A 288,358-nucleotide genomic window follows, 5' to 3' on the forward strand; every position below is an offset into this window, starting at 1 on the left:
AGCAGCAGGACGGGGAAAGGCAGCGCTTCTCCCTCTGCCTGGCACTGACACCATCTGGGATGGCTTCCATGCATCCAGGCCGTGCTTCTCCGCATCCGCGCTGCCGGGGACAGAAATGAAAGAAAACAACTCAAACAGTGGCGTTCTGCTGAGCTAAAAGCAGTATTTAGAGTTCCCACTGCTGCTTCAGATGGGAACATGGCCTTAAAGGCTGGAAATATCAAAAGCGGTGCTGGGAAGGAAAAAACAAACTGCTGATGGCAGCTGCCTGGCTGGCAAATAAAGTGAGTGCTCCCAGAGGGGGTGGCAGAGGGAAAATGAGCCTTGTCTCCACTCGAGGGCTAAAGGACAAAATTCCCCTCTGCTGTACATGAACCAAGTGGCACCCATGGGGTGTGCAGGGGATGAGATCATAGGGAAATACTTTTGGCTGGATGATGGGACGATGCAGAAGTGCTCGCTACAGTGAGAGCCCTGTACCGCAGAGGCGAGGAGTCACTTAAGCCAAACCCCAGACTTTTTAGCAAAAAGAAAATCAGGAATATGTGAACTGTCTGTTTTGTAAAGAAATAACCTTCAGGGTTTCCTCTGCTGCAACCTCAAGAAATTCCACAGCTGCTGCTGCGTGGGAGGGAGCCCGGGGAGCATTTTTCCCCTCTGCGCGTGGCCGATGCTGAGGGCTGGCTGCGGGCCCCGGCCGGGGAAGGGCTGTGCTGAGCAGCACACGCTGCAGCCCCCCTGCCCCGTGCGGCCAGAGCCCCTCGCTCCGTCCCCTGTGGTAAATGTTACTGAATTCTTATAAATCCTTGTGTTTTGCAGAGGGTCTGGGACCTCTGTAGCCCCATCCCCGAGGCCCTTAGAGCTGCCTGAAGTGCTTGGAGTGCAAGAGGTACAGGGGATGTGCCAAGAGGTATTTGCTATGCCTAGAGGTGTTTTCTACTCCTAATTGCTGCCTCTCAGCTGCAGAGAAAAAACCAAAAAAACAAAAAAAAAAAAAAAAAAGAAGAAAAATGCAGGTCTGCCAAAGGAAACAAAACATTGTTCCTGTTTTCAAGATCCAGGCAAGGGAAAAGCAACAGAGAGTCTTCCGAATGTCTGCAAACACCATGTCCCTCTGCCTCGCTGCTGTTTAACGCCGGCTGGGGCTGTTGCTGGGAGGTGGGTGCCTGTCCCCGGGGCACTGCAGAGAAAGCGCCTACCGAGGAACAACCCGGCCCTGGGCTGGCTGCAGGCAGTCCCTGCCCTGTTCCGCTCCGTGGGCTCTCGTGGGCCACCGCTGGCCCCCGCAAAGGAGCCAAATGCGTTTTGGGAAGCTGGTGCGTTGCACAGAACCCCCCGTAACACAGCACCCGCCCCGCGGCGCCCCGCAGGGTCCGCCCAGGCAGGGGTGCGGGAGCGGGGTGCTCCCGGGGCTCCCCCCAGCACCCTGCCCTGCCCTGATCTACACCCCCAGGCCTTCAGCTCTTGCTGAGCAGCCGGGTCCCGCCGCTGCCGGGCACCCCACGGCGGGCGTGGGGCTGCGGGCCAGTGGGCTGTGGCTCTCGGGGTGGGGTGGGGGGGACACACACACACGAAGGGCTGAGCCCGCTGACCCCCGCCCTGCCCGGCTCCAGCCGCTCCACCCCCAACACGGCCCAGTCCCGGGCCCCCCAGCGTGGCCGGGGCCAGACCCGGGACAAGCAACGGAGCACCGGGGTGCGCCATCCCAGGCTGGAGCGTGGAGCGCCGGGGAGCCGCGTCCCGCTCCGGGCCGGAACGGGGAGCACTGGGGAGCGGCCGGTCGCCCCGCTGTCCCGTCCCGGGACCGAGCGGGGAAGCAGCGGCGGCCCGGGCCCCGCCCCGCGCCCCATCCGCGGGCGGGAGCGCGGGGCACCCGGCGGGGCGGCGCGCGGGGCGGCGCGCGGGGCGCGGAGCGGCGCGCGGAGCGGCGCGGGGCGGCGCGGCAGGCGCGGAAGATGGCGGCGGGCAGGCGCGCCCCGCGAACCGGGCTGCTGGAGCTGCGCGGCCCCGGCGGGCAGTGGCTCCGCGTCCTCCTCGCCCTGGCCGAGGACGCGCTGGGGGTGAGCCCGGCCGACGGCCCCGGGCCCGGCGAGGCCCCGGCGGCTCAGCTGAACGGCGGCGAACCGGGCTCCGCCGTGCCCGAGGCGCTCGCCAACATCAGGCGCACGGTGCGCGTCGTCAAGCAGGACGTGGGGGGGCTCGGCATCAGCATCAAAGGTGAGGGCCGGGGCGGTGGCGGGGGGGGGGGGGGGGGGCAAGCACCGGGCACCGGGACCTGTTGCTGCCGCCTCCTTGCCGGCGCCTCGCTGCCCTTCACGGGGGGAAGGTGCGGCGGGGAGAGGGGGGGGGCCGGGGTCTTCGCGCCCCGTGGCACTGCCCTAGCCCGGCCCTGCCGCGGGACGGGGAAGGGGACACGTGGCAACGATGGGACCCGAAACGTCCCCAGCCCACGGAAAGAGGGGCACTTTGGGGTGCAGCAGCGACCGGCCAGCCCTTGCCCGCCGTGCCCCGGCCGGAGCGGGGGTCCCTGGCCTTTACAAGCCGGGGGGGGGGTGGTCGGGTCCCACTGCCCCTTTGCACGCAAGGGAAGGGTGCTGTGTTGTGAGGCAGGTGGGACGCGCAGGGCGCCCGGCTGCACAAAAGCTGCCCTTTTGCAGCCAAAGGGAGAGGTCTGCCAGTGTGCCCTTGTCCTCTCGGTGCCCCTGTGCTGAGAAATGCCCCTTTTAAACTGTTGGCAAAATGAAGGAAGCGGTTGTAAAGCCCTTGGAGATCACCAGGCGCGGAGAGCTGGGGTGTTAAACTGACGTGCTCAAACTTGGAGATCTCTGCTTGTTATAATCCCTGTTTTCCCTCCCGAGCTGCCTCCGCTCCTCCGTGACTCGCCTGAACTTCAGGCTGGAAACTTCTTGGGGCAAGGATGGCGGTTCTGCCTTTGCTTTTCACGTGGCTCCCAGCGTGTTGGAAACTCTGTGAAAGGAGGATGAAACGGGCAGCAAACAGGCAGGCAAAGGGCCGTCACGGTGCGTGGGTGAGGGTGTCTGTCACGCCGCGTGCGGGCAGGGTGGGCAGCGGTGGGGCAGCTCGCGCCTCCTGACGTGGCTTCTCCTCCCAGCTCGGCAGGGACGTGGCCGCAGCCTCCGGCTCCCTCTGGAAGGGGGGAGGTTTTGCGATGTGGATGTCTGAGTGCTGGGGACGGGATTGAAACAGTGCCGCTGTGTCAGCAGGGTGCCCGAGCCTGCCAGCTCTTCTTTTTGGAAAGCATAAAGCCCCCTTCGTAATAACCCCTTGGCTGCCAAGTTATTGCTAGCTCTGTGGTTCTCCCAGGAAAGGAGAAACATCACTTGGTTCGGCTAAAGCTATTTTTGCAGTGACGTATGTGGAAACCAAGTAGTTGCTATCCAAACTGGGAGCTAGAAGCTGTTACGGGTGGTGGGGCAGCCCTGCTGCTGCTGGGGGTGGGCATCGCACTCCCTTACCCAGGCTGCAGACTCTCTTCCCTGTTAAAATGCGTGCCAGGCACGTTTCACCGGGGGACGCCTCACCGCAACCCGGGGTGCGGGTGGGGTGTCCCGCCTCGGGACGTGGCGAGGGGACGGGTGCCGTAGGTGCTGGGCTGGCCTTCCCCTGGCTGGGAGGGCGGCGGGGAGCCGGGCAAGAGCCGAGCTGGCGGAGGCTCCTGGCCCTGGCAGGGGCTCTCGGTGCAGACAGCCCCGGGCGAGGAGCCGCTGCTGTAGGGACGGGCTCGGCAGCTCGGAGCAGCCCCCCGCCGGGGCCTCTGACAGCTGATAACCGGAGCCCTCCGAGGGGCTTGGCAGGCGTCTGAGCGAGGAAATGCCTGTGGCACTGGCTGGGAGCAGCCCTGGAGCAGGCGGTGGCAGCAAGCTGGGCTCAACATCTCCCTCCGGGACGAGAGAGATCGTCTCTTGGAGGCTCCTCAGGACAGGCCGTCCTGAGGCGTGGGGCACGTCAGGCGCTGCCCATCCCTGGCTGCTCCTGCCCGGGCTGGGGCTTGGCCGTAGCTGCTGCACCCCCTGCTCCCTGGCACGGAGGCAGCAACGCTGCTCGGATCTCCCTGTGGGTTCAAAAGTTAATGTGCAAATTGATCTCCTCAAGCCGCAGGGAGGTTTGAATAGCATCCTTTTAGACTGGGGAACGGGGAGCAGCAGGTAAATAGGGCTACTGTACAGAGAGGAGCAAACAGCCAGTTTGGTTCACTTCTCCCTGGCTCTTTTGCCTCCCCAAAAACATTCATCTGTCTTATCTGTTTAGATCATGAAGTCCTTGGAGCAGGGATAGTTGCTCAGCACGCACAATTAATAATGCAAATAAAGACATGCTTTCCTGCCAAAATTGATGGGGAGATGGCCAGATTACGTGTTTGCTCTGTGAGGAAATCTGTAACCATTCAGTGGTTTTGGAGCAATCATCTTCGTCTGCTGTAAAGCCTTGTGGTATTTTGGCTGCTGTGGTTGTTACAGGTGTACCGTGGGCATCCAAGGAAATGGGGCAGCGGGCTGTCCCGGCACGGCACGGCCGAGTGCTGGGAGAAGGGCTCAGCCTCACCGGGGCCGGCTGGTGCCCGAGCATCCCCCTCCCCACATGCTCCTCCGTGTGCTCCAACAGCCACAACCGCTTTGTTTCTCCTCTGTTTCAAGGTGGCCGAGAGAATAAAATGCCCATCTTGATCTCCAAGATATTTAAGGGGCTGGCAGCAGATCAGACCGAGGCGCTGTACGTGGGGGATGCCATCCTCTCCGTCAACGGGACCGACCTTTCCGAGGCAACGCACGATGAGGCGGTGCAGGCATTGAAGAAGACGGGCAAGGAGGTGGTCTTAGAAGGTAGGAGATGAGGGTGTGAGGGGGAGACGAGGGTCCTCCTGCTTCTAGGGGACCGATCCCTGTTTTTCCCACAATGTACTGGGAGCACAGGGATGGCACATCATCTGCATACACCTTTGCATACTCTTTGAAATGGAAAACAGCACGTGCAGACTGGTTTATCTGCTCATCCGGAGAGCTGGAGGTAACTGCTGGGATCTCCCTGTCTCCCTCCAGAGAGGGAGAGACATGTGTGTGCCACTGCTCAACGCCCAGCGGCTCCACCCCCCCGGCTGCAGGACCGTGGGCAGGCAGCAGTGGGAGAGTGGGATGGGTTTGTGGGGTTTGCGGCTCTTCTGTTGTACGGCATCACCCTGAGGTCTGCAGCTCCTGGGGCAACAGGAAACTTTTTCTGGTTTTCCCATGATTTTCATTTAAACCCACATCCTTGGCTGGTGGGGCTCTGCAGGCTTCTGCCAGCGGGGTGGGGGTACACTGGCACCCCACTCCTTGCTGAGCCGGGGTGGATTTCGGGCAGGCAAGAGGTGCAGGCAGGGCCAGCTCAGGAGCGCAGCCGCAGGAGCTGCCTCCCCAGGGGGTCCCCGGCAGCTGAACCCCAACTGCAGCCTGCCCCGGTCTGGCAGCTGAGGCCACAGACATCCCAGGGATGCAGCCTTCAGCACCCCAAGAGAGACTGGAGCCAGACCCACTTGGTACCAGCTGTCTGGTCCCTGGTGTCTCCCAGCCCTGCTGGGGCTGGCACACCGCAGGAGCCCCCCGAACCCTGCCTGGGGAGCGGGTCAGGGGCTGGGGGGTTGGGCCCGTGGGACCCCTGAGGGAGAGACCCCGTTCTTCTCCCATTACTCTTCATATCACGTCTGTCTGTGCTTGCCCACCCTCTGCCAGCTTGGCTGGGCAGGGGTGAGCACCCAGGATTTGCCCTCAGGACAGGACCCTTCCCCTCCCCTCGCTGCCAACCAGCCCCCCAGGTCACCCTGGCTAACCAAGAGGGTCTTGGCACTAGAGACCCTTCCCGCTGCGGTTGTAGGGCTGCAGATCCCAAAGGGAGGTCTTGCTTGGGGGCAGTGCTCTGGGCTCTGCCTGGACAAAAAAGAGCTCTGTGTTTTCTGCTGCCAGCAGCCGCCGTGGCTCTTGCTTTCCTGCGCTTTCCCCAGATTGTCTTAGCTCCAGATTTTCATTTTTAGCTTCGCTCAGCCCTTTCTGCTGTGGGTTCCTCCTCTCCTGGGAGCCGCAGGACCACGGTTCAGCCGGAGGAATGTGCTGCTCTGCACAGCTGCTGGGAGCAGATAGGGTTGTTGGTGGGGTGTTTTTTATTTTTTTTTTTTTTTTTTTTGACCAAAGAGAAATACAAGAGCCTCTTTCTCTGGGAGCCTGTGAAATTCCTCCCTGTAGCTGCTGTTCTTGGACCACCCTCTGTCTGTTGTTTTCTTTTCATCCTTTACTTTGGCGTGGGTTTCCTTTCTGCTAGAGGTCCTGCGGGAGGTGGAGATGAGCTGCCCTTTCTGTAGAGAACAACTTTTCTCCCTGGACCACCTCCTCCTCCTCCATCCCTCTGGGGAGCCGGGCGCTGCCAGGTTGTCCTCCCAGGAAGCAGCTGCGGGCAGGGCCTTTACTGGAGCTCGCTGAGCTCAGGTATAACCTCCTGGGCTTCTTAATTAATTAAAACTGCCAGCAGGTCCCCTTGGGGAGGAGAGCAGGGATGGGCTGGCTCCCACCTCAACATTTTGGGTTTGCCGGCGAGGTACAGCCCTGCCCGTGGAGGATGTGCTCCCCGTCAGGCTGGCACTGCCCCGCGGAGGTGGTGGCCCTGCCTCGGGACGGGGTGTCCCCCGCCTTATACCTGCCACCCCCGTGGCTCTCCGGCCAAGAGCCCTGCCCCGGGGAGTGGTGGCGGGGATGGGGGTGGCCTTCAGGTGCCCGAAGGGTGTTAAAGGGGGAGCTTCCCTGCCCCCTTCTCCTGCTTGGGCTCGCTCCAGAGGTTGGACAAAAGCACCTTAAGATCACTCAGGCGCTTTCTGGTCCCGGTGTGCTGCCAGGTGTGACTCTGACTGCCCTTACGGTTGCTGTAGGTACTAAAAGTGCGTAATTTGTCACAGCCAGTGCATTTGCTTCCTTGCTCCTTGTGGCCGCATTCATTCCTGGTTTTAGGAGTTTTTAGGGTAGTTTGCAAGCAGCGTCACAGTAGGTAAAACTGGGAGAGCTTGTACCTCCTCATGGGGCAGGGAACTGAGGTGAGACTCTCCAAAGTGGCAGAGCAGGGAGGTAATGATTTTAATTTGAATTATCAGCAGTGGCTGTACGTGCCAGATCTCACCCTGGTCTGCTCAGCTTGGCTCCTGGGTATCGTTGCTAGCCAGGCATGAGGACACGCAGATACCTCTTGTCGTGTCCTGCCAAGATTTTTTTTGGATGTGCCAAACTACTCTCTTGATATTTGCGGGAGGAGTTTGACTATATTTATATTACACTGGTATTTTGGGGAGAGTTGCTCTCCCTTACCTTATTTTTCCCTTGAGGTTTTTTTTTTGCATTGCTTGGTATCTAGAGACCTTCCATGGCAGGGAAAGGGCTTCAGTACCAGGAGTGGTTTTCTGGGGGAGGCTCCTGTCCTGTATGGGGGAGAGAACTGGGAGCAGTGGGGAGAAGGAGCTGGGGCAGCCATGGGCATCTCACCTTTGTGGCAGCCCAGGGCTTGTTGGCTGCAGGGGAGTTCCTGGGGCTGTTGCAGTTCGCCAGGACTCGCTTGGCCAAGTAACAGCTTGGAAGCTTGAAATTCAGAAAAACTAAGGGGTGCCTGGGGAGCACGGCGCTGGGGACGCCTGGCTCCGGTGGGCTAATTGCCCTAACCATGGGAAACCCAGGTAGTCGCAGAGGGTGGGGATGTGCATGGTGTGAAATATGAAATACCCACACAATTTAGGTGACCTTGAAGTAAGTAACACACAATGCAGAGTGGAAAGGGATTTTGAGTGGAGGTGGGTGGTGGCAGGTGGGATTTGTGTGTTTCCCCGTCGCTGCTGCCCTGCGGGACTCAGAAGGGTTCAGGAGAGAAAGCCCTGAGGTGGCCTCCAGCCCTTTGTGGGACACTAAACTGAATGTCTTCTGGCAGATGTGACCATTATTGGGGGCTGAGCAGCTGGGCTTTGCCCTTGGCAATGCTGTGTGTGCCCTCATGGTTTAAATGTGGTAATGAACCAAAGCAGAGACAGAGGCTTTGGACCTGCCCCAGGATGATGCAGAGAGACAGTGAGGGTCCACAATCTCCTACCTCCTCCACATCTGGCTGCCCTGTAGCTTTGGTTTCCCTGGGAGGTTTTCTGGAGATGTTTCTCCTCCTGTGGAAACACGGAGATTTGTCCCATGATCTCTCTGGGATCCCTCAGCCCATGGGTCACTGCTGGCCGTGCAGCACAGGGGAATATTTAACAAAGAGCTGGGGCATGGCATGTGGCACTGCGTGCTGGGACAGGGTCCCAGGGCAGGAGGGACAGCGGTGGTACTTCCACTCTGCAGTGTCCCATGGTGTCTTCCTCCCTGGGGTCGAAGGGACTGAGTTGAGACAGCTGGGACCAGCAGCTGCTGCTTTGTTCGTGCTCGGAGCAGGGGCAGGGGATGATCCCTGGGTGGGATGCTGGATGGGGCGGCTCTGGCAGCGTTTTAGAAACACGTCACCATGTCAGCTTGAAGTTTACAGGTCATTTCAGGGTGTCTCTTTGGGATGTGTGTGCTGACCCCCCCTGATTTAACATGTTAATTTTACACTGCTAGTCCTGAGTCAGAGAGGGACCAGCTGGAGATGGGCTTAACATCTCCTTAGGGCCAGCACCAGATCTCCAAGACCTCTTTGAAAGTCTTCCTGATGTGATGGCCACCGGTACAGTCAGACCTTTTTGACTCACTGTGCTGTGTAGATGCTGCTGGAAAGCTCTTGGCGGGGGAAACAGCGGGACCCATCCTACTCCTACCAGCAATGCAGTCTTAAGCCTCTCTGTGTTGAATCCATGCCGTGATCTCCGGGCTGAAGCAGAGCGTGCCGGCACCGGGCTGGAGACCCAAGCAGCGGGTGGGTGCTCTCAAGGCTGCTGCTGGGTGTCTGTGTAGCTGGGGCTGTTTTCCTGGCTGGAGGAAGGTTTGTGACTCGTTGGTGAAGCTCCCTGGGGTCAGGAGCTTGGCTTTGGGTGGTGCTGAGCCACAGGCACGTGTGTGGGACAGACCGTGGTGACTTGGGATTGAGGGTGCAGGAGTGTCCAGCTGGGGCTTGTTCTCCAGCCTTAGGAGGGATGGGCTGGTGGAAGGGGAGGATCTGTTACCCAAGAAGTAAAACCAAGGGATTTTGATGGTTTTGCCCCTTTCTGGAGTGCTGAGAAGAAAACGATCCGAGTTGTTTGCTTTAGTGAGGTGAGTGTAATTAATTAATCCATTCAGTTCCAGGCGATTCTGCTGCAATGAAGGGACTGGCAGAAGTGTAAGTCAACCTGCTACAAAGCTCACGCTGGGGAAACTCCACGGCTTTGTTGTTTGCTTTGCAAGGAACAGGCAGGGGTGCAGCAGCGACTGCTGCGGAGTGAGCTGGGGCCAGCACTGTCACGCCATGTCCCCCGGCTGTGTCGTGTCTCTGAAATGCAGCTTGCTGCTGTTGTCAGAGGAGACAGCAGCTCCCGTGGGATGGTGGCCCAGCCTTGGGTGCGCAGCTCCCCGGGGAACACCGCATCCCCCCATTGCGCCCCGGCTCCCTGCGCTGGCTCGGGATCCCCGGTGCTGCAGGAACACAGCAGGGCTTCATCACCAGCCCTTAAATCCTCCTTAAAGCCACGTGCCAGAGAGGCACCCGCACTGGCCATTGCCTAATTCTCCGTGCCGTGTCCTGGGCCAGGCACTGCACCTCTCCTCCTCTGCTCCATCGGGACGTGACCCCGCCATCGCACAGCTAATGCCAGTGACGTCCTCCGCGTGCCCAGGGAGCCACGGGCTGGCGTGGGGACGCTGCTCGGGTTTCAGCGGCTGAATGATATCTTTCCGAACTCCAATTAGTTCCCAGGCACTGGGATAATGGCCGGTCCCCACTGCCAAGATTAACGACTCGGGATAAAATCCAGCCTGGCTCGGATGCCAGTGGGAACGCGGCAGCTATTTATAAGGGGAGGCGCAGGGCACGAGGCTGGTGGCCCCGCGCCGCCTCCTTGGCCCCGGCCACGCTGCGGGGCCGCTGCGGGGTAACCCAGCCCACGTGCCGCAGCGGCATCGCAGCCATTTATAGCTGCGTCCCGCTGGGGCCCGGCAGAGCGGGGGCTCAGCCTCCCCGCCGTGCCCCACCGCAGCTCCTGCGGGATTTCAGGATTTAGAGGGTTTGGGGAGCGCGCTGGGGTAGGAGCGGAGGGGAACGTGGGTGGTGGTGGGCAGGCGAAGGGTGGGGATGGTAGGCTCTGCGTGCAGACTCTTTCCTCGTGGGAAAAGGGTGTTTTTCTGGCACACAACCAGGCTGCCGCCGCTTTGCTGCAGCGATTCAGCTGGTCCACCAACCAGTCACCCACAAGAATTGGCTGCAAAGCCAAGCTCGTGTCGGTCCCCCCCTCCTGCCACCCACACTGCTGACTTGGACCGGGAGTGAAACCACTGGTGACGGCTGGGGACGTGGCAGCAGGCATGTGTCCGTCCCGTGGTGTTTTCCCCAAGGGCCGCCAAAGGGAAGCCCTCCCCTGGAGCCACCAGCTGGTCCCACGCTGCCCCCGGGGCAGGACCGTGACTGGCATCCCCCCCCTCCCTGCTCAGCCGAAGCTTTTTGGCTGGTGCTGCCGACCTAATTTTCAGGATGTAGCTGTGGGGCCCCATCATATCCCAGTGACTTTCATCTCCCCCTTTCCCTAAACCTCAGGAGCCGGCTGCCATCCCCACGTGGCTCCAAGGGCTCTGGCTCTGGAGCCAGACTCGCTGGGGGCTGAAAGCTGATTTCTTGTCCTTGGCTCCTAACTCGTGGGGCAGGGCTATGCGAGCTGCGAGCACGCAGTTTGAGGCTTTTCCTGGGGCCAGGCCATGGTATTTGAGAGCTGTTGCTTCCAGTTGGTGACGGGACCGGCTGTACCAGCACAGTTTGGACTGTGTAATTTTGGCCTGGGACTCCTGCCCGTTCCCTGCCCCCTGCCTCCGTGTGCCACCCTGGGGAGCTGACCAGACTTGGATCTGTGAACTCATCTGGGGTAAAGGAAAGAAAAAAGAGGGAAAAGGCCATTTTTATCCCCTCTGGGGGGCTCCCCAGGCTGGAATGGTGGGGCAGAGGCTCTGGAAGGATCCTAGGTGTCATGTCACCCTCCTGGTATGACCTTGCCCACCAGTGCCATCCCCTCCCCGCACCCGCAGGGGTGCAGGACAGAGGACCCGCAGCACCCGTGGGTGGCAGCTCTGGGGAGGTAATTGAGGCATCACCATCTCCAATGCAGGGAGGGTGCAAGGGGGCTTCAGCAGGGCAGGTGGGTGCTGGCAGCCAGGATGAGGCCGCCCCGGCCTGTGCCGTGCCCTCAACCAGGCGCTGCCTCTTTTCCAGTGAAGTACATGAAGGAGATCTCGCCTTACTTCAAGAACTCCTCTGCGGGGGCGACGGTCAGCTGGGACCCCTCGCCCGCCACCCTGCAGAAGCGGTCCTCCCCCCTCCTACCCCCTCGGGAGCTCCGGGAAGGCAGGACTGTGCCTCTGAAGATGTGCTACGTGTCCCGCAAGTGCCTCCCCACCGACCCGGAGCACAGGTCAGGGCACGGGTGCCCCCGGGGGTGGGGGGGATGGTGATGCCACCGCATTGCCCCGAGGGCCGGCGGGGACCCAGCGGGGGCCGTGTCCCTGCAGGTACCTGGAGGTGTGCTCGGCGGACGGGCGCGTTGCCCTCTTCTTGCGGGCGAAGGACGAGGCCACGGCGCAGTCGTGGCTCAGCGCCATCCAGGCCAACGCGGGCGCGCTGCTGCCGCGCGTGAAGGAGGAGCTGCGGGCCCAGCTGGCGGGTGCCGGCGCGGCGGCTGGACGCGACGTCAAGCACGTGGGCTGGCTGACCGAGCAGGTACCCCCCGCGCCCCCCGCCACCCCGTGCCGCCGCGATGCCGGGGGCCCTCACCCAAGCCCCTTGTAGCTCCCCAGTGCCGGCACCAGGAACCTCTTGGCCGTCCTCACCGAGAAGGAGCTGCTGCTGTACGGCAGCCTGCCGCAGAGCCGTGACGCCCTGGGCAAGCCCGCGCACAGCTACCCCCTCATTGCCACCAGGTAGGGGCCGCTGGCCCAGCACCCTCCTGCCTTGTGCGGGATGGGGTGGGGGCAGTGCCCGGGGGTCAGGACAGAGCCCCGGGGTGGTGACGGTGACTGGGGGTGGTGGCAAGGGGTAGCGGTCAGGGTGGAGCCCCAGGGGGGGTGGCAGGGGCTGGGGGTCAGGACAGAGCCCCAGGGATGACGGGAGGGTTCCCAGGGATGTGCCGGGGGCTTTTGAGGTGGTGGCAGAGCCCGGGGGTGGTGGCGGGGGGTCAGGGCCGGGGGGGTTCGGGGCGCGGGGGGAGGCGCCTCCGGAGGGGCGGGGGCGGGGGAGCATCCGCGGGGCTGCAGCGCCCCCTGCCGGCCCCGCCGCGCAGCCGCCGCAGCGGAGCGGGGCGCTGGTTGGGGGGGGGGGGGGGGGGGGTGGCGCGGAGCGGAGCGCGGTGCCGGGGTGCGGAGCGGGGTCGGGGTGCGGAGAGCGGTGCCGGGGTGCGGAGTGGGCGCGGAGCGCGGTGCCGGGGTGCGGAGTGGGCGCGGAGCGCGGTGCCGGGGTGCGGAGCGGGGTCGGGGCGCGGAGCGCGGTGCCGGGGTGCGGAGCGGGCGCGGAGTGCGGAGCGGGGTCGGAGCGCGGTGCCGGGGTGCGGAGCGGGGTCGGGGTGCGGAGCGGGCGCGGAGCGCGGTGCTGAGGCGCGGCGGTGCCGCAGGCTGGTGCACTCGGGGCCGGCCAAGGGCTCGGCGCTGTACGAGGCGGAGCTGTCGTTCGCGCTGCGCACCGGCACCCGGCTGGGCGTGCAGACCCACCTCTTCAGCCTGGAGAGCCCCCGCGACCTGGCGCTGTGGACCCGGCTGCTGGTGGACGGCACCCACGGCGCCGCCGAGCTGGTCCAGGAGGTCTCGGCAGGTCAGCGGGGGGCCGGGGGGGGGGCCCGGGCGGCGGGGCGGGCGGCTGCTATCTCACCCCTCTCCCCGTCCCCAGCCTGCTCGTGGAAGGGGCAGGATTGCACCTTGTCCGTCCACATCGACAAGGGCTTCACCATCTCCACCACCGAGCCCGGGCTCAGCAAGACCATCCTGCTCCAGCAGCCCTTCGAGAAGCTGCAGATGTCTTCTGATGACGGCACCAAGATGCTCTACCTGGACTTTGGTGGCCCGGAGGGAGAGATTGTGAGTTGGCTTTACCCCCACCCGTGTTCCCACCGGCCCCGGGGAGGGGAGAGGGGGAGCAGAGCACCCACCCTGCACACAGCACCCATCCTGCCTGGCACGTGGGGATGAGGCATGGCCCACCTACCCATCCCTGGCTGCACGCAGTCCCTGTGGTGCACAGCCCTTCCCAGGGCCCCAGTAAGGCTGTGGTGGGGTTTGGGGGGGGCTCTGGGTGGCCCCTGCCCTGCCCACCGCAAGCAGAAACCTGGCTGCTCCAGGAACAGCCCTCCCCATTGCAAACATCCCTCCATTCCTTTCTTGCAGCAATTGGACCTTCACTCCTGCCCCAAAACCATCGTCTTCATCATCCACTCCTTCCTTTCAGCCAAGGTGACCCGGCTGGGGCTGCTGGCGTGAAGAGGGAGCGGAGCACCGGGCAGAGCAGCCCCAGCCCCCGGCTGATCTATGCACCTCCCTCCAGGCCAAACCCAGCCCCAAGCCATCCCAAAGAGACCAGAGCCCCTGTGGGGTCACGCCACCCCCACCAAGGAAAAGCACCATCCAGCTGGGACAAAACACTCCCGGCGCGTCTGGGGGCAGCGGTGGGGTGAAATCCTTCCTGGATGGCAGCACTGGGACTTCTCCGGTCCCTTCTTCCCCTCCTTCCTCCACCCTGATGCCTGGCAGTGGCTGGAGAAGCCCAGTCAGAGCCTGCCGTCAGCGGCCGCGCAGTCGTCACCCCAGTGCCTTGTGAGATGATATTTTCTGTACAAAGAACCCGTTTGTATCGATGTTTTATATTTATATCGCCCAGTTAAAGATGCTGACGCAGCAGCTCTCGCCCACCTGGCTTGGACCTCCCGGAGAGTCCCCAGGTCCTGCAGCACAAGGACGTGTGTCTGTCCCCTGGACAGACAACCTAAGGGCCGGAGACCAAAGCCAGCTCCGTAGTGCTTGAGACATAGGAACTGCAGATCAGCTCTATTTGCCAAATTTTTCCGTGTTGTACTGAATGATAGGAACCACTTTTCTTTGTTGGAGTTGGACGGTTCGCTAACTTCTGGGTCACTTTATTTCTCAGTTTATGGGGGAGGGTTGTCAGGTGGCTGCTGGGAAACAACTTCTTTTATGAACCAAAAGATTCTGCATTAAAATGCCTTTTTATTGGGGTCAAATAAACACTGCAGAGCACAACCAGTGGGACCCAAGATCTCTCTCCTGGTTTCACCTGAAGAAGTAGAAAATCTGTTTGTGGGTACTATCCTGACTGTGCCTCGGGGTGTTTTCTACCAGAGGAAGAAAAGGTTTTGCTCAGAGGTTGTGGGATGTTACTGTGAGCTGGTGGTGTTGGTCTGTAGGTGCTGGGGACTCTGGGGACAGGGGTTCATGTGGGGACAAAAAGTCTTTTAAGGTGCCCAACGCTGCGCTGGATGCGGTAGAGAGGAACATCCTGACGCCTGCACCAGCTGCCAAAGTGGGTTTGAATACCCTGCACTTCAGGATGCTCAGCGGAGGGCAGGCATCGTTCCCAAACTGATAAAAGTTGTGTGTTTTGGTTTTTATATTTTTTCCAGTTGAAGTAGCCTCCTGGCTGAGCGGCAGCAGAGGCTGTGAATGTCGTTCCCTTCATGTGCTGCCCTTGCTGGAAAAGCCAGGCGGCGACTGGAGCCCTCGTGGTGTGGTTCTGGTGGCTGCGGGCTCCCGGCACACGTGCAGCACAGCCGGTATTTATGGAGTGCTTCCCGGATGAACCTTGACCGCTGCTACCCCAGGCGCATCCCGGTTAGTGTGGGGCTTGGCACCAAAAAGCCTCTTCTCTCCCAAAAAGCGAGGGGCCGTGCTGTGGCAGCGGCTGCTGCGGGTGAGCTACAGACGATGCCCAGAAATGGCCAAGTTCCCTGAGAAAACCTCCCAGAGCTGACAGTTCTCTGTGCTCCAGCGATGCAGCCTGTCCTTCCAGACGCCCAACGCGAGGTGCCAAGGCTGGGTGTGGACGCTGGTCCTTGAGGGATCTCCCAGGACTTGGCGTGACCTGTCAGACACCCAATGGTCTCCCCGTCTCCTTGGGGAACGTGCCGGGAGCCGCTGGCGTGGTTTAGTGAGAGGTGTGATTTGCCAGGGTGTTTGTACCGGGCTGCAAGATACGCTAGCTCAGTGCCCCGGGTCAGTGGCAGGAGCAGAGCTCTGAGCACAGTGTCTGCACCTGCACAGGGACACCGGGACAGCAAAAGGCTGCGTTTGCCTCGCTGCACAGTGACAAACTCTGGGTTAACCTTCTCTGGCCCTGTACATGGGGGAGCCTGCAGTCTCCCAGGAAAGCCCGTTAGCTGGGGAGAAGGCTAACGCTCAGCCTGCAGCCTGAATAATAGCAACTAATTAGCAGCAAAATAATATCATTTTTAATGATAAGTCATGCATCCTGTCGCGCTGTGTGGAGTTATCCCCCGGCGCGGCACCGATCAGAGCGGTGGGGTGTGTCGGCGGCATCGCTGGCCGGGCGATCCCTTTGGAGCCTTGCTTGGGAGGGAATCCCCCTTTCCCCGGACCACCTGTGGGTGTAGAGTGCTGCTCCTTGGGGGGTTATTAAGCGGAGGTGGCAGTTGCAGGGGAGGAGGCTGAGAGCTGCAGGGCTGAGCAAAGCTTGGTGCAACACTGGGGAAATGACTGATTTGTCAAACAAAGATGAGCCGGTCTCTGGCAGCCGAGGGCGGGTGCAGTTACTGGGGCTGGGAGGAGGCTGCCCTTGCTGCCCCTGCAAAAGTGTGTGTCTTGGGGGAGGCATCTGGGGGAGGACATGCTTTGCCATGTGCGGAACTGCGCTCAGGTGCAGGGACCCTGATGCTGTTGCAGTCCTTGGGGGTGCAGGAGGAGAAGCAGGACACGAGCTGCAAAAAATGGAAGGAAAGCAATAAAAATGCAAAGCAACAATGGCAGTGGGGTGCATGCGATTTGTGCAGGGAGAAGCACAGGAGCAGCTTGTTTGGCATAAAGAAATAGGTCTTGTGGGGCACATCAGCCCTCAGCTGCTCAGCTCCTGGCAGGACAGGGTGCTGGAGAGGAGGGGGCTCGAGGAGCCCATGTGGGTACGGCCCGTTCCTCCCCGCGCAGAGCCCCGTGGCTGGCAGCAGCAATCTTTTATGATGAACAAGCCTGTACTTTTTATTGCACATAACTGTCAGATTTCCAGGAGCCCTTGCAAAATGGATTTGCAAAAGAAAAAAAAGGAAAAAACCCCCCACGTTACTAACTGTTAAATCAATACAACAAGTAATTTAGAAACAGATGGTGTATTTTTCTATGATCAAAAGCATGTCTGCACAAGGAAGCACGTTATTACTGCAATTTACCTTCCTCTTCCTGCCCTACAGCCATTACTCTTTGGGGTTCGTTCCAATAAAAGAGGGAATCACTCCCAATCCAGAGGAGATTTCCTATTAATCTTATAGACCACAAATTGCCTTGACTTCACCAGCGCAGCTCAGGCAGAGCATCCCGCTCTGTGCCTGGGCTATGAAAGAAATGGCTCAGTTTGCAGATGGCTATTTATTTTCTTTGATTTCTTTGCATTTGATATTGGTGATGGGGTGAGGATTTTTTTTCCCCTCGTGTATTTTATGGTGGTTTCTCAGTCTCTTCGCCCTTCTGGCGCCATTCTCTGCTTAATGGGACCATTTCCTCGATGATGGTCTTGCAAAGGGGCCTGTGAATAAGACAACTGCCTCTTATTTCTCTGAGTGATGTGGGACCTTGTAACAGAAACCACCCAGAAAGAGAGGACAGAAGCTGCCTCCCCCAGAGGAGCCTGTGGCAGCTGGAGATCTCTCCCTAAATCCAGCAGCATCTTTGATTCCCGGGAAGATATCCAGAGAGGTGGTACGAGCATCCTGGGGATGGTGGTTATTTTCCAGGCTGGTGCCAAAGGATCAAGGCTAGCGCTCATCAAAGACCTAAAGTCTTGGGGAAAAAAACTGCAATTATTTCCTAAAACTCCTAGTTTTCCTAAAATTCCCAGTTCTCATGGATGTCAATGTCCAGAAACATTCGGACATCTGGAATCAGCACTGAACGTCTCTGCCCAGGGAAGGTTTCGGGGCTGGCGGCGGGGACTGGTTCCTGGTGCAGGACGGCATCTGTATGGAGTGATGAGCGCTCCTGCTTGGGACCACACCACGTTATGCCCCAGGGAGAAATAACCGCTCGTCGGCGTTTTATTTTGCCAGGCGCTTTTATGGCAGAAGGACTAATATTTTTGAAAGCGGCTTTAAAATAAATATAATGAACTCGGTTTATAGAACTGGAATGATGGTAACGGGCTCAGATAAAAAGCAGATTTCCTCAGCTGAGTCACTTTGAGGCAACTGTAGATTTATTTGGCCACCATGACTAAAACAGCTCAGGGAAAGGGGATTTTAAAGGTGCAGTGCGTGTCAGCAAACAGACAGAGAATGGGAAAAGAGGAGGAAAAAAGTAATATTTTGCTCTCTCATCTGGAGCTCTTGGGATGCCAGTTGCTAGAGGGGGGCCAAAATGGGGATGGAAATGGAGGCGCAAAGACCTTGGCACCCAAAACACTTTGATGCCAGCCTGCGCCGTGCACGGAGAGAAGTGGGTGATGGCAGTGGGGTTGGCAGCAGCCCAGCTCTCGTGCTGTTCCTTGCCCTCTCGGAGCAAATCCGGCCAGGACAGGGCGAGGTGAGCTCTCCCTTTCCTCTGTGGGGAGACCTGGTGCTGTCAGCATCCCTGGCAGCAACGTCACAAGTGGGAATTTTCCCCAGAAATGGCTTTTCCAGGTTGTAAGACCTGGGAAGCAGCCCCAAATGAAGGAGCTGGAAAGGGGAGAGAGAGATGCTGAGGGAAGAATGATTAGGTTGTCCCCAGGTGTTTGCTCACCCACAGCAGAACACTGTTTCCCTCCCGATACCGCTTGTACTTTCCATTAGTCGGCTCTGACCTTTTAGTGCCGTAATCAAACAAGACAACCTAACACTTAAATCTGAGCGTTTAGCGCTGACATTTACAATTGGTTCTCGAGTTAGAGAGACCAAATGAAAATTTCCTAGCAGACAGCATGCTGCAGGGAAGGGGAATCAAATAATTCATTTGCTGAATAACAGGCATGCCGGCCCCCTTCAGCTGTCTGCCCGGGCCCGCATCGCATCAGTTGGTATTTGTACTAGAGCGCTTGTCATTAAAAAGTCAATATTCATCTGGAGTTAGTGTGGCACGCCAGTGCCAGCGATCCCATAGACAGCTCCCATTCTGGGTGCAGGGAAACTGTATTTGGCATTTGATGAATGTAAGCAGGAGTGATCTTACCCAGGTGGGAGCGGGGAAGTTACATTAAATGTTAAGGATCCAAGGCAGTAATGAGGATGTTTTCTCTCACTCAGCCTTGGCTGTGTCCTTGCCTGAAAACAGAGCGCTCGGAGCACCCCTTGCTGTGGCCCTGAGCACTTAGTGGTGATTGCCTGGTGAGGATATAAGGCTGGTGGCACACCGGGGTGTGCTGAGAGCCAAAACACCTCTTAGAGCCCCCAGGTCCTGCACCCGTCCCACCATGGGTCCCCTGGCTCGTCCTCACACAGCGGTGGCTGTCTCTTGTCCTCCTGTGTGATAATTTCCCACTAGAGCCACTTTATTAAGTTAAAGCCATTAAAAAAAAAAAATAATGTCTGGACAAGGTTTCCCATGCTGCTGCTCATGACCTTCAGTGCTCCTCCTGCCTCCTCCAAACAGCAGCAAAAGCAGACGAGCTGCAAACAGCTCACCCTGTACCCTGCTTGGGAGCATCCACATCCCATAAATAGGTTTAAACAGTCCAAAATATTCTGCCCCACCTGGCCGAATCATGACTCTTCCTTTGTTAATACAACATTTGAAGAAATTAATGTATTTGTTAAAGTTACGGAAAACAGAACATGAGCTGTCCAAAACACTTGCTATTGCCCTGTTTTCCCAACACTGCTCCACGTGCTGCTTTTCTGAAGTACCGATGCCGTTCTCCTACGCGGAGACATCCCATTAGGATTTGGCATGAGAATCGGGATCAGCATTTGCATTTGCAACCGCTGTGAATCAAACAGCATTTCCCAAAGTAGCCGGACACAGAAATATTTTGCTCCAAGGAACGAGAGCGCTGTCTGTTCCCGCAGCCTTCGGCTCTGCTGGGGCCTTGCTTGCCGGGGCGGTGGGAGGAAAGGTGAGGCAGGGTGCAGAGGGGGAGATGAAGATGTGCAGGTGCTGAAGAGGAAGCACCAGTGTGCCGCGGCACCGGTGGGGCTCGGGCGCGACCGCTTGCGCGAACGTGCTCACGCCGTCGGCAGCTGCATCAGCGGTAGCGGGTGCCCTCAGTGCCACAGCCTGCCGGTTTCATCACCAAACAGGAGGAACCCAGAAAAAGCAGTACTTTTTTTAAAAAAAAGGCTTATTTCTCACTTTTATCAATATGCACCTAAAAATTGCACTCAGCTCTCGAATATGGATGTCTGTGGGAAAGCGCACGGGCTTCACCGCAGCTGGGACGCTGGTGTGGGGCACCCAAACACACGGCCCCCCTCCACGGGTGCTGCTGGAAGCCGTGTCCAGCACCCACCGGGGATGTGTCCCCGACCTGCAGGAACCCCAGCTCCACAGCTCGATAATTATTATTTTGTCCTGTGCCTGCTGGGCTGCTGCTTTCCCCCATGTTCCTCCTCCTTTCATTCTTCATGGAAAATACTTGTTTCCCCCTCGTGTCCCCGGTGCTGTGCCTGCCTGCTGGGGTGCTGGGTCCCCTTCCAGCCCGCGTGTGTGACATCTCCATGGCAACAGAGCGTGATGTGAAATTGCACGGCTTGCAGGAGAAATGAGTCATGGATAACCCTTTTCTCCCCTCTGTATTAGAGGTAAATCAAATTGCGGTGCGATACGTTTCAACGCGTGACATTCTCAAGGAGACTCTCCCCTGAAATGCTGCGGGGCAGCCACTGGCGGAGATTTTCAGCCACGTCCTCGGGAGGAAATCTGTCTTGGGGGGGAGGGACAGAGCTGCTTGGTGCAGGCAGGGACCCCCTAGTTGAGGCAGAGCTTTTCCTCCATCTCTTCGGGCACTTCTGGGGCATCCCTTCGCCTCCTCGTGCCTCAATTTCTGGCAGTGCTGGTATCTCCACAAGGTTTGGGTGGGGATATAAACACCTTTTAACTGGTTTCCTGCCACCAGGTGAGGACATTCCCATTTCTCCGTGGGGCTGGGCCTTATTTCCCTTTTCCAGCTCATGCTCCCCTGCCATCACACGCTCTCCAGAAGCTCCAAGCTCCTTCCCAGCGCCCTCCCATGAGCTCCAGCCGCAGGCAAAGGGGCTCCGAGCAGCCTTTCCCTCCCCACTGGCATCACCCGGGGGGGGGTCCTGAGTCCTGGCCACCACAGCAGGGGCTCCTCCTGAGTCCTCTGGGGTGAAACACAACTGTCGTACACCCGTGTTTCCGTCTCCCCCCGTCTGTTTGCTGGTCGTGGGGGGCTGTGGCTGCTGCAGAGATCCAGTGGCGATGCAGGAGGAGCTGCCCAGCCTGGGCACAGGGCTCCCTCGCACGGTTGCCGGCTGCTCCTCGGGCAGGGTGAAGGGCTTGACCAGGGCTTGGGAAAACCATCTAAACCATCCCCCACTCACCTATCATCTTTGAACCCAGTAAGTATCAGCGTCTGCTCGATGCAAGTTTGTATAAACTGTTAAATCCACTCGGTATCTCACTTCAGCCGGTTCCTTTTAAAACTTCTGTAGCAAAACTTTAGCCTTACTGTAGGCAAATCTTGGACCTTTTCTATAGTATTTGCTCTTTTGGGGTTTTCTATGTGATGCTAGTCTGCTTTGACCAATTTCTACTATTTTGCTTTTTTTTTTTTTTTAAAAAAAAAATCACAAAAAAGCCAAGAGTCCAAAGAGAGGGACACAAATGGGTCTCATCCCTGGTCCTGATGAGACAGAGGGAAACGAGCCCACAGGTGCCATCTCAGTCGTCCTCCTGACCACAAAACAAGGAGGCCGCCGGTGTGGATGCTGTCACTGAAAACACTGGGGAAAGTTCTGGCAGAAAGCCAGGGAAAGCTGGATATTTTCACCCCAGCTCTGCCACTCATCTGCTTTGGGATCAGGTATGGGCTGGCTCCATGCCTCAGTTTCCCTTTCCATAAAATGGGCATGTTCCTGCTCCCTCCCCATGCTCACTGACAGCCGTGAGCAGCAGAAGCAGAGCACAGTCCTGCACCACCAGTTGCCCTGAGGGATAAAGTACTTTGGAAAAGTTCCTATAATGTTTTTGCATATGTGAGATACCTTTGTAAATGTAAATTTTATAGCACTTGCCTATAAGGGAATGCTGGAGTAAAAATAGGGTAAAAAGCTGAATTGATCTATCTATCTATCTATCTATCTATCTATCTATCTATCTATCTATCTATCTATCTATCTATCTATCTATCTGTCTCTCTCTCTCTCTCTTTCCATTTAATATGTCCATTTAATTTCTCTCTGTGTGTTCTCAAATAGATTAGGTTTCAAGAGGCTCAGGACTAGAGGATGGCTGAATTGACAACCAGAAGATATAGGTTTGTTCTACAGCAAGAATATGAAAACCACATAAATTTGGACTTGGTTTTATAACACTCATTCAGGAGTCCTGAAGCCAGAAATGGAATTTAATGTATAATGTGGCAAGATACAGATGAGACCTTTACAGAGTTTCCATGTTTTTGTTATACTATATATTATCAATGCTGCATGGTAGATTTTTTCCCCCCCAAAAAATTCCTTCTAAAAGCAGGTTGTTTCTGAAGGATTCAATATACTGGTGACATATTCATATGCAATATAAATGACCTGTTGTTTCAGATGATGATAATGGGAATAAATACCAAATTAAAAAAAAAAAACAAAAAACCAACCAAAAACAATCAAACCCTGTAGATCAGGAAAAATAGGAGAATTTCCAACACCCAGAAAGCTCCTTCTCTAGCAAAGGGCATGTATCCATGGCAACAGGAGCCCTCACTGTCACGATAATAAAAAAATATATTATTCTAGGAGAGCTCTTAAAAGGGAAATATACATTTCGCTGAGGTGGATGATGAAATATTGGGCAGCAGGGTGAAGAATGAGCCAGAGGAGTCTGGAAAGTGATCCTGGCAGTTCTGCAGCCCGCTGCAGGCAGGGAGGGGGATGCAGACCCGGCGGGAGGGTGGGAGGCATCCCGTGGCTGTACCCGGGGCTCGGCTGCCTCCCTCCCTCCGCGCCCCCCGTGCACATGCCTCAGAGACCACCCCCATGTCTATACGCAGAGCGATGCAAATCTGGTGGCAAAGGCTGGAAATGATGGGGCTGTGCTGGGTGCAGAGCAGTGTGGGGTGCAGGGGAGCCCCGGGGGAGCCCCGCTGAGGTCTGGTGGCAGCAGCCAAAGCCCTGGCGTCGGTAGGCACCGAGCGTCCTCAGGGCATCGCGTCCTGGAGCGTGCTCCTGACTGCAGGGGCCACGTGCCAGCCAGCTGTGAGCCACGGAGCTGCGGCAGATTTTTGGGAAGGCTCTGCCTTCTTGGCAAAGAGAAAATTGTGGAAAGCCAGCATATTGAATGAACTTTTCCTGGGTTTGAATTTTGTAAAGAGGCTAAAAACTGGTGCTGGCGAATCAGCATTTTACCAAAAAGGATGTGTCGAGGTTTGCAGAACACTTTGAAAAATGGGGGGGAGGAAAAAAAAAAGCTCTATTTTCCCCCATATGATACCCAGGATTTTCTACCTAGCAAGAGACAGGGGGTGAGCAGCTCACTGGAAAAGTCCAGCCGTCTGCACTGCCGCAGGCACGGCTCCGCACCCTGCCCGGGGTGGGAGGCAGCACTGGGATCCTCTGCAGAACCTGCACTGCTCTGGGTGCAGAGCACCCGGCTGGACCTCGATGTCCCCTGTGCCCATGGCCCTGGCACTCCCACCCAGGGGACATCTCCTGGCTTGTGTCCTGGTGGCTGTGGGACCATCCATGGAGGAGCAGGTCCTGCAGCGAAGGGGGAGGGAGTGATGCCCTGCAGCCACAGGAGCCTGGGAGTGCTGGGGACTGCTCAGCAGTCTGGGGTTGTTTCATGGCTCTCTCTGGGTTTTGGGGTGTTTAATCTGGTGCATCTTTGGGTCCTGCCTGCTGAGATGTGGGATAAAAACATCCCTTTGGGGCACCCTGGCCTAAACCCTTCCTGCACGTGCTGTCTGCAGCGCATGGAGAGGGGAAGCTGGCCCAGGAATGGAGAGAAAAAGGAAAAACATTGACCCAAAAATATAGAGGCAAAGAGGAATGGCCCTGCCCCGGGGAGTACGGGGTGGCAGGGGAGCTCGGGGGGTTAATTCCCTTTTTCCCACCTGTCCCTGTCCCGCATTTCGCAGCCCAGCAGGAGCCACAGAGAGCTCATGGCTTGTGCTGCTTCCCCAAATCTGGAGGGAAACAGCCTCTCTGCAAGTGAGCTCCATCCAGTCTGGGTGAAGGCGGGGAGCCGGGGGGCTCGGCATGTTCTGTGCCAGGGTGGTTGATGGCAGCTGGCTCGGGATGCTCCTGTTTTTGGTCCTCCTCTTCTTCGACAAACTCATTGAGTCTCTTCTCTCTTTTTTCTGGCCTCTCTCTCCAGCCTTGCCTTGCCAAAGCCGGTGTTTTGGCCCAGCATCACTCCTGCCATGGGTCAGGGAGCTGCTCAGATGAGCCCAGGAAGGGTTGGAGTCAAAATACACATTTTTTGTGAATCCCCAGTGAAGCTGGGCAGCCTGGGCTCTGGAGGAGGAGGACCCATGGGGACTCCCATCTCACGGCTCCCCTCTTCCCTGGCCGTCACCTCCCCACTATAGTTATATCCACAACCATATCCCCCCTAGTAGAAACCACTAAAACTGTTTTTCCCACTGGTCGCCTTGACCGGTAAGGTTTCTGCAGCATCACTAGCAATTGCAGATGGAGAGAGCCTCACCCTCTGCCTGGGAAAGACGTGCAAATCCCTCATGTGCTGGAAGGGTCGTTAGGCTGCATCACCCCTGCTGTAACCTCTCTGGCTGCTGGGATGCCAGCAAAAGCTGAGCTTCCTTTAACTGTTGCTTCTTCCTTTTCCTTCTGCACACTGACTGTGGCCTACCCTGAAGTGCCCTTCCATGATTGGACCCACCCAGGGCAGATTGGGAGCACTCGTCCCAGGAAATGTCTCCTGGTAAAACACTTGGAAATATTTTGGGATCCTCCTGGGTGCTGAGGAAATGAAGACAGCATCCCTGGACGCTGCCAGCACTCTGTGCCCCTGGCAGAGCTCCCTCTCCAGGGGCTTTAATAAGAGCATAGACCCAGGGCTTGTGCAATCTGCTGCCCAGAGAAAACCCTACATGGATGTCCTTGCAACAGGGAGAAGTCATCTCTACAGACATCCCAGAAGAAATGGGGGCTCCTGAGACCCATGGATAAATGCAGGACTTGGGCACTACATCTTAGCTCCACTGTCCCAAAGCATGTCCTGGTCCCAGGAACGTTATCTTAGCTCAGGGGAGCGAGAGCTGAGTGGACAGTAACTCCCACAACCTTCCCATCTTGGAGGGTAGCAACAGCAGCACAAGTTGCCTGCAGAATCCCTGGCAATGCTGCTCTGGCCAGAGGCAAGCGCAGCATCCCCTGTGCTGGTGGGGCTTTGCCAGGCTTTGCTCATGTTCTCACTGAAACGCTGGGGCCAGGGAACTGGTAAAACCCAGCTCTATAAACCCCATAAACCTGGGCTCGAGCCCCCCCTCCGTATCCTGCAGCCAAATGGGGATTTGCTCTGGGTCCCACTGAGCGCGTGTTTCAGCATCCTCAGCCTCCCCTTTTCCCTCGTGGGGTGGCACTGATCTCCGTGTTATTTTAGCCTAAAAGCAGAAATTGAGGTTTTTGGCTCCAGGGCAGCATTAATGCCCAGCACAACCAACCAGAGCTATAAATACCTCACTGCTCTATTAGAGAGCAAATCCAGAATTGCATCCAAAGCCACCAGCAAGAGGATGGAGTGTGGCTCTCTAACCGACATGATCCCAGGACATTGGCATTTAGGAAATGGCTTTCAGGAATCCCAAAATATCAATGGCTTTTTTGCTTCTATTAGACCTATAGGCACAGGGTGTGAAATAAATGCAGTTTGTAAAAGATTCCTGAAACTTGCCCAGAGCAGAAAAGTGGGATGGCAGCATCAGAAGGATGCGGGGGCTTGCTCAGGCCCCCTGCCACCCCCCCCCACTGCAGGGGCCCCCCCAGCAGAGCTGTTGGGTCCAGCCGTGGGTCTCCCCCGGGTGCTGCCGGGTGTCAGAGCTGGCAGGGGCGGCTCAAATCTGGACTCAATCCGAGCAGGCACAGGAAATGAGGAAAACAGGGACGAGAGGGCTCGGAGTCCCTCTGAGCATCACTGCCACACCGGGGGCTCACCCGCGCACCAGCCTGGCACAGCACCGGCTGCAGGGGTGATTTATTGCCTAAAAGCAGCCAGTTTTGGCTTGGCTGTGTTCCTCGCCAGGCGCTGGCAGGGTGCAGGCCTGGCTGTGCAGCCCGGCTGCTTTTCCCAGGGCGCTGCAGGGGGAGCTCGTGCCGTGCGGCAGCGCACCCCGACTCCTGCAGCACCCCTCTCATCCCCAGCGGGATCTGTCCTCCTCCTCGGAAACTCTCTTGCAAATGAGTTGAAGTTTCCTATCTTGCAAACCAGCTGAAATTGAGGATGGTGACGCCCGCCTCCTAATGATCCCCGCTGCAGCCCGGGACAGCCAGGCCGTGACGTAAATAGCTGATGGCTGACAAAGGGCATTTCCTTGGGAGTTGGGGTCCCAGTCGTAAGCGCAGGTACTCGCCCACGTACACACGCACAGACACAGCTCCCCCCACCTTAATGCCACAGTGGGAGTAAGCCCCTTCCCCAAGGATGCTCCTGCACCATCAGAGCTGGGGGAGCAGATACCCCCAGAGCTTTTGCCTGGATGGAGCACTGCTGTATTCTGAGATAAGTCAGGATGAGCAGCGACCTTTGGGCTCACGCTGCTTGTGCATCACCTAAACTGATTGTCCCGGTTTCTGTGCCCACAAGCAGCAGTTGGGCCTTTGAGCTCTGTTTGGCCCTTTGAGCTCCATTTGCTGGTGCTTACAAACCACCCCAGGCCACAGGCCAGCCTTTACGGGAGGATCTTTCCCCCTTGCCCCAGCAAAGACTTCCCAGGAGATGGGCAGAGGGTGAAGGTGGCAGCAGAGGTTGTGGTGATCCAAAGGCATCACCCTTTGGGAGACAGACATCTGGATCTTGGGGTGCTGCTGAGCAACCTCATGGTTTTTAACAATGACAGAGAATTTTCTCATCTGATTTTCTTTTCTAACAGCCAGAGAAGGCTCAGCATTAACTAGGATGGACTGTGTGCATGGGGAGAAGGGGAAGGTCCCCTGGGTTGGGGCCAGCAGTAGATTGTGTGCAGGCACCCCTGGCTCTTCGCGCACAGTTGAGAGACGTAAGTCTCCCACTTGTCCCTTTCTCAAGGAAACCTCTTCTCAAGGTCTCCCTGGAATGTTTTCCCTCCTCTCAGCCTGCACCTTGCTTGGTGCAAGCTTGTTCTCCCTACTCATAATTCCAAACTTTGCTCTGGATCAGGACCAAAGCACCAGCTGCAGAGGAGTTCCTGGGGGAATCTCTCGCTGCTCTTGGTATCAGCTCAGGTATCTCTGATACAAATCACACGAAAAATGGCTAAACAAGGAGGTTAAATAGATGTGTGCAGACTTATTTATGTATCTTCCACTGCTTGCTCTGGGGAACGAGTAAAAAGAAATTAAGGAATTAGGAGTTACTTATCCACCAGAAACACTTTTTAGTCTTTTAGCTGTGTTCCTCTTAGGTGCCATTTTCATATAAATATGAAGACTATATGTACTTAGGAACATAATGCATATAGGAGATATAAAGGATGTTGGATAAATTGGAGATAATTTTGCTTTTATATGTACACAAATATAGATATACACATCATTACCATTTTATTTATGCGTGTGTGTTTACACATACAGATCTTATATTTACATATTTATAGAAATGCTAAATGTATTGAATACCATCAGAGATAGCTCACAGATAACAGAAACTCTGAGCTAATGAATGTAAAACAAATATAAAATAGTGATAAATCAACAGCCTCACCTTTTTCTTCTGTTACTAAAAGTAAATTACACTGCTGAACAAATAAATTTTTTACCCTATAGCCTACTGTAGTGAAGGTGGTCATAAACAGCCTTCCCTATTCTTCAGTTTGCTGGTTTTCTATTTTTCAAACAAAAAATATTGCAGCTTTCCTTGGAAACCAAGCCATAAGTATCACTTTGCCCCAGATCCATTTTTCTACCTAAATATCCCCCTCGGTGCTGCTGTTTGATGCTGCGGAGGCACTGGCACAGCCCAGCATCTGCCTCGCTGTGGGGCATGGTGGGCTTGTGATGGAAATTGGAGCAGCTTTCATCAAGTCCTGCTTTGGAGAGGCACCAGACAGTTTGGCCTGGGAAAATACACCCAGAAAGGACATCGCACACCACTCCTCCCCTCGGCACACTCCCAGCTTGCGTGAAAGAGGCTGGAGAATTGGAAAGAGGAATTTTTAGCATTGAAGTGGAATTTCACACCTTTTCTGAGATGATATTTTGGTTTGCTGCTTTTTTTTTTTTTTTTTTTTTTCCCCTGCAATGGTTCTTGGTGTCTCTAAACTGAATTGAACATGAGCTTTAGATGATAGATGGTCTCCTGGAGGGCAAGTTCCTCTGTCTGATCTGGACCCTCGCCCCAAGCATTTGGCAAAATAAATGCAAAATTTCTTAGTCTGTGCAGGTGAAACTCTCCCAGTGTCGTTCAGGCACTGTTTTTTTGGAGTGGCTTCTCTTCCACAGACGAGACAATGTGAGATGGTATTTGGAAACAAAAATATCAGAAGAGCAAAAGCCCATGCTCAGTGGGGCTGCTCATGTCCTGTCTGCAGTAGATGCTGCCTCTCAGCTCCCTTTGAGTTGCTCTCAATGCATTACCTGGTTTTCAATTTAATTCCCTTTCCTAGCAGTAACCTCAGCTTTATGTTTCCCTTTTAAGCTGATTGAAATAAAGTATTTGAACAAATGTCATGGGCACTTAGAAATCTCTCCTCTGTTTACTCTTCTTTGCTTTCATTCCATCCACCTTCTGCAGTACCTGCTCTTAAGGCCCTGAGTGCTGTCTATCTAAACGAATGCATCTTGTAGGCAGGATACCATACAAATTAATTAATTTTTTTATATATTGGAAATATGCCTTTATGAAGTCTCCGTTCATGTTTTTCTGATGGTTGAATAGTTGAACTTCTTTATAAACCATCAACAAAGAGATGGTGGCTTCTTGAGATCCATTAGGTACATACCTCTGGGAGCATGTTCTTCATCCAACAAACATCTATAATCAGCACAGAAAACAGGCCCTGGAGAAGTTTTGTGTTCTTCCAAACTCCCCTGAAAACATCCGCTGTTGTGTGCATGATTCCTGGAGGTGCAGGGGGGCAAATCCCGAGGGGGTTCCATCCCTGGAGCCGGAGCTGATGTGCCTTCTTTCAAGCCATGTTGTCATTGTAGCCACCCAGATCATTCTTCTCCTCCCTTCCTCCCCTCCCAGCCACAGGAGATGTCTGCTCCTGGGGCACAGAGCTACTGCCCCCCCGTTACGTCTGCTTTGTGAAGGGGCATGAAGTTGGCACCTGCCTGAGAGAGTGTCATCATGTTTCTCCAAGCAAAGTCCATAAACCTTTGGTTGAAACCTTTGTTTCCCCAGGGCAATGGGAGCAGTTCCATATATTATCCTTTCAAAGATGATCATCAGGGCTCTGAGGACACTAATAAGGCTTAATGGCCCGGATCAGCCTCTATAGGAGCTTTCACAGACAGCCCTGGGCCCAGGAGCTCTATTTAAGCTCAGCAGTTGGCCTTCGGTCGTAAACTATGTTGGAGGGCTGCTGGTCTGGTAGTTGCTGAGCCTGATCCTAAACCTGACCTGAGGGCTGACTCACGGGATTGACCTCAGACCTGCTTCATCCCCATGATATCGCCTCATGAGCTGGACTCTTGGCTGGACCTGGCTGCTGTCTCGGGGTCTGCTCTGCTCATCTTGCTCCCTGTCCCTTGAAGAACAGCCCTGCTCTTCCTGCTCCCTCGCAGTGACACGGGGACTTGAGGCTTTGCATGGAGGGCTCAAGAGGAACAGTTTCCACATTGCCTGTTCCTACCCTGATGCTGCAGATCCCCTGTTGGAGACCTGCTCCTGCTGACCACCCAGGGAGGTCAAGGGCAGCACTACCAGCACAGGAACAGTCAGACGGGGTCACTTGGTGGTGACATGTGGGTGTGGGGGTGAGGGCTGAAGTCTCTTCTGTGGCTAGGGCAAGGTAAAGGTGTCACCACCTGCCTCTCCTCTAGGCCCTGTATGCATACATGGGGCCAGCTGGTGAGCCAAGAACGGTGCAGCCACCCAAAAGCTCCCACCCACTCTGGCTACGCCAGGACTGTTTTTCCCAGGACCTGTTACAATTAGCCAAGACACTTTCTGCCTATGGTTTGTGGCGCACCTTCCATTGGAGCTGGTAGTTCATCAAAGATGGCTTTAGCATGATGTCAAAGATGAACTGTTTGACTTTTCTTGTGGATCAAAGAGAGCATCTTCTGATCATGCTGCAAGATAGCATCGGAGCTCTTTGGTGGGCAAAGAGCAAGTCCCATGCAGGGCAGGAGCTAGACTGAGCCTGTCCCAGGGTGCCCTTGGCAGCTACCCTGGGACAACAGTGACCAAGTTCCCACTCTGAAGGGAGGTTGCCCAGGAAAGTGAGAAGCAGGAAGCCTGGGAGCACGTGCAAGGTCTCACTTCCCACCACACAACAGCTTGTGGGGAAGGTAGCACGTGCTCTAGAGATGCAGCCTGAAGCACCCGACCCAAGTGAGAGTCCAGGAGTGTCTGAGCAAGGGGGGAATGAATGTCCTTATTTCAGGGCAGGGCTTACAATTATGCAGCAACATGCTGAATCAGACACAGGACCAGAGTTCCTGTAGGAAGAAATGAGGCTGAGTTTTGGTTTGACTCCAGTTTCAGATCTAGTTTATGCCACAGACTAGGGAAAGGGGCAAGGTGGGGAGGACAGGCCACTGGGGCTTGGGGGAGGCAGGGAGGACTTCTTTTGGGGATGGTGGGGTGTTAGTTACATCAGCAGAGCCTGGATCCAAACCCAGAACACCTGCTCCTGCAAGAATTTGTGGTACCAGGGAGGGGAAGAACATGTCTTTGGGGACCTCTCAGATCATGCCAGTGAGATGATGAAGGTACACTGTGCGGCTGCTGCGATCTTCCCACAGCCCGTGTGTGGCCTGGGCTTTCAGACTTGCTCAGCAGCACACTCTCAACAACGTTTTCCATGTGATTTGATTCTCCTGGGATGAAATCTGTCTCCAAAAGGGTCATTCTAGGCAAATCCCAGCCTCTTCCTAGTCCACATCCCTGCCCAGTAGCACCTGTTTCCCGTCCCCTTGTTTCTGCAGGGACTAAAGGAACCACACTGGCACTACACGGTGCTGGTGGCTGGGTCTGTCACCTAACTCTCCCTGTCCAGACCCAGAAGATCTCAGCAGACGGACCACAGGGTGATGTTGATGACAAGGGCAGTGGCAGTTGCGACGCAGCCTCCAGTGGCTGAAAGGTAGGGTAGGAAAAGACCATGCAGGATATTCCGTGACACTTTTAGCCACGCTGATAGCAGGTGGCTGTGCTGGCACCGTGCTTCCTGCACATCGGGCTCTGGGCACCAAGTGCCATATGAAGCAGACGACCAGACTCTGCATGTTGCTACAGTGGCCCTTGGCTTGCACCCAGTTCATGCCTCCAACTGGGGCCCTGATCTACATGGTTTCCTCTAGGTGTGATATTCTTAAACCCCCATGTATATGGGAGGTCTGTTGCTGGTCTCTGCAAACCATTCTGGTTTCCCCAGTGAGATGCCCACTCTGCATTTCCAGGGCTCTGAGCACAGATGTGTTTATTTAACTGATTTTCATAGGTTTCTTCCAGTGATGCAGAGAGAGTGAAAGAGCTGTGTACATTAAATGAAGGCAGTGTAAAAAAATCAATTTAACTCCCATCTGAGTTGCGCAGAGAAGGGAATAAATTGTAAATTATTTTTAAAATGACAATTTTGATTGTTCCCACTGCCAGCTGGACCAGTTCCTTCTGCTGCAGAAACTGCAGCCCTGGCCAGGAATACTGGAGATATTGTCTGGGCCAAACAGCTTCAGAGAGCACAAAGACCGGCAGAAGGATCTGAAAAGTGCACACATTGATACTGGTTTCAGGCAGGATTGAGGAGCACTGGCTGTCCAAGACCGTGGCTTGCAGGGTTGGATGTAGATACACATAAAGTACCTACCCATGCCTTGATAGTCCTTGAGGATGGGCCCATCTCTGGTGCTGGTGGCCACACGCTGGGTTAAGGGCAGGTCCCACCCACGGAGCAGCTCCAGGACTGTCCCTGTATCACGGGCAAAGCTACAAACACCAACTGTGGCTGGGTGCTTGAGGAAGCCCAACCAGCGGGCTCCTCCAAGGAGGGTGGTTGTAAATGTTCTTTTCCCAGAGTCCCCATAAGGCAGCAACGAGGTGAGTGAACACTGGGCGCATAGTTGGCCTTGCCATGTCCATCAGTGTGTTGCAGGGAGGAGGAGGGGCAGCAAATGGGAGAGAAGGCAGGGAATAGGAGCTGGAGGGACCCGGTACTGGGCGTGAAGGGGAGCAGGGGTGGGTGCACTCTGGGAGGGGACATGGGCTGAAGTTGAGCTGTTCCCAGCAGGATGCCCCTGGCAGCTCCCCCATAGGAACGGCTGTTTTCCCCGGGAAGGAGGCACTGGGCTGCACGCAGGGATTTTAGCTGGAGACCTGAACCCTGTGGCCCATCCTGCCTGCTCCAGCCCTGCTGCCCCAGGGACCCTGGATGCACCCCACCACATCGCTGCAAAGCCCAGAGCCTGCCCCACACCTTCCCAGGCTGCTACTTGCTGTGAGAAAAGGGAAAGTCCCAGGTGAGCTTTTTGAGAAACACAGCGCGTCCCTGTTTCTGCTTATTAGCACATCTCTCACCCAGCGCCCTGGCTGTAAAAAGTCCGTGTGTCCAGCCTCCGGCCGACTTGCCGGAGCATTGCGAGGATGCAGATGCTGCCTCTGTGAGGCAGTGAGGGCAGCCCCACTGCTTGGGGCACATGCCTGGGTCAGATTTCCCACTTCTCTGGTGACCTGGGCTACCCTCCAGGCCCAGGGGACAGCCAGTTTAAAGTAGAGCTCGGTAACTTGGAGTTGATGCTGAATGTTCAAAAATCATAATTTATGGCACCCATTGGGTGGATGACTAGAAAAATCTGTTTATAAAATCATACATCTTGAGTTCTGGGTATTCAGTTTTGCTTTCTGAGCATGCAGTGTTTCCATTCTCAGGCTTCCCTTTAAAATCAAAAGGCGAGCTTATTTTTCTCCTTCACATAAGTAACTGGACACTAGCCAGAAGAGAAGCTTTGCAGCTGCCTGAAAAAAGAAAATACTAAGCCCAGTAACGCAGAGGGACCATCAGCCCTGTGTTTAGGGACTGGTTTAGCCTCAGCCTTTGCAGCAGGAGTGTGGCTGGTCCATCTCAGCCCTCCTCCCTCGCCGGCTGTGCTTTGCAGCCTCCATCCCTCCCAGCCCAGCTGGCTGCAGAGCTGGGGGTGACGTTTTCCCTTCCAGGTGCTGCAGGTTGGGGTGCAGGCTGGTGTTGACTGGTTTTCCCAGCTGCAACACAAACCCGTCCCCTTGCCAGGGAGGCTGCAGTGGTGATAGAGGTGGCAGGTGAACGTTGCTGAAGTGATGCCAGGGTCTGTTCTGGACCTGCCCTCCATACCAGGGATGCCTTTAGGACAGGAGATGCTTTGGTGCCAGAATGATTCAGCCCCAAGACCATTGCTCAGACACTGACACTTGTTCCCACTCAGTCTCACCCTTCCATGAAAAGGCTCTGAGAAAGCATCCCTACTCACAGGATTCAGCTCTGATCTAAATGGTAGGAAGGGGGAATATGGCTACACTGGTTTGAAGAGGGACAATCAGGGCACCAGACACTGCTCCAAGAGACGAGCTGATTCCCCTCACCCTGCAATACCCTTTCTCAGTTAAACCACAACCTACTTGTGCCTCACCAGCATTTGCACATGCCAGCTGAAGGTTTCCTCAGGCAGTCAAAGCATTTCCCTTGTCTCTTTTCTCATCCAGCAACCAAGGGGCAAAAGGGCTGTAAATTCTGGAACTTTTGGCAAACTGTGTCTCCCAGAGGGCATGTTCCTTGCTGCTTCACTCGTTTTGAGGACACTTGCTCTGCGCGGCAGGAGGGGACAGGGTGACAAGTTACAGGGAGCTTTTGGCTGGTGCTGCTGCCCTGTGGCTGCTCTGTGGCATGGCCCAGGGTTGGAGGGGATGAACTGGCAGGAGCAGAGATGGGAAACAGGGCGATCTCCTGCTGTTTCCTTTTGAAAGGGAATAACTGGTGATATTGGCATATCTCCAATCAGCAATTTCAGAAATAAATAACTTATTTTCTCATTTTGAGTAGCCTTAAAAAAAAAAAAAAAAAAAGAGGTTTTGTAAATTCTCTCTTGGTAATAGTTAAGAAGTCTATCTCATAGTAAAACCCTTTGGCCCACCACAAACACCTCTCTTTGGAATGTCCCCTTTTAGGGATTTTCTGTTTTCTCTTTTGCTCCAGTTCAAAATCTCAGAAGATATCTTACAAAATGTAACTCCTGTCCTCCATGCAGCTGCGCACTGTAATAATGACCATCAAAAAACTCACTTGAGCTGTGGTCTGAAACTGGACATGAAAGGCTTATGAAATCCTTCCAGTCAAACCATTCCTCTTGCTCCGTGGGGTAAGAGAAGCAGGACTGATTATGCCTCATCCTGATAGTCTGGGGCTGACCCATCTCCCCTTCTCTCTCATGCTCACTTGCCCCCGGTTTCAGGTGCCTGTGGGATATTTTTGGGGGCATTTCTGAGGAGAACCGGCCATCCCGTTGTAAACTCCCCTCATGCACAAGCTCCTTCCCACATCTTCTCCCATTGCAGCACGAGCAGTGCAGCAAGCCCACAGCATTGTTTATGGCCATGATAATGTGTCTTTGCTTATTGAGTTTACATTTACTTTCTAAAGAGGCAATTTTATTTATGTCCTATAATAAAAGCTGTTTGGTGAAAAAAGAAAAAATAAATGCAAGTAGCAGTTAAACAAAACTGCTGAGGTACCCACAGCATAAGGCTGGTCTGGGGAGTGTGGCTGGAGAGGCAGCGTGGTGGTCCTGGTCCGTGGATGTCTTGTCCCTGGGGTGAGATGGTGGCCAGGGTCAGTGTTGACCACGCATGGTGAAGCCTGAGCTCGGCCACATTCAGTGGTGGTCTCAAAATCCCCCAAGGGACTCAGATTTCCCTTTGGCTCACATCTGAGAAGAGCATGAGACATGGCCACGAGCACAGGAACGATGTGGGGACGAGCCTTTCTGTCGCGGCGTGTCACATCCAACAGCCAGCGAGCAACACGGGCACCTCAGCAAGAGAGTGCCTTCAACCAAATGCCAAATGTTTCTGTAAAATTTTGCCAAAATGGTTAGCTTCCTGGTAGTTGGGGGAGGTGGGAAAGGTTAAGCTTTCAAAACAAAATCATTCCATTTTTTGTAACCAAAAATTCACACTCTGCACACAAAACAACATTGAAGACCAGGGTATATTTGAACCTGTCAGCTCTGCTTTGCTCTCTGTTGTTAAAAAAACTTGCAGTTCCCCACCTGAAAAATGTCAGAGGGAAATTGAAAAATAACATTTTTCACTTTTCCTGCTGACACACCTCTTTTCTTTCAACAGCAACTGGCATTCCTCCAAGCATCTTGACAAGCTCTGTGCTGGCTGGGTGCAAGAGGTTGGGGGTGGATCCCAGCACCCGCGGAGCCCAGGGACACCCAAACATGGTTGGGTGCTTCTTCTCCCCAGGAGCATGGACAAAAACATGGGACCCCATCTCTGATGAGCTCTTCCTCTGTAAAGGGAGGGGGTAAGGAAAAGGAAGGAAGGAGTTTGGTACGGGTGCATTATAAAGACGGAGAGCCTCAGATACACATCACAAGTGCCTCAAAAGTGCTGGAATAACATCACTGTGATACTGGGAGTAATAACACAAAGAGTAGCTCGCTGCAGTGGCTGTTGCTGTTGCTTCCTCTACTCAACAGCTTAAAAGCATGGAAATAAGTTAAAAGACAAGTAACTCACACTTTTTATCACCTTGCTATCAGCTGTGCTGCAGGCACTGCCACCTCCCCCGCTGCCTTCGGGGACGGTAGCCTCAGGTTTGCCTGTTTGTGTGACACAGCTGAAAAATAAGGGCTGCACAACACCTCCTAAAGTGCCCAATAAACGGGGTGGGACGAGGGGTGTACAAGCTGAGCACCTAAAGCTTGTCAGGGTGCATCCCCCCCCGCCCGGCATCTCTTGTCACATCACCTCACTTGTCGGTGGATGCTCAGTGTTGTTGGGGCTGGGATAGCCCAAATAACAGCTTCTGGGCTAGAAACCCACCAAGTTGTCTTGATAGTGCTTGTGGACCATATGTAGTATTCCACTGGCTTGATTTTCCTTCACGTAAAGCTGCATCACCCAGCCAAAGTGCTTGCTCACGCCGTCGGAGCTGAGCAAACCAGAGCAGCACCTAGGAAGTGCTTTGCAAACTTAGGGACAAAATATTACACTAACATCAGGGAAAGTGAAGGCGTCTTGGCAATTACTTCAGAACTGAGCTTGCAAGTCTGCCAGTTTTGTTCACGTTCATCTGAAAGCCTTTGACACATCCGTGCTGTATGTTTCTTTTATGAATATGCAAATCAAAGCAGTGAAATTACAGATAATGATATGTAGTCAAAACTTTTCAGAAGTTAATGCATATTCCTTATTTTGCAGATTTCTATCACATTTGTATTTGCAAAATAGATGAGATAACGTGGCTCAAGAGAACAGCTTTCCTGTCACTGAAGCAGCGATACACCTTTCAAACCCCACCCTGGGGAGCTGCCAGCTCCCTTCCCGGCCCCAGGATCCCTCCCGTGGGGATGGGAGTCACTCTGAGCGCCCCGGGGCTCCCTGCCCGGGTCCCTGAGGCAGAGCTGAGCTGCCCTCGGGTTTCAAGGGCCGCGCGGTTGGAGCGAGGCGCTGCCGGTCGCCCGCAGCCCTGCCGCGGGGCCGTGGTCCTGCTGTGGATCTGGGACAAAACCCTGCGGGGGAAAACGCATCGGGTCCCTGGCTGCCCAGGCAGGCCGGGCACGGGAGGTGGGTGGTTGCCTGACTGGGGTCCCCAGCACTCTGGAGATCAGCCTCAGCCATCTGTGCAGCCCAGTGGGGTTTCTCTTGGAAAGAAAAAAAAAAACAAACTAGTTTCATCATTTGTTGCTATCTTGCTATACGCCCAGATTCAGACTCGACAGTAACATCATACTGATTCAATAAAATACTTTTGAAGATGAGGATATCTTTCCAGAAAGCAGTTCAATATTTTTCCAAAGTGAGGTTTTCAAAATTATGCTGGTCTGGTGGGGTTTCTTGTTAAGAGGGAACGTTATATACAATATGGGGATTTTTACACAAATATTTGTTTTTATTCTGCTTTGGGAGAAATGTCAGAACACTACTGTGTAGTGGAAATACAGGATTTGACCACAGCGCTCCTGATTCAGACCCATTTGCTGCCATTCCTGTGATGCTTCCCGTCACCAGGTGAAATGCAGCCCTCACCTCTGTCTGTTCCTCGTGCTGCTTTCGCTCCTTCCCCAGCGCTCGGTGCATGGCAGACACAATTCCCCGGCACCTGTGTAGGCTGCCCTAGCAAGCTCCATCTCTTTGGCCACCAAGTGTTTCACGGCAACTCCACGGGGCTGACCCGCAGCACCCGGGCTCCTGGCAGTGCCTTGCCCAAGCTCTCTGCACACTCCTCGGGTTGTTGGCCTCCTACGGTCCTTGGGTTGTTGACTGGGTACTACCTACACCTCATCCTGCTCCTGACTAGTCTAATTCCTCAGTTTCATCCTGTCTCTGCTGCATTCCCAGTTCATCTCCATCAGCAGCTGCTTTCTGATTTTTAAGAGGAACCAGCCTGGGCTGCCATGGTGGATACCCATCACCCATGTTTGAGGGTACTCATGAGAGCATCTTTGTCCCTTCCAGACCAGCTCTGGTGAGAACCTGACCCTTTTCTGCTCTGTTCTCCCCCAAATTAACTTCATTACCTTTAATAATGCGTGTGGGCAAGCAGTTTCCATCAAGTGACACCCACCGAGGAGCCTGGCGGTGGCTGGCGAGCCCTCCTCCCTTCCCCCTCCTCTTTCTCTTTCTTCTTGCAAACACCTACATCCTTCCTGTATTGTTTCAAACCGCAAGATAATGAACTGAGAAGCAAATGTCGTCAAACGGCGAGTGGAAAGGTCTGCGGGGGGAGGTGGACCTCTGCACCTCGGGGGCTCCACCTCCCCCTGCAGATATCACCGGAAACCTCCGTCCTGCTGCTTGCATAACCCAGGCTGGGGGGCCCGGGTGCTCACCCCAAAACGGCAGCGCTTGGTCGAGATCCTGATCTTTTTTTTGGTCATCGCGACCCTCGCCTCCTCACCCGCAGCCCCAGCGGCCGGACCCAGCAGCCCAAAGCTTGTGGCGCGGGGCTCTTCTGCTTCTGGAAGCTCCTCGCTGCGTTCTCACCAGCAGCTATTTTAGCAAAGAGCTTTTTTCAAGTTTTTGAATGGCTCTTCTCCTCCCCCTAGCTGTTGTTGGGCCATCTCCATCCCGGCGCTGTGTTTGCCAGGGGAGAGGGGCTGGATCCCCCAAACTGGGAGGACGGGTGCTCTGTGTAGCACCCCGGTCCTGCTCTGCCTTGGGGATTTTGCACTAAGGGTGCTGAAGTGAGCAAGAGCGGCAGCGCAGCAGCAATGCTGGAGGAGAACGCTGAGTCCGCCGGCACCCACACAGCAGGCAGGGGAGGCACCTCCAGCACAACCGAGTGCTTTGGTGCTGGTGGAAAAATCCCGGGAAAAATCAGGAATGCCTCCCTGAGCCAGCCGAGGTCCCCCTGGCTTGGGTGGGTGTGTGAGCAGAACGATTCTTGCCCCGCATCGCACCCGCTGTCTGGCGGGTTTGGGAGCGGTCTGCTCCCAGAGAGAGGAATAAACTGGGGCCTGCCCATCTTGCTACTCTTTGAGATGTCTCAAAAACGAGGCCCCGGGTGACTGTGTCCATACCCAGCAGCTCCGGGGCGCCCAGCTGAGCCGGTCCTCTGCTGCAGCACTGACAGCCTCGTGCCAGTGTGGCTTTGGGGTTGGATTTATAAAATGCCAGGCTTGCAAGGAGCGTAAGGCAATGAAAAGCTGGAGGGGTGGGCGCGTCCGAGCCCCCCAGCACTGGGGCTGGGTGCTGAGCACAGCCCTGGGTGCAGGGTGCACCTTGCCCTGCAGCAGGACAGGGACGTGGGACCACCGCAGGGGAAGGGCCGCTGCAGGACAGGGACTGCCACAGGAGCAGGACTGCTGCAGGGGAAGACCAAGTTTTGTTTTCACTGAGGTGTAAATCCAGCACAAAATCGAGCATAACCACGTGGTGGCTGTCTGGGCCACTGTAACTTGTGTTTTGGGAGCTGGGAGAGCAGAGCACGAGCAGCACTGCTGAACCATTTCTGTGCAGAACATGGTTGCAGGCAGTCAGATCTGGTTGAAGCCTGGGAGATGCATTTAGCTCATTTTTTTGGCCTTGTCTCTATGAAAACCCTGAGGAGCTTGTGAGGCACCTGTAAGGGCTCCTCACACACAGGGTGGAGAGGGTCAAGAGGACCACAGAGCCAAACTTTGCTTTAAGGAGGAGGACACTTGAGAAATACAGAACAAACTGTGCTGTTTTGATACCAGGTGCACTGAGGTCTCTACACATCCAGTAAAAAGCTCTGAAAAGCTACCTCTCCCCCGCCACGAGCAACAAAGAGATGTGGGGATAAAATTTATGGTGACCGTGCAGGCTGTGTGCCCCAAAGCTGCCTGGGAGGTGGGGTGACAGCCCTGCCCCACGTGTCCCCGTCTCTGCCCCACTGAAGCCTGTGTGCATTCAGAGTCATGCTCACTGCTGCTTGAAACCCCAGAGCATATTTCATGCCTAAAACATTATAATTAGGAAGAATAGTGAAAAGCTGCACGAACAGAAGGCTCCTGTGACTCTCCAGGAACTGCCAGCTGAGCACTGGCAGTTCAGACATGCACCATATCATCCGGCTTCGAGGAAAACCCTTGCTCAGGTTGGTTTGTCGCAACCAAACAGTTCCCATGCACCTCTGAGATGGAGGTACCTGGGAAGGTCAAACCAGTTCCCAGACAGGCAGCATTTGATGGGATTTTGTTCTTGATATACTTAGGGGGGATTATCCTAGGGCAAATGCTTAGGTCTCGATAAGACAAGTCAAGGCTTCAGGGGAGCTCGGAGTACCGCTGTACTTCTCTGCAACCGATATCCCATGCTGTACAGGGTCAGAGAGACGGTCTGTGTCTCCAGAAGCAATGCTGAGTGATGCTATTTTGGGAAAGCCTGGCCGTACCCTGCAGCCCCTTCCCCATACACTCCACCAGCACCTGCAGCTGCAGCACTGAGCGTGGAGGTGGGAATGCCTCCATATGTCTCAGTCTCCACTTACGGGGCTGCTGTCCATGAATGTCTCTAAGTCCTTTTTAAGCCTGATGGTGCCTAATGGTACCTGATGGTACCTAATGGTGTCATTGCCACACCAACCCCCTTCACGGTAGGTCCTGTGGACACAGAATTGAGCGGCTCTGCCAGCCCAGCTGCCGGTTTGCAAAGGCAAACTCCTTCTGTTCCCCCAATGAACTGATTTGCTTAAAATGTTGTGCAGAAATGCAAAGCGGAGTCTCAGGAGCTCAGCTATGTGCGCTCCACCTTTCTCAGCCTCGCGGCCATGCGGCACCCGGTGCCCATGGCCTGCCTTGTGCGCTGGGATGAGCCGATGTGAGCAGTGCCCGGTGCAAGGACCCAGACACAGCTGTGACACCAAGCCCTGCAGTGACAGAACCGCTGCACGCCCCAGCGCATTTTGGTGGGTTGACCGTGGGTTGACCCCCGGCTGAGCATGTGAACAAACCTGAGCGTTGTGGGCTGTGCCCACCGATGCTGGGGGATCTCTGCACTTGCGTGGTGGTTTCGCTTGGTGCAGAGCTGGTGGTTTAAAAACCAGGGCTCTCAAAAGTTACCATGCTGCAGCTTCAAGCTGACTTGATCTAAAACCCACCAAAATCACTGAAGAATCACTTGCAGTGCATTTTGAATCAGGCCTGTAGTGCTCAGGCTGGATACTTATACCCTTAGGCATGACGTTTTGGGTTGTGGGGAGCAGCCCAAGCAATCAATGGGACTGACTATGGAGTAAGTGTGAGCACGATCTAAGGTGGACAGGCTCATGGAGTCTGGGCAGCATGTGATGATGGCTCCTGTGTGCTCATGGCAGGATGTGCTGAAACTGGTGCTGTAGTTACACTTCACACCAGCTAAGGACCTCACGTGCTCTTATCTATGTTAAACCATGCAGGTACATCAGTGGGCTTGGTGCTGTTACTGAACCCGGTGAGGGGTGTAGGAGCTGAACTTGCAGGTAGGTTGAGGCTCTGCCATGTTACGTTCTACAGAAAGTTATCCTTCTGGTTGGACGTCAAGCAAAATATGGTTATTGCCACTTACAAAAGGCAATATTACACAGTTGACTCTAAAGAAGCAACAGTTTCCTCACAGAGAATGTCCGAGCATGGCAGAAATGGCCCATTCTGTGCTCACTCCACTCTTACAGAGGTGGGTTGATGTTTTGCGTGGCTGCCCTACCTGGAGCATCCTGCAGAGACTGTATCTCCAGGGCGTTGATGTCTGTACAAATCCAGAACAGGAGACGCCCCAAAGAGTTTTCAGTCGTTCCCCTGGGAGGCTCTGCAGTCCCCTGCCTTCCTGCCTGGCTGCCAGGGAAAGGATTTGCCAGCTAGAGGAGCTGAAAGGAAAGATGCAGTGGAGGTGCATTATTATCTTTTCATGGGAAATTTCTAGATGAAAGAAAGAGAATTAAAGTTTATGTCTCATTCTGTATTCACATTTTCTTTTCATTTTGGGTGTTGAAAAAAAAGAAATTATTCATGTCTCTAGTTCCTCCCTACTCTCTCTCTTGTTTCTCTCCTTCTCTCCCTCTGTGCCAAAAATGAGAACACAAAGGGATGGATGGCAAATGTTTATAGGGAAGAGGAGACTTATTCTCTCCAGTTTTTTGAGTCTTTTCAACTCTATAGCTTTAAATAATGCCTGCAACTGTGTAAAAATGGCAACTTGAAAAGGAAAAAGTGAAGTGTTGATACATTTCAGTACAGAGAAAAGAAAAGAAATCAATTCTTGGGCATTTCTTGCTTTAATGCATTCAGTGTTATGAAGGGGTCAAAGAAAAAAAAAAAACCAAAACCTAGAAACATGAAACTCTTGACTGAGAGACTTGAATTACTGAGGCAGTTTAAGAAATCAAAATTTTCTAATCTGTAAAATGGGAACCATGCGTTTGTTTTGCAACATGACTTTACATTGCTTTTCAATTATTCAAAATAAGACATTTAGCTATTTCTTCTCTTGATGTTTGGAGCCCCAAACCTGTTGAATGCTTTGGTCTGTGAATGTTTCCAGTGGAAGGATCAACTGCTGAGAAAGGTCCTGAGTGCCTGTGGTGTTGTGGCAGAAACAGTGCCAAAAATCTGGGGAGTTTTTGTAGGTGTTTTTTTTTGCTACCTGGTTTGAACCAACACTTTGGTGCCAGGGAACAGGACAGCCCTGGGAAGTAGCCAGCTCCCCTGTGAACACTGTTGAAACTCCCGTGGGGAAGCTGGGACTTGCCCACCTGGCTGACAGTGGCGAGTGGGGCCGTCATGGACTGAAGCTCTTTTTGCCCATCACCAGGGCAATTAGTGTGACTTGCTCTGGGCCTTATTAATTCAGCCTAGTTTTACAGGCTGGGTCTCCCTAGAGAGGGCAGCAAAGCTGTGGTCCTTCACAACGCTCACTTGGTGACTGAGATGACATGAGAAACTCCCAGGAGATGTGTTTTGAGGGTGGAAAAGTCCTTCAAGTCCGTCCTGTCCCACCTTTTTCCTTTGATAATTTTAGAAGCTGAAAGAGCCTCTCCATGTGCCGTTTCCAGAATTTTGGCAGGGAAACTGGGGGAGTGCTTGTGGCCTTTTTGCCTCTGTATTCCCCAGTCACTCAGGTGAGTGGGAGACAGCATGAGCCCTCTGAAGGGTAGTACTACTCCAGCCCTCTGCCAAAAGACCAGCCACAATTAAAGCAGTCAAATAAGGCTCTAATTATAAAAACTCCCTGCATAACTACAGAAATATTTTGTGTAAATTGCTAGAGAAAAAATTTAGTATAAACTGTGCTCCAAGCCAATAAATCTACTTGCAGTGTAGTGCTTCCGGAGACGGTATCTAGCAAATGTCTGTGTGTTCCAGAAAAAGAAAAAAGGTTCAATATGTTCCGAAATGCCTTTATCCTGTTTCTCTGCTAACTTCCCCCAAGCCGTTCTGTCTCCTGGAGAAATCCCAAATCCCTGGGACTTCTTCCAGCCCTCCTCTTTATTGTGGGAGTTACACGCTCCTAATCAGGAAACAGCAAAGATTGCATGTTACGTGTGTACCCCAACAGGATGGAGAGAGGCAGGCTGACTTTTGATATCCAGCTACCAGATTCCTGCTGCTGGTGCTGCAGGGAGTGTAAAGGGCTATTGCATGAAGCTGACTGCAGTAGAGATGGGCCTGGAAGCCCATGTGTCTCTTTCCAGCCAGCTCTCTTCGCTCGCTCTTGCTCTCATCAGATGCAGGGTGCAACCCGTGGTCCCAGTGTTCTCCACGGGACTGAAGTGCAGATTTGAATCAGGGGTGGAGGGAGCCATATCCCCCAGACACGACTGTGGTGACACATGACCAGCCCATGTGTGATCAGAAGGAAATCTAGAGGGGAACTGTCATTTCTGCCTAGATATTTCCCACAGACCATTGGGCCTTTCAGATTTTCTGCTGTTTATCACTAATAGGTGGCAATTTTTGTTTCCCCTTTTGTTGGGAGCAATAGGAGCCGTAGTGGGAGTTGAGGAGCAGAAGGACCCCAGTAGCAGAGCAGCTGACCTGGTGTCCCTGCGGTGTGCTGTGGGGCAGGGATGCTCAGCTGCGGGGCGGATGGGTGTGAGAAGATGCCAAGGACACGTCAAGCTCCAGAAGACCCTTTAGGATAGGTGCACCTCAGGCTCTGTGGTCTGGCTAGTCTACTATTGCCACCAGACTGGCAGTGCCTCTACCGGGTGGGCTTATTCTGCTTATTTCCTCCAGGCTGGTCCTGCCAACTGCTTCAAACCTATGGATTTCTATTAGTGTGGTACCGCTGCCCTGCCTGCAGAGCTCCGAGCCAGATGCGGGCGGCTGCACTCTCGGTCTGCCTTCCCTTCGCACGCACCAGCCCCGCGGGAGATGGGCAGCACAAGGTACGCGTGCGTGGCGTCTCTCGGCTCTGCAGAAGACACTGACCTATAGTCTTTATCCCATCAAAAGTAACTGTCGTTTTATAGTCATAACTATCTCCTGTGACCAAAAATTCATCTGGAAAGCAATGAAACATACATTAATTACATACTGAAGAGCAGTAAGTGTTACTCTTTTGCGTAGACTCACTGTGCAAGAGGCTTCGTTCATAACAAAATTTTAACGTGATTACAGGCCGAGGAATTGCATTACACCTCTGTGACTGAGTGCCGTCAGTGACTCGAGGCAGCTGCAGGTGCCTTGGCCTGGCAAACGTTAAAAATGAGGCCATGGGGAGGGAGAGCCCTGCAGCATCTCCTGGTCCTTGCTCCTGTCTCTGTGTGAGGCTCCTGGGAGATGAGGGATGGGAGGTGCCAAGTGACTGGGGGGATGTGCAGGATCCCCCCAAGGGTTGTATTTGTTCCCTGTGAATAAGTTTGCAGTTGGAGTTGGAGTTACAGACGGGGCTGGGCACGACACAGATGCTCTCGCACCGTCAGGCCACGATCAGAAGGGCCAGGCCTTGGCCTTTCCTTGTATTACCTTCTCATTTATCTGTATCGTAGAGCTGGTCTAGGCGTCTCCATTCATTGTGGCCACAACCACCACAGAGCCGTGGTGGCAGAGGTGTGGTGCTGGTGGCTGGATGGTGGAGCAGGCTGGGGGGTTCTCTGGGCCAGGAGCTGTGGGAATGGGGGCCCCAAGTCAGGATACGGTGGGGGAGTCGGGGCAAGAGGGAAGTAGGGGGATCCTCTCTGGCAGAGGTATGAAGACCCTGAGGACCTTGGCAAGGAGAGGGACTGGGGACTTAGCGACCCAAGGCTTTCCGATCTGAGGGGGTGTGGGATAAGGAGCAGCATCTGCTCATATCCCACAGGGTCCTGGCTGGGAGAGGCAGAAGAGCACACAGCCCCACAGCATCTCGTTGTGCTTAGGAAACCTGATCATCCCACTCAGGCAAATAAGGAGCAATAGGTAATATGCTACCCAGGCTAGCTAATAAAAATCCTGGTCAGAGACTCCCTGGTGAGTTTCCAGCCCTTTTCTGCCTTGGAGCCATGATGGGAGCATAAACACACACAGAAGAGCAAAACAGTGAGTTGGCAGGAGCCATGGGGGGTGCTGTGATGGAGAGGTTGAGCACTGCTGAGCAACAAGTCATTCAGCTGCACAAATACCTGCAAATGAGTTCACCAATATCATCTGCAAAAATGCCCACCTAGTAAGTTCTGCATTATTTGACCTTTCTCCCCACAAATAATAATGGTAGAGCAACAGAAAGCTCTCTAATGTGCTTACAGTGTAATAAAGCAACCCCACTAGGAATAAAATCTACAGCAATTACTGTGCCACATATTATGCTGATTTACCAAATTGCGGTTGAAAGTCAAGAAGAGTTGAGGATGCACTGATAAAACATCTGATCTCAAATCTGACTCTAAATTACCCTTCTGGCCAGCACAGTATTTCATCCCGAAGAATTGCTATTCCTCTCATCACTCTTCTTCAAAAATCATTGTTCAAACCAATAATTTTGCACTTCTTGTGTATTGAAGTACTTTGCCTGCACTCTGCACTGTGTGATTACCTGCTAAGGTGATGCTGAGCATTTTGGACTGGGCCACACAAACCTCCCTCTGCAGGGTGGATTATACGAAAAGGCAGCCAACTGACTGTGGTTCACTGCTACAAGACCAAGTCTGTTTCAGGCCCTTCTGTACTCAGAAAGATGGCAAAGCTGCATCATCATGTTTGCCTGCTGGGTGGAGCCTTTCCATCACCTGGTGACAGCGGTGGGCAGAGAGCAGGCAAAGCGTGGTGGGTCCTGCCGATGAGCCTTGAATCCCAACTGCGTTGGCCACTCACATCGTGCAGCGAGGACCCTGTGAACCCAACGCCTGTGCCAGTGGGCTGGGTCAGGGCACAGGTGGAATTATTGGATGGTGGCCACCACCTTTGTGAAGCACGGATGTGCCTGTGGTGCACTGGAGGTGCTGTGCAGCCAGTGCGGGGTCAAATATAAAACCTCTTTGCCTGGTTGCCTGGCACTGCTGAACCTCAGCGTGGGGGTCCCAGCACTGTACGTGGGGGCTGTGCTGAGGGCTGGGTCCTGGTGCTGCAGCACATTTCCTTCAGGATGGACTTGCTCTATGTCTGACCACTCTGCTGCTCTCACTACCAGCACCACACAGCAGCCCCAGCCCCATGGGACCTTTGTGAATGGGGCCACTTGCCAAGGTGCAAAGCTGCCCTTGGTGGGGCTGGCACAAGACTTCTGCTCCCAGCATGTGCCGTGGATGTCAGGGACCTAGGATTTGTCAAATGAAGCGCTTTCCTTTGATCCTTCTTGCGTAAAGTTCTCAATATTACTTGTCAGGACCATTTTCCCTTACATTCCATCATCTTAATAACACAGTTGTAACAAAGACAAACTGTCATCCCAGCGCAGCCGGGGCATTTGTGGCCGTGGTCCTGTGCTGTGGGTGCAGCTTGGGGTGGTGCCTAAGGTGAAACCACAGGCCAAGACCAGGCCCTTTCTGCACACCCTGGATGTGCAGGAGGCTGTGTCCCAGTGGGACAGTGGGATGCTGGTGGGTATCCCCACTTCTGTGTGATCCAGGCGTTGCTGTCTGGGGGCACCCCATCCTACCCTGCCTGGGGCTACATAGGCTAGCCCAGAGGGCTGAGCACCCTCACTCAAAGGGTTAACACCACCGAGATCCCGCTGATGAGATTTGTTAAACTCCCCATTACATCCTACAGCGCTGCTAATTATGTCTTCATAAACCAAAGTCAATTAGCCAGGTCTCTCCCTGCCTGTGCCTCTTAACTTCCCTCTCCATCATTATCCCGCCACCTGGGAACACCTGCCTGGGTCCTGCCTCCCCCACGGCGCCGCGGAGCGCGTCTGTCCTGTGAGCTCCCTGCCCCAGAGCTGTTTTGGAGCTGGTTTTGGATCTAGTTGGTGCTTATTGACTAAAAGTGGAAGCACTGTGGCTCATCCTGCCCAGGAATGTGACCCTCGCAAATGCAACTTCTCAGGCAGGAGGAGAGGAGGTGGGAGGGACCTAATATCCTTCTTCAAAAATGGAAAAAATTACCACAACAAGGAAAGCAATAAATTCTTCCCTATGTTCAAAAGCAAGGGATTTGCTTTGTAGGGAGAGAGATTTAGGTTATCTGTCTGGAATGTAAAGGTTTTTAAAGGGAGGTTAGGAACACAGGGAGGGTTCAGGAAGAGCTGCCCCTGCTCTGAAGTGCAAGGGGTGATCAGATAGCTTCTTGAGACCCAGGTACCACATTTTCTACTAATGGCAATAGTAGACCAAGGGTTCATACTGAGGAGAGGCTCAGCTGGCCATGCCATTGCTGCCCAGCCCATTGCCCCTGGGTGCTCGCCCTTGCCTGCCTGTGGGGCTGCACCCGTTAGTGGAGACTGGATGCGTTTTGTGAGCCAGCCGTGGTGGTGGGAGGGAGGCTCAGTTCCAAGTTGCTTCCCTGGAGCAATTCCAGGTACACAACAAATAGCCAACAGCTGGAATATCATTTAAGCACAGCTGCCATCATGCAAATTTAGAGATTAGTAGGGATTAATGTGGTTTGGAAAGCCTCACAATTTCCTATTAATGCCTCGGGCTCTAAACCAGCCAACTGCCTTGCATCCCCGAGGCGGCTCCCGCATCGCTGTGGCTGGAGATGGGTCGCTGTGCCCTGCACAGCCACCCCATGGCAGCCACCAGCCCTTTCCCATCGCCTGCCTGCCGACAAGCAGGGCCAGCCCACCACAACACTGGGAGGCTGGCTAGGAAGTCATTCAAAGCATTGCTTTGCACAGTCAATCTTAAATTGGCAAGGTCACCTTGCCACAAAGGAGGCCTCGGCGGAGGCTTCTGAATGGCTTCACAACCACCATCACAGCAACACTAAGGAGATGCAGGCATGAGGTCCATGGGGCGCAGGTCCACGGGACTGCAGGGTGTTGGGGATGGGCACCTTGCTTCAGAAAAGGCAAAGCACAGGGACCTGGTGCAATGTGATGAAGACCTCTTCCAGATCTCCTCCCAGGGCTGGAAACAGCTTCCCTGTGATTTCAGTCTCAAGGCCACTTACCTGCTACACACATAAAAAAATTAGCATTTCAGAAACTCTCCCTGGAATAAGTCCTATCTCCTTGCTGCGATAACTCAAGGTAGGTTTTCATCTCAATGTCCTATTCCCCCCCTCCCATTTTAATAATTGCATATTTGAAAGAAATCTCCTGGCTCTGATATTGCAGAGTAATTATCTGCTCACCACTAGCTAGCCAAGCTGGGCTGAGATGTTATTGCTTATGCTGATCCTCAGGAAGTTTTATTATACTCCTCATTTTATTTTCAAATGGCTCAAGATTACAGAGATAAAAGGGGACCTTCATGGCCTTATGCTGGTCACCAGAGAGGAAAAGTCCCACATGTATAGATTTATCCAGCAGCTCTCCTCACTTGCCCATCTCCACAGCTGTTGTGGTGCTGTGTTGGTGAGATTTTGCTGTGCTTATACCAGAATAAAATATAGAGTCACCATGGTCAATGGGACAAAGAACAGGCACTTCTTCTGTTTATATTTGCAGAGAGCAGGAAGTTTGGGGTTAAAAGTGTAACTACTCTAATGAAAGTTGATTCAGAGAGTTACATCTTGATTTCATGTCTCTCTCTCATGCCCAGAAAGCAAATGTTCTCAGCAGAGAGAACTGCCACTCAATCACCTTGCAGTAACACTGTGATGGCCTCGGAAGTGGAGGAGAACATAGATTTTATGTCAGGCTGATTGCAGGAGTAGCTTGTGACCTGCCTGGATTTCTGCAAGCCTTGGCGGGGTCCTGAATCTCCAGGGACTTGCTGTCCCTTGCCACGGTGCTGCCATCTCCCCCTCTCCTGACATCCAGAGTGATCTGCCGGGGGCCGCTTGGTCCGGGACCCAAACCACCCCTTCATCTCAGGTCTTCCTCATCGCGCCGTCCAGACCGGGCAGCTTCTGGGTGGGATTCTGGGGTGGGTCTTGTTTGATGGGCCAGCAGGCTCTGTGGGATGAAGCTGCAGCAGGTGTCAACCAGAGGACACATGTTCTTTGCCCTGTCCAGTGGCCTGTGGGCCAGCAAGAGTTGTGGTGTGGTAGTCTACTGGAGATTTATTGCAATAGGTACAGGGCATGGCAGTATGTTTTTGTAGCATATGTAAAACCATTAGGCGATAAAAATGACCATTTACCTCATCCAAAAAACCCTTAACTCTGACAGGTGAGCTCTTCCCTGGTTTATTAAAATGATCTGAAATCTTGAAAAAGTTATTTCAAGTCACTGGAGAACATAAATGTTAAGGCCACTTTGATCATAGATGGGTAGCAGTGGGGAAAAATAGAATCTTAGCTGTGATATTTGGACCTGAGACCCAATGCCCCAAATTGCATGAGAAACACAGCCACGCCCCAGCTGCACATTTCCATTTAAATGCACACTGAAAGAAATCGGGCCTTATCTAAATGACAGTAACTCGAGTGCTAGTGACACAATGTGGTGAGACTCCTACAGCCAAGCTGCATCTACAAATGGGCTTAAAATGGTACATTAATTAACAGGTTTCCTCCAGGCAGGTGGCCCCCCCCCGTGTGAAATTTCACATCGTATTATTTTTTTGCCATTTGAGTTTTCCGTCCTTGCTATAGAAGCATGGAAAAGACAGTTCCATCCTTTTGCCGTTTGAATTTTCCATCCTTTTTGTGTCCTTCTCATCCATACTTCCTAGGAAACGTTGGAAATGGGGCGTCTTGTGGGCATCTGCCAGCAGCCAGCAGGCAGCTTGGTGGACCCTGGGTCTGTGAGGACATTTTCTGTCTGCTCAAGGGTTGGCAGAAGGGAGGGGGGTCAATAGGGCTGGGGCATGGGATAGTTTGGTAAGCAAGTGCATAGGGCAACGAGATACTGCTTGAGAAAGGAAAGTACCCTCTGCTGAGTGTGAAGTTGGCATTTTTCAAGAAAAGGAAAGAAAAATGTTTGTCTGCCTGCCATTGCTCAGTCATAGCTTTCATTGCTGGGGGTGGTCGCAGATATATTTATTTAAGAATTATTGGTCCAGAGCAAGGAGGGAGAAAGAGAAAGCAAGTGAGAATGTGATGGGAGAGGAGCGGTGGATGGGAAAGCTGAGGACAAGGACAAAGCAGGGACCTCACTGCCCGGGACGTTGCCAGGGTGTGCCCCCAGAATAAGGAGAGACTGGTTCAGTTCCACTTTTCGTATGTTTTATTATAAAGAAAGGTAAGATAAGCATTGTGAACCAAATGTGCCAGGTGCTGTGAAAGCAACACCATCAAACAAAATAAAAAATAAAAAAACCCAAAAATGCACCTTATGAGAAACTGTAATTATGATCTCTAATTTTTCATAAATAGACAAAAATCATTGCCAGCAATTTTTAAATAGATGGACATATGGCAGAAAAATATAATAATGCCATACAACATGGATATAAATTGTCCATTTCTTGCTGTACAAATAATAGAAACAAGTTTGGCAGGCTTTTTTTGTTGTTTTTTTATACACATCTCCCTTCTATGTATAACTAAAAAATGTGCTACAATTAATATAAAATGCTTTTACTATAAAGTAAACTACTAATTTTTTTCACAAAAAAATCTTAAAGATGTCTTTAGCACAGCTCTAAAACACTTAGTAAACTACTTACAACTATCCAACAAATTATATTTTCATGATCTTTTTCACATTTTTCCTCTCTTATTTTGCCTTCTGCTCTCTCCCCTCACCTATCTAGCAATAGTTTTTATTTATTTTTTATTTTTTTTTCGCCAGACATCCAAGGCCTTTGCATGTACAATATTCACACAAACTTCACATTTTCTTGCACAAAATTTAGTGCTGTTAGCAAGTCAAAAGAGTGCATCCTCCTACTGAGCTGGCCTAATGCTGTAGGACACCAGACCTGGGCTTACGCTGCATCTAAAAGCAGTTCACTAGGAAAATAGTCTGTAGCTAAGCTGATGGCAAGCAGAAAAATGGTGTCCTTTGTTTATTTTTTTGTGTTGGTTTTGTGTTTATTTTTTTTTTTTTTTAATTTTTAAATTTTTGTTCTTCATGATTTATGAGGTTTTGGGCTTCCACAGAAAGTAGATTTTAGAGTTCAAAAATAATAAAAGAAAACTGCTCTTAGAGCCTGGAAACGAAGCCAGCGACGAGGTGCAGTGGTAGCTCTCTCGTCCGTACGACTTGCTCGGTGCCTCTCCGAGTAGTCTGTAAGATAGACCCTCTCAAGTGTCCTTCATCTGAGCCTCCTTGAAAAGAGATGTTGAGTTTTAGGTGAGGTAGAGTGCCTTGTCCCTTGGCAGCATGCTGTAAGAGAAACGAGAGGCAGAAGGTGAGACAGGCAGGGAAACAGCCGGGGGGGTCGCCGGCGGGAGCTGGAATTAACATTTGCACACCCGCTCGCACACCCGTTTTCAGCCGTGCCGTGGTTTTTATGGCACTCCATAATGCAAAACATAAAGTGGTCTGCACCGAGGGATGGGTGTGCAGAGGTGAACCAAGCAGAAGGCGCCTAAGAGTAAGAGCCTGGTGCAATTTTAGTTCTTCCTGAATTTCAGCAATAAGGGCTAAGACATAAATTCCTTCCTGTGGCTTGATCTTTGCTCTTGCTGGGGCTGCAGGGGAGGGCAAACTCTGGATTTCCCTGCAGAGCAAGCCAGCACGATGCTGGCACCAGCTCCACCATCGCACTGTGCGGTGCTGTGCCTGGAAACAGCCCCGTGGCCACCAGCCCCCTTCCTCATCACACACTGCCCTTAGGCTAAGCCACGGAGATTTACAAAATGTACACTTGTTTTTGGATAGAATGTGCCATTCTGACACTACGTAAGGAGTGTGTGGGGGATCTCAAAAATACGATTGAGGGGCTTATGCCTGAAGATGCTTGTGGGTGTCCAGGAGGATTTACGTAAGTTGGCTGAAGAGCATGGGAGCAGGAGACACCATCTGCTCCATGCCTGTCTCCTCCTCTCCCAAAATAAGCATAACTAGAAAAATTAATACTCAGCAAGTGAGACAGCAGGATTAGCCAGTCTTCCCTGTGGGTCTGATGAAGACAGCAGGAGGTGCAAGGAACACGAGGAAGACTGCAGTGCTGCCTTACTCGCAGGAGGTTATGGGGGAGGGCTGGTGGGACAGCACCCCGGCTGTGTGCTCTGCACGTCCCTGGCCCACCAGATCTTGAGTTGATCACATTATTGAAGCAATGATTTTGATTTCAAGAGATCCAGGCATGTTCTGAAGAGAGAAGCCAGCTTACACCCCTGAGACAGCCCAGCGTGTAGAGAGATATCACCGCTCCTTTCCCTGCCTGTAGTACCCGGTGCTTCAACCCGCCGCGGGTGCTGGCTGGTGCTTGCAACTTGGCATCAGCAGCGTCCTACAGTGGAGCCCAGATGATCTTTTGTTCAGGAAATAGTAGAGAGAGGAGTGGCTGAAGTGCCTCTCCCCTCGCTGACGTCCTATGTGGGTTTTGCTCTGAAATCTGGGCATTTTAATGGGTTTTATCACCTACTCTGACCTGATGGAAACATCATTGGCTCCATAAAGGCATCTTGGCCTCAAAAGGTGGTGAAGAACATTACAAAGCTTTGAGGGATTCCAGCATGAGTGTGCTTACGAGTGGAAGAATAGGAAAATAGCAAACAGCAATGTAATGCTGTTATTGATAGACCTGTCTTCTGACAGAGTGCAGAACAGTCTGCACTTTGTTAATCTCCACTTTTCATAATCTGCATTTAAAATACAGAGTCTTCCCTACTGCACTCAGCAAAGATTTAATGCCACTGAGCAGCAGTGAGGTATTTTGGTTCCCAGTTCATTACAAACTATTACCATAAATAATTGAATCCAAACTAAGTGCATTTGTGGCGGTTTATCCTTGCCTTTTTATCCAGTGTTTGCTCATTTAGTTCCTGATTTGGAAAATTCCCTCATTTGGAGAGGATCACTTAATTGTTAGCAGGAATCAGTGAGGTTATAAATGTCTGGATGATGGGGCTGTACACGGTTTTATGTGTCAGGACAAGGCATAACTGATAGCGTCCCATCTTTTAGCCCAAAGAAGAGTGGGAAAAGGGGAGAAGAGCTACTAAATGATGGTACCCAAAAAGAACTTAACCTGTGCCTTGCAGATCAGAGGAAGGACATAAAAGCATGAATTCAGTTCAGTCTTATCACCAAAATACCTAAATGCTAGGAGACAAACGTAAGTGAAACCCTGAAGACAGCTTTGGTATGGAAAGAGTTGTAATCAGAAGACAGGGCAGAAAAAAACAAGTGAGGTGCCTCAAAGAATTAAGAAAGATTTGCAAGTGATTGTAAACCAAGCTGCACCCTCGATAGAGGTGAGCTAGTTCCCTTGGAGAAAACCACTGCAAAACACAGGTATTCAGTGAGTGCCTGGGAAAGAGCGAGTGCAAGAATAAGGCTGTCAGGTGAGGGAGACAAGGGACTATATAAGTAGTTTGTGATATGATGGCAAAATGCAATAAAATTGTACGCTGCAGTTGCTTGTGGGAAGCGATACTCCTATACTAAGCAGGAACTGAGAAATGCTACCCGTGTCTTTGCTAGCAATCTAGGACAGCTTGGGCTTAAGCCCAGAAAGAGCTAGGAAAATTGGATGGAAGTAAGTAAGAACAATATCATTAATAATGGGGAGAGCATGAGCTAAGAAACATTTAAAACTCTCTTGCTAACATGGCTGATTTATGAATTAAGGAGTGTCTGCTCACAGGATCCTAGAATTTGAAGGGCATAAGGGAAGAAGTGTCATTTAATGGCTTTTTAACTAGCACTGATAGTCTGGGAAAAAACAACAGCAACCTACAGCAGTTTCCTTAGTAGATGAAGGACAGAGAGAAAGACAACCTTGGTAGTTTTTCAGAAGTTGTCTGGATGACAAACACAAAAGAAAATATAGGATTGGGAGACTTTACCCCAGCTAATCCAGTGCTAACACATGTTGGAAGCTAAAGAGATACCAAGGTCAGACATAAAACAAAAATCTTAACCTGGAGAGCAAGGCAGGATTGCCTGTGTGCTGCGGAGGCTGGTACGATCCTCTCTTTCAGCAATTTGAGACTCTACAGATGAGCCACATCACAATAGAAAATAATCCCTTTTCTTTCCAGCCAGTGGCTGATTTTGCTCCTCAGAGAGCTGCTTTAATCGCAATTAAGCCGAATGCAGTTCTGAGGTTGAAATGGGCAATTACATGATCCAGAGACTTCCTGATGATACCTAAAACTACACTGATGAATCAAACCCAAAAAGATCTGCCTTCCCTTTGTCACTGCTTTGCCTACGTCCTGCTGGTTGCCGGGGCTGTTCAGGCACACGGCTCACCCTGCACCCTCACGCCAAGTCATGGCAGAGGAGCCCAGGGGTAACTGTGAACGCCGTTGCAAATTACTGCAAAGTGCCTTGGAGAAAGCAGTACGGAGAGGAAGATGAAGAGAACCAGATCATCTCTTTGCTCGACACGAGCGTAACCTTGAGACATAGTGGGGCTGCAGTCCTACAAACGTGTGTGGATGCTACAAGCAGCGCAGGGCATGCACTTAGGCAGCAAATACCAGGGGCTAGCAGGAGCAGGAGGGGATGGCACTGCTGACGTCCTGGGCTTTGCAAAAAAATGAGAACAAACCAGCTCTGGGAGCTGGGCTGCCAGCAGCTCGCCTATCTCTAGTCACGGGAGATGGGCTCCTTCCTTAACAGAGACTACAACATTTTTCAGTGCACTAAGCACTCTCTGCAGTACTAATCTATATCCATCTGAGTTCATTGCTATAATCTACTCTAATAATTATCTGGAAGTCTCTGCATAATCTGTCTGGTTTTAGAATGATTTTTTTTTCCAAGAAACTCCGATAAACCCATGAAATTTGATATTTATGCTGTGACAAAGGCATGAAATGCATGAGCTTTGATCATGAATTGCATGGGCCCTCTGCTTACAGTACGGCACTCTGGACAGATGTCACGGAGCTTGTTTTAGCAACACAGAACTCAATCCTGACTACTACGGGAGTGTTCCACCCATTTCTAAAGTGCCCTGAGTTTTCGGCACGGGGCCTGGGAAGTGGGATTTGCAGGGGGAATCAAATATTTTCCCAGCTGATGCCCTAAGTAGCAATGTTTATTTCTAGGAGGTGTAATTTCTGTGGGAGCTGCCTCTGCTCATCACCTCTGAAAACTGGGATCATCTTTAGCATTTTGCCTACAGCATCTAAAGTGACCTTTATCATCAAGTCCCAAATAGGTTCCTTCTTTCGGGTTGTTGCAGAGACTTCAGGAAGGACCATGCAAAGGTCGCTGGCAGAGCCCAGACCTATCCACGTAGCTGAGCCCCCTCAGGCAGGCAGACAGCAGTGATATTCTAATGGCTCAGCAAGTTATTTATTTCCCTGAAAGAAATAAATGTCTGTACAGTCTGTGCCCAGCCCAGCAATTGTAAGTGCACTGCTGGCACAGACAGGAGCTGTGCTCTGAAAAGGCTGGGAGCTTGCTATTATCTCCAGTGAAAGCACTATGTTCCAGTACTTCAAGCAAATCAAACAATACTCAGAAGCTACCAAGTCTCCTTCCCTACCTGCTCTCCCAGCAAACCATGTGCTTGTTTTACAGAGCACAATAGCAGTCTCCAAACTATTATTGCTGAGCCAAGAGCAGTGGATTAGGCAGAGGTTGGAAATGGCTTTCACACCCTCCCTGTTCCCCAGCTTTGAGACTATCCTGATGTTTTTATTTACTGGGGAATTCAAGCAGCATTGAAGAGACCTTCGTGCTGGCACATTCATGCCAGAGCTGGTAGGGCACAAGGGCGAAGATCTGTGCAGATGTCTGTGGCCTTTTCCTGCAAGGTGCAGGGGACTGGAGCATCGTGTGGCTCCTGGGAGGATAAGGCTTTGTACACTATCCTGGTGAAGCCCTGGGACTGATAAGGGACCCACTGCTAGAGACAGCTATGGGAGGTTGTGGCCTCAGAGATAAGAGCAATCACTTTAGGAACAGAAGGACATTGCTTATGGACATGTCCACCTTCAAATCTCCAGGGACTGTGCTTGGGAGATTGGGCTGCCCTGGCCTGCTCTGGAATGGAATGTGTCCAACTTCTCCATTGTTAAAGGGATAGAAACACACACGCAAAAAAAAAAAAAAATCCTCATGCCCAATGAGGAATTTATCTGTGATTTTCAAGCTACCTGCTTCCATAGCATCACTTCAGTGAGCCTACAGAGAAGAGGAAACCTTGAACTTCACTGGCCATAATTAGCCTATCATCTTGCTGTACGTTTTTAGGGCAGATTCTCAGCTGTTGTACACTGTCACAGTTCAGATAACAGAAAGTGCATTAGCAATGTGCTATTTTGTCTACTGGCCTGCAGTGGTTAATCCCACACTCTCTGCTGGGGTAGTCGTTGTCCCACTCAGTGCTTCCTGGAGGGTTCGATGCACCAGGCGAACGGGGTCCAACACTGTTTTGAAACTCAGACGAAATATGTGAGAAGTCCTGCAGAGCGGAAAGGAAGGCTACAGGAGTATACACAGCAGGAGAAACAGCAGATCTAATAATGTTGCACCAACACGTTTACATGCATTGCCCCAAACCCGCAGCAGTGCGGAGCGCGGGGGGAGCCCAGGGACAGCAGCAGGTCCAAGCCCAGGACCTGAGACCACCGCGGTGGGACCCTGCAGGACACGCGCTGCTTCGAGCAGGTGTCAATGCAGCACCATTTGTTTTACATCCCTCCTCCCCCGCTCTTGTTTTGCAGGACCTCCCTCCTCTGGGGGTGGTGAATGGCTGCAGTAGACACGCAGCCAGGGAAGCCTTTGCCTCAGCAGGCTGGCAATCAAAACCATTTTCCCACTTCAGGTGCAGCCCCTTCTGCAGCAATGTGTTAGCCCATTGGAACGGACTGTAACAAGGTAAGGAACAGCCACACAAGCAACACTCGCTCCATCAGCTGTCACCGCCAGCAATTTAACAAGGATGCTGCAGGACTGTTTTACCTGAAAGCTGATTAGCTTTCTGGATTTTTTTGGGTCAGCTTAATTAAGTAACATTAGGCAACGTATATAAACAAGAGCCATGGTAGTTATCTGACCCAGAACAGGATTTTCTCCAAAATATCCAAATTAGGGCAGTGTGGGGTTATTCTTTTTTTTTTTTTTTTTTTACTTTTTATTTTCTATTCACAAATTTATGTGGAATGAAGCTTCACAAAATGCTGCCCTCAGCAACAACAACTACCCCAATTAAAGTGATTATGAGGATGCTCATTTTTAATGCTCATTTCTGGATGCTCATTTTCCTTTTATGCTCATTTCTGGATGTTGGCTATGACTGAAACAGAAGCCACTTTTGCTTTTGTAAAGCTAAAGCCCAGTCACTGCAGAAGTTACTTGGAATACCCTTAATAGGTTGGAAATTAAAATCTGATTAAGGATCTGACCTTCAGACATACGCTGGCTTTTTATTATGGGCAGGTATAATTGTGCTTCTACATCCCTGCTCTCCTTTGGTTTTCTTCCACTTCACTATCTGTTCCTAAATTAACAATTTCTGTTTTCTCAAAGTTAGTCCCAAAATGAATAGGTCACATTATGGGAAAGAAAGCTTTGTTCATTGCTGAAGTACTGTATGAATTTTGTGATATATAGCTAGTAAACATGTGAAAAATTATTCAGCCAGCTGGGTGAATACTGCAGTTAAAAGTATCAGCAAGTAAATGGCAGCAGCTGTGAATTCAGAGCATATGTCCTTTACTGTGAATAGTTTGTCCAGTTCATATTCCAGATGGAGAAACTCTGGAAACCACTCATCTCCTCCTTCATATACTGGCAAGTTCTCTATAACGTATAGGAAATGTTTTTCGCTATAGCCAATTTTCACTCTAGATACATTTTCTTAATAGCAGGTTTAAAGAGGAGAGACTTCAACGCCACAGGCTGGCTCCCCACGTGTGGGCTGCTGGGCTGAGCCAGGCATGGCTAAGGATGGTTTGCTTCAGCAGGTTTTACACATCCACAGCACCAGTCTATAGGATTTGCTTTGCTGCTCTGCTCTTAGTATAAGCATACGTGCAAGCACACATTACATACTCTTGGTTCTCTGCCACAAAACCGATTTTCTCCTATTTCCAGGCAGTTTTTGGAAAAATACTGATTTTATGTTTTGTTTGTGACATTCCCTCTATCCTTTTTCTCCTCCTCCTGGCAACCCCCCTGGATCCCTGCTATTACCCCAAACCCTTCCAGTCCCCGCTTCTCTCAGCAATACCATGAGAGGCGTTTCTCACTGACTGTCCAACCCATTGTTTGAGATGATCATCAGCGAAACCCCCCCGGACAAGGCTGGGGAAACACGCACACAAGGAGCTTTTACCAGGGGCATCCCCAATTCCTGCAGCTTCCCCCTCTGAAAGAGCCTTCACTGCTCCGCTCTCACACATCTGCCCCATTTGTGGGGGTGCTCGTGCTCCCAGCTCAACACTCCTGAAAATGTCACCCCTGAGCTATGAGATCTGCAAGCTGGTGGAGCCAGGAGAAGACTCCCCCGGGGACAACATCTACACCCAACACCCCCAAACTATTCAGAAACCACCAGACCCCCACGGGAAGCGGGGAAATGGTGTGGTTCACGCTGCAAGCCCTCTCTCCCTTGGAGCACCTACCTGCTGCCCGGGAGGCGAGGCGTTCATGGGGGGCTGTACCTGTAGTGCCATGGGGGGGGACAGGAGGGGCTGCTGGGGGACCTGCTGCATGCTGAGGGGCTGGCTGAGGAGGGAGCTCTGCGGGTGGTGCAAGGAGAGCTGCTGGTGGAGGGGGGGGCTGATCTGGAAGGAGGGCGGCGGGGAGGCACTGATGCTGGGCAGCATGGGTTTGGAGGTGAGGGTCCGGGAGAGGCTGGGGTGGGGGTGGCCACGGTAGTTCTGCAGGTCCGATGGGGACAGGAACGAGCCCAGGCCGGGGTAGGGCGAGGAAGCCTGCGGCGGCATCGGGTACATGGGCTGCTTGGGGGGGATAATTTTGGAAGGTGGATTGCTCTGGGCGCTTTTCGTCTCCCCCTGGTCGGCAGAGCTCTGTGGGAAAACAGAATGGAGGGTGATGAGGAAGGAAGGGAGGAAACATCATGACATGTCCTGAGTCGTCCATCTGTCCAACCAAGCTGCAAGGACTCTCTGTGGCTCCTCTCCCACCGGCCAGCACATGCACTTCCAGCCCTGCGGCTCGCTGGGTGACCACAGGCTGGGTGCAGTAGCCACATCTGGGAAATTAAAGTTCAATAACTCAGCCATGCCTTTGGCAGAGCCTGCCACACCACAGGGGCATTAACCGGTGCAGAGGCAAACCCTCCCGCCTGCAGCTCACTCCTCAGGTCCACGTAGGTGGGTGACAAAATCAGTTTTGCTTCCAATAGAGTACGAATGGGACTGTAAAAACTCTGCTTTCCTAATCTCGTGCATTCCTGCAGCCCTAGTGGGGTCTATAATGCACAGGACAATGGTGGCCTCATTTCTGCAGGAAAAAGAGAACAACAGTACATTTTCTGGCTTGGACAATGAGGTTTTTGTCCTGCAATGGGCTCTGTAATGATACTCCAGATCCTTTCTCCCCCGGTAGCCAGGATCACACTGTGCTGTTTTACTTGAAACAAATTTGCTCTTCTGCAAAGAACTGGTCATTGGAGAAACTGGAAAAAAATGAAACTGTGGAGTGGGGTGACTCTATGCCTTCCATGCTACCTGGCCCACACTGCTGCTGGGCACATTCAAGCCAAGGCTCTCAGAGGTTTCCAGAGAGACCAAGAAGAGCTTTTAAACCCCCAAACAGTCCTTTCCATTCCCTTTTACTGTCCTTGCTGCTCTTCTGTTTACAAATTAAGACAGCTAAAGGTTAGCTTTGAGCCTTTCCAGCCTACAATCACAATCACATGGATCCTGCAGATGATGGTTGATTTGGGACATCACATTATTTCCCACAGCAGCTAAATGCGATGATTAAATACTGAGGGTGTGGTATAGCACCAAGGGGAAACTCTGAAGGGAAAACAATCTGATGCACATACTCAGAACCCAAGGGCAGCACATGTCCCTGAGCCAGCAAGCCTAGGAATTCTGCGGGAGCCACCCCAAATTCACAGGCAGCAAATGCCCCTGTGCCCTCCCTGAAGGCGGGTAGGAGGGGAAGGTGTGAGGTCCCCTGGGATGGCCATCCGTGTTTGGAGAATTGGGCTGGGCAGGCACTTGGCCCATCACCACCGCCCCAGGTGCTGCCTCATAGCACCGGGAGCTCCCGTATGAACCCAAATACCTTGGAAGTTCACTATTAGGCACTGAAGTGGGCTCTCTGGGCTTTGCTTGACAGCACTGCGTTAAGCATGTATGGGCTCACACGCTCATCAAGCCACAGTTATGGGTCTTACTCCCTAACCCCCCCGTTCCCGTCTGAGCGTGCATGGGAGGAGCAGGGTCCTGAGCAGCAGGAACAGCCCAAGCACCTGGCGCAGGGTGCAGGCAGGGTGCTGGCCACTGGCTGCTGCCCAGCACGGGCCGGTGAGCCCGGGGCACCCCTCCTCTGCTGAAGAAAACAGCCCAAAGCAGGGTCTCGTTTCAGGGTGCTAAAAGCAGAAGGCAGCCTGGTGCCCATCCTAACTGCGCGGCAGAGCATTTCTTTTAGCTCCTCAGGAAGGTGGCTAACACCAATACCAGCTCTGATAGCACGATGACACTGTATTTCTTATAAATTTGCTCCTCCCCGGGGAGTCCTGTGAGTTCCAACTCATTCAGCAGCGCCACGTCCAGCCGCTGCGCAAGCGTGGGCTGTACCTTGGAGACGAGGCTGGCCCGGTACGCGGCCAGGGCTTTCAGGTACTCCTTCTTTGCAGCTTCTGTTTTCCTCTTGTATGCCTGAAAGGACCAAGCAATGGATAATAATTACTAAAGTGTGCATGAAAAACTAATTTCTGCTGGAGAGGAGTTTACCCCAAATCAAGCAAATAAAACCCCCGGATTGGATCACGCTGGGATTTTTGGAGGCATCGCAGGCCAGCGCGGTCTGCACGCCTAAGCAGATATTTATTCATGTCTGCTGTAAGAGACATAGTCTGATTTTATAGGGTGAATTCAATGGAATTGCTTCCCAACAGGAACCGGGGGGAGTGTGATCCAGGCTCTTGGAAGAGCAAGACAAGAGCCAAAATCCCCACACGGTCCCCTTTCTGCCCAGAGTTTGGTCTTCCTCGTATGTAAAAATAATGGCATAATCCAGCCTGTCTCAAGCAGCATGAGTCCCCATGGGGTTAAACAGATTAAACTGAATGAGTGAGAATAATATTTTAAAACAGAATAAAAATTTCAGCAAAAAGGCAGAAACTCCCAAGAAAAATACCCATCAGCCCTCTCCTCCCCTGGAAACTCAAAGCCTTCCTCAAGCAGTACACGGAAAGTTGATTTCAATTAGAACAGATTTGCATATGTTTAATTCTGCTTTAAAAACAACAACAGCTTTCAACACTCAAGATGCCAATGCCTAGTAGGGATATTTAGCTCCTTTCCCCTGCAAATTTCCCGGGCCGTGGCAGCACCCCAGACTCCTTCCTAACACTGACCTCCAAAGGGAAAATAACCTTCCAGCAGTTAAACCATCCAGTTACGTGAATTTCATTTTAAAATCAGTACAGATAAATTCTATTAAAAATGGACTGAAACCCTTATTTTCATTTCTAAATCAGAGAGACTCCTGTAATGAAACATTTTGACTTGACACACTTGAGGTCTCAGATGGTAATTTTCTGAAATGGAGCTTTTTCCTAAGTTTGTCTTTGGCTTTATGGTATTCAGGAAATATTATATTTGTTCCATTCAGAACAAAATTACATTTCAAAATGTCAGCCTGAAGAAGAGTTTGCCTGTGAAAAGCAACTATTTCTTCAAACTGTACCTGTTCCCCTAATAAAAGCTATTACCTTTCTCTACAATCCTCACCTCACTTATGTCCATAGCCCATCACACCGACTCCAGTGCTACCAGCACAGCAATTACTGTAAAACAGAAATGTGGGGTGTCCACCAGCTCTGCTGCTAACAGATGCTCTCAAACGTGGTACCTGATGCCTGCACAGCAATGAAATATGAACTCCTGTGTCTCAAGCTAGTATAATAGTGGCCATAGCTGGGTGCTGATGTATTGAAAACATTATATATTTTTTTTTTCTTTTGAAGAGCAAAATAACAAGAATGTTTTTGCTTTTTTTTTAAAATCTGGGACAGTGGGAAATCAGAGTATTCACAGCTATGCAGAAAGGAATTCAATTAATAGGAAGACTTGTCTGGAGAAAAACCTGCAATTTATGAACAGTGAGAAGACAAGTAAATGAGACTTCCTTAACCTAAATGCAAATAAATGAATAAACAATAAATTCTCTGCCTATCTTCATCTCCATCACTTGCTTTTTCTGGTACACCCTTTTTTTTTTTCCACTCTTCATCTGCCCTTGCCTTTCTCAGAGAGCAAGCGGGCGCTGTGCCTCGCCCGTACTTGGAAGCGCTGCCGGCTGGTGTCTAATGCCTCAGCCCCGGGAAGGGGCAGGCGACCAGCGCGTCCTCCCGCAGGGAGAGGGGGATTGCTGCGGGCAGGAGCCTCCGTGCTGCTCGGGCCACCCCTGCTCCAGCCCTGGCCACGAGCGGGGCTACAGGGAAGGGCAAGAGGGCGAGCCTGGGCCGTGTTTCCTCTGATGCTCCTCTGAGGCTCTCTCCAGCTCTGGAATGTTCCTGCTGGATCAGCTGGTTTGTGACCACAGATTCACAGAGTGCCTTGGGTTGGCAGGGACCTTAAAGCCCCCCCAGTCCCACCCCTTTTCCCACGGGCAGGGCCCCCTTCCCCCAGCCCAGGGGGCTCCCAGCCCCGTCCAACCTGGCCTTGAACCCTTCCAGGGAGGGGGCACCCACAGCTGCTCTGGGCACCCTGGGCCAGCGCCTCACCCCCCTCATTGCAAACACCCACCCCCAAGGGGCTGCTGCCGGGACCCCTGCCCTGCCCGCGGGGGCTTTCTGCACCCACCCAGTGCTGCCTCGAGGGCACCGAGCGGCAAAGCTGCAGCCTGACGCTGGGCAAACGCCGCGCTGACGTGGGAAGAGAGGAGCCGAACAAAACTTCTCATGAATCCTCTGTGTAAAAGCAGCACTAGTGCAGTATTTATAACCTTTAAAATTTTAATTTAAACATTGACAAAACCATGTTACTTTCTAATTAAATCCCATTTTCTCCCAGGGATTTTAATTTCAAAGTAATTTATCAGATTTAAGGATCCTCAAAACATTTTGCATGTTTTTCTTTCTAACCTGCCATGCCCACTGATTTATTTTCCTTATTCGTTAGCAGGAGGATTCATTAGTCACTAAGTGAGTGGGTGGGTTGGGGGGGGGGGGGAGCAAAAATAGTTGGTGATTATAAAAACAAAAAATCAGAGCTGTAAGAAGCATATGTTGGGATCGTAATCCTGACACCTCTGTGTCTCAGCAAAGCAGCTAGTAATTGTACCGTAATGAAATGTTCTTGTTTGATAACCAGTTAATTAGAGAAGACAATTATTCCAAATCCTGCTGACGCCCACGAACGGCTCCATGTCGTGCAGGCACTGAATGACAGCCGGGGCTGTTATCGGTAACCTCTGCATCCTGGCCCGCCTGCTTTATCAGAAACGCTGCTTCCCAAGCCTGGGGAATGAGGAAAAGAACCCAAACTCTCCCCAAAAAAGCAAGGGGTCTGCTGATCCCAAGTGAAAAGGTCTCTGCTAGAATCCTAGATGGAGTTTGGGGCATTTTGCTTCAAAAAAGAGATAGATCATCAGGAGAGAAGAGACGAAAAGTGCAGCAAAGGTCTCCAGGAGGAGAGTGAAGGACTCAGTTTATTTAGCTAGGAGACAAGACCAACAGGACCCACAGCCTCCAAATGTCTCCACAGCATCCAAATGCAACACAGCAAAGGAGGCACCAAATGATCCTCTGCATCTACTAAAGATAGAAAGAAGCAATAGGTTTAAATTGTAACAAGGGAAATGTTGGCTAAGCAAGAGGACAGCGTTCCTAACAGTAAGGATAATTAAGCATGGGAAGAGATTGCCTGGGGAGATGTGTAATCTCCACCACTGAGGGTTTAAGAACAGATTAGGCACACATCCATCAAGAATGGCTTAAGTAGAGATGATCCTGACTTCAGGCAGCAGCATGGTCTGGCTGACCTCTTAAGTCTCTCCTTGCCCTCCCTCTCTATGATTCCATGACTGGGAATTTTTCCCCCCAAATGTATAAATTTGGATTTCATTCTGCTTGTAAATCTAGAGGGTATTTCTTGTAACTATTATACACTTTCCTGCAAGATATCTCTTGGGATCATCGTAACTTACGGCTTATTCATAAGATGACTCGAAAGTACTTCCTCCTTGCACGGTGGTGTCTGCCACACCACCCTTCTCCTTGCATACAGCCTCCACACAGCCATTGGTAATATAGCAAACACGGCCACGTCATCCTTATTCCCTCCCAGATCTTCTTCACCTACTCATTCTCTCTGTATCCCTCCTGCTCCCTTCTTGGGGAACACTTATTCTGTCCCTCTGCCTGCCATTAAAATCAACTAACCCAAGCTACACTTTGTGTAAATCTCAGCCCATCTCCTTCAGACTAATACCTATAGTCTGGATTGCTAAATCCTGAGGTCAACAAGCTTGGAAGTAGGAGGCACCTGTCAACGATGCCCATCACGATGTTGCTGGTCAAGCTGACTTCATGGTGCCACCTGGGTGTAAGTCATCTATCACTCCATGTGAGGGCACAAGTGTGTTCCCAGGACAACCCACAGGAGACTCCAAATGAAACAGAGGAGGAGGGTGACAAATGCAACCCCTAACCTCTGATGAAAAGCACACAACATTCATCTTCCACACTTCTGATCTTGCTCTCCAAGAAGAGAAGTCACACCCTCGGAACTGCTTTTAAGAGCAGTTCTGACCTTTCACATCTTCCCTGGTCTCCATCAGACCTCTCTTGAAACCTTGTTTGGGATTGGTGCTTCTCCAGTACATGTCTTTCCTTGACACCCAGAAGGTGTTGAAACCACCTTCCAGGCCAGGACAGGTGGTTGGACTCTTCCAATCCCTCACTCCTGGGGCTTTGGAGCAGCAGCAGGAAACTCCAGCCAACAGTGGCTCCACCACTGACACCTCTCTACAGTGCTGGAAGTGAGCAGTCTGATGGCCACGCTGCCAGGCAGCACTTGCTGCATGAGGCTCCCATGGGACCTCTCCCCGGTGATGGCTCTGCCATAATACAGCTCTACAGCTGGCCCGAGGTGCCTCCGTCCCACTGCAGATATACGCAGTGTCCTGTCACCAGGTGATGTATCGGGTTCAATGAGCAGATGGATCTGATTAGATGGGTGAGCTATTATCTTCTGCTGAGTGAGTAATTTTTCTGCTGGGCCATTTATCCCTGGAGTGTGAACACTGTGTTATTCTCCAGGCTGTGCATTTGTATGGGAAAATCACATATGCATTTGGCCCTGGAGTCACTTAGCATTACTGAACTGCCCTGGTGAAGCAGGGCTATTGTGAGCAAGAACTCAACTCCGGTACCCTTCCATCCTCAGTGAGTCCCCAGACTCATAAACTCAACTGGAAATGCTGATTTTGTCTGACTTTGCATCTGCTCTCTTGGGATGGGAAGCCCGGGTTTAGTCTGAGGCTCACTCAGCAGATTGCTCAGGAACTTCTTGATGCCTCTGCTCTGAGTTTTCAGAGCCTAGGGGCACACTGACCCAATGCTTCGAATTTGTTGCTGGATTTCCTAATGAAAAGAAGCAGGTTCCAGAGACATCTGCAACTGCCAGTTTGGCAGCGTTCCCCATGCTCCATCATCACCAGGCTCCAAATCAACAGCCTTTTCCCCCAAAATACAGTGGGTGACCAGAAGGTGCTCAGAGAGGGAGTAAGAGCATGGCAGAAAAGAGCAAATCCCACCGGTGACTTCTCAGTACGCTCCAGGGAGTTTCCAGGCTTATCACCCAAATGAAATCCCCCTGACCGAGGACAGCCACCCAGGGCTGGGTGTCACCTGCCCTTCAGCAGAGACGGCCCATGGCAGGGCTGGTGGCCCCGTGGAAGGAGGGGAGGGGGTGGCAGCCCTGCCGGGTGGCATGAGCAGGGACCGGGCTGTGAGCACTATGTCCATGCTGGGGAAAAATCCTTCCTAGTGAATTAGCAGAGTTTGCTCCAATCTAGTCCTCAAATTCTTCTAATTTCTGTCAAATCAGGCAGCCCTTCTAAACCTTGCTGGATAACACTGTGAACGCCGGTCTATATCTGCTAATGAAGAAAAATAACACCGAGGCACGAGATTCTGAGAGCCTTGAGCAGGGACCTGGAGCTGCAGGCGGATTACTACGACAGGTACCCTATTTGATGATAATGGCTGAATTAGCATTTCACTCTCCACCAAAGTCTAAGCTATCTCTACAGGAACAGCTGTTAAACTATTTGCAAAGTTCAAAGAGTACGTATTAATATTTTTTTTTCCCTCGAGTCACATTCTTCAGATTCCCATGTAAGCTTCTTAGAAAGGGCCACGCCAGCTGTTGAAGAATGAAGATTACAACATCCTGCTAATGCAGTGCTGGAGATATTTAAAGGTATTGTTATTTATTACTGTTATGCACGCATGGCCACACTGGAAGGGGTTAAAATGGGGAAGAAAACAGCGCTTTGCCGAACAGGTGTCCTTGAGCAGTACCCAAGGACACGGAGATTGCTAATCCTGTATTCCACAGCATGATCAAATCACCAGGCAACAGATATAAATAAAAAAAGGCAGGAAATAAGGAAATTTAGATACAAGTGTGTCAGAGGGAAAATGAAGATTCATTGTGAAGAGGCTGAGAAGAGAAGAAGAAGGAACAAAACGACAAAGGCACAAATGATAAACCAGTAAGAACAAAAGAAGGGAGGGGGGGGAAAAGCCTCTCTGTGAAATACATGTCTGTGACAGCAGCAGCCAAATCAAAGATGCTCCTAGATTATATGGTTTCTTGCATAATATGCATTCCAGTTCCTGCTTGGTGTTTGTCTTTCAGCTAGTGCACGGGGAAAAAAACCATATCTGAAATGGGACGTGAGCAACCTTTATTTTACTTGTTTCATCAGGAGGAGAAAGCAAATTTGCTTTGTGGGAGCAGCAGCACCTGCTCAATGGCAAATAAATAGCTACAGCTTTGATATTACAGTGCATATAATCATTAGCAGCACAAATGACAGAGGATTAACCCTCCGCATGCTGGTTTGAACTACCTGACAAAGAGGTGGTGTCTTGTTTTCGCCTGCAGAAACGTTCTACGTAGCGTCTGTGGGGCGAGTGCAGCTGGAGCAGGGCTGAGGCTCTGCCTGCCTGGGGGTGGCACAGGACCACCCTTCCTAGCCCCAGCCACTGGCTGTGTGGCACTGGCAGCGTGGCTACAAGCCACCAGCACTGGGCTCTGCTCACCCCTCTGGCACGGGCACGGCAGCCACCCCACGCTCCCCACAGCTTCTCCATACACGATGAAGCTGGGAGGGACGGATGGACACGTCTGCAGGCACAGCAGGGCAGGTGCCGGGGGCTGCTGACACGTGCTGGAGGAGCACAAGTCCAAAATGCCCTGGCTGAGGTTGGGTTTATCGGCCAGCTTGCTTTGAACCCCCCCTCCCCAGTTTCTCCTGGCCTGCTGTTCTCCCACAAGGCAGGAACAAAAACACACCCAGGGCTGGGGAAATACTGCGTCCACTGGAAGTTGCAAAATAACGTTTGTAAACCTCATCTGAAGCAGAAACTACGGTGATGTAAATGACTACTTAATAACTTCACGTGGGGCTGGGGTCTGCACATGGGCCCTCTGGAGATGTCATGCCCCAGTCCCACCCTGGGGACACCTCAGGGGCTGTGAGAGATCCAAGTCTGGGACCACAGGCCAGCCCCAAATCGGATCCTACAGCCCCAAATCCACCTTCTTTTCTTATGCTAGGAAAAGGGGAAGTTTTCTTTAACTAAAACCTTGGTCATAATTGAGCAGGAATGTCCAGATCTGTCTCCTGCTTGCCTGCTTTGCCATTTCTGTTTTGGCTTTTCCCCAGGTTGTCTTCTGCACTGCTCTCTGCAGTGAGGATATGAAGATATTCTGCTGTCAGCAGAGCTAGGAACATCACACCAGGTGAAATAGTTGCCTTTTCCACCTTTCCACTCCGCCCCAGAGCATGATGCTCCTGCCCGGTGATGAGCCAAACCACAGTCTGGTGCAGCCACGTGGCAGTCTGGGCTCCCAGGTCCCTGCAGGATTTTGGCCAGTGCTGCGTAGCTGTCCTGCTCAGTCACCGTCCCCTCCTGAGACATGTCAAGAGAGTGCTTGCCATGGGCTGTTTGCCTTCATCGTGAATGTGTGCTGCAGTCCTTGGGAGCAAGGATCTGCAGGACAGCCTAGGCACTTCTTTTCATGTGTTAAAGACATTCTGTAAATGTTTTGCGTTTGTTTATTTTTTTTTTTCCCTTTTCTTTTTTTTTTGCTTTCTGCTTTCCACTGCATTGCCTTATGAACCTAAACAAACTTGACTGGGGATGCTGGCAGAGGAAAGCAAAAAAGCAAACAGGGACTAAATAAACTCTCTTTCAGCCAAACACTTCAGGAGTGAACGTGCCACATTGCACAAACCAGTAATATGGTCCCAGAGCCAAAGATAAATAGCATCCCTCCAGCCGGAGTCCCGGGCAGGGAGGTAGCTGTCGTGGGAGAAAAGTATACAGCTGGAGACAAAGCCAGGAAGTTAATATTTAAGCATTCAGACAAGGAACAAATGACTTAATTAAATCAATTACAGAGGGAGAAATGGAGCCACTTAGAAAGTGTGTGCAAAGAGACGGCAAGGCTGCTACTATCTCATAAAAGAGAAGAAGGGAGAGTTAGCAGGGAAGATAAACGGACTGGTTTAATCCCTGCTGTTAATTAAGAGCTGAGCATTTGCACTACGCTGAGTCAGGGTCGCACCAGCACTTCCATTATATAAACCACATTTGCAGCTGAGCTCAGTGCCCAATCTACAGTGATATTTGTAACCAGATGGAGTAAGGGAGAGGCAGAGCGAGATGTTGGAAGGGATGAAAGCAGGAGAAAGAGGTGACAAAAAAGCTTTTCCACACTCCTAAACCTCCCACGCCTTGCACCAATAGCCCAAAGCCAGCTCCTGCCCTCCAGCTTCCCAGGCAGCAGGGCTGGGGTCAACCTGCTGCACAAGGAGGGATCTCCCTTCCTTCTTCAGCATGAGAAATTCCTGCATGATTTCCCATCGATCCGTCCAAAGAGGATGAAAACATCAAAGCAACACTTTGCACAGTACGGAGACTCCAAAGCAAAAGGGATTTCATCCCAGAAGATGCCTTGCTCTTATTTCTGCCTTGGTGTGGGGCTATTTCCTAGTATAACTTCCATTTAAATTATTTTTTTTCTTCCCTGCTCATCCCTCCCCAAATGTAGCTGCTTCGAATGCTGGCCATGGGCACCCAATGGGAGATGGGGCCAGCCTGAAGTTGGCAGCCAGGCTGTAGGAGAAGGGCTCACTACTCGTGGGGGGACTGCCAGTTAAAGCATGTTTGGGATCAGAGACACATCACACACAGTGTCAGATCTCGCTCTGCCTGACAAAAAGACACACTTGATACGGAATGCATTCCCTGGGGTTTTCTCAATAGGCAACAAGCAATCACAGGCTTTTGTAACTGACTCAGCATCAACAAAACAGTTAAAGCAGGACCTAGAAGTCTCCATGTGAAGCAGACTAAAAGTGGTTGACAGCTTTGGGGCAGGAAGGTTTCCTCTGCAAGGCCACTTCAGACATATCCTTCCTAAGCTTTTAAAGCCTTAATGTTAGATTTGAGGCCAGTGATGTAGAGAGTTAATAGTTTTTATTTTGTTTGCCGTTACTCCTTGTAAGTAAATAAAATACAAACCCATCTCCTGTCTAAGGCTGTAAAAGCCCCATGTCAGGGAAAGGCCACTGATGTTTTTGCAAAGTATGATCTTAACAAGAATAATTAGTTGTCATAAAAATTTCCTCTTCCCCATGAAACAACAGATTTTTCTAAAAACCAGGCAGAGGCAAAGCCGACTCAGCACATCCTCCTGCAGCCCCATCCCTGCCCTGCCTGCGACATGGGTCAGGCCCTCCCTCCTCGGGGCAGGCGGGTGGCAAAGACCTGTGTGCAGGGCACCCCAAGGAGGTGACCGAGGGCCAGGTCACATCACCGCCGCACCGGCTCCGGGCTGGGAGCGTGCCATGCAAACCACTCGAGCGTCACTTCGAGTGGGAGTGGGCACTTCAGCACCTCTCCTGGAAATAGCCTTCGTTTCTGTGCATACGCTTCAGCCTGTTTAAGCCCCCGGTCACACTCTGAATGTGCTTGGGGAGACTCTGATGCTCTGTACCATGGAAAAACACATTTCAACAGTTGAAAGCAAAAAAAAAAAAAAAAAAAGAGATCACTAACTCACTTGTTTTTGCTCTTCTCCCAGACTGTCCCACATCGATGCAACAATTTTTGATACATCTCCGAAGGTAGCATTGGGGTTCTGCCCTTTGATGGCTGCTTGTGTGTCTCTGAAAAACAGGGCGTAGGCTGACACGGGCTTCTGGGGTTCATTGGGATCCTTCTTTTTCTTCTTCTTTTGGCTTTTAGGCTTTTTGCCCAGGTCTGTTGATGGTCTTTTCTCTCCAGTAACCTGCAAAACCAAGAGATGAACCTTAGCAGGCAGCTGAGAGCAGTCTGACATGAGTCCCTGCCACAGCTTGTTAGCAAAGGGGACAAGAGAGGGAATGGGCAGAGGAGGGCTCCCAGCATGGTGAGGAGGGCAGAAGCCCTGGGGGTCCCCTTATCCCCCAGGAGCCTCTAGAACCATCACACAAACCAGCTTGGGTGCATCATCACAGCCCAGTTCACAACGTGTGTTCAACCCTTGCTGCTCCAGTGGTCCCTGCTTCAAAGCTGGGGCTTTTCAGACACTCACCCTCAGTTACTCCCCTTCTCCCTCCTCCTCCCTGGTATCAGAAGCTCATTCACTCCTGGATACTCTTCTGGGACCTCTCCAAATGCCTTGCTTCTCAGCCAGATCCCTTTAGCAGTCCATGAATTTTTCCAAACTCGGTTTCCACATGGTTTCTGATTTCCAGCCCCATAATTCTCCTTTGCAAGCTGCTTCTGACTTTCCTCGCCCTCGCGTGTGCCAGCAGCTCAGCCTCCCCGCTCCCCAGGCAGGAGGCTCGCCAGCACTGACCAAGCAGCACCAGCATGTTAGCTGTCACACTGACGCCACCCAAAATTTGTTTCACCCTGATAACAGGTATGTACCCCAGGAAATAAACTATTTTAATTTTATGTATTAAATGCTTTGCATGCACCGCTCACTCTACAACCGCTCCGGGTCGTGCTGTATCCATACTCGGTGCCCTGTGGGTGGCTGAATCACGGGGAGCAGGACACAGGCAACGGTAGTTGGACATGAGACACTGCCACCGGGCTGGGAAGCAAAACAGCAAGGCTGGAAACAGGGATGCTTCCAGTGAAGGTAGCAAAGAAAGAAGATCCTACGGCTGAGCCTCTGCTGGGATGCCCTGGGTGGTGTGTTGAGTGTATGGGACCGCAGAAGCCTCTGTGTGGAGTTGTGCAAAGGAAAAGACCCCTGGAAAGCACTTGGACATACATCAAAGCTCTCAACGCATTAACTGTGGTCAGTGAAAGCTTGCACTACAGGGAAGCACCATTATCCTTATTTTATAGCAGAGGGAAAACTAAATACACCAGAGGTTAAACATGGCAGAGAATAAAACCATTTGCTGTCATCTGGCTGCTGCAGCCTGGATCTCTGCATCCTCAAGGGCAAATAGGGCAGCAGCACCTCTGCCTGCAGACCCTCTGTACTCGAGCACCAAGTGCTCAGCCACTACCTGACTTCGGCAGCCCCAGCTCTACCAGGTGCATGGGCTAATTACATTACTTAGAAAGTTGCCGAGCCTGTCAATTAGAGGTCTAAAAGAAATTAAAGAAAAATCAATTGACACAGGTCTAAACACCAAGCTGTTGCGAAAACTGTGCATCCCGGTGAGCACTGGGAGCAAAAGTCCTGTTCTCCTGATGGATTTGCTGATTTGATTGTGTGCTTGGAAGCACTGGGATTTAAGAGGCTTCACTTCAGCTGGCACAGGACAAGCACGGGGAGGAAAGGGCAGCAGCGCTCCTGTTCTCCGCTCAGCAGCTCTTGACTGGTCATTAAGTTCAGTATCAGTGCAGTGACATTTGTCAAACAGACAGTGACCATTAGTGAATGAGCAGAGAGACCAAAAAAATTGCATTTAATTTAAAATTGCCCAATTGGGCTTGAATGGGAGGCCTGGAGGTGAAAGGCCAGCTGATTAGGAGAAAATAAATGCATGACAGGGCTTCAGCCCATTAGCAAGTGAGATGGTATTTTAACTAACTGTAATCCTGTTTGATTCACTTAAGTGCTGTGGGGGGGACCTGCTCTCCTCACAGCCGTTGACCACGCGAAGGAGCTGGGAACAGGCACAATGTGACCACAGCCATGACGATGGTTTTACAGTCAGTCCCGCTTAGGCAGCACCAAAGAGCAAAGAGTATTTGTGGCAAACAGACGCTGCCTGCAGGGCTGTCTGGAGCCATCAGGAGGGAGAAGAGCAGATCAGGACTTCAACTGGTTTTCCTGGGGTTTACCAGGTGTGACGCAGCACGGGATGAGACAACAGTCCAGCCCTGGCCTGCAGAAGATGCTTGAACAACCTAAGCCACGTTGATGGCTAAAAGCAAGCCCCGGTGAGCCAGGGCCTCACTGCCCCAGAGCAACCGCATCCCCCAAGGGCTGAGCCATGGTCAAAGAGACCATGAAGGCTCATACAGCAGGATGAAGTGCACGGCCACCAGCCCCTGCACGGACCTGCTCTGAAGATGCAGCAGAGGGTATGTTCAATACCAGATGTGGATTGGGGCGATTCATTGGTGAAGATGTGATCCCATAAACTGGAGGCTTGGTGTCTTCTTAGATGGTGAACCCATGAAGAGCAGGAACCTCACAGACAACATGCTTTTAATAACTATGGAAGGAGATTGCTAATCCAGCTGGAATCTGGGCTGTAATGACCTCTCCCTCCCATGCATGTGTACACCGCCCTGAAGCAACGAGGCAGGTAAATGCATCAGTGAGTCTGGGAGACTCCTAAAATCAACAACTCCCTGGCTCAGAGGACCTGCTGGACCTGAACTACTTGCTGGCATCAGACCCATTTCTTTAACACGTGATCTTCTTGGTCACAAGGTTAATTTCAGCTTGTTAGATGTTGCTTTGATGACTTGTTGCAGAAAGGACCTCAATGTCCATATGAAATATGACTGATGGGTGAATACAGCAGCTGTGTAGATAGAGAAAGCAAACAGAAACCTGCAGGCCACACCACAGTTCTGCTGCTTCCTTTACACTTACGGTCTCCTTCCTCCATCAAATATGTCACTCCTGTTCCATAGGAGTTTACAGGGCAGAAAAATGAGAGGGCATGCCCTTAGAAATAGAAAAAATTAAAATCTCTGCAAGTTGTCATAATTTGGACATCACCAAATTCTTCCTGCCCCCACAGGCATCACTGGCTCAACAAGAACAGAAGATCTAACACCAAATCCATGTCCTCCCCAGTGACTCCTGCAGCCCCGGACAGCTGGGAGGAAAGCTGGGTGATGCTGAAAGAGGCAGAGAGAGAGAACATAGTGTGTAACTAAGCTGAAACTCATTTTACACTGACATGAAAGATTTCAGCTCCCAGGTAATTGCCTGGAGCTGTGTGACACAGGCTCTGGGAGATGGCAGATGGTGGGGTCCAGCAGCATGACCTGTCCCACAGTGTCCCCCAAACGTGGAATCGCAGAGTTTGAAAAACTTAATCTATTTTCAATCACATGTATCCCTTCTTTTTACATTTCTATTCCACAGAAGCTGTTTTCACATCCATATGTGCACTCTGCTTTGATATAGCCTGATCTGAAGTAAAAGCTGCCAGCAGATGAAAAACTACAGGCTTGATTTGAATACATTTGTCTGGATTTCCATGGAAAGGGAAAGGTTTTTGCTCAGTCTTAGCATTCTTGTAGTTTTCCAGTCTCTGCGCTGTTTGCTGCTTTGGTTAGACATTCAAATCCTGTCACAACTGTCTATTTTTGCAGGACAAGGTTACAATCCCAGTGCTCCTGGTGTCATCGTTGGATCAGCACCTTCCAGAAGAAGGTTTTCCATGAAAGGCCTTAATCAAAGTTCCTCAGGGAGACCAGTGATTGACCTGCAGGCACAGAGACCCATGGGGTGTTGAGGCAGCAACCCTGCAATTGCTGCAATTTGCCCTCAGTAAATAACAGACGGAAGACTTGTGGAACACAGCATGTGTTGTTTGCTTTGCTGGTGCATTTTGAGAAAGATGGACAACAACCAAGATGTCCCCAAACCCCTAGAAAATCCTTAGGTTCCTTGATGCCATGCTCAGCAGCAGTTGTGCTGGCCGTAGAGGCAGAATCTGTGCCACTAAGCCATTGCTGACTGCCTAAAACATTGCCTGGGTGAAATAAATGGCAGAGGACTCTTCTTCTTTAATTTCTATTTTTTTTTTTTTTTCTCTTAGCAAACCATGCCTGGTGAGCTGTTAAATCTCCCTCTGCATTATTTTCCTTCCCTGTTTTAGTCTCTTCTACCTGCCACCAGAAATCTAATTTTGCACCCAAGCATTTGCAGAACCTTAGCCCTGAACCTGCTTTGCTCATCAAAACCGTCATTGGTGGAAACTCTGCAGCTTGATGGACAGGGTAAACCATGGAGAGAAAAGCCCAACTCTCAATGCCAAGCTTGCTGCATGCACCACCCAAGAATGTGTGCTAGCCTGCCATGCTGTACCTCAACCGTAGGTTGGAAACAAGCTCCCCATCCTTGGGAAAGTCTCCCACTACATATACATATTTAAAAAAAAAAAAGACCAAAAGTCTGTGTTCTTATTAGCACACTTCAAGCCTTACTGAAAAACATAATCTGCTGTTTTCTCGCTGTCTGTTAAAACAGGCGTGACCGCACGTACCTTGTAATGTGACTCTGTCTCCTCTTCCTGAGTAGAACTGGAGGGAGATGGTGTAGCAGACTTACTTCCCGGGGGTGATGGGGAACCGTGGGTAACACCACTCCGCATCCCCATCTGGGAAATCAGCTGTGACTGGCTGAGAGCGCTCATGGGGCCGGCCAACATCCCGGGGCGATTGATCAGGGGCACTTGACGGTTGGACTCATAGGATGTGGCGTCTGAGTGGACCATCTCCTGGATCTGAGTGAGGAGAATATCACCTTGTAATTACAAAATGTATTTATATGTTGGTCATACTGTCAAATCACTTTAAGATGAACTTATTGATTGATTTAAAATTATTCTACACAGCTGGTAAAGTCTTCCTTGTGCCCCCTCCCAAACAAGGCCAGAGCAAGAACCGAGTATTGTGCACCCAGGGCTCTGCTCCTGATATTGCCCTGACCATGGTGACTACAGAGGGGGGCTAAATCATCTTTGTACATTGGTCTCTGTGTCCAGGAGGTGCCCCGGCCTGCCTCAGGGACCAGTGGTGCCTGGCACCTTCCAGGGCTCTGAAAGAAAAGTTCAGAAATGAGCACTTTTTGACCAAATCACTGGGAGAAGGGAGGGTGTTGCAAAGTCTCGGGCATTTCTGGGGCCAAGCCTTGCTGCTGCACATGGGAGGTCATTGCTGAGCACTGGCACATGTTGTGCCAGGGTATTTGGGGCCCATGGTTGACAGTCCAGCCCTGGGAGATCAGTGATGCAGCAGTAGAGGCCATGGATCCCAAACACGCTCTTTCTGAGCAATACTTGGTGTTGACATTTTGTAGGAGGGTCCAGTACGGAGGCAAGAACCAAGTAATGACACCACACTGATGTGATGAAAGTCGTTCTCCTTTATTTACCCGAATAGCCCCAAGATATACAGAGCCAGACAGTCACGCCCTCTATGCTTTACAATCTATTGGCTAAAGGCACTTATCACACACCCAGAAGTGCTGTGATAGGTCTGCATCGTTAGTACACGTGTACAAACTAAATCTACTTTGCGGTCAGTGTATCTGGGCATTCAAACAGGAAGGAAGCACTCGCTTGACTTCCTCATTCTTGCCTTTCAAGGTGACCTCAAGGACAAGATTACCACGTGGCAGTTTTCTGCTCTGAGGCCCAGCCTGGATTGTCCAAACCCTGTAGAATCAGTGCACGTCCCTGATCCTCAAGAAATCCTACCACAACATTTAGTAACTGCATAGGTGGAAAAATATCTGCTTGTCTGAGTTTACAAAGGTACCACAACCACCCCTTCTGCATCCTCTGTACGGCTGTTGGGTTGCTGGTGCTACTGGGGTTAAACCTAGAAGTAGTAAGCACAAACGCAGTCAGTGGAAGCCCAGGCCCCTGCTTCCTCCACGTCAGTCTGCCCAAAGCTGTGACACTACCATCACGCCAGAGGTTTGCATGTCCCCGAGCCCCGGAAGGCCCAAGCACCATGACATGCCCCAAGATGGACCCCAACGCGTGGGGGCAAGCTCTGCTGGTGGTCACCACCTCATTACAGCTCCTCCTGGCAATAACTCTTCTAATTTTAAATACTGCAATCAGCTCCAATCCCACTGAAATTAATGTAGCAGGAAAAAAAAAAGTACAGACAGGGGCAAAGAAAATGATGAGCTGCCTGTTAAGATTTCCCAGTGAGGGAAGGAACCAGAAATGATGTATGTGTGTGCATGCATGTAGGTAAGAGATGAGGGAGGAGGCTACGTGATAGAGTTGTCCCCAAAAATGAAGAGTTTCCTAACACCTATTTGTCTATTCGCATAATGTGGGAGCAAGGGGACATCTGATGAGACTGAAAGGCAACTAATCACACATGGCTGCAGGGACACACGGACATGGCAAAGGCCACCAGCACAAGTGCTGCCTCCTGAGGCTGCTGAGCTCAATGGTCTCAAAAGATTCAAAAGAAGAATGAAACATAGATATATGGCTAACAAGAAATGTTGAATGCTACATTAGACAAAATAGAAATACCTTGTGGAGCATATGTCCCCCCATATCATGGCATAAACTAATGTTAAAGTGGTTGGGTCAAGCGGCATCAGCAACAAACCCTCTGTCCTGGCCAAGGAGGGAAGATGGTATGAGATGAAGACAAACCTGGCCATGTTGTTGGTGTATGGAAGGTTGTGGGGCTTCCCTGCTCTCTGCTCAGCCAAGACGCCATTTCCAGTTTGTACCATTTTCCTTGAAAACCCCATTTTCACCCCAGGATCCATCCCTGCCCGGTCACCCCCCAACAGTAGGGGCTCAGCCCCACTGCAGCCCCCGCGGGCAGAGCCAAGCTGACTTGTGCCCCACAGCCTCATTCAGCCATGGAGGAAGCCAGTGGGAGGGGGAGTAAAGCCCTGCCTGAAACATTTTCCAGAATTTTTCCCTTTTATATTAATCTGATTAATGTTAACATGAGTTTAAAGACCCAGGCTTTATTTATTAACAATCTTCAGTTCCTATAAGCCCACTGAGGTGCAATCTCTCATTACCAGGGGAGGCTTGCCAACTCCATTAGCAGCACATACAGAAAGAAACCCAGGGAAGACCTGCAAGGGCTCAGTAGGCTTCAGAGGAAATAAATCCAAATGCAAAACCAGATTTGCTGCTGCAGGTCAGGAATCAAGAGCTTTACACAACACCCAACAGCATGTTCTGATCTCTTTCGGATTCTCCATCAGTAGAAGGAGTATGTGTCAGGGGAATGGATTTTCCTAGATCTGCCCTTTTTTCTGTATTAATTATGAAGTGCAGGGATTTAACTCACAGGAAGAAAATCATGCCTTCCATTTCAAGAGCACGCTGAGTCTGACCGAGGCTGACCTAGGGGCCACGCTGGATCGCCGTCCTTGGCTTTGGTGGTTGCAAGGAAACACCAGCTCACAGAGGCAGCAGCGTTGGCTTTGCTCCATCTCAGAGCTGAGGAAACTCACTGCTGCTTGAGCTATGGCAAGTTTTATGTGCCCTTAACACCTGCTTTATTGCAGAGGTCTGGCTTCTCCTTGCCACATGTTGCTTCGTGGGAAATCCCGACCAAAAAGACATCGAGGATGTTCCCGTTGCAGCCAAGCAAGGTGGGGAGGGCCAACAGGCTTGGGCAGCACAGGAGGCATCAGAGAGGCAATTTCTGCATTTGCAATTGAGTTTGCAAATGTCCTGGGAATGGCCAGGGGTGGGACAGGCAGCGACGGGGAGCCTGCAAGGTGGGAAGACAGGCCAGCACCCATCTGCTGCATGAGCAGCAAGCTCCTTCCCAAATTTCAGTGAAAAAGGTACATTTGTCTTGGATTTTGTCAGTTTAATCCAGACCTTTCATGTTGGAGAAGATCTGCCAGCTGCTAAGAAAAAGAATAATTTATTGTCCGTATTTTAAATTTAAATGAAGAAAAAGTTTAGAAGATGGGTGTTTTAGGAATAGGGAAGGCTATGAAACGTGGCTTAAAAAATTTTAAAATTTAAAATAGCTCATTCACATTTGCAGCCATGGCAGTCTCTTGGGTAAATACTGTATTAAGACAATTTTTTTGAAACTTTTATTATGTGGCCAATAGACCACAACAGCTCCGTTTATCCATTAAATATGTAATCATACACTTTTTCTTTACAGTGCATGTTATTTATGCATCAGAGCAGAACGAGTCCAGGAGTGCAATTATGGATATGGGACACGTGCTGCAAATGCTTATGAAAATTTGCAGGAAAAAAACAGAAACCTGAGCCCTGGCTCAGAGAACCCATACAGAAGCCTCCTGCTGACAGCAACCCAACCACAGCCCTCTCTTAAAAAGCAGAGACACTGCATTTCTCCTGGGACTTCCCCCTTCCTCCAAGGATATCTTAGCCCAAGAGGCCTCCTTCTAAGCAGCTGCCTATTTCTTTACATCATTTCAATCTGGTGGTTTTACGCAATACCTTTGCTGAATATTGCTGGTTCTGACCCCAGTTTCTTACTCCCCCATGTCTCCATCTCTTCTCCCCACGGCCAGGAGGTTTTGCAGAAGGACATGTACAACTATGTCCCTTGCATGCAACCCTGCTGACCGCCGTCTGGAGGGGCAGGATCTGGACCCACCATTTGTCACTCACTATTTCCCTTTTTTTCTAAAAAAAAAAAATAGTTTCGGAAGCAACATGCCAGGCTGCCATCTCCCCACAGCCCCTGCCCACAGCCCCTGATGTCCTCAGGACCTGGGAGGGTGACCGGTGGGAAGCCATTGGTGCTCTCCGGATGTAAAATGTTTGGGGTGAAAATGAAGGTGAGCAGCTTGTGTGCAGCCCTGGCACTTCTGCTGTGGGCTTTAGGGTGATGATGGTCTTCGCTCAAGCTGGGGAAAGGGTTGGTCCTGCTTTCCACTGCGAGATCCAGCAGACACGGAGCTATTTCAGGGGCCTTAGTTGTACACCCAAAGTAGTTGATATCCCCCCCCCCCCCGAAAGACTCAAGGAAAGAGACCCAGGAGCAGGATTCAGAGATGCTCCCCTGAAGTAAATGGCCTAAGTAGGCAAGTAAATGATGGATGAAATTGCAATGATGGCAAACCAAAGCGAAAGAAGGTAACAAATGCAATGTTCCCCCTGCAAAAGCAAACAGCCTCTTCTCTCACTGCACACCGGTCCTGTGGGAGGCAACCCCAGCCACGGGCTCACTGGGGCTGCACCCACGCCTTCCTCTTCCACAAAGCATTCAGCAGCCCCGCAGAGCCCAATGGAAGCACACGTATAATTAAATAACCACCCTGCAAATGTGATTAGCTCCAACACCAGGAGGAGTGTGTCTGACAGCCAGGTCAGATCCTGTCTCCATCCTGGGCATCCAGCGCGACAAGCTCGCTGCGAGGTGCTGCAAAAGGCTCGGGATGTGTTTGCAGCTTCCACTGAAAAGACGTTTTGCATCTCAGAGGAAACATGAGTGAAATGTGATGTAGTCATAGCTAAAGTAATTAAGTGCATCTTACTTAGCAGATTCCCAAAGGCTGTGCTAACTCAAAGACAGCTTCTTTTTTTCCAAAATATTTCATTTTTTTTTAATGAATATGCATACCAGGCCTATAAATGCTCCAGCTAATCCTAAGAAGGAAAGAAAAATAGGCTGACAAACGGCACATGCTTCGCGCCTCTTGTTTCTGGGGAGAAAAGTAATCCAGCGTGAGTGACAAAACACTGTGAGGAAGAGGCTGGTTGGGGGCCTGGACGCTCTGCTAGCAAAGAGAATGTTTTGAAATGTGTCAAGACAAGCTGCAACTTAACTGCTCCACAAAATTCCTATGTTAGAAGCATCTCTTTCCAGCTATAGGGGCTACAGCTCTGGCCAGCAGACATGGGGCTCAGGTCCCAGGCTCAGGTAGGGACGGTTGCTGTTGTTGAATGTCCTCTCCAGCAAAATCCTAATTCCCAACCGAAGCCTTGAGGCAGGTCCCACCCCCATAACCACTTTCTGCCTTCACTTTGCATGGGATTTTTCTCCTGCTCCTCCCACTTTCCTCGGTCTTGGCCACCTACTGAAGGTATCACCATGTTTTGGCGGCAGACGTACAAATTCAGAGGTTCTGTGTTATTCCCCCCTGGTGTGTTTTGCCCTCGCTGCATACATGGAGCAGCGATGCTCCAAGCTGCTCCAGCCCTGCTGGCTGCTGGCTGGGCTGTGATCCCAGGTGGGGTCTGTGCCGAAGCACTTGCAGATGTCACCCAGCAGGAAAGGAAGAAATTTGGCTGGAGCTTGCTGTACGGTGTTGGCTGACCCCCGCTGCACCACAGCCCACCGGGCTAAAGCAGAGCCGTGTAAAGCGGGACATGCAAAAAATGATGGCCAAGACCAGTGGGAGCGAGCAGAGAGCGCAGCCCCAGCCCAGGGGCATCGCCCCACACGCCGGGGAGACCGGCACATGGGGGAGACCACCAGGCTTCCTGCCAGGCTTCCCTCCAGAGAAGGACTGGGGGTATCGGTAGATGAAAAACTGGACATGAGCCAGCCCTGTGCGCTTGCAGCCCAGAACCCACCCGTGCCCTGGGCTGCAGCCAGAGCAGGGGGGGCAGCAGGGCCAGGGAGGGGATTCTCCCCCTCTGCTCCGCTCTGGGGAGACCCCCCTGCAGTGCTGGGGCCAGCTCGGGGGCCCCCAACAGCAGAAGGACCCGGAGCTGCTCGAGCGGGGCCAGAGGAGGCCACGGAGATGCTGGGGGGGCTGGAGCAGCTCCCCTGGGAGGCCGGGCTGAGAGAGTTGGGGGGGTTCAGCCTGGAGAAGAGAAGGCTCCGGGGAGCCCTTCGAGCGGCCTCCCAGGGCTTAAAGGGGGGGCAGGAAAGGTGGGGAGGGACTCTGGGTTGGGGGGTGTGGAGATAAGTTGAGGGGTGATGGTTTTGAACTGAAAGAGTGTAGATTTAGACTGGATATAAGGAAGAAATTTTTTACATTGAGGGTGGTGAAACAGGTTGCCCAGAGAGGTGGTAGATGCCCCCTCCCTGGAAGGGTTCAAGCACAGGTTGGATGGGGCTTTGAGTGACCTGATTTAGTTAGCTCACTGCAGGGGGGTTGGACTAGATGAGGGAGGGTCGCTTCCAACCCAAACCATTCTACAGTCCTACGACTGCCACCCTTCCTGGGGTGAGTTCACATGGGTGGGCTGAGCAGAGCTGCTGGAGCCTTCCCTGGCTGGGGTCTTCCTCCCCAGGCAAGGGGAGCAGCTATTCCAGGGGTGGCCACAAGGCTCATCAGCGGCACAGCTTACCTCTGTAGGTTTGCTCCTGAGAACAAGCCATTACAATCACAATCAACCAGGGAGAGAAATTATCTGCTGAACAGCTTTGAAGCAAAGTTTTCCCAGCAGGCTTTTTCTGTATTGAAGTTTAAATGTAAATGCATCACCATAGCTGAAATGCTTAAAGATGATTTACTTAAAAAAGAGAGAGAGCAGGAGAGAGAGAAGCTGATAAGAAAATATATCCCCAATTACCACCCCTCCTCTACCCGATTTGTAACTGCTCCTAATAAACTTTCATGGTCTATGTAACATGCTTTAGTGCAGTGACAAATTTCTGCTGGAATTTGAGATGTCTTGTTCAGAGTAATAGCTATCTCACACAGGTGCCCAGCTGCTATTGTAAAATCAGTAAGCATTTAATTGAAACAAATGACTATAATAATAGTACATTATCCCTGCAGGCTCATAGCCATAACAGTTTTAATTATTGAGTTAAGAGTCAAACTAATTTATCCTTTAAAGTAACAGCCACATCTTTGGTTCCACCGATCATCTTATTACGAATATGAGGGGAGCAGTAGGAAAGGATTTTAAAAGGAAGCAATTTATTTTTGGAGGGGCGGGGGACATTTATCATATGGCAGAGGCTTTCTATATGCAGTGGTGTTCCCAGCCATGGTTGTCATGCCCCAGGACAAGCCTCCCTCCTGGATGCTCTGGACCCCAGTGGGACCAAGCACCCCCCTGCCAGCTCCTGGGGATCTGCAACCCCCCGCAGGCTGCCGTGGGGTGGCTTTGCTGGCCTGGCAGCAGCAGGGCAGGAGCCCATGGCAACTGATGGTGCCAGATGTGGGGGTTTGGGCACATGGACATTTTTTGGAACTATATTGAAACTGCAGTTTTTCTTCATCAAACTCAGTGAAAAAAAAAGGTTTTACAGACTCAAGTTTGCAAACATGATCTGAAGGAGCATCTCTGAATTCAGAGCCAGGCAGCAAAGAGAAAGAATCCACATTCACAATTTAAAAAGTGCATTTCTGAGACACAGACATGCCCTAGGGCAGATTCGAAGGCACAGCTTTCCCAGGCCCTCCGTTTCATGAGCCTTCTTACTTCTGTCCTGGTGTCTGTGGCACAGGGGATCTAAATCATCGCTGTGAGCCTGCTGGGCACGCCACAGGAACCGCGGGGTGGAGGGGTCAGAGCGGGACAGAGAAGGGGTGGCTGCAAGGAGGCCCTGGGGGAGGGCAAGCGCTGCCCCCCAGGCCCTCCCAGTTCAAGAGCTGCCCCTGAGGATGGAGCCACATGGTAAATCGCCCAGCGGGTGCTCCCTGGGGCGAGCCCTGCGTGCAGCCTGCGTGGGCAGCCCAGGCTGCCAGCCCCCGGAGCTCCGCATCCCATCGCTTCCCAGCCTGGAGTGCTCTCACCACACTGTCCTTCACCAAAGCACTTGCAGGTCATAATCAAACCCCTCCTGCTTTGGCCAAAGATGCAGAGCCGTCCTCTGCACCCTCGCCAGGTTTCCCAGACAGCTCATTGCTATGGATACTTTTTGGACTTCTCCATCTGTCAGCACCCACCCCGAAGCATAGCTGTTCCCTGCATCTCACATCCCTTTTTGAGAGCCACCAGCTTCAAAGAGAAGAGCCATCATCTTGAAAGATATTTTTTTGCTTCTGCAGGTGGGACAGTAGTGGTTCTCCACTCGCATATTCATTATTGGTGGTCAGTTTACCAGGCCATGTTAAAAGCTCTGCAACGCTGTCTTCTGACACTTGCCTACTCACTAATTCATCTACAAATATCACTGGCAATTATTTAATGCTTTCTTTGGCAAAACCATGACAAACTCCAGGAATACAGAGTGACAAACCAATCCACCAAACTTGTGTAACATTGATTTTGTATTGTTCAACTTTGTCAGTATACTTTGTGCTTCCAAGTCAAATGTCTTGCAGATGTCTAAGTATATTATGTTAACACTGTTACCTTTATCACCCAAACCTGTAATCTCATCAAAAAAGATATCAAGTTAGTCTGACAAGATTTGTTTTCCATCAGCCCATGTTGATTGGCATTAATTATATTACGTTCCCTTAATTCTTTATTAATTGAGGCCTGGATCTGCCACTCCATTATTTTGCTGAGGATTGATGACAGACTGACAGGTCTGTAATTACCTGGGCTGTTCTGTTTCCCTTTTTAAATATTTGCACATTAGCTCTTTTCTAGACCTCCAGAGCTTCCCCGATATTCCAAGAATTACTAAATACCAGCATTAGCAGTACCAAGAGCTCCTCAGTCAGTTATTTCAAGCCATGTACAGACAAGCTAGTTCAGCCTGATGACTTAAAGAGGATTTGAGCAGACACATATGAGAAAAGAATGTTTTACAGTCTGCTTTAAATGCTCCATAATTTGAAATCCTGACCTTTCTAATTACTATTGGCAGATTCAAATGCAGTGCTTTTAAAATGAAGCTTTGCCATAAAGCCTCACAGCTGACCCCACACAAGGCTCCCAGGGCTTCTCTCAGTTCAGTTGTGTTTATCTCTGTCTCCACACCCATGGGGCTTTTTTTGATCTGCTTCTGTTACTACATAATTTGCTCCACGCCTTTTCCAGCCTTGACCACCTCTGCATGTTTTTTTCTCCCCAAAGCAAAGTTCCCTGCAGCTTGCAGCCCCCGGGCACCGAAGGCAGGATTGAGGGCTGGTTTTGGAAAGCACCTGCCTGACAAGCTGAATTCAGCACTTTGACAGGCTGTGATCTTGTGTTATAATATCCTGCTATTACAGGGGAAAGAATCCTCCAAACACAATTAACACTTCATCATGAAGATAAAGCACTGTAACTTCTGGGTGAGAATGGTGGTGTAAAGCAGGATCAAGCCTGTGCGCAGCAAATGGGAAATATTTATCATTAATATCCTCATGGCTCCTGGTGATGGAAGGGCATAGCCAAAAGGAACAGACCAACTCAGTATGGCATGAACTAAATATTGCTTTTGTGCTATGATACAACTCCCCACCATAGTCATCTGCCAATAAGAGCACTGTTGTGGACTTGTACAGCAGAGATGTCTATGAGGCTCCCAAATTCAGTAACTCAGACCCTCAGGGAGTGCCAGCACATGCTTCAACATGTGCTTCCCTCTCTCTTGGCTAGCGGAGTTATTACACAGATTGCAGAAGGCTATGGTTTTAAAGGACCTTGAGATGTCAAAAGACAAACCCCAGCCTCCAGACCTGACCTCCATCTCAGCAGCACTGCAGACCTGCACCCCTCTCTGTGATGCTGCTTCTTAAGGAGAAGACTGAAGTACTGTAAGGCCCATCCTGGATCCCTAATCCCACCAGCTGTGTGATGATGGAGAAACAGCACAGCTGAGATGGGGACCTGGACCGCACATGGGACATTTCCTACAGCTGCCCTCCTGCAGCCCCGCAGCCCCACCTCGCCTGCACTACGGAGACCTCAGGGCTGAGCTGGGCTTCCTTCACATTGCTGAGCTGCTTCATCACCAGCGGACAGGTGACACTGTCCCCGTACACCAGTGTCACACAGTGTCCCTTTGACTTGAGGGAGGGATAAACCCTGCTGCTTGCACTGGAGGCGCGAAGGAACAACTCGATGGGATGGATGCTGCAGAAGCAACCACAACTGGTATCAGGACTGCTCCTGGGCACAGGGAGCTCAGACTTCTCCTCTCCCAAAGACACGGTTCCTCCAAGGTGGGTTTCCACCCATCCTGCTCCCTTCACTGCAGGGCAATGTACCATCCATCCCCAAATGATCCCACGCTGCTTGCCAGATGGACACCATGATGTGACAACACTACACAAAACAGCTTAATTCCCCTGCACTAACTTTTTTACAGGTATTTTGCCTCTTCACTGGGAGCAGCACTGAGTCTTAGAAGGCGGCAATGCATAAAGCAAAGCTACTGTTGTGACTATTTCCATGGGGAGCCAGAGAGGGCCAGCACACATCCCTCTCCAAACTCACTCTCCTGAGGTCAGGGATGAGCAAAATGGTCCAGAAAAATTCAAGCAAAGTCCTGGACTGTGCATCTGCCTGGAGGAGTAGTGACTGTCTCAGCCCCTGGGAAGCAGCCGGGCCGTGTGTGCGCTCTGTTGGTATTCCTGCAGCTCTCAGCTGGAGAGAAGTCTGTAAATAACGTATTCAATAAACTTCATTTTTTTTAAAGTACATTATTTTACAGATAAAGAACAAGCCTGATAATTCAGTGAACATGTTTGCAAATAATCTATTCCATTAATTTCCAGCATGTTTTCTGAATACATTATTTAGTGATTTTGTAAAAACCATTTGTAGATGAAGGCAATTGCCGCTCATCCAGGCATAACACCATTGCATCCCAAAAGCTGGGGCCAGAATTCCCCTGTAACAGACAGTGGGAGGTAATTAAATAGCACCAGACCCTGAGATCTCCACCAACTCATGGTGTGCATGAAACCTAATAAAATTGCCACATCCCTTTTATGTGTGTTGGCAAGTGGAGGAAGGCCACTGAGAACCAGCTACGTAGGGGAAAAGAAGCAAAGGGGGTAGATGAGAAATACCTGCAGGTGTAGGGACCAAGGGGGCTGAGAAAGTCCTGGGAGTGGGGAAGGGTCTGCACCAGCCCTGAAGCTCACCCAGAATGATTTCCTACTCCAGATTTCTGTCTCCATGCTTGAGACAGATGGAGGAGCAAACAAACTGTCTTGGGGAGTATTTTTGTTGCATTATATGGGTCTAATGGTGAGGCAAATCTATCCCCATGGGAAGTAAGGGGAGAAATCTCTTCAGCATTTCACCTGTTTATACATCAAAATTTCTTTAATTTTTGGCTTTCACATTTTAAGCCCAAACATACTGGTAGGAAGATGGATGAAGAAGCCAGTGTCAAAACTTTCTACGAAAATAAGTATCTCTACAGTGGGACTTGCTGCATGCTTCCCAGGGCTGGGAGGAGAGACCACATTACGTGGTGCTGCAGGTGGTCCCTGGCCACTCTTCCAAGGTCCCTCTGAATGTGGATCCAGGGGACCATCACCGGCCCAGCAATGCTGACCCACGCAAATAGACTCCCGAGAAGCAGAGACCTGGCTTTGTGCAAATAACCTTAGGGATTAAAAAACAGGGAAAGCAGGAAAATGCTAGAGACGGAAAGTTTTTTACTTCACATCTCCAGCTCTACAGGGAGTCCTCGGGGGAGTTTGCTTTTCCTGGTAGGTTTACCAGATCCTTGACATTATTACATGTTTAACATCTTGAGTTACAGCTCATCCTCCCTTTTACAAGATTTTGAAGGGCTGGGATGGACAGAAGTCCTCCTCCTCCACAGGCTTCGCTCTCACAAACATTTTGGCACTTCCAGCACTCCCAGAAAGTCAGTGGGGCTGGCCAGAAAGCACAAATTCACTTTCTCAGAATGTGCAATGGATTTGACGTCCAATTCCATTTGCTATGCAACAAAGGACAATGCCAAAATCCAGAAACTAAAAACTGAGCAAAATGGTAAAAAAGAGAAAAACGAGTAATGGAGAAAGCCCTTCTACTATCAGAAGCCAGTAACTTGGTGGGAGGCACTGGGGGAGGCTGGAAGGATGCAAACTCAGGTCTGCTTGACTTGTGGGAAGGACGAGAGCTCCTGCACCGCCGCTGGCCCAGCCGAGGCCGCAGAGAACGGGCTCTCCCTTGCAAACTCTGCTGCTTTGCAGCCCCTCATGGGGCTCAGGATAGCTGAGGGCTCTTGGCAGACACGACAAAAAGCTGCTGGTGGATTGGAGGCTGATAATTTCGTTTTTGTTGTTATTCTGCCTGCTAAATGGGACGACAACTTGGGCAGAGCTGAATCACGCTCTGTGGTGTGTCCTTGCCAAGGCAGGCTCACACCGAGCCCTTCCCCACCCTGCTCAGAGGGGAGAGCACCCCAGGGGAACCCCGGCCACATGGCTCTGCACTGCTTGATGACAGCCACGGAGCACATGGAACTGAGCCCAACCCCAGCCTGGCAGAGGCAGAAGCTTCACTTTTGGTGGAGATGCCGCTGGGCAATGTGGGGACTGTGTAAATCCTGGCATTAGCTTCTCAGGGTAGTTGGAGGATAAAAATAAATGTTGGCAAGTGCACCTCCAGCTCCTATGGGACTTCCCACAACAAACCTCACCTACCACTGTACACCACATCCCTCCATCCACCCTCCCACCCATGGGCTGGATCTGCGGCCACATTGACCCCATCATCTCCCACAGTATTTACTGGCTCCTCCCTGTGAGCTCCTGCAGGCTATTGAAGCCTTTCAGCACAGTCCGGTTCACTTTGGTTTATGTCTCTCCTGGCTCTTCTCAGACATTTTAGATATTGCATTCATATAAAGCAGCAGACTCAAAAGTAATGACAGACCTCCAAGTTTTATTGCATGGAGCATTAAAAAAGAAGAGGAAGAAGCAAAAAAGAAGTAATTTTAGAGCACAACAGGAAAATGGGAAGACTACATAGAAAAATCATCCCTGTGGGATTAAACTCTGTGAATGAATTTTAAAAGCTTATTTTTTTGATTGCAGCTTAACAGCCCACTTTTCAAGTACCATAAGAAATGCCTGTAGTATTAGAAAGAGTTGGTTTCCCCAGTGTTGATACCACATCTGCACACAAACCCCATCACTTCTCTTACACATCTGCACACAAACCCCATCACTTCTCTTACACATCTGCAGTGAGCTGCCCCCTTTTTGCCCCCCACCCCGGTATCCCTCTGTGGCCAGATATTGCTGGGATTATTGTGTTAGTTTGTAGTAAATGTTACATAAGAGTCTCCCATTACCAGGAACACAAGCAGCCAGGGAAGAAGGATGATTCTGTGGCTGAATATTTGTTGGAAAACTATTTGAGTTTCAAAATCCAGCTCTGCCAGAGCAATGTGAGAGAGGGAACCAAATCTCCTGCCTGCCAGTTCCCCTCCAGCAAAATGATGATCACGGCATTTACCTGCTCTGGAGAGGGGAACCGCTGAGAGCTGCAAGGTATGCAATGACCTTGCTGCATCACGTAAACTGTTAACAGAAGGCCCAGTCTATTATCTTCTCGTCTTTAATTATAGCAAATGCTGAACACTTTTAAACTAGGTGCAAAAAGCACAAAGGACTCGATCTGAACAAAATAAATTGCAGGAGGGAACAGAAAAGAGAAACTTGAGCACTGACTCCTGCCGCAAAATCCAGATGCCGTAACTTCTCTTCTGACTCCTGACAACAACAAACCCTTCTCATTTCTTCACTAGCTAATATAACACAGATGCTATTCCAACACAAATTACAGACATGGAAAAACCTACATAAATGCAGAATTAAAGCCATACAACTTTAGGAAGTGCTTACTTAGGTTCGAGCAGCAACATTAACCTGAGCTGCTGCACTGCCTGCATTGTGCAAACCAGTTTATTAGATTAGCTGTAGTGTATTAAGGAGGACTGGCGAAAGAATATTCACTTCAGCAGCATCTCTGTCCTCTTGGGCTTCCTCGTGATGGATAACAGACACCTCAGAGATTCATTTATTTCCTTCTAACATCAAGACACTCAGTTCCTGGAGGTGAAATATGCCATATTAAATGAGGCTTGGGTCTGCCCAAGACTGGATTGTCACAATTACAAGTGTTCCTACTGCCAGTCTTTATTTAATCCAGGTAACGGCAGGGACTCAGGCCATCAAAACCACTTCCTTCCCTCCCAAAACATATGACCTCAAGTGGAAAACCAAGAGTAACACATAACCCCATTTAAAGGTTTGATTTTTTCCACTGGGATTACATGCTGGCACTGGGGAACTTGATCAATTGAGTCCTGAGGTTCAATCAATAAGTGTCAAAGACAACATACTGCATTACAGCGATGCTATCCATTTATCAACTTAAATAACTCCAGTCACCCAAAAGACAGAGGCACTAAACCAGCAATTAAGGTCTTCGGAGAGGCCTGAACGCTGCCTCTGGCACGCCAGCGGCTCCTGGGACAGCACTGGGGTTTTGGTGCTCCCAAGGGAGATGAAAGAGCTTTCACCTCAGTGTCAGGCATATTAACCTCAGTGCAGATCTGCTGATTTTATAGATATGGTAGGACTCAAAGGCAACAGAAAACATTTCAGTTAGGTTCTTTAAAAAAGTGATCACTATTTTGTCTTACACATTGTGTCACCAAAACATTTTGGATGGTGTGCCATGCTCGGCGCTGCATTTGCATTTCCATCTGATCAGACATCAAGGACACATGCCAAGACAATGTTTACATTCCAGATCAAATCGCATATCCCAGAGATCTCATTAACCTGCTGACCTGAGATTAAACAAAACCACCTGGAAAGGAAGCTCCTTCCTCCCTGACGCGCACCGAAAGACACCTTCTGAGTTTCCTAGCCAAGCTTTGAGCATGGGCGGCTTCAAGTAGGTGTAAGCATTTGCCTTCCCTGGAATACTTCCCAGTTTTTTTCTGTCCAGCAAGTTTCAGCACAAGCATTCAGGTTCTTCAAGAGCTACAGTTGTCTCTACATGTACGAACGGGCTTTCTAGCCGAGCTGCACGGCAAAGGTGATAGGTTAGGGGAAGCACGTGGAGGGGAAAGAATAAACCATATTGACCTCTCTCAAGGGCTCAGCATCTCCGCTGCGGGCTCACAACTGATGAGGGCCCCAGCTCTCCCTGCTGTTGAGGGCACTGCCATCCCCTTTTTACCACCGGCAGCTGCAGAGGGTGAAGCTGTGCCGGCAGTGCAGCCCCCGGCCCCTCCGCCCGCCGCGGCACAGGGGAGGGGCGAGCAGCGGGGACCGCGCGGCCCCTGCCGCCGTACGCAACGGGGCCCATCTCCCACAGAAAAAAGCGCTTCATAAACACGCCAAATAGAGAAAAAAAACTATTCCTGTTCCGCTCTAAAAAAAATGCAGCAATCTCAGCTCGAACTTCGGGGCTTAGGCTGTTATTTACACTCATTCTCGTTTTTTAAACAAAAACTTGAAGCTGTTTATAGTAGATGACTGCCAAAAACTTTTAGCACTTTCACAGACTTGCTTTTCAGGAACAGACAATATTTCCCAAGTAGCCATAAGTGTACCAAAGAGGACACGCCGTAGCAGGCAGACCTGGGAGAAGCTACGGCAGGATTCTGGGATCCTGACTTGTAGGAAGGGATTTGATCTCACTTGTCTCAGCTTCCTCAGCTGGAAATGCAAAAAAACAATTATTCCAGACCGGAGACGGGCACATACAAATGCTGTGGCATGACAGACGAGGTTTGCAAAGATTGGGTCATTCCACACTTGCACTTTCCTGTTCCTGAGATTCAGAAGACGAAGAATAGACAAATATATTATCTGGGAAGAAAGGGTTACTTCTCAATCGAAAATTAATGCACTGAATTCTGAATTAACATGTGGGATAATTAAAACCATCTTTCCAATGAATTTATTATAGGATATACAAAGCTAATTATAAATTCTCTGTTGCTTAATCCCTTGCAGTTTGCTAATGCAGCGTTGAAATCTCTTTGGCCACACTTGTTTAAATTATTCATTAGACACAGCAACAGTTGTGAACTGTAATTTAAATTGGCATCTCATGAATATTCAATTAATACAATAAACACTGGAATGTTTTACTGCACAGTGCTCGATAGTTTGTGCTCGAGCTTGTGTTGACACATTTTTATTAACTCTTTATAAAGGTGTTACCTATTTATGTCACTGATTACAATGAGAATAAAAAGTCCCACTCATAAATATTTGTGTTGCTGTCTTAAGAGAGACAATGTAATTAGGCAAAGCTTCAAAAGTCATAATTAATATTGGGAGGATATCCCTTCCCTCCTGTTTGCCTCTGAACACACGGACTGGCACCCTTTCAAAGCCTGGCACACCTACCCACGTTGTAGCTTTAGCATTGCAGCTTTCCAAACCGCCCCGGCCAAATTCCAGGGTGACACCCATGGGGTGCCCCCGAGTAATGCTCTGCCTGGCACTCGGCAGCCCCTGGGGACTACTGCTGAGCTGGCATCCTAGTCTGCCACCTGTGCCATGCTCTGCTCCCACCACGCAGAAGATAGAAATATAGAGATAAATAGAGATAGATGTAAATATTTCCTTTCTCGTCTCAAGACTTTGGCCTGCCAAAATTAGGAAATAAAATGCAGCTGGAAATAAAATCCCCGTGTGTGGTAGCCTGACAGCACTCCACAGTGACTTACAGTCTTTTAATGGGGCATTTTTAGAAGCAGCACTAAAAAATAATTATCAAGTGACTGTGTAATTCAGTGTGGTTTTCTATTTTAAGACTGAACTTTTTCATTTAAAAGCAAGGTCCCGCTCTGACAAGAGACTGTAAAAATGACATTGTGGGACTCTGCATCTGCGGCTTTTCAGCAGCACCATATAACATTGGTTTAGTTTAGAAATTAAAATATCCCCCCCCCCAACCGCCATCCTTGCAAACAGGGTTGGTGACATGAAACCGAAGGTATCAGAGACTTGGTAACAGAGATTCAGCATCACACAGGGCTGCGAAGTATTCCCAGCCATGTGGTAAGATTCAGGGAAATCCCCAGCACTCAAATGCATCCTCGTGTGTGCTGACTTTCACCTTCACAGATCAGAGTTGCTGGGTGAGAAATAACAGCTTTTGCAGTCATTGCTTTATTTCCAGAAAAATAAGTTGGGTTTTTTTTTTTTTTTTTCCTGGAGCGAACACCCAGCCAGGACATTCTCATGTACACGACAAAGCCCACCTGTTTACTTAGGGGGGATAATATCGCTGTCCCTCTGCTGCATGGGGTAATCTTATTAGCAAGTGGATGAACGAAAAGACCAAAGGCCAAGCAGTTTATCCCAGCAGGAGACTTTGCTGATTGCCAGTGTGACCACGAGCCGCTCTGAGGCTCTCCTGTCCCGAGGTGAGCGTTACACCACGGGGGGAGCTGGGCTGAGCATCCCCCGTCAGCTCGCAGATCACTCCCGAGGTGCCCCCGGCAAGCACCTTGGCCCCGCGGCCCCTCCCGGGTACCAAGCACGGCTTTCCTCAGTGAGGAGGGGTGGCAAAGCTAATGAATATTCACAAAGTGTTTAAATGCTAATTACAAATGGATCAGCTGAGCGAACAACTTCAAAAATGAAGTAGTTTAACAAAACAACATTATGATAATGTTATTACCGTGTCGGCATGTTTTAGTTGGCTTGGGGTCATTTGAAGGATTCTAGACCCAGTTTCAATAAATTCCATACATGCTTCTCCTATAGTAATCTATTCAGATTTTCACAACCCCAAAAGGCATTCACAATAGCTTCAGTAGACACCTATAAGCATTTTATATACATTTTTACTTTCTTCTACCAGGGGAGACAGTGGACTATCGCTAACGACCCATGGCTTCACTGGCATTACTCACCTCGCCAAACTTAACATTCAACGTTGAACAGATCCTGGTAAAAGATTTTAGGCATTAAGTTAATTCTGTATCTGCTCCTTTTTTAACAATATGCTTCCACCACAGGACTCAACATTCAGTGTGGTATTTGCTTGTTGGTACCTGAATTTGATCCCCCACAGGGAAGATTATTCTCTCCTTTATTCCCCTGTGCACACGGCAGGAGCTACCGTCTCCTCTGTGGACTTTGTATTCCTTTTTTTTTCCTCTCTCTAGGACAAAAAGCTGGTTTGGCATCTCTTAATTATGGCTTTGTCGTTGGCAGTTCCTCTGTTCACCTCAACCTTTATTTCCAGTGACATAAAGCATACGCCTCTTATGCTCTTCTGTTGCGATGCCTCTTGTTCCAGATCAACCGCCTGTGAGTCAGCGGAGGGCTGTGCACCCGTTGTACTTCCCCATAAATTAGTAAGTGATACCTTGGCTTGAATTGCAAAGGTCTTTCAAGAATAATCAGTGCATTTTTGTTGGTGTTTCTTCAAGCTATTTCTCATGTACTGCAGCTGGCATCTCATTTCAACCTTGCGGTAGAACAGAGACAATCATGACACTTTGTACTGCTTAATGCCTTTCTTTTTTTGATCCATGAATAATTTTCTCTGCCACTGTAGCAGCTCTCCCAGAATACTAAAAGCCACACAGTCTCCTGTAACCATATCAATTCAGCTCTGACGTGAGTCAGAGAGCTGCAGCGCTCCTGGTGATGTCAATGCATGATTCAGACACACTTTCCTTTATGCTCCCAGATCCAGGGCTCTGCTTCTCTGAGAAGGGGGGAGTTAGCCGAGCTCCTACAAACTCTGCCATATTTCACCCAGCTCTGCAATTCGCATTCACATAAACTGGAAACTGCCACTTGACGCTGTTCAGCTTGAAGCGTCTTGTCCCCGAAGCCCTGAGGAACCGCAGGGTACATCCTGGTGTCCAGCACCCTGAATAGGATGGACCATTACTGGTGTCTCCTTTTGCTCCTGCAGGATCTCCCACCTCATGGGCCCTGTGAGACTGATGGCTCCCAGGGCTGCCTCCACCCCAGAAGCAGAATCTGCAGAGGCAAGATGAATGGTCCATTGCAATAGTGAAATTTGGCTGATCATAGATGTAGGAGAAAGTGGGAAGGTAACTCCTGGTCGATCTATGGAAGAATTTGGTTTGTGCCATTTTAGCACTCATCAGGTTTTGTGGGCAAATGCTAATGTCTCCTTTTAAAATTCTCCCTAAACCGTGTGGGATTGATTCAAAGTTCAAGATGCACCTTATTCCGCCACGGCTGCACATGAATGGACTTGCCCATGTCGGTGATGCCACCTGCTAAGATGTTCTTCCACTCTTCTAAGTTCCTTGATAACACTGACTGCCCCAGAGGGCAGGATGTATGCTGTGTATATTCATAGCTCCTGCTTGTATGTCACCAGAGGTTATCCTCACCCTGTGAACATGCAGTTCTATGAGGCTAGAGCTATGCAGAGCTATGAGGCTAACGCATCCAGGGCTGAGCTGCAGCACTGTGATATAGACAAGGCACTTGACTGCTTCAACCCTTCACAAACACAAGCTGAAGGCAAGAAACCTGTCTTGATGCACAACTGCAGGGTTTTGTCCTGCTGCTTTGCCTTTGCAGTCAACATTTGCAGGGGGATGATGCACCAAGGAATATCCCTTCTTGCGATCCCAGAAGGAACCCTGCCATGTTCCTTTCTCGTGTATCAAGTGAAGAAATTGCAAACAGCAACTATCCCCTATCCCTCCAGCCCCTTCCCTCCCGCATCTCAGCCACTGCTCATCCTGCACCACCAGTGCTGGTCCACTGAGGAATAAGATTGTTTGCCCACAACAGGATCTCACTCCTAGCTTTAGCCATTCCTTGTCATGTTCATGTCTACTCATGTCTCTTTAGTGTGTTGGAAAGACAAGAACGTGAGTTTTTTAATTAACCTTCACTTTCAACATGCAAGTGCTCCTTTCCGCTGAACAGTTGGAAAAATTAACATCTGTGCAAGCACAGGCACCTAAAATGGGGACTAATGTGTCTAAGCTAGGTGTCTAGTCCTTGTCTGATCTCTACAGAGATATTTGCTTCATCCCAGAGTAGGTATGTCACAGAGGTCCGATGAATCACACTCCAGAAGAGCCTCTTCACTGTCAAAGAAACCTGGTGATTAATTCAGGCTTGATGAGTGACTCCCACCCTGGGTATCACTCCACAAAGTTGGTTCATTAATGTAGACATTTCCCACCTTTGCAATGTTTTTAACAAAATGGCCAGGCTCAACGCTCAGTATTTTTTATACTCCTGACTCAACGCTGACACTGCCTTGCACTTGGCAATCTTACTCTTGACTTTGGCTGAAAAACCTGCCTTTTCATAAACAGATTTTTTTTTTTTTCTAAGGACTCTGTGAGCTACTATCTCTTAAAGACTTTTCATAATTCCCTTGTCAGACCCTCCAGCAAGAAGGGCACTGTCTGTACTCAGTGTCTCTGGTCCAATATCCATCAAGGTAGGGGATTTCTCCTTCTTTCCTCTACCTCCATGTTCTTAGTTTTTTTGGGTTTGAAGAAGTCACCTAAATGTCTACTTGTACTATGACTGGGTGCCCTCAATTTTTCCAATGGTGGTCAATTTAGATGTTGCAGTATGCAGGCTCAGAGCAGTCAGGTCAAAGCCAATGTCCTTTCTCAGTAAAACCAACTCTGCTGACCTCAAAAATACGTGCTGCTCCACGGTGTCCTCTATCAGGTGCCTTGGACTCCTGATGTCACACAACATTTCTCTGCTGATCAAAGCACCGTCCTGCAGGACTAGCTTCCCATTCCCCCCAAAACACGTAACTTCACAACACTGACCCCAAAGGCAAGAGCTCACAGAGCCAAGCCTTGCAATCCCATAAACCAGATGCATGCTCAAGTCTTGTCTCCTTTGTGGCACTGTTGGCTACACTAATTTCATGCTGAATTCAAAGTGGCTGAGAAGTCCACTCTTTTTGCCTTAAATACTTGCATTTCTACTGTGAGAGATGACTTGTAACTCCCGGGACATGTGATCTATTCAGTGATAAATAGAGGGAAGAAGTGAACAAGGAAAAGGTTTCTTGAAGGAAACAGTAAGCCCAACTTTCCTTGAGCTAATGCTGTTTTCTGTAACTTTGGCTCACAGCTCTTGACAAGACTGACAAGTTTTTGTGTAAGGCATAATCAAGCTCGTAAGCTGGTGGCAATACCTATTGATTTTAATGATCCATGTTTTTTAAATTACTGTAGATTATGTACTACAAAGGAGGCATCTTGCTACAGCCATAATTGTAGTTACTCACCTAACTTTTTCCCCAGTGAACCTTCAAAGTAAGCTATCACTGAAGTCCAGTTCATGATGTACATGGCATCAGACTGTGCCAAGTGATTGACTGGGTGTTAAAAATGTTACTGCCAACTTCCTCACACCTATTTATTGTGATCATATGGCCAACTTTCCACACAACACAAACACTGCAAAAATGCAAATACGATGGAACACAATTTAAATTCATTGCAAGAATCCCACTCCCACACCCTCATACCAACCTCCAGCTGGAGAGCCAGCTCCACTTCCACGCATGCATCCTCCAAGGAGGGCTGAATAATGGAGTTCAGCATCACCCAGAGGACATGAGAGCAAAAAATCTGGTTGTAATAACTAAAACCTTTGACCATTCATGGGCAACAGTAAAAATCAACATGAAATTCACGGGCACTAGCACTTCCAGAGAAGTGCAGTACTTCTCGGTGAATGGCTCAAATAAATCAGCATGGCTGAATTGTTGCTGACTGCACTAAATTCATTGTCCTGTATATGACTTTTCTACTTCAGTGAGAAAGCAAAGCAAAAGGGAATGAAGCAAACTGTCACTCAGGAGAATTCCAGTTCAAATCAACCACTATAGATCAGGAAATCCAAATTTGCAAAGGGGCCTCAATTTAGTCCTGGATTTTTGAGGCACAAGACCCAAAGCATAAAATCAAAAGGCAGGATTGCCAGAGACAAAAGTTTTCCTGTGCAGACCTGAAGTTAGTGCACAACAGAAGCGTGTACAGACATGCACACATAAACCATTCTTTGCTCGTGCAAGGAGCTTGGAAATGCAGCTTTGTGTGATCCTAACAGATTCAGGCTTTTCCCCCTCAAGTTCTTTGGAAATTCACCTCAGGGAAGCTCTATCAGGTCACATTTCACCAATGCTCTGTGACCATGAAAAGCCAGAGAAAAACTGCTTTTAAAAGTCCCACTTGCTGCACCTTGTACTGTTCCACAGGAGAGTCCCTTCCAGCTTAACGTTACAGATCTTTACTGCAAAACAAATACCCACTGGGTTAGCAGAGGAAATGTTTACAGACCCATGCTGCTTAGCCACACATGCACACATCCCATAAATCAGCAGTGGTATTGCTCTTTCACTTGGCATTAACACAATACCCTCATCAGGGCGTAATACTGAGTGCCGAACTTCAGCTTCCATCCCTTCAGGAATTGTATTTCTGCCTTGTAAAACAGCATGCCAGAGCCACAGATGCTGAATTCTAAAAGAAGGACTTTAAAAGTCAGCCGTATCCCGGGTGGGACAGGGATCTCTAATCTGCCTTCCAAATTCCCTGACACAGTTTGTATGGTTCCCCACCACAACCAGGACTTCACCAGTTTAGTCTTTGCTTTTGTGGAAGGATTATAAAACCTTTTTCTTTCTCTCTTGGCTTCTGCTGTTTGGATTTAATTCTTAAGGCAACTCTTGCTTAGATGCCCTGTAGATGCTGCAGAGCATCTACTGGCCACCATGGTGGGGTTAAAGTTCTGCTGGCAGCAGGCAGCCCCTGAAGAAGCAATGACCTCCCCCAGGAAGACAAAGCAGAGCAAGAAGTGCTTTGTCCTCCCAGTGAGCTGATGGGATGGAGACAATAGGAGGATCCTTAAGTACAGATCTTTCTGTCCTTCAATCTGCAGTGCGGATGCAATAAAATTAAACTGCTTCTTCACTTATAGCTGCCTGGCATCCAACACACCTCAGTGAGACCCCTGTAGTCACTTCTAGGGCCATGAAGACAATTCTGTCTCCAGCAAGAATCTCCTCAATGCCCAGACAATCTCTGAGCTCCGCAGTGTGGCTCATTTCTGGGCATTTCTCATGGACCTCCAGACCTCCTACGTCCCTCAGAGAGGCCTGACTGTACCCTCAGATCTGTTACAGGAAAAATAAACCCAAACATACGTTTTTATGGGACAGCTGCAAGGGGAGCTCAGCTGTGGCACCCACAAATCCTATAGTGAAATATGAGTTTAAAAAGGAATGGATTACCCAAAAGGGAGAACTCGGTCAGTACTACAAACTAAACCAAAACCAGCTGGCTGTGGAGGCTGAGCGCTGGCCTGACTCGCCACACCAGGTGAGAAGGCAGGTACTTTCCACCTCAACATGCCCGCCATGATACACAAATCAATGCAAAAGCTCAACTTCAGTTGCTGATACCAGCTTTGGGTTTTGCAGGGGACAGCTGGGAAGGGAATGTGTCCTAGCTATCCCATTGGCACCTCTTTTCCCCTCTTGCCAGAACTGGATGTTCTCAGTTCAGCTCAATACGAAAGTTAACAGGACTCAGCTTGAAAGGGAAGTGATTTTACTGCAGGTAAGCACGCCGCCTCCTCCTTCAGATCAATGCTAACCAGATGGCCAACTGTCTGTAGACTGTTGCTAAAAAACACAGGCTGAAATAATCAGCGAGTCTCTAGGACAGACACGGAAGACTGATATAGAACTGGCAACACGCCATGAAAAAGCCCAACTAGCGAGAAACTTGGAGCTGTGTGCAGGATTGTCTCCAGCACTAGGCAGAAACCTTCTGCAATAAAACAGGTGGATTGGCAAACGGCAGATGGATGTTTTGCACTAAGAAATGAAACCTGCGCTGTGTCAAACAACTGGAGCTCGGCTCTTCCAGAGACCATTTCTGCACATGCAAACCAGGTGCACGTGAAAAATGTACCTTCAAAGAGGTGGCTTGCAAAGGCTGGTCTATCCCACAGGCTGGCATGGGTATGATCTGGAAAATAGCAGTGGGACAGACCTCTTTGCATTAGAGAAAACCATGTTGATGAGATAAACTAAAAATGTTTCAAGTAATAAGAAGTTATTAATGCTATGAGGTTTAGTTTGGGAATGTGCCGAAATCTCCATCCCTACCCTGTCAAGGTAAAGAGGAGCCAGGCTTTGGATGCAGAGGGAAACTACACAGATCTGGCTCACATTGCTATGTAGCGAGGACAGCAGAGTCAGTATTGATTCAGTCATTGTTTTTTAACAATGTTCTACAGCAAAATCAGTACATGTAAAGTGTTACCAGGAGCCCAAAGCAGACATGGACCAATTCCACCGCACCTTCACCTGAATGAGGCACGATACAGGTGAGATGGGACCTGGTGCTCCTCAGCTTCAGATTAATTCCAGTTAGAAATCAGCTTTGGATTTATTACATGTAACAACTACCTCCTCCTTTCCACCAACATTCATTTTAACATCTACTACAGCAACTCCCCATGTTTTTGGTATATCCATAAGCATTTTAAAAATCTTTTTGGTGTTTGCATTTTCACCCTGACTCTTAGCGAGTCTCAGAATTTATCTTGGCCTGTGTGGAAAAAATTATTCCCTTTTATTGCTCTGAACTTCTAAATCTCAATTCTCATTAAGTTTCCCCGATAAGGGACATTCCTGATCTAGCTGTTCTTTCTTGTGTGTTCTATGTACTGTTATAATTTCAATTATTTTATTCGACTCCTTAAACTTAGCATCTGCCATTGTAGAGGAGATTTTAAGGCCCATGGTAACGTCAGTTTCTATCCCTTGAGCTTCTTTTTTTTTTTCCCCCCATCTCCTTCTTGTCTAATATGGGCTGACCAGCACAGTACACGATACAGAACTCTTCAAAATCCCCCCATGAATTTCTCCTGTCCTCTAACACCTTGTCCCTGCACAGGGCTTTTTGGGGGAGCAGCCGGTGTGCTTTCTGGCATTTAATTCAGAACACTGCAAGCTTTATGAGTAGTGAATATTTTTCTCCTCAACATGCGCTACTTCAACATTTATCAACACTGAACAAACTGCCTTAGCAATCTTGCAGTCTATTTCCCTCCTATGTTTAAATCTCTCCGAATTCCCTTTCTCCTGTCCCCAATATGTCCAATTTCTTTGTGTCACCATCAAATTTTATTCCTCACTGCCTACATCCAGCATCGTTAATAAAAAAGCATAAACGTCATAGCATCCAGGGCAACAACAAAACCTTGAGACACCCCCACAAATCATGATGTGCATGGGTCTTTAATCACTGCTTTTTCTAATGTTAGCCAAACAACATAATATAGAATGGGAAAGATTGGCAAAAAGTGCTTCTCCTCTACAGAAGATGTCATGGGCCAGGACAGCCACTCCCTGATTGATCTCACTCTTTGCTGTTCCCTTTTCTTGCTGCAACACCTCAAATCACCCCAAATTCATGCACTTCTGCCTCTGTCACCGTCAGGAAAAGGCACGTTCTTCCCAGATCGCAGCCACGCCATGATCTCCACTTGCTCTGCTCCCAATTTCCGCAGAAACCAGATGGGAGGGAGATCGGTCAGTGTGGGAACTGTGTCCAACACAGCCCTGATGGGCACAATGCCCATCATGGGGATGCCCATCTTGGCCACTATGTATCCGCTTTTGGACTCCAACTCCAAAGCAATAACCAACACAAAGCAGCAGCCTTCAGAAGAAAAAACAGCCGTGCCTCTCTGCCTGCCCCGGGTGCTGTGCTGCCAGTGGCTGGAGGGGAAGGCACCGGATCCTGCTCCCTCTATCAGCACCATGGTGTCTAACAGCTGCCTGCTGCAGGCTACAGGACATCTCGATCCCTAATGAGAAATGCCCACCACAGGAGAGATAAGTGAGAAGTATAATGCTGGCAATTTCTACGGATGTTGAAAAATTGCACCAATACACTTCTCCATCCCTTGCGCGGCTGTTCGGAGAGACCAAACAATTTCCATGGTGTAAACGGAAGGTTCCTAATGGGTTTCTGCAGAGCTGGGAGACAAATATAACAGCCACGCAGAGCATTAAGGAATGCTTTCCAGCCAGCAGAGCCGAAGTGAAACACTCGGACCTATAACATTACCAACTGGCTCGCTGCCATGCATCAGATGCAGAAACATTTTTCTCTTTCTGTGACAAGCTGCATCTGTAGCAATCATTATAATTTCTCTTGACATTGCATCCCACACCTCTTCACAGAGTCAGGACTCAAGTAGCATTCTTCATTTAAATGGTAACTTTGATTTTTCTGGGCTATAGGGATGTAAAGTGTTTCAGCCTGTACCATTAAGGCAGAAGGAAGACTGCCGGGAGTTGTGTTTTTCAGGTTGTGCTTCACAGGTTCAACACTTTTGGCCTTCTAGGGGTCTGAATTTGGCAGCTGGACCTACCAAGATTCACACTTACCCCACTGGTAAAATGCAAATAGAGATTTGGTGTGTTTGTTGAAGAAAGGGAAATCTGACTCAGGATTCATGTTTGTGTTCTCCCTTGCTCTCCATCATCATTCACACTAACAGCAAACCCCACCCAGTCCACAGACGGGAGAAAACTCCTCTGAAAAGGCTAGGATTACCATTTATGTTTACCAGCTGAGGAAATCCTACCTACCAATTAGAAATCATTTCTCCCGTCACTCGGAGTGGCTGATGTAGCTCTTTGATCTCATTGCATAACAAAGCCTGCTACAGCCTATTATTTTTATTGTAAGCACTTTCTGTTATTTGCCTCTAAAAACGGCTCCCATTTAAATAATAAAAAAAGACTTACTCAACGTGCACACACCTACAGCGGTGAATACTCATCATAACTTCTACAGCTGAAACAAAAGCCATGGAAATTTCCATCCTTTTGTGCTCTCGTGCCCCAGGCGTGTGCTGGCGGCAGCCGAGCTGTGGGGACGGCACGGACTCTGCCTCCTAAGCCAGCCACCGCAGGGCCATTTGGCTATGAAACTTCCGGAAAGGCAACCGAAATAAAGCCATGTCACCCAGCGTGTGTGCTGATTGGAAACAAACCTCAAAGTTGCACGGACCCTGCTTGTCAGCAAGGAAAATCCAGGGCGATGAGTAATTGCTGGAGCAGGTTAATGCAACCTAGTAACATGCAAAGAGAAGGCAAATGACAGCTAAGAGATAAATATGATTAATCTAAAGGATAAGGGCAATTAAAGATGGGCTGCAACATTGATCAAAATGTGCAAGATGGATGGCAAAGAGTTGCCAGACATGCTAGTTTGGTGGGATAACTGACAGCACACAGTTTTTCCTGAATCAGAGGTGCTGCTCGTTAAAACTGGCAAAAAATATTCTAGTTGCAGTGGCCTGATGCACTTTAAAGAAGACTTTATGTTGCGTTACGAAGTGGGGTATAAACACATATGGGAGCACAGTGTGGCAGAGGTTATGACGTAAATTAAAAACCTTCACTTGTCTTTAGGAGGCTCTTCTGCACGGCCCAGGCCCACAGCCACCACATCTCCTTGTTAATCCCATGGAAATGAGCACGCAATGCAAAGAGAGGAGCGTCGCATGGGACAGAAAGGACAGCAGACAAGGTGGATATACGGTGCAAGCAGCCGATGGGATGGAGGGAGCTCCATCTTTTGGCAAAACCACCTTCTCCACGTTGGACAGTTACTGTCTGTCCAAAGAGGCGGCGATGAAAGCTCAGCTTTGTTTTGCACTGCAACGCTGACAGAACTGACGGCAGTGCGCAGGAATGGGATGCAGGAGAAGGCACAGAGACACGTGCCTTGGGGATTATCGCTGCCTGGAAATTACTCTATTTTCCTGTATGTGATCCAAACAAAAATAACTCCTCAGATAACCTGCACCGTTGACTTACGTGCATAAAATAAGGCACAAAGACAGCATTTTGGGGAGGGTGGAAGAAGATGCTGGTTGATCAGCTGCAAGAGAGTTGAACACATTCAGTAAGAGGAGAAGGAAGAGGTAAGATACTGCAGGTCTCACATGAACGTCTTGTAGTGCTGATACTGATACCAGGCTGCCAGGGAAACACAGGTCTTGGTTAGCAGAGTGTCCCTAGGAACACATCAATGTTAACTTTATTTACTGTTCCCAAAAGGGTTGGGGTCTCTGAGATCCTGTAACCATTGAGCCAAAAAAGACCAACCTTTAAGCAAAGACAGGCTGACATGGTTTATCCCATGCTGCAATTAAAGGCAAGAGGTTTTGCAATGCCCCAAAGAAGTTGCATGAGCAAGGGTAATTCCAACACTTTCTGACTCCTTTCAGTCTGACTGTTCAATCTTTTTATCTTTTCTAATGCTAACCTTGGACATTGCTTCCTACATTTTTACAAATTGTGATAGGAGGGAAGAAGGTGGCAGAGCTGGTCCCACAAGTATGCCAGAGCCCAAGCAGCTGGGGAAAGCCCATACAGGCACCATTCCCCAGCTCCTGGAGCCAGAGTGACAAATCCTCCACGAGGAGACGGGGAACTGGCCACGCTGGGGCATGCTTTCCCCAAAGCCACATCTCAGACTCCAAAGAAACTCTCTTCCAAATCGCTATTTCATTTTTCAAAGCATGTTCTCATTTGTGGGATTTTTTTGATGTGGGCAAAATGCATTATTAACCTCACCCAGAAAAACTGTTGAAGTTGGATTGTCTGCCAAGACAGGGAAAAAATGTCATCCTGCAGAAGTACACAACCTAAATCTAAAGGGTTAAAACTAGGCTAAGTAACAGGCATCCATTTGCATGTCTGTATACTAGAGACAAACATATTCTAAGATCAGAATCAGTTCTTTAAAAAGATCCATCCCGTATCTCGAACATATTTACTCCGGTTATTTGATACTGTTCTGAAAACCTCCTTCATGCCATATTCATTATATCTGCTACTGTATTTCACAATTTTATTTTCCACTATATTTTTAATTTATATCATGTTTTATTTATACTACTGTCTTTTATGAAAACCCAAATTTCAAAACTGACATAAGCATTACACACATAAAGTAGACTTCTTATTATGAACATGGCATAGGAGACAAAAAATGACAGGAATAAATCTTAGGTTTTATGCTGGCGAGACGTTCTGCAAAGTAAGTGACATTTCTCAGCAATACAAATTGTACATTAAAAGATAATTTTCAGAACATGATACCAGCTATGGAGTGCAGCACCATTACGCAAAGTGATATCGAAGTCGTGCTTTAGCAAATGCTGTTTTTATGTTGTACTGGTTTAGCATCAAGATTGCATCAAGTCTTGTGAGTAGACTTTGGAGTGATTAAGTTTACTGTGCACAAAAGCCAGCTATTTGGCAAACTGTCAACACAGCGTAATTGATATTTTAATTACACTACTAATACATACATGCTGTTTACAACGAGCCTCCTCATTGGTGTTACACAAACCGTGTATTTATAGCGCCGATTATTGTTCCGAATAAGTTCATTTAAATGGAAACTTAAATGCAATTGGTAATATTTAAAATTGCTATAAAAGCAAACCAAATTGTTTCGCAAACGCTTAACAGCAGGCAACGTGCAGCACAGTGCAAACAAGAGGGACCGTCTCACTTGACATATGTTCTGGGGATAACACGTTCACCCTCCCCGCGGTTACAGCACGGTTATTTTATGGCTGATAAGGCGACTCTTTAACTAGTGGGACTTCCCCGGAGGCAACGGCTTATCAGAAAGATAGTGACCAACTCAAGGAGAGGAAAGGAAAGATTAGGAGGATGAATTTCTATGGAATAGTTAAAAGGTGCAACACAACTGGATCGCCATGTGGCACTGAGACGCTGCTTAATTGAGAGCATCAGTTACACCACCTTGGGATGGGATCTGCGTCCTTCTGGCCAAGCGATGAGTAGGGGGAGATAAGAGCCCAGTTTGCAGCACAAAGCCAAGAGAGACACAGACAAGAGTGACACTTCTACAGCCAGACTTACATAAACACGTTGGCTCTCACCGTGCAAGACCCTTCCAGCGCGGTACGATGCGGTGCTGTAGGTAAGAGCACTTTTTAATGCTTTCCTACAACCTCTTGTTACGGGACAGAAAGAAAAAGGTGGACACGAACGTGTAGCAGTGGCTGCAGCATGAAGAAGGATGGATGGGGAAGAAGAAATCTAGATCAGGGGTGTGATGAACAGGGTACATGAGAGCACTATGTTTTACACGCAGCAGATCTCCTGTGCACCTCTGGCTACAACTTTACACTGTATATTATTAGTCTGTCTTGCCTTTGTAAGTATTAAGTTCTCCAAGGCAGGGGTATCTCCTCCCTTTAGGTTTTGCACTGTGTCAAGCACCTGTGGCTCTGGCCCAGGTATGTATAATATATATGACATTACAATTGTAACAGCATGTAACTGTAATGCTGCTGCTACTACTACTGACAACAACAATAATAATAATGATGATGCGATAATATGCAGCAAAAGTAATTTATAGGTGGATATCATAAAAAATCTCCCAAGGGTGAGACCTCCTAGAGGACACAGTAATCCTATGTGACTCATCCTCTGAGAGATGCCAGGTGGAATTTGTCACATCCAGGCAGGATCCCCCCGGGCAAGGATCCAGCACCCAGTGGCAGAAGCCTGCAAAAGCTCAGGAAGACTTTTGCTACCTCCCAGGAAACGCTGAGCACTTTGTGTGTATTGCAGGTCTCAGAACCCACCACCATAGAGATATGTCAAAGGGAAATGGCCTGAGAGGTGCTGACCGTCAGCCAGACCCTTCAGCCATCCATAAAATTTGGAGCCTGCAATCAAGCCTCCTTTCTTGGAGGATCCTGGCTGTTAGGAGGAGATTGTCTGCAGAGGGAAAACCCACTTTATAAAGCACCAAGGAGGAGATATGCAAAGACATGAACAGGAGCAGTGTCCTCCTCCCCAGGTTGGGTATCTACCTGCCTTTTGGTTGGCCATTTCCCTCTGAGCACAACATGCTCTCTCAGAGGCAGTGGCAGCTCTCCGTCCCCTCTCCTTCTCCCTGGCCCTCCTCCATGTGCAGAGCCAGCCAGATGCAGGCAGGAGGTATGCTGAAGTTGGGGGACCTCACAGCATGAGGCAAAAACAGGATTTGAAACTACTGGAAAAAGCCACTTGGCTTATTGCGAAGTAAATTAATTTGTTAAGCTCTGTTGCTCTGTTGGGGGCTGACCAGAGCCACAGGGGATGGACCAGTGAGAAAGGGAGTTGGGATTGCATCTGTCTCTGGAGAAGCTACTCTGGGTGAAGGTTGGGGGTCTCACCTCACTGGAGGTCACCAGGGGCCTGGCAGCCTCCCCTTGTACCCAGCTGAGCTGCTGAGGAGCAGCTCTCCTGTGGGGAAGCAGCTCTGGGAAGCTTTCAGGAAAAACGGCAGGTTCCCATGCAAGATCCCCACTCTGGCAGGTGAAGGTCACCCTCTCCCAGAGCTGGCAGGCCAAGGTCACACCTTGCCTTCTTTCTTTCCCTCGTTTGGGGACTAAATCTTGCATTACTGAGCAAAACCCACACCTGCTGGGAACAGTTCACTTGCGTGAAAAGTGCATCTCGTATCTCAGAAATGGGACACCCATGGGTGAGCACAAGGACCCAAACCACACAAGCATACTGGTAGGAGCTTGGCTCCCCAGGTTCCCTCTTCTCACGCACTGCTCAGTCCTCGTAAGCTCTGCTGCTGCCTGAGCACTCGCAGAGTTGGGACCTGAGTGTGAGTCCCATCACGCCCAATCTCTCCCCGCAGCACTTGTCAGCGACCACCGGGAAGTATCTGCATCAGCTATGTGAAAAGGGGCTGCTGCTCTGCAGGGAGCCTGTACTGCTGTTCAGGATGACTGAGAAGCTCAGGGAGGACCTCTCCCACAGGGGAGGACCCGCATCCCCCCAGGGACCCCCCCTTTCTGCCCGCAGGCACCAGCTCTGCACCTGCATCTCCAGTGCCAGCAGCTGCTCTGGGCGCTCGGGCAGGAGCAGCAGCATTCCTGCTCTCCCTGAGCACGGAGAGCTCAGCCACGGCAGCGGCTAAAACTTCAGAAAGTAACTATCCGCATGTGCCCCTTCCTCTGAGAAAGCATGTTTTTAAATACATACAAGAACAATTTACTCTTTGATTGGGAATCTTGTCTCCCAGGTTCCGACCTGTAGTGAAATTTTATGACCAAGCGATAAAGCTCCGGGGGAGTCATGGAGGGAAGGGGGCTTTCAAATGAAAATGCCAACAGATACTTAATGCAAGAAGCATGTGTGGGTGTTGCTAAATTAAGCTCGCAAGTAGGTGGGGCAAATGCCTTAAACGAGTTTGTGAAGGTAAAATAACATTCATTAAAAATAGAAAAACAACTGAAAAAATATCCTTTGTATTCAACTTCACACTCGTACATCATAATGTTCCAGTAAAAGCCCATTTTCCCTTGAGATAATAAAAGAATTGAATTTTTCCTTATCGGTCATCTATTTTTCTAGCTAAAGCTATTACTCCCTCTCTGCGGTTGCTAGGCAACAAGAAATATTAATAGCAGCTTTTATTAGCTTAGCTTTAGCAGTGGAGTACCAGAATGAGAAAATGGAAAACATAAATGTGTTACATAAATCTTTCAACCTTTCAGGGTTTGTGTTAGTCTCTGTTTTCATAATGATTTATTGAAGTGATGGTTCATTTATGAGAAAAAGGAGTGTGAAATAAGAAAACGGAACATTACCCTGAAGGACTGTTTGAAAATAAATAATTATAGGAGGTGAAGAAAAGCTGTTTAAAACCATTTTTCTGAGTTTTATAAAATTTAAAAAGACATATTTCTTTCATTTATTGCCTCTGAGAAAAACACTACCAGGGAATTGCAAACAGGGCTCTGTTTAATACAAAGAACCTTTCATGTATGGTTGTATTATTACTATTTTCCACCACGGGCTCATGTTCGGGAGTTTAGTTTTTAAATACTGCGCCATTAATAAGCAGAAAGCCAAATTAGTCAAAATCTAAAGCACACAACACAAATTGTCAGTGCAAACTTATCCAGGACTGAAACACGGGGGACTCTGCTAAGTTTTTGCTCCGGGTGACACACTGCCAGCCTGCGGTTTGACGGCGCTGGTTGAGCGCTGCCCGACTGCTGCTCTGGCTTGTTGTGTTTATTTATTAAGGCTCTTCTGATGAGAATGAACTTGCTTTAAGGGGCACTGCTGCACGCATGCTGCATTGGGATATAGGTTATTTTAAATAGCTTATTTTAACAGGCACCGATTCAAAATTATTGAAATATTTATGTATTGGAAGTATTTAACAACAACATACAAGTTGCTCTGCCTACCGGGGTCATGTATTTCCAATGACTTGGATAAAAGGCTGGCACATCTTACTTGGCTTTTGTGTCAACATGTAATTGATTTCTTTTTTATATCCTCTATTGGAAAACTTTCAGCGCTTGCTGGCTCTGCACAGCCACGTCCAACTGTGTTGCCGCCTACCGCTGAGCACCCTGACCGTTTTCCTAGGGCTGTGCCCAGACAAAACTGCTCTGAATCGCACTGCCTCCAGTAAAATAAGGAACACTGCTGTGTTTGATGGGGACCAGTGGCCTCGGGGAGGATGGGAACTGGGGAGAGACCTGCGGAGCCGAGAGAGCTGGCCAAGGCGCTGGTATTGCAACCTGCCCGTGGGACGACCTCGCTCCAGGTCTTCTGGTGGGACCAGAGAGGATGCTTCTCCCTGGAGCCTTATGCCATCCCCACAGCCTGGGCATGCACACCCCTGCTCTGGGAAGGGGCTATTTTTCCTTTTCATTTCTCATGTGGGAGACAGGCAGGTGGGTTACTGCTGAGTTGTTTTGTTCTTTTTCTCCCTGTTCCCCAACAAAGCCCCATAGTGTCAGGAAACAGCTATTTAGGTTGCAACATCAACCGACTAACTCTTCAGGAATTTCAGGGTTGCTCTCGTCCTTGATCCTACAATTCACCCCCATTTACCTGTTACTCTCTCTCCTCTACATAAACAGGTTCCACAGGTAACCGGAAATTTGACATTTTTACACCATGAATGTACTTTTCACCACTGAAGGTTTTTAACATTTTTCAAATAATCTGTTTCCACTCAACAATTTGAAATGAAGAACTTCCAGGCTGTGGCTGCAGCTTTTTTCACTTGTACCAGCTTGCTGTGAGCAGAAAAAAGTTATCCCACTGGGCTCAAGGAAACGTTAGTGCCTTTAAAATAGTCACAAAGATCTCTCATTGTGAGAACCACCAGGAAGATGAAGACACGGGGATAGTTGCCAGTCTCTCCAATCAAACTCTATATACCTGCTACAAAGCCAATGTTTGCTCCTAACAGCTGCCACATCCAAAACGATGCTTCCCCCAAGCAAAAATACACGGCTCTGCCCTAATTTCACCCAACCACAGCAGAGCAGGAAAAGAGCAGGGTGGCTGCAGCCCCACAACCTGCGCCAGGGGAAAACGGTGATTTTTCGGCATGTCCCAGCATGGCAACATCCTTCAACCAGGCTTGGAGAAGCACAAAGTTTCAGGGTTTCCAAGCAGCGGTAGTGGGATCAGCAGTGCTGTCCCCCCAGTGGGAGGCTCCCGGCTCCCCCTACCCCGGCCCAGCACCCAAGAATCAAGCACAGTCCCACCCGATAAGCAGAGATACCTGCTCAGCTGCTATCTAATATTTATGGAAATATGTTTGCACTGCATTGGAGATTCTTGGGCTCTGACCTTGATCGCCCTTTGTTTCTGTCAAATATGTTCTGCCAAATCCCTTCTGAAATCTCATTTATTCACAGCAGCTCCTTAGCCCAGCAGGCACCCCACCTCGCCAGCCATCGCCGCCAATTCACGGTGTTCCTCTGCCCCCTCGCCCGCTTCCCCCACAGCCCCAGGGCCCAGCCCCAGCGTGGCCCCAGCCCAGCAGGTCTCCCTGCAGGTCCCTGGAGGGCTCAGCAGTGGCTTGTCCACACGATAACACTGCTGAGATGTTCACAGTGGGCAAAGTCATTCTCTTTCCAAGACAAACATAATTTTTCCTCTTTATTTTTTCCTAAATACTCTCATTTCTCAACGACAATCACACCTCTCCTATTTTCTTTCCCTCCTGCTGTCCCTCCTCTTTCCTTCCTCTTTTCCCATAGCAAGAGCGAGGACATTAGAAAAAAAAAAAAAAAGGCTGTATTAATAATTTTCTGTTTGTTTCTTGCCATCAACACAAAAAGTAACATGCCTTCCCCCAAAGAGCCAGGCCTGCCTCCTCCTCAGCCTCCCTGCACCCTGCTGCATTGGTCCTCCTCATGTCACATCTTCTGCCATCTCTTTGTCTACTCTCGTCCATCCATCCCTGCTTCTCTCTTCTCCAGCTACCTGCACCCTATCTTCAGTGTCTGAAAGCTCCCTTAACTTCTAAAAAGTGATGGGGGAGAAAAAAAAAAAAAAAAAAAAGAAATAAAGTGACAGAGACATCAGTGAAGACCCATGTTATGTAAATGTAGACCTCGTTCATGGGGCAGAGAGTAGTGTGCAGGGGCTGGTGGCGTGGAGGGTGCTCTGGGTGATGATGCTGAAGGGACAAGGACATGCAGAGGTGACAGTTGCTTTGGGTTTTACCCATCAGGGTACAGCTGCTTTGCTCGAAGGAGGGGCTCCTGACACCCCACGGGTAGGCTGGAGCCAGAAGTGGGGTCTGGCATGTGGCAAATCCACCTTCACTCCCAAGCTCTCATCCTGCCAGGGGAATTTCTGTCCTGATTTAAATACACTCAGACTTGGTATTCACTTGGATAACAGGAAGAGCAACCTCCTCCCTTGCAGAAGCACCAGGAGGCTTAATTCAATCTAAGGATGATGTTGGGACACCCCAGGACAAGAGACACCCCAAAAGGGACAGCAACCTGCACCTGTATTTTCCTCATTCACTTTCGAGCTGTAGAGGAAAATACCAACCCCAGTTGCTCTCAGTGAGTCCTTGCTCACGGCTTTTCAGGAGCTTGGGATTTTTTCATGAGGATGCCTTAAAAAAATCCCAAGGCTCAAGCTACTTCTTTATAGGAAAAGTCTGACCAATGTCTGAACATTTTTCCTTGAATTTCTTGTCAATTTTCACTGCATTCAAACCGAAAGACATGGCAGCCAAGGCAGGAAATAGCTGTGTATGCAAAACCCGGTATGAACTACAGCAAAGAGCAGCAGCAGGGAGAGAGGCCCCCGGCCCCGGCATTTGCATGAGCAACGCTGGTCCTGGAACAAAGACAGGACCCCTGCGCGCCTCCCGCGCGGCGCTCAGGCGAGGCTGGCTCCCAGCCTGGCTCCCCATCACTACCCGTGTGGTAATAAATCCTCTCGTTTTGGAAGTGATAGCAAACAAGCCCCTTTCTCGATCTGGAGGCTTCCTGCTACAAACACCCGCCCGAAGGCGGCCGAGGCAGGGCGGGCTGCACGGGGCCAGGGCCCGGCGGGCACATGGGCACGAGGTCTTGGCCATGCGAGTTTAAAAATCTGCTCTGCCTCCCGGATTTTATTGCGTTCTCCTGTGCACGTGCTGCTCCCGTTACTGCTAACAGGAGCTGTATGTGTGCTACGGGACGAACGCTGCTGTCATGGGCTGGTGCTGGAGTAAGGGGAGACTCGATTTGGGCATCCAGAAAAAAAGGGGGGCTACAAGGTGTTACCTTCCGGTGGGGGAAGTCTGACGGCATGGAAGAAAGGCCTTGACAGGAGGGTTAGGCAGGATTTAATTTTGACGTAAAATTGTAACACAGTTCACTCCGTGATCTACTCCCTTTGCTGCTGGGACATCTGAAGATGTATTACAGCTCCAAGGGTTTCTGCTCAAAACTAAACAAGTTTCAATTCACTATCGGCTGGAAAATTCAGGGTTCACTGGATTTTTTATTTTCATGGTAAGGGGCAAACAAATCTTAATCTCTCTATTCTACGTTTACAGCCCACTAAGCCCCCTTCTTATCTTCTCTGGCTCAGTCCTGATTTATTGTCACGATGCTGCATTTGTAAAACAGTACCATAAAGTAAGAAAGAGAACATTTCCCAAGGACTACTCCAAAATAAATTATTTCAGACGTACAGAAGCTGCTTAATAAATCCTACTATTCTTGTTTCTTTAGGTATTTTAGAAAGTGATTTATAAGTGCAATACCACCTCTCAAAAATGAGACAATCAACACAGGATAAAATTACCGTGTTATGAAAATAGGGGTCAGGCAAAGGGGCTGTGCTTTAAATTAAACCAGGGAAAAATATTTCATCTGAAATTGACTCTTTTTGTCTCAGAAATGAATGTTTTAATCACCTAAGAACCTAAAAGCTAACACAGAGGCCTAAGTAATATTTAATTCCATAGCAATACGCCCGTGTTCAATATTGATGGGCAGAACATGATATTTTTCTCAAACACACTAACAATGAAACTTGGAGACACATCAACACTTTAGAAAGCCTTGGGATTTTCCTAGACTAAGAGATAATATCCCATTTAAATATTTAAATATCACTACCTTTCAGACCGTTATCTATTCAAGCAATCAACACCAAATGTTCTCCAGCTAGGGCAGTGGCAGACTCGCAGGCATGCTATTTAAGTGAAATTAACTCTGATATTTATGCCACCCAGCGGCACCCAGGAAAATCAATGATTTTAGAGAAAAACAATGTAGAAAACTAACCATAGGGCTAAATCTTCTAAAGAGGAAAATATTATTAAACAGCAACAGTATTAATTCAATACCACTGTCAAAATCAAGTCACAACCTTTCCTCAGTGCTGCTGATACAGAAGCGTCATAAGGTCTAATTAGCCCTGAAGTTTCTTCCCAGAGCTGCACTTTACTTCATTATCCCTGCCTTATTTATTCCCACAGAAGAGTCATTTGAAACTTCGCAAGGTATCCCCTTGCCATGGTGTGAGCCAAGAAGCAATTTGAGTTTGCAAATGCAAGGAGGGATTGTGTTCCCCTTGAAATCAATAGGACAGCTTTCCCTTCACGGAGCATCCCTGCTCCTCCTGCGGATGCCACCGGGGCCACCCCGGCAGCAGGACACAGGGGTGATGGGCTGGGGGCTTCTCCCAGCAGGAGAAACGACGCAGGGGCTATGAGTGCGGGGGTTTGGCTGGTCGCCTTCACAAGGGGGGGACGAAGCATTTGCACTTTGCTCGGTTCGGTGATGCTGTTGCGCACGTGGAGGAAAGCAACCTTCCCCCCTGCTCTTGAGTCATTAATAAGGCTCAGGAAGACACCAGACTGGAAACGTCAAATTGCTACCACGAGCATGGCTGCGCGGACGACTGCAGTGTCTGCCTCCGCGCCCCGACCCTGGTGGGCAGCAGCGCAGCGAGGCCAGGCTGGGTCACCAGCTCTTCCCAACCCCCCCGTGCAAACAAGTCATCGTCAACATCCTCCTACGTTCAGTTGACTCCCAACTCGAAACACAGAGCAGCTTTAATTAAAGACAGTAAGAGGGGAAAGTCACTGACCGTGGGTAGCTGGCTGGAGAGAAGATGCCCATCCTGACTCAACATGTTGGAGACCATGATGGCCGGCAGGTCCATGTTCTGGTAGGGGTACGCTGGTATCAGGCTGTTCGGGGGGAGGCTGTGGCACAGGGAGTGATATCCAGTTTCGTGGTCCACCAAGTGCAGGAGGGAAGGGTCCGGGAGATTAGGAGGCGTTATGGGAGGGATCTCATAGTCTTCGTTATTCTCATTCTGGCCATTATATGTCTAAAACATGAAAAAGACATTTTGCAATGCATCACTGCCTTGTTGCTTCAGCAAAGAAAAATTATTATATGTGTAAGAAATACAAAAGCCCGTTCCAGTGAAAGTGGTTTTGTTTTAACAAAAAAGACATCGCTGGTCCCTGACACCAGCAGGTTGTAGCTAGGTAGGAGCCAGGTAGTGACTGTGTCAGAGACACCATGGGTCCTCGCACACCTCGGATCCACCTGGGGCATCCCCCCTGCTCTCCTCTCCCCCTGCATCCCTCTAGCACACCTTTAGCTCGCCAAAACCTCAGCAGAAACCTCCACGCCTGGATTGCACCCAGAGCCCACAGCCATGTAAGAACACTTGGCCATTTCCCAATCAGCTGCTGGTTTTTAAGTCAAAGACCCTCCCTGGGCACTCAGCTCAGCTCTTACAGTATCTACAGTTTGTATTTTCAAGACCTTTTATGATAATTAGCTCCATAGAAATAAATAGTACTTGGCAACAAAATTCCCACTGTTACCACACAAACTCCAGCACAGAAGCTACAACCAGGGAAGGAGATTTGGAAACACAGCCGTCACTTTTTAAAAAATCCTTTAAAGAAAGCCTGCATGACTCCAACACACACGGAGATTTGTCCTTCCTTATATCCTCATCCAAATTTAATTCGGACAAGTGTTCCCTCACTTCCCTACCAGTGCTCCCTTGAGGTGACCACGAACACACACAGATGTTGGTGCTCCCCATGCTCCTTGTTTTTTTTGGTGCCTTGTTTACTTTTAAGCATTCCAATTTATATGGAGAAAGAATATGTTATTGCACCTGTGCAATAGCTTTCACTTTGGACAAAAATATATTTGCTTCATAATGTAAGTGTGAATCTACCCAAAATTATTAATTATCAATGAGTATTATAATGAGCACCTGGCAGAGGAGGTTTATTCTAAACATATACTGTTTCACATATTATTATAGCATATGAAATTCTGATTAGCTATAGTATTATACACATGGATTTTAAGCTAAATTTCCCAGATCACCTAGTTTCATGGTTGGATTTTGACTTAATACTTGATTTAAGAGCAAAACCCCAGATGTGTGCAAAACCAGTTAAGCACTGTAGGCTTTATTAATCCACTGCCCCAGAGCTCATACTCGGCTTCATGCTCTTCATTACCCCAGACTGCAGTGAGAAAACCCTTAATAAAATAAAATAAAATAAAATAAAATAAAATAAAATAAAATAAAATAAAATAAAAGCCATATTTAATGGGCATACAGAAGTCAGTGGGAGAGGCAGTGGGGAGCAAGGAGGTACCTGTGGAAGGGTTTCCTGGAGAGTGATCCAGCACGGCCTGGGAGAGACCCTGTGGGGTGTCAGAGCCGGGGGTCACTCTTGCCTCACCCCAAAACTGGGGCTGGGAGCAGCTCATGTTCTGCTAAGCTGAACCTCCACCTTTTGCCTCCCCTCATTCCGTTGCAAAAAGAGACACGGAATAGAGCAGGTACTGCACATCCCGCCCAACCCTTCCCATTTGCCTGAGATTCCCACTGGCTGTGGGGAAATACGAGTATGCCAGAAATGCAAGACGGAGCCTGGGCTGAGATAGCTCTGTGCCAACAGTTGTTGTTCATGGGAAATTCAAGCCCAGCTATTTTTCCAGCCAGCTTCTGTCTAGCAGTGGTATTATACAGGGAAGGCAGGGGGCTGAGAGGATGTGCACAACAGCAGACAGATAGATCCCATTTAATACGTCTAGTAGTTAGGTTTCCATTTGGGCTATGTTCTTCGAGGTACACCGATTCTTTCCCAGTTATTTAAGAGGATTTCACTCCATGCTTTACGGAAAGGGATTTAAATAAATCATTGCACAGCAAACTTGTTCCTCCAGCTGGTTTATTTTGGTATCAGGTATATAAGCAAGTGGCTTTGCTGTACTTAACTAAATTATGTAAAACCCACTCAAAGTTTCCTAAAGCTCTCTTCAAAACTACAAGTTCCTTGTGTTGCTGCAGAGCAGCTCACCAAAGGGCTTTGAGGCGGTTTTGTAAGGAGCGCGAAAGCCGGTCGCCCTGCTCACCCCCCTGCGCATTTCTGCCTCTGTTCTATTCAGCCCAGGGAAAAAAAAAAAAAAAACAACAAAAAAAACAGACCTGTTTAAATCACAAAGCTTTCCGAATAGCTACAGTATTGTGCAGACATATCAAAATTACAATCAAAGCTGTACACAATCAAAATCAGATTAGACAATATCCAATCAACATAATCAGACTCGGCGCCTGCCAGCTTTTACACCCTATCTCTACGAACAATTTTCCAAAGCAAGCCGCATTTATTCTATATATGTTTTAAATAGATCGCCAGAAAGATAAGGAAGGGAGATGAGACAGATAGACACTTAAAAGGGTGGGAAAGGGGGGTGATTTATTGTCACACAAGGTGCCTATTGACACATCCAAGGTGACGACTCCATCCCCACGAAGGGTGGTCTCAAGCCACGAGCACAAAAGCCGTCGTCTCAAACACTTTGCCAGTAACACCCAACACTCCTTTCTACCACCATGTGGGCTCCGCTGAAGATTATATTTTCTATTCTTATGTTAATTTGAATTAAATTAAACAGCCAATTATACGTTATAAGGATACATTACAAATTAGATTAGTGAGCTGGTCTGAACCCATTCATCCCACCAGGACTCCAAACACGAGCGCAGAGAAGCTCGCTCTGCTAAAAGACTGCCCATTACGGCGCACAAAAAAAGCACAGAAGATCTAGGATTTTCCACTGTCAAACAGATGACAGTTGTTGTGATTACACATTATTCCTCTTCAAATTAAAACACTGAAATCAGCTGAAACAAGCAGCCTCTCCTTGCAAACCCTCCCTCAGCTCGCACTGCAGGGCAGACGGGTGCTGCTTGGAGTGGCAAACCCCTGCTTGTGCCTGCAGCGGGATGGAGCAACCCGATCGAGCCAAGCACTCTCAGAGAGAGGACAGAGCCTCTTCTCTGACTCCTGCCTTGCCCACAGACCCCCGTGCATCTCTGTCCTCCAGCTATAGGGGCTGTGCTGCAGCGCCAGGTGCCAGGCATGGACCAGACTGCCCCGAGCACAGCACTGGGGCTATGCCCCATGCTTGAACAGTGATGCCACAGGATGGCATTGCAGCAGGTACAACCAACCTCCAACAGCAGCAAAATCATATTTAAAACCAGCATTTCCTTCTCGAAATCCAAGTCTGAACAGGGGTCCCTGGACCATCTCTGCCCACCTGCAGATTCAGGGTCAGATGACAGAGGGCTGGAGGGAAGGTGATGCAGGGACATGAAAAGATGCATCCATCTTGCTGTGCTCATGCTACGCAGTTTCCCCGCCACCCTTTCATCATGTCTTGCTGGGCCACAGCTCCCTAGATCTGCACCTTCGGCCCAGGGAAATGTGGAGGGATCTGTAATGGGGAGAAAGGCTCTGGTTCCCAGCAGGGTGACACCCAGGTCACACCCAGGACCAAGAGGAGTGAGACCAGGTAACCACATTGCCTGCTGCTCCCTCCTAGCTCACAAGCACAGGGCTTGGCACACGCTGTTTGCATTCATTTGAAAGGAAAATCAGAATTGCTGAACCCCTTGCGAGAGCACGGGGCGACTTGCCCAGCAAGGTCCCACTGCCAGAGCTGCAGTGGCACCAGCAGGCACAACCTGTGCTCCCAAAGCACCAGAGGGTCTTGGAGCCACCCCAATGTGCCCTCCCCAGCGCTGCTCCCCGCCACGGGGACGATGTGCTTCCTGTACTCCCTGATGCTTTTCAAGACAGGGACAGAGAGATAAATTGGAGGCACTCAAAAACCCCCAGGATCTGCAGGTGACCCACATGAGGCTAACAGGGAAGGACACAGCAGCTTGTGCAGCAGGAAAAGGCTGAGAGGGAGGACAGGGAAGTGGTGGGGCTGGAAAAGGGTTAAAGAGCTGGAAGGAGCAAGTCCCTGGGGGTAGGATGATGGAGAACAGAGGGTAACACAGCAGAAGCAGGCAGGATAGCCCTGGTCAACCAGGGGGAGCAGAGCTATTGTAGGATGAAGAGGGAGGACATGAGTCCCTGCCTCCTGCATGCATGCTCAAGCAATAGCGCTGTGCACACCCTGAGCAAAGCTGTGCTGACTGGGGCCCTGGAGGCTCTGCAGTGCATGTCTGTGGGTGCAGAAGAAGCAGGAGTTGCAGTTAAAGGGTGCCCCATATGGACATGGAGCTGAATCAAGAGAGTAGGTGGAGAACAAGAGCTTTACAGGGGAATGAGCTGGTCCCTCTGTCTGTCTCACAGGCACGGGAAGCCTCAGTTTTAACAGTAAAACTGGATCTTCTTTTATATGGCTGCATAAGTACCTGAATTATAAGCTCATTGAGCTGTGGACATCTTCTCTACATGCCCTTAAGCTGCATCTGAAAGTTACTGTGGGTCAAGGAGAGAAGCGAGGAGCTTTCACTCCGGACTGTCAGCATCCAGGACTGTCAGCATCCAGCAATGAGCAAGCTGGAAATAGCACCCAGCATTTTCACAGCAAGTATCTACCATTGCTGCAACGAAGCAAAAATGCCTGCAACAAAGGAACATGCTTCTGCTGCTGCTGCTCCAGGGTGGGAGAGAAACGATCCCAGTTTTCTTCTGCTCCTATCAGCAAGCTGCACCAGGCAGCGCAGGGGAAGGTCAGGCGAGCAGTGCTGGAGGCAGAGCTGCCTTGCAGACATGGGGGCTGCCCTGGGAGCAGGCAGCAGGGCAGGTAGTGAGCTCTTCAGCCACGAAGCCTTCTTGTCTGCTTTGAGAAAGCCAGGCCAGATCACTCAGCTTTGTTACAACACCCCTGGATGTGCTTGCACCCAATCACCAGCGCACCTGAGACTGATGGGGCGTGCAGGGATGGGAACGGAGATGCCCGCTCCCAGCTCCCACTCTGATCTATTCAAAGATTCCACTTCTATTCCAGATTTCCACTTCTTCTAGCTCATGTATACTGAGCCCAGACATTTCTCTGCCTTGTAGTATGCAGAGCCTTGCACAGGAGAAGGCTCCGAGGCTGAGGGTGGCTTTGGGGACTGGTCTGTCGCTGGCAAGTGGCTCACCTCTGCTGCAAACACAGAGCACAGCTGTGGGTTAAAAGGCGCCCTGGGTGTCCCTGTGAGATGGCCTGACAGGCACAGCGACCCTGCACAGCCTCTGCCATCGGACTCAAAACCACACTCAGTGTTGCTGCTGCTTCAGCTTTTGCTCCTATGCTGTACTTCCTCTTGAGCTGCAAATAAAGACAAGCACTGGCAAGCTCCCACCCAGTAACAAAACCACCCTGCCTGACCATGGGCCCAAGCCCAGGGGAGGGTTCCCAGCAAAGAGGAGGCTGTTTTGGATCCATCCACCCACCCCTGCTCAGGGGCCATGTGGCTTCACACATCCAGCAGATCTGAGACTAAGGGAGCTCCAGACATCTTAATGCAGTACAGCTCTCAAGGGACCAGCTGTGATTCAGCCAAAGCCACAACCACAGCCATATTTTAAAAGACACTATGAATTTGTTGTGCAGGTGACTCAGGAGGGAGCTACAAGTGTTGAGCATGTCTACAAATTAAGCCTTTAGCTTTCTCCTGCCTTTCTCCTCTTGGAAGGGGAGAAAAGCACTGTCCTTTTTTACAAAACACTCCACAGCTGGCCAGCACCATCTCTCCACTGCGCTTTGGCATTAATCATAGAGGATGTGACTTGACCAAGGACCTGGGAAACCGTTCTCCTTGACAGCATGGCAAATGTCCAGTGACCCCAATTCTCCACTGAGTCATGTTCCGTGTGATTATCTGTGAGGATCCAGGAGCTGCAGCCAAGCATTGATTCAGAGAAATGTTATTCACAGTGAGAAGGATAGAGATTTGCAGTATTATTGCAGGTAAATATTTGCCCTGTCAAATAACATTCAACAGTAAATATAAGCCTAAGAGAGAACATTTATTCTTGGTAAGGTACAAGGAAATATATAGGCTGGCATGATCCATCCCACCCTAATCATTCAGATGACACAAAACACTGTGGACTTTGTACCATCCCTCATTCACTAACTAGGTTTTTCCTGCAGCTAACACAAGACCTTATTGCCATATGAATGTGACCCTATAGACACTTCAGAGATTAGATGGGTCTAAGCAGACCAAAACCAACCTGGCATATCTCCAAGGTGAGGAGAACATGGCTATTTGTGAGGCTGAGAGGTATGACCAAGGGCTACACCATGAGCTCTCGGTGTGCAGGAAGAACGGGGAGGACACGGAGGCTGTGAGGTGCCCATGCTGTCCCACGAACAGCAATGGCAATCCTCAACTCCCCCCAGCTGGAGCCGGGGATGGCAGCATGACCCGGGGCCCAAGGGCTGTGTCCGCAGGGAGAGCGATCCTCTCCCACCGGCACCGCAAGCTCTACCTGGGGAAGGGGCTGCAGAAAAACAGCCGGGTGGTTAGTGGAGTATTCTCAGTTGTACCTAAGCTGGATAATGCAGCAGGTCAGGTCAGAAGCCAGGTAAGCATGTTGCTTTGTCATACAGTGACTTTCCCTGTTTCTCTTACATATATAAAAGGATGCACCATGTGCCAGCGTTCATACAAGCTGAAGGACACACCAGGTTGAAAGATCTTGGGCCATATAAAAAGAGTCCAATCACAATGAAAAAGTGAAAATTGAAGCTTAATGAAGGCAACCTACCCTGCACTTCCTTAAAAGACTCCAAACTTAAAAGCTCTCCCACCACACACATTACTCGGCACAGGCATGATCGTATTTGCAAGAAGGGGGTTTTGGTACATTTCTCTGGCACATGAACCACAGAGGTTTTGTGCTCGGCACAAAGCACTGAAGCCACAGGGGCAGAAATGTTAGTTCAGGTGGCAGGATGTGCTGCGTTTGTGTGGTGGGGTTTTGGTAGTGGGGGGGGCGGGTTACAGCAGTGGCCCCTGTGAGAAGCTTCTTGAAAGTTCCCCTGTGTCCTGGGTTGAGTGACTGGTAGTTTTTTTGGTGGCAGGGGAGGGGGCTATCGGGACGGCCACCTGTGAGAAGCTTCTCGAAGCTCCCCCAGCTCCAAGTCAGCTCCACTTCTGTTTGGGAAATTGAGCCAATCGGCTGCGCCTCTGCCATAACGTATTTAAGAAGGGACGTGGTGACGGGCAGTGGGACTTGTGAGGAGGAGTTGCTGCAGCTGCCTGAACACCAAGGTCAGTGGAGGAACGGAGGAAGAAGGGAGGGGGGAGGTATGCCGGGGCAGAGACCCTCCTGTATCCTGTGGTGAGACGGCAGGGTGGCCCCCCCTGCCACCCGTGAAGATCTACGGTGGAGCAGACATTGATTTATGGCCTGTTGCTCCTGCTCAGATGATCAAGGTTCTGTGCCCGAAGAAGGCCGGGGTCTCATGGGAAAAGGCAGCCCCGCTGCTGTAATTCAGTGCTGGGAGGACTGCAGCATGTGGGGGTGTCCCACGCCCGAGCAGCTCGGGAAGGGCTGCAGCCGTGGGAGGGAATCCAGTTGGAGGAAGTTAGTGACCCATGACGGAGCAGTGTGGGGAATGCTGTGGCCCATGGGAGGAACTCATGTTGGAGAAAGTTTGTGGAGGACTGTCTTCTATGAGAGGGGGACCACGATGGAGAAGGGGGAACAAGTTCCGGACACTCCCCTCACCGAAGATAAGGGAAGTGGCAGCGCTGACTGCACCCCCCAATCCCTGCCCCTGTGCCACTGGGGGAGGAGGTAGAGATATTGGAAGCAGAGCTGAGCCTGGGAAGAAGGGAGGGGTGGGGGGAAGATGTTCTCAAGATGTGGCAATGCTTCTCACTGTCCTACTCTGTTATGTGTTGTTAGTGTCTGTAATAAATGTATGTTCTTTTTTTCCTTCCCCTAACGAGTCTGCCTTTTGCTCGTGACCATAAAGGGGAATTTTCTCCCCATCCCAGTCCTATCTCGGACCCCAAGCCTGGCTCTCTGTCCCTTCTCATTGCTGGAGGGGATGGGAGAGAGAGCTGCTGCATTGTGGTTGGCTGCCAACCAGGACCAAACCACGACACCCTGGCAGCAAGTCGGACCCACCTCTGGCCAAGGCCGAGCTAATTCGTGATGGTGGCTGTGCCTCTGTGATAACGGATTTGAGAAGGGGAACCTGGGAGGAGAAACTGGTTTTGAGGAGGAGTTGTGAGAAGGACACTTATGGAACACCGAGGTCAGTGGAAGGAAGGAGAAGGAAGCAGGGGGAGGTACACCAGAGCAGAGCCCCCCTGTATCCCATGGTGAGAGGGCAGGGCCACCCCCCTGCTACCCGTGGAGGTCACCAGTGGACAGAGGCTGACCTGAAGCCTGTAGAGGAGTCCACGCCAGGACAGGTGCCTGGACTTAAAGGAAGCCAGGACCCTGAGGGGAGAAGCAGCCCCCACTGCTGTCATTTGGGGCTTGGAGGACTGCAACATGCAGGGGGGGGCCACGCCAGGGCAGCACGGGAACGGCTGCATCCCATGGGGAGGACTCACCGTGGAGAAGGTTCATGGAGGACTGTCTGCAGTGAGAGGGGAGCCACATGGAATGGGGGAAGAGTGCGAGCAGTCCTCCCCACCTGGAGGAGGAATAAGCGGCAGCACTGACTGCACCCCAACCCCTGCCCCTGTGCCACTGTGGGGGAGGAGGGAGAAGAAAGCAGGAGCAGAGCTGAGCCCGGGAAGAAGGGAGGGGTTGGGGGAGGTGTGTTTAAGATGTGGTAACCCTTCTCACTGTCCCATCTGTCTATTAAGTGTTGTTGCTAGTGTTTGAATTAAAGTAATGTTCTTTTTTCTTCCCCTAATGAGTCGGTGTTTTGCCCATGGCTGGTAATGGGTGAATCACCCCTCCCTGTCCTTATCTCAATTCCAGAGCCTTTTGCTTCATTTTTTCCTTCCCATTCCTGAGGGGAAAGGTGTGATTGAACAAACCCCTTTGGCACCACTTCTCCGGTGGGTGGTGGGGATGGGGTGGGGGGTGCTGGAGGGCTGCGCTCGCACCTGTGATTCCCAAAGCCCCGTGCCAAGAAGTGAAGTAGCGCTGATTTTCCGCGTCAGCAGCTCTGGGTCTTAGGAATGGAAATTGATTTGCCTCATCTTCACACACGGAGATCCAGCGTGTGAATAGCAAGGCCAATGAATTACTTGGGTAGAGTTGGATAAATACTGTAAAGAAGTATTTATTAACAGACAGTCACATACAATCTACAAATTGTCTTTGAAGTGTTCCCAGCCCCTTCTACATTAATTTTCACATGCTCAGGTTTTTGACTATGGGAATGCAGTTGAAAAGGGAAAAATGAGTTCTTGCATGAACATAAATGTGCATTGGAAGCGTCTGCACAATACTCAGTAACAGGCAGCCACACCGGGGAGGTTGGGAGCACAGCAGAGCAGCAGGCAACCCGCGGGAAAGCTGGGCTCTGCCTACCTCTGTGCTCCTCTGCCATACCTGTAGTAGTGGGTACTTGGTTCACCCCACGTGAAACGTTGGTTCACCCAAACAGCAAGCACACACCTCCATATTCCCCATTTGTCACCATTTCCTCCTATCATCCAGGCACTGCTCTGATGCAGACTCCACGTGCTACAAGAGCCTGCAGCAGATATCCAGCCTCCAGTTCCACCACAGTGTGACTGGACGGCTTCGCCTTTGAATGGAGCTGCATGCTTGCACTTTAACTTTCCATGAGTTGACTTTGTCCCATCTCCTATAGACACACATCCCATGCAGTCACAGAGCCATGGGTCTTCTAAAAGCTGAGCCCGTCAGATAGTTCCAACCAAATCCGACAGCACAAAAAAAGTCCTTTTTCTACATGTTTCATAAAACCACATATGCATGGAAGGAAGATACCAGGTTCCTAAACATTCTTGCTTGCCCTAATAATCTTCGATCTTCTTGGCCAGTTGCTACAGCAGGAAAGGGATGGCTGCAATGTGGTGCTATATATAAAAGGAACCAGCCAGCAGTATTCAGAGGGAACAGAAAATCTTAGTTCACTAAGAAAGATAAAGTTTTGGGAGGTGTGCACCCAATTCTGATACTCACCAGAGAAAAGGGTTTTTTTGTTATTTTACATGCTACTGAGGCCAGAAACAATATGCTTGGAAATCTCTGGTCTCAACCTGTCCATTGGTACCTTGTCTATGTGGGTGGGAAATGAAGAACAGAGTATCAGTTATTAATAATCATCTGTATGAGGGGACAATCCCTGAGAGTCAATCTGGGTAAGGACTCACTTGTGGCTGTGGCAACAGCAGTGACATTCCCTGCCCCGTGCCCTCAGGTACAGCCCAACAAGGCTTCTTGGGATTCATGATGTGAAACACGTGTATGCCATTCTGCTGCATCCCCTTCAACGTAAATAAAAGCTTACAGTCAGTTTTTATATTGTCCAAGCTGCAGTTGACCTGCATCACCACTTCACCAAAAAAAGCTAAAAATAATGGAGTTCTATGAACAATTTATAGCAAAAGAAATCAGCCCTATTGTAGGCTTTTAAAAAGGCTCCCAACTCCCTCTCTCCCTCCACATTTTTTTTTTTTTTTTTAATCAGTATCTTATCCAGGACTGGAATCCTGTCAAGAATAGTGGATAGCAGAGAACTATAACTTCTTATTATGTGTATAGTGATTTTATGAATTCAGTGGGGAATGAAATGCAATTTTGTCAGACTTGTCTGTGTTCATAATGACCAAGTCAAATTAATCATCGTGGATAATACTCCTGTGTCAGCCATTCAAGGGATTTTTTAATAGAATTTTTCTGATTCATGTCTTGCAGTACATCAGATCTGTAGTAATGCAGGCACTTCTAAAAATCAGTGCAATTATGGCTTCTTGTTGGCCTGTCATTTTCCTGGAATAAAAATGTCTCTGCAAAAGTCATATACTGTACGTAAACCAAAATGGAAAACAAAAATATAGTTACAATTAAGCTTGATTTTTTCTAAAGATTTAATATCTTTTTGAGGCCATTATTTACAGGCAATGTATAAAGCATGATGCTGAAGATGGACTGGTTTATCACAACACATACTAATTTTGTCCTGGTTGTCATTCTTCCTTTGATTGCCCTATGAGTTAGTGTTTTTTTGCAGGCATGGAAATGACTATCCCATAGAACAAACAGGGGATAGGTAATGGGGTTGCAGTCAAATTATTGTGTTTATTAAAAATGTATCCAGGAAAGCCCACACAGATCCCAAAGGCCTCTTGTTCAGGAAAATCTCTGGTTCAAGAAAAGGTTACAGTCACCATAAAGTCAGATAGACATGCATGGAAGCAACGGTGCAGCATGCAATGGTATATAAAGGATTAGTAATGCTGTGTTTATCCTTCTGAGGAAAGAGAGAGAGACAGACCTCTAACTCCCTAGCGACACAGACAAAAATGAGTTTTGGAAGTAGTTGCCCCCAGGAATAAAGAGGAAGAAAAATATAATCCACCTCAGATACCTCAGTCTTTCCTCCTGTCATTGCAAGGCAGCAATTGCCTTGTAGGAGAGTTCAGGGAAGGACTGTGTCAGAACCACAGCATGTCCCAAAAGAGAGCTCCACTTGAACCTGCTGGGACAACTGTCCCTCCAGATCCACCTTCTCATGCAGAGAAAAGCTCATAAAACCACTTACAGGGAGGAATGGAAACCCATACCATTCTCCTAAGAACTCAAGACCCGCTTAAGCAATCAGACCAGCAGTTCGTCAACATGCTGACCTAAAAATTGGCCAATACTAGACAGCATTTTTGGGAGGAGGTATAAAAATCCCTAATGAACAATTATGGAAGCTCCTCAGAGAACAGGGGAGGATTCATCCCTTGCTCTCACCTGGCTTTACTGTCCTTCCCTCTCCTTGCATCTCTATTAAGCTCTTGATAACAACATCTAGCGTCAGGGAGTTCCTCAGGTTCCTTACAAAACATGCCCCAAACTACTGCTTTGCAGATTTTCTGTTGTTACTTCTCTGAAATGCCATTTTCACAAGACAAAGCATGTCCAGGCATCACCTTCCTCTGACCCATGCCGTCCCGATCCATGCTGGGGTATTCACATTATGGCACGCGTGGAGGTGCTACATCCAGACCCTCCATCTCCAGCTCTGGAGGCTGAACTCTGTATGGCAGCACTGTGTCCCTATAACAAAGACCTTCAAGTTCCAAATAAGCAGATGGGATATTAGGGCTCAAAGTCTGCTGACAGCATTTTCAGAAGTATTCAATATTGACTTATGCAAACGTCGGCAATAACCAGAGCTCCTGAAAACCCTTTGTTGTATCTTCATAAGCAGGGCCAGGACTGTAAGGCATGTTTGATGCATAGTTGCTCCTGAATCACCTGCAGCAATATCTAGCTTCACCTATGTTTTAGTTACCTACCCACACTGACAAGAGAACTGTTTCATTTCACTGCATGCTTTTGTGGCTATTCTTCCCTAGTCTTTCAAAGCAAACGTGGCAGTGCTCCAGGGAAAGCCAGGAGATAGCAAGCTCCACTCCACGTCGGGAAAATGCAGCCTTTGTCATCTGTCTCACAATCAGACTCCTTAAAATTGTTTATAATGATTTTTGCCTGTTTTTAAAATGCATTGAAGGGACTGTACATCCAGTGAGATAGAAGCCAATGGGTATCTAAAATTGGACAGACTGGGCCAGACAAATATAAACCCTTTTCTTTCCTAGTATCTCGCCTGGAAGCGAATACAAGGAATATGATAATATTCTACTGAAGAAAATCATGCATTTCTGGGAACTATTTGAGGAGTACAGATTTTACATAATTGCTTTTTTTGTCTCATGGCATACTGAACTTGCATAATAAGATCAGTGCACTTCACAGAAATTCATTGTTGGACTGTACGGATTTGGTATTTTGTGTTGAGCCAAGGGTACATTATATAATGATGTATAATGCACTGTAAGCAGGTCAAGAGATAAGGCAGCCTGGAAACAGTAATGGAGTGCATGCAAGGAAGAATTAGTAAAAAGCACTCTAAGAAATTGATTCAACCTGGCTTCAGTCGAGTCAGAAGGACCCAGAGCAGGAAGGAAACTATGTTCTGTACCATACTTGTCCCTTTTCAGTTTTCATGTTAGAGAGTATTTCCCTTATGATCAGAACTGAAGGTGTGCGGATAAGGGCTCAAAAAAAGCCTTTGTGCCACACTTTGCATGGATGCTTTGTAGAAAGTTTTTCAGAGTTTTATCTCAAAGGATATATCCTAGCCCACAGCACACGGCCAGCAGAGCCACAGTCTGTGCCGCAGGTATTGTGGCAAACACTGCTTCACCAAGAGGTCTGCAGCAAGATCCTCCAGTAAAGCCATAATGGCAACACAATCCATCTTGAATCAAATCTTTTCTTCTCCCAGATACGCCCTGATCTTTTTTTTCTCTCATCAGCAAAGACAAATTTTCAAATGAAGCCCTGTGCGGTCCTCGCACACCAGGACTGGTGTTTGCAAGGCGTGGGAGACATGCACACACAGCTGAGGGTACCCCAGCAGCACGCTTGCAGAAGCAGACCCTGCAAATCCCTTTGCTGGAGCTAAGAGGGCAATGTGCACCTTTATCCTAAGAGACCCTGCACTACACCTGCTTTGCTCTCAGCATTATACATATGCACCGTCTTCCCACATGCAACCAAAGTACTTAACCCCAGGCTGTCCTTTCAGTCCACAAACAAAACTTCACAGTGCTCGGAGTGTTGGTGCTACTCATGGTCCCAGTCCAAACCTACAAAGGCAGAGCAAAGCTGCTGTTCAACAGCAACAGCTCTTGGTCCTCTTGCCTACAAAGTGAGGGTATCAGCCACATGAAATCACAAATTGGGTCAGCCCCAATACATTTGCTAAATTTCTAGTTATTTAATGTTGTGAGCCAGGCCAGCGTGGTGGCAGGGACCAGGCCAGGACCTTTGAAGCCCAAAGCATCGTTCCCTACAAATCCACTCAGATTTGAGGCGACACACTTCTCAAGTCAGACTTGGGACCCCAAAGCAAATTGACAAGAAAGCTACATATATTAAAAAAAAAAAAAAAAAAAAAAAGAAGTAATAAAATGCGACAGAAGCAGTGGCATCCCCCTCCCCATCGCCCAGATTTGATGTGTCTGATTAGCACGAGGAAGGCAGAGATGTGGGGAGAGCTTGCATAATGTGGTGCAATCTAGCACCTCCCCCAGGGTGCCCAGCTGCTGCAGAAGCAATTTCACAGCTCATCATCCATTATGAGATTAAAATAATTTTTTTTCCTCCCGTGAAGTATTAATAAATTGTGCAGGCAGACCAGAGTTAGTGCCATTTACACAAATGGTAGTGAATCACCCACCTAGTTATTTCTTAATGGATTGAGTATCTGTGCTCCTCCTTATCCTGTAATTTAAAAAAACTAAATACACAAACCTGTTTATTTGTCTCATCAGGCCCCAAGCCAGCTTTTATTAAGCCTGGGGATGCCAAGACAATGGCAGAGCTGCTGCCTCCCGTGGACCTGCCCCAGCACTTTACAAGGGAACAATACCAAAACATCCATGTCGATCAATACGAAAGGGAAAATGCACTACAAAAAAGCCCAAGCCCTCATTGAAATCTCTCCCAGAATTCACTTACTTTCCCTTCTGGGGGCAAAACTCACTGAGGCATTGCTGATACAATGCGGCTTCCTCGGTAGGTATAGTGAAGATGTAAAGCTGTAGTCAGAGCACCACTAATGGCTCTCTGAACATCCCTGCTTTATTACGGTATCAGACAAAGCAGGCATGTTTAATGTTTAAACTTCCAACGACAAATGCCTTCAGCAAATATGTTTTATGTATTTATTCAGTGCTTCTTAAGCACCTGTCGCCTTAGCAGCTAAGGTGCTGCTTACCTTTTATTTTATTAAAATTAAGAACATATCAATGCTTTGTAAAATGCCACCTTCTTCCCTCCCCTCTCTCCTCTTTATCCCCAAAAGGAGCTTGAAATCCTTTACCCACCCATCCACTGCCAAACACTTCAGACTGCAGAAAGTTGCCGAAATGGGAAAAGGAAATTAACTGAAACCACCAGCACAATAAATCAGCCTCCCACATTATCCCAAAGACCCTCAGCCCTAGAATCTGGCGCTGGCAGGCAGGAGAAGAGCCAAAGCCAGATACCTCGGAATCAGCTTTGCCAAAGTAAACCCTGAGATGAGATGGCAAGAGCATCTACCCAATTTCAATCCCAATGATTGGGTTTGGGCAGGCACTGCCTCCAAAGCCAGAGCAGGCAATGTCTGTCTGCAGCTAAGTATGACTTGCTTTGGTTGATCAATGGAGATCCTACAGATTATCTATGAGATCGGGATGCCTTGCCCCTTGCAGACCCTAAATATGCAAAACTCGTCAATGTGCCAGTCCTCCCAGTTCATGAGTTGTCAAGATAATCACCCGGAATCTCTCTCTACCTCCTTTGCATTTACTGAGCTTCTGAGCACCACAAGCCTTCCTCCACAACCATGAGTGCAAGAATTTTATTCTTTTACTCACTTATCCAAAGCAGAAGCTGTCATGTCACAAGAGCACAAACGTGCTGGGCTGTTAGGGAAAGCACGAAGCACCAAAAGACTCACGACAAAATTGTGAGAACTGTAACATGGTGCATGGCCAAGTATCCAAGTCCCCAGTGTAGGCGTGAAAATCTCAGCCTTAAGACTCCAATATGTGAATTTTAGGAAACAAACAGATTTTATCTTTAACAATTTTAAGTGTGGTGTTTGTTATTTTTTTTTTTTCTTTAATAAAAACAGGCTTATATATGGTATCTAAAAAAAGGCAGGAACACACACATTGCTGTGAGGGGCTCATCCATGTCCTAAATCACAGATACTCATCAAATACCTTCTAAAGGATTAAGCAATCTTTATAAAAGTAATAGCTAGAGTAGATACCATCCTTTCAAGAGGAAGGCGAGAAGGAAAACTATCAAATTAACAATCAAAATAGCAATGCTTCCCTAAAGTAATGACAAATCTCCATCTAGAAGGACAGCTGGGACACCAGTCTGCTGGTCACAGCCTGGAGCCTGGAGCCGTGATCACCGCCAGTGCTGGCGGTGAGAAAGGACTGTTGGAGGCACTAGTAACTCTAGAGGCAACAGACAGCATTTCTTGACTCAGGGAAGAGCTTTGCAGAGGAGATGAAGGTGCAAGAGGGCTCAAATCATCACCAGCACAACCTTCATTGCATGGCCATGAGGAGCCCAGCCCAACACCCAAGGCATGAGGTGGGAGGCACTCCCTTAGCAGCTGCATCCAAAGAAAACCAGCCCCAGCTATCCAGAAGCCAATCCAATCGAAACACTTCTTCCATTAAGCAGTTGGAGAGATTTTTCTATTATTTTTACTAGTTTACAACATGCCAGGTAGAGCCTGAATTTTTCCCAGGGAAATGGGCAGAAGCGGAAAAGCCAAAACGAGAGAGAGATGCTAATGGAGAGGCAGGGGAGGCTGTGAGCACAACAGGGCTGCAGGTAACGAAGCCAAAACATTGATCCCATGGTAAAAACTCACATTTGCCAGTGTACTTAAGGGCTTCAGCTGCCATCCTTCAAATCCAAGCCTACACAAAGCCTAGGTATTTCCATAAACCTGTGACAACTCAGAGCTGAGTGCTTCAATTGCTAATACTGGTACCAAACCGGGTACCTCAAGAGTCCTATTTGGTGTTACCAAAAAACATCATCCCAGTCTAGCCCCAAATACAATCAAAATGGGACAGATCCTTTTGAGGAAAATTACTAGAGAAGCTTCGCTGCAAGCTAAGATGCATCAGCTTTCACCATTTCTCCTCCCATTCCTATTCCTCATATCAAATAACAGGAATCTTTCCAGACTGGAACAGAGTGAGGCAGAAGTTGGCAATCAAGGACTGCACGGACAAAACAAAAAACATACAAGTAGAAGAAAGTAGGTGTCTCTAACACGGATGTTGCAGTAACCCTCAATGCAGAAGTCTGGAAAGCAGGGCAAGTAGAAATACACTGCATGTTCAAATTGTAGTGCTTCAAAAATTAAACACCACAGCAAGAGCTGCTGAAAGAACTAAAGAGTTTTCTGTGTTTTACAGAGTGGCTTTCCTTTTTTGACCCCCAGCACCTCTGTGTGAGCATGATAAATTCATTCCTGCAGTTACATTCAAGTGCCCAATAATTTCCATCTTTTCCCTGCAGCTCCTCTCTTGACATTCCATGACCAATTTTCTTGCAAAAAACTTAAAGGCCTGAGCTCACAGTGTTTTGCTAACTAGTCCTTTGTGCATGCAAACACACATGCGACTGCACACAGATCTCTGTGCTTGTGCAGGGGGGTGGATGAAACATCACGTTTGCAGAAGCATCAACATAAACTGCACCTGCAAGAAGGCATGCGAATATTCATGCAAAAATACACAGCTTTCAACTTCCTAACACTCTGGTGAGCAAACAGCCTGCTGATTTTATGAAATGGGGCTCCTACAGCTTTGCTACTTTTGATGTAAATAATGATGTTTCCCTTTCACGTGTTCAGTGCAAGAAACCTGTTCTGGGATGAGGGGTGGGCAGGTAAGGACCACACACCTTCCTTCTGATACCAGTGCAGGCTCCCAGGCTTGTAGCATCCTGACCTGCCCGTAGAAGAGCACAACTTGCTACTACCTTGTGCCCCATCTGCTTGCAGAAGTGACAGGCATCCTCCTACAGCCAGGTCCTGGGTGGAAACAAGCACCTTTAGGGTATTTGCTTCCAAAATGCACTAGGAATTGCTGAAGCCTGGGAAAAAAAAAAAAAGCTCCTTGACAGAAAAGCAGCCCGCAGCTCTGAGGCCGGCTTGGGGAGCACGAGACCTCAGCACCACATAGGTGTGTGTTTTTGTTTAGAAGTCATCTGGAATTCTTAAAATAAATTTGCTAAATTGTCTTCCAGAGACTGATGGCTTATTTTTTTTCTTCCCTCCTTAATAAACTTTCAGGGGTATCTTCATTGTTATGTCTAATTTTAGAGAAAACTAACATTTCCTGAGATTCAATTTCTCTCATAATTGTTGGAAGGAAACTAAATTGTCTGCTGTAAACATTCACTGTATTGTGTGAAAAGTATCTTTATTACAGCCCACTGGGAATACTAATAAAATTCCCAATCCTAGCCCTTCCTCACCTTTTTTTTTTTTTTAAGCTTGCTTCTTTCTCTTATATACCCATTAATGTCAGTTCAAACATTCTGCAGTCGAGATATGAGAACTTAAAATATATTATTTAACAATCAAGGGTAGAATAAAGACTTGTGAGCAGTAAGATCCTTTCTGCCTTCTCTTTCAGTGCTTTCTATTACAGAAAACGAGAATGGATATTCCATTTGTCTGTGTACGTGCTTAGAGTTGACGAAAAAAATCTCATTAGTTTAGTCTGACATATACTCAATACAGTCTATGTACATATTTTTTTTCATTTTATTCTACAGCTGCAAAATGATACTAAATTTCATCAGATTGGAACGAAAACTGTGGTCTTGGAACATTTCCCTTTAAGGGTCTTATATTTATTCAGAATTCATGAATCATTTTCCAGTAATACAACTATAATTATTCTTAAAGTGTTATGTTTGAAGGTTTAATATGAAATACTTGCAAAAAGCTCTTTTTCACTTTGATAGTTTGTAATCTTCATGGTAATCAGATCAGTTAGCTCCTTCACACAGCAGCCAGGAAAATACAATTTAATATGAATCTCATACTCTTCACTCATGTTTTAATTAAAGTAATAAAAGCCAAGTCATATTTTGCCCTTTACAGTGTACACAGATGCATAGACCTGAGCTATACAGCATCAGCTCAGACACTTCTGATGGCTGCTGATGGATTTCCCAGTTTGACATAAATTTAATTCAGGCTTGCTCAGAGGCTGCTGATCATGAAAGCAGCGTCACCAACAAGTGAGAGCCAGCACGATCCTTGGCAGAACTGTGATATGGGTGATGGATGCATGGGCCAAACGCAGAGCTCTGGGTCAGCTTTGCCACCTTTCAACCTGCTGGCAGGAGCTAAGACTGCTGTGACAGTGGTCCTTCAGCTGGGTCCAGTATCAGGATGTACTTCCCTGCGAAAGGCTAGCGCATCCCTGTCTCTGATTTTCGGTTCCCATCATAGCTCTGACCAGCCTGGCCTCGTGCAGCACCTGGCAGGGAAAGCTCTAAGCCTTCCCCAAAGGCGCAGGACCACATAGGACTGGTGGCACGCATGCTCCCCACCCGTGGTCCCCACATCGCGCGCTCGCCTGCTCCCTGGCTACCTGCATCAGCACGCTCCCCTCGCCCGGGCACCCACGGTACACACTCCCTCGTGGGCACCCACGCTCCCTTGCCCGGGTACCTGCCAGCTGCACCCACCCTGAGACACTCAGGCTTCAAGAAGGGGGATGCCCAGGGCTCTACCAAACAAATCCTGGAGCAGAGCAGAAGAGCTAACGCAACCGACCTGTTGCATGCAGGCACCAAGGCAGCCCCTTCTGATGGGTTGGCTCCCCATGAGGTCCTACCAGTTTGTCAGAGCAGTGAGGGACTGGGTACCACTTCACACTCGCAAGCAAGCTGCCAGAGCACTGCTGGGCACCAGTTTGGGTCCACTACTCTGCCCAATCGCATGAGTGAGTAGAGGTTGGAGTGAATGCCTGGCTACGAGCATAAGGAGCTGGGTGGTTGCACTCAAGATACGTAACCCTCATCATCCTCCAGAACCTGCAGAGCCATGAGATGCTCTGCTGAGCGGGTCAGGCCACCATGGGGCTGGAGTGGAGCCGAACTCTGTACATGCCCAGGGCAACCTCAGAGCTGACATGGAATGAAGGGCTCGTTCTGCAGCTGGCCGAGGCTACGGAGGGGTCTTCCTCTCTGCACAGGCCTACATCCAAACTCTGAAGTGGAAAATAATGCTTTCCTGTTGGAAGTAAGTGGCTCCCCAGTTAATCACTCTGTTGTGATGGCAGACCCAGACACCAGCTTGGGCTGGGGCTCCGATGAGAAGAGAAGAAGTAGTCATCAATCAGTTGGGAAAGGAAATCCCAAGACCAACAGGCTGAGGTTTTTTTTTTCATATTCCGGCGGCCCACGGTGCTGTATTTCCACAAATAAACACAATTTTCCAAAGTGACTCCCCAGAGGTCCATTACAGAAGCAAACCTACCTCTGCAGGAGCCAAAACCAAATCCCCCAACAGGACGCAGTAGAAAATCTTGCTTGTCACAGCTAACCGATAGCGATGTTATCGCATTATCAGAGCTCAGCATCAATCGTTAGCATGTAAAGACCTGGCTCCCAATCACACTGTGTCACAGCGGGTAATTCGGGAGACAAGCAGCGAGGAATTAGCACAGTGTGAGGAGCTGGAAGATCTGAAGGCAGAAACAGCTTGTGTATAAAAGCTCTGGGATTGCCTTTGTCTGAAGTGACAGCCACCACTCAAGGACAACCCAGCACCTTCCCAGGAGCAGCGGTAGCTGACCAGAGGGGCACCATCAGGGGATTTAAAGCACACGCAAGCACTATATTAATGTGATATCTATGCTTCGAAGGTGACCTGCTCCTTCCAGAGCTGCCCCAGGTTCCCCCATGTGTAGGTCTCCACCTTGTCCTGGGCCATGATGACCAGCAAAGGCAGCAGGTCTGTCTACACCACATGCAGTCCTTTCACAGCAGTGTTGAGCACCATGGGATTCTTTGATAAAGTGACACTTTGTTGGCTAAAGGATACTGTGCACCACCTTCCTCTGTATTTTGTTGTTATTTTATGAGCCGGTGGCTTTTTGAGCTTATCAGCATTGCTGGACAGCCAGTCCATGCGTCCTCATGCCACAGGAGTCACCACGCACACCAGCAGATCCCTTTCAGTGTTATTTATTCTGACTGGACCTCAGCTGTGCCCCATGGTGCTCTGAAGCATTCCCAGTTACTCCATTTCCTTCGCCCTCCAGCTTACAGGGGGATTTACGGAATCTCAGGTCCACATTTCCTTCAGCCCCACCCGTGGGCATCATGGCATTCCAGCACCAAGAAACACCTATGTCCAACCCTCTATTAGAACTTGTATTGGTATCAATATTTTCTAGATGTAAAACTTTGGTTCAAAATACAGCAGCAGCAAATGCTGTTTCACAGTGGGATACAGATTGTCCTGCTGCTGCCCTCCCTCTGCCAGCCCCTGGGTACCCTTCACCTCGCCAGCCCCCGGGCAGCAGGACCATGGGCTGGAGCTGTGCTGCTTCCATTCTCCTGCTGGGCCGTTCTCCTGCATTGATTGGGTTCCTGTTATTGTTTTATAAATGTTTTGCTGCTTACGGACTTCTTCACCGCAAAAGAAATCAGAGCTCTGTTTGAAGGTCCTCAAGTGCATTTTGACCACACACCTCGCAGACTGAGGGCTACAGTCAGGCGTGCTGCTTAATACGGGTGCTCTTTACCATTGGGTCAAAACCAATCTCTGAGCTGATTCAGATCCCAGAAAGCCTGAGAAAGACTTGGGAAAGGGAAGGAAAGATTACTGCTTGGACCGACCCAAGGGCGTTGCTGGCTGCGGGCATCTGGAAGACCCTGGAGGAGCGGCGGACGCTGTGCCCAGCCCTCGGGCTGCCAGCCACAGCGAGCGCTGCTCCTCCGCTTTCCAGCCACTGCCCCGGTGCACCCGAGGATCTCCTTCTCCCTCCTGCCTTTGTCCATAAACCTGAACCTCTTCAGGAACCTCAGTTCCTTGAGGAAACGTCTAAGTATGAAATTCAACCACCACAACAATTTCAGAGTTTTCTGTCCCTACAAGGCACTGTGTCACCTGACAGATATCTTCAATTGTATAGGATGCTATTTCTTTTTTTTTCCCCAGAGTAAATGCAATAGAAACAGAGACTATCCATTTTGGTCTAGGAACTGTTCAGTTGCATTAGCTTTTCACTCTGTGATGCATGGTGGCTGTTTTTCAAACACCCTATTGTTAACAACTTAGGAGTCCTTTGAGACCAAGGGCTGAAGATGATGTTCATTCTGCTTGTAATACCAAGGGATTTTTTTCATATTACTTTATTTAAGCACTACAGCTGACCCTCCAACCAGCAATAGAAGCTTCTCTTGCTATGACAAAGTTACAAGAATCGCCTCCTGACTGCACCTTTCAAAAATTTCCTTGTCACACAGGAGTTCATGCAAAATTCACAAGCCTGGATCATCAGCTGTAGTTGTGCTCACCTTTAAAACCCCACCTGGAAGAGTTTCCATTAGCTGCTGATTATAACAAATGACATGTAACACTCTATTGTTCATTCTAAAATAGTACATGAGATTCTTCCTGAATCGTCTCCCGAGAAAGGCATTTAATATCTATCAATGTCTTCCCTCTATTTTTTATTCTCTAGCACAACATATGAAATTATACAGTATTACTCAATGAACAGTAGGGAAAGAGCAAAATCTGTACCTTTGCATGGGTGCCTGCCGCAGCACATGCTCCCAGCTTCCACTGCACTGCCAAACTCTGTTTAATCATCTCTTTCAACTTTGAGTCCGTACAAAGCTCTCATTCCTCTTTGCTAGGGGCCTTTGAGATATATATATATATGTACATTCTAGCAACATTTGCAATGTATCATTGTAAAGGGATTGGGGACTCATCAGTTTTTTACTTTAAGGTGTACTCTGCCCCTGCTGTGGTTGACTCTAGACTTCAAAAATACAGACTATTTGGAGATTGGAAGAGACCAGGATGCTATAGAGACACAAGAGAGTGAAACCCAAGGAGCACAAGACTGCTGGAAATTCAGGAGCACCACAGCTCTCCATGCCTGGGGGATGGGTTCCCCCTTTTTTAAACCCTTCTACTTATATCAGTGATTTTCTCCACCACTGACCATCCTCTGAATATCATCTACTCCTGCGATCAATAGATCAAGCCAATTAGTAGCTAAAATCGATAGATTATGAAGACCCCAAGACATGTCTCCTCAAAGTTAAAGCAAACACAAGTTTCTTCATATGCAAAGACCGATCAGACTCTTTAGAAACACAAAAGCTCATTAGGGAATTTGAGTGGAAATTGCACAAAGAATAACCTCATGGTCAGCTCTAAGTTTTCCTCCACCAGTCTGCTGTACAGTCTTTACTGTGACAAGACTCAAGAGAAAGATCATCCTAAAGTATCGCTCAGCCACCTGTATGGTCTCCTGGTTTTTTCCAACCTTTCTTCTGGAGCAAACCCAGGTCTGAGACAGTGGCTGTGGTGACCACGAGCAACCTGCTGCACCTTATGAGTTTCAGGGACAAAAAAACCTGCTGGAAATTCCTCCAAATTCACACATCCTGGTAGGTCAGGGACCAGCCGACACGAGAACATGTTATGCCTGAGCAGTTGTGTGCGGTTGCTTCACTGCCAGCGACAGAGCATGTTTACCAAAGCCACTGATGGAGGGAAAACCAAAGTCTGTATTGGTCCTGCTTTACCGCTTCCTACTAAGGAGGAAGAGCAAGAATGAGGGGAGGATGACCTGTGTCTTCATTAGCAGCATCGAATTGCCCTCCCGCTGCCCGGGGCTCCACGGCCACTCCAGGACTGCAGCGGCTGCGTTCTGGCTCCGCGGGCCCCCGCAGGGGAGGGGACCCCCCGCACCCGCACAGCACAGATCTGCCCCAGACTCGGGTTTATTTTATCAACTGTTGACATTTTGCTGCAATTCAGTTGAGATTGGTGGGAGGCCCAGGAGGTGGGAGGACAACACGTCTGCCAGTATTATGACAAGGTTTGATGGCATATTTTATAGTAGAGGCTGCCAAGATGAGTTCTGTCTAGTCTGGAGTGCTAGCAGAATGTGAGGAAGGTATCCGTAGCTTCCTGCACCATCATTAATTTCTAATTATGCTATTGCTTGCTTTCTACATTATTGCCTATTTACCAAACACAGCTTTATTGTACCGTCCAGTTCCTTATAACTAGCAAACCCTATTGTTATGCTAAAATGAATGTTCTAAATGTTATTTATTATTTGATAAACCTTGTGTAACCCTGAATGGGGACATTAAATGGCAAGAACACTACTTCAAAATCCCATTTTAAATAAGTCACCAAGACAGCTGTGCCTTTATAAAACACATTAGAGTGGCACTCAGAGCACATATGGCTCAGGGATATATACAAATTATACAATTTCTGTCATTCGATCAAATAAGAGGGACGTTTTGACCCCAGAAATGAGTCAAATGTAAGTTGTAATTCAAGCCCCACCGGAGGCCCTGGCGGTAATGTATCCTGACGGCTGATCAAAGAGCCCTGACCATTTGACCCACCAGATCAGTGACTTACTGTATCTATTATGGCTAATACAGACCCGAGCTTGAAGATGTATGGAGATAAACAGATAAAGGGCAATAGATACAGTAGATAAATGTTGATTTATACACATCCAAGCACACAGATACATACGCAGATGGATTTCATGCATGCGGGAAGGGGCAGGCATGTATAACCCCACACTAACATTTATATAGGAACACATTTAAAGTCAGATGCTGTATATGTGTGCATGGACATGGCATATAATCTCTCTTAACTCCATTTCTCTTGGTGCATCGGTATATCCTCCACACTCAGCTGAGCTCCTGCCGATTTGCACACAGCCAGAGAAAAACTCACCTTCTATTTTATGCACATGCTGCCAGGTACACACATGTCTATGCCCATGGATCTACTTTCTCAGCGGTATAAATGTGAGTAACTCCACCCAGGAGTTACCCAGCCTTGCCCTCATGCATACAGCCCAAATTAAACCTCTCTGCTGCTCTGCAGGGTCATTGACATCAGGTGTCTCACCAGAGCTGGGGTGAAATCAGGCTTTTTCAATGCTGCTGTGCAAATCTGCAGCCCCCCATACATGTCCACAGGAAAGATGTGGTTCCCAGCAGCCAAGACCTGACATTATTGTTACATATATGGGCAGCATGAGTATGGCAGCAAGAACATACTGCCATAGAGCATCATATAAGAATAGCATTAGGGTAGGAAATGATGTGCAGATAACTTACTGTCAATTTAACTATCATATTTTCAACACTTGCAGATAAAGGAGTGGGGTCCTATCTGTGCTCTCAGTTACAAAAGCAGAGTTGCTTATGCGATCCATCTCCCTGGCCTGAATAAACTATACTGATGTATAACAGCATTTGCAGGAGGAGTCACACAAATTAACTTGTTGGTACAGAAACAGGCATGTTGCTCAGCTGGAATAAGCCGTGCACTGAAAGCTCCTGGGGATAGGCAGAGAGCAGGATCAAATGAGCCCATCACCCTGCCAGCAGCCAGAGACACGGAGAGAGGAGAAAAGTAGCAAACACTCCCCTAAAGCTTTCCACTGCGTTTGTCCACGGCCTGGGCACAGAGCCACATCCCTGCTCCCAACAACCCGAGGGACAATTGTCCCCAAACCCGTGCCAAGGCCTGGTCATTCCCACACCCTGCATCACACCACCCCCAGCTCCCCAGAAAGGTATTTCCTGTGTTTATTCACCCGTAAGGTGGGATAACGATACTTCTGGCAGGGCATCCCGAGGCACAGCTAGTTCATGTTTATAAAGCACCTGTGGACTCTTCCTGCAAGTGCCAAAGTCTTGATGCCAAACAAATCCAACCTCATTCTTGTCCAGCCACATGAGGAATTTCCCAACCCTTGCCTTTCCTGAGGTTACTCTCCCTGTCACAAAGACCTTAATAAATACATTTTCTTACTGATTTGGTGGGTGGTTTTATTTCTTTTAACAGCACTATTGCATTTTTACTCATCATTCAGAGTACATCATATGGATGGTAATCTGTCCATCCCTTAATTTCTTGTCTTTGTTTGGGGAGGGGAAGAAAGAAAGAAAATTGACAGGGGGGAAGAATGACGCTCTGCCGACTTCATGAGACACAACAGATACTTCACTCATCTCGGGGGTCAAATGTCCGTGATGGTTTGATCAGATGTCAAGTTGCATTTATAGTCTGGCCCCTGTTGGGGGTTGAATTACATTTCACATTTGACTCACTTCTGGGGTCAAATGTCCCTCCTATTTGATGGAACAAGAGGAATTATCTTCCCCAAGCAGGCTGTGCTGGTGTGAGTCTGGGTCTGTCAGCGCTCTCATTATGTTTTAGGCTCCTATATTTCTGCATTTTGTTCTCAGTTGAAACCAACCCCTTTTGGGATGACAACAAGAAATGCAGCCGATAGCACATAAGCAATTCTATCAAGTAAGATGAGGGGAAGGAGCAGATCAGCTGGCTTTCAGTTCTTTTGGATGGTGTTTTGTTTGGGTTTTTTGAGAGATTTTTGGTGGTGTTTTTGTTTTTTTTTTTTTTTTTTCCCCTTCTCCCTCCGAGGTTAGCAGCTCTGCAGGGTAGGGAGTGATGAAGGAGAGGCAAGTAGACCCTGGTCCCAGCTTTACCACACTCTTGACATAAGACACTGCAGAAGCTCCTTAGGATCCAAAATGGTACAAGGGGCTGAGATAAGGCTGATGTCAGGGTGCTGCAGGATTGCGATGATGCCCAAGGACTGCCCAGCACAGGAGCTGCCCTAACCGCACTGTCTCTCTGGCTCCAGTTGTAAAATGAGAATAATTTTATCTGTGTGATGGGAAAAGATGACTCAAGATCTTAAGCAGTTGCTGGATCTCTGGGCAGCAAGTGTAAAAGGTACAAAGCATTGTACTGACAGGCAGGAGCCATTTAACTCCCCCTGGGTTTAAACCAGGGCAGGGGGAGACACGATAAACTGAATTCTGCTTTCCACCTAACTTCTTCTAGGTACTTTGAAAGAAAAATCACAAGGCACTACAGAATTTTCTAAAACAAAGACTACTGAACTACTTCCAGCTGTGGACCCCTAAAAATTTTCCAGCTGAAATGAGGCCACAAACAGAGATGAATTTCTTGCTCTCCCAGCCCTTCGCACCCGCCTCGAAGCATGGACGGGCTGGAAGCCCTCGTGCAGGTCTGGGGGATTTCATTGTGACAGTCACTCCAGACCTTCACAAGCGTGCTGGTACCAGGGGAGCTGACTGCGTGGCAGAAAACTAGGGTAAATAAGCAAGCGTGCCCTAAAACAGGTGATGTGAAGCTAAGATTTCTCATCATTAATGCTGGATGCCCCAGCCCCTGCGCCTGAGCTGAGCTCAACATGAAGCTGTGTCGGCTGCCGAGAGCTGCCGATGCCTAAGGGTGCCCAGTGCAACCAGTTTAAGACAAAAATGGGGAAAAAAACCCCAACCCACCAGGCTTATCTATTACAGCGTGATGGCTTCAGTAATTAGTGTGTATGATTTGTCTTTGTCCCCAAGGATCCCAAGGGCTGAGCGATATCCCGTGTGCTGCGCAGGCGTCTCTGGGCCAGTGGTTTAGCAGCCTTTCAAGTGAGATTGTGAAACCACACTCCTGCTGTTTAATGTACTCGTTCAGGTTACAACAGGTTTAGCAAACAATAAAAAAACATCTGGAGCCCCCATTTAAATAAAAGAGTTGTGTTATTAGTAATAAAGTCATGACTGGTGCCATAAAGTGCTCTCTGGTAAGCAAGTGCTGATGTGCAGGTAAATAAAGGGAGATGATGAACTAATGAGGGTAAGGGAGGAAGGCTGCTCCCTGTCCTCCTCAGCCAAAGCTCATGCTGGGTGTGAATCACCACTAATATCCTTGCAGGGCATGAACTGGGATCCTCACCCTCCCTCCCTGCTCTCCTCTTGGTACCCCGGGCGAGGTAAGGGGGGGGTCACTGCAGCATCCCACCCCAGCAGAGCCCTGGGTGCCACTGCCCACCCTTGCACCCACTGCTCCCGCTCCCAGCTCCTCTCGGACTGCCCCAAGCATAGCAGGACAAGGAGGGGGACTGGAGAAGCAAGATGAGACAAACTTGCCTATCTATTTTCCACAGCAATCCCCACTCCCCACAGAGCTCTTGCTCCAGGATATAAAGCAGCAGCACGGTCCCTGAGCACAAACCTATCCCTGTAACTGCAGATACCTGCTCCTGCCCACCTTTTGCCAAGAGAAAGAAACTTCCTCTCTTTTCATCCTCAACTGCTATTTCAAATTAGGAAATAAACGTCACCAAGTAAGTAGAGAACAAATGAAGAGTAAACTTCTATTTTCCCAGGTTACAGGGATCTAAGCTGGTTTGGTTTATCCTTCTCCCAGCTTCAAACAGTACACAAATCCTCCACCGCATGATAACCTCTATTTTTATTTGAAAGTCAGCCCTCCTCCTCAATTGTGGCGCAGCAAACTATTTCCCCCCCCCCCCCTGCAGCGTCACTTCTGATTTCCCTTCAGCTGCCCACCCGTGGGGGAAGCGCGATGCAACAGGGGCTGCGAGGTGATTTCTGTCAATGTAGAGGAGAAAACACAAACGGTTCACGTTGGCCGTGGTTCAGCCCCAGCGCAGTCCCATCCTGCAGTCGCAGCACAGCCAGGGAATGCGGCTGGCCACGGAGCTGCCAGCCCATCCCAATGGGGCTGTCAAATAGTTGTCCCTTGGGAGTTTTTAAAGGCAGAGTAGCTAAGACAACTGCCCCCATTAGCATCCACCACTTGCCCATAGGCTCTGCACAGCCCTGGGGAGCACGGATGGGGACGGTGCTGACCCCCCGCTGAGGCACCTGGGGGTCACCCTCTTCCTTTCTGCGTTTACTCAACCCCTGGCAGTTCCTGGCTCTAACGAACAACCACACGCTGATGTTGATCAACTACATATTTGTTTCTGCTGAATCACTTGATAGCACCAAGTTTGTGGTTCCTTCCCCAGCCTCTGGAAATCCTTCTCACACAAGAACAGGCCTTTTCCCATGCCTCGGTGGTGGCGGCTTTGAGTGATATCTTTGAAAGCCAGAGCAGGAACAACTATCCTGAGCAATGAGGCAACGCACTGCCGCACTCTAAGGTGGCAAACATCAGGTTTTCATCCTGTTTTCAGTTTAATATGCATATATTTTAACAGCCACTGGTATCTGAGTTGTATATACCATGGAAGACTCACTAGCTTTGTAATTCATAGCGATGCCATGGTATGTACCAAATCCCAGAAGCAGGAGCACACTGTAACCTCACTCCAGCCCACACACACCAGGTCCAGGGCAAGAAGAAGACAGCAGCATCTTGGGCTGGATGGAAGCCATCACACACCTGCTTTTCAAATTTTGCAACACATCACCTTCACATGACATAACCCTGCAGAGCCCATGACGCACACAGCTGTCGTCAACAGGGCCCCGTCGCACAACAAAATGGCCCGACACAGTCCCAAAATGGGATGCTGAAAAATATTATCAATGAGCTTGCACTTCCCCTCACAAGGCAGCTGGATGTGATGGGATGCTTCATCCTGAGGGTGCAGCATCAGGCACCTCAAAGATGCACCAAGTCTCCAGCACGCTCTAGTCATGCTGGGCCACCGCAGGGGCACACAGGTGGGACCATCTCTCACCTCCTGGTCGGGAGGACAGGTAAGAATGTGCTGAAGTCCTCACCTCCTAGCAGGACCTAAGCGTATGCTTAACTTTATATATATATTTAGGGCTGCACTGAATGGACGTGTCTGTTCCATGTGTAGCCAAGCCCAGAGAGCGCCCTGAAGGCTCAGGCACCTGCAAGATGTGAGCACTTCTATTCTGGTCCTCCCCGTGTGGGCTTATAGCTCCAAAACAGGAAACCTTTGATTCCTTTTTCTCCCCGAGTCGTCTAACTGTTAATCTATTTAGCTACAGGAAATACTCTACGTGAGGGAAGGAGGCACCTGAACTACACACAATACTTGGAAACCTCACTGCGTCCAGAAACACCAACTGTGTCTTCATTTTGAGTGAAGGATGCTGAGGCAAAGCTTTTTGGCCTTGTCGGAGAGCCGTGGCTAAGCTGGGCTCCAGTGACAGGCAGCAGTGTTGGCACGCAAGCACATCCCTCTCCCTGTACCAAGGGCATCTGCTGCTGCTCCTGGGCAGCAGCCGGGTTGACACCTCTGACCTCTGTGGAACCTCCTGATGCAGATTCACAGAGAGCTCCTGGGATCTATGCCTGGACATTGCCTAAATCCCCTAGAAAATCTCACCATACTGCCTGGCCAAGTAAATGGACACTTACCTGATTTGTGGATAGAAACTCCTGGGCGTTGTCATTCATTCCCATGTACATGTTCTCCCCATCAAACTAGAAAGACAAAAGAAAGTTAGAGTTAGTGAAATGCCATCTTCACACCAGGGTCATGTGCATCCTAAATACTTTTCTGGCTATTCATATAAAGAGCAAAAATTCCCAGAAGAAAATCCTGTGCTTCTCCTTTAAAACTTTTGAGCATGTATGAGCACACCTACATCATGGTTACTGCAATGAGACATAGTAACATAGCACGTTTATGTTACCTTTTCAGTTAAATAGTGATTGAATCACTCCAATTCAAACAAATAAGCCAAACCTGTGCAAAGCCACAGATGTACCCAGCAGCAAAGATCAGCCAAATGAAGTTCTTACTAAAATTCCTACCAGACCATCAATCAGCTTTAAAAAGACGACTTCCATCGATGGAAATTTCCAAGACAGGCAGGTCCTGTTCAATCCTCTTCCAGACACCTACAGACACTTTAACCACCAAAGGAAACCTACTGCAGCAATGCAGAAAGCCACTCTGGGCCATACATGAGGGGGTCTCTATGCAAAGCCTGATTCCCCAGCCTCACAGTTTGCTGTTGTTTGCAAACTCTGGTTGCAAGAAGACACATTTCCCCCCATCTCCTCTTCCCCTGCATGCTCTGCCAGGAGTCTTGCCTCCGTGGCCAGGCAAGAGGCAGGGCAGCTTGAACAATGCTCCTGCTAACATGCATGCCCCCTTCACCCAGTTCCGAGCTGCTAATCTGCCTATTAGGCTACAAAACCCCCATGGAGAACTGCAAAACTCTTCTCATTAATTAGCTACAATGGGAGCTTTTCGCTTGCTCCGATTCCAAATGAAGGAAAAAAGCCCTCCAGGATTGTCTCCGGCTCGAAGTATGGCTGGGGCAGTTCTCAAGGCTAAGTTCACAAATTAATTATGGCAATAAAATGGTCTATGCCATAAAACACCCCTGAGACAAGGATGAACGTAGCAGGTGTGAATGACATCATACACTTAACAAGGGGAAGAACCAACCCTCTTGCCCTTACAAGCCGCATGATGAATTGAAGACTGTTCACCCCTTGCATGTCCTCTTGCTCTCTGATACAAAGCTCATACCAGTTATACCTTAACAGAAATAGGCCGTATTAAGAACAATAAAAGAGAAATCTAAATGAAACCGGGTGAAGATTTTCACTGTAGACTATTAATTACACTTCCATTTCTCAGAGTGCTACAGGATTAGCTGCGTAAGTCAGCAGAGTTAGTAAAGCCAAGTAGGGGTAACACAGCTCTGCTCAGCATCAGACACCCTCTAATTGCCAAACTATCCTCTGGGATAGCACAGCAAACCAATTAAAAGCAGCAAAATTAGAGTGGGTATTGTGACTCATTAACTAATACTGATAGCAGCCACACCAGGATGGAAGGGGATCCCTGTGCAAAGGCAAGATCAGCAAAGCAGCAGCCGTGGGATGCAGCGAGCATTGGCAGCCCGACGGGCTTGCTGGGACAAGCAGCTGACCCAGAAGCCAGCTGGGTGCCATCCACTTTAAACTGAATTTCCCTCCACCTGTAAAACAATCACTGGCGTAGCCAGCTCCTACTAACATGGTTCCAGCTTGAGTTGCTGTGCTTCCAGGCACAGAGACTCAATCAGCTCTATGGCCTAAATACCCTCTGCCAACCCGGCTGGCCCCAGCAGAGAAGGCTGAATTTGCAGAAGAGTTGGCACAGTTTGGTGGAGATGCTCAGCCCTGCGGCGGTGGGACCAGGCTCTGTGGGAGAAGCCGCTCTCTGACTTGGCATGGGCAGCAGCATGCGTTTGGGCAGTCAATCTTTTTGGAACAGGCAAAATTACGGACCTGAGGTCCCATTTCCAAGCTCTTTTTGGGACCACCCCACCAAAAAAAACATCAGGTGGATCCTGGAACCTGAGCAGACGCGCTGAGGCTGCGCACTGGGTGGATGCAGGGCCCTTTCTGCTGGCCCAGTCTGCAGCGCCAGAGCTTTGCAGCAGGTTGGCTGCACAGACACGTGTGGCACTGCGGGATGCTTAAAAGCTACTGCATCTTGAGGTGGCACACTGGGATGCTTCAGGTTAGCTGCACAGGAGTTTTTCAGCAGGCAGCCCTGAAGAGGAATAAAATATTTCAGTGGGGAGATAGTTCTGTAGTTCCCTGGGACCAGTCAGGAATTTGCACCACAGAAATACTTCCACATCAGGGAAAGAGCTCTTTGCTAAGTAAAAGCTTTGGCTCTCCAAGAGATTTAAACACACAGATGATGCACATCCATCTATCTCCCTTCCTTGCAAACATACACCTCACTGTTCTCCTGCAGTGCAGTATTTTGCAGATCTGGACTCGGACCTGTTTGAAACAACACCTCTTCTCCAGAAAAGAAGTCACCTGGGAATCTATATTCAGAAAACAAAAAGTATCTTTCACTGGTGAGGTCCAGGGCAGGACAAGCATTCTGCTTTCTCTGTATCACTCTGTTCATCAGAATGCACTTTTTTTATGGCTTTCTACTATTCCCCTACCTACACTCCACACTTCCTTCTGCCCTTGATGCCTTCATAATAACTGTAATGAATCCTGCCTTCAAAATTACTGTGCCTCTGATTGCCAGTCTGAGCAGCGAGCCTGAAAATCAAGACTCAAAATGCAATGGAAACTTTGGAACTTCCCCACTGCTGATTGGATTTTTTTTTCCCTCTCCTCCAGGCTATGAGGGTACAAACAAATTTATTAGAAATTCTCCCATCAGGATATTTTTTCAATTAGACATTTGCCACTTATACACCAGCCAAGTAGAGCAGATAAGTAATGTGCTCTCCTTCTTCTCATTATTGTTTTGCTACAGAATGCACTTCAAAACAATCAGCCCCATCATTCCAGGTAGATTTACGGCAGAAACAGACATTTTAATATTTCCCTTTTGTTACAAATGCTTCCTCCCTTTTCACTTTGGTCTAACTCTCGGTGCATTTCAGGCCTCCCAGGCAGTTCCAGACCTGGGTTCACCCATTCATCACCCTCTGTGGCCCCCCAAATTGATCAAACCTGTATTAAATGATGTGCACACGCAGAGTGGTGGGTATCGTTTTTGAGTCCTAATTTGAAAGGAACATACTCTTGTGCAGTTGTCTTAATCATCCTTTTGCTCTTTTGTAATTATTTAATTTTTGTTATTATTTGGCTAACAGAAACAGCCTATTAAACAAATCAGTGGCTGTCGCTAATTCTCACCCTCTGCTGCATGAAATGAGTATGAAGCCAAAGTGAGCCGAAATCACTCTCAGCTTGCAGTGCTTTGCATCCTCAACATGGGGTTTGCTTGAGAACCTGGGAAATGCAAACCCCATGTAGCCAAGTTGTGAAGCAGGAAGATGCGTTTAATTGCTTTTCCTTCATCTCAGACTTGGACCCATTTTTATCAAACTTGCACTGACTTGCATAGCGATGGTTGCCTACAAGCACAACCAAAATCAAGGGCCTCTACTCCAGTAAGGACCCAATAAAGCCCCACTTTGCCAAATCCCTACTCAAACTTGTCTCACGTAACACACTCAGGACAGAAACAACTCTACTCACCAGATTAAAAAAAAAAACAAAACAAAACTAACCCTTAGAGGAAACTGCCCAAATTCCTGCCAACTCTGGCAACAAAGGCATGCTGCCAAATGAACGCCAGCAAGCTGCCTTCATCTGCGGGTGACATGAACTCCATCCCAAAGGAAGGGGAGCGCAGCCGTGACCCAATCTCATGCCACAGGAGGTGGCTTTGCCTGTCACCGGTGGATGAGCACACGGCCCTGTCCACCCCATTCAGCCAGGAAATCCCAAGGAAATCAGGGTGGCGGACACAGAGCCGTGCCTCCACTGGAGCGCCTCTCCACGGTACACGCTTCCCCGGATTTGGGGTCCAAGCAAGAGGGACAAGGACAGTTCCGTCCTGTGAGAAAACACCCTCTGAAATTTAGTTTTTCATGGAGAATTTACTTAAAAATACAATTATTTTACTGCAGCTCTTCCAGAGGAGCTGTAGCTGGCACTGCGATTCCAGAGGCAGAGCACTGCTGTGCACCCACCAGCCCATACAGGGAGCTGAGCGCAGGCTTGATTCAGATGATGTTCAATGAAGCACTTTTTAAATTTTTATTGCTTTTCTAGACACACTTTGGCTTGTTATTTTTGCAATACAACGTTATTTTCAAACCTGTAAATGTGCCCAAAGGTCACCCAGGTCCCATGCTAGTAAGACAAAAATGAGTAAGAAAAATAAATGCATGCTGCAAGCTGGGACAGAGCCCAGAGCAAAGTAGCTGTGTGATCTCCAGCTCTGTGCAAACATGGAGAATAAATGTTTGTCAACTGGGAAGGACCCAGTGGAAAGAAACACAACCTCCTGCCAAGATTCAGAGAAGGCGTTACTTTCTCATGGATGGCACTGCCAGCTTGTACAATGTTATTATGAATCTCATCACATCCTTTTATTTCCTGAGAGTCATGAGTTGAGACAAAAACCTCAACTCTGTAAGAAATATGTTGGCAGCACTCACATGAGGAATGACTTCAATGACACCTGAAAGATCTCAAAAATCTTCCAAACTTTTTATTTCATTGTATTTTAAATGTTGGAGAGTTTTGTGTTTTTTGGTGGTGGTTTTCTTTTTTTTTTTTTTGAGAGGTCTTACCTAAATTTTAACACTCACTGTTGGCAAGAGTAGACCAGAGCACCTTAACTGCAAGTCCACTGAGGATCTGGAGCTTTTAAAAAGTAGCCTGTTAATGTAAATCCAGCAGTCACTAAAAGCCATCATCATCATCATCATCAAGGAGTTATTAAAGGCCCAGTGAAGAACAAATCACATGCTTCCAGTGATCCCTAGTGCCCAGAGCTATAAGCACTTGCCTCTCAGTTTTGCTTCCTTGTGTCAGGACACATGAGATGGGCATCAGATCCCCTCTCACGACAACCTAATTTCCAAACTGGGTGCACCGGGCATATCCCCTTTCACTGGAGATGCTTGGGATGCAGCTTGTTTCATTGTCCACCAAGATACACCTCAGCCATCACTAGCATCAAGACTCCACAATAATTTAATGCCACAAATGCATTTAAGATTTTAGTGAAAAAAAGTTAGAATACAAGAAAACTTGCATAGCACAGTCAATGCCATATTTAATAATACTCCCCATTAAAAAAAAAAAAAAAATTAGTGCAGCCCATGCATTGTTGGGGTTTATTTAGCTGCCTCTGATGGCATCCTACCCACCACGCAGAAACTTTACAAAGTTTTACAGAAGTAGTTTTTTCCACAATTAATTTTTATTAGGCAAGCATTATTTGAGTGGCATAACCACATTCTGTTGTAACTGCATTTTGGCCACAGTACTTCCAGCCTCACACCCCCACAGTGCTGCTCCTGCACAGTGTCAGGCATCCCTGCACACCGGGCTCAGCCCTGAGGGTGTGCTGGGCACCAACACCCAACACCCCGATGCTGGCAAGGATGGTTTTGCCAGCACACATCTCTGCCACGTCCCTGGGATGTGAAATATTCACTTCAGCCTGGCCCCTGTCAGCGCTGCTGCCTGCAGAGCTGCCGCTGTGATTTCCTATAGGAGTAATTTAGCACCACGCTTCTTCGGGGAATACATCGCTGTGGTTAGCTTAATCTCTTTAACTGCAGTTTCCTCATTAAGGTCTTTACACAACCTCTGGCCCAAAGTGATCTACTTAGCATTATTTATTTGTCTGCTGAAATGCTTGGATAGCCCCTCAGTTGATCCTGTCAAAGAGGGTCAAAAGTTCAGCAACAGATTTATGACACTCCCCCCCTCCCCAGACCCTCCTGGGAGGAAAGCTCTGCATCTCCATCCTGGCCACCGCCCGGGCTGGCCACGCTCTGCCACTGGCTTCAGGACGAATGTCACTAAAAGCGAGCGCAGCACCACAGCAGGTGTCAGTGGCAGCACATCTTTCCACAGGCTGCACAGCTGAGCATCTGCAAAAGGCACCCGGGCTTCATGGGGGCTGGGGTTTTTGCAGTCACGTATTATCCTAGGGTAAAATCAGACTGATATAGATGAAGTCTTAAGTTTTAACACCATATAGTAAAAAGTGGTTTGGTTGGTTTGTTTGTTTTAAGAAGAATTTGCAAACAGGATAAAAGCTAATAACAGTTATTTCCAGAAGCAGGAAACCTACTACAGAGCTGGTGGTGCCAAGGGCTGCCCAAGGTACTGCAGAGACTGTCAAGAAGCTACAACCAGGTGGGAAAGACAGGAATGAACTGCATTGGCTTGGATACAGATGGAGCATTCCATGGTTCCCAAACTGGAGCATCTCCCTTGGAAATACCCATCTGAGCAGCTCTCATCCTGGGATGCCTAGTAAGAAAAAAATATAAAACAAACCAACAAAATCCTAAGGAAGCCCCATGGCCAGGCAGCATTGCCCCACCACTGCCCCGCTCCGCAGCAACGGGAGCGGCGGGGGGAAGGTGCTGGACCGGCAGGTCTGACCCCTCGGTGTGAAATCACCTGGAGCTGAACACACCACTGAGGCAGCAGAGAGACCCCTGGGGCAAGGGACAGCGTGCCTTGCAGCCCGCCTCAGGGTAAGCTGAAGGGTCAACAACCGCCTAGAAAAAGTGGAATTATCCTTCTGGGTTTCTCACAAAGTTTCTCAGAAAAAAGCTCTAAAAACCAAACCCAACTTGTCATGGGACAAAAGGAAAGGTCCTCTTGCTCACAGCCAGGGAAAAGGTATTCATCAGGTTTTAGCAAGAGGAGGATTATGGTCCATAATCCATCTGCATTAAGATCTATCCAGTTCTTAATATAAGCGATCTAGAAGAACTCAAGTTTATTAATGAGACAAAAATTATTCAGGCTAGCCAAAACTAAAAGCGACTTTGAATGGCTTTGCATTAAGACTCTCGCAGTACTAAGTGGCAGCGAGGAAATGGAAGATTAAATTTAATGTCAATAAATGCAAAGTAATGCACTGGAGAAAAGGAATCCTAGCAATACATACACAACAACAGGCCCTAAAATAGCTGTTACTGTCCAGAAGAGAAACTGTGCATTTGTTCTGGAGAGTTCATTTCCAACTTTTGCTCAGTCCTCAGCAGCTGCCAAAAATGCCATTCAGGTTTTAGAAGCAATTAGGAAAAGAACAAAGACTAAAAGATCAAACATTATTTTACCATCTGTACGGTTAGGAGAAGGAGAGAGGGCAATCACAGGGAGGATTCAAGGCGTGGAATGGCGTACATGGATGAGGAAAAGAGGTGATAGATATAGAGGGACTCAACAGAGATGTACATGTAGTCATGAGACAAGAACAAGGAACGGCTCTTCTCTGGTTCTTATAGCCTAAAGCCAAGGAGGCAGACACTAAAATCATTAGCTATTGGAATTACACATCTTACAGAGAAGTTTCTTCACACAGGGCCCAACAGAAAAACCTCTTGCAGCAGGATGCTGTGCCCTAGAAGATCCAGAATACCAACTGGATGAATTAGAGGGCAATAGTAAATCCAAACCACTGAGCTCAAGATGACCCTGACCTGTGGGCTGCTGGAAGCTCTGTGGGTCATATCATCTCATCAGATACTAGGCAAAACATTTTCCAGCATGTGGGTGGTCAAACATTAGTCCACAATAGGGTGGGATCTCCATCCCTGGAGGTACTCAGAGCTCGGCTGGACCAGATGCTGTGCCACCTCACCTACTTGGCCCAGCTTTGCGCGGGGGCTTGGGACACGCAGACGTCCCTCCCAGCCAGCAGTATTCGGTGCTGCTGTGGTGGGTGACCATGCCGTGTCTACCCAGGCAGCCGCACAGACCTCCACCCCAAGAGCACCTCCAGTACCCCCTTTTTATTCTCCTGTACTCAAGGCTGGAGAGATCTTGAATGCCACCACTATTCAAGCGACAGCATTTATTTATCTAAGAGACTGGCTGGTTTTCTGTGAACGCTGCACGCAAAATTATTGTTACTACATTATTTGGGGGGAATGAGGACTTAAACTCATTTACCTGGACCTTTCAGAGCCTGCAAAGGAGTTCAAGCTCTTCACATACACACACAAAAAAATCCGTCCACTGAAAGCTACAGGGAGCAGCAGAATTTAGTCTTAAGACTGACATGGAAATAGATTAATTTTTTTTCCCATTTCATATTCTAATTACAATTCTTCTCCCCCTACTATTTTCTGTTCTCATTACAGTCTTAAAATTGCTCTGCAAATTCTGTACCTTATTCTGCTCTTCCTACCATCTTTGTCATGGAAATGAGAAACAGAATGTATAAGCATGAAAATATTGCCGAGATCAAAATTGTGCTTAACCCTTTCACGTGCGACCCTGAAAAGAAACGAACGCAGCACAGACCAGCTAGTCCTCCATCCAGCCTCTTCTCCTTCTCCCAGCCACAGGAAAGGAAAAGAACGATGCTCAGAGAAACGCACTCTTAATTTAAAGGCCAAAGTTGCTCAGGTTTACACATTTGCTGTGCTGGAGGAGGGGTTGGGTTTTTTCAGCTTCACAGGTTTTGCCCCTGAGGGCAGATCTCGATGTAATACACTTTGATCATACTCAGACGATCGTGTTTAGTTTTTAGCTTTCGGTCTGCCAAGCAGCCTCGTGGAACGCTGGCTGGGAGAGGTGCTGTGGGGAGCTTCGGGCAGCCCCGGTGCACTGGGTGCGCAGGGTATCTCCATCCTCCTCCTCTCCCGCGATGCAGAGAGCTCACCAGAGCCGCAGCTTTGGCCAGACCAAACCCTTCCTGATTTCTCTCAAAGTTTGGGCATAGATAAGGGAAACAGGCAGTCTGGGAGTTGAGCAGCACCTCCTGACACCCACCCGCCCAGCACACCCCTGCTGCCACCCAGGACCTCTCCAGCCCACCGCTGACCACGCTCAACACTGTTTGTTTTGCAAGATACAATCACACCGATGTAGCTGCAAGGCTTGGGCATGTACATCACTTCCTTTTTGAAACCAAACAACAAGCACATCCTGCGTTGTTTATCATGCTTTACGCAGGTGCTCAAGGAGTTTATCTGCAAAAAAAAAAATAAATACCAGGCCCTTGCTAAGCTGCTCCTTCTCCCGTTAGCAGCTGAATAACCAAGAGAGCTGTAGGCACTAGCTCGCACTGTAAACGCCTGGTGCCCTGTGCATTGTTGAGGAGGGAGGAAGGTAAATGAATGCAGCACGTTTCCTGGCACCAGGCTGGTGTGTAGACAGTCTGAAACAAATACAGTAAGTGATAATGAGACTTAACTGCACTGCCTTCTTCACTGGTAACACTTGTAATTCACAGGAAACTGCGAGAGGCAGAAAACATACAAAGATCTAAAAGCAGCCATGAAGGCTCTGTGCAAGAAGCGTGCCAGCGTCAAAAGCACCTAGAAACATTGGGTTTTGCAAGATAAAACCTCAGTGTTGAGATAAAAATAGAGCTTATACCTGTCTGCCTCGTAAGCAGCTACCAGCGTGGCTCTGCTCTGGAAGTTTTCTATGGAGACGCTGCTTTCGACACCAGAACAACAGCCAGAGGTATCACTGCAGAGGGGCTGCATGCAGCCACCAGCACCAAAACAGCTAGGGAACCACAGGAGCAGTCAGGGAGGGGGGAAAAAAAAAAAACCTTAATCCAGGAAGTTTTCCCATGCTGTAATTCTGTTGTCCCAGCCCATGGAGGGAGCAGGAACCCTGCGTGGGCAGCGACGTCTGGACATGCACTCAAGCCCGGGGAAGAAAGCAAACACCCGGATTGAATAAAAGCCCTTTGCCCAGCACGGAGCAGGGCAGCGGGCACGGGTGGGGGAAGCGGCCGCCGGGGCTACGCTGGGTCTGATGGACACGCACAGCGTGGGAACAATTTTGGAAATCTCTATTTATCTTTTCTCAACTGCACAGTCAATAAATAAGCACCCGAGTGCGCGTCGCAGAGAGGAAGGCAGCTGTCACAGGAGCGATGCAAAGATTGCTTAAAGCTATTAACTTTTTAAGACCACGTATTATGCTTCTGATCCTGACGCCTTGTTGACAGCTGCTGACAACTTGGCTCCCAAATACCTCCTAACTCAGTCCAAAAATTCACAAAAATCACAGGTGCTACTCAATTGCCATTCAAGAAGAAAAATAGTAACTTTAATTCTCTCTACAGCCACTGTTCCTTCAGCAAAGCCAGTCTGAAGCACAGCCCAGAGCACACGCTGTTCACTTGCAAGCACAGCCAGGTACTTCACTAAACCCTTCCATCATTTGAAGCTTTGCCCCACTAGCAAAAGCACATCTCTGCCACCTGAAATTTAAGATCACTGTTTTTTTTCTTCTGTTGCAAAGCATAAGGGAGAAGAATAATTGATTTGCAAGACAACTTTGCTGAGAATGGGGAGCATTATGCAAAAACTGCTAGTCAGGAGGGGAAAAAAAAATCAGAGAGCTTCCACGATAGTCATTTAGAGAGTAGTTTCCAACACACAAATATTTGGCACCACTGAAAACCTGCCTTCTGTGGTTCTGCACTCAACTGTGTATGCAAATAACTCTTGCAGTGGTATATAGTATGACTTGCAAAAAAACCCAAGCTGACAAAGTACAATCCATTTCACAATTTTATCTTAGACATTTGGACATGTTCATGATAAAAACAAACAAACAAACAAACAAACAAACAAAAAAAAACAAAAAAAAAACCAAACAAAAAAACCACACACAAAACCAAACCAAACCAAACCAAAACACAACCCCCCCAAAAAACAGCCCCAAAACAAACACTAATGAAAAAGTGAGATCTCCTTCAAAGACAAAAGATCCCAAAACCCAACGATGATAGCAAGGTAGTTTCTGAAATTACATCCTGAAAGTCTCGGAGTGTCTTCACTGCCCACTTTTCATTCAGCAGTGCAGCGCTCTGCGTTTTTCCCTCTTATTTGACACGGTCTTATTTAAATCATAGACTCCACGTGCACCTTCTCTAAGCGTTTTTACATCACCTATCTAGATCCTCATCGTAGCTAGAGTTAGGAAGGTCCAATGTAAACAAATAATAAAGAATAATGCAGCACACAGCTTCAGGGAACTGGCTTTTATCCCACCAGCATCACAACCCTGTTATTCTTTCTAAACCCACACAATCAAGCGATCAAATCGATGAGACTGCTCACAACCTCAGTGTGTATTTTGACGTACAGAGGACAATGACGAGCTCGTCCTGGCACGTTTGGTCACTGTGCTGCAGAAAGGATGTGCCAGGGGCACCCAAGCCCCCATGCCAAAACCGCTGGGGAGCAGATGGAGTTTGCAAACCTCCTCACTCTTCAGATGAAAGTTGCTAGTAGGCTTGAAGGTGGCCAGATTTCAGATCCCTACTCTGCCAGAAAGAGAATTGTCTCCAGCACATAGGTCTCCTCTTGACTACGCTGGTGATGCTGCCTTTTAACAAAAAATGCAATTATTCTCTTCATTGAAGAGCAACGAGCCCCACCGATCATTCCAGTAGCCTGTGCTGCATCCAGGGGAACCCCATTGCCATCCACAGCCCCCATCTATCACCCCATCCCCTCCAGTGGTGGAAGGAAAGGAGCAACACTAGATTTTCAGCACCAGAAGATTTGCTATTGAGGCAGCATTGTGGGGCCAACCCAGCCAGGCAGTGCCTCAGAGGCTGCAGGCTGAGCAAGCCATTTGGGGAAAATACCCCAACAGCCTCACAATCCTGACTTCTGCAAAAAAAAAAAAAAAGCGATTTTACTGGAAGCTTGATGCAAGGAGCAGTCAACATGTGTCACTAAACAGCGAAGGGCTGCTGCAGGGCTGGGAGGGGGAGCTCTGCCCTTGGTGGTGGCCTGAGCAGCGTGCGGGTTAAATAACCCACCCCAGGGCTGCTCTGACCACCCCATCCCACGTCCCTGAGAACTGCAAAACCCCGCGGGGCGGCAGTTGCGGCGGGTCAGGAGCGGGGTCACGGACCCGCAGCCACGCTCAGGCCACGGGCGCTCATCGTCGCTGCGATGTCGGAGGCTGGAGGCAAATTCTGCTGGCTGAAAGGTTGCAGGGAGGCAACTCTGGGCGTTACAGGTGTTGCACGTACGGAGCTGCGCACGCAGCACTGGTGTTGCGACTTCACACGCCGGAGACTCAAGTCATGCAAAACCCATGGTTTTAGAGAAGCTGAAGCTCAGCAACAGTTCACACGGGCAAGAAAATCACATGGGAAAGGTAACTCCACAGGCAGCGTTACCACATCCTTGTACGTCCTGTTTTGTGAAGTGCTGAGTTAGGTTTGTCAAAGCTGCTGGGCTGCGTTTCCAGGGGTTGTGCACCGAACGCCCCAAGCACCACGTCGCCCCAGCCTCGATTCCCTACCAGCTCCACGGGTCATATCCAAAGCTGGGACCGCTTCACTCCCAAACTCGACTTCTGGTTATAAAAACCAACAAAACAAGCACTAATACTTTCAGCCCTTTCCTTTTTTTTTTTTTTTTTTTTTTTTTTTTTTTGAGACCTCTTTCTGTTCGTTTTATTAATCCATCCAGCAAATTTTACTGCCATGTACCTTTTTTTCCTTAGGGTGAGAAGGTATTTTGTGCACACTACAGCCAAGCTGGCCTCAAGTTTTCTTCTTAAAATATACACCTTAGCATTGAAAATTCTCTACGTCTTAAAAAGACAGTTGAAAACTCATTAAAATTAATGAAACTAATCAGAAAGAGGCACCTCTGATTATTATTATGCCCCTGCTTCACTATAAATAATTGAATAGAGATATTATTATTACTGTTATTATTATTATTACTATTATTAACCCTAACAAGAAATTTAAAGCATGTTGATGAGAAAGAGAAAAAACAGCTTTGCCCAACTAATTAATTACTTAAATAAAAATAAACAAAGGCAGTCTTCCTGATTTTAGCAAAGTCCTGCCTTTTTCCAAGCAGTTAAAAGCAAGACTGACAGCTTTATAGATAGGGAAATGGGCAGATAAGATAAACACGTACAATACAAACTTGTCCAAAGCTTTTACAGTCTTTCTCTGCACCACTTCCAGCTCATTAAATTACAGTATTACTATAGATTTGCAGCAAAATTATCTTTTATCTCAGCTTCTTTTAAAGCTATTTGGCATTTGCTAGTATTTTCTATTATAAATCTAATTGCAGATTCCAAACAGACAAGGGCTCATTAAGCCTTAATTATGCACATGTTGTTTTCAACAAACATTTTCATTTGGACTGCTGTGAGCTGTAATTGTTCAGAAGGCACCGCAGCCTCCGATTACCCACTTTCCTGGGATGGCAAAAGCTACTTTCAAGTAGGTCACGGCTCAGCTGAACAAACCGTTTGCAACCTGTGGAGCCTGGGGTGCGCTGCTCCGGGGGTAACACCGCGGGGCAGCAGCGCCGGGCACCGGGGAGCCGGCAGAATCCGCCGGGATCCCCCCGGTACCGGCACCTGCCCACGCTGAGCCCCGCTTGTGGGGTTAAGCGTGCCTGGGGTGGGCAGATGGGGGGAGCTGGGGGGAACCCCGGGGGCACGGCCACCCCTCCCAGGGAGCGAAGCCAGCGGGCAGGACGGGCAGACAGCACGCGGAGGTGCCGCTCGCCCTCGGCTGCGGTGGGGAAACGGGCCCAGCACCCGCGCACGCTCTGCCCAGCAGCCCTGCACCATCCCTGGCTCCTTGGCCAGCCACGCCGCGCAGCATCGCCACGAGCACCACGGGGCAAAAACGTTTCAGCCCACTGGAAACCATGCGAGGGGTGGAGGGGAGCCCGTTTCACTTCTTACTGGCGCCACGGTTATGTCAGCGCTCTGAAATAAGAAGTCCCCCACACAAACAGCCGAGCTTCTAGTAGAAGTTCAGGCTCCCTTCTATTAGAAGTTCAGGCTGCCTTCGAACAGCACAGAATCTGCATCTGCTCAGACTGCAGCAGAGTTAACAGGGCAGGCACAAGCTGCAGGATGACAGCATCAAGGTCCTGGGTCCTTCCAACTTCACCCACCCCCGTGACACCCAGGCCGTGGTGCCCGGGTTAGCAGAGCGCAGCTCTGCCCCCCATCCCACCTCCCTGGTGAAGGGAGTCATTGCGTGCAAACCTCACCAGCCTCCCCTGAGCCTCTCGAGGGGAGGAAAAGCTCCTTCTAATAAATAATTTCCCATCTAATTAAGGGTTAGGGCTCCCAAGGTAGGCTGGAGGTGCTGGTTGCTGCCGGACCCAGGAGCTTGGCAGGTTTTGGCACTGCTGGAAACAGCAAGGTGTTGCAACTTCTAGTCTAAAATGCCACCGGACAGGTATCCAATATATTATCTCAGGACAAGAGAGGTGGCCAGAAAAGGCCTCATTACATTAAGAAATTAGTATCCCTCTTCTTCATGTTTCCTCCTCTCTTCTCAGTGTAGGAGATGACAAATTCTCTGCCATATCCCAAAGACTCATCTTGCACTGTTAGAAGGAAAACGTGTGAGAGTAAGCATGAAATCTTATGTCCTTGCCTTTGAAAAACACAACTTTTCAAGTAATAGTCTGACCTAGAAAGGTTTTCTAGGTCATTTTGACTTGGCATGCATGTGTCTGACCTACTAAATCTAACACAATAAAATTGCAGTTCATTTCAACCTGTCGGTGTCAGATCATTCATAAATTCCGATGCACTGTTTACAAAACTGCTATTCATGTATTCAAAAATAAAGTCTCACTAGGCTCCTTCTGGCGGGGAAGTATTTGCCCTGTTCAACATTAACTCACGCTGACAAAGGGAAAATGTGAAAGCTTCCTTGACAAGCTGAGTTCCCATCTCTCTCACACAACCCTTACCCTCAAATCACGCAGGATTTATAGCTGTGTTACCCCTTCCACTGCTGTTGAAATTGCCCAAAGTGTCCCACAGCCAGCTTTGCCATGGAGTGGGAACCCCAAAGGCCTGACTGTTCTCATTTGTATGGGTGCAGGCCACTAATCAGCACAGCTGCACTAATGAAGCAAAAGGAAATGTCAGCCACTGTTGAGATCCTCGTGCTCCAGCATCCTGCATCCCTCCTGCGAAGCCACAGGCATGGCCAGTGACACCAGAGCTGCCACCAGAACAGCCCTGAAGAGTCCCAACACGGACTTTGCAAGAGGAGGAAAAGCCTGCTGGGACACACAGAGGAGATGTACCTCGGTCGTGGTCATGGCAATCACCTGCCTGCTCTGCCCAGCAGTCACAATTCCTGACACTGAAGGGTTTTCTTAAATCTACTTTAATATTCATTGATTCTCGCACTTAATCCAGGCAATGCCTGTTAAATGACTGCGAGAGGTATTATGAAATATTGCTTTCCGTGTTCGTGTGGGTCTGGTTGTCAGAGCACCTGCCTGCATGGGCTTTATCCTCAGCCTCCCGCCGAGAGCAAACATCATCTGAAGAGCCAAAGGGACTCAAGGGCTCAGACCTTGCAGGCAGCCCTTCTTGTCATGATGCACTTCCCACCGGCACGCTTGAGGGGTGCTGTGCACTGATCCGCAGGTGGTTTCTCTCCAGATAATCGTGCTTTCACTCCTGGAATGGATCCTGGCCCTGAGCACACTTGTAACCAACACTTTCAAACAGAGACTGTAAGGCCAGGTACCATGAAAAGCCAGGTACAGAGTCCCACCGCACACCGCCCTGGCTGCCCACCCCATTTGCACCAGCGGAGCTGAGCAGCAGTTACTGTCCCATAACTGGGGTGTTCACGGCACTGCCCCATCCCAGCCAGGCACCAGAAAGACTTTACCAGGTGCTGCACAAAGGGACAAACCCTTCTACAAAGAGCTCATGCTCTCATCTTTGAGACTCGTTCTTAACTGCGGTTCAAAACCAGGACAGCCAAGGTGACTAGGTATGCTAGCACAGGGCACAAACAGCAGCACTTCCCTCTTCCTCAGCTGCAATTTCTTGCTGAGCCCCAGAATAAGGAGTGTGCCTCCAAAGGCACATCCAGCTTAGGAGAGCTGGACCCACCGACCAAAGATCTCACAAAGCAGCAGTTGCCTGCGCAGCGTTGCCATGAAGTATGGCCTTGGGCAAGAAGCCGCCCAAGTTGCATGGGTAGGAGAAGACCTATTTCCTTCCTCACCATAGCAATGTGGGAGGAGAGGGACCCCCTTACACATCCCACCCCACACGTGTGTCAGTGTAGAGGCAGGACCGTGCCGACAGGGACAACCAGCAGAGCTGTACCTGGTCCTGCTGCTTCCCGAACTGCTGTGATGCCCGGCAAGGGCACATGAGGGATGGGTTCCACCCCACAGGCTTCCCCAGCCCAGCTGTGCTGCTCAAAGCCTCCAGGGCTTTCATGGTCCTTCTGCAGCAGGGAAGGCTACACTGTTAAAACAGATCAAAAGATTACACCTCCAGCCCTAGAGTTTTAAAGATATGATACTCAAGTTCAGCTTTGGCAACTTGTGAGATCTTTTTGAACCACAGGTTTCCACAGACCAGGACCCTTTGCTCAGGTCCTCATGGTGCTTAAGTCGGACACCTAAAAAAAAAATCACATTTACTAGCTAACAAGATTATTCTTTCATGCTTTCGCCAAAACTATTTAGAGGGGGAAAGTGACTTCCACCAAACAGTCTGCATCCCAATTCTGGGAGTCACACCAAGATTTCAGGCCCTACACTGGAAATGTTTCTTTTTTATTTCAGCTGCACCTCTATAGAAGATATAATTTCTTTTCCACTTTCGAAACTTTCATAAGTGTTAAGAGAAAGAATGTTCCTCATTCCGAACCCACAGGGAGCAGCAGGAATTATATCAGTGCCACGTGCTATGTGGTACAACAGCCGCAGACTCTGCTTTGGTTAAACTCTGTCACATCGATGAAGCTTTTCTTTATTTGAGTTTGTATTTTAAAGATTTAAACATCCTGGAGAGATGAAAACACTTAATTTTTTACTGTCTGGCCATAATCTCTTGTTTCCCTTGGTTGCCCTGCAACCTGTCCCTCTGCCATCCTCTAACACTACACGTGCAGCATGTTCTCCACCTGCTAATTATAGGCTCCATTGTGCCAGATAATTCACCCCCAGTGAGGCTGCTGAGAAGTTATGTATCGCTAGACTGTGTTTCACTGTTGACTACAAAATCAGAAGAATTAATCACCTTCTCCAGTTGGTAAGTGGGACCGGACACTCATGTGCTCATTGGAACGGAAAACAAGTTTGGTTCCTTTAAACAAAACATAATGAATCTCCCAAAGAGCAGAAAGCTCCTAGTTTGTATTTCTTGAAAAATAGTGTATTAATATATTAAGTTTTTAAAATATATATATATAAAAATCTTTTCAAGTCGTAGCAGAAACAACACGCAACATGGTCGGATCCGAAGGACGCTGCAAGTGCTGATGCAGACAACCCCCAAACAAACACTTTATGTGCAAATCGTGTTTACCTTTGCTGCCCACTGTAGTTTCAGTCTGCGTGGATATATTTACAGCAGGCAGCACAGAAACCATCATTTTGCTACATCTCTTCTGTCCATCCATCCATCTCTTTGGTCTCAGAGCTGCCTGGGACATGCTGCCCATCAAGCTCTGCCTGTACCCAACAGCCCCCCAACCCAGCACGACCCCTGAGTGTATTTAATTATTTTCCTCTTACCCTGGTTTCATCTGGGATAGAGTTAATTTTCTCTTAGTAGCTGATACAGTGTGTTTTGGATTTAGTGTGAGAATAATGTTGATAACACACTGATGTTTTAGTTGCTGTTAAGTAGTACTTATCTTAATTTAAGGATTTTTCAGTTTCCCGTGCTCTGCCAGCGAGGAGGTGCACAAGAAGCTGGGAGGGAGCCTGGCCAGGAGAGCTGACCCCAATTAGCTGAAGGGCTATTCTGTACCACAGAACGTCATGCTCAGTATATGAACTGGGGGGAGCTGGCCAGGAGTAGGAGAGAATCATTTCTTGGGGACCATCTGGGTATCAGTCATCAGGTGATGAAGTTACATGCTGCATCACTTGTTTTTTCCCTTTTTCCTTCAGTTTTATTATTTCTCTTTTTTGTTATACCTCTCTTCATTACAATTATTATTATTGTTATTATACTTTATTTACTAAATTGGTCTTATGTCAATCCACAAATTTTACCTTTTTTTTTTTTTTTTTTTTCCGCCCGATTCTCCTCCTCATCCTATTTGGGGGGGAGGAGCGAGTGAGTAGCTGCATGGTGCTTAGTTGCTGGCTGGGCCTAAACCACAACACCTCTGAATTCAGAAGTTGGGCTCACCGCCTCCCTCCTGGGGCTCTTCTGCTCTCCCACCACCGCTAAGCCACACTGCGATCAGCCAGCAGAGAGGACGGCATCAGTCGCGCCGCTCTGCCCTTCTCCGAGGCTTCCCAGCCAGGGTCTCCAGTGATGTTGGTGGAGAAGGACCAGGGTAGCCCCTGCACAGCACCAGGGCACAGGATCTCTGAATTCAGATCACCCACCCCAAACATCCCATCAGGACAAAATGTACGGAAGCCTTTTATCAACAGTTTAAACTCCAGCCTATGCCACAGTGAGATGGATCATTTTTAGCTTTTCCTCTCCAAGCACAGCCCTCGAGCTACAGGGTCAAAGCAACAGGGAAACACTGGTGGCAGCATCTCCAGTCTAAGGCATATATCAGACCCAAGCCCTGCTGTGAAATACGGGAAACTTCAGCCTGGAGAAAAGAGCAAGCATGTGGTATAATATATCCACCGTGAGCAGGAAAGTGGGAGGACTGAGAGCCAAGTGGCCAAGAATCACAGCCCGGGCACGCAGGAGGCAGACCAGGACGAGGCATCTTTCACAGAAGACCTCACTGGGACCACAGGAGACACAGGGAAAGCAAAAAGACTGAATGAGTTACTTTGCAGCGGCCACCTGCCCCCCTGCCTCCCAAAGCACGGTGAAGACACCTATATTAAGTTCTTTTTAAGTACTGAAAAGATGGTCAGGGATGAGCCAGCAGAATAGGGGACGGATTGGTTTATTCTCAAGGATACAAGTCCCCACTCAGTGCGGGGGCCACAGCAGCTGATTTGTTCTTCACACGATGCCCAGCCAGCCCCAGCAGCCCAGGAGGGCTCCAGCCAGTGAGAAAGAAAAAAATTCTCATGGGTGTTCTCTCTATATCAGGCCCAGCCACAGACACTGAGCAAGATTCCAAGATTCCTGTGTGCACAACTCATGGATGATCTCAGTCAACAGCTAAACAGGGTAAAACACAGCAGGCAGCAGAGCTGTTGAGGAGGTCAGTCTATCTTCCCCCAGAGACGGTGAGCACCGATTTGTTCAAGTTTGCAGATACACAAGGGTCAAGACACTGGCTCCTTCACCTGACAGACAAAGGTAAAGCAGTGTCTGGCTGCTAGTAGTTGAAACCCACGAATGTTACTGCCCAACAGTCCCAAAGGAACCTATAAAATGTCACAGACATGAAATCACCATCAAAATCAGCTGCTCTGCAGAAGAGCTCTAAGTTGGCAAACACTACATCTGTCCCTAAGAGAGACTTGGGAAGCAAAGCTGCAAATCAGGACAATTTAAGCCTTATGGTAGGGCAAGGAAGACTGGTGACAACAAAACAGACCCAGAGGAGGTGTAAGAGATGATGATGGTCCCATACTGCAGCAAAACAGCACGGCACTTCTGAGAGGGGAAATGGTGCTTCTGCAGCTCGTCCTCAGAGACCGAGGGTTACCGGAGAACCGGCTGCTCAGGCTTTCCAAGGTTTCTTCTCAGAGCTCTCTACAAAGAAAGGTGGAAAGTGTTGAACCTACCTCAATTTGAGGCTCAACCCATTTCCATAAAGGTGCATTTTCTTTGCACCAACTTCCACTGGCATGGATGCTCTCAACTGAAATTTAATTTAAATACAGTTATTCTGTGAGGAACCACTCCCATACTAAAATGTGCTTCAGTTTAACCAAACTGGGGTTTAGATGTGGGTGATGCTGTATGCAGACCCGATGCTGCTGAGGGCCATGATAAGACTAAGCACACGGTTCATTTTTCAAGACAGAAATAATTAACAACACACCAACAGAAGTATTTAACCAGGTCTCCTGTTGCTTAACGTCTTTATTAATGACCTGAAAACTAGGCTGCACAGTGAAACAAAGTTTGCAGATGAAAAGAACATTATTTAGGTTAATTACAAACAAGGAAGTCTTGGGAATTTCAGAGCCACCTAACCAAGCAGAAGGCAACATCAGAGCAGGAGAAACCCTACATTGATAAATGTGTAACAGTCCATGCAGGAAGGAGCAGTTTGAAATCCTTCTAGATTTTAGCAGGGTTTAAATTAACTGAACATTAAGCAATAAGACCAACTATTACATCAACTGCCCCATGCAAACCTCTACTGAAAGCACAGCAATATCAAAATGATAGAGTGCAAAAACAGCAGGTCAGAAAATAATAGAGAAAATACTGTAATGTTGTTATCCAGACTGCCAGCACACATTTGTTTCAGGTGCTGAATTCAGCTCCACTCACCCCCTTCTCAGAGGAGTGAGATAGGAAAACAAGAATAGAAAGATGGAAAACCAAGAACCTGGGGCAAGACAGGACATTTGAAACATAGAGATACTTCATGGAAGAAAAATGGAAAAGACCGTGTTTTGTCAGAAAAGGTGGAAAAGGACATACAAAATCACTAATTTTAGCAAATTGCTCCATGCAGGGATGTGAGTCCCCAGCGTAGGGGCTGTTCCCATGCTCCCCTGGGAAAGTGTGGTGAGGGGTGCTGGCCAGGACCCCCAGTATACAGGGAAAAACTGCTCCAATCTCACCTAAAATGGGCTCATTTGGAGGCTATCGGTTTCCCCACATGTAAAATAAGGATAATCACACACATCTCCAACACAGCAATGAGACGTTTCATGATGCTCCTGTGAGGAGCAAAGCATGTGTGCCTGCTGGAAGGAGGAACCCTCTGCAAACAAAACCATGTCCTGCCATTTCAGTTTCATATCTCCAAATAACAAGTTTTGTAATGCAGATGCAGCTCCCACTCAGGGCTGGGTCAGAGGCAAGATTCATAGTGAAACAAATCAAGGTTTTGATCACTGAAAGCAGAATTTCACAGCAAGCCAGGCTAAACAAATAAATAAATCTATATCTATGTCAAACCAGAAGATAACACTTACAGGAAAACAAAAGGGGACAAATTCATCTCCGGCTTTAGATTTGTACCTATGAGAAGTTTCACTCCCTTTACCTAAACAATGAAGAAAACCCCACAGTGTTTTCAAGCCGGTTCATTTCAGGGCACTAAAATCCCATTCTGAGCCAAGAAGCATGAGAAACTCTTAAGCACTATAAACCCATCCCTGCTTCGGGTTGTTTTGGGGTCAGTGTTTCCACAGCTGTTTCCTGACCTTCAAGGAGACAAAGCTCTTCCTTTCCACCAAGCCATGGTGCACCTCAACTGCCCCAACAAAGCCTGGCTAGGAGGGAGGAGAGGAAATCTAGATGCCCAGAAAGGAGATATAAAATCCCACCGTGAGGTCCAGCCTCCTGGTGCTCAGCATGGGCTGCTCCCCCCATCCCATCCCAACGGAGCCACCCACAGTCCTCAGGGACCAGCGACCCGCTGCGCATCGGTATGGGTTTTGTAGTCAATTGTGGTTGCACCAACAATGCACAAAAGATGAGCAGAAAAGCTGGGTGTATCGTGTCTTTCTTTGCCTTGGCATCATCCACCACTGATGAAGTAACCAGCAGCAGAAGCGTTTTCCTTCAAAAGGGATGGCACAGGTCACACCACCACCAAAAGCTGTTTGCCAAAACACCAGTTCCACTGCTGCCCCGGCCTGTGGGAGAGGACAGACCTCTGCACGCTGCTAATACCAAGGTCAAGGGACTGAGGGAGGGGGTCATCAGAGTGCTGGTCCCTCCCTGGACGCATCCAGCACTGGTGCTGATGGCTGGGCGATGCTTGGCCAGGCTCATGCAACCCACCAGGGTGGGAAGCAAGGCCCGAGCCGTAGCAAAGGGAGAGAACGCCAGGCAAACCCCCAGGTTTTGGCCATTTTGGCCAGGTTTCCTTCCTCTCCTCCCCATGTCCCTAACCAAGACAGCTCTTCCAGAGTCACCCCAACACCTTGTGCCACATCGAGCCATCGCGGCAGGGCTTCATGCATGTGACAACAGCAAAAACAAGGGACAGGATGAAATAAGCTGAACAACACAGCCCCAAAGAGCCAAGGCTGCGGATTATTAATGGTTGCATACGCTGCTGCAATTGTAGCAGACTCCTGCCAACTTTGGGTCCAACTTCCCATGAAGCAGTGACTTGAGTATTTTTAACAGGCTCTTCTGTTTGAAGATTAAATTTGCAAAGAACAACAAAAATAAAATGCAACCACAAAAAAAAAAAAAAAATCAACAAAACACCAACACCCCGACGAAGCAGCCCCAAGCTCAGACACTGTTCAGCTCCACAGCAGGTGAAAGCAAAGCCCATGTTTCAAAAAAAAAACCAAACAAACCCAAACCCAAAAATCAAAAAACAAAAAAAAACCCAGACAAAAAAAAACACAACCTCCTGTCATTCAAATGGTATTTGAAAGTGAATGAGAATGCCAACCAATCAACTCCACGGCAGGATTCAAAGAACAATATATCCAAACCTCAGTGCTGCGGCCAAGAATATATTTGCAATGCAGGAACACTATAGCAGCAGCAACAGAAGCCGTTTGCAAGAGTAAATGAGGTTATTTTGGCAGCAGAGCGGATGTAGCAAACAAGCCACTTTAACTGAATATGGTAAACAGAGATGGAGTGATTATAGCAAGAATGAATGTAATAGGGTTCCGAGTTGCTTTGAATTGCCTTGACTGACCACAATATCTGATAAAACGAATGGAAAAAGTTCTGGTTTCCTCTTGCATATAATTGATTATCTTACTGAGATCTACTGTTTTATATACACATACACACACACTCACAGCCCTCTGAAATTCAGTTACTTGGCAATGCTGTCAGAAATAACCCAGAGCAGGAACAGTTAGATGATATTTATTTTTTGTCTGGGGTCACGGACTCCAGAAGTGAGAAAGGATGCAAAGCCCTCTCCCAAAATAAGCACCTGGGAGGTTTGCTTTGAGTAGCTGAGATGTAACTGCTCTGATCCATGTACAACCAGCACAGCTCCCTACTTTTTTTTAAGACAGGGACAGAATAATCCCGGGATGGCGGGGGGGAGCGTGCTGCATGCCATTAATCAGATCTACCTCAGGGCTCTCTTCCTTGACAAAGAAACACTGACTTTGATTTATAAAAAAAGATGCAAACATGTCATTGGAATTTCCCCAGTGCCCAGACCTGGCAAATTAAGATGACGGTGCACAGAAGGAAATGGCCCCAGTACAGCCCTGTGGGATACAGCCAGCTGACTGGTGAGGAGAGATTTGGGATCGAGAGGATGGAGAAATGGGGTGGGAGCCATGGGGCCGTGCTCTTTCCTGCCTGCTGTCTGATTCCTCTCGCACAGCTGCGGCGTGGTCCAGAAGCATTTTGCAGAGGCCAGTTTGGACCTTTGCAACATCCCATGGCTGCAACCACCTCCACCGCCTCCTGCCCCAGACATAAAAGGCATCCCTCTGCCTTGGCTCTTGCCATAAATTATTAAAGAACAAAAAGAAAACAGAAACAAGCAAAAGAAAATCCAATGAGACCTGCAAGCACTGCTCACTGTGGTGAAGGCAAATGCTGCAACCAAAATGTGCCAAAAAGCCGGGTGGGCAGGGGATGTCCCGGGGCTCGGTGGGGTGCCGGGAGCACAGGGAACTCGCCTGCCAACAGCAGGAAGGAGCCAAATATCCACACAAACAAGTTTCCCATCTGATATTAATTTACTTACTGAAACAGCACTCAGCAAAACCTGTGATTAATATTTTCCTCCCCAGGCTCCTAACATGACAAAACAATAATTAATGAAATATGAAACTGAATCTGAGTTACAGTAAGTGTAAAAATATTATTGTTTCTTTCATCTTCCCTTCTCTTTATCCTTGCCAGTGGTGGGAGACACCGAGCCCTGTGCTCGCAGTGTCCTGCAGCACAGGGTGCCCGCAGCGTGGGTGCTCTTGCTGCCTGCCCTGCTTCCCCAGGCAATGCTCTGCACTGGGAGGAACATGGGGCTGATTTTTTGGCACCTGGCCCCGGTTACCTGGCACCCAAATCGACAGAGGAAAACCAGCCAGGAGATCAGGAGAAGGGTGATGCTATAGAGGAAGCAGCGCTGCAGGCATGGTGGGGAGAGAGCCTGTGCTTTTTGGTACTGTGTCTATCCTGGCAACATAGCGATTAAAAGCGATAAAACAACTGAAAGGTAGCTACAAGATTCAACCCTAAATACCACATACTGTGTTATTTTGCCCCATGTTTTTGATACCCACCTTCCTTTGATCCGTTCCCCTCTATAGCGCATCGCTCCCTGGTAGTGCTCAGCTCTCACGCTGGCTTCATCCCGAAAGCACTCCCGGGCAAACAGCACAACTGGGGTTTCTAAGGGACTGCTCACAGCAGGAATAAACCAGCAGAAGAGGGTTTAAAGCTCCTCTGTGGAAAGCTGAGAGCTGACACACTGGGAGAGGGTGCCAGCCCCGGGAGGGGATGGTGGCACAGCACCCACAGACACTCCTGCCTGACAATGGACAGCAACGCTGGAATGTGCTTTCTCCAAAAACCACATCCTTCTCAACTGATAGCTCATCATCCATCTCACTTCTCTACAGCTCGTGCTTTTTCCACGGCGGTGGAGGGACCTGCACGGAGAGAAGTGCTGAGGGCTCCAGTCACAGCCACTGTGCGCAGGGCTGCCTGCGGGGTGTTTCGGTAGCACTGGCCCTGCAGGGGCACGTGCCGGGGCAGCAATCCTCAGGTGTGTCAGAAGGGATGTCAGGAAATGCACAGGTAGTTGGTAGATGATAGGACACACACACACACACACACACACATATTGCTTCTACCTAAAAATATAAGGTTGCCTTGAATTCTGTTACAGAGCAAATGTTTAAATAAATCAATTTCTTAAGTTTTCCAGGGGACTTCCTCAAATTTTCATTTTATTCTGCATCTCTAAAGCACAAGTGTGTTGTGGTTCTACAATTAGAAAACACAGTAAGTGAGGCTGACCAGAGCTAAAATTTTGCAAAACATGCATACCTATACACACACACACTTAGTACTATATACTTACATATTTATGTCCACATATTTATGTGTGTGTATATATATAAAACCATACCACATACAACTAACCATATACATATACACACACAAACACTGAGCCCCCGGTTCCTCTCAGCTGTACCAGCCCAGCTCACACGGGGTCGGGGAACCAGGGGCCACACGGCAGCCTCCTGCACCCCACTACGGCCCCACTTCTACCAGCACCCAACTGCCTGGAGCCATAAAACCTGGCTCATGGGCAGCAGAGCAGACCCCATTGCATGGGAGTCACCTGCAAAAAACATGGGAAAAGGGAACCATTAGGGAAAATAAACAAAATTTGCTCCTCTCTTTGTTTCCTTATAGTTAACAAGATCTGGGGACAAGCACAACCCATATTTGACTCATGCGAATAAAAGGAACTGCTGATGCATGTTCTCCTCTGTGAGGGTTGTGCGAGGCAGGGGGACATGTCACTGTGACAGCTTGTACTTTCACTAATGACTCCAAGATCAATGGCATGGAAGATGAAGAAGAAAGTGATTTAATTTTCAGATCAACAGATTGCACAAGTACACAAAGTATTCCCTGTCAAATAAACATGTTACCTTGATTCCTCCCATCCTTCAGCTGAGGTCGTAGCAAAATGCTATCACATTGCCCATTTTTCATTCCTTCACCCCCTCTAAGACTCTGGCTACATGAAAGGCCCCACTACACTTTTATTTTTGTGTAGAAAAGATACAAAGCCGATGGAATATTTCCCTTGCTAGTACAGTGCTTGGATTGCCCTGATATTTCCCCAGATTTGCAAAGCGTTTGGGAGAATAGCACAAAAAAAGAGGAAGACTGAAAACCTCCCACCCCATAGTAACTAAATCTCGATATATGGGACCTGGGGTGCACGAGGACCAGACCTAATAATCAGATGCACGTAAGAAAAGTGGAACTAGCAGGGCAAGACTGCACTGGGGAGCCCAGGAGAAGCACGGGGTGAACGAGCTGGCGGCAGGGAGGCAGGGCTTCACTCCTGACCTTCATGGGACTTTTTGGTGCGGCCGCAGGACAGGGAGCAGCAAGGTGAGGAACACAGCTTCCCACCACCCTGAGCTTCTGCTCATCATCCGAGGGCTTTTTGGAGGCCTCATCCAGGAACTGATTCAGCTGAAAACATCAGCTTCAGCACCCAACCCTTCCAGTCAGCACCAATTTCTACTCAGCATTGGGTTAGGAGATTTTTCGAGCTTGGTAATTAAAGTCCACTTAAAAGAATTTCCTCCATCCTCAAGAGCCTCATGATTTACTGTATCTCTTACTTGAACTCATATATGTCTTGCATTTCCAGACATTATGTAATGAGGTTTTTGTGGTCCATAGAGCTTTCTTACTGATCCTCTTGCTGATGCAGCCAACAGCAACAACTACACACACAAACATTTATAGGTAAGAGGTAAGTCTTCAATATTTTACACTAGATACTCCAAAAACTGCCATATCACACACATGTGCAAAACACAGCCCAGCCTATCGTAACACTTAATGGCAAGCCAAGGTTAAAATGACCCCGACACAACAGGTTTCTGTTCTGGTGGACTCAAACTGTATGAGCTGTACTGGTATCATTTCTCACTCCCCTCAAACCGTGCTTTTATAGCAGTAATCGCTAAACCTGACTGAGAACTTGTGGCAGATCACACTGAACCCAGGAAGGTGATGGGTTACCCAAAGAATCCTGTGACCGTTTAAGGTCACAAGGAGCGAGGAGGAAGTGTTTCACAGCTAGCCCTCTCTAGCAGCACAGCTCCCATGCCTGGCAGGACCACTGCTTCAGTGGGGGCTCACAAGGAAGAGCAGAAACTCATCTACTCCATTTTTAGCAACAGCTGCTTTTTCTCAGAGAGCATCTAAGACTCAAGAAAAGTACATAAAACTCAAAACTTTTCTTGAGTCTACCAGGTCACAAAAGAGGAACACAGACACAAAAATGTGGAGTGACAATTGCAAGTATTGATACCAAAGGGTGAAATTCAATTTGGCCGATCTTTCCATGTACAACGAACAGTCAGCTCCCATAGTTTTCTGCATGGCCTCCTGGAAACCAGCATCTGGCACATGGAGATAACTGGGTTGATTTGGTCATGATTAAATTGCACTGAACTTTCTGCATCAAAACCAATGACATTGGTATCCAGCAGGGAATGGGCCAGTTTTATCTGCACTACAATGTACAGCTTATGTGAAGTTGCTCATCTTTTGGCTAGCAATAAGAAGGATCTAGTTTTCATAAGTACTAAAAGCTTAAGCTCCATGGAGGCCAACAAGCACAATCAAAGCTCTCAATATCTAGGAAAGAACCTGGAATTAAAGGGGTTTCCTAAAGTCTGGCCTTGGTATGCCCACTTAAACCTCCAGGCACAAAGAAGATGAGTTAAGTCAACTGTGCATCCATGACCATTTGGGCATCTGATTAACTACCACTGAGCCCTATCAGGGCCTCAAGACTATTGCAAATCAAACACTCAGGCAAAGGCTGTGAACCACAAGAATGAAAAGGGAGAAGGTCAGTATGGCACTTTTGGCCAACATCAGACATGAAGCCCTGTAACACAAAGAGAAGGGCTCTCACCCACCAACATACCTGAGGAACTACCAGGCTCATCGTGCCCCACCTTGCACTGGCCAAACTGGCTGCTCTCCCGTGCTCCAGACCTCCCTTTCAATGGGGGAAAAGCATCTCTTACTATAACTTTCCTTGACGTATTTATTGAAACAAAGTCCTTCACACATCTCTCTGCTGGAGAAATAACCAAGCAACTAGTTATATGGTGAAAACTAGGATGTGGTGTATCTGCCACCCCAGCTGTGATGGCTCTAACCAGTATGGCTGGTGTCAGGTGATAAATCAGATGCCCTTTAACTCCACAGCTGAGCTGCACACACACTACTGAAAGCACAAGCTATAACCAATATTTTTACTGACAGGTGATAAATCACATGCCCTTTAACTTGTGTGTACCAGTTGCAAATTTAGTTAATTAGAAATTCATGCTCACTTCTTTTCATGTATTATTTCCTGCTTGATTTACACGAGCTGTTGTTTGAACGCTTGCTGGGATTAAGGCTCTTGGATGCCAAGCAAGCGTGCAGCACAGAACTTCACTGCAGAGCACCACGACCTCTAGTGCTTTGCAGCCTGGAGAAATTATCGGCAGCATCAAGAGTAGCAGCAACAGAGAGCAACCAAAACAATTTACGGACATACAGTGGGAAATTGGTTCGCTGTCAGCAAGCCCAGCAGGTATGGCTCGCACATGCAAACCCAGTGCCACCACTGGGAGCCTTCCCTGAAAACATAAAAGAGAACAGAAAACTCTTTCTCAAGCCTGTAAAAACACAACTTTTGCATTTTCACACGGTGCACTGCAAATTGCTTTCTAATTGTTGCTGGAGGTCTTTCGCTAAGCCCTAGGCAGCCCTGGCCTCTTGGAGCACCAGCACCGCGTCACGCTGCGAGCCTGAAGCTCTCCCCTGGGATCGGCGAAGGAGAGCTCACGGTGTCCCCTGCATCCTCCAGCACCCTCCGTGCTGGGCACTAGTGAGGGAATGGCCCCCCACTCCAGTCACCCTGCTTTACAAAGTCCACACCAGAATTTGTTATTCTCCTAATTTTGGCAAATTATACCACGTCTCATTTCCAACTATTTTGTCCGTATTTTTCTATGGACTTTTTTGTGCTACCAAGAGTATTTTCAGCTCTGCTACAAAGGGCACTTGCTAAAATATTCCACAACTGCAGAAGATTCATAACAGATTCAGAAACCCAGTGATAATCATAATAATTTTTTAGCACTTGTCTGCCAGACAGAATTATCAGCAAAAGCAAGGCCCTGTTATCTGCAGGAGCAGTATATGATACATTCATTTTTTTTTTCCCCTCTATAAACTTCAATTATTAATGATGGAAATTTTTCCCTGCCTATTCTTCCCTTGGTGGGAAAAACAGCCATTACTGACATTTGCCAATTTAAATCTAATCCTTCTCATCTGCATGTAGACGAGGCTCCGTTTGACTCTACCCATTGATCCAGCCAGGATAAGGTACTCTATAGCTTAATCTGATGTCAAACCATGATGTGTCCTGTAGGAAATCGGTGCTGTAGATCTCCCTGCTATAAATATGTCACCAGAATTAACTGAAAGCACTAATAGGTCACTCAATGAGCTCCACAGAGCACACAGGGCACCGTGAGGCTGCTGTCTTGGTACTTGTGATTGATGACACCAAAAATTAGCCAGAACAGAGGGTTTCCAGCCAGCCTGGAGACAAGGGGCTCAGCGCCATGCTTTGTTCTCCACATGCGCTGGGTCCCATCCCAGCCCTGGCACTTCTGAAACATTTAACACTTTTTACATTTAAAAAACCCAACCAAACAAACAAACAAAAAAAACAATAAAATGTTCCTACTACTAGCATAAAAAAATAGAAAAAAAGTAGGATCCCTTCCAACTCTCCCTTCCTGTAGGTTTGTCCTGCTGCACCCACTGGCTTTGGTGAACAACTAGAGCTAAGAGATAAATCCTGGAGTCTTGTTGGAGGCAGAAGAATCCCCATGGAGCATGGCAGGTGTGCTCTGTCTGCACAGGGGTGGCATCAGGTCCTGCTGCGGGGATCAAACCGATCTCACACCTTGTTCACTCTGAGCTGGTTTCTGCAAACCGTGTTCCAGCCAAAAAACCCCAACCCAGGCAAAGGCAAAGGAACTGTGTGCCTTCACTTGCAGTTTATACCCTCTTCTTCCCAACATCTCTCTTTCATAACACATGTACACATGCTGAGGGCCTTTGGATAAGAGGTGACAATCCTCCCAGCTCAGGTATTCCTGATGCTATTTCTCCTCCCAGTAGGTTGAGCCCCATGACCCATGACAGTTGGGTTGCCATCATGGCAAAGATGGGCTGCCCCAGAGCTTTCCAAGGGATCCCATGCTGTGTCACCATGCCAGGGATGCTGAGGCCACCAAGGATGCCCACATGAGCCCCTCAGCACCAGTACTAATGGTGGAGAAAATTAAGCAGGAGCCAAGTTCTGAGTGATTGCTTGGGTGGCCTTGCTCTCACCAGCACCCTGAGAAGCAGCAGCTTTTGTCCCTCAAATGTTTGTGATCCCCACAGGGGTGGGGGTATGCCTTAGACTCAGGCCATGGTAGCCAGCAGAGATCTGGCTCCCAGCAGGTCCACAGATGCTCTACATGATGCGTGACATCTCCAGGGGGGAGTCCCTGTTTAATTTTCTCCATCCTTGGTCCTGGTTCCGAGGGGTTCATATCTAGCATAAGCCAAGGTTCTCTATGGAGCTGCTGCCACCCCCATTCATTAGGGGCGGCAGGGCTGCACCGTTCATTTCACCTCCTGCTGTCAAAAGACAACCAGACTAATCCCTGAACTAAAACTTGTCCTCAAATTCCCAGGGATTCCTCACGAACACTCATGGCTTCCCACAGCACACCAGAGCTGCTTGATTTTCTTTTCACTGTGGTCCTTTTCAAACAGATGACTTTGCTTTTGGTGCCTGGCCCAAGCCCACCTCCTGGTCCTGCTTTGTCTCCCCGTGGCCATGTCCAGCCCATGCCAGCTGCTGGGAGAAGTGTCCACCACGGCTTGGAACCTTCCTCTCACTTCCCAGGCTGAGGAATACCCCCACCCCTCTGCAGGAATTGCGAGCATTTTGAGGACAAAAGCTGCTGCTTTTTAGGGTGCTGGTGAAAGCAGGACCAGCCAAGCTATCTCTCAGAAGATGGCTCCAGCGAGCACAGGCAAAGGGATGGCTGCATTGGGGCGTTGGACTTGTGCACAGCACTTCAGTGCAACACCACCTTCCTTTACACATGAATGGGCCTCACACATAAATAAAGCCCTGGAAAAGCACCCGATCCAGCCCTGAATAACTGCCACCCCCTTGCACACACGGATCAGCCTGAAATCTTCTCCCTGTCCGGTTACAACCAGGTGCTCATGACACAGCTTTGTTCTCTGTTTGAGAGGCAACTCAGACCAAATTGTCATTATTTTCTTGTACTGAAGCAGCTGAGACAGTGCCACTTGGTATATCACCAGGGATGCAAGAGGCAAGGCTGCAAGCCTGTTCTCCAAAGGAATATGAGATCCCACGTGTCCTGGAGGAGCCAGGAGTCTGATCTACCTCCAGTTATCTTCACAAAAGTCAAAGGCAAACAGAAGACCTCATAGAGTCAACAGGACTGTCAAGTCCAAAGCCAGTCCAAGCCTCCCAGCTGTTCTGTATGAGTAGGGCTCCTTCTCAGGGTTATTTTTATGGTTATAAATTATTTGTGCTGCATGTCTAAAAAATGGGGATGTTGAATCAGTCCCTCCACTCAACTGAATGCAATAAAAGCTGTCTTCAGACAGGGCTTTTGAGGTCTTTTTCTGCTCATGAGCTGGGCCTCCTTGTTAAAAACAAATGCAAAACAGTTTCAAGAAGCATCAGAGGACCAAAATTTGTTTGGATTTAAAACCTGACCAGAAATAGGTGGATGGAGCAGCAAGCAAATCAGAACAGAAACCAGACTTGAATTTACTGGAATCTCGCCCATTTTAGAGGGCTCATAAACACAACAACTCTTCAGTAATCTATCATCCTTAAAGCCAAGAATGTGGGTTAGCCTCAGAGCTGCTGTTGCGGGAGCAGTTGTGGTGCCATGCTGCAGTTAATGCCAGGAGCCAGGTGTTGAATAATCCCCAACCACAGAGAATATGGTAATTGTTAGCACTGTAACGATAGCGAGCGATTTTAACAGGCAGCCTGTATTAACAGACTCACCTTAAACAGAGGAGCAGGCAGCATTTTCAAACAGCAACTAGATTCATCCTCGTTATTTACCTGAACAGATGTTCACTGTGATACTTCCTGAATCCTGGGGCTGGATATTTGTCAGCGTTAATGGGATTTCCAGGAGCTAGTTTGCGTTAGGAGCTCGTTTTCTCATTCAAATTGTAACCGTCACCATTTTCTGTTTTGCGTTGCCTCTTTTGCTCATGATGATCTTCCCAGGTTTTCACTTTTCTCTGGGTCACTGAGTACAGATCCGTTCTAATTACTGTCATTTTAGCTTTTGTGCCGCGCTCTGTCACACCAGGATCCAGGCTGCATAAATAAGTAATACATCTGCTCTTTGTAGTCTTTGCTAACCAAGACAGAGCCCTGCTCGTCTCATCTCATCCAGCGCTGGCCATGGCCCCGCCAGCCGGCTGTGCCACGAGCTCACCTGAAGCACAGCCCCGGGGAGCTCGCCAGCGTTTGGCTTCCCCTCGCCCGTGTTTTTGCATCGTTCCATTTGTCTGTTTAGACACAGGTACCCTGCTTCCACTGACACTCCCTGGCGTGGACGCTGATCTGACTGCCCGAGGGGCTGAAGTTACACTAATACGGATCACAGGGCAGCAGTCACTCTAAAGGTCTGCTAAATTAACAGAATCATCACAAACACCTCATGCCTTATGGAAGGGCTTAAATCAACACTGAAATGCTGCCCAGCTGGGGAGGCCGCTGCCCTCTGAGTCTCATGCTGGTCCAGAGCCACATGCCATACACTGAAGCATAAACACTAATTGTCTTTAAGCCCTCAAATCCTCTCTGTTTGGGAATTCACAGCCCTTCACCATCAGATCGTGCATTTTGCTCGTGCTCTTGCGATTGCTATCGGAAGAGGAAGGCGGTGGTTACGGGATGTGATAGAACTGCAGGATAACGATCTGCAAGTGATGACTTCGAGTGTTTTGTATGTGTGGTGGCCAAAACAATGAGGGTGCTGCCGCCCCGGTCCCTCTCGCACGGTGCACCCTTCCAGCTTCAAGACAGAGCACGTAGGAAAGTAACTGCAAGGCAACAACGTGCTTCTGCATCACAAGCTGAGGGGCACAGAGCTCATACCAGGGTTAACACCAAACACTCCAGCAGGCTATGGAGAATTAAGATGTGCCCCTGTCCCAGAAACAGGGAAAGGGCTGGCACAGGTAGCTTATAATGAGAACCAGCTCCCGAGGCCAGCAGGACAAGTCTTTTGTGTGTGAAGGGATCAGAGCTGTGTCAGCCAGACATGGATCTTGGCAACTGCAAGTCAGATGGGACCTACCAGAAGTAGGATGGTCAAATATTTGGAAAGCAAGATAGGGATGGGCACATGCATAATGTCATGGTCTCATTCCAGCTAGATTTCTTTAACATGTCTTTTTGCTGTAATAAATAGCATTTCCATTAAGAGAAGCTTCATGGGGCCAGCACACAGAGTCACTGCTCCCAGGGGTGGTACACAGCCACTGCCACGCACCGCTGGGCCTGCCGTGGCTGCCAGTGCTGACCCCAACAGCCCAGACTGGCAGGTGGGCACCCAGCAGCAACGCACCTCTGACCACAGCAGGCACCCATCCCCAGGAGCAGCCAGCAAAGGCTACAGAAGTGGTAAGCTGTGTCAGGAGCCTGAAGTAAAAAAAAAAAAAAAAAAAAAAATATATATATATATATATATATATATATATATATATATATATATATATATATATATATATATATATATTTTTCCAACACGACTTAATAATGACACAACTGTTCTTTTTTTTATCTCCTTTCCAGGAAGTGACTTTGCTTTCACCTCTCCTGATGCAGTTCAGGACCACTGTCAGGATGCTGAGCAATGCTTGAGGCTGCTCATTCAAGCTGGCTCCAAGCTGCTTCTCGCAAACACTCGAAGGAATGAGCATTCGTTTATTCAGCTGTGCACCAGTCACACAAAAACCAATAAATAACCACACTGAACTGCTTGCAAACATCCAACAGGTTGGAATTCAGACACAGAAAACTACTCCTTAAACAATACCTCCAGGCAAACTCATTCAGTAAAATGGAACAGTATCAACACCCAATTTGTGAACAGACAGAAGAATCACAGTCGCACAGGAACCTCATTCACAATTACAAACTTGGCCCGTTCTCCTGGCACATGAACTGACTGTAATTCAGCATGTCCTTCAACTGACATCTGCTACTGGTCTGACGCACAAGGACTTTGTCTTGTATTATGCGAGAACAGTGATGAAAACCTTTAAGATGAAGCTATTTTCAGAGAGGCCTCATAATTCAAGAGAATCTTATCTGGGGACTTTGTCTTTATATCTTTATCAGAAACATTCTCCCCTTTATGTGATAACACTTAGATACATTTCTTTGTAACGAGATGCCAATGACGGCAGGAGCTGGCACCCCTTAGGGCCAGAGCAAAGCGAGGCAGCAGAACAAGCTGTCCCCAGGGCTGTACCTGGCCCTGAAGAGGAGGGCAGGAGCCAGACGTCCCCGGCCCCTCGCCACTGGCCATAGGGCTGGGCTCCCCGGCCCCGCTCCAGCGAGGTGTGCTGGTGAGAACACAGAGATGGAGCAGAAGCATGTGAGCAGCACTACCAACAAACCAACAAGCAGCTTCCCTCTGAGCCTACTCCAGTGCCAGCCATGAATAATGACTACCCCTAAGCATATCCTCACCAGAACAAGGTCAAGGCAAAGACCACAACCAGGTCTTCGAAGTATTAAGCTAAGAGTCAATGAGTTGCTAGCAATACCAGAGTCAAAGGTTTAGACAGGATTTACGTGTTCTTAATCCATGTTTTATTATACTGGTAGTTTGGTACTGCCACTTAAAGAATGTGCAAGGCTGCAGAGAACAAAGTCATCTTGTAGGGACAGCCCCAGCTAGAATATCACTTCCCTGAATCGGCAAAAGTTGCTAAACCCCTTTCTCAACAAGACTAATGCTTGCAACAAGGTAAATGCTTGTTGCATTTCCTTTTCTTCCAGTAAACAGCATCACCTTTTTACCATTATTTAACAGCAGAATATGGAAGACACTACGTATCTCCCATTTTCCAACCACCACAGATCTTGAATTTCATCTTCCCCTCTGCTCTAGGATTTACTCTCAATATCCACATGCCAACTTAGACAAGCAGTCATATCATTCTAGTTTTAAGTAATCCTGCGCTGTAGGATTTTCTGCAGCTGGTCAGACCAATTAGTTCAACACCTTTCCTTTGGAAATAACCACTGTGTTGCAAAACTTCAAAAAAACTCAAAACACCCCCACAGCAGAAGCCAAGATGTCTTGGATAATGACACAAATTAAAAAACATATGCTGCCTGGAACTGCAAACAGCTGAAACTACACTGGAGGATCAGTTCCGACAATCTCTCTTGCTGGGTGTTAAGAGTCTCTGGGCAGCACAGCACACAAGCAACAGTGAACAGGAACAGCGAGTCCAAAGGTACACAGAAATGAGGAAAAAGGTACAAAGCGTAAGCGTTCGCTGTAATGACCAAAAATAGAACCCAAACCCGTGTATCTATTACTGATTTGTCCCTTTGAGTTGAGCATAGGTACATCTCTCTTCAGTGTTAAGAGTGATTGAACGTTTATTTAACTGTTAGCAGGTATTTAACTCTTAGCAGAAAACTGGATGGTACCTTCTGCCCATCCAGGAGGTACCCGACTCCCAGAGGCACCTGGAAATCCCTGCCCAGCTGACTCGGCACGACAACCTGCAATCCTCATCCTGCAGCCCATGTTATGGCCATCAGTCAATACTAATGACAAACCCGTGGTGTGTTACACACGCACTACTTAAAATCCTTGCTGGAGCTCACATTCAGCTCTGGCACTTGCGCATGGATTCGGAGCACACTCGCTTACACCAAGCACAAATATAGCCGCTAATGGCAAGAGCTGAGAGCAGCAGAATTACAAACTGGCCAGAAAAATTTCTACCTTCATTCAGGGATAACAGAAAAAGGAAAAAATAGAAAAGAAAAAACCAGCAGAAACGGTTCATCAGATAGTTATAGCTAGCTAGAAACAAAAACCACAGCCACTTAAGGCTTGTGCAGTGAAGTTTCTGGGGCACTCACCTCCTGTTTTTGTTTCAATTAAGACAAAAGCAGGGTTTTTTTCAGTTTCTGTATTAAAAAAAAAAAAAAAAAAAAAAATTACCAAAGGCCAGCCTAGGGCCCTGAGCCCTGTCGGGCAACCTGCAGCACATGGCTCATCTGAGCAGGCACAGCCAGCCAGTGAGCTTTACTGATCTCACTGGAGGCCACCCTGATCTGTGCAACCCAGCGAGTCCTCTCCACAGTAATCCTCAAAACCCATTCAAACTTGCATTCATCGCAGCGAGTTTCCTCCTTCCCTGCTGAGGACAGCTTCCACATCCATAACTTGTCTTATCTGGGTTTCTCCCCTTTGCTCCTGGTTTCACCATGGTCGCATGGGTGTTGCTCAATACCCCACAAGGCAGCTGGTCCAGAAGCATAGGGTTTTATTCTATTTTGGGAAGGGGGAAGAAGCATCCAACATATTTCTTTGCAGGAAGAAAAAGAGAAATGTGATGGGGCAAGATCCTGGCTTCCCAACCTGTTACCTACATTAGGGGAGATTGCTCTCTTGCAGGTTACAGGTGGGTACTAAATATTCCGTATCTCTGCTGAATACAGAATCACCTTATATACACCATGCTCCATCTTTAGTTACACCTGGGAAAGCCTCAGCCTGCCAGGGCAGAAAATCAGGACTGGCAGAGAGACCAGTTTTTCTTACAGTTTGGTGACATCAGCAAAGATAACACGAGCGGGACTGTGTTGCATTTTGGGGTTTTGAAGATCAGCAGCACAGGACAGGCATGTCCCTCTGCTGCTGGGACATCGAGCACGGTGGCACAGCCAGCACACTCTGCCGTACACCCAACACACACCCCAGGATACCCCCCTGCCCACCTCCTCTATCTGTGCCCAAAGAGACCTGCCAAGCATCCAGCTCCAACTAATAGCAAATGCAGGGATTTCACAGAGTTATCCCAATCTGCACCAAAACCCAGTTAGATTCAAATTACAGAAATTCTCCAGATGCTCTATCTCGACCTTGGTTAATTTTAAAATCAAGATGTGGCCCTTTTTGTACCTCCCACCTGAAAAGCAACAAGAGATAGGGACAGACAGAGAACGAAGCCTTCCTTTCCCCCCCCCCCCCCTCTCCCCGTCAATATTTTATCACAGCAAACACCTGCCATGCAAACAGCTCTGGGAGAAACAGGAGGTTCGTGGAACTGCCTCACCAGCAACACAGACACCACAGGAAACAAAACAACCTGTACGAAGAGAAGAGCTGCGCTGCAGCACAGCCCACAGAGCAAACGTCTACGCTCCAGAGAAGAGACAAATTCTCCTTTTTGCTTACAAGGGAGTGTGACTGCTCTGTCCCCACTGATTTCGGTTACAGGCTCTGCAAAGGGCCTTGCAAGCAGTGCAAAACCTTGTTGTATTAAGTTGTAATCAAAGGCAGAGAAGTCACTCCCTGCACTGAGACACCAACTTGCAGGTTTGGCACTAGGAATCTCCCTATGAAAGCACCAGGATCCACAGCGAGATGGTGCATGGGGACAACAGACATCAAAGAACAAGAAACACAAGGAATCCTTCATGGATTCCTCTGAAAGATTCAGATTCAGCTTGCAAGAGCTAATCTGTTGCCCCAGCCCAGGTACAAATTAATCATCAGTTTTTCTTTTTTTTTTTTTTTTTTCTTTTTTTTTTTTTAAACTTTCAGAGAACAGAGCCAATGTAAAAAAAAAAATAGGTAAATACTACTACCAACTTTTACAAAGCTGTGTGGGAAACATCCCGATTCCTGTACCTCATCCATGAGACAAGTGCTCCTGGACACCAGCGCTCCTGGGAAGCACCTTGTGCTGCTGCTGGGATGACACCTCCGGGGAAGTCACCATTTGTTTATTATAGAGCACGCAGGGATCGGAGAGACTGGAGGTTATTATTTCTATTTGAGATGTGATTTCAGTCTGTGAGACAATTTTAGACTGCACAAACCTGAAATAACCCCCTAGGCCAATAACTTGTAACAGTCAGAACTATCATACCCACTTGTCATTTTATTAAAGTCCCATACGACCCCCTGACTTACATACGCACTGGAGCTGTCAGCCCAGGAACTGAAAGCATCAGAGAGGCCAGGCCGCCTTCTCACAGTATTGGATTTGTCCCAGTCTGGTTTTTAAGTCATTAAACCCCGTGGTGGGATGGCTCTTCTCCACAGCCACATGCTCCTGTCTGGCTGGTGGAGCAGTGTTGGGTCACCCCCAGGAACAGGGCACCACCACCCAACCCAGAGCATCTCCCGAGGGGGGTGGGCAGGAGGGGAGGCAGCATCCCCTCTGGAGCATGTGGGCATATACACTGCCGGGGTGCTCCAGCACCTGCATCTCCAGCTGCAGAGGACAGTGATGTAACGTGCATCCCCACATCTTAGTGATGCTGCAGAGTGCCTGGTCTAGTGGTAATGATCTGTCCTGTCTCTTTAGCCTTCCCATTGCAACTATGCACACGGATGGCTCCCACCCAGCCTATCGCTGTATCTTGTGTACACCATGAAAAAAAAAAAAAAAAAAACAAAAAACCACTTTGAACAAAATTAAATAGAAGGGCATGACAAATACTGGATCACGTTCTGCCAGTATGCTACACACTCAGCAGTGCTGATAGGAGGCTGAAAGGTCGTAGTGTGTTTTGGGCAGAAACCTGGCCTTTTCTGGGAACTGGAATCTTACGCCTCCCATCAAACAGCCTTGTGTCACAACGGGAGCCACTCACTTGTGGTTCTGTACAGGCTGCAAGCAAGGACCAGTGCGCATGGACAGCCATGGCCCTGGCTCACATGGAAGGGTCTTCTTGGGTCTACCATGGAGGTAAGAAAAAGTCCCTCCTGATTGATGCTATTTATTTTATTTTCTCTGTAAAAAATAAAACTGAATGAAATTGTGGTCACAGTTTGCATTAAGTCCATCTGCAGCAGGAATTGCTGCTGTATCTGTGATGTCCACCCTCCCCTCTCCTGCTTCTAAGGACAGACCCTTTGCCATGAGATTGTCTCTCCCCAGGCCACGCAGTGTGCGGACAAGACTGAATTATACTCTACAGGAAATATTGAGAAATCCAGTCTCTTTGGTAAAGTGATCCTTCCTAAGCACAAAAACCACACACCCATGATTGATGGAGTGGCTACACTTTCAAACAGTTAGCTCATGCAGACAATCCCAAAAGCCAGAAACAGAGCCCATAAAAGAGCATGTACAACTGTCTGCAGAGACAAGGGTTAACAATCTTATCTAGGGTCACCAGAAGAAATTCCAAGTAAAACCCACAGCACGCAGATTTCCTGCTTTCTAACCCAATGCCCTATTTATACCTCTCTTTCTTCACAGTGCCAGTGACAGCTTTTTCCTCGCTTACAGGCATGTTTCCTGCTTTTTGAGTTGTGACTTTCATTTGTAGCTCATTTCCATAACCTCAGAAATATAGTTTCAATGGAAGTGTTAAATGTACTGATAAATTCTTCGTGAATCTTAAAGTTATTGGCAGAGAGAATGGGGGCAATTTGCCCTGTATCAGCCAATTGAAAATTATATATTTAATAATCTTTTAACGGAATGCAGCAAGGTTTATCTCTGACTGATAAGGTAACGCCTTGCTGCTGGTGAGACAAATAACAGAGCCTATTTCCAAACTATGAAGTCCCCAATATGATGGCAAATAGGCTCATCCGTGCACGGTGACCTTCACAGTGTTCAGTCTTTATCGCAGAGCACAGCGACTACCTCTGCAACCATGCGCGGGCGCTGCCCGGGAGCAGCACCCAAACAGCCCTCGGTGCTAACTTTTCCATCTGTCTGTCTGATTGGGCTGCACTTTGATTAGCAAAGTGTTTTTCTGTGTGCAGCTTGCACCTTAACCAAGAGCGTAGCATGGTCCTGTGGTACACCACTCCTCCTATCCCTCTATTTACAAAAGAAGGGAAGGGGAAAAAAAAAAAAAAAAAAAAAAGAGAGAGAAAACACAGTATCATCCTATCCTTTCCCCTGCCAGAGCACAAACATCTTCAATAACACTGGCTGAATGAGTTGCACTAAATAATTAGGACACATGGGGGGACTAAAAGTAAAGAAAGACTAAAGCACAGATCTACTGAAACGTTTCTACTTCACTGGAGTTAGAAACAAGACACAAGTTACCTATTCTGGAACCAGACATAGCTGTAACCGAACGAAACGGTATGGACAGGAGGCTGGTGAGGAAAAACAAACCCCTCGAAAGTCATTATGACTTACATTAGAATCTGAAGGTCTGCCATGGAAAGAGGAATGAGGGGGATGGGAACCAGCCTGCAGGAGCGCAGGGATGGTGCCTGGGCGAGGCAGGGCTGCGGAGTGCGGGGGCCCAGCGGGAACTGCAGACGAAGTTAAGGAAACACGGTTTTAGATTCACTAGGAAACTCCATCAGAGTACAGCCTGCCTTTCCCAGAGGGGATGCAGGGAGGGAGAAACCAGAGACTGAGGCATTCGAAATGAGATTAACTGCCAGAAGCATCCTTTAGGAGCTGCTCGCAGCAGCCCAGGCTGGCAGATCCGAGAGGACTGTGCCATCTCCTCCTCCATCCCTCTACCACTGGATGCAACTCACTCACAATTACTCACGGACAGCAAAGCCCCAACAACAAAAGCTTCAAGCACAAGGCCCCGCGCAGCGACGTGTCCTCCCAACGCAGCAAGGCCAGAGCAAGGGGCATGGGCCCTGCAGCAAGTCACCTGCCTATCCTCACACTTCTTCGAAGATTTTGGAGGTTATAAACACGTGCACATTCATCACAGTCATGCACCACCAAGACCAAAACAGTGTTACTTCAAAAATTAAGTTGAAAACATTAAGATGAGCCAGAGGAGAGAGGGAACAGGACTGGATGATAAAGCAACCATCTGACCCCAGCAAGGCTGCTTCCAGCTCCTGCTCTCCTACAGAAACACATGCAGCTCTGTGCCCCATATAAAATACTTGTGCATCCTACATAATTTAGTATCCTATTAAATAACTTGACTTCCATATTTTTCATAGTAGAAAATTCCATGAATTTTGCATTGAATAAAAATTTAGCAATCATAGCAGTTGCTAATTTCTGTGCTGTGCTCAGAGCAGCCTTTCACTTCCCCATAATGATTTTAAAACATTATCCTGCTGTTTCTCTTTTTCTATGCCTGGCATTGAAGAGCTCTGCAAACTATTTGAATAGCCCTGCTCTGAAAAAAAAAAAAAAAAAATCTGTAAGGGAGAAAAAAATTAAATTCAATCATCACTATACCCTCTGTGAACAGTGAAAGTCTTGGGAACATGAAAAGGTGCTTTCTAAAGGATGTTAAGCATTCAAAAGATTAGACTGCAATGTGCAATTAAATGTGCTCCACAAACCTTTGTCAGAGTACCCAAAACCTCACTTCTGCATGAACTTAAAATCCTCCCACTGGGAGCTTGTACAAGTGGCTTACTTTAAACCTGTACTTCAGTTATTCCATACCTTTCACTTTTATAATTCTTCAACATATGCTAACACTGGCAGAGTTAATAGTAACTGACTAATTTTAAACCCGATGATTACTGGAGCTGATTTATATAGTAGCTTCACTTCACAATACTGCGAATCATGCACGCGGTAATTGCCAAGTTCAATTTTAGCTCTGTCATACTGAAGCATTAGTTTTTATGCCTCAGCTGTTGCCTCCTCCATGCTATAGAGGTAAGTTGATAATGCAGTAGGTTTTGCTGTTAAATATCATAATATTATGATACCCCGTGTCAGATTCTTGCAAGCTTTGTGAGCTATGCATCATCTATTAACTAAATACTTTATTAAAGGAATGGTTTGAAAAGGTTTCTATTCTAATTTAGCTCAGAACATTGAATACTGGAGGGGAAAAAATAATGTAATGATTTAATTCACCACCAAAAGTGACTTGGTGGAGCGCAGCACTCACTGTCATCAAGGCTCTGTGGTAGGAGCTGCAGAGGAATCAACATAAAATCTGTAAACAAATAGCCTCCAGGTGAGGCCCCTCACCCTGGCCTCAGGCCGCAGCCTTGTGACACCCATAGGAGCAGTGCCAGGAGCTGTTTTACTCCCAGCGCCAGGAGCTTTGGGGCTGCGGGGCCCTGGCCATGCCCAACAGCAGGTAGCATCCTGGCCAAAGCCCAGCCGTCTCGGGGCATCCCTCCCATCCCGGCGGATGCAGCTGGCAGGGCTCATGGAGCAACGGTGGGACAAGCAATGGGGAAAGGGTAGAGGAGACGGGAGAACCCAGATACCCCTCGCTATGGCGAGACAGGGCTCCACAGCCCCAGGGCGAACTGCACTTGCAAGAGGAATGAGACAATGCTGCTGCACTGCTGCTGCAGCCTCTCAGCTGAATCAATATACACAGCTGGGCATCACCAATAATCTCTTAATAGCACTTAATTCACCCATCTCTTGAGCTTCATGTTTTAAGATTTTCCTTTTTTTTTTTTTTCCCTTTTTTTTTTTTTTTTTTTTAAACGAAGTCTGCTCATATCAAATGCAGGCAAACTGGAACTACCTCCTTTTCCCATTCACGCTTGCCATTGATGCCTAAGATCAATGAAGATGGTTATGCAAATTGAAGTGCCCAACTATCAGAGAAGGCTTCATCATGCCATTTGAGGGATGTTCAAAGCACAGCCTTGAGGATGGAGACTGGGTACCCCCCCACCCCGCCGCGCTGGGGAGGAATTCCCCATCAGGTGCAGAGGGGCAGAGGAGCAGGGTCTCTGCAGTGGTCCAGAGCTGGTGATCGTTGCAACCCTTTGTATGAAAACTGCACAATGCAAGAGAAAAGTCTGCCTTCAGACCTACATGCTTATGCCTGTCAGACAATCTGCAATCATTTTAACACCTTCCTCTCCTCCACAGCTCCCTCATCCCTGAGCAGACACCCCAACCCAACCTACGTGCTGGCCCGTGTTAGGGACCAGGGCCCCCCCCCCCCCCCCCCATTATCACTGCTCAGCAGGCACTTTGCCTGGATTGGGGAAATTGCCTCTATCACTGCTATCCTTCCCACATAAATCCCAGCTTTTGCATACACAGGACAGACGTGCAATTCATGATATTCACCAACAACATGGATCTTGATCCAACTCAGAAGTTTATTCCTTAGGAACTCAGCAAAACCCATGTGGACAGTGGTTACCAGTTCAATGGTCACCCTTCCTGTTAACCCTCTCATCATCGTAGCAAGGAGATGAGCATGGAAGTGGATGAGCTCCTCTTTTACCATTTCTTTTCCCCAGTTTTCCAGAAGGAAAGGAAACAAGATGACATGTTAAACAGGGAGCATCCTGCAAGCCTGGAGAGCTGCAGCTACACTCCGCTGTGGCTCAGAGCAGCGCCTGGGGCTCCCGCACCACAGGCAGCCATGTGCTCTCTGTGGCGTTTCGTACAGGAAGGTGGGACATTTCACACAGAGAGAAAGGGGAAGGAAGAATGAAAATTTCACCAAGTGTGTGGTCACCGTGAGGAAGGAATAGGATTGATGAATTTTTCAGCTTTGCTGATTCTGGTAAAACCATAAACCACGTGCAGCATGCTTCAGGAGAATACATCACAAATTAATTGACCATAGTGCCCAGGGAATTCAGAGGTGGAACTGATTCTTTCACATGTGAAGTCTCATTTTTTCAACCCACCAGAGATGTCTGACCAGTCCTACTCGTTTTAGAGCCTCTTCTGATGTCAGTGCTGCTGGAAACTCATCATCCTGATGCAAACCGCTGGTGGCTACATCAGACTCTGCATAACATAATTGTAGGATGCTGATGGCATCTATGTCTCCAGAGGTCTTCTGGAGCTAAAGATGAGCTTAAACCACACCTTCTCACTTGCATCACACCTGTACTTTCTTGCAATCATCTAATGGTTTCCCAGAGTGCAAAATCCCCATCAAAGCAAAGGAAGAAGCCATGGCCCAGCATCAATCTCACCAAGTGAATAAATTGCAAGAATGATAATTGTCCCAGCAGCAGGCCAGGGAGGACCAGTCTGGCATCGGACACCGGCCCCTCCCAGCACACAGTGCAGCTCCAGTCTCAGGTAACACCTGCCAGAAGTTCTGGTATTGCAGAACTTGCAGCACTGAGATTCTTCTAAAAAGTAATCCTGGAAAGAAATTCTCTGGTAGCAATATAATTTCTCTCTCCCTTATATGCACACATACACACACTCTTTCTCCATCTTTGCTATTTTTCTTAGGGATCATCCTTTACCAGGTGTTTGCTCAGTAGAACCCATTTCAGCTGAGGCCTCAAAACTCTGCTGGACCACACATAGTTGCAATTAACACCCAACCCCAAATTTGTTCAATTTCCTAAGTTTAAACAAAGCTGTGTACGTACCCACATCAGCCACAAAGGAAGCCAGCAGAGCTCACCCGTCCCCTCTGCTCACCCAGAGCTGGGACTCTCCATTGCCACCACGATGCACTTGCCTGCAAAGCAGTCAGGGAGGGTTGCATCCTATGGGCACATCCTTGACACATACACGAGGGCTGGAGCTTGCACAGCATTTTTACCACCCATAGGTTCATGGCTTCACACCAGCTATGAGCTCCATTTCACTTTTGGACAGCAAAGGGGCATTACCACACCCAACACTGCGTCCCAGGGGAGCCTGCACAACAGGAGCCCCAGAGCCCACATCTGCCCGAGCAGCACATCACACACAACCCTTCTCAGAAAACACCTCCCGTCCACAGCCGGGAACTAATCCCTCCAGTAGGCTATCCAAGCCATCCCCACCTGTGATTGACGATTCAGAGACAATGAACTAACTGCAGCATTAAGCTTAAAATAAAAACGTTGACATATTTGCACAGAGAGATCTTGACTTCTCTTTCTAATGCATTTAGCTGCTTTTAAAGTGTCACTTACTGCATTGGAAACAAAACCAAACAAAAAAATGTCCTCATTATTTTATGTGAAAGGAAAAGAGGCAAGCAGGTGGCCTTGACTGCATGAGTCTCTTACCACACTGTTATGTTACAAAACCGAACATTTACACAGGTCTGAAAAATTGTTTGCAATGAGCATGTAGACAGCAGAGCTACCAGATGTTGTTCTCCCAATATCTGCTATATTGCATCACTGGCTACTGCTTGAAAACCAACTTGTGCCAAGTTTTCAGGGGCCTCAGCTCACTTGCTGTGTGTACACCTGCACTTCTGGTGAGCTGGCTTTTGGATGCAGCTCAGACTTGGGCTCACAGAAGCCTGCGCTCAGGCTGTGCGTGCAGACAGGCTGCTGCTTGTGCAAGCCACCTCGCTCGCCCACGAGCTATTTGTGCAATTACTGACACACATACAGCATCAGCAGCAAGCATTTTCCCACTGCATCCCATCACATGCTGTCAGACTTCACCTCAGTTAGAAAAAAAGAAAAACAGTACAACCCTCAAACTGCAAGTATAAGTTGGTGTTCAGATGAGAGGGGGGGAAAAAAAAAAAAAAAAAAAAAAAAAAGGATATTTCACCAAAGTCTATTAACTCATGTTCTGACATGTGGGGAGGCTATGTTTAAAACATTTAAAACTTTCTTGGCTTCCTCCAACTCTCATTAGTGTTGCTGCCCACCCTCCACGCTGCCCAGTGCCTTCCAGTTTCAGATGTAGAGTGCTTGAGCCAATTTGCTGGGGCGAGATGCTGCTTCACTGAGGTAAGCGAAGGGAGGAGGGAAGAGAAGGAGCATGAAGAATTACATCAAGAACCAGCCCCCAGAGACCTGTCTGCAACGCACATCCCCACATCAAGCTGTCAGCTCCCAGCATTCAGCCCCACTGGGGTTTATTTGCTCCAGAGGAGGAATTCATTTTACACTCAGCTAATGTAACCCCAAAGTGCTTTAAAACAATATTCCTCTAATAGAGACATTACCACAGCCATTATTTTCCTGTTTAGAGTTAAACTAAACAAATACAAAGGTAACTTTATTTTAAACAAACTACCATCATCACAAAAAATGGATACCAAATATTCTCCTCCACCATATGGTGAATTTAACTTTCTTTTTTTCTTTTCTTGAAGGAGACACTTTCATTGGCAAACACCAGCTTGTGCAGCAACATGATAAGGAAACCAGAAAATATTTTCCTCAAAATCCTCTTGCTTAATGACAGTTAATAAAGCTCGGTTTAATAATATATTTAATTTCAAGCTCTCTTTCCCCCTGCTTTCTAGAAAAGTGTATATTCCAACGACCCTCTGGAAAAAAAAAAAAAAAAAAAGTTATTTCTAAATTATTCCGAGGTATTACATTCTTGAAAGTAGTCCTAGTTGTCCGTGACTTACCATTAGGCTTCATTTTTCCTACCCATCCCAATAGCATCTATAATGATCAGGAGGGCTCTGCATTTGTTGCTTTATCTGTATAAATCCAGCACAACTCAGAGGAAGCAAACAGATTTGCTCCACAGGGAGCGAGCCTGATCCTTGTAACCTCCATGCCACGATACTACTTGCTCAGACCATCTCTGAGTTCAGTCCTATTTTACAGAGCCTGGAGATTCAGGATAAGTGCACCTGGCCCGCACTGGCATTAACAGCGTTCTCCTTCCTGAGATGTACAAGTCATCAAATTACGGGGAGCAAATGGCTCTGTGGCAGCAGCCAACCTCCAGTGGATTCCCTCAGCAGCTGCAGCCTAACGGGCTCTGAAGCGAGCAGGCACATCAGACACTCACCAGCTGCCTCCTGCTCCTCCAGAGATACCACAAATTTAGTGAGCGATCGCTGTCAGTTTGTATGTTGGGTCCACCACGCTCTGAGGCTCTCTGGGCTTCCACGTCAGGCTCTGCGTGAGCACGTTTGATCTCTTTGGGCAAAAAGGTCTATGTGCAACTTTACATGCATCCAGGTGAATTGTATATGTCAGCTTTGCTAAACAGCATGAAGATACCTGCTGCTTAGGGGGCTCACCTCCTCTGAAGCATGCCAAAGCTGCCACTGCTACTAATCCAGTGGTTATTTCTTTGCAGGGGAACTCAGAGCTGAGGTGGTATGAAAGCCCGAGATGGCTGAGCCACTCGGCAGCCCTCCCGCGTGGCAGTCCCAGCTAATGGCTCCAAACAGGGCTGCAGGTGTGAGCTCCTCTTCTCCAAAAGCCAAAAATGCCAAAGTTGCTTTGCACAAAACTTTTTGCTCTCTCTGCTTTGTCATCTCCCATGGATGCTCTGGCCAGTGCAGATCTCCAGCAGTGAACACCCTGCTGTGCACTGCCCTAGTTTATAGCTCTTTGGGTGTGGAGGCCCCACTGCTGCACCCCCTGTGCTCCCAACAGGTCTTTTTGGTCCTCAAGAACTTAACTTGACTATCTACAACACAGAGAAGTGGTAGTGAAGACTACCATCATTTCTCCCACCACCAGGACAGTTGCTCCATGCTCTTGCTGAGCCTTGTGCTGAGTGTACCCTTGGAATTGCTGCAGAGCCACACTCTCTCCTGCGGCCCCAGCAGGATGCCCAGCACAGGGCCCTACATATTGCTGGTGTGAGTCACAGCACTGGTCCTCAGCCCAGATGGCAACACTGCAGGTCTCTGCTCCTCTGGAGACAACGTTTTTGGTGCTGGAGCACCCTATGGGAGCAAGCTCTGGAGTCCCACCATTCCCGTGCTTGTGCCGTGGGATGCATGCAGATATACCAGAAGGTCCCACAGCTGCTGGAGGCTGCCACAGAACATCCTCTTTAACCTCCTGTCCCACTGCAATGCCACCACAGAAGGAAAAGAGTGACCAGGACACCAACACTGCTTTGACTGGAGCTAGTTCCTGAACCCCAGTGCACAGCTGTACCCATTCCACTCCAACCCTTGATGGAGAGATGGCATTTTTTTGCTGAAATTCAAGTGACACATGAACACAGTAGCTGGCACACGCATGTCGGTTGCTGCAGAGCATCTCAGTGCTGTGCTGAAGCAGCAGGAGCATCAGCCCACTTTCACCCAGCCCAGGAGCCAGCCCAGGCACCCTTTAATTCTGTGGCAGTGGGGATTAATTGGACACTGCAACAGGAATAGATATACAGCTATTATAAGCATTCATCAACCTTATACAGGTTAAGTCATTAGCCCTTCTGCTCCAGAAACAAGTTCTGCCTTCATTTACACCTCTGCAGATTCACCAGCTCAGAGGAGGTTTCAGAGATATAACTTGGGCAAATTTTATCAATGAATTCAAATCTTGAGCTAAATCAGGAGGAGGAATGGATTTACCCTAATCCCCTCCAAACATTCATCAGCATCACCTGCCAGCTCAGCAGCATTTAATCTCTTTTTAATCCCCAAAACAGTGGAGAATATGGGGAAGATGTTGGGCACACAGCAATGGTGAGTCTCTTTTTTTTTTTTTTTTTTTTAATTAAAATAATTCTGGCCTCCGAATCACATTAAACAGCGCTTGGAAATTCATTAAGATCTTTGCTAATATCACTTCCCAGGTAAACAACCAGTTGCCACTGAGAGCGTGCACGCTTCAGAGGAGGGCCCACGCTACTTGGCATCGGAGAAGAGGTGCCCATCCAGCAGGCTCTGCAGGGGCTCAGCGTCTCCACGAAGATGCTCCAGGAGCTCGAATCCCATCAGCTGGCTGGCGGCAAGCACGGGACGGCACAGACAGGCTTTGCCCTGGACCGTGGGCAGTGATGGGGCGGAGATGCAGCAAGCCACTTTTTGGTGCTAGCAGGGAACCACACGCGTATCATCCACCAACGCTGCTGCAAACCCGACAGCAGAAACACAGCCCCCGGTGCCAAGAAAACAAGCTTTGCTGCGCAGGTACCACGCTCTACAAACAGCTTAAATCCCAGCCCTGAGTGACTTACAGGGTGTTTTATAATGCCTCCCGCTAAAACCACCAGCGACAGCGGCGGTACTGGCTCGGGTGGCCGTGGATGTCGGGGCCGGTGGCAGCCCACCCCCCGTGGCTGCTGAGCCCGGGGGCCCCCGGCACAACGCGCCTGACGGCAGCGGAGTCAGCGCGGGGGTGAATCCCATCCAGCGCGTTTAGGAGCGCCCGGATTAGAGTGTTAGCGTGTGATTCTAGGTTTACATAACACCACCAAACGATTTTGGCAGAAACAATTGGTATTAGCAAGGAAAACGAAGCATCAGGAACAGCCGGCGGAGCAAAGAGACACCTCTCACAGCAGCCCCCAGGCGAGAAAAAAAACACAACAAAATAAATGCAACAGAAGGAACACTTGGACAACAAGGGGAAAGAGGGGAAACCTCGGCAAGGGGAAATGAAACCTGAATTGCAGCTGAGGTGGGCAGGGAATTGAAACTTCTCTCTTCCACCTCCTTCCCAACCCCACTGGACTAAGCTTTCTGGTTTATTAAGGCACTCCAGTCAAGCCCGTGCCACTTAAACACAGCGAAGGGAAAGCCGTCTCACGCGGGGCTCCAAGCTGTGAGGTCTGAGCAGCTCCTGCCGAGCCGCCTCCGGCCCCGCAGACGCTAATTGCGGAGCTCAGCGCTGCCTGGGCAGGGCCCCAGGGCCCCCATCGCCTTGGCAGGCTGGCCCGCGGAGCTGGGCAAAGCACCCACAGCTGCAGGCGCCGTGCTTAATCACACAAACTTCACATTGTCACTTTAAAGCCGATTCAGCCTGGATGTTGCTGGGTTAGTAGTATTGCAGGTCACGTTTATCCCCAAACAAATACAGCAGAAACCCCCAAAGAAGGCTGGATCTCCCCCTTGGCCTCTCCAGTGGCTCCAGCTCTGGCCGAAGGGATGAGGCCACCAGCTGCAAGTGGCCCAGCTAGCCCCCCGTCCTGCTGTATGTGCCACGGGGAGCGTGATGCGCACACCCATGCTCAGAGAGCAGGATGGCAGCCACCAGCCCCAATTCACAGCATCCGAGGACATCTGGTCCCTCGGCACTCTGCCCCGGTGACCCACTGAAGGGAAGAGACACAGCAGCTCTTCAGAAACCTCTGGGTCCTGCAGCCTTCTTGCTATAACTGTGCTAAGCAAGGAAGCAGCCTGCTCTCGAGACCTTTTTTTGCCAAGTAGGGGATCCCTTCCAAGCTGGCACCATCCCCATGCTCATGGCACGACGACAGCGACACAAGCTAAAGCCCCAGATCCAGCAGCACGCTCTTCCTGCCTCTGAAATACCCAAGATTGCCAACTCTGGGGGCAAACAAGAAGCCCCAGTTCAGCTTCAGGATAAGACAATTCCACAAAACAAGAGGATGCTGAAATCCACATTTCCCAGGCAATTAACTCAGAGCAGTGCTTTCCTGCAAATGGGAACTCTATCTATGGCTTCACAGGCAGCTCTGGATAGAAGGACTTAAAATGAATCAAACTCGGTCCAAATCTGAAATAAGTTTCCATTATAACCTTGGATTTACCTGTTAAACGAGCATCCTATTTTGATAATGTCTATCCCTTCTTTACATTTAGACCCTGACTATATTCCCTGAAAATCAATACTTTGTCTCTGCTCTGGGAACTTACAGAGGACCCAGCAGAGTTATATTTGAATGGGGCATGTTCTTCTCCATCACATTAATTTAGTGTGCAGCACCTCACATTCAGGAACTTAGCCCTTAGATACTGTCAACACCAAAATGAAAACAGGCTTTCAGCCTAGCTGGACACAGGAGGAACACTAAAAAGGGACTTATTGTGACTCCAGCACAGCCTTGGAGCAGGGATGTCATGTGTGTGGGGTGGCATCCCACTGCCACACGAGGCATAGGAAGGTGCAAGAGTGGGAAAAGTGGATGATAATTTTGTATGAGGCTACCCTTGTTTCCAGATCTTCACTGATTTCCTTTCAAACTTGCACACTGTGACCTTTTCAGCCAAAAAAACAAAATAAATGAAACCCTGCACTCTAACAGGAATAGTAACACATGCAGGGGAAGGATGCCGGAGCCAGCTCTGGAGCCTACAATCTGGATCCCTGCTCCTACAGGATGTGTTTCTAAATCTCAGTCAATACCACATGTTTTCCAAGGAATGAGGCATTTCACATTTTATTAATTCTAACTAAAGCCCTTTTTATTACAAACTTCCTATTTAGCATTCGATTGCAGCCGTTGCCACTGAGGACTCTCACTGTATCAGAGCAGAAAATCCACAGCTCGTAGTTGGTACGGGCTGTATATTGATATTTTTCTCTCCTGCCATCTCAATCCCAGAAGGTGCTATTGGTATTATTTTAAATACACTTCCAGAAGTGCCTTCCAGCCTAACCTATTTTATCACTTTAAACATGTATTTGTTTCACTTGCACTCTCACACAAATTTGGTGCCCCACTTCCACAGATGACTGACTTTTTTTATTCCCACCAGGGTTTGGCATCCCCATAAAGAAGGTCACTGCATGCCAAGCACCCTACTTAAAAGGGCTGCAAGTTTATGAAGCTAAAAAGACCATTTTGCTGATATTTTTCCCCTTTTCAAAGCCCAACTGTTAAGTGGAAAAACTGATTTAATATAGTTTTCATAAAACCTACACTCTGGTCTGATTTAAATCAAATAGCTAAAAACTCCACATGTACCGTTTGGCACAGCCACGACAGAACTATCTGGTTTGCAAACACTGCCACCCACAATTAATTTGGCACCTTGATACAGAAATGCAGGTTGTCAATTAATTAAAAAACACATGCCACTAGTCTTCAGTTCACTTCATGACCTGCAGTCTTTCCCCCTAGGCAGTATCTTTATCTGAAGGGGAAGGAAAAAAACCAACCCCAAACTACCACCTAATAATGAAAACATGACTCTGGTTTTCTTGGCATCTAATAAATGTTGTTCTCAGCTTTAGCAGATTTATCAGGTTTAAAACCACCATGCCTGCAGCATCCGTCTGGGGTAGAGGAGACCAGACCATAATTCCAGTGCAGGTTCCTAAATATACACACAGGGAAGCCTGCGTGACCTCACTGTCTGGCTGCAGGGTTAGATCCACAGCGCATGTTGGAAGGTTTTTCTTCTGCTTTCAAGGGCTGTTTGATCTTCAATCAACAATGCTTATCAGTGGTAAAGTCTGCCAGCCATTCCCAAAAGTTTGATATTTTTAACAGCACATTCTTCTTCTCCTTTGAATGCTCTTTAGAGACAAGATAATGCATCAGGGGAAAAGTTGCCTCCCTGGGTTTAACATGGACAAACAAAGCAGGATCCTATCAGGGAGAACACACATTTCCCAGTGCTACAACAAGCCCCAGCTTCTGTGGTTCATGTTTCCCCCCAAGTATTTCTGCATTTTCTTCTTCAGATGACATCCAAACACTTTTTTGTACCCATTGCATAAGCTGGGACAAATCAAAATAATTCTATTGTTTCCATACAAAACTTCTTTCTAAAAGTTTTCATAAATTTAATTTCCATGCTGTCAAAGTTTCTTTCCTTTTCACTGAGGACTCCGGGCCACACTGCCCCTCTCTTTGGAAGCTAGGGACTAGAAATTTAATTCCCTAAAAATACATCGTTCTTCCACAGCAGGCACACTGTGCTGAGATGGCTCACCATTTAAAAACCCACTGTTCAAAGAAGCACCCATGAAAAATGAGAAACATTAAAGGGATCTAAATTGTTATTTTTTGACAGAAAAAAAAAAAAAAAAAAACAAAACCAAAACTCAAACCCTTTATTTTAAGTTTCAATAACTGTAAGCAACGAAACAAAAAGTCTTTTCAATTCAGAGCTAGCAAGCAGTGTCGGCCAGGGAGACCCAAAGCCCACAGCCACCTCTGCGGGTGCAGCAGCACGGGGCTGGGATGAGCCAGCCTTCGGCAGCCCCCGCTGTCCTCCCCCCGCTGCGATGCCCCGGGGGTCCCCGGGGCCCCGGCAGCATCTCCCCGGTGGTGCAATGGAGAGGTGAGGGTAGAGGTGGAACGAAATGGCTCACCACTGACCCAGAGATCAGCTTTTGGGGGAGAAAGGCGCTCGGCCTGCACGCTGCTGGGAGCAGGGCTGAGGTTCCCCCAGCCCCCCCCGCGGGCAGCAGCACCACGCGAGGCCCAGCTCCCCCTTACCACCACCGGCCCCATCGCCCCCCCCACGCAGGGGCATCCTTCACATTAAAACTGTCACGTTCGGGGGGGGGGGGGGCGGGTTTCAAATGGTTTAACAACTCCTAATGAACTGTACATCTCTCCCACCTTCTCAGGGAGAGGGTGGAAATGCTCAGGGAATGAACTGCTGGGTAAATCAGGCTGGAGATGTGAAACTCTTTCCAAGGTATAAATGTGGTGATCCACATCTCTGGAAGAGAGAAGCCTTTTGGGGTGTCCCGATATCTTCGTGCATCTCTCCAGGTACTCAGGTCTCCTGCAATGGTTGCTCAGCGCTCAGGATGACTCAAACGATTTGTAAAAATAACCCCGTAGTGCCTGGGGTACCTGGAAGTGACCTCCTGCTTCTGGAGACGGAGACCAAGGCCAGTTGATGCAGAAGTTAAATGGCAGAGCCACAACACAGCCCTTAGCCCCCAACCCTGACCTCAGACAAGCACAGGCTCCACCTCGCAAGCAGAAGGAGATGAAGAAGAAGATGAAGAGGTTTTCTCTAAAGCGGAGAGGGGAGGAGGAGTGTGGCACGCAGGCAGACAGCCGGAGAGAAAGGGGACGGAGCCTCCCTGGCGAGTCCATACGGGAATGGAAACTCTGAGTCATCGGTAGGTTTTGTGGGAAGAAAAACCTGCTGATGTGATCCAGCTAATCAGATAAAAAAGCACTTCTCACCGCCACCAAGGTGGAACAGGATCCACAGGGCACAAGCAGCCCGGTCCTGGGGGAAAATACAACCTGGGTGACAGAGAGGACGGTGGCATGTCACCAGAGGCGAGGTGGCCCGTGCCAGCATGCCCAGTGCTGTCCCCTCCATCTCCCCTGGGACAGCAGTGCCAGGGCTGCCTGTTTTTGAGCAGGGGCTGCCCGAGCCCTTCTCCACAAAGCTGGTGGTTTCAGCCGTGTGGAAGCGAAGGTGCACATCAGGAGTGGGGAGGAGAGGCTCAGGGCAGAGCCGCAGCAAGTTTTACCGTCCAGCCTGCTTGGGAATAAGTCCCTGTGTTGCCACCCCTCCTTTTCTGTCTCCTGCTAAGTTATGAAATCCTTAGAAACACAGAAAGAAAAACAAAACACCATAAGAGCAAGAAGCTGGGTCCTTAAACCAACAGGAAAAAAAAAAAAAACAAACACAACTACATTTTAAACACTCGCACAATCCAGCCTCCTGTGTCCAGGCTATAATTGGAGGTCAAGAAACTGCCTCAGACCAAGAGTCACCCAATTTCTGCAGATAAAGTTCCTCAGAAACCACGTGCGGCAACCAGCATAAACTGATGCTCAAAGAATCTTTCCATAATAACAATTACTGGTCCAGGGCCCTAATTTAACAGTTACATTCGCCACAGAACTGAACTGAAATTGCACAGTCGTCAGGAAGAGATTTAATTATATCTGCAGAGGTCAACCAATCTATGCAAAAGATTACGGCGGAGGAGAGATATTCTGTGGCATAATGCAAAGATTTCGCCTGCAGGCAACGCAGCCGCCAATGCTATTTTTCAAAGAAGAAATGGCATCCATCAGAACAAAACCACCAGAGGGAAACAATGGAAGGGGGGGGGGGGGGGGGGGATGCAGATGATTAAAATATTTAAATCTGGTCATATAAGTGCAAAACCAAGCAATTTAACACTGTTTTCAATCACCTTTTTTTTTTTTTTTTTAAGGGGTGGTTTTATTAGAGCTTGTTTCAGTAAGTTTTGTTGTGAGATTTCTCCCCCCTGCAGCTGAACTGTGCATCCCCAAGTATAAGCTTTAATTATATGAAAGCATGTATGTAAAATCACAAAGGTGGAACATTAGAGCTCAAACCTCAAATTAGGAGTTAATGGTATCAAAGCTGGAATCATGCTAACATTTTACTCTTGACTTTAGAAATGCAGAATAAAATATAAAGAAGAGGCATAGAAAGTGGTACACAACAGCTTCAGACAGAAGCCCTGCACTCACTGGATGGAAAATTGTCAAGGAAAACACATTAGCAGCACAATAACTTATTTTTAATGTAGAGCTGTTAGGAAAACACAATTATATGCTTCATTTATACTGAAAGATATAACCTAACTTATGGTAAAAGCATTTAGAGCTCATTTTGTAAAAAAACAGATGAGCACAAAGGTAACAGGGGAAAACTGTGCACCTTAGAGAGGGTAACGCTCCCCGCCACGGCACGCTGAGGCTCGGCCAGCCCGCACCCAGCAGCGAAGTGGCTCTGGCCTCCCGCTCCTTGCGTCCAGCAGCAGAGAGATGCAAAGCAAAGGCAGGATTAAAATAGAGATTTTTACTTCAAATGCTGCATAAATATGGCGACGACGGCCACCAGGAAAGGAGCTGGCAGTGCCCATCCTTACAACTAGCAAAAGCAGGGTCCCAAAAGAGCTCTGCAAGGGTTAGAGATGCTCCCCCCACCGTGGGCACTATGCAAGCTATAGGATGCTCTGGTCTGTTACAAGCAAAATACAATTTATTAGCAAAGCGTTTTCTCCATTATGGGTGCACAAACTGATCCCGGTGCCTGTTGCAAGCTCAGGGGTAAAATTCCAGAGCTGTTCATGGATTTACCCCATGGTTAGAGTGGTATAACACACAATAGGCTTTGGACCACTGATTTAGGGGACAATATTTATAATCAGTTTGAAGCATCATAAATAAATCAAGAAAACTTGCAAGATTTTGATCCTGAATTTTTGGTCGCTTGATGTCCCTCTGCTACAAGGACTTTCACGGATGAGGCCCCTTACAAGGTTATTCAGAATGAGCCCCAAACAACACATACAACAAAGTCAGACCGGTCTCCAAAATATCTCCCATTGTTCCAAAAACAACCAGATTAAAGCCTTCCCTCTGCACATACACAGAGAACAACAATTTCTATGAATGGGTGGACATTCATTATTTAGCTTCCAATCCCTGACTTAAAGCCCAAGGCAAAATGGAGCTTCAAACACTTTCTGCCATGCAACCCATCAAAGATTGCTCTGGAGAACGCAGGGTTGTCCCACTGAGTAGCTCAAACACTTTTCAGAGGAAGCCCTTGCCCATATTCAGGGCCTTAAAAAAAAAAAAAAAAAAAAAAAATCCACATTTGCAAATCAACAGGAGCTGCCTGCCAAATGAGAATAAAATGGGCCCCAAATGAAAAATCTGCTGGACTTTGTTCTCCATCCAAAATCCTCCATCTCCAAAGAAAGATTTATGCTACTTCAAAACAGAGTTGGCTTAGAAAGTAGAAAGGAAAAGAATATATTTTATCTTCCAGAATGGCAAAGCAGTTCTGGAATGATGAAAGAGGGACTGTGTTTATCACTGCAATGTACGATTTATGGTAAAAGTCAAAACAAAACAAGAATGTTCCACAGAAATGCATTCGCTACATCGACCCACGCTCATACTAGCAGCTCAGATCCCATTTCTGAAGGGTTCTTAAAAGAAGATAGCATTGGTTGCAGATTAATACTCATCTCATGACTAGCAGATTTTAATTTATCCATAATTTATGATGGTGTATTGGTGAAATAGTTTTTGTCAATTTATCAGCCTAAAAGGCAAGATGCAGGGTGTGTTTGGAGATGCAAAGCCACGGAGCCCTATTATGAAGATTTGGGACAAGTTTTGATGGTGCTGTTGAATCCTACAGAAATGCCACAGGGTTAACAGGGGTCCCCAGCACGTATCTCCCATTAACTGCCAGAGATGCTGGAGGTTCCCAAGGACCATGGGCACTCCCAGTGCCACAGCCGTGTGCTTGCTCTGCAAGGATTAGGTATTCCCAGGCTGGGTCGTCCTCCTCCTCCTCAATCATTGCCCTAAATGGAAATTAGGCATCGTGCTAACAAGTCTCATCATCAAACACCAGAAGCAACTAAGAAGAATTTATATTTAAATTTCTTTCTGCAGGAAGAATAGGGAGATGTTCATTCACTCTCCAAAGTTGCCCCTAGGGAGTAAGGAGCAGGATCACTCCTCGTGCATCACAGCACAGCATCACTGCTTACACTGCGTGAGCGAGCACATGGTACCGTGCTCAGGCAGGATTCCTGCCATATGCCTCCCTTGCAAAAGCAATTTTGCCTGGGCTAAGAAGGAAACACTCCCTCCGGTACTTTGTGGGCCCACACAATTTAAGATCTGGGAAAATCCTTCCATGGTGGTACATCATCCAGCACACCAGCTCCTGCCACTAAAGCCTTGCTAAGAGCAGAATGAGCCCGTGTGTTACTAAACTGTAAGGTTTACTTATTGTGAAGTACAGATGCAAAAGAGTCTCCCTAGATTTTAAGTGGGAAAATTCCCCACGTTTTCATGAAGCAACTGGAGGGTTGTGAAAATACCCCACCAGAGACCAACAATCCCCTCACGTGGTGCAGGAACAAGCTGCCTCCCCCCGACACCACCATCACAACACCCAGGCAGCAGCGAGACACCGTGAAAGCCCCACTTCCCCAGCGAGGGAGCAGGAGCAGGGTCTGCGGCAGGTACCAATGGCCCAGGAAGAAGGCCAGGGAGGCTTTAGACCCAGATTTAAAAGAGGAATCTGAAACAGAGGTAGGTGCTCCCTTCAGTGGGGCTCAGGTGACCGGTGACAGATGGCTATCACAGTTCTGATGATGGCTCCTTGAAGACACGGTACCACTTTCAGCTGAACTTCTCCAGTCCCTCGTGGCTGCTGTGCAGACACAACCTAACGCACAAGGGGAGTTTCTTCTGTGCAGTCCCAGCGAGGGAGCAGGTCCTGGATCCAGCCCACGGGAAGGAGGCAAGGAGCCAGCACCCCGGCGGGGGAAACGCTTGCTGCAACGTGCCCTAGGGAGGCTGTTAGGCTGCTCCGGAAAGGTGTCGCTCCTCATTGCCCTTGCACTTTGAGCTGAGCCCAGTGCAACCCTAAAAATCCTGCCAAGGAGCATCGGTCCTCCAGGCTGCGAGCAGCAGCTGCCTGGGCACTGGGAAGTTTTGGGGTTGGTTCTGCTTCCCAGTTGCCATAGCAAGCTGCTCCATGTGGGATCGCCTGGGATGGAGACAGGTTTACATGGGGAGCCCTTTTTCCCCTGCTTCAATGCTACCAGCATGCCCAATGCATAAAAACTCCTCACCAAAAGCAGTCAGCAGGGAGGAAGGCTCCTTCTAACCCTGCTTACCAGGGCATGAGGGACCCTGCTCTCCACCCATGGGTGTCCAGCCCCTCGCCCCCCACCAGCAGTCCCTGCCAGTGGCCAGCCCTTTGAGGAAATACAGGGATGCTACAGAAGCTGTTAAAGAAAGGGCGCAAATGCCCCCTTTGTGGGGAGGCTTCAGCTGAACGTACGCTCCCATTTTATTACCCCTCTAAACATCCCTTGTCCTTTTAAAAATGGAAATGCTGATATGCAATAGGCACCTCCATAGCTACAAAGAGAAATTGTGTCTTGCTGCAGCATGCAGGCGAGATCAGAGACCTCACCGTAACAATATCATGTTCAGTAAGTGCACAAAACAATTACATTAACATTTCAGGATGCTTTGGGCTAAAGCACATCTACCCGGCAAGCTCACTGGTGATGGGCGCACAGGCAGAGCTCTGCCGTGCTCTCAGCAAGTTATTTATACACAGTGACACTGCACACTCTTTCCCAGCTCCTCTGCCTCCTTCCTTAATAAATAAATAAACGAAGCAGACCTTGGGGGGGGAAGCCAAATCTGAACAAAACAGCCCCTTTAAATTAAAGGGCCTTAAAGCCCCTCCATAAACTCAGCAAAGCAGGAGGACAGCAAAGAGCCTGTAAGTGCTCCTTACCCAGGACCTTCCTAAAGATGGAATTCATCCGGGATACCTGCGTGCAATCGTAGGAGAACTTCTGATTTTTCCAGTCCACCCTCCCCTCCCCTGTAGCTTTTTAAAGTGGAAATGTTTTGAGGCAGACACTGTCTTAGCCACTAGCACTGGACAGGAGCGACGGAGCTGGGACCAGTGTGAGTTTTTGGAGTTTCCCCGGAGGGTCCCACGTGGCTCCAGGACACGGGTGTGCTCAGACAGTGCTCTCCATACAGGCACAAGGTACCAGCGTGGCGGTGGCAATCCTCAGCCACACGGCACCCCACACCGGCTGGGGGAGTTCTCCAAAGCAAAGGCAACACACGATACCTCCGCCCGCTCCGCACTGGGCCACGTTTTGATGCTGAAGTTGCGACCATTACACCTGTATTTGGCCAGGAAAACAAAGTCAACCTATTTCATCTCTGGCTTCGTTCCAGCAGCCGCATCCCACAGACAAACGTGCACCACTGTGCATAAGCAAATGACATTTGATAACTCAGAAGAGAAGAAGAAAAAAAAAAAAAGAGCCCTGAATATCAGAAAAGGGTAAGTCACTTCCTTTCTTCCTCCCGCTGCCTTAGGATCCTCTGTAGCAGGGACAACAGCAGCATCTGGTGGCAGTGGTCAGCACCTGGGGTGCTCCTCCCCGGTGTCCCAGCCACCCTGGCCAGCACCAGCACCCAAACTCACCCACTCCCCCTCCCCTGGTCCTCCCGGAGACCCAGCAGAGGCGATTTCCCCCAGCCCGGCCGGCCCCAGCGCCGCGCCACTGCCAGGACCAGCGGATCGATTGCGACCGCCTAATCCGGGACTAATCTCAGGGATTCAGGCCACGGATGAGCCGGTGCCGACGTGGGGCCCCCCGCACCCCAAGGCTCTGGCGGGCGCTACTGGGGGGACAGCGGCACCGCGCAGCCCCACGGCCAGGGCCTGCGGCGCGGCGTGCACGACCGAGCCCCAGCTCCCGTGGGAAAAAACAAAAGGCAAACTAAATCATGTTCACATCTAACAACTTCTTGGTAAACCCGAGTTCCTAAAGACAGCAGGATCCGGGGGTTGCCGCAGTTTCCAGCGGCACAGGCTCACATGATCCCAGACTTTCATCTTTTGCACACTTTTGCACCCAACGGCAGATGTTTCCGTGGCACGGATGACCTGCTCCCAGGTGACACGGCTCTCGTTAGTATTTTAAGAGCGTATTTAGCATTTTAAGAGCAACGGCAATGATAATAAAACAGTTTGAAACTAGCAGTACGTGGATACAGAAGAAATCAATTTGTTTCCTTTCAGCATAATCAGGCATCTCAAAATAAATGAGAACTATTAGGTTTGCTACAACTTAATAAAAAGAGAGAAACAAACCAAATGACAGAGAACAGTTAAAACCATACATTGATACATAGAGATTAATCTGCTGCATCTGGGAAGCCAGACAGGTTTCCCTCGGCTTGTTTCTAAAGAGTTGGATCCCAAAGTATTGCAACAGCGAGATGAGCCGAGGGCATCCTGAGCTGCAGTCCCGACGCAGGAGAACATTTTCTCCCTTTATTAACTTTTTTCCAATGCAATTACCCGAATTTGGCCCAGGAGGACGCAGCCAGGGTTCTATCTCGGATCTTATCAGTGATCCTCCCCCCTCCAAACGGGTCCGCTTCCTACGGCTTTGCTGCCGAACCACCACCGCTCTTCACCCACACGCAAGGAAGGCGATACCCACGGAGGGCTCTGTATCCCCGAAGTACCGCATCCATCCCCTTCACTTCGTTTTCTCTCGGATGAAGGAAATTTCCTCCAGCACCTCCGGCGCCCTCAGCGCTCCCCCGGCGCGTCCCGCTCTCCTCACAAGCAGACGGTGCTTTGCCTCGCAGCTCCAGCCAGCGGGGATGATGCAGGTTAAGGAGCTTTCCCCGCCGCGCCGTGGGTCCCGGGGGACCCACGCACCAGACGCGGGCTGGGTGCCGCCCTTGGCGGGAGCGGGGGAACGGGGCCGAGGGAAGAGACCCCCACCCGAGAGGAGCCAGCGACCCCAGCCCAACGGCTCGGCAGCCGTGCGAAGACGGTGCAAAAAAAAAAAAAAAAAAAAAAACCACCGCAAACAACCACCAAAGTGCCCGCTAACAACCGCAACAACCGAAACCCCGAGTGCGTCGGGTCGGGCCAAACGCTCCCATAAGGAAAAAATATGAACTCAACCCTCCGCTCGCAACGGACCGGGAAACAAACAGCCCCGAAGAGCCGCGCTCCCCCCAGCGCGCCCCCCTCCCGGCCGCGTCCCGCCCGCCCCGCCGCGCAGCGCCCCGGGCTCCGCTCCCCCCGCTCCGCTTCCAGACCACTTTCAAAATTCCCTCCCGCAGGAGCCGGGCGCCTCCGGCACTTTCCTTCCTCCCCCCAATCCCCCAACCTCCCCCCACCCGCGGAGAAGTTGCGGGACGCGCCGAGCGGAGCTGCCCGGGCACCCCCCCCCCCCCTCCTCCTGGTACCTTGTTACAGTGATAATAATCCAGCGGCCCGAGGCAAGTGGGGTCGGCGCCGGGCAGGGAGCCCACGGCGGTGGGGGCGGAGGGGTAAAACCTAACGTCCATGCCGGGGCTGCGGGCGGCGGCAGGCGGGGGCTCCAGCGGGCATGGACCCGGCTGCGGCGGCGGCGGTGCCTCTGGCGCGGGGGGCGGGGAGAGGGCGGGCGGCGGCGGCGGCGGGGGGGCGGGCGGCGGCCCCCGGCCCGCCCCGCTCCGCACCGCCCCGCGCCGGGGCCGCTATTGTTCGCGGCGGGGCCGGGCGGCTCCCCCCCCCCCCAAACCCCGCTGCCGGCACCGGCGGGGGCTGGGGCACAGCGGGACACACACACACACACACACACACACACACACACGCACATACACGCACCCCCTCCCCGGGGGCGGCTGCCAGCGGGACGCCCCCCTTCGCCCCCCCTCGCCAACCGGCCCGGGGGACCGAGCGTGACACCGGTTCCCGCTCCCTTACGGGGACCCTCTCACGGCTTCTCTGTGTCCGTGTCCCCCCGCCCCACCACCTCCAGCCCTCACTGAAACACCGTGCCCGGTTTTGTCCTCCTCCCGACGCCGGACGGGGCCAAGCAGCCTTCTTGTCCCCCTGCTCAGCCCCGGGTTCCCACCCCCCTGAAGTAGGATGCTTTCCATCATGCTGATCCACCCTAAATACGGCCCCAGCACCCAGACCTCCCCTCTGACAGGCCTGCGTCTCCCCCACGCTCTCCCACCCCATCTCAGGCTCTGACACCGCTGTCGGCTTCCTGCTCCCCAAGGCTCGGGGACCTCCAGCCCCCCACCACCCCGGGGCCGCCCAGCTTTCCGCACCCCCCCATCTTTGCAGACCCCATCACTGGGGAGGCAGCACCCATCCACGGCCGACCAGCAGCTCCCCCCTCCCTGCCAGGCCCGTCTGACTCCCCACGGGCTGGGCCTCGCCGGGCAAACGGGCACGGGGACCCCAAATCTAGCAGGTGGGGAGGAAGGATGCTCCGAGGTGGACAGGCTGAGCCCTGCCCGGCGGCCGAGCGGGATGGTTCCCCCTCCTGCCCCGCCACCACCAGCTCTGCCTCCCCTGCTCCCTTCTGCACCTCTCACAACAGGCCCCTTCGAAAAGCAGCCCAGTGGAAGGTGATATTATATATGGAGTGTTTTTGCAGTACGTTGTTTCACTCCCAGTGAGTTACCACAGCTGATCCACATGCTCACAGACAGCAAGGACAGGGCTGATAGAGTCAGTTTTCTGGCAAATCTCTGGTGGAAATGGCTTTTTTTTTTTTTTTTTTCCCCTTTTTTTTTTTTTTTTAAATCAGAACTATGGAGGAACAGTTACAACATGCACCCTACAGGACTCTCTGTAGCTGGAAAACTGAGCTAAATAAATGCTGAGTTCCTCCACAAGCCTCTTTCATTGCAGGAGTGTGGCCAGCTCGTGCCAAATTCATGAGGGGGGAGGCGGGCTGGGGTTTCTAGGGAATGCCAGCTCTGGGAATCAAGTGATTATGTAAAAATCATAGCTCTCATTTAAATTAAAAACAAGCTTTTAGCCCTCGTGATGGTGGAAAAAAATGGATTTGAGGATAAAAATTGATTTGGGCACAAAACCTACTTCACATTTATTATTATTTTTCAAACTATATGATTTTTCTGGAGAATCAGCATCGATCCTCCTGTCTTTAGCAGCGAAGCAGGTCAGCTTGCAGGAGTTCTCCACAAGGCGAGCTGCTCCAAGGGCTCCCAGTCAAAGGCAGTACAGAGATGTATAATATTTTGCATTACAACTTTGAAGATCTGTGTTCAACTGATCTGCGTTCTTCCTGATTTGCACACATCCAGAAAGGGATGGTTTTCCTCCCTCCCTGTTTCAGCAAATACTGAACTGACATGTCAAATTATTAGAGCTTCATTATTTTTGTAAAACCCTCCCAAGTAGAGTGACTAGTATATTATGAAGTATAAATAATTAAAACTAAACGAGAGTTGTCAAAATAATGGAACAAAGTGTATTTTATGATGCATTATTCTGGCTTGTTTATCCACAAAATTCAGTAATTAGTAAGCAGCCTCTGAGTCATTAGTATGAATTAGCAAGGTTTTAGTGTATTATTATCTTTATTAATTATCATAATTATTATATTTCATATATTGTGGAGTCATTGCTAGCAGCTTTACAGTTAAGGCTGAACTGGCTTTTTCACTTAAAGCGGGATTTAATTCTGCTGTTTCCTGCAGAAATTAATACATTTCATCACCAAACTTGCAGCGTCTCCCCAGCAGATACAACCCAATTTCTTTTCAGTGCCTGAGACACCACAATGGTCCTATTCAAACCGTTTTAAAAGCTCGTCTTTCCCAAATGAAGCACCATTTTCTTAATGCCTCCTCAGATCCCCAGAGCACGAGATTTACAACAATCAGCCCTGTCAAACTTTGCACATTCATCTGCCGTCATTAGACCTCAAACAGAGATTGATCTGAAAAACCCGTCGTCACAAAGTGTTATTGCTATTAATATCCATAAATGCTTTTTTTTTTTTTTTTTTTTTTTTTGATATATGCCAAAGGAAGCTGGCAGAGGAAATGTTCTTCATCAAACAAATGTTCTTTCAGCTCACCTCGTGTCTTCAGCGTTTCTACTTGTTAGACTGTCAGAAGAAGGCAACCCGGTGGAGCTGAGCATCCGTTGGCTTCCCAGCCCGGCCCCTGACCAGGGCCTGGGGATGACATGTCACGAGTTGTCTCCAGCCTCTGCAGTGCTCTGCCCGTGCATCTGCAGCTCACACCATGCTGAGGGGACCTTCCCGGGCTCACCATGTGTTCAGGAAGCCTCCAACTTGTACCTCTGCTAAATCCTTCTTTGGCCAGTTTTTACCCATGTTTCAATGTATTTCATCCCTCCTGGCATTTTGGTGTCTGCCCTATGGAACAAGTCGGGGTCTACCAGGAGTTGCAGATTTGTTTGAGCTCCTGCTTTCCTCTATCACTGTGATGTCTCCCTCTACCTAGGACCAACATTACACAACCTCTCCCTGCCAAGGCAGAGGCATGAATGCTGCAGAGCTTCTTCCTGCCAGGAGTAGGACACACAGCATATTTTACCTGAGCCGTATGTGCTTGCCAGACTGCCCCGAGGGGGCTGCAAAGGTACAACCAGTGCTGACCAAGTTTTTGACTGCCTCTCCTGAGCTCCACGCCAGACAGTGTGTGCACACAGCAGATGTGCTCCTGCCTCATCACCTGTATCTGGGCTGCAGCAGAGCTTAGGAAGGAGCCCGGTGCCCTCATGCCCCTGGAAGGTCTCTCTTTAGGATCTGTGTTGTCCAAACGGAGGGAGCTGAATGAATTCAGGCACCTACTAGGTTGTCTCCCAAGTGGGTGAATTTCCTATGCATGGGTTTGAATGCAGGTACTGAAATTCCACCCAGACTGCCCTTTTTGGTATCTATCCTGTCTCTGTGTAAAGACACAGCAAGTCAGAGAGAAAGCAGCCTCTCCTTTTTCTGAGCTGGTGATAGCAGAGAGAAGGCTGAGCACCCCTGGAAAGCCCTGCTCCTCTGGAGCCATTGAAGCAGAGGGATGATGACAATGTGCTTGTTCTCCCCTAGTGATACCCGCATAGGAGGGGTCTTACCTGCCAGCCCCCAGGCTCAGCTCACTTTGCATTAGATATCACCAGCTGAGCAAGGAGCATCCCGACAGTGCAAAGAATTGCAGGGAACAGCCCCAGCCCATGCGCTCCTTATCGGCACCAACGTAACCTGTAGGAATCATTCAGGTCGGTTAGACCTCAAAGGACCGTCTTGGGGGATCTCTCACTGCAAAGGCGACCCAGGGAAGTGGGGAAAGAAAGGCCAAACCTCGAGGCAGGTGGAGCGTACTCCACCCCAACACCACATATGCCCACGGCAGGCACAGATCTGCCTGCGGGCTGAGGCAGAGGCTTTTTCCTTCTGGCTGTTCCTCTGGGGCTAGCTCAGCTCCAGCAAAGCTGGGTGGTGTCTTCTGCAGGGAGAGCCAGGAGCCGAAGGGGACAGGGAGAGGTGCAGACCCCAGTTGCAGACCCTCAGCAGAGGAGCAGCTTTTACTGGGCTCAATGGATCAGCCATCGATCAGCAAAACACCCCCTGGATCCACAGATAGAGGACCAAGGGAAAAATGAGTCAAGACCTTGTGACTTGGCCAAGCATCAAAAGGAATGGTCCAGGATGGCTGAAGGGACAGCAAAGTCAGTGATACCCCCCGAGCCGCAGCATTCACAACAGAGCCATGCCAAGCAGCTCTACACAGAAATGGAAAGATGCTGTTGTTTTTGTTCTCTTCACAACTGACTCCTCACAAAACCCAGAATGTTTGTAGTTGCTTTGGCCAGGTCGTTGAAAGAGGAGCTCCAAACATGACAACTCACATTTCATGCCTAACATTTGCCCTGGAACAGAAACAGCAGAGTGTGATTATCTCAGCAATCCCATTTAAGCCACACAGACTTCTCACAAAGAAGAGAAAACTCTACAGTGAGTATTTCTAAATATTAGACTAAACCTGAACAATCATAATTTCAAAGGCACCTTTTAGGAGCAGGAAAAAGTGTCTGAATCTATCAGTTTCATGATTTGTTTCAAAATAGTCCACATCCTCCCAACATACCATCCAAAATGCCTGCTAAAATTATTTTCAAAATAACTTAGTACAATGCTGTTTATTACTTCAAAATTCGGGTATAATTTTTCCACTGTATGATGAAGCTATATTTTGACATTTTAGTCTTAGCCCCAGTTTATGTCTGAAAACTATTCAATTCAGAGCTACACTCCTCAGTCCTGCTAGGAAGTATATAGATCTCTAAATATTCAGTAGTTTCACTGGTCATAAAAATGCTGAACAAATGGATAAAACCAATTGCCAATAAACACAATGCAAATGTGTACATTAAAATGCAATGAAATGGGATTAATTAAATCCACATTGCATCTAGATTTACATGTAATACAAAACAAAATTAAATGCAGCTCAAGAGCTTCCTATTACTTTAAAGTGGGTCTGATTGAAAGTGTATTCGTTTACCTACATGGGCTCTGGGTCAGGAACTGTGCTAGTAAATAAAAACATCCACAAGCTAGATAAGCTAGATTTGACCCACAAATCAAGGTTATGAATTTGGCATTTCATGTCATTTAAAATCTAATGTAAAATTGCATCTCTGATAACAAAACAGATGGTATTAGGCCTTCTTTTTGGCATTGGGTTTTGGTACCTGTCCAAAAAATCTTCTTGACGTCCTTTAAATGCAGCTATTTAACCACCTGTCACTTTGCTTTAGATGCCCATTGAATTTCTGACAGGAAAAACATTATTTTGTCTACACATTATTTCATGACACAAGAAACGTAGCACATATACAGCAAAGTTTACACATTGTGTGAAAATCTATTTTAAAAAAGAGGAGAGTTGTTACATGCTACTAAGGCAATTATTCTGTAATTAATGTCATTGATAGGATAAAACATTCCAGAAGCCCAAATATAACAAAACAAAACAAGCTCAAACATGATGGAGAAGCTTTAAGGGTGCTTGCACATCAACTTACATTGTTCTGCCCAGTTGAAAATATCTTCTCTCCTTTGGTCAAATAGCAAACTGCCCGATGCTTATAAGGAAATAATTTTCCCCAAAAAATCTCCATTAACATGAATATGCTGTAGACAAAAGGTCCCAACACTGTAAGATATATCAGCAAGTTTTTTCTCGTGTTCAACGTGATACAAGTGCTTGGATACCTTGATACAGCAAACCCAGGCTCTGTGCTTCCTCATAACCTTCGGGATATTACCCAAACGGAGCTGTGGGTAGGTGGAACGTGTAAGATCATCACCTGACTTTCCTGTTATGAAATGAAAAAATAACAAAGCTGAAGTTTAGCACATTTCACGGAGGCAAAATGTAGCAAACACGGCCGCACCAGTTACCTAGCTGCTTAACACTGTGAAGAGATTTGGCAGCGAACGTCAAACACCCCAGAGGAGCAGCTCAGGCCGCTGGGAGGTGAGGACGACGCGCGCCGGCCTCGCGCCAGCCGGCCAGCTCGGCCTGCCGGGCCATGGCAGCGGTGCTCGGAGGCCCGGCGGTTTGCGAGGGGCCTCCTCTTCCTGAGTTTGTCCTGGTAATTCTGTTCTTTGGGGCAACATCAACACATGGGCTTGAGAATGACAGCTGATGGTTTGCAGAGCCAGCTCAGGACGGTGTCAATAGACTCTGCCTCAGAGGGCCATGGCAAGCTGGCCTCAGCTTAGGAACTGTGTGGTGTAGCAGGAGGAGGATATTTTATGTTTTTTTGGCAGACCTGTCCTCTCAAAGATTCTATGTATTGCTTCTGCTGGCCAGAAGTTTCAACACGTGAGGTCAAATCCTTTCTGTAACAAAGGCAGAGAGCACCTAGTCCTTAACCTCACCTCCTTAAGTCCATACCGAATGACACTACTGATTCTTCAAAGTTTCAAGTGACCAGCAGACTCCCTCCTCCAAGATATGGGGCAGCACTTTAGAAAATGAATGTACTCCCCAGATGCAGACTTGGGAGGCCAGCTGCAGGTAGCTTGCTTGAAAAGCCCTGATCATGGGCTCTGTAGTCATGTCTGTCCCAAGTTTGCATTTGACGTGGGGCATTATTTGACTGTTTGGCTGCCTGGTACCCTTGTTTCACAGGGAAGTGTAACCGCTTGCCCTCCTTCCTAGCACTGCTACATGGGAGGAAAAAACTATCCGAATGGTATGTGCTTTCTTAAACCTGACCTGCCCAGTGCTGCTCGTGCAAATTTGGGGCAGCGAGATAAGGGTGGCTACATAAAAAAGAGGAGCATGCACTCCGGGGAGGAGTGAGGACCTGGGGTTGTTCAGAGATGAGGACTGTGCCCATCTCCCGGGCGTTTGGGCCAGTGCTGCCCCAGCTCTCACCTCGGCACACCGGTACAGCAAACACTGGCACACCACGCTGACGTTTATAACTCCTCCAGGAAAACTGTAAACAAAGAAATGGGTTATGTCCAGGAGCATAAAAACAGGTGCCGTCTTGCACAGATTGAGTTTACAAGCTTTACCCCAAAGGAAAAGTAAAGGTCTGCAGCAATAGAGAAGCCAGCTTGCTCTGCCACCACCTGGGGAAGGTGTCACAGGACAACCCGAGAGTTTGAGGAGGTGATGCTCAACACCTTGACATGCTGGTCAAGGGCAATGACCCTATAATCCAGCCCACAAATCCAGTCAAAGACCTGCCCCTTCACCAAGGTGGGCATGCCAAGGTCCATGCTCCCTCCTCGATCACCAATCACAGGTATTTTTTTCTACACAAGAAATCAGTTAATTGTAGCAGCTTCCCACCTTTTGCCCACGTGGACAGGGTGGGACTCACCCCCGTGGGCTGCCGTTAGTCCAGTATCTCGTCCTCGGCGAGGTGAAGCTCAGAGCCACATGATTTTGCACGCGTGGGACACTCTGTGAATAAGGTTTCTGAAACTAAGTGATAGAAAAAACATTCAAAACAATTTGTCAAGGTCTTGTGCCACTTGTATAATAGAGGAAATTAATCCCAGGTGCCTCCCCGGCCACTGGCAGGAGTATTACACCAGAGATGAATTTAGCTTCGTATCTTTAATTTTACTGTGCAGTCACTGAGAAGAAGTATTGCTTTTATTTCAAGGATGTCACATACTGTGACCAAGTTTAACAGTTTCTTCAGTATTCTTCCTCCTAAAGTAAAGGAGTCATTTCTTATAACTATGCCTTGAATGAATGTCTTGCGCTCATGCTCTGAAAGTGATGCAATTGAATCGTCTCGCTGGTTCATTCTGAGGGGGGAAGCCGATGCTCTCCTCCTCTACCCAGAAAATTAATCTTTCTGAGAGCATCTCTCAGGCTCTTCAATGTAGTGGAGAGTGATTTTTGTTTTATAAATGATCTCCTGAGCTTGCAATAGTTGGCTTCTTTCTCTAAACTTATTCAAAATATTCTGTGGTGTGAGGGAGCTCCAGTGCTCACCCTCAACCCGGTAAGAAGATTCACGGCTGATCTTAGAAATAAATTTTTTTTTCTTTTTTTTTAAACCAATTTTATGTGGCTTTGCCAGGGCAAAAAGAAAAAAATATCTATTGTGAGATTTGCCAATTGATCTAGGATTAAATGTCAAAACTCATTTTAGCTCAGTTTTTTCAGCAATTTTTTCTAATGTTTCCAACCCCCTGCTTTTGCTTTCTCCCAACATATCACTGCTGGGCATTTTGTGTCAGGGTGGGAATTTCCTAGGGTAGCCTATGAGCTGAAGTTACATACAGGTACTACACTTTAAAAATGCTTCTGCATGTATTCCCACGCATGAAGAGATGCTGTACCCCTACTTGACATCCCAAAATATTGCTTTAAGAATCAAGGCTAAAATTATATCTCAGCTTCCGCTTGCTATATATATTATACTTTCCTAGTGACAGAAAGTTACCTTTTTAAAAACAAAAATGTTAATGAACCTGGAGGTTATCAGTGGTTTCTAGCTATTTCAGCCTGACCCGGGATGACTCCTGCTTCTTCAGATGGTTTATCATCATCCTTGTGGGGCTGATGGAGTGCGGGAGGAGAGAATTTTGACACAAGTCTAACATTAGGTATCTGTAATGGCAACACTAAAGCATTGGGGAGTCTGGAGCTTTGAACATGAAGAGGAACTCTGTCTCCCCAGGCCTTTGGCAGCCTTTCTCCAGGGTTTTTGCTGCCCATGGAGCTGCCAGTCGGTGTTATTAGCTCAGCCGGACAAATAATGGATTTTGATTGCAGAACTAAAGACTCCAGCAATGCCAGGGAGGGTGTAGGGAATTATCATGGGTTAACCCCCAAACTATCCTCTATCTGAAACAAAACTTTCAGCTAAGTGTCAGGTTACTTCCTGCCCTCTGTATCTTAGATAGTGACGTTAGTCAGGAAACAGAAGCCTTCTTTCCAAGCAAAAACGGAAAATGTCTCACTTTTTAAAATGTTGAAATGAGATATTTTGAATATTTTCAATCTGTTTGCCCTCCTCTCTTTCTCTTGCAAAAAGAAGTTGCAAAATTAATACAAATCACAAATTGTTTAACCCTGAGAAATTCAGTTTCCACCACAAAGATACCTCCACCCATAAGTGTCCAAGGACAAGCCCCGTCTGCTTCAGGCCCAGCTGCAGAGACCTTCGTTCTTAACTCTGGACACCCTGGTAAAATACCCCAAACCACAACCCACACTCTTAGACCTTTTAGTTTCTGCCCTCCTCCATCCACTGTTACTGCCCTGATGCCCTTTCTGCTCTGAGAGTCCCTCAGTGCCCTTTTCTCCATCATGCCTTTTACTCCTGCCTCCTCCCCTTGGTCCTCTGGGCTCAAGCTTCACCTTGTCCAGCTTCACTCCACGGCTATACAAGACCTCCCCCTCAAAGAAAGCATCAAATGTCACAAGACCTGACAAAGTTTCTTTTTCTTAGTTTTCTAAGTTCTGCAGACTTATTAGGAAATTTGTACAACATGGATGTCGTACAGCTTCCATGCTAGGTTTTTGCTTTGACTCTTAATAAACGCCATGCCAGATTCTGCCTTTTTACCACTATTTTCTGCAACACAGTTAAAAAAGTCAGAAACCCAGACCCTGAGCAAGGCAAACAACGTGAAATCGGTGTGGGCTGTGCAGGCTGAGTCACTCAGTACATTCTCGGGATCAAACAAAAATATAACTTTCAAAAAGCCAAACCCCACCACTCTACAGCTCATGTTCGGACCACTTCAACTTCCAGAAGAGTTTGCTTTGAGACATGGCGTGGGAAGTATCCAGAGAGATGTCTCCTGGGGGAAGTTAGACAGTGGATGAAGAAAATCAGACTTTTAGAGGGAAGTCAAGTTAAATTTAGTTGAGCAATGGCTCCCATTCAGCAGCACGTGTGTGCTCATTGGCACATAGACACGCACCCAAACTCAGTCCACACCAAGGATCTGAAACATCCAGTCACTCCTTGCCCCACAGCTGCTGGAGGACTTTGCACATCAGTGCAGCGGGGGAAAGAAGGATCTACCCCATGCTGATATTCCAGCGGGAATTTCAGGGGATTCCACATTACACTGACACAAACAACCATTCACCATCCCACTGGGCAAGGGAACAAGGCTCCGGGGGTTTGCCACAGGGAGAAGTGCCCTGGGAGCACAGGCTGTGCCGGTCGCTGCTCACTCTCTGCATCCAAGGAGTCTCTGGAGAAAGCAAGATTCTTGCCATGTAGGATCACCTTAAATAAAATGCCAGTGAAATACAATACTTCATAATGATCATGACCTGGGGAGATGGTTTCTCTACAAAATAAGCTTTAATTAGTTATTTTTTTTAAAGCAGATAAAATAGTTTCTGCAAGTTAAATACGAAGAAAAAAAAAAAAAAAAAAAAAAACAAAAACAACAACAAAGCATTTTTTTCCTATGGATGCATTGCAGCCTTTGCTGGCGGGCCCTGAGCTGGCTGAGCCCCCCAGCTGGGCTGTCATGTCGTGTCCCGGGCCACGGCAGACCAAGCACCGTGATGCAGAGCAGAGCCCACATCTCCCGGAAATTCATGTTTTCCCCTGAAAGGGGAGAGTCTCGAGATTTCAAACAAACCTTTGCCAGCTGACTGTGCAACTAAAGAAAACACTGATGTAATTCAATGAACAATGAGGAACCCAAACTTAGCACAATGATCATTCTGGCTTTGTTTTCGATTTCAGCAGCTCTGCACAACATTGATTACATTCACAGGGGCCACGTTTGCAGAAACCAAGGTTTGCAAGGGAGCACATTCTTCGCTTGTGTTAAGAATACACCCCTGCTTCATGTGAATGCAAGCACGAGCAGACTTTAACACGGTGAAACCCACTTGCACAGCACAATTAAATCACAGTTGAGTGTGTGCAATAGCTCTGCTTATTCCCCTTGCCCCTTTCTTCACAAATGCAGCCCCAAATGATGTCCAAAGGTGCTCGGTTTGGAGGCAGAGCTGTGATGCCTGAGGTCTGTGGGAGCTGGAAGGCATGGAGAAGCCTGCTCCATCCACTGCTGGAGAATGAAATTATAGTAGTGAAATCATTTGTGGCCTGTGTTTCCAGAGCACCCACTTCATCCAGCTCTGGGCTTCGCTCAGTCTGGTTAATAACATGCATTTCAGTATTTCTGCAGGCAGCACCCTTCAGCATAAAGGTCCTCACATTCCTTAAAGTCAGGGAGCAAGCAGCTCAGTGCGAGAGCAAGCACATCACTGTGGCGTTCGTAGGCGTAAATTGCTTTGTTCCAATTCCAATGCTGCTGAGCGTGGCTGCAAACACCAGCCACTCAACCCGGACTAAAAACAAGTAAATGAAGAAAACCCAGCAAACTCAGTTTTCTCTGAGTCTCTGAATGTAGTACACATATGTATCTTTTTTTTTTTTTTTTTTTTTTTCTGCAAGGAAATGTTTATCCCTCTTAGATTTTAAATGGGGGCTAAAATGGGCCGATAGCATATCTTTAAATAACAATGTAATCCCTCTGTGAGTTTCTTTTCCCTGGCTGGCAAGAAAGGGCTCCCAGTCTGGCCAGCTATTAAGTGTGCTATTTCAGGTGCTTGTATCAGCACCCGCCTTTCAACATACTGAAGACATGGCAAAAGAGGATGTGAGAATGACAGAAAACACATCTATAAATTATTTTTTAATATTTAATTCTGGTGAGATTTTTTCCCCCTGGTAATCTTTCTCTGTCTTTCAGCTGAATGCAAGTTTCTGAGATCACAAGGAGAGGCAAACCCACACTCGCACTGTGGGCTCCTAGGGAGTGTCATGGGCTAAAAGAAGGTTGCCTTGTAGAGCTAGATAGTAAATTTGGAGATGGGAAACAAAGAACAGGAACAAACGGGTGGTCTCACCTGAGCAGGGCAGTTGCCAGTGGAGCCCCACGGGGCCATGGGCTGGGGCCTGGGCAGTGTTCAGCAGCGATGTGGACAGGAAAGCAGTTAACACAATGAAGATGTTTGCAGTTAATGCAAAGTATTCACATATTTTCTTAGGCTAGCTTTGCTGCTGGAGGAAAGGTGCTGTGGAACATCTGCCCAAATAACTGGGCAAGATGCAATAGCAGTGGGAATTCAATGTCAAGATATGCAATTTACTGCAAATGAGAGCACAGCAGCACCAGCCTTACGTTAGAGCTGTGGCTGTGTACGTCACATATGCTGCTCAGGAAGGATCTCAGAGCCATGCAGGCAGTTCCTCAAAGACATCATCAGCTCAGCAATCAGGAATTCTCAAAAATGTAGCAAGAATGCCAGCGACTGTCAGAGGAGATACCGAACAGAAAAAGTCATTTTGCCAGTGGATAAATTCCTGCTGTACCACCTTCTTAAATATTGTAAGCAGTCTTAATTTCCCCTTTCAGAAAAGATATTGGAGAACTGGAAAATTTATAAAGACAGGTTTAAAGCAGTAGAGTTGTGAGCTGCTTCCATAGGAACAGCTACTAATAAGATAGGTAAATACATCATAATTTGAGCTTGTAGAAGAGACCATTGAGGCAGTTCTGATACAGACTCATAAAATCATGAGCAGCATGGAGAAAGATGCTCAGAAGCAACCATTTATTATCTCTTGTAACGGAAAAAAACAGTGGGACCCATATTAAATTATCTAAAAGTAAGTAGTTGTCCACCCTATAGGAAATTAGATTGTGGAACTCATTGCCACAGGGTGCTATGGGACCAAGTGTACAGGTGGGTTTAAAAGGGACAACTTCTTGAAAGCAATTTGTTGTGGTGACCTGAATATATAACATCAGGAACTCTCTACATTCATATTTTCCTAAATCTGAGATAATACCCTGGGGAAGTGTCATTCAATACAGGCTTTGTCTCTTTTACACTTTTCTTAAGCAGCCATTGTTGGAGACAGGATATTAGGCTATATGGATATTTATGAAACATTTATGGCTTTAAAATCATGGAACCAATGGAAGAATTTTGCTGATAGGGGCCCAGACCTCAGAAAGTGAATATGAGGAGATCAACTTCAGCAAGTTCTGTCTTCAAAGAAAACAGGAGGAGAGTGTTGAATGTGGGAAAGTGCTATAAAAACTAAAAATTTTACTGTTATTGATAAATATGATGGCTGTTCATCAATAACGTATTTGAGGAATATTTGCATTAGCCTAGTGACAGAGCTGACCCAATAACATAAAAAAAAGATATTTACGCTCTGATTTATTCATTAAGTAGCAATAAGACTATGAAGCAACATTCCAGCCACGCAGATCAGACAAAGCCCCAAGAACAGCGTTTTCCCTACACAATCCACTTTTGCAAATACTGGGCCAAAGGGCTCTCTGGTGCAGGTGTCTCTATATATGGGATCAGCTAGGAGCAGAGTTTTCATTATTTTGCAAAGTCATGCCTTCACACCTCTCATTTTGCTGAGTGCCCCTGAAACGGAAGCTTAGCCAGGGACAAAGACCAACAGATTTTACCAAGGTCCATGTTATGTCCCGAACTGAGCACCACAGTTGCAGGAAGCCTGTCCTCCCTACATCAGCGTATTCGGGACATTTGTTTGTTTTAATTTATCAATATCTTAATTAGAAACATGCAAACAAGATCATTCCCCTTCATTTATTGAGTGACAGCTTAAACATTTGTTTCAAAAGTGTTGAAGCAGTCATGGCTCAAGGTGTAAATTCTTTGTTCAGAGCTGCACGGCATTTACTCTGCGTTATCCTGATATGCTATCCTGAGTGGTAACTGTTTGCCTCAGCAGAGAAGTGCTTGGAAAGCTCAGGCAAGGTAAGACCTCAGAAAGTTAAGCCATTAATAAGTCTGCAGGTAATTTCCTGACTGTGAGAGTTCACTATCATAAAAAAATAAAAAATAATGACATCTAAATTATACGTCTGATAGTAAGAGCAGTTGAGTGTTGCTTACAGTCTCTGAATCACAGAATAAACAGGGAGTAAACCACAAGCCGCGCGAACCTCGCTGGTTTTGCATTTACAGAGCTACAGATCTGAGATGAGACTTAAGCTGGGCATGTGGAGAGATGCAGAAATCTTCAGATTTGCATATACAATATTGAGATCATGAGAATGTCACATTTAAATGCAAAACTCACGTGTCTCATGAATAAATCATGAATGGTGGCAAGTCTGATTTATTCTTTTTTTTTTCTCCCTCCAATTGTCATCTCCCCCCTCTCCCCACCCACTGAAGAGACACTGATCTGCAAAGCAGACAATTCTTCCTTCCCTTCCTGAGGAAATGCATTGATAGATGAGACTCAATAAGAAGCTGAAAGCTCTTTCAAAACAAAAACATGTGCGTGTGTTTCTTGTTTATACTTGACTAGGAAGTAAAGAAGCATCATTTCCTCTCTCTCTTTTTTCTTCTTTCTCAAGAGATACCTTAATACCATGGCAACAGCCTTCAACCCCTTTCTTGTATGACACAACTAGATTTGGAAAAGGTTAGCTGTGTGTTGTAATCAAATCCAGGCAGGTCAATCATGTAAAGAGATCACTTCCCATGCGCTGTGGAATAATGAATGAATAGATCACATAGGTCTTCCTTCCTTCCTTCCGTCCTTCCCCTCCTTCTTCTCTCACCATCTGAAGTGCCAGGGTATTAGCATTTTGTCTCTGGTGAATAAAATTCAAGTGAACAATTTCCAAAGGTTACTAGAAAACACAATGTGTAGGAGAAATGAAGAACTGGTGGTTATAACGCCTAAGAACAAATAAAGTCTTCAATGTGTACACGTACCTCATTGTGCCATTAATGAGTAGAGAGGTTCTGTGTGCAAAACAACAACAAATAAGACATGTCAATGCTGTGAAACATGCCCTCTCTCACAAACTAAACAGGTCCTGCTTCCTCTTGCTGCATGTGTATCATTTTCAGGCTTAAGATATTACTGCCAATTTCACACTTTGAAAACAGCGATTCAGATCTCATCAGATTAACATCAGGCTGGGATTGGGTTTGGTTTGGTTTTTTTGATGACACTTTCTAAAAATCAGACATTTAGGATTCATCCAAATGATGACAATGTCTTGATTCTGACAAAATTTGCTTGAGGAAAGATGTCTCTGGGCAGTGATAAAATTTCTCATCAAAGCTAGGAACATGCAGCATAAACGATCCGAGAGCTGGATGAAGTAGGGCATGTGAATATGGGACAGAGGAGCTCCTGATGTACGGTTCTCCCCATACTTCACGTGGAAACATCTCCACATGGTAAATATAAAGCCTTCATTCACCTGGTAGCTTTAAGCTTCATTTTCAACATCAGAGGCTGAAAGTCCTGACTACTGACATTCAATCCCCATTGATGCACCTCTGATGAATACTAAGTTTTGTGGGAAAAGTTGCACCCAGAGGTCCTACACCAGCAGCCCCACAGTCAATCACGCAGCATCACTTGGACTCAAGTTCCTGGTCAGCTGCTCAGAAACATACTTGACCTAAGCTGTCACATAGCTTATAAGGGAACATGGGCTTTTTCTGGGGTCTGAGGGTTAGTCTCTACCCACTTCAGTGTTAGTAAATCCAAAAATGCTAGTAAAGCCCTCTTACTTGTCCCATGGCAGAAACATTTTGGGGAAGTTGGAAGGTTTAGACAGGGATGATCCCCACTGAGCTATACAATATTCTTACTGTGCAGTATTCACTGGAGCAACAGAGGACTTTGCAAGCTTTCTACACAACTGGTATTTGTCACAGCTGCACTTTGATTTTAAAAAAGCTTTCGGTCTGGATGTTAGTTTGCAGGAGGATCTGCTGCTTGTATCTGCAACACTGCGTTGCTAACATGCATGTTAGCTGTAGCCATGAATGCTGCAGCACGTGGGCAGGACCCTGCAGCAGTGTTCCCCAGCAGCATTGATGGGTAGGTACTGGTTTGGCATAGTCCTGCTGTAGTCTGAATAGGGCTGAGGAGGACTCCAGCTGCTGCTGTGGCTGTTTCTCTATTGAGCAAGAAACAAGCAGCCCAAAGGCAGCTGGGTTTGTCCACTGGCTGTTTGCAGACACTAATTCCAGATTAGCATCCAGCAGGGAATGGAGAGACAGGGTGAGGGAAAACTGGATCCCCAGAACGCCCCTTGAACCACCACTTCCTCCTTGGGTTAATATTCTCCCAGTGATATTAAAGATGCAGTGAACTCAGTATTTTGTATTAATCAGTGTATCCTATTCTGTACACACAGCTCATGGTTGTGGGAGGTTGGTGGTATGTTTGTTTACACACTATCATGGAGGTTTATTTTCACCCCAGGAATGAACTAAAACAGCCAGAGCCTAAACAGAGCAGGCCTTCCTCCCTCCAGTTCCTTTCAAAACACATATATTTAACTGAATCTGTGTTATGCACATATAGTTTCCTATGATTTTGATTCAGGAATCTCCAGCTGGTGATGCTGACCCAGCTATTGACTCTAGTGAAACTATTCCAGTTCACACCCACTAAAAAATTACACGAGGCCAGTTCATCCCATTAGACAAGACACTTTTTTCCAAACCCTTGGACAGACCTTTTCAGATCATAGCTGTGAACATACACATTCATTACTTCAAAGCAAATTGCACTGAAAGACCGTTGAATTTGCAAAGACAATCGTTCAAGGTCACTTGTGCATCCTCATTCAATCTTCCTGTGAGTATGTCTGACAAAGTCAGAACATTAGATTTAAAAACAGGGAAACTTTAAGCATCTTAAAACAGTCTTACAATAAAAACAACTGTCAATCTTAAACCTAAGTTCACTTATAGCTTTCTCACCTACTGCAAGTTTCGAAGACCTAGTTTTGATTTAATTTTTGTTATAAAGATGGTTATGATCTCTGGATGTTGGCTACTGTAGAAAGACAATACTTAAAAGTGGAAACTTAGAATGAAGGAGTCTTAGAACAGTATGAACTACTGTTTCAGGAGAAGACCTTTTAGCTAATATGCTTTGTTCAATCTGCAGTAGGAAAATATCTATAAAAGTGGCAATATTAACCAATGCTTGAAATTGAAATTCATCATTTTATTTTGAAACAGCTTATCTTTCAGTGCTGGATCCGAGTTCTGTGTCAGAAAAATTTTTATCATTTCCCCTCAGCAAAGGATAAGAATGGAGAGTGTAAGAGGGATTAGGATGAAACCATTGCAGGCTTGATAATGGCAGAGAGGTTTTTAAAGATTGACTTTGAAGTGAAAAACTAAGCAAATCTTTAGAAAAATATTTCTTCTTAATCAGAAATAGTGTATTTATAAGAGGCATCAAATGTAAACAACAGAAATAGCTAAATGCCAGACTGAATGAATGCCATCTATCTTCAGTAACCTGGAAACTGAGTTCATTTTTCTTAATTTGCATCCTGAAATTAATAGAGGCAAAGCAGAATTGCTTGGTACTAGGCAAATCTGGGCACTGGATGATTTAGTACCTGTGCTACTGTCCCATCCCATCACTGTACCACTTCTAGCAGCTAGCTGCAGCTTCTCCTGAGCATACTTTTCAAAGATGTTACTGCAGGAAAACCTGATTTTAGTCCAATTGCCACAGGGTGCCTTGAGTATCAACCAAAGCCAGGCCGCAGGATGAAGATTTTTCCACCACTGAGCAACGCTGCAAACCTGTTTGGTTTCAGGTGGGCATTGTAACTGCATGGGGCTAAGGGCGCATCTGTTAACCTAGTATGGACCAAGGCCAGAAGCCATTTGAACAGCCAGGCAGACAGGTCCATGAACCAAGCTGTAAGGCTTGGCTGAACAGACAGCCAGCCTCAGTAGGTAGCGCTTTGCTGAATATTTAAGAGCCTGATGACTGGACAGCTCAATCACATAGAATTTGTTTTAGTCTCTAATTAGATGCCCAAAATTCCTTAATCAGGAGAACTTATTCCACTCTTAAATTACCTATAAACAGTCCTAATTATTCAGTATTAATCTATTGTGTGACTAATAGCAGTAACAGAGAGAGCTTTGCTTACTGCCTGAGGGAATTCTTCCAATCCAGACGCTTCAAGGAATAAATATTCCTGATACTCTTCAGAGACTTACTTCCTTTCCATGAGGTTTCACTTTTTATATTACATTATCCTCTCAGCTCTCCACTCCCAAACTTACTGTTCCACCTCCCTTCTTTTTTTTTTTTTTTTTTTTTTTTAAAACTACATATGCTAGCCTAATTTTTCCCTTCTCTGTACTAGGCATCATCATCTGACCTTGAGCCCAGGAGACATAAAACAGTCCCATAACAACAGGAAGTCAATAGCTTGCACCTGGTATCTGAGAGAAAGAATCACACACAGCTGACAAAGCTAGAGAATTAGCCCCTTTAACACTATTTTTTCCCCCTCTTTTTTTTTTAGATGATGGAGCCCTTTCAAAATACTGTTCAATAAAACACCTTATCCCACCATGCTGGGCTCTATGCTGTAGCCCTCACTTGCAGAATCTCTTCAATGCTCATAACTTTACCCAGGGCTGGCTGCCCATGGCTGTTAAATATCAGTCTGGTGCTCCCCAGCAGCAGGTGAGCCAGGGCTCACAGGTGAAAGTTTTGAGTAATACAGTGATAAAAGCTATTAAAACCCCCTTCTTGCTGTTTGCCTCCTATTCTTTCCTGTGCTTAATCATCCATTACCTTTTCACCTCAGTTTGGTGCTTTTAGGAAAAAGATTTTTGTCACTTCAGCTGTATTGCTTTCTTCCTTTTATCTTCACTTAGCACCAACAGTTGTTTTCTTTAGCTAGAGGGAGTAGTACTGGGTATAGGCGGGTTAGTAGGCATAGGAGAGCACTTAAACACACTTAAAATTAAGGTTGTCTTTAAATCACATTGATTTCAAGAAACTTTATCATGAAAATTAAGTTCAATATAGGATTGTTATCCTGAATATGAGATCTAATAGCTATGATACAAGAGAAGCTGATCCTTTGTTTCTAGCAATATTATAAGAATAAACATCACCTTTGTTTAAATACCAGATACCTCTTCAAATGATCCGGCCATGGTCTTAGGCACAGTGGAGTCCTTTCCTGTTGCAGTTTGGCCTTTCCCATAGCTGAAGCTAGTTTTAATTTATTTTCCTGAATTTTAACGTATCAAATCCCTATTCAGTTTTAGAAGTAATTATTATGTCAAAGCATAAGGTATTTTGAGACCTACGAACAGATGCTCTGCTGTTATTTCATATCCACCTACAGCACTGAAGCCTCTTAGGCATTAATGAGTACCGTCTCTGAAGGGGACTTACAAGCACCCATGTGGGAAGGAAACAATTTCCTAGGCTTGATCTCTCAATAAATGCAAAAATCATCCCTGATATCTACTCCTCCCTTTGGGTTGGCTTCATTCCCCTCTCATTTCCAAAGGATCACTACATCAAAGATGTAAGAGAAGATCCAAACTAAAAGTACTCGTTTCAGATTCAAGTCTAGGACAAATGAGCAGGATTTCCAGCAAAGTTAATGACAGCAGTAACCACAGACACCAAAGATGCTGCTGAGCCTCATGCTCCAGTGAGCTCTGAGTCTTTTTGTATCCACTGCAGTGGGGTGGATGGAGATATTTATGTGACTGTGTTTGCACTCTTCTCTGATTCTTTGATTTGTTTAGCAAACTCTGGTTTTCCCATGGTTCCTCCAACCAAAGATATCCGCTGATTGCAAGGTGCCCTTGTGAGACCAGCACTGATGTCATGACTTGTGGGTGCTGGAGGGTTAGACCATCTTTACTTGCAGCTGAGATCATAAAATGGTGTAATTCCTTCTGTGGTTACTTCAGTGCAAGTCTCTGTGCAGTCACTGGCGAGGAATCTGGGTGCCTTCTCGGGATACAACAACTGCATTTTAATTGAATTAAGCTATGTCAAAATAATCCAGCCATCGTATAATCACACTCCAGTCCTGCCCCGAAATAGTTCATGGAGTGATTTACAACTCATACTCCCAACTATAAAGGACAGAAAATAATTTCTCCCTCATTTACAGGCTGAAAAGTTTTGACACTTGAATTTTTCAGAAGTGATTTTCTATATTCAAAAAATGCTGACAGTGAAGAGTCAGGTGAAGAGTGGGACATGGAAATTCACACTGATCACACACCCTCTTAACCTCCTTCAGCACCTTTTGCTTCCTAATGCTCCGAGAAGGTCACAGCTCAAGCTTATTATTTCCTTTCATTTGCAGATTTTACATTGATCTTCTTAATTTTCTTGTGTCTGAGATCACAGAAAGTGTTGCTTTGATGCGCTCCTGCAAATGCAGACCACTTTGCCTAAAGGCCATGCGACTGGAGCTAATTTATTTGGGAGCAGAGAAGACAAAGGCAGAGAAGTGTCCTTGTTTGATCATGTCTCTCCTGATTGCTTTCAAAGCATCAGCTGCATCCTCTGTGATGTGGCACATTTCCCTTCTCTGCTGAAGGATGTGGATTTGTGCCCTTTAGAACTAGCTCCTCTGACCCCAGCCTCCCACTTACCCACTGTGATCTCTGAAACTGGCTCCTTCAGAGCAGAGTACTTGTGTGTTTTGCCTGCTCGAGCTGTAATCTAGCAGCCAGCTCCTCCTGGTAAACAGGGTCATGGAGCAGGAGAGGAGCCAGGATGCTTCCGACCCGACTTCTCAGTGTGTCCCCTTTCCCCATGCTACCTGAACCATGAGCGTGGTGTTCCCTGTGCTCATTTGGCTGAGAGGTCTGAGGAGCCGCAGTAAACCCTGGGGGAATGTGGGGCCAACTACCCTAATTTCTGAGCAACTGGATCATGAGCACCAGGTAGGACTGGAAGCTGTTAAATCGATGTGCAAATCCTGTTTCCTGCCAGTTTAAAACTACACCTCAGAGTTTCATTTCCATGTGTGGCATTTATGAGAGAAGCTCTTTCCAGAAGTAACTAAATCCCCGTGCATCAAATGCTGCTGGGTGGATGGGACTGACCTAAATCACACCTAAAGCAAGCCAGAGTCACTCTGCTCATCCCCCTTGAGCACCTCCTTACTGGTGAACGACTGTCACCCCAAGGGCTTCACAAATACGGTGGTGTGAGAGAGCGCCGGGGAGGTCCCAGAAGGCTTTTTGGATGAACTCACCGTAGGGCACATCTCACCCACCTCTACAAGGGGGTGTTACGGCACCCTGAGACCATCGTCCCCTCTGCTGTGGCTGAGTGGAGGGGATCTCTGCTGCCCTCGAGACTCCGTAGCATCGGCGCTGGGTCACCCTGCTCAGCCTCAGTGGCCAAAGCAGCTCTGCCAGATGTTTCAGGTCAATGGGGTTGATGAGGCAGATGACATTAAGCTACGTTTTTCTTCTGGTTGGAGAAAGTGCCCGAAGTCAACTCCCTCCTGCATGCCTGTTTGCCCACAGAAATCAGGCAATTGTGATTTATCTCATTTTTAATGTACTTTCTGCTGAGGATTTGTATCTGATTATCCCAGAGCTTTGGCCAACCACTTCTAGCCTGGATTCTTGGCCTTCTTCTTTATGAAAGGCTGCTTTTAGCTCTTTGGCCTAGTTCTAGCCCTCAAAGATAATCTCTCTGCAGCACTTGGCAAGTTGCCAGCAGGATTAAAATCTGCTGGGGTTATTTACTCTTTTAATGAAATGCAATATACCCAAGTATATCAGCTCTAATTAACACCCCGTCCGCATCATCTCTCCTTAGCTCTGATAATTATGAAAAAAAATCCACTCTCTCCCAGTCACCCTAGCTATTAGAGAGGAAAAGAATTTCAGTAGTTTTTCAGTTTTATGACTGCAAATAGAGCTCTTCCCAAACTTCATGCTGGCTCACCCTTTCTCTAAAATGAATTGTTACCAGGAGTTGCCTGACACTTTTTAATTTTACTTAAGTTTGGCTGAAATGGGGTGTGGATGAGAACTGGAAACTCAGCACGCCCTTGGGCCACAAACTGCGGGGTGGCACGGGCATGGTAGGGTGGCATCGGTGGGTCCTGCCCGTGGACGTTCCCAGGGAAGAGCTCCTGAAGGGCAGCTGCTGTAGTTTGGGAAAAGGGAAGCAGGGCTGCACCCTGGTATCAGTTCTGGCTATAATTACATTTCCCTGGTGAAGCCCTCTGGGAAGTTTTGTTTTCATAGCCTCATTTCTAGATCTGCATTTCTCGTGGTTTGTTTTTTTTTTTTTTTGGAAGGATGGCCAGGAGCTGAGCTTGTGCCCCTGTTATCTCCTGTGCAAGGCTGCACTTGTGCCCAGAGGAGCTCTGAAGCACAGCAAGGCATTTCTCCCCTCTTTGGGGACAAGCTAGGCCACCCCTCTCCAAGTGTGCTCTGTGCGCACACATCCACCAGCCCAGGCTTTGAATATGACTGAGCTCATTTCACCCAGCCTGAAAATCCCTCCTAGCGAGGAATTACATCTGGCAAAAAAACTGATACCAGAACAGGGCACTGAAGTCAGAAGAAAGAAAAGCCCTGTTATCTGAGGAAGAAAGCAGGTTTGAGGAGGTCTGGCTGATGTAGACATCTGGGCTGACTTTGGTTTCCAGTGCATCTTAACAGTCCTTGCTGCAGGGTTGTTGTGGGTGAAACAAGTCTGACACGGGGATCCTGGTAAAGGGCACCAAGAATGCTTTGACAAAGTCTAGAAAGCCTGTCTTAACTTTTCACTGTCACAGCAGCTAATGGAACACTAATATATTCATAATTTGGAAGAGAATAACTCCAAATAAGCACTGCAGCCTCTCAGAAACCTTCATCTGTGCTAGATTATGTCAAGAGCTCTTGAATTAAACAAATCTGAAGTTTCTAGGCCAAGCCATTTCTGAGATATGACATGAAAAAGCATTAGGAGATGCTTCAAACACTCTGAATTACACTTATTTTCCCTAAGACCCGTGTCTCAGAAATGGATTGTCTGATACACCTCAGGTTTTGCCAAAAACAGTCCTCCACTGGCTACACACCACGTCCGCACAGACTGAAGATGTGCCCAGCCTTTTTATATGACTCCGGCAGCGGGGCCAAACCCAGACGTTGGAAAGCTCATTATAAACTTCATCACGGCGAATGCAGAGAACTGGGAGAATCGGTCTCTATCAAAACCCTGGCCCTTTGCAGCCTTGCCTGCCCGCCCCCCAACCCTGGCCCTGCTCGCCCAGGACAGAGCTGGAAGATTCTCACTCATTGGCAGCGCTGCCAACTTTTTCACCAGTGTTTTGATAAATAATAACTGCGTTGTGCATACACTGAAGTTTTCTCCTCGGTACCTCAACCCATTACCATCAGATTAAATAGAGGTTAAAATAATTGTCTAGAGTTGTAGGGAGGAGTGCATGGACCCAACCCTGTCTGCCAGAAGAGGTCACATCATTAAGAGGGTGACGTGTGTGAGTTGCAGGTAATAGAAAATAATTTGTACATACACAGGGGCAGCTCCTCTTTCACTCTGCAATCCCTGAAGCCAAGGACAGAGTATAGATTCAAGCCAGGGCTGCATGCGGGTGAATGGAGAGCAGAATTCAACCTGTGTTGCTGCTGGAGACAGGCAGAACTGAGCAAATTTCTTGTGCAAACCTTGTTTGGCAACACTCAGCACTCTTGCTGAAAAAGAATAGAGGTAAAGTGATGACGTGCACCTGACCATGCAGGGCCCTATCTCAGGTAGCAGAAGTAGCTCTTCATCTGCATGCTTGCAGCAGAAATTGAGGCTTCTCAGCATTTTGTGAGAACAGACACCTCTGTCGTCGTAGAAGAAGAGGATGTTGCTGCTAAGATGCCTGAAAAAGAAGCTGCACCTCTCATTTCTGATGACCTCCTTCCCAGGAGGGGTTTAGGGAAGTAGGTGAAAGCAGAGACATTAGTAAAGTACCCATGCGCCCTTGCACTTCTTTCTTTGATGACAGAGTCCCAAAATCTGATGTTACAAAGGAAAACAGTGGCATACAAACAAAAAGTCATATTGGGTCCCTCAGTGACCTCAGTGTGAAGAAGGACACACTCCAGATTTATCCCTCATGCGGGGAGTACTCCATGCTTTAGCACCAACAGTGATAGGGCTAGACTGATCCCTCGAGAAAATCAGTTGTTGAAGGCTGAGAAAGAGGAGAAATGATGCCATGGGCTCCAAAATAGCATTAATTGTTTCTCTGCTTGTGAGGTGATTTTCAGCTACTGTCTAATTCAGAATATGTAGGAGATGGGAGGGAAAGCAGGTGGTTAAAGAGGTCCTAGAAGAGTTGAAGATCATGGCTGAGGGAGAGCAGCTTAGTCGCCTGGGGCTTTCAGTAGGGCCTCTACACCTTTTGGGCTGAAACAAGAGGGGAAGATGAAGCGTGCTCTGCAGTAGCCCTGGGCCTGTCACTGAGTGATCCTTTCAGAGAGCACCCAGTGGCCACTGGCAAGTGACCTCCATGCTGGGATGTGGAGGTGCCGTCGCAAAGTGCCCCAGAGCCCTGCGAGGCCTGGGGACACCAGCAGGTCCCTTGGAAGACTGTGCAATATGTGCCAAGGCTGGGACGGAGGCAACCCTGAAACTCGGGAGGGGGGCAAGTTATAACTGAACACAAAATGAGATTTTATGGGCAAGGTCTCACTGTGTGTTTCTGCCAGCTTGGCCTGGGCTCACTGCAGGCAAATTCATTGCAAAGGACTGTATGGAAAAAAGGTTTTGGCATCTGTATGGGAGATGGGCTTTGCCGAGTGGTTCATCTTCACTAGAGAAGAGGTAACAGGGTGCCTACAGAGCCCAGTGGATCAAGACCTTGGCAAATGCCCGTGCACCCATCTTCAAGGTAATGTCCTTCTGTGTGAGCTGAGCAGCCTCTTCCTTCTGCCCCACAGCTTGACAAATCAACCTTAGGAGCCTCTCATGACACTTGCCCACATTTCATCCACTGCCCTGGAGACCTTGATGCACCGCAGCCTCAGATCAGTATCTGAGGGATAGCAGCCTCTGTTTTTAACGCAGTGTTAAATTGCAGCCTTCGCTGGTAACTTGGGATCTGCGGCTCCACATCTCCTACCCAAGCATGTTTGCATCGGTATGTTGTGGAAGATCTGGGCATCTCTCTCAAAGCACCTCCTGGGGCAAGTGCATGCCCAGGCTGAGCCTGTGCAAAGGACACTGTGAGGAAGAGGTGATGGGTGGACTAGGTGACCAGGGAGACCAAGGAAAAGCTGCAGATTCCCCAGCACAACCACGTTGCCCTTGTCCCAGGGTGACAAGACATGCCAAGCTTCTGGCAGGGTTGGATGCCATGATTATTTAGCTGAACTTCAGCCTGGCTATTTATGGACAGAAAATCATAGCCAGAACCCAGGCTACAAAAGTTTTTAAGTGCTTTTTGGGAATCTTCCAGGAAATGTCAGAAAATTCTGATTAGACAAAATATTTTTCATGGGAGCATACCGAGCTGTTCAGCAGCAGCATGTAAGGAATTTCTGATCGAAAGCAGAGACAAGCAGTGGCAGGGCAGGCAGCTGCCCAAAGGAGAGAAGCTCCTCCAGGCCAGGTAGGACCCCAACGTTGGAGCAGTGGTCTTTTTGCCCCACAGGGACAGCCTCCACTGGTTTCCATTGTTGCTCAACCCCAGTCCTGAGAAAAGTTTGCCATAAAAGCTCCATTAGAGAGGTGGGTTTGAGGCCCATGCCCTTGCAGAACTGCTCACATCAGACCTGCTGCAGAAGGCTAAGTGAAGAAAGTGAAATATGAAAATGAAACATTAAAGTCAGCCACACTGTGAATATTAGCGAAAGGCAGCAGCTAGAGGAGAGATGATGCAAGATGCCCCTTTATTGCAACCCTAAGGATTCAAAAATTGTGAATCATATATCCCCAGATTGGGTCTTTGCCTCACAGAAACAATCTATATGTATTTATGTATATCTCTGTGTGAATAAGGGATGGGGAGGTGTTTTTAATTTGCTTTCTGCATTTTGAAGTCTGTATTTTTAATCTTTCCTCTGCAATGCTGAGGCCTGATTTCTTTGTTTGTTTGTTTGTTTGTTTGTTTGGTTTTTTTTTATTAGTGGCTGAGACTCCGGTCTTTTACCAGCTCCAGGATCCATAGCTTCCAAGGGACACCTGTAATGAAGCAATGCCACTGGAGATTATTAGCAATCATGTAACCAATGTGGGATTTCATTTGAGGTAGAGACTCCGAACATATTCCAAATCAGGTATATAAATAAGTTGTCTGTGAAAAATCTTGCAAAGGGGAAGGATTGAGTTTCTCCTTTCCTTATTAAATACTTTCCTGAAATTCATCTTTTCTGACGTTGTGCAGCCTGGCTATAGGGAGCTCAGCTCGGCTGGGAACTCATTCCAGGCTGGTGCCCAGGCCAGGTGAGGTGGCTGCGCCATCTCAGCAGTCAGTGGAGAGGAGCAGTTGTAACGGGCAACATCTCTGGTGTGTGGCATCTTCCACCATTAGGGAATCTTAGGCACCTATTTTAAATTAGGATCTAATCTTACAGATAAAGTTTTATGTAGGGTAATCAAAGCCTTACAACTCTGCATTGCTGAGATACCTCCTGGAGATGGGCTTGCTGGATCTGTTCTGATCACAGCTTCAACTGGGTCCAGTGAAAGAGGCCAACAGGGAACACTGTCTCCAGCCATCACTGTATGGGCACCAAATCCTGCAAACACGCTGAGCCTCAAGCATAAAATGTGGAGTTCAGGTAGGCAAATGTGAAGTCGTTTAACCAACTGACATACGCTTACTTGCCTATATGTTCACTTAATCCTGCTGAAATCACTGGGAATGTCTCTCTGCAAAATTAGGCCTTGAAAGAGTATTTTGCAATGAAGTTTTAGCAGGGCACACCATGCTGGAGGGCAGCCTTATAACAGAGGTGTGTATATAACCCTGCACTATCACCATGTGCTATCCCCAGCCCTGCTCCTCAGGTGCCAATAATTACATTACCCTAGTAGCCTGCTCCTGGTCATTAGTTATGTGAGATATTTACCCAAAAACACGAAGGCAGGATAGGAGTACTTCATCCTAGGAGAGGGTTAATCTCCCGCTGGATGCAGGATGCCCTCATGGGAATGGAATGTGTAGTGTTGGTAAGTGGCTGTGCCCCAGAAGCCTTTGAGAGCCCACTGACTACTGCATGCTAACGATTGGTATTATTAAAGAACAATTGATGGCCTGTAACCAAACAACAGAAACTAATTACTGGAAAACTTTTATTGTCCTTTAATTACTGGGCCTCTTTGTCAATTAGCAGAAGAGGGAGGGGGGGGGGGGGAGAGAGAGAGAGAGAAAGACAGACTCGTTTTATAGCAACAATAAATTTTCCAAAACTACAGTCATCAGTAGCTGAAAAAGCAAGTCTATTAACACACAATATTAAGGCATGATATTTACTCTAGCTGCTAAATGTAGGTGCTTTTCTTCTGAAAAAGTGCAGAGCTCTAGGAATACTAATCAGGGTTTTCTTCCTACAGCTCTGCTGCTGCCTGGCATGACAGCTTTCATTTTCCAAGTAATTTTACCCCTTGACCAAGGGTTTCTTTCTGCGAGGCTCCTCCAGCAAACTGGCCCTGTGCCCACCATATAGCATGGAAGCTCGGGGAGGGGCTGAGGGGGGGGGGGGGGGCAGAGCCAAGCGCCTCCATGCCAGGCAGATGTCACTGGACTGGGGATGGGGGGCTGAGAGGGGCCAGCAGCTCACTGCTCGTCCCCCCAAATAACTTGTGATTGCAGGTGCATGTGGGACCCAGTGCCTGATCAGGACTTGGCTGCACAGACCCATGAGTCAATACGTTCTGCTCCCTGTTCCTTGCTCGCTAGCACTATCCAAAAATAGTTTATTCAACTTTTTTTTTTTTTTTTTCCTCTTTTCTCATCCACTGCCAAATAAATTATTTCTGGGCATATTGTCACGAGTAGTTAACCTTCTCTGAGGATCTTTGAACTACAGTTACCCCCAAAAATGAATCACAGGTTTTTTTCTGTCACTTGGCAAATAGTGCTCACCAATAAAATTTTCTCCTATTTGACTTTCTCAGATTAACTAGTTAGTGCCTCCTCCGGAGGAAGTGCTGTGGGCACCACCACTCCTTGGGTACGATATAAATCACCAGACCCCGCTGGCAATGCAGCTGCCACCGTGTTCAGGGCAGGCTCCCAGCCCCAGAAGGTCCTTCCAGGTCCCCTTGGCCACCGGGGAGCTGGGACATCAGAGAGGGCCACCAGACCTGAAGGCACTTCCCTCAGGGGTGGGATGCTTCGTATTACACAGTACTTGCCCGACTCCTAAAAGCTTCATCAATAATAGTTTTCATTTGGGATGGATCTTTTCTCCCTTGGTGATGGGATCTGGATATCTTTGAGTATTCAGGAGCTTCATGAAGTTTTATGTCAGCACCTTGGCAGAGACAGAGGTTACTGGAAGGAGTTAAATTACTCCCCATAGTAACTGCTTTTAAAAGTAGCTCTCAAAAGAGCAAAGTACCAACCTTTTATCAGAAAATAAATATCATTTCAATTCATGATGGCAAACACTGGAGACTTCTGATTTTCCCATACATTGGCCTGCCGAGCCTGTGCCTGCACTGCCAGCCTCTGCTCAGCCTGCTCAACACTGACGACGGGAATTCGTGGCTGTGGCAGGATAAGCAGTGGGGAAGGAGCTTAGAAATTTGTCACAGCCTGTCTTACTTTATGTTACTTGAATACACTCAGGTTTTGTGCTATCAGAGAGAATCCCGAGTAGTTCCTGCAGGTGACCTTAATAGCAACAGTAATCTATGGTCGTTTGACACATCTGTCCCTGTGGGATGATGCAGAGGAATAGCTAATCCCATAAAAAGTAAGCCAAGCTACATGGGATTTCTGGAGTTTACCCATGGGGGATTTTTATTTCAGCATTGAGGGTGGGCACTGGAGCCCTCCTCCCAAATTCCCTTCTGCTCTTCAAGGGGGCTGAAGCAGGATTTCATTAAAAGACGGAGCGGTGAAGCCGGCGCTGGCAGAGCAGTACAACACACGACACCTCTCATCACAGGTGGCTTGCAAGCAGCCTGTACCTGGGCCTGCACACCCAAAGGCCCTCCAGGGGCAGGAAGAAACAACAAACCCAAGGGGATGAGGCCGGTTTCTTGGCAAAGGCCGGAGGGGGTTGTTATCTGCAACGGCTGCGAATCCCATTGACCCCAGGGTGCAGCTCACCACCCACGCCCCCCCCCCCCCCCCAAGTGGTTTGCTTTCCCCCCACCCCTTTTATCCTTCCTTTTTTCCTTTTCCTTGTACATATGTTGTCTGTCTCCTTCCGCATTTTCTTTTTTCTTTCCAGCTAAATTTTTTCTTTTTTCTTTCCACTACATGCACAACACCCTTTCTCTTCCTGTTTTTCAACCATTTTCTTGCTCTGAAAAAAGGGAAGGTGTAGTATCTCCCTTTGTCCTAATTTCCTGGTAGGACTGATTTCAGAGCTCCTATTTCTGAGAATTTCTTTCTGTGTTACAAATGCACCTGGTACTGATAGGGATAGAAATGCACAACCTCTGCAGGTTGGAAGACCTTATACAAGTAGGAAAGTCCTTAAGTAGTGTATTTTCTTAGGAAAATGTACAAATAGTGGTATCCAAAGTAAAGCTTCTGCCAGGATAGGTATTTCAGTAGAAAACTGTTGTGACAGATTCTTGAAAACTGGGAGGAATAGTAAGAAAAAGCACATACAGAGATAGCCAGGGTTACACAGACACTGAAATTGTGTTTTGCCTTCACCGTCCCTGTTGACTTTTGCTCTCTGTTTCCTCCTTCAAGGCCTGTGTCTTGCTCGGTGCTAATAGAAGATGTGTGCACTGGCGAAAAGGGCTTCGTTGCTCCAGGCAGATGCTGAAGCAGCCTGACAGAAGGAGCTGTAATGGTAAAGCAGGCCCTAGGACCAAGGTATCCCATCCGCAGGGCCATCCCTGTCCACATCTGAGAGCTGTCTGCAGATCCTGGCACTACCCAGAGGGTTACTGAGCAACTCTGGGCTTGCTCTGTCCCTCTCTGGTTTGCTACTCCTGCCTTTCATCGAGCATTTAGCAGAAATGCATGTCAAAACACTCTGCCTTCAGAAGCAGCATCCATGTGCCTGTTTTACAGATGAGGAAACTGAGGCACAGAAGTACAGATTCTCTCACAGCAGACTTGGGGCTCCCATTCCATCAACATCATTGCTGTTAATATGTCACTGCCCATCTCAACCCCTGAAGGTTTCACTTCCAACTCATGCCTCCACCAGGCATTCAGTGCCCTGGACATGTGGCCGTGCCTCTTGCAGAAGTTAATTCTAGAGTTTTTCAGCACAAGCCAAGGATTTGGGAGTCCTGGGACCTGTTCCCACAGTCCCTGAGGAAAGGGACATAAGTCAGGGCTCGTTTTCTTGGTAGGGACTGTAGCCCTTGCTCATGTGCCCCAGCTAGTGGGTCTGTGGAAGCACAAACCTCTGACCGTGTTGTGGTGCCTCCAGAAGCTCAGCTGAGAGCATGAGAGCCGTGGGTTGGGTGCTGTACATCAGCACAGGAAAAGACATAGGCTCAAACCCTGGTTTTGAAATGCAGCAGTTGGAATGCGCTTGCTTTTCGTACCCCTAAAACACAGGGTGGTCACTGCCCAGATTGGGGTGGACGTGTGAGAGACCATCACTGTTAACTAGCAAACACTTACAAAAACTAGTCACCTTCCTCTGGGGCTCTTCCTGCTGTTTTTTTATAGCAATTTTGGCAGCGAGCACCAATAGCAATCATATACCCTGTCCCTGCCACCGCTGCCCTGGTCCCCACTGCCACTGGTGAGGTGCAGCACAGAAGGTGACAGCCCCACCCTCCCTGTCACACGTCCCCTGCCCTCACCGCAGGGACGTGTGAACTTTGCAGCTTACTTTGACCCATTTAAATGCAGGTGGTTTTCTCAAAGAGCAGGAGGAGTGATTTCCTCCCGCAGAGCTCACTGCCCCAGCTCTCCCTGGTAAAGGACAACGTTGTGTTTGGGGGGCTGTGCTCCCCGTGGGGAGCAGCTGGCAGTGGGGCAGAGGTGCAAGGGGCAGCGTGAGACACGCACGGACACACACTGCTGTGGTCAGATGAAAGAAAAAAGGCACCTGCTCAGCTCTGGTGCCGTTGTCATGATGCTCCCCCGTCTTTGACATTTTACAGAAGCCCCATCTCCTAGAGACACGTGATCATGAGAGAGGTTCAGGTTTCACTTCTGAAAACCAGACAGTTTGTGCTTCATCGTGACTTTTCTCTGCAAATAAGAACATGACTCAACGGCTCAAAACCAGAAGGAAAATAAGAAGGAACTCCAATTAAAAATGAAAATCTTGTGACAGTTTGGCTAGTTCTGTGGTTTGGGAACCTCAGAATTTTTTAGCATTTGGGATTGGCAGTACTCTCAAATTACAGGGAAAAACTTGCCTTTTTATAGAGTCTTTCATCTGGAGGATCCCAGCCTGCTTCACCAACTAAACCCAGAAATATCACCAGCTCTTCACAGCAGCCCATCTTTCCCGTCCACTCGAGAGCACAAGGTGAGACGGGGCTGGCGAAGCTCGGCCGCCCGCTGCCAAATCGGCCAGGGGCTCCCGAACAACCTGCTGCCAAGTGTGATGGGATCCTCACTGGCCACACCTGAGCAGCAAAGACTTTGTTTTCAGAACTGTTTCAAGAGCTGGAAGATGCAACACAGATGTCGGAGGCAGGAACGCTTGGGTGACACGCAGGGACTTTGCAGTGTGGGTCCCTCTTCCTTCCTTCTCCCTGCGGTCCTCACTTAAATAGCTGTTTCCAAACCAGCCCATTGCTGTTTTGCCTGGACTAAGAGGACATTGCCTGTTTTCTCAGGCAGGCAGCAGACTTCTAGCAGCACACTTGATTTTTAGACAAATCTGTCCCATGCTTGCACAGACACTGAGTTTGAGCGTGAAAGCTGGTAGACAGTCCTTACACTTGGATATGGACGGCGCATGTATGAAGCTCATTTTAAATACAAGCTTTGTACAATAATGAACATCATTTACTGGACTTATTTATATATAATTAGATCATTAACTAATTAGACTACAATTTAATCTTAATTTTCACCAGATTTTGTAGCGCTTGGAAATTGCCAGAAACACACAAAATTCGTCATTTCACATAGTTAAATGATTCAGAGCCCGGGTGACTCCCTCCATACCAACTTGAGGTCAGTAGTTTTGTGACGCATGCTTTCCACCACATCCAAGGACATGAGAAATCTCTCCAGAAAGCAGGAAAGCATAGATGCTAACCACTTCACACAAGAAACTGGTTTCAGGTTAGCCACCAAAGGACTCTTTAAAAAAATATGTCAAACCCGGGTAAGGAAGAGCTACCTAGTGCCAAATCCCAGCACTCCACACTGAGGAGTCCTGGATCAGGGTCTGGAGAATTTTGGGACGCCGATAATGCTAAACCATCTGACAGCATGGCTCTCCATTTTAGCCAGGATGGTTTGCTCCTGCCTCTTATAATTGTTGCAGTAGATGCTGGAGCAGGAATCCTATATAGAGTACAATAGTACAATAGACCTACAGTATATAATTATCATCCTGTATCTGCTTTCATATCATAGGTATTTTTAGATGTGTCAGTTTGAAATCTAGGATTTAGTGCACAGAGCCTAATGGATTGTTCTTTCTTTCTCTCTCTTTTAATGTCAACTCTCAATATGCATGAAGCAGACTTAAAAGTACTTTTGTGCAGGTGCTGTGAATCTCTTAGCACAGATGACAAGAGGAGATGGTTTTCTAGATTCATTGAGCTTCGGAGGAGACAGGACTTGATGATCCAGCCCGAGCTCCTGCATAGCAATAGCTCAGGTTTCACCCACAGCCCCCTCTGCAAGCCAAGCAGCTTTGCACATCCCAGGAAAGGCAGAAAGGATCTCCTGGCTGCAGAGGTGGCTTGTTCCTCCCATGTGGGACCACACTCACAGCTTGCACAGCCTAAGAAGAAGTCACTCCAATTCTCCGTAGTCCTGCAAAGCCGCTTGAGTTCTGCCTAGCTCAACTTTGGTAGCATCACAGTGGGAGCCAGAGCAGCCAGCCCCTGGGCAAGAGACCCCTGGGCCAGGCGGCAGGCAGCCCTGTGCAGAGGGGGTACCTAGAATCCTCCCACCTGCCTGAGGTCGGGTTTGGTCTCAGAGGCTGGAGCTGAAAGGCTGATCTACTCCAGCCTGTGGGCACATAATGCTGTCCAGAAGGCAAAATATCAGCTCGGGCTTGATGCAAGGATTGCAGCAACCTGCCTGGCCAGGCGTGGTCCATACCTGCTCCCACCAAAGGCGTCACGCATTTTGTAGCATCCCCCCAAAAATGGGGCAACAAAAGATTTCCTCAGCCCACGCGGCTCAAGCGCTCAGAGGTTTGAGGTGCCGTGGGGGGACAGGGTGGGTACCAGCCCTCCCTATAGCTGTGGGCCATCACGGTGGGATGCATGACATAGAAGGAGCAAGAGGGAGGTGCCAGGGGTGGGCTGCTCCTCCACAGCTCTCTGTGTGTGTTTTATGTAGTGACCTAAGGGGAAAAAGTTAAAAAAATAATAATTGGAATAATTTAACTCTAATTTCTTTACCAATATGACATTCCTATAACATAGTTATGGGTAGGCTCTATCCCAGTAGGTACTGTTCTCTGAGGTTTTTTGGCAGATACACAAGAAATCCCTTGCTTTGGAAACTGCTCTTGTAATAGTCTAGTTGTCTGAATTATGCAGAGGCTGTAATCTGTCTTTTACACTACTGGTCTCCTACTGCATCTGGCCAGTGGACACAGGCTTCAGAGAGACCTGTAAAGGTATATAAGCACAGACGCATGTTCACTTGGCTCACAGAGATGTCCAAAACCCATTAACATGGCATGCAGCTTAAGTTAATACACCTTGCCTTTCAGCAGAGCTCCCCTGTGCCCAGCATACACTCTGCAAACATAACCCCAGAGCAAGTTCATCCTGGAGGTCCAGAGAGGCTTTGCATCGCACACTCCCAGGGACAGGCACACAGAAGCCAAACAGACTTATCCTGATCTACTCCTAATCAGACAAAAGATTGCCACCAGGTAGACTCCTTATTGTGCTGATGTTTTACTATATTTCTCAGTTCAAACTCAAGTAGGAGTCAGCCACAATTTTTTTTTTTTTTTCTAAACCAACTCAATATCAACACAGCATCAAAGTAAATAAAGGGGCAGCTCTAACTGGCAATTGTAGGACCCAATACACTGGCAATTTTTGATTGTGTGAATGATGCTCCAGGATTGTAGTAAAGGCATAACTGAGATAAAAATAAAATCCTTCCAAGAAATTTCTTCTTATTTTAGCTGTCACTACCGTATAACAGAAGCCTTTGTGGAAACCAGTAATTCATGGAAGCAGATTTTCAGCGTCCCCCTATTCATGCGTTTCAGCCCAAGGTAAACAACTCTGTTCTGATAGTTAACCCCACCCTGTTTGAGGTTGAAGTAAAGCATTATTTTTTTCCAGTATGTGGTATTTACTTAATAGCTGTTATCAAGCTATTATGAGATCCCCCTTCCACCACCCACAGCTGTGTACTGCATATGTCCCCACTGGTCCCACAGCAGAACAAGTTCCCACCCTGCAGAGAGGAGTCACTGAGCAAACAAGTAAAGAACACGGCAATCAAAGATAAGGTGGAAATGGGGGAGGGTGGAAATTCATATTTTCATGAAGACAACAAAAGGTGGGAAAGCAAATTCGTCTGAAGCAAGTTTTGTGTGCATAGGCAGGCTGCACTGAAATGCAGTTGGATTTGACACTTTCTTGCCTTGACCTGGGGAGAATTCGGGTGAATTTGTGCTCCAGCACAGCAGGAAAAACTTATCTGGGAGGTGCTGGAGCTTAGGTGAGTGAAGACGGTCCCATGAGGTCCTGCTGCCCTGTATGTCATGGTGGCAGGCTGTCCAGGCAGGGAGTGTTTCTGGGCAGCACAGAGCCCAGGGCAATGGACTTGGAAGGACCAAGCTGATGTTGTTCAGCCACAATGGGCAATAGAAGGTAGGTCCCAAACCCACCACCCTGCACCGAGGGTCTGGACCCAGCTCAGCACCTTACCACTTACAGTCCTACCAGAGTAATGTTTGGGCACCAGCCATTCAGAGATGTACCACCAGATGTACCTCGCTATGCATGATGCCAAGTGCATTTTTTGGGGGAGATAACAATACCAGTTGGTCTATTTTTAATTCAGTTCCTTGACAGAACATTTAGCCGTTCCTCTTAGAGAAGAATTTTGTAATGGGTTCCTATCATGTCAATTTGGAAAGCATTCCAGCCTCCCACTACTGAGAAGTGTAAAACTATTGGCAACATATGGCATCCCCGTGGAGCTATTTAATTGTACAAAGGGCTGCCAAAAGATAAAAAGGGACTCAGAAAAAAAAAAAAAAATACTACAGCTCCGTTCTTCCTCTTTCAGCATCTAACAGCAAAACAGCTTGCTAAATTTCCTAAATCCTCTCTCAAACAAAGCTGGGATGCTGCTTCGGTGGTTAATAAGCTGGGGACTCTCATGGTATGACCGGGGATTTGACTCAAACCCAAGTTCTCAGCGTCTGAATTTTGCTACTCCTTGGTGGTGGCCACTGTCTGCTGTGGGATCCATGTTCCTCCTGGCCCTGTGACCCAAGTGCTTGCAGTGGGGCTCAGCCTTGGGTATGGGGAGCATGTGGGATAGGATGAGCCATGGATCAGGCTGGATTGGACATGGAGCTTGGGAGGTGCAAATGGACTCCCAGGGCATCTGCCCAGGGCTGCTGGGGCTGGGGGTGCCCCTGATACATCTACATCTCAAACTAGACTCCAAGAGAAACCTTGAAAAGGCTATTTCTCGGGGCCTTTGGATATGTTGTTATTTAACAATGCTGCCATACAAACAGGGAACACATCTCAAGGGTCCCAAGAAGTGATATCAAATGTATGCTAGTTTTTATGACAGCTTGAGAGGTTTTCTTTAGAGCAACTAGCTTTGCAGGAGGAAAAACAGCTTCTGAATGTTTGCATGATCTTCAGGTACTGCCTCACTGGGTATGGGCATGGTCCTGCTGCCCCAGGCCCAGCCCTGTTGGCCCTCACTGTGTATGTGCTGGACCACTCCTGCTCGAGTCTGGGGGATCCAGCTTGTTCCCTTGGCCACCAAGGTGTGACGAGGTGCTCGGGCTCTGCCCATGCAAAGCACAGCACCAGGGTGATCTCTGCCCAAGGAAGCCCACCAACGCTATCTCTGGGTGCCTCATACCTTCAGCTGCAGGAGCACATGGCTGCACCATGCACAAGCGTGTGCATGACACCCCCCAAGGATGAATACAAAGTGGAGGATGCAACACAACCCCCTCATTATTTGCTTTTTAGGTTCACAGTCTGCCCCAGAAGAAGCCTCCACCCCTTGAGCACTCCCTGGAGGTGATGGAAAGCCAATGTTTAGGGGATGAGAATGGCAGTCCTGGGTGGCATAGGGGCCTCACATTCACCACTTAGCAAAAATGCCTCTCCTGCCCCATGGGAACTTCATGAATGGAGGGAATGAACTACCCTTGTGAAGGATGTGGGGGTTGGAAATGCATGAAAATGTGGGGGTTGAAAATCTATGTATTAGGTGAAGAGTTCATGGGCACCATCTGCACAGCCCCTTGCACTGGGGTGCAGCACACCCAGGATGGACTATCCTACCCCAGAACTGCTCAAACCTGTCAGTGTGTTGAACAGGGATGTACCCCAGGCCTGTGTCAGGAGCTAAGCGTTAGGAATGTCAAAGAGGAGCTGCTGCTCCGTGCTGACCATGGCACCTTAAACCCAATGTCCTGCTGGGACCACATGCTATGAATGGTGCAGGGCTGAAGGGTCCATGGTATGGAGCAGTCTGGTGGCCCAGGTAGCCCACGGCCATTCTCAGGAAGAACAACATTACAGGGACATAAGAGGAATTAAAAGCAACAGCAACAACAAGAATTTCAAAGTACATAAATCCTTAAACTTCTCATGGGAAAAAAAAAAGCAGAGAAGAAACAAAGGAGGAAGCAAACACCAAGCCCCATTCAGCTTAGTGAGATAATTCAAGAAATTACTAAACCATGGTCATTCTGCTGAAAATGGAAATCCATCTTTAATTAATCCTGTAAAAGGGAGCATTGAGGGTGGCAGGCAACTCAGGTTAGCAGGGGAGGGGGGTTGAGGCTAAAACTGATACCCATAGAGAAACAGGCAGCAAGAGATCTTATTATATCAGACACTGGAAGACTGCAAGAAAATTTGTAGCACAGCTGAAATGCCGGTAAAGGGAAGGGAAGCTACATTATTCATCATGAACAGTACGAGCCCTACACAGCCATGGCCTGTTCATGGGTAGAAAGGCCAAAGCTCCATCAGGGTTTTGTAGAGGGTAACAAGAGGGAGTTAAGTGAAGGAATAAGGGAAAAAAAAGAAACCCACACAAGGTAGGGTAGGTGTCAGCCAAGATCTCTTAAGATCCTTCAGAAAGAAGAGGTGGAACAGAAACCAAAAATATCCAGTCTGTCACTAAAACCACCCCCTGTACTGAAAACCTGGAGAGTCACAGATTGCACAGCTCTGTAGGAGAAGCTCTAGGTTTCACCCCGAATACGAAGCAGTGCAATACCGGGAAGACTGGATGACCTGGATACTCCTCTTGGATGGGTAAAAATATATTCAAATGGATTTTCAGAAAATATTTTGACTGCATTTCTCAAAATCAGTTTTGACTAATAATTTTCCCATCTTCCCGGGCTTAGCTGCAGGTCAGGCTGTCCTACTCCCCACCTCTGCCAGGAGCATCCTGCTGCTTCTTTTAGGGTCTCTCAGACCACCCTCTCCAGCAGCACTGGGACAGTGCAGCTGAGACTGTTCTTGTCCTCTACTACACCACGGGGACCTGCTGGCCCTCACTGGAGTGACTGGAAAACCCTGCAGGGAATCCACGTCTCATCCCCATGGAAATTCCCAACAGATCTTTTTCCTGCTTTCTGCTTTTTAGCCAGCGTTTCCTGCTAATAAAGGAAGAAATAGCCTGACAGAAATATAAATATCTTGACTGAGATAAAAGATGCCCAAATCCCAGTGACTTTCTTATAATGATCCTAAGTCAGCAAGGTGGTTTTGAAAAAGTTCTGCTGCGGTACCAGCACAGACGTGGGGTTTGGCCTCTGCAGGAGGAAGAAAGCCTGAGTGCATTACTCCACTAAGGGCCATTGCAGCTCCCCATTGGCATGCATTATTTATAGCAGAACTAACAGTAAATTAGTGTCTGATGAGCTCTCAGATTGAGTCTTTGTGTTGGCTCAGTCCCACTAATGCAGCCTACGGAAAATCCTGCTGCACAGAAGCGATGTCACAGGCTCCAGCAACAGCACCCACCAAAACTTCCCTGCGCTATTAAGAAAGTGATTCTCTGGTACTGTTTGAACGAATTGGAGCAAAAGGTGTCATTGTCAATGCCAAGCTGATTGTTATTAGTGTACACTGGATTTCATTAGAGAAAGCTTTTATGCATGACAAATAATTAGATCTGGGAGGCCAGATAGAAAAAAAAAACACTGTCTAGAAATCATGGTTTTGTTTAATCAGAGGAGTAACAAAGACACATCTGCTGAATGAACCCACTTTCTTTTCCTAAGCTGGGCTGGATCTCATTAGTAAAGGAGTTATTTTACTCTGAAGGAAGTTGACAGTTTGAACAAAAACTAGAATTCTTTATTTGACCAAATACGTCTTTAAAAATTGTCTCTCTCCTCCTTCCCTTTTGTATTAGAGCTGACTTGTCATTCCAAAGACAAAGATTTATGCTGTTATTCTAACAGCATCTTCCTTTATGTAACGGGTTGGATTCAGCAGTTGGTAATGCCATAAATGACATCTGCAGCACATACACTAGCGGGAGTAAACAGAAGGAGATCCTTCCTCCAAGAAGAAGGTCTTGGTTCCATCTTGGTATAAACTGGGAAAGTCTTTAACATTGCAATATTTTTCACCTTAAAACTGCTTTTTCTTTGTTTGGTTTTGGTCATTTGAAAACCATCCAGAGACACTGCACTTACAGACACATGACAAATCTTCAGGTAGAGAAATATTTGAGCAGAAGAAATGCAGATGAGAAACCTCAGATTTCTACAGAGAAGTCTTTTTTTTAATCAGATCTGAATTGCAGTATCAGTAACACGAGCCCTTTTAAACATTAACCAAACCACAGGAACCATGTGTGCAGGGGAAAGGTTACTAGTTTCTTAGAAAAGTTTCTCGTTTCCTTTTTTATTTTATTGTTGCCATAAGACTTCGCTGTAGGGTAAGCGGAGGAACGAGGTTGATCTTATTGTTACAAAATAAGAACAGAAGAAGAGTGACTACTTTTTCTTCAGCTACCCAGTGATGTCAGAGGTAGCACCGTTCAGCGGGTTCCCAGAGGGAGAGGGGCCTGGATTCCCCGCTCCTGTCCTGGCCATGCACGGTCCTCAGATGGGACCATGAGCTGACAGTGGACCCGGATTGTCCCGTTGACCTGACGGCAGATGTTCCCGGTGCTGGCCACGCCGCGAGCTCCAGCCCGTTCCGACCCCCCCGCAGCTCCCCAGCCCGCATCGAGCTCCGGGGGCGGGCAGGGCTGGGGGGAAGCTGGTTCCCAGGCAGGTTTGGTAAAACAGTGAGGACGTTATAGAAGAGCTGGATGGAGAGAAGAACTGGGAGGGGGTGATCACAGGTTGGTTCAATTTAAACAGAAGGGTGAATGAAGCCTGATCTTTATCTGGGAAGGGGAGACTGAGAAACAGAGCAAACAAATGCAGCCAGCTCGACCCGTGCTCTCTGCAGGAGAGCACTAGGGCCTTGGGTGCAGGGGAGACCTTGGGAAGTCAAAAGTGCAAAGCCAATGTGGAAGGCATGTTCCAGGCAAAGGGAGTAAATATACAGCTGGTCTCCTGGAAGGGAGATTGTAAGAGAGCAGAGAGCCTGAAAGGGACAGAAGAAGAGATTGATCAACAAACTCCCTCAAAGAGAAGAAACTGCAAGACTAAAATGAGACTTGCTAAGACTCAAGCTGACTTATAACATGCTTTTTTTTTTTTTTTTTAAGTAAAAAATCTTAGGTCACACAGACAAAAAAGAAAGCAAGATGGAGTAAATAAAAAAACAAATGTAGTTACAGAAAAAAACCTAAATGAGTGCTTTGCTTCAGTTTTCAATAAAGATGATGTATTAGGACACAAGGGCACAGGGATGATAGCTAATGGGCATAAGATTTATAAAAATGGAAATTTCAGCATCCAAGGTGAAATCAAAACTGAAAGAGCTTTAATGCACTCAAGCCAGGGGGAACAAATAATCCAACCCAGACTCCTGAAAGAACTGGCGCATGAAATCCTGAGTCCACTCTTAACGATTTTTAATACATGAGTCAAGCAGGAGAATATGGCAAGCCCAGTTCTCCTGTTTAAAAGAAGAAATAAAGCATCCAGGCAACTAGAGACATAGATGGTATGCAAAGCTTAGAATAAATTTGCAAGGAAAGAATAATTAACGACCTGAAGGTAAATGGAAAATCGTATCAAATATAACAAATAAAACACTTGGATTATCCTGATGAGGGAAGTAATAGAAACAGAATTAAATGTAATAGTACAAAGTGCAGAGCTGTGCACGCTGGGACTAATAACATGAATTTCTGCTTGAAGCTTGGGCCTCATCACTTGGAAATGACAGAACAGGAGAGAAAGTTGTTTCCACTCATCTGTCACAGGGGGATGGTGATCTGCCAGCGTGGTGCAGCTCAGAAAAAAGCAAACATGCTTATCCCAGGCAATGTTGCCCTGCTAGGAATGGGTGAATATGAGTATTGCATCCCTGCCCAAGTGCAACCGCATCCAGGACCACTGTCCATCTCTCATCACCCCTGCTGAAGGACAGCAAATGGGAAGGTGCAGAGAAGGGCTGCAGAAGGGGCTGTACAGGCTGAGAGCTCGTCTGCACGGGGAGGGGAAGGGTTTGGCTGGTGTGATAGGAAAAAACAATGGTCAAGGAGACATGACTGTGATATGATGAGAGAAGGGGGAATAAACAGAGAGGAGAAAGAAAGCTATTTAAGCTAAAGGACTATCTTGGAACAAGAACAAATGCAACATGCTGGCCATGAAAGCATTTAGGAAGTTATAAGAAGATTTTTAATAGAAGAGTTGTAATGGCCTGGAACAGTCTCCTGAAGATTAAGGGAAGGAGGAAACTAAACCTAAGCTTGAAGAAGAGATGGAGACATTCCTGGTGGGCTATATGGTGTGGATGCTGGAGAGATTTTCTCGTCCTCCAGTCTTACAGCTAGGGAGGGGGATGTGAAACAAGTGTCTGGGCAGGAAGGGAAAGGTGTGGGTCACAGCTCCTGCAGCACAGACAGGCTTGTCTGGTTGCTTTGCCTGGAGGTGAAACAATGACGGTCACCACCCAAGTGCCTCTGGTATCTCTGCGCATTCAACCTTTCACATAAGAGGACCCATGATTCTGCTGTAAAAATCTCCTGGTTTATGGGTAACTTTTTGATTCCTTTGCCACTGAAGTCATGTTTTGGGTGTTAGTGTTGATGCTTCTTCAGACAAAAATAAAACTGAAAGTAAGAAAGTGGGGAAAAGTAAATTTTCACCTGGGGTGGATGGGGTATGAGGGAGAGGAAGCCAGATCTGGGTGACATTCACCTGGAAGGGACAGGGCTGGGCAAGGCCTTTCTAACCTCCACAAGCACCTGCTTTCATCCAAAGTATTGGTGCTTGACTCAGGAGGCAACTGGTGCTGGGGTGGAAGGGACTTCCCATCACATCTTGGAAAAAATATTAGTCCTTTGCAGAAGGGCTGTACTTTGAGGCTAAACATAAAACCATCAGATTTCTACTGTGTGCCAATATTATCTTGGCTTTCTCCCCCTTCATTCCTCAGAGTCAGCTCTGTGGACAAAGAGCTTAAAACCCACACAGTGCTGAGCTGTAGCAAGCATCGGAGGCTGGGCACATCACACCTGCCCTTGGCAGGTCATGGTGGTGAGAAGCTTACTAGTACAGGAAGGAGCTGAGAGACAGATTCAGCTTTCACTTGCTCTAACCTTGTCCTTGCTGGCTTTCACAGTGGTCTTCCTGATTCAAAATACACAACTAAGGCATGAGCAGGGTTAGCTGACCCTGTTGCTGAAGCAGGAGGCAGAGCAGAGCTTCAGTTTTTAAATAGCAGTTGTGTCACTGATCAGCTGAGGTGGGGACACCATGGCTGGACATGCAGGATGAACCCCCTGGTGTACTCCCACAGGCTGAAGGCACATCAGCGTTTCATCTGTTAGGAGCAGGTCTGTGAAATAAGAAAGTGCCATCCCCCACCATCACTGGAGCCACTATTTAAATTCACTTGGATCACAGAGTAATTTTTCCACTCTGTTAAAGGTTTCTTTTGCAAGTGCCACTCCATGTCTCTTGATTTGATTTCCTTGTACCTTTTTTCATCCATTCTTAATAGGCTTCCAGATTTTTAATAGCTTTAGAGATTTCTTTTCTCCTTCATGTCTATGTTGTTGATTGTAAGACTGGCTTTTGGATGTCTCCTTTCTTTGATACCCTGCTTGCCTGGGTCGTCTTTGCACTTATCCTTTAAACATATTCTCAATGTACTTGGTTTACTTCATTGAGCATTTCTGAAAGCATTGCCTTTGCTTTTCCTCTCAACTCTGTTATCTGAATACATCTTAGGTAATTAATCAGCTCCCATTGATCTGAACATAAATTTCCAGATTTTTCAGACATTAATTACATGTGCTGAATAGAAGTGAGAGTGGCTGGATGAGAGAATTCATACCTGACAAACAGCCCATCCAGATCTGAGCTGTTCCTTCTCCTCATGCTCTTCTCCTCATTGAGTATCTGGGTAGGGGAGTGATGTTTTTCAGACAGCTGTGAGTGAGAAGTAAAAGCTCAGAATATAAATTCACTCTCTTAAGTGCTCTTCTTCCCAGATCCTCTAGATCAGCAGCCACTTCTGAATTTAAAACAACCAGGATTAGCAGGTCCTACTAGTTGCTGTTCCGTTCCTAAACCCACCTTCAGTCATAATACATTTGTATTCCAGAGCACCTCAGCGTGGCTGCGGGAAGCTGGACCAGATGATCCCAAGCTCCTATCACCCCGCACAGACATGTATCTTGCTCTGAGCATCAGTTACTTTCTTTGACCCTGAAACCCAGCCTGTAGCTCCCTATCTGTGCCTTGAGAAGAACTGAGGATGGGTAAAACCCCATACTGTTAGTTCCAAATTAGAGGACGTACATGGAGATGCAGGAAATTATACCGTATCTTTGTCTCTGTGTGTCCACTGTCATGGGGGAACAGGCTGCAAATGAAGAAAGAACGTGATACGATTTGCTGTATCATGGGAGAAACAGTGTGCAGCCACACAGGAAACCCCATATCACAGAGCATTAACGTAAGGGTTGAATGCCCATCTGTGTAATCTCAAGAGTCCCTGATGCAGGTTTTTAATTGAGTTTTAGTTTATATCAAGCTGCATAATATTATCCTCCTTACCACTATCTTCAGTACTCCTGGAGGTACAGGATTTCCTGACATTTGGGTTAAAAAGCAGCCCCAGCTTTCACACACCTTGGCCAGCTGCTGCCACCTTTGCCCTAAGCATGGTCACCCATCCCAATCACACTGAGTCCAGTGAAGTCACTCCTGTGTCACTGGCACTTCACAGAGCAGCTCCAGAGTAGTGAAAGCTATTTGTTAGGGGAACATTTCCTGTATATTTAAAGAGCTTTAAGTCATATATGCATGTACCTCATTGTGCTTCATTGCCAAAAATGCAATTAATGGGTTTTCTACTGCAGCACAGGGCAGAAATAGTGCTGCCTCACTTTTTATGCGTTATGTACTCTCATGCTGCAAATAATGAGGAAAGTATTGTCAAAGTGGAATGAAAAAAGTGTATGAATTGCACATCTTACTGAGTAGACATGAATGACAAAGGCCATAGGTAGGGTATAGATCAGATAAACTGCATATAACATCTGATCCTCATCTCCCTGGCAAATCAAAATGGAAAGTGTTTGTAAGGCAAAGAGCTCAATTTAATCAACTCCCTCCCTCTCACTGTGTATATATTTATATGGTCACTAGTTAGTTTATCCCTCTACTTTGGTTTCAGCAGGGATATTTTCAGAGTAAGCTACAAACCAGCATGAAACAGTGTTCTCGAAACTGGCTCTGAATAAAAAAAAAAATATATACTTCTGTTAGGAAAAATGCAGTTTAGTAACAAAGGGAACAATGTCATAGCAGATCAGTCCAGGATGGCCAGCACCATATTTCAGAAGGACCATGTTCTTCAATGCTTAGTTACTATGAACTGTATCTCTTATTCATCCTGTCTCTTGATCCTTTTTCCCTAAGCATTAAATTTGCTCATGCAGTACAACTGTCTATCAGAAATCACTGTTGCAAACTGATTTCCAGTTGCCAGGTCCAAAGATATTTTTATTTTAGTCAAATATTCTGTTCCACTAATTCAGTCAGCTCACCCACAAAGTTTAGCAACTACTCCAAAGAATGTGCATGTGAATATGATTTGCCAGTATTTCTACAGCTCTATGCACTGCTTTTTGAAATGGGCTATGCCTGGTGTCTGCATGAGAATGATTTAATATTTAAAAGGAGTGCAGAGGATTTGAAGAATCCTTATAGCTGAGGAAGTTTGTGAAAAATCTCTTTTCTAGCTTAAAATGGATCAGAAATATGGATCCTGTTTACTGGGGTGATCTCAGTTTTCCCAGCGGTCAGACTTGGAGACAGCCTAGGAAAAGGTCTCATTTCATGATGCAGTATGGATCTGATCCTGCAAGATCTTAAATAACCAGAAAAAAGCCACTGAAAGCAGTGGGATAGTTCAAGTGTGTGGCAATAAGTGTGGTTTTACATGCATTGGGGTGCAGAGACCAGACTGTTCGACATGCAAAACTAAATCAAAGGTACAAACTGGGCGAAAATGCTTTTCAGGACTTAAAGGCAGGTTGTGGGTGGCTCTTGCTTCATGCCCATCTCCAGCTGAGCCTCGGCCAAAGGAGCCTTCTGCAGGCAGTGGTGCTGAGGGTGGAAGGAACAGAGCATCCTGCTGCACCATGATGGGGTCTCCTTGATCATCCCTCAGGATCTCACTTCTGTTCTGGCTCGGCAGACATTCAGAGTCTGATTCCCTGGTCTCCGTGTCCTCTAATCAGCTTAGCAAAAACCCTCCACTGCATTTGGTCAGATTGTAGTTTTTTTTGAATGCTTGTAGCATGGGCAAATCAAACCCAATTGCCTGCAATACAAAGTCCTGCACTGCTCCCCAGTGAGGGCTATTTTCCTGCCAAATTGCATCTTTCAAGCCACAGCCAATTCAGCAGTAGATCTGCCAAGAAAAAAAGGTCAGAAAGTTTTTAAAAAAAAAAAAATAAATATTTCTCCTCTACCATATTCAAAACCAGCTCTCCTAATTCTGCTCAAACTTTCAAAACAAGGAAGAAACTACTATGGGATAGGTGATGGTTATAGTCAATTTCAGTCCAAAGGACAACATTCGGGAAGCCTATTAAGAGTACCTGAAAATTACAATTTTTAGTGCCTACAGTTCTGGAAACACTTTCCATCTACCCTGGCTTGTATGAAGATTTGCTCCAGTGAAGCCAGTGGCATTATGCAGAATTGGGACCTTCCTTACTGAGGTGATCAGTGCTACCTGTACAATATTTTACATGCATCAGTTTTATTTGAAAGACTCTACCGCGAGTACCTGCTTAGCAACATACTTTATGAGATAAGTATGCAGTAAATGGGAAGATGGGAAAAGCATCTCTCCTTTTCTACATGGCAGAAAAAGACTAGCCTGAAAGGTGATTTCAACAAACAATAAAATATGTAGAAAGAGCAGAGTAATGGAACATTTTAAGTACCCAAGCAGAGAGAAGAGGACATTAGGGAGAGAATGCTAGCTGGAAGCTTGTTTATGGAATTGGCATAAGATTGCATTTTAACTTACTATATGTATCAGCTGAAAAGGAAGAGAGCTACGTGACTTGTATTAAGTGCTGCACTACATGGAAGGTGATTGAAGACAAGCTGTACTCCAAGGGAAAGTATTCTGCCAAACATCCATGTCCACAGTGGTAGGCTTAGGATAAGGAAAGATTTCGGAGCAGGAAACTTGGAGAACTTGCAAGTGTCTGCTGACAGGTGCTCCAACAGCCAGTGTGGAAAGCCAGCACGAAAGTTCAAGGTCTAATGAAATCATATGTAAAGTATTATAATCCAAATCACGCAAGCAACTGCAAACACTCAATTCAAACAGATCGTACTGGTGTGAAGGCAACTCTAGGGTATTCAGGGTTCAGGGCAGGTGAGGTAAGAACCTCTTCTCATACAGGAAATGTGAAGTTTATTGTTGACTGAGGTGGGGAAAAAAAAAAGACTTGTGAAAACCACTGAAGGCCCAGCCTAGTCAGCTCTGCAGGCAACACAGGCAGAGATGACAGAAGCAGAAAGGGTGATGGAGGAATCCATGGAAAGGGGTGAGAGGCGAGACTGGTGCTGCTGCTTGAGATTCGCTGCTGTATGGTGAAGATTTTTTTCACTCAAGAATTAGAAACTCACCTCCCTGCAACAGGTATTCATTTTCCAAAGAAAGGAGCCTGGGGAAGGGGAGATTAAAACATTCAAATACTTCACCACAGTGCTTGAGCAGATAATTAAGTAATTAGTACTAATAAAGGATGACAAAGCACCCAGCTTGCTGAAGGACATTGCTGGGTCCTGAGGCCCATAGCAAGGGTGAGGGAGGAGCCACCAACTCTGGAAGAGGTTTTTGGATGGCTCCTTGTACATTGGCTGTTTTCTGGTATTAACAGGGCACAGGGCTGGTGCCTGCCTTCCTGAGTTGATTTGATGGAGAATCAAAGTGGGAAACAATAGGGGTAGATGTGAGTAAGATCCCCTGTGCAGGAGGACATCTGACCTTACAGCAGACACACACATACTTGTGTCAAGGTTGGAAAACAAGGACTTCTCCCAACCACTGGTGGACCGAGGTCTAGAAAGCCTTCTCTTGGAGCTATTCTGCTCTCCACTCTCCCGCTGTCACGAGCTAAGGGAGGTGACAACAGTGGTTTTGCAGCACAGTGCTGGGAGAGCTGGGGACAGGCCCCCAAGCAGAGGTCTCTGGCAATGTGACCCTCCAAGACCAGATTTGATTTCATTTCTTTTTTGCTCCCTTTCTTAGCTTACAAATTTCGTTTACTTTTTGACAGCTTCTGCACACCAAGCAGATGTTCTCATTGCATTTTCACATTGATGATGAGCTATTATTGAGCAGTTACAGTCAATTTAGAACCCATTAATGGACATAAATAGTTCAGATTGTCCTTTCCAATTTCCATTACTTTGTTTTTTATGCACCAGATTTGTTCAGCCACCGTACTGCCCCATCATAGAACTTGTGGAATTTCCTAACCGAGCTTTCAAGACTTGACCATTACATGTAGTTTCCTATTTATCCACAAATTCTCTTTTCACTGCTCATGCATTGCAATGAATGCTCAGGCATCTAGGCTATTAATAAATACACTTCATAACAATGGTCCTCGTATGAACCATTAAGACATTGCAGTATTAATAGCCTTTCCTTTTGGAGAAGGACTATTTATTCTTACCCTTTTCCTTTCTTCAGGCTGGATCTGATCGAATTGTTCATTGTGAGTAATCTCCTTTGAGAATATAGTTCTTATTTCTCTATGAAAATAATTCATTAATTCATCCTTTGAACTTTATGCTAAGACATTCAGCTTTTTACTTTCACTGTTTGCTCCTTATTACTCACTCTTTAGTCTTGGTTCACCTCTATGCTGTAATATGGCTCCTCCTACATAACTGTATGATGAAACGATTAAGCAAAGAATGACTGACAGCCAACAGCCAATATTTTGTTTCTTCTGTGATTGAATCAGCCTTTAGCAAAGATACAAAATTTGAGAGGCCTATGAACTTTGAATGACCAATAGCAGCCTGCTTCTCATGAAAAGTCAACATGACTCCAGCGGCAGGTCTGTGGGTGTTCTCACCTTAGCACAGAGAAAGCTTTTCCTACTTCCCTCTCTTGGGCCTGGAAGCCTCCCGAGCAATTTTCTCTTATTTGCAAGCACTGTGTAAAGCACATTTCTGGGTGAGATTCATTTATGCAAGAGGGCAGCGATATTGGTGACAGTGATCTTGGGAGCTAATTTTGCCCTTTTTACCCCTAGTTCTTTACACTTTCCCTACTTCCCGCAGTGTGGGTAGAACCAGGAGCACCTAGACACCCCTGAGCATTCAAACCCTGTGGTCAAAATGCAGCAGTTACCATTCAAAAGTCAACATCTCTTTCTATACGTTTCCACGATGCTCAACACCAACCCTTCCCAAAAGATACCACATCGGTCACACTGCTTGTCTACTCATTAATAAAGCCCATATACTACTTTCTCTAATATTACCTCTGCTGGTTATTGAGCATATTTTGTGAGAAGGGTCTGGATAAAACAATCTATCCCCAGAATGCAAAGGGACTCGTGAGCTCTATATCTGCTGCAGTTTGTTTCTTTATACATTGTAACTTAGAGAACCAGTTGATAGGGAATTTACTTGCAATCAATAAGCTATAATTGCACAAAATGTCAAGTAAAGAAAGGTTAACTTAAGAGCATCTTCTATTCATTTGGATTGTTGTTGTCTGAGACCCTACAAGGGAAAAGACAAATAAAGAGATAACCTTAATTAACTGCAGGATAATTGCTGGACTTACATGCTCAAATTCCTGCAGCTTTTCAGCTTGTGTTCATATAATTTATTATATGTCTTTGCACATAGATGGTAGTTTGGGATGATCAGCATTGTGGGTTAAGGTGCCTCACAAACCTGATGATTTTGACCATAGCTCTCACAAAAGCAAATCGGCATGTCAGTGGTAATTCAGCAGTAACAGGCCTCAGCACTTCTGTCCCCAAATTATATTACTAGACAAGCCAGCACCTGTGAAAAACAAAGGAAAAATCTCCTAGTGATTCCAGTGGGAAGTAATCTAAACACTTATTAGCCAGCATCCTTCTGTGTAGATTCACCAATCATAAACCTGTCACAACTAATTGGAAATGTGTATCATCAACATCATTGTTATTATTATTAATATGATTACACCTAGGAATTTGATTAGAAGACAGCACCTCTGAAACTTACAGCATAACCATAAACCAAGGGAAAATAAAATAGGGAGTACAGACAGAGGAGGGAGCACAAGCAAACAGCCTGACTTTATTGGTTAATGTGATAGGTGGTGGTGTTAATGCACCTAGGGCCTTTGGGTTGCTGCCAGGGGAAAGGAAAGTCTTCAGGATGGATTTGCAGAATGATATTGAGGTGGTTTTGAGGATATTTATGAAGACAACTCCCTAACGCAGACAGGTCAGGTTAATTGTGCTTAACAAGGTCTTCCTTTGTCCTGCCAGCCAAGTATGCTCACAGTGGCTTTCTGAGTTGTATGTGTCCAAGCTGTGCATCTCCCCAAAAAATGAGACAAATCTCAGGCAAGACTGTCAGGGGTACAGAGGTGGATGTGCAGAGTGTGAATAGAAGGAAGGGCTGTATGGCTCTTTGTGGGCGCTTTGTGTGTCAAAGAGGACACTCCCATGGAAATCCTGGATAAAGAGGCCAGTTTTCTGACCAATATCATGACAGAGCAATTGTGGAGCTAAGAGAAAAATCAGGAGAACAAGGAAACAAGGAAGTGCAAGGAGACAAGACTTCAAGCAGTAAAACTTGTTCCACCCTATCAACAGTGGGGCTTGATTAATCCAGAAGCAAAAAGATGGTGTCCTCCAGGAGAAGGAGGAGGTTTTCTGGGTTAGTGATAGGGGTTTTAGTGATCAGAAAGGTTTCTGTCAATGTCCTTATCATTCCAAACCTACAACCTCCCTTCTCTTCAAACCCTAGCCTCCAGGATACCCGTCTATAACTCTCAATCCCAGTCTGTCCTGCACCTCTCTGCAGAAGAGGTTCTCATTCAGGCCTAAGAGTCATGTGTAAGAGTAACTTTTGAGAGATTAAAAATGTGAAATCCACTCTTCTTTTGGTTTGAAAAATCCCCCTCTTTGTGATAAGAAGGCTTTATATAGTCCTTCTAACCTTGCTTTTTCAGGGGCACAAAGTGCAGCTGGATCATTTTAGAACAGAAAAAAGCAAAAACAAGAGTGAAAAGGAGCTGACTTATTATTTAAAGAATTTAATTTTCATTTTGAGGTAAGTGTAAGTCTAAATTTGGTGTTATGTAACAAACTGCATTTAAAAGCAATTGCTTTTGAAAATACACTATTGAACTTTGAAATTACTGCGATAATGCAGCTTTAGTCTGTGAATGCTCCAGTCTGGGAGGAAGCACAACAGCAGCCTTTGATGAGGACATGAATTTGTTATGACAGGCTAATTTTACAAATCCATGGCTGCCTTATGGCAGAATTATAAAGATATATATTAAAAAAAAGAAAGCCCAAGAACCAAGAAATGTATCATGTTACTAGTGAGAAAATGTTCTCGCAGAATCAACTCCCACAGGTCAATTCAAGGCAGTATCCAGCGGCCTTTGATAGCTCAGGGAGCAAAATATTGTGTACATTGAGCATGTTTAGACTGATGGTGACTTCAGCTGTTTGATACGCATGTGTGTGTGTGTGTGTGCTGTGGTATGAACAGCTTCACATAAATAGCAAAAGACAGATCTTTGAGGAAAGAGCAATGAAGAAAATAAACTAATCTACTAGGGCCCTCCACCCCCAATAAAATCTTAAACAATAGAAATTATGCCTGGAACCTTCCTGCAGCCTGGCTGTGCTTGGGTGGAGCTGACATTGTGAGTTAGCATCAGGATGGTTTAAGTGGTCTCCTAGAAATAATCTCATTGCAGATATCCTCAGTAATCCTCTAGTGGGAAGGGGCAGGAAGGCTTTTCTGGATGGGGCTGGGAGAAATGTCTGCTGTGGAGCCTACAGATGAAGTAAATGAGGAGGTGGGGAGACCGTTTTGAACTGCAGCTTGAAGAAGCAGGGATAAGACTGGCTGCCTGGAGAAATGCAGAATAGGAACCTGAATTGGACGGTCTGCGCAGGAACGGAGGAGACAACCTGACGGCACAGCTGGGAGTGCAGGCAAGCTGGGACCCTTGGAGTGACCACCTTAGCCAGAGTCACCAGGAAATGGGGACAAGGGAAAGGTGGGGAGCACACAGAAGGGAGGAGAAATTGTGTGGCATTGACCTGAATGAGTGCCTTTTGCTCCCATTAAGTTCTTGTGACCAATGGCTCATCAAAACACCTCCTACAATGTTTGCCAAAAAGGCGAGCAGAGCTTTGGGGTTTTAAGAAATCTAGTATGAATGGATGCCTAGATGCACTCAACTCTGCCACTAATTTTGTGTAGTGCCATAACATACAGTGACCAAAGCAACTTAGTTTGTGCTTCTGACAAATGCTGTAAGACTCAAACGCTCTGCTGGTGACTGAGGGAGCTATTACAACAAGCTCACATCTCAGTGTCACTGTGTAAATCTCTCTAGCCTGTCACTGATGGAAGGGTCTATGTGACAGGTGTCACCTATAAATCCCATTTAAATACATCCATTACCACACACTGTATCACTCACAATCACCCATGAAATGTCTCTTTGGAGTCAAGAATCAGACAGGGCTGATTTAGGGCTATTTTATTTGTGCGATGGGATTAGCTAGATCTCGCAGCTATTAGGATGCTGAGCCCAGTGCTGGCCCCAGAAGGGATGAGGGAGAGCGGGCAGCAAACAGCTCCATTAGCTGGTTTCCAGCAGCCTTTACCACACACGGCTGCAGCTGCTTCAGAAGGAGCCTTTAAAACTGACCCCAGAGACTTCAAAACCCAGTTCCCACAGGAAAATGCATGAGAGTACTGCAGGTGCCTTAAGTTTTAGACCTGGTAAGACCTGCCTCACTTTCTGTCACTACTTCCACCTTGGCAAGTGGAGTGCAAATAGCTTCCCACACACACACAGGCACATGTTCACACAGACTTTAGCATGGGTGAGAAAGACGAGACATGGACAGGATAAGGCCTTTTGCCACTCAGCAAGTGGTTTTTCTAGTTTCTTCTCCAAAAGGGGCAGGCAGTTTGAGACATCGGCCTGCTCCTACTAGAAAATTGGTAAGGGTGTCTCGTTTAATTCAGAATAACATGAGAACATTTGTGAACTAAACAGGGAAATTTAGACAGACAAATACTTATTGTGAGACATCAGTGATAGCTGTTATTTAAGCCTGAGCTAGACAGGAACCATGCTGATATAAGAGTCTGGGAGACATCCCAGATGAGCAACTTTTTTATATACCGCTGAGTAAAAGCAGAAAAAGAGAGGTGACCACATACCCTGTCTCTGAGCATTGTATGGCAGGAGCAGGTTCAAAGGCAGAAAAGCTGAGAGCAGTCCCAAGCAACCAAGACAGACAGTGTCTTCCTGGTCCTGAAAAGAAGCTTCTGCTCTGAGCATTCTGCTGATGCTCCAGCCTGAACACCAGGAAAACTTCATTCCCCTGTATTGACTTTTCTCGTTATCCACAGAAACATCCAGTCCTTTTTATCATGATAGCCTTGATAACATCTCTAGCACTGAGATAAAATGAGGAAGGTTCATATATGGAAGAGGATCTGAACTGGGTTTGAATTAGAATTGTGGGTTCAAGCAGCAGCAAAAGGCAAGCCAGTGTTGATCTGAGGTTCACTGGTTCAGCTCTACCTTAATTTGCCAGAAAGGGTATGCAGCAGGAAGAGTCATCACTTCTTTTTGTCCATGGTACTCAGGATGAGCTGCTGGAAAGGGATCAGATCTCTCAGTCAGAAGCAGGAGGAGATGAGAGGGAATGTCAAGCAAGTGCAGGAGAAGAAGGTGTGGGTGAAGCTAGGAGCAGGAGCATTGTCACTTTTAATGAGGAGGCTGATTATGTATCAGCAGCTGTTTGCAGATTAGTGATTAAGGACTTGGTCGATTAAGGATAATTATCTCTCTCTGGAACAAGGAGATTTTCTCTTTTCTGGTAGGGAAGGAAGTGCTGGGCAGCTCTGTGCCCAGTGTCCAGACCTGCTGCCCCAGGAGAGGAAGCCAGTGGTATCTCCCTCACCTCTGTGGAGGAGGAGTCCTGTCCTCAAATCATCCCAGACAGACTGGATTACAATCCATGGATTAAGCCCATGTCCTAGGTTGTCTTTAGCCCAGTGCAGAACCATTCTGGCTTCCAGGCAGCTCCCTATAGAGCCCTGTGCTGGGTATTTTCCAGCCTAATAAACTGCTCTGAAGACAGTGTATCAGGATGATCTGCTTTGTAGGTCACACATCCACAGGAGCTGGTAAAGGGTGAGGGTGAATGTCAAGCATTTCTGAAACTGCACCCAAAGGTTATGGGTCCATCTCCATTGATCTATTAAATATGTGAAAATAAGCCATCTCTCTCCAGCTAACAAGAAACTAATATCAGCAACAGTGGCTGTGTCAAATGATTTACTTTTGGAAATAAAATATTTAGCTGCAAAAAAGTGTTTCTTAAAAGAAATGCCATTCCCTTCAGTTTCACCAGCAATGCAAGCTGACACAACAATCATGGCATACTGAGAGCATTTCAACCAGCTTTTATTAAAATCCTAACTTGACTCCATAGGTCGCATGTAACTGTGGAATATGATCTTCCCAGCTTAAAAGTTTTAAGTGTATCAGCTCATCTATTGCCAATAAAGTGAATAGAAGGGATCTTCTAAATATGCTTCCCAAGCAAGTTATGGGTGCTAGATGATCCATCTTCTTCTGCTTTAATTAAAGGAGGTTGCCTTGGTTAGCAGGGAACAGCTGGGGTAGTCAGCAGTCATCTTCCAGTGTTGAGCTGGATTCAGTCCCACAGTCTGCAGGGTCAGAGTGGCAGAGGTGTCGGTGGGGATGTTACCTACAAGTGCCTTCTTTCACTCATTGTAATGGTGATCTCGCCCGCAGAGGGGAGACCAGCCTAGGCCCAATATTAACGACTTCATAGAAAAACATCCTGTAAAATATATCACCCCAGGAAGTTTAAAATCTTCCTCAGGTTGGCTTGAAAAGGCTTGTGGTGAATCCACGCCTTGCTCTTGGAAAAGGATGAACATAGGAATCTGAGAACAAGACAGTCCCTATTGGAGCATCATTATGGAGGTGCTCCACTGCCACTGCGCTGGAAAGCAAAGTCCTCAGTGGCTTTAAGTGAGAGCCAGGCAGGGTGGTCAGAATGCCCAGAGTGGTAATACCAGAGTTTCTGTGCCTGTGGACCAGTGACAGTGGCCAGCACGGTGACCTGTCTCTCTTCTCTCTTGTTCTTCAATCAGGCATCAGAGATTAATGGGCAGTTCTTCCTATTAAGGAAAATTTTCCCTCTAAAAGCATAGGAGGTGCTTGGGATGAGGACCCTGATGGGATGGCAGCAAGGAATGAATCAGGCAGAACAGAAGTGAGCAGGTGGCTTGGGACAAAGGTGATCTGGTGGGAGCTTGTCTTTGTGTCCTCGCCCCCCCCCCACCTCCCACCAGTGCAAACTGATCACCAGGGACAGTGTGCTCTGTGGCAGTGGTATCGTTCTAGGCATCTGACTACAAACTAGGTCAAAAATTATTCTGCGGTCAAAAAAATTAATGTCTTGGAAAAATAAACAGGATTTTCTAAAGTGAGTGGGTTAATCATAAATGATACCCAAATGGCAAGTGTTTCAGCACTGCATGACACAGTAAGCCAGCCCTCGGGGATTTCTCCCTTCCATATGCAACAGCACAGCTGCCTGCTCCTCACTGAATTCCCTGCATGCTTGCCAGTGCACTCACAAACCTGCAAGGGAGATGCCAGACTTGCCAGATGCAATTTCCTTGCATTTTAAAGGTGAAGGACCAGACTCTGATCCAGGTTGTGGAGTCACCTGCACATTGCAAAGCCAAAGGGTTTGGCAGATTTTATTGTCTCGGAATCCAGATCTTGCCTATCAGATGCTAAAGGAGTGAATCAAAGGTATGAGAGGAACAGTCATCGGTATGAGCCAGCCCTGAATCAGGCACCCAAGGTGTGGTCACACAAGGCACCTAGAAAGTTTGCCATTTAGCATAAAGTGTGATTATGTGACAAAAATCCTAAAGAGTAGGGTAGAAGGGACCTCACAAAGTTGATCCCAAATGGGATCACCTTCATGTTTGCTCTTTCTGACAGGAGCCAATTTAATGTATTTCTTTTAAAATTCAGTAATAGATACTCCCAGCCACATCCTCTCCCTCACCCCCGAGTCCCGCTGGGTGATCTGCCCTAGTGCTTCACTGTCCTCAGAGCCAAAAGCCATTTTTCCTTATACCTTGTCTGCTTTACTGACCCTTCCCAGTGTGAGAGAAGCCCATTGATTTCCGTCCTCTCTACCACAGGCATGGAGAATAGATGGTTACGTTCCCCTTTACAACTCTTTTCCTTTTTGAGGACATTCCCCATATTCTTTCTCCCCTTATGTAGGTTTACTCAGCTGCAGGCTTGTGGCTCACCAACAGTCTAGAACACTGTAGAAAATGATCTAAAGTATAATAGAGAAAAACTGTTTGCAGATCCCTTTCCTTCTTCGGGACACATTCCCATGCAGATGACAAGTCACTGTAAATGCTGACTTGTAGGCGTAACTGGCAATGCCTAATTAAAATTATTTTAATTACAACACTCAAATTATGATTTTATAAAACAATAACATTTTGCTGATCTGAAAGCTAAGTATTATTCTCCAACTGCCAAATATTTGTCAAGTACAAGCACACCCCTTGGATTTCTGTCAGAAGGCTTGTGTGATCCTTTGCTAGTAACAGGCTAAGAGATACACAGGTGCAGAGTAAACAATCTCACTTGTTGCATCTTTCCTGGAGCTTTTTTCCTCCTCTGTCCATTTCAAGTTTTCTCATTTGGGCTTTCTCTTAGGTCTCATCTTTTCTGGACTTTCCTGGACAACAAAGGACACCTGGGGATCCACTAGTGCCAAGTCAAGCTGAGGAATTGCTCTTGCTGCCTCCCAGTACACTTCTGTTGTACATCCCAATATGACATCTGCTTTCTACATTTGCCTTCTTTGCACTAGCACCAAACCTCACCCCTCTTGCAAGCCACTGTTTCTCCGGGTCTTTCCAGTTGTTTCTCACTTGGTATAAAATATGTGATTAATGGGCACTGGAAAAGCAAAACTGTGCTTTTGCAAACTGTTACAGGGATTTTTTGCCTCTTCTCCACCCTAAAAGGTCAGGGTGTCAGCTACTATTATCACGGGTCTTTTAGAGCTGATTGATTGGAAAGAGAAACACCCCCAAAACACTGACAGATAGATGAATGGAAGTGCTGAGCCTGTGTTATTATGAACAGTGAGGGCCAGGGCCAGTGTTGCAGCCTTATGTTGTTTGAATACTGGGATTTTTCCTTTCCTGGTGCAAACACACCCTCCTGCGGACCTCGAAGGGGCCTTTCCATACAGGTTAGGAAATTTGGGGTTTGATATCAAGAGACCAACCTGCCTGTACAAGGGACATGTTTGCTCACAGTCCCAGCTCTGTGGGCTGTCCAACCACACTGGGACACTATGGCCAGTGGCTGGGCCAGGCAAGAAAGCCAGACAATGCAATTCCAGTCCATAACTGAAGAAGTTGACTTCTTTTCTTTTAGTGTATAAGTCAGATCCTTGACAACCCAGAAACACAGCAAGAGACAGTGAGATCACTACCACTTAGAAGAGGACTTTTTCTCTCCTGAAAATATATGGATCCTGCTGGAAAATATTTTAGGAGGAGAAAAATTAGCACACAGTGTTATGTATGACAGTGTCTGATTTCAGAGAGGGAAGGGATTGAGTGAAAGAAGAGTTTACATTTGTAAGACTGCTGAGGTGGGGAGTGGGGTAAAAACAAGTGCTTTGCAATTCCTCTTATTATGTTAATTTAAACAAGCTCTTAGCCTCTTTGGTGTCTGACAAGAAACATTTTGTCAGGAAACCACGGATGTACTTTTTGCCTCTGTAACAAACACACAGGTACACATTGGCATAAAGGAGTTGCTTGCTTGCAGCATTTTCTTTGCATTTTATTGTATAACTTGTGTGTTTTATAGAAGAAGTGGTACATCATATTTTTTCTTCTATCCTTTAGCCACCAGGACAGCTACCAACTCTGAGAGATTAGATCTACAGCCAGTATATATTGAGAAGACATTAACCTCTTGCGAAAGTGACCTAAATTACTATTAATTGTAGTGACAGGCCTAAATAGCTGTCCTCCATGTGTTTACAACTGTAGAAACAGTTTGTTCTCAAGATAATGACAAACTGCTTATATTTGGTCTACAAAAGGACTGTTTGTTCCCTAAATACCTGCACCAGGAACTGGTTTGTGAAAGAAAAACAAAATGTCTTCATGAGCAATCTCCTGCCTGTAACTGCCCTCTCTGGGATGCTGGCTCTGCTCTGGTCAAAGCAAAAAAAAACAGATTCAGTTTTCTGCCAGGGAATGGGGGCTCAGGAGCAAGTTCTGGTCATGTCAGAGATGTAAATGTAAAGCCACTTGGCTGTTCAGTGATTTCCAGCATTGCCACAAATTTCTCAAGGACTATTAACCACCAAAGCCAGCCTGATCCTATGGTTCAGCCATCTGAGATGTTGGCTTCACTGCAAGGGAGGCTACATAGAAACTATAGCTGTCCTGAGCAGTGCCATTCACATGTCAAACATGTCAACCCTGTTTTCAACACTGATGGCTTCTGAAAAATCTTGCAAAATGAAATATCCAAATAGGTGCCCATTAAATCAAGAAGCTCATGAAGCCACCTGAAAGAAAAGCTGAGGCCCCACAATTTAACCTTAAACTGCATCTGATCTGGAAACTCAACCTCTACCCTGTAGTCAAAGTATGAATAAAATTAAAATTATTTTTGTGTTTATTTTGTTTAGACCATTCCTAAATATGTCTCTTTCAGAAGATGACATGACTCTTTGGTTTTGAAGGTAGTTTGTGGCCCAAATGTTGATACATCCCGCCCTTGGCGAAAACTCCAATGTGTGTCCATGTCTCACCTTTCCTGGATTGTTATTGAACAGAAGAAAACTAGCTTACAGAAAGAATTATTTTCTGGACTGGATTCCCTTAGGCCTGTAATTCTTAACACAGCCTCAAAACTGAATTCACTGTCAGACATCTATGTGTATCTCTCAGACATGTACCAGAGACTGGGCAATTTATTGCAGCAGCAAAAATACATCTGCTCTGATTAGATGGAATAAAATAATGCCACAGAGATGGAAGGGAGTACTGAAAATCCTTAGCAATGTGGTTTTCAATCTTCTGCTCCCTTGTATGAATACACATGCGGTTATGAACTCCATTACATTGTGCATGCAGATGAATCCACTTTCATCTCTCCCAACCTCTGAGACCCCACATGGGGTCATGTTTTAAATTCTTGCCCATGTGTGCGGCCATCTGACATGTGAGCATCTACAGCAGAGGTTGGGGCTGCCAGCTTTCAGATAGCCCAGCAATCTTTTTTCCCATACTGAATGGCTTTGCTGTGCTTAGTTAGCCAGTTCCTTGTTGTCAGGCCCCCAGCTCTATGTTGTATGGAATCTACAAAACACTGGAAGCTGTTCCTTCAGGCTTGGAACTTGGCATTCAGCTGAACTGTCACCTCTAGGGTGATGGGGAAGTCACAGGGCATGACACGCTTCAAGTGCTCAGGGCATGACACGCTTCAAGTGCTAAGATGCACGTGGTATGACGGTAGCTGCTGCTTGGGCAGTTGCTGGTCTCCCACAGTGCCAGGCAGCCGATATATGAACATGCACAGGGCAAAGAACCAGCAAGCAGGACACGCAACAAGTTGGGACATGGAAGAACAGGGTCCTGGCATGCACCAGCACAAGCAGCAGGAAGGTCTGTGAGCTAAATGGCTCCTTTTCCCCAGATCTCACCCCTTCCACCAATGCTCTGCATGTCTCCTGTTAAACCCAGAAACAGGACTAGATTCTTCACACAGATTCACACATGTGATAATACATGAAGACAAACACCAGCGATATTATCAGTCATCAGGCAAAGCTGCTGAACTCTATAAATAAACAGCTTCCTTGCAGCTCTCCAGCTTGCTACACCAGGCTTCTGGAGACTATTTCTCCCAGAGGTCTTCAGTGCTTCCTTAACATTAATTCTCTTTTGCGAGTGATTCACCTTGAACAGTGAATATTTTCTCAAGTATCTCGTTCTGATCAGAGTGTTCCCTCCAGCCTTATAATCTGCAGCTCTGTTAATGCCTTAATGGCACCTGGTTACCCCAATGCAGCGGGACAGTGCTGGAACGACCTGCCATCCAGGATTATGAGTTCTTCTGGGCTTTCTGGGAAGAACAGTGTGATTTCTTTCTTTCCTACTGCAAAGTATAGCCTTACAGAACCCTCACTATTGCCTGTAAAAAAAAAAAAAAAAATATATATATATATATATATATATCACTCTCTCATTCAGATCCAGCTATTTAGACCTTGTATTTTGTTTCTTGGTTGTTTTTTGGTTTGGTTTGGTTTGTTTTTTTTTCCCCAAAAGTTGCCTCTTTTGCAGAAGAGAAGAGCTTTCTTTTGCTCCACTCTGCCAGGCTGTCTATATTCATCCTTCATGAGTCTGTTCAGGTGTATTCCTTCAAAAGCATCTAAATTTTAGTACAAATAACCACCTTTTGCGTCCCAACCAACACCTCCTCTACTCGCATGTTCCCAGGCAGGAAGGGCTGAATCTATTCTTGCTGCTTTTTCTGCTGGGACCGACTTTCCAAAGTGGACTGCAACAGCCCAGATCACTGCAGTTTCCCAGCAGCACTACTGCAGTTATTAGGTCTCCAGCACGTAACTCTCTAATGAACAGTCAATATGTATTTAGGACCTGTCCCTTCACGTCTTGGCTTCTACAAGAATTTTGGGTGCCTTGAATATGAAAACCTTACAAGTTCATAGTTCATACTGTGAAGAAGCACACAACAATGAGTAGGACTAGTTGAGTTTATCATTTCTCTCTCTGATGATATAATTTGTTTCCTGAGACCCGTTTCCACTGCAGTCAAAGGAAGCCCTTGAACTAATTTTTTAACAGCACAGACCTGCTGGCCTTGCAGACCCACGCTTATTTTGCAGACCTCAACTCTTTCAGAATTTGCCCAGTTTTGCCATCAGTGACTGTAGCTGTTAACCTTCCTGATACTCAGCAGTGGGAACCAGAAGCGTTTTGTAGGTAACACAGAAAGAAATCAGGAAGGAGCTGAAGGCATCACCCCTTGGCCTGGGTTGGTCGCATGCCGTGGCATGTCGGTGGTGGATGGCTCTCCAGGGCTTGGCTAGATGTGTTGCACAAGTCTCTGGGACACTGTTCAATGTTCAACAAACCATTGTGGTTCTCCTCGGGATTTTATAGCATTTCTACATTGCAGCATTTACACATATAGCGTAACTGTGAATATATGTAATGTTCAGATGCAGACACATTTATGGAAAAGTGCAAATGCGCATTATAAGGAGAATCTGTAACACTAGATTTTTTTTTTGAGTTTTGCAAGAGAAGTGAAGTGATATGCAGGCAAAGATACTCACCAGTTATATGCTATTACTACCACTAAAAATATGAAGCATTTCTGTGTATTTTCCAGACTACATAAAGCAAACACACATCTCCACCTGGTCCTCTATACTCAAGCAATGATTTCTAATGATGCTTCACCCTGAGAAAGCAGGTGGGATTAAATCTGAAATTTACTGTTAAATAATGAAATGGGTAGTTCTGACGTTTGTGGAGGAGAGAAAGCAGGCCATTCTGCTCTCACTGCCTCCCAAGCATCTTCAGCTTGAAATTTCCAGTCACTGCCGCATTCTCTGGCAGGCCAGACAGAAGTACAGATAACATAATATGGCACAGTGCATCGTCTACTGGTCAGGAGTAGGAGGAATTGATTTCTGACTAATAAAGAAAATTCATTACCCAGACTGAATGAGTCACAAGGAAATGAAGGCTGCTGTAAAGAGGGAGGAAGGACTCATGCACCCTGTTATTTCGGGCTTGCTTGGTTGCAGGAAAGGTCTGCCTATACAGGATCACAATCTGCTCAGCCTTGGCCCATGTCCTACAGCATGCTTGCAGCTCAGTAACTGCAGCTGCTGCTCAGGAGGGAAAGGTATTTGGTGTAACTAGAACTTCAGCACAATTTGTTCATCTTCCAGCAAACTAGTACCCTTTACACATCCACATCCTTCCACGAAGGCTGAAAGAAGGGTATTAATGTTGCCAAGCAGAGCCAGCACACACACTGAGGGCAGGCAAAAGGAAGTGAATCCTCAGGGGCAGAGAGATGCTGGAGAAAAAATATCTACTGCTGCTCCGCTCCAGAGTGAACTAGACTTTTAGCAAGACAGACCTCAGATATGCACTCAGCTAAGTGAGCACAGTTCCTGCTCCAAAGGATTGCCATCAGGCCTGGATTTGGCCCTGGTGAGGTTTTACTTCCCCAACAGCCCTGCTTGGCTCTGGTCCTGGGCTTGAGAAAAAGGCACAAGATGAGACTGCCAAACTAGAGGGAACACAGACCAGTAAAGTGCAAGGTCAGGGGTGTCCAAGAACAGGAGTAACCCTGGGATTTGGCCTGATCCACACTTCATGTTCTCTGCAGCCCTGCACCCGTAACAAAGGGCTCTGCCCCTCTAAGGCAACTTTGCAGGGAGGCAGGAGGAGTGCAAAGGACATGTGGGAGGGGAGAAGATGCTGCAGTGTGTGACATGGGCTTGGCGTCAGCAGCATGGGTTTTTCTGCATTATCCAGGATAATCTGCAGTTCTGTCTGTGGGGCTGGAGCAGGTCAGGGGTTTCTTCCATGCCCACAGCTCTGCAGGCGTCCCAGAGCCCAGCCATGGGGGAGGACAGGCAGCAAGGTGATGGACCACGCTGGAGAGAATCTGCTCCAGCCTGCTTGGGCCAGCAGAGTTGGGGTGCTCAAGGCAGGGGAACATGGTGTGCTGACAGCATGTGTGCTGTCACCTCTTTCCTAGGCAGGAGAGTCTAAGTGTTGTCAAGAAGTTGTGGGATTTTTGACCAGAAGCCTCCTTTCAATCATACTGAAGTCTGTCTCCTCGAAGGCATGTTCCCTGTCCCTGACTGCTATTTGTGTCGGGACTGATAGCATCTTCTGTGGCAGGGAATGGTATCTTCTTAGTTAGAAGCCTCCTTGTTTAGTCTTACAGCTGTCAATTAATTCCACATTTTTGCTATTCAGACTAGCTGGTGGGTAGCAACATTTCCTGCTGCAATGAAAATTTGTTGTGAATAAGAGCTGGAAGGGGAACAGCATGAATATTTGACAGCAGTTAGTGCTGAGGGAGTCTGCACTTCACAACCTGAGACCCACAGGGGTTTCTCAAACTAGCAGTAGTTTAACAGCATTTAAACAGGCTTTTGCCACATGCAGCCCAGCTGGGGGCTGCTGCTGGCCCAGGCAGGCTTGTGCCACCCCCAGCTCGGCTGCACTTCCCAGCTTGGGCTTGTCCTTTAGATCAGAGGTTCTGGGACACAGGAAGAATAAAAGCAGCTGATGAAATATAGCTGCTTCCTTTTCCCTCCCTGATCTACAATTGTGTGATACTGGCCATGTCATAACTCAGCATCTGCTGATATTTCTCCAGTTTGGGGGAGGACCATGCCCCTTCCCACCTTAGACTTTTGTATTTGTGGAGTTCAAGACTCCACATGGCAGTTCTGCTGCAGCAAAGAGCTATTTGGGGCTTCACTCCAAAATGGTTTGTGAATGGGCAGGAATGTCTGTTTTGTCTTTCTTCAGATTAAACTTTCACATCTCAACCTGAAATTTCTATGTAATTTTCTGCAATTTTGTATATTTTAAATACTAAGTGTCTGAAACTTGGTTGTGTCTAAAATGTTCCCCTTTCAGACTGATCATCTTTCAGTAACAGGTGTAATTTTCAAATCCTTGTGCATCTCTGCAGGATTTTATAGCAAGACCTGTCCTAGTGGATTTTGCAGAAACTTGAAGTGTGAATGTTCATTTTATCAGCTTTCGCATCACTTGGGATTGTTATTTGTTAGAAGTGAAAGTTCATGTGGCAACTGTTGGAGATGTAAACTTTTGCTGCCTTCATACACACCATGAAGAAACTCTGCATAGCACAGGGGAGGATTTCATGTGCAGCAGCTGACATAACAGGCAATGCCCAGGTTTGGGTACTGGTGCTCTAGCACAGATACCTGCAGCCATGGGTACACAGACTTTGTCCTTCTGCAGCTACATTAGTACCCACCACGCAGGTCCCCACTAAGGTCTTGAACAGCCAGAAAGTCTGTATGCCAACAGACCTTGCTACACAGCAGCTGGGGTCCATGATCTAAGCCATCCAGTGGCAGTTCAACCAGTAAATACAGGAAGAAATCTTTGTGGGGAAAAGTGAATGCTTTGTTTGGCCCAAAATAGAGTTGTTAGTTTCAACTTTTTTTCCATTTTTTACAGTGTTTTCAATAAAACTCTATTAACTTTAAATCATGAAAGGGATATGTTTCATATTTTTCAGAATTTGAAAAACCTTACATAACCATAATGGGTCTGAATGCATTTTGTGTTTTTAGATGTCTGCAATTTTTTCACCTAAATAAGGCTTTCTCTGAAACTGCTTCCCAGTGATGCTGCTGACACAGTAGTACTACCTTTGAAAGAAAATGCACTAAATGCCCCTGCCAGCTATACAAAAGGGGTACTTACATCCAGAATACCCAGAAGCATGAAGGAAAACCAGTATTGAACCTACATCTAGCAGGTGCTCAAGGCAGCAAAGGTCTGTGTAGGGTGATGCTTGTCCCCAGTCCCTGAACCCCAGCCATCTCCACAGTCAAAAAAGACTCCCTCTCATTTGTGTCTTGCCAACATGGAAAACTCCCTCCCAGAGGCTCCTGTGGCCATTATGGAGAAGCAGAGCCTTGTGCTGCCTGCTCAGCCCTTGCCAGGCATTTATACCATCTTCAATCCCACAAGACAGGCAGCCCAGGGGCTTCGGACAGCGTGTACAAGGCAACAGTGTGTGTGTGAACCCACCGCCCTCCTACATCCTCCTCTTGGCAGAGATAAGAGTGCCAGAGGAGAGACCTTGGGAGACAAGCCACAGATTTATTTGGTCTTTAAGCTGCGATAGGCTGTTGGCTGCTGTGTGATCTCTGATAAACTCAGGGATGCAGAGAGCCACAAGTTTGCAAAAGTCATCGCCAGCAGCTGACACAGATGCTTTCTGGCACGACACCAGGGAGCTGTGACACTCATTTGATCATATGTTTATCCACATGTCCTGCACATTCTGATAGTCACAGTGATAGCCTCTGGGTCTACCCTCACAAATGATGAGCATCTGAATTTCTATGGCTGTATATAAGGTTTATAAACAATGGCACAACATTTTTTCAAAGGACTCTCTATATGGTGTAGGAACCTTCCAAATGTTGCTGAAACCCGAGACATGGAGAATATAGGCCAGATTTTGTCTTCACTATGGTAGAAGTCATGTCAAGTCTGCACTTTGTGAATGCCTATTCAGATCTGCTCTACAGCATTTCTCCCTGCACAGCCAAAAATTCTTTGCCACAGACACAGTCTTTATGTTTTCTATTAGTGTAGCAGTCCCTGCTTCCCAAGCCCTCGTGGCTGAGCACTCTCATTGACAAGCAGCCCCACCAAGGTGCTCCTTCAGTCTCACAGAATGAAAACAAGACAGCAATGACCTTCTGGGTTGAGGACTTCTCCCAACCACCCCAAGAGCAGTGGCATCTGCCGTGATCAGTCCTCTGCCCTATGGAACCACTCCATTAGCCTCTGGTCCCTCTCATTGCTTTAACTGAGCCTTTCAACTCTCCCCCTCCTGCCTCTTTCATTAACCATTCACCCCCACACATCCTTTTGCACACACAGCTCACCCCACCCCACTTCCAGCAGTGCCAGAGCTGGGGAAGAGCCCCCAGGAGTGGGGGGTGAGAAGGGACTGGGCCTTGGACTTGCTGGGCGTGCTCAAGGGGGGAAGCTCTTTGTGATGGTCGGCTGTATGTGCTCAGGGCTGGGGGGTTTAGGGTGGCATTTTGTACCTGTGCTTTCCATACTGCTAGCTGATGTTCTCCCTCCTTCCACTCCTTTTCTTCCTGTGCACAAAGGTGGCTGTCCAGTTTTCAGTGAGCTGGGAACGTGCTCATCCTATCTCCCCTGCTTTGTGCCTCCTTTGCTAGCTCTATGCTCAGGCTCCATGGAATTTCAAAAGTCTCCACCCCACCCTGAAATGAATCCACCATCTTTCTTTCTCTGCAGACCAGTGTCCTCAAGTTCTCTTCCACTTGTTTCTCTTGTCTGCCTAACCCCAGGGCCTTTGGGTGTCCCTATTGTCCAGGCTCAAACCATGCTGGCCTTTCATGTCTGGGTAGGATTATTCTCCAGCTCACTTCCACCAGCTATAAAAAGCAGTATATCACCAGCAAACTTGAGATCAAAACTGACAAGCAAGCATTTTAGATGAGCCTGTTCTGCTGTATGTAATTAATGTGTCTTGTTTTCTTCATTTATATTTTATTTGTATGCTTTTATGTATTGTGAGAATCTCCAAAAGGGTTTTCTTTTTATGAATTACGCTTTGTAAAACAGAAGAACCGATGTTGATGAAATAGTTATTATCAGCTAAAGACTGCACTCCCAGACTGTGCCTGCCTTCCAACTGGCAATCTGTCACTCTTCAAAATGTACCAGCTTGCCATGACCAACAGACAGACAGTCAGGCAACTCCCAAGAAGGAGTCTCTGAGCCAGGAGGAGAAGGATAGAGCAGAGACAATGATGAAGGTGATTAAAAATAGAGAAAGATTCCTTCGCCACAAATCACAGAGAGAAGTTTCAGAGAAGAAAATAGCGAAACTAAAAGATGTTGCCTAAGGGGGCTTTTACTGATTTTAGACTGTGTTGCTCAGCTCAGTTCGCTCCAGTGAGTGGCTATACCAGGTTTTTAGGATGGAAGAAATAATTGCTAGTATGGGGGCTGGAGGGAGGATTTTTTTATTTTTAATTTAGTTTCCCTAAAAATTCTTTCTTCATTTAAATCTTGGAAACAGGAGTGTATCTGAGGGAGAAGATGATTGAAAATGGATCTTTTAAAGCTTAGTCCCCTTCTTTGTGTTGATTAAGTGTTTGCCAAGCTACTGCCCCAAAAGGAATTTTGTCATTCCTCACAATAAACGCCTGAAAAATATGGGTTTCACTGGAACCACTTAGATGGCAACCAAAGCTCAAGCGCTGGAAACAGGGAGTAGGGGTACAGAATCTCTGTTATGTAATTCACCCAAAGAAAATGGGAAACATCTCTCCCATTTCAGCAGCATCCTTCCTGCTAAATACATGGATTAACTGGGATAGCCTTTCCCCCAAGGAAAAATTAACGATTTACCACCACGATTCAGGAGTGAGGTGGTGACAGGGTCCCCTCACCTGGGTGCTTGAGAACATGGACCGAGGCTGGGTTGTGCCAGGGACGATGTCTGGAGTCTTTGGAGTGAGAGTACAATGAAGAGGGGGGTTTATATCTGCACTCCACAGTCACTCATGAAGTGCCCTATGAGCCTCCCAAAGTGGTTGAAGCTGCAGCAACTGCCCCGATATGCTGAGGCAGGGCAGGGAAATGGCGAGAGGTCTCTGGAAACACCCCAGGGAAGATGTGTGTTTTGTGAGTCAGGCTGAAACACCCTCCTATTTAGGCATGGTTTTGTTTATCGGCTACCCTTTACCACATGTCTTCCGATGAGGCTCCTCACAAGTGATGCGGATCCTCTGACAAGCTCCTGCAAGTCCCCACTATTAAGATTGCTGGCTTGAATAATGCTCTAAATGTCACTGCTGGGGCAGGAAACCCAGCCATTTTGATACTCTTGCTTCTGTCTTGATGATTCATGTTGACATTTACATGACAAAATGGAGAGGGGGAAGCTGCTGAACATGTCACAGTGCCTGTGGAGAGCTTCATGGTAACATGATTCAAATCAGCAGAGCCCCCAAAACTCCCAGGAAATACCCTCAAAAAGCCAGAAGAGCTTGAGCGGGCTGTAGAGAGCTGCATCCCCTCCCAGCTCCACGGAGGACGAGTTTCATGCTTATCTTGGACTCAGTGAAGGATGCTGAGTACAGGTACCCAGTTCCCAGGGCTGTGAGCAACCCTGTGGCCAAGCAGTTAATGAGGTGTGAAAGATCCTACAAGGAGATTTAGCATGTGGGATATCATTTTCCCTTTTAGGATGTTTTTCACTTAAGATTTTAAGGGTGTATGTGAAGGCAGGTGATAATGCTGCTGGACAGAGGTATTTTCAGAAGAGAGGGGCAGGGAAGTTAGCTCATCACTTGGAAACGTGGAGGTTTGATGTTGCTAGGGAATAGTCCATTCTTTAGCATTCTCATTACATAAAGTTTCCATTGTAAAATAAATTACTTTCCATCTCCACCACTGCTCACGTGCCTCAGCAGGGCACTGCTCATGGAAAGATCTGCATGTCGTGTTGCACCATTTCTAAGGATGGTGAAGCAGAGGTACAAACCCCGTATTTCCAGGTCGTGATAGAGCCTGGGGAGGAAAAAGGCACTGCAGATTCCTGCCATGAAGTCCATGGTCTCATTTTCCAAGCTGGGCCCTTGCCCATGATGCCAGCCCTGTTTTGAGGATGTGACTAGTTGAACTTTGCCAACAGCACACTGTTCATTTTGCTTCTTGCATGCTGGGAAGGAGTAGTCTTTGTAGTAGTACTCTTTTTAGGTAGTTTCTGTGAGAAGGGTTATTCCCACAGCCTTTGCAACATCAGCAAAGCCTCTAACTATGCCAGTTAACCAATTTCTGGGTGAAATTCTATGCTTTGCAGGTCAGGAAGTGTAAATACACAAGGGGGCATTTTATACTACATGTGTTATGTGTAGGCTAGAAGCCAGAAACCAAGAATCTCCATCCTTAGAAACCTTTCAAAACTTGACTGGACATGTCCCTGAGCAATCTCACCTAATTTTGAGGTGGGTCCTGCTCTGAGTTGGAAGTGGGACAGGAGACCTTCAGAGGGCCTTTCCAAACTACATTGTTTTCTAAGACCTATTGGTGTGACCCACAAACAAGTTACAGGTAGACAAAGGGGTTCAGATTGGTTCCAAATTTCTTTTAAGGAACACTGTTGAAAATTTGTGAATTTTCTATCCATGATGCTCTGAGACAAAGCTTTTGTGACCATTTGATAACAGGTCCAACTGTGCAATCTCTGTTCATTGTCATTCAAATGAATTAGTGGTAATGTTCCTAGGTGAAAATACTAACCTGATCATGTAGGACAAGACATGGCCTGAAACAGATGACCTCAGTGTCCATGGGCCAGGATCCCCTCATGTCTGCATGCTGGGCGAATCTTGAGTGCAATGAACATAGAAGCAGAAAGTGAAGGGATGGTGAGGAAACTAGACCAGCTTGAAAGCAGAGAAGAGGCTCTGCTACCACTGCCAGCAGCAAGGAAACCATCCTTCCATTGGTACCTCCTGATTATTTCTCAGCTGATTTTGTGACACAGATGCAGTTGTCCCCACAGATGCCTTTGTGACTCCAGGGCTAGGAATCAAAAGGAGGTGCAGTGGTACCGCTTTTTCCATGCACACATCTGTCTCATATCCTTGTGTGCATAGTACATAATTGCACATATATTTGGGCATATAATCCTGGGCTTCTGCCATTCAGAATCTTAAAAGTCCTCAGGGATAGAGAAGGGTGAGCTTATCCAACCCTCAGGAGAGCCTACTGTTCAAAGAGTTCAAGGAACAGGATTCACAAAAGGGATATAAGAAACTGCAGTAGCATTTTGGAGCATAAACTCAAAAAATAGCTTCTCAAAATCCTGAAGATGCCTGCAGTTTCCTCCCCATGGTCACTTTGTTTGAGACTAAGGGTGCAGTGGAAACTCACTGCCTAGCTGCAAGTCTTGGTGCTGCCTCCTTCTCTCGGTGTGGATGCAGCCCCACGGCTTAGGTGCTCTCCTTGGAGGGTGGATATGAACACTAAGGGTGTCCTGATTGCAGAAGGAAGCCTCCACCATCCTGGAGTCATGTAGACACATCTTTGGGGGCAGAGATAACCCTGAAGACCTTTCCCCAGCACCTTCTGTCATTTCAGCAGTTCCTGATTTGCTCTTTTATAAACACCACTATTAAGCAGCTACGTGACCCATGCACACTTTGGGGCTAGCAGGCAGTGAGGTCTGACGTCCAGCTCCTGTGTTACAGGTAGCAGCAGTAAAATGTAACCACTGCATCACTGGGTCCTTCTGAATTTAGGGCCCCATCTTTGCTCCCAGCTCTATATTTAGCATGTTGAGCAATCAAAACATATGAGTTCCTGTGCCATCTGCATCAGTTGTTCAAAAATAATGCAAGTGAATGGCAAACCATGCTGTACTCTAGGAAGAGGGATGCTTTTAGCACATTGTTAAGAGTCTTCCCTCTTCTGCTTGTTTATTTATTTATTTTGCTCCAAAAAAAGGGATCCAAAGATACAAAAAGCTTTCGTTCAGACAGCAGCCCCAGCAATTGTATTTGTCAATATGTGGAGAGTGTCTGAAAGTGATGTATTTGCAACATATATGGTCCATTGCCTGATTAACTCAGAATGAAAACCACCCAAGCTTCGCACTAAAATCAGTTAGCAATACAATATCTCTAAAGATCGTGCAATTACTTTTATTTTTTTTTCTGAATGGTTGCCAATAACTGCAACTTTCACAGAAGATAAAGATCTTTTCTGCTTCATTACTTCTGAGATGGCACATTAGGATCAAATGTACCTTCCTATTAAATAAAACTCCAGGAACACTATATATAGCACCATACCAAATGTGGTCTGCACAGCAGCATTGATCAGATGAGCCCAGAATGCTGCTTACATGTTGAACAGTTAAAATATTCCTGCTATTAAAATTTATCCTTTTCTTGGTAAACCTGTGTGTACAAGTTGCATATTGTACTCACACAACTGCTACTTATCCCCTCCATGCGCACAGACTTCAGCAGCCTGGTCTAACCTCTGTTGGGAGAAGAGTTCATGTTTTACTTCATCTAATCTACTCTTGTTATGCACTGCCAATTATCATGGATGTACATGTTTTAATAATGCAAATTCCTCAGCTGGTAAAGGCAGAGATAAGTGAAGAGTTTGTATTTTTCTTGCAGCTGGAGAGGCTAAAATCCTCTTGTGCTTGGGTGCATGTCAAAAATACAAAGGGGTATTACTGTACCATTTTTTGCTGATAAGGAATTGACAGTCACCTAAGGACAGTGGATAAGGCTTGAATCCTGAGTAACAGCTTTGTCTTTCTCAGAACAGTAAGGGCCTATGATCCACTTCTCTCTGCAGAAGCTCCCAACTTTACCACCCAAACTTCGTTCTTGTAGAAGACCAGAGCCCAGATCTGATCCAGGTTTTGTCTCACAAGAGATCACACTTCACTTGGACAGATTATACCCCCACCACTGGGGTTCCTGAAATGAACTTGAATTCACACGTGGTGGTGATGGCAAGATGCAGCTGGCACACACGGGGCAGCGGCTGGAGGTACTCGGGTATCCCTGCGTGCTGGGCCAGCCTGCCGTGTTTTGGGGGTCGGGGAGAGATCCCCGAGTCCCCTTCCTGTGTAGGGGCAGGAGGAGCAGATGTTTGGATAGTGGGTAGGGTTTGGGCATGGCATTGGGCTGGCTCATCTCACCGACCTCGCTGCTTGGAGAGCTAGTGGAAGAGATCAGCCTGGCCGGAGAGCAACCCGGCTCTCATGTGCCAAATCCTGCTCCCCCAGCACAGACCCATGGGCGCGGCACTGCACCCTCCTGCGCCCGGGGACAAACGTCTCATCCTGGCACCTCTCGGGCTCCTGCTCCCGTCGTGTCAGAGCGCTGCCGGCTCATTAAAGTGTGGTTTGCATTGTGTGAACACTTGCATTCAATGATTAAGGGGCAGATTTTGAACATGCAGAGAAACCCTCTGAAATTATATTCCAGTGCATACACAAATTAAGTAAAGGCACATTTGACTGGATGGGCATTTACATATAAATTGCTATCTAATTGCACTAATTGCACACGTTCACAGATGTGCTATTGCACAAACAGGTTTTGCACATGGATGTCAGGTGTCTGCTTTGTTTTGTAGCAAAGATGGCTTTAAATTAATACGAATTATCGGTTCCTCTCTTGCCAGACCATGGCTTAGATCAACAACTGTCCAAGACCTGGCTAGGAAGACCTTTTGAAGTGATTTTCCAGCTTCTGTTCTGAGTCACCCTGACTTCATACTCTCAGGCTTGCAAGCCTTCCCTTCCTTTCTGGGTCATAAATACTTGTCTTGTCTAAAGGAAACATTTGGTGCTGTTAGGTACTAAGGACATAGTGTAAAAATCTAATGTCTTGGCATTTTATTTTTATATTGGAAACCGATCAAATAGTAAAAATGAATCTTGGATCAAGAAAAGTTTAAAAGATAGTAAGTAGGAGTTAATGTACCTCAATAACATCTTTTTTGTAGACTCGTTACCTCTTTATTTACCCTTCAAGATATTTGCTTCTGGTTTATAGCACAATATGTATTGAGGAGAGACATAAACTGGGCAGGGAAATGCCAATGAAATGAGAAAATAGAAAGTTAATGGTGAAACTAGAGTAGGCTAAATTAATTTACTGATTATATGACCATATCCCATCAGTAAGACATGAATTATTTTGTTTACAGTCTTCAGGTTGTTGCCTGGCTCTGCTACCCTTCACTGTTTTCAATTTAAACTGCAGTGATTGTAAAGAGAAGAGAAAATAAACCAAATGTTCCCATTCCACTTATAAATTTTATGTTTATAATCTTGTAGCCATCCATGGAAACCATGCCTGTTATTCAAGTGCCTCGCCTCCCCAAGCTGAGCATAATTATTACTGATACATCTGGATGTTTAACTACCTACTGCAGACTCTTGAATTCCTTCCAGATTTAAAATATCCATTAATACAGGAGTGGAAAAGAGTGGAGTCACAGGGGGAAGAAGAGAGGGGAGGGTTTATGTCTATTACTCCAATTCTCAAAGGATTTATGTCTTGCTTAGCACCACAGGGAGTAAAATACTGTTACCTAAGCTAGTGTCATTCAGTTAAAAGGATGTAACGTGCTTCTTTCCACATCGTTTTACAAAGAGTTCTTGATGCACAGTGGGACAGATCCACTCCAGCTCGGTGTCCAGAGAAGATGGAGAAATCCTACCATGTTGCAACTCTCCCCAGCCCAGAGATATCACTGGAGACATGTCCCGTGCATGGACGTTCAACAGACAGGTTTTTTAAAGTTCTCTGAGTTGGGCTTTCACTCAAACCCCACATATTTCTGTATCCAGTAGGTCAGTCTGTAAAAACACAGCTTGAACTTTCATCCCCTGCAATGCACACATCTTGCTCGGGTGTTAGCTCCTGAGCAAAGTCACACCAGACCAGGTAGGTCACAATGACTGTGAGGATCCCAGCAAGCACAGAAATAGCTGGTGTGAAGGAAGGGAGTCGCTTTTGTGCAGCGTTGCTACAGATGTTGGTCCCTGAGCCAAAGGAGAGTATCTCACGTTAGGGAAGATGCAGCCTTTCAGGAGCATCTGTAAATCCCTCCTCCGGGGGCTGTGTTCTCAGGGGTAAGGCATTCTCCTCAGCCCCTCCTGAAGGCAACCTGGAAAACTCATTTGAGAATTTTAGCTGTTTTGCAAAGATTGTTCTGCTGCCCTGTATTTCTCCACCATATCAGCTCCATTAAAGCTATGGTCCAGACTCATTGATTACTTTCTAATCTGTGCCCTGTTAAATTCACACATCCATCTAACAATTACATACATGGCATCATTCACTCTTCAGCAATGCCCCATTAGTTCCTATTATGAAGAACACAATGGTAGTTGTGTTGTCGCTGCCTCATTAACCGCAGTGTGTACCTGATCCATGGTACATGGTGCTGGCCCAGGTCCAGATTCATCACAAAAAGCAAAGGCTGACTCCTTGCCTGACACCCAGCACTTGAATCATGATTTTCAAATGTTCTGTATGTGAGAAACACTTAGGTACAGAGAGTGTCAGATCCCTTTCTGTGAAACTATTATTTGCCTCCAGATAGAATGGGAAACAACTTGTCTCTGATCATAGCAGTTACTTATAAGCTGCCAGACTGGAGGGATAAGTGAGATAAATTAAACTGTGAGAGCTCACTTTCCAAGAAACAGTTCACTATATTTGCTCACACATTTAAGTACGCAGGCAGCTTTTAGCTTGTAATCAAAGCACGGTAGCTGAACCAAAAGGATCGTATTATTACACCAGATGAAGGAGTAGCTAACTGAGAGTCACACACCAATACATTTCCTTGAGGTTTTTCAGCACTCGTCCACTACCTCTGCTACCTCTGCTTGCTACCAGAGACAGGAGCCTGCAAGACAGCTGCTCTTTTGCTGCCCATTAGACCTTATTGCAGATAGGCCAGGACAAAATCAGACTCAATAAAAAAAAAAGCAACCAAAACCGTATTCCTTAACCACCTCCATCTCTCACAGTCCCATGAAATCCCCATTTTCCAACCATGAGAGAGGATGCAACTGGTATTATTACAAAGGCAAGACTTTTCTGTAACCGTTTCCCGCAGTCTTTGATGGCATTGTGAATGGAGCTTCTGAAATGCCTCCTACAGCTATGTAATTTGTCTCCACATAAATGTGTTTTGAATGCACATGGTTACCAGATGGAATTTCACATTCGACGTATTAAGGGGACCAGATGAGCATGGAGAGGCTGTACAGGCCGTGCATTGTGCTTCCGATATTAGTGGATTCCTTCTCACATAGGAAGTGGCCTGTAATGGGAAGTCCCATCTGTCAGTAAGATACTTGTTGAAATTGGATGTTCTGATTGAGTTTTTTTTTTCAAGACTGGAAATATTTTGGTCACCCTAGCTGTTCCTTTAGGTCTAATCCCACAGTGGAGGTACAGAAAGTACTTAAGAATATTTGGTTTACTGCAATTTCCAAAACAGATGATGCTTTTTACTAGTAGTTAGAATTTTAAGAGATGCAATACAATTACCTTAGTGAGACCTGTAAAACTTTCTTAAAGGATAGATTTATGCTCTTGGTACTAGAACTCCTGTGGCTTTAATTTTTAACTGAGATTCCCAGATCCATCTGTGAAGCCTGCCCAAGGAAAAGCTAAGTTGGCGTGATCTTTAGCAAAAAAAAAAAAAAAAAGAGGAGATATGGACCTGAGTGCTTAGACCCAAAAAGCTTTGAAGGTGCATAAAGAGGACTGGAAGACAAGCGTATCAGGAGACTGCTCTTAGTAAACAATAAAGCTAATGGGAACATTAAAAAAACTATTATGTCTAGTTTGGATCAAAACTGTGTACTGTGTGATCCCAAGTAAAGGTTCTGAAGGTGCTTTGGAAGCCAGAACTCCAGTGTCTGGGGTCATCCTGAATTAATTTTTCCCTTATCTTTGGTTTGAGTTTTGAAGAGGAAAAGCTCTGTGAGCAGAAAACCAACAGCATCATAGCTGTGGCTGAAAATCCTGCTGGTAGGATTTGGTAAGGAGAAATATCACCTGTAAACCAAATCTAGCCATCCGCCACAAACCTTTCTGACAGGAGTTGCTTCATCCATCAAGGGCATGCTCCAAATTCTGCAAGGTGCCCCTTGCTAGACAACATCATGCTTGGCTGACTTACAACTGAGAACTCATTTTTTAGTGGTCATGATCAGCATCTTCTCCTGACTCATCAGCATAAACCCAAGGGACCAAAAAAACAAGGAGAAAAAGAAAGGTTAACTCAGTGAGACAGCAGCATCTGAAAAACAAAGCAAGATTGTCATCACTTACCAGTGTAAGCTATTACTGGACCATTCCCCAAAGTGGTGACAGACTGCTGAGCTGTCAGCCACTCCTCGCTTATGAACCTCTGGGACAGGACGGCCTCACACCCTAATAGACAGGCTATTGCTGGGGCTCTGCCACCCAGCTTATAAAGAGCTCAGGAGTGAGGTCCTCCTTGCATGTGGGTCGCCACAGCTGCTGTGTGAAAGGTTTCAGCCCACCCAGACGGTGCCGTCACCTTTCCCACCCAATGCCAGCCGTTGAACCGCCTCTGCCATGCCCTCGCTCTGCTGCTCACCCCAAACACCCTCTGCAGGGCCTGGCACTGCAGGAAGGAGCCGGTGCCATGTAGGTTATCCCTGCCCAGAATCAGAACTCCCACTGGATGGAGAATCCCCTCCATCTTTTTGCTTTCACGCTCCCAGTGCTGCCACCATGGGGACCCCTTTGAAATAGGGCTGGGCACCCAGGACGGCATTCTTTTGTCTTAATCTGGATGTAATGCCTTGCTCCATTTCCTCCTTTGAATTTCCTGTCATTTCCTTTTCTTTGAGGACTCACAGATCCTAGGCACCTGTTCCCTCAAGGATACTGGAGTGGCCCTGCTGTCAGACTGTCTGCTTTCCTTCTTCCCTTCCTCTTCTCTCCTGATGCCCTGCCCTCTTCCTCATACCTCAACTGGTGGGATGTTTCCCAAAGCACAGCCAGCATGGTCATCTCTGATTATGTCAACATCAAGTGATCATGGCTCACACTCCAGATGAGTGAGTTTAAAATATCATGGGATTTAAAAATATTTTAAAATGGCATTTCTCTGTTGGTGTCAGGCTGGCCAATGCTCATGTTCTCAGAATCTGCTCGGTGGTTGGAACTACAAAAAGAAAGATGAGATGAGCTAAAAACACCTGAATAGCACTCTGGGATCTAGAAGCACCCACTCAGCCTCCAGAACTGACAGCACTGCCTTCTCCCTGGCCCTTGCATCTCTCCTCAGTGCATCCCCTAGCTTGGAAAAGAGGTTTCCTCTCCCAAATCAAGCAGGATCTCTCATGTCCACACATTCTCTGCAGCCCGGAATTCACAAGTCAAGAACGACCTTGGGTTGAGTGATGTTTCATGACATGTATCGTGAGTCCCTTGATAGCTGGTGAGGCTGCTCCTAATCCCAAGTGAGCCCTTCATGTTCTATCCAGTTATCAGCCTCAGGGTACCCCATGCAGATGAACCTCCAGTGGCAGCAGCAGTACGTGTCCTTTCCCAGCTACCTATAGTCCTGTTTCACTAACCCAAGCAGAAATAAAGCCCAGGCTGGGTTCAAGCCTGAAGAACCCCTAGTTTTCCAGGGAGGTCTGACAAATGCATCACCTCCAGAAACTGCTGCTTACAGACATTTGCATCTTTCCATTACATCAAGATATCTGAGGCTAAAAGTCTGCTTTGTGAAGGTACCTATTTCTTATCCCTACTGCACCCACCCTTATTTCTGATGATTACTTTAATCTCAGACCAATACTGAAAACCACTTTTAATTAGCGATGTCTGTGTGCACTGTTCTGGGCTGGTGCTAGCCAGGGTGTAACTTAACAGTTTCTAGTCAGGTGAAAATCAGTGTGTGGGAAGTGAGCACTATATTACCAAATGACCTTTTCACTTTGTGCCTGTGCTGCTTGGCTCAGTTCAATATCTCAGCGCTGTTGAACGGTGCTTCAAAACCCATTGGCAGGGAAGGGGGAGGATGGGCTGTCCTGCATTGGCTGGGGATGGTTTTGGTCAGGTCTTTGCCTAGCTCAGCCAGCTGGACCATGAGGATTTGTCTCACCCATGGCAACTCACTTGAAGACCCTATGGGAGAGTCTTTGGGCAAGCATTTCCCCACAGCAAGAAGTGGCTGAGAGCTGCTGTTTCTTGTCTAGGAGCAAGAAACTTCTACTCCATGCAGACATGTAATAGGGTTTCTTCGCCAAGCCTTGAATCCCAGCTTGCTAAGATCATCAAAGCATAACCTGGACTGGAGCGAGTCCCCCAGAGTCTTACAGGATAGAGCTGGGTTTCAAAAACAGAAGGTTCAGCTCCTGATAAATATCAGTAGTGGGGGCGCAGCACTAGCTCATGCTTTATTTCCCCTTTGTTTATTGGGGGTCTGGTGCTGCAGCATGTTCTGCCTCCAGAGACAGTTATTTGAAACCAGCAGCCTTTGTGCACATCTTTGAAATGGGAACTCAAATCAGAACTCTCCCCAGGAAGGGTGGAAAGCACTTGGGATTAGCAACAGTGTTTGCATCAGCCTCTGCATAAAGCTTAGCAGGATGGAGCCCTGCTCCTGCGAGTTCTGCTGGCCTCCGTGCTGGAAAACTGTACGCTAGCAGATGAGGAAGCTGGGACAACAAATATGTTTACAGCAGAAATTTTAAAGCAAGGGCTGGTTTAACCTGAGCTAATTGCAAATCACTTTGTTCAGCTGGGTCCAAGACATCCTAAGTCCATCCTTCAAAGATAAAAGCTATGAAGATAATGTTGACTGACCTATTTGCAACTGCACTCTGCCGCATGCTGGCAATCATGTCCCTGTATTGAGTTGCATGCACCTATAAAGCGGTCAGCCCTTGTGTATCCTTCTTTATTGCCACAGGTCTGGAAATGAAATCACCCAGGCTTGTCGTAGGAGAGTTCTCGGGGACTTTCAGTACTCCTTGTTGTTCATTAGGGCATTTCTGTTATTGTTGGTTTTCTCCCCCGCTTAAGCCCCATCCCAACCCAGTGAAATTTTTAATCCACTTTCTTTTGAAGTAGTTGATTTTGTCACTCAGTAAATACATATTTCCTACACCTTAAAACTATTCTCTCCCTTTTTAACTTTTTTTTTTTTTTTTTTTTTTTTTTTTTTTAAGAACAGAATGCCTTCTTTCAAAGCTTCTGTGAAGAAAATGGTGGTGGTGGAGGGATGGTATCAAAATGAAACCAAATCTGCTTCCTGGATTGAAGTGTTCATAAAATGATGTTAAGATGCATTTGTTACTTCTGAGAGTTTAGGGGCTCAGACCAGGTGCTGCACAGGGAAGGAGGTTTCCTACCACATCCCTGGCACCTTGTGTGTGTGTGTGTGTAGGGGAGGGAATCCAACGTGTCCATCCAGCTCCCCCTGACACCTCCTCTTGGCTGTAGCCTCTGAAACCTTCCCTGTAGCCTTGAGCTCACTGTCTGCAGCAGTGTTAGACTTCAGCTTACTTTAATGCTGGATTTCAAAGTTCTCTTAACTCAGACACCATAAATTTGTGTGCTTTAATGTTCACCTAGAGAAACTTGTCTTCCCTAAGCACTCTGGAAACCTGCACAGGCACTTTAGAAGATTCCAGGGCACTGATGCCTGCAACCACTTTGGGATCAGCCATCTCAGAAATCAAATCTCAGTGCAACTGAGACCTGCGCAAGTCCCTAGATGGTAACAGCAGGGCTGTCTGGAGCACATCCATTCTCACGGTTTGGGCAGTGTTTTTCACCTTGGCGGCTTGCTAATTTGCAGTTTTCAGGGAGAAACATGCAGGGATAATTAGCTTAAGTGAGAGAGGAAATGGAAAGAGTATGCTAATTTTACAGGCTGTCTTCTGCATGCATTTTCCACCCAGAAGCTGAAGCACAAGCAATTCATCTCCACAATTTGTGGTACAGCTTCTAGACAATGCTCATGTGTCTATGCATGACATGGGTTTGCTGGGGATGGCCCTGCAGCAACAGAGGCCAGGTGGCTATGTGAGTAGTCATGAGGAGCCTAGACATGGGGAAACTTTGTCTTTCTGAAAGAAGCAATGGTGAATTTTGATGAGAATTTTCTAGCTCCATGGTGGGATCTGTGCATGGTTTATTAGTGACTTTTTTGTTTGCAGCAGACACCAGTGATACTTTCTTGAATCTGTGTGGGCTACTGGCCTATGTTGTTATTTTCCACTGTCTTTGCTTTCACTCACTTTTTAAGTCTTTACTCCCTTTTATGTGCTTGAGAACAGAATCCCACGCAAATGTCTCAGAGCCTTGCAAAAAAAAAAAAAACCAACCCCAAAACCACTCAAACCCCTATTGTCTTTAAAGGTGCCTTTTTGGGGGCCTTTCCTTGTGCTCTACCACTCATTTGGGGAAAAAAATGCCTCCAATTTAGGAACATTTTATAGATACAAATCATGATGATGGGAGTTAATCCAAAACATCTGTCCATCTTTCCTGAGCACCTTGTTGAACAGTAGGGAGAGGCATGCACCTTTTTGTTCCTTTTGTTCCGTTGTACAATCAGATGGGCACAGCACAATCCAAAGGGAGACTTTTCAACCCTTTCACTGACTGTGTTCTGGCTTGATGGAGGTTTTAATTCTATTGTGATCCTTCAAAACTCTCTAGTTCTGACCATGCTCACCTGGTCCTTGTTCTTCCCTTCTCTGACCTCCTTATCTACTTCCTTCCAAAGCTCTGTAGATTTTCCTTTTTACAGGCTTTGGAGGAAAGTTGGGAAAGGATGACTCTAGCACAGGTCCCATCACTCACCCTTAAGTTTTCAGATTCCTACACAATGTCAGGGCTCCCTGCTGAGCCAGGACTCCTTGGCATCAAGATTACAGAATGACTGGAAAGCCAAACTTTCAAATACTGTGAATATGAAAAGTTCAGTTTGGATTAACCACAATTTTGTAATTTGTGACTCTCTTTATTTTATAGTTATTAATAAATGCCTTTATGATTACAGTACTTCTAAAATTTGAAACCAGATCTTCTATTTGAAGACTACTGAGAACTGTTTCTTGTATTTTCTCCAAAAGAAGTTCTTATGCACAAACATCAAAACTGATCCTTGGTCTCCATAAAGACAAATTTTTACCTTTAAAGAATATTTATTTTTGAAAAATCTTTTTCCCCTTCCAGGTACTCAGTGGACGCAGGCAGAAAACACTGGTTCTTCCAAATTAAAAAGTCAGAAGAAGGCAAAAGGGAGTAGTGTGACTTCTCTTGTAAGTCATGTAGCACATTTGTCGCAGTGAAGGGAGGGAAACCAACACCTTCCAAGACTGCTCCTGGTGTTATAATAATTGCACACATTACAATGAGATGTTCAAACTGCTCTGAAATTTAATTTAACCTTATTTCTCCCTCCAGTCTGCTACTTCCTTTATGTGGCTCAAGTCATATTCTTTCAGAGACATAATTGTTTATAAAACTGTTTTTTAAATAGTGGAATAACTATGCTTTATTTCCAACATTTCAGTTGGCCATATCATTCCTTTATGGAAACAACACAGACTTGACATAAAATTACCTTCTCCAACCTGCATCAGCCTATATGTACAGGAGTCTCCCTTGAGACTCTGGTGGAAGGTCTTTCTTCCACAAACTTATAGTGAATTTTCACTGCTTTCTTCATCATTTTGGCTTCCGCTGTAGTTCATGACCTGAATAAATCACTGAATCTAGCCCAAATACTTGTGGTGGTAGTGATTTCATTAAAGGTGCAACATGGCATGCCAATATTTTAACCTTTTCCTCATTGTTTTTTTTCAGTCCTATCACAACTTACGTTGAACTTCTGAGATGTTCTCCAGAAACCTTAACTGATAACCAGTGCTTTGGGAGGATATTGCACATTGTATCAATACTGGAGGACACTCTCATTGTCTTCCAGCACTGGAGAACTGAAACTGCTTCTTCTATTTCTGCTTGTACCCCAGTCATGATTTAGATGGACAGTGCTAGAGTTTCATTCAGATTGAAAGGTCTTTCAGCTCCAGGGCTTAACAACTTCCATGACTATGTTTTATTCTTATTATCATGCTGCAAATCCTGTATTAACCTGCTGTCTTCCAGAATACTTCCAGATATTCATACAGGCCATTTCGATATATAATCTTGCCTCGTATTCTTCTTTCCTGATCTTCACTGGGAGATATTACTACTGAAATCAATATGTGTACGTGGACTCTACCTTTTTCTGCCCCCTCTAGTAGTTTTGAGTGCTGGTCAGATCTTGTTTTAGTTAAACCAGCATGATCATCTATAACCAATATCTTCTTTTTTTAATGGTCGAATGTGGACAGCCATTCAGATAGAACTTCAGTACCCAGAAGAAAACCCAGTAGGCAGGTAGAGCTGATGGGGGAGATCAATGAGCACATGGAACACACGTCCTGTCCATAATGTGCTTTCAGGAATGGTTCTTTGTTCAAAGAAGATGAACTAGATGATGAGCATTTTACTCTCCTGGTCTAAATCAACAGATACAAAGCACAACATAAGGTGTGATGCTGTGCTGTGTTCATCCCAAGGCTGACCATGAAAGAAGCTGGGCCTGCTTCATCTCATGCAATCCCTAGGTTCTCCCATGTGCTCTAAAGGTAGCTACAATTTAATGTGCTGGACCAGTGAAAAGCTGGGTGATCTCAGAATGGATGTGATCTCAAGGCTGTTTGCCAGCCACTGCTGGTGTCCTTATTCCAGGACAGAGTGGAAGGATGGTATTTATGAGTATAACAAAATTTATGGAAAAAACTGAAAAAAACCCCAGATTTTCTGCTCTAGGTTGTGACCTGAATAAAAACCCCTCCTTTCTGTGTTTCACACTCAATAGCTAATTTCACACTCTTTGTCTGGGGCAGTGCTGTCTGATCGGAGCTGATCAGCTGCTGGAGGCTCCTAGTCTTACCCCATGTCTAAGTCTGCAGTTATTGATTGACTCCAGGATGATTTCTAATAATAACTGGAGAATAACCTCCACTCTGTGCCCTAAGTGGGTCTTCTCCCATATGTGGAGGTAGCTGACCTGCCTGCCGAGGTACCAGGTACTGGTAGACCTGACACTCTCAGTGCTGGAAGTAACTCTGTGACTTTGCAATGGAGAGCAGGCAGAGTAAAGGGCTGAGCATCTGCCCGGGAGGAGTCACTATGGGGAGACCGAGATGGAAGGATGTCTGGAGGCTACCTGCAGGGACCTCTGGCAGTCAGAGGGCTGTTCAGTTCCAGTCCTTATACCAAAGACCTGGAGGTAACTGCCAACCAGGCCTGTTGATCACACAAAGGCTGGTGAACTGGTATGTAGCAGAGACCCAGTCCCACACAGTCATACAGAGCCACCAGGTAAACAGGGCCTGAATATAAAGAAAGGAAAGGAAAGCATTTTAATACAGCCAAATGAAAAGCTGTACAAGAAAAAAAGAGCACAGAGCCAGCCTGGAAAAGAGAAGCTCCAAGCAGGGTCTTTCAAAAGCCAAATCCCTTCGGAGGATGGTTGAACTGCTGCAGCACAGGGAGTGGAGGAGGGAGGGAGAGCGAGACTGTGCTCTTACCTGTGTTCCCAGCACTGCTGAAACTAGTGTGGCCGAATTTGCAGAACTCTGGC

General features: G+C 47.9%; 2 protein-coding genes across 7 annotated transcripts; one reads left to right on the forward strand and one right to left on the reverse strand.

The window, feature by feature from the left end:
• The first annotated feature begins 1,699 nt into the window (after window positions 1–1,699).
• Window positions 1,700–14,419, forward strand: SNTA1 (syntrophin alpha 1). The gene is made up of 8 exons (XM_042801211.1): window positions 1,700–2,217; window positions 4,656–4,841; window positions 11,380–11,578; window positions 11,676–11,883; window positions 11,953–12,083; window positions 12,770–12,966; window positions 13,042–13,229; window positions 13,536–14,419. The coding sequence occupies exons 1-8, from the start codon at window positions 1,956–1,958 to the stop codon at window positions 13,626–13,628; spliced, it is 1,464 nt and encodes a 487-aa protein (XP_042657145.1). The 5' UTR covers window positions 1,700–1,955; the 3' UTR covers window positions 13,629–14,419.
• Window positions 14,420–50,174: 35,755 nt separating this feature from the next.
• Window positions 50,175–206,019, reverse strand: TOX2 (TOX high mobility group box family member 2). Of its 6 annotated transcripts, none has more exons than XM_042801188.1 (9): window positions 205,844–206,019; window positions 144,326–144,391; window positions 113,922–114,167; window positions 75,180–75,419; window positions 70,556–70,783; window positions 60,821–60,901; window positions 58,667–59,074; window positions 56,372–56,502; window positions 50,175–51,293 (listed from the first exon to the last, which is right to left on the reverse strand). In XM_042801188.1, exons 1-9 carry the CDS (start codon window positions 205,943–205,945, stop codon window positions 51,257–51,259), a joined length of 1,539 nt encoding a protein of 512 aa, XP_042657122.1. In that variant the 5' UTR covers window positions 205,946–206,019; the 3' UTR covers window positions 50,175–51,256. The 6 variants fall into 6 exon arrangements, with proteins under 6 accessions (XP_042657122.1, XP_032859534.1, XP_032859537.1 ...); XM_033003643.2 differs by lacking the exon at window positions 205,844–206,019 and adding an exon at window positions 205,081–205,344; XM_033003646.2 differs by lacking the exon at window positions 205,844–206,019 and adding an exon at window positions 205,077–205,344.
• Window positions 206,020–288,358: the final 82,339 nt, after the last annotated feature.

Source organism: Tyto alba, unplaced genomic scaffold (genome assembly GCF_018691265.1).
Source record: "Tyto alba isolate M040663 unplaced genomic scaffold, T.alba_DEE_v4.0 Super-Scaffold_33, whole genome shotgun sequence".
Taxonomy (NCBI): domain Eukaryota; kingdom Metazoa; phylum Chordata; class Aves; order Strigiformes; family Tytonidae; genus Tyto; species Tyto alba.

What these genes read in the sequence shown, in the direction of transcription:
- SNTA1 (XM_042801211.1), top strand. Translation starts at nt 1,956, where the DNA reads ATGGCGGCGGGCAGGCGCGCCCCGCGAACCGGGCTGCTGGAGCTGCGC. An exon ending in GCTCGGCATCAGCATCAAAG is followed by an intron (nt 2,218 to 4,655) that starts GTGAGGGCCGGG and finishes CTCTGTTTCAAG; the next exon opens with GTGGCCGAGAGAATAAAATG. An exon ending in CCCACCGACCCGGAGCACAG is followed by an intron (nt 11,579 to 11,675) that starts GTCAGGGCACGG and finishes GTGTCCCTGCAG; the next exon opens with GTACCTGGAGGTGTGCTCGG.
- TOX2 (XM_042801188.1), bottom strand. Translation starts at nt 205,945, where the DNA reads ATGGACGTTAGGTTTTACCCCTCCGCCCCCACCGCCGTGGGCTCCCTG. An exon ending in TCTCCAGCCAGCTACCCACG is followed by an intron (nt 75,420 to 113,921) that starts GTCAGTGACTTT and finishes CTCCTCACTCAG; the next exon opens with ATCCAGGAGATGGTCCACTC. An exon ending in AGACAGAGTCACATTACAAG is followed by an intron (nt 70,784 to 75,179) that starts GTACGTGCGGTC and finishes TTGGTTTTGCAG; the next exon opens with GTTACTGGAGAGAAAAGACC.